Here is a 288,358-nt window from a genome sequence, read left to right on the forward strand (position 1 = left end):
TCTCAAGAGCCATAACTTTTTCATTTTTCCATTGACATGGCCAAGTAAGGGCTTGCTTTTTGCGGGACAAGTTGTGATTTTTTAAACTGGGGGGAGGAAAAAAAGAAATGGGGAAAAAAGAAAAAAAGGGGCCATGTCATTAAGGGGTTAAATAATGTTTTAACTTCCTTCTCTGGGTCATTACGACGCATGGATACCACATGTGTGATTGTATTTTTGATTTTTTACAAAGTAAAGGGAGACAAGTGTTTTAATTATTTTTTTTATAATTTTCTTCCTTTTTTTTTTTTTTGCCCCTTTTGTGGACTTCCACAGGGACCCATCAGGACCTCTGATCACATTGCGGGGGTCCAATGGTGACAGCCCTTTACATGCTGCAGTGACAGCCCTTTACATGCTGCAGTCACATAGACTGCAGCATGTAAAGGGTTAACACAGCAGACATCGGAGGTTTTCTCTGATCTCTGCTGTAAGAGCTGGTACATAGCTGTCCTCTGACAGCTAACAACCTGCTCTCCCTGCCACAGAGACCATCGGCTTGCTTCTGACAAGCCGATGGTCTCTATGGCAACCTGTAAACAAAGCAGAAGATATTGCCGGCATATCGGCAATATCTTCTGCTGGTTTTTCAAAGCCCTTGCTTTGTTCTTTGTGGGTCTGTGCAGGCAGAGCACAATGTCACAGCTTGTGGTATTGTGCTCTGCAGCTCCCATAGTGATACATAGCCCGGAAATCTTCCGGGCTATGTTGCTATGAGCAGTGGCGCTCATCCCGGAAAATTTCCGGGCGTGCCACTCAAGGGGTTAAATGCTTCATGCACATGGGACAATTGAAGACCTGTAAATAAAATACTGTAAAAGGCTACATGTACATGAGACATATCTTTTGCTATTAAATCCATCCCAAAAGGGCCTTTTCCAAATAGCCTATATTTGCCATTTGCCTGTCTCATAAATAGCAAAAACACACTCAGTGTTGCAAATGCCCTTTTTAGGATGGTTTACTACCCACAAACTGAGCCTGTGTCAATGGAGGATAAAGGCTGAATTGACATGTGTGGCTTTGTTTGCACTTAAGGCCGCACCCAAACCTGCATTGGTCAAACCATGTGGCTTTGTGCAATGTTTGTGATCAATTGTTGCCAAAAACACACAAAGTATTGCAAATGCCCTTTTTGGAGCCGTTTCTACTGACCACAAACTGAGCCTGTGTGAATGGAAAAAATAAAATGTTTATGCAGAATGTTGGACAAAACACATAGTGTCAACATGCGGCTATTGTAGTTGGCTTTTGCTCTTAACCAACCACACTGTTGGTGGCGTATGGTAAGTTACTGTGAGGCCATTTTTTAAAATTTTTTTCTTTATTTTGTGGTTGTGGTTTTTACCGATGTCTGTGTCAGTTAAAGCTGCAAGGGTTCTTTGCAATATCTCTGATCTTTCTCTTCTTCCACCAGGTTCCTGGACACTGGGAATTCTTTTGCTTCAACACATTTGGATTTCTGGCTTGGCAGCTCTACCATCTGTGGAATTGTCAGGGAGACCTGTGATGTCATTTGGTAGTGTCTGGTGCCTTTTGTGATGGCTCCGCCCTCTTTTCAAGATTGGATGGACTTCACTGGAGGATTTCTGGATGCTGCACAGTTTCCAAACTGCATCGGGGCACTGGATGGGAAACATATTTGCGTCAGAAAGCCACCAAACTCAGGGTTTCGATATTTTAACTATAAACAGTTCTTTTCGGTGTTGCTGTTGGCAGTAGTTGATAGTAAGGGTGGCTTCACATGAGCATGTTACATGGGTGCGCACATAGGTGAGCGCCTATGTACATGCAAAAACACACGAGTATGAATGTCCGTGTATTGCCTTTAATGGAGCCGTGGCTGTTGCCGGCATCTCCATTGAAGTCAATGGTCTGCCGACACTCCTGAATTGTTTTTCAGGGAAGCGCTTTACATATAAGCCCTTTCCTGAAAAACAATAATTTTAGTGTTAAAAAAAAAACGTACTTGTCCGCCGATGCCATGTCCCCGCGGGGATGAAGAACACATCTGCCGCATGTGGCAGATGATTCCTTCATCCCCGCGAGGAAAAAGAATTCCCTACTGCACCTGCCATATCTGGGACAGATGCAGGAAAGGAATTCTTCACTCATCCGGGGAATAAAGAGTTCCTTTCCATAGCAGTCACAGATGACAGCTGCAGAAGGGGATCCAGCTGCCGGCATCCCGTAATTCTTTTTCAGGGGTGGGCTTTGAATATAAGCCATTCTCTGAAAAACAAGAGCAAATGGTTATTAAAATAAAAAAAAAGAATACTCATCTTTCTTCAGCTGCCAGGGCTCAGCCGCGTCCAGCCACTTATTGAATGACAACTGAGAGCTGCCTCTGATTGGTCACAGTGCTCAGCCAATCAGCGGAAGCCCATTAAGTATGTGGGAAATTTAAATCCCCGCCTGCTGAATACCACTGAGAGCAGTGCAGGGAGAACAGCTGGCTGGATGTGGCTGAGCCCCGGCAGCTGAAGAAAGGTGAGTTTGTTTTTTTTTTTATTTTATTTTAATACACCATTTTTTCTTGTTTTTTCAGGGAAGAGCTTATATTTAAAGCCCTTCCCTGAAAAAGAATTACAGAATGCTGGCAGCTGGATCCCCTACTGTAGCTGTCATCTGTGACAGCTGTGGTAAGGAATTCTTTATTCCCCACAGGGATGACGAATTCCTTTGCTACATCTGTCACAGATGTGGCAGGTGCAGCAGGGAATTCTTTTTTCTCATGGGGATGAGGGAAACATCTGCCGCATGCAGCAGATGTGTTCTTCATCCCAGCGGGGACATGGCAGCGGTGGACAGGTAAGTTTTATTTTTTTTACACTAAAATTATTGTTTTTCAGGAAAGAGCTTATATGTAAAGCTCTTCCCAGAAAAACTATTCAGGGGTGCCGACAGACCATTGTCTTCAATGGAGCCGCTGGCAGCAGCCGCGGCTCCATTGAAGACAATGCCTGCATTTCCCGTGGTGCACGCATGTCCTATCTTTACAGGCACTTACCTGTACAAGACGGACATGTGCACACACCATAGGGAATGCATTGGTTTAAATAGAAGTGTGTGTGAAGCCACCTTAGCTATCAATTTCTGCTGGTTGATATTGGGGCCTTTGGGAGCACTAGCAGTGCTCGCACTTTCAGGGCTTCCAGAATGGGTCGGCAGCTGATGGCTAAGCAGCTCTCTGTGTCGGTCCTCCGGAACCTTCCTGGTTTATCAGGGCCAGATGCCACATTTGCCCTTGTGGAGGATGAGAGATTTGACCTAGCTACTCATGTTATGCATCCCTTTTCTTGCAAGGGCATACGTAGCAGGAGGCAGGTGCTTAATTACTGCCTCACTTGTGTCCAATATTATGTGGAGTGTGCATTTGGGATACTTGCCAGCAGATGGAGAGTTTTCCTAAGTAATATTCAGCTGGCACTGGACAACATATGTGCAGTAGTTTGCACCTGCGTGGTTCTCCATAATTTTTGTTGGCAGAAAAATGCTGTTTGGAATGCGGTGGAGGCTAAGCGAACTACCTACAGTAAGCTGGGGAGGAGCCTGTACTGTATGGTAGGCTAGCAGGTTCTGCTCTCCAAGTCAGGAATATCTCTGTGGACTACTTCCTGACGCCTCAGGGAGCGGTTCTGAGGCAGTTGGACCATGTGCATGGAGGCAGATAAGCTGGTCTTTCCAGATAGTATGTTTTTTGTTGTTGTTTTTTTAAGCTGGCTGTGCCCTTTTTTTTCTTAGTTATCTACTTAATGGCACCTGTTTAAAGTTAGGTATTCGCAAAACAACAAGGATCCTTGATACGGGTTGCAACCTTGTACTAAATTGGCCACTTCCCACTCGATTACAGAACTGTGCAACGTCATTGGAACTTTTTAAAGTTTTGTCCACAGGAGCAGAAGGTGACCAATGAAGTAAACAAATAGCTCATTTATGTGCCTCTCACATGGATGATCTGCAAAGTGGCTGGCCTCTGGGTCATCCCATCTATGTGTGTTTTGGGGCCCTCTTTCATTTGTTGTGTGCATTGTTGGCCAGTGCAAAAATTGGAGTGCTGCTCTATACATGCACCCACAATAAAGTTAGCTTACATGGTATATGGGTGTAGCTTATTTTCCCAAAGTTCCAATGTGTAGAAGTTGTGACATCGAATAAAAGGCAGAAAGTTATGTTGATAAATGCATGAGCAGCAGTAGCTCATATTCCAGAACCAGACAGCTCTCCTCTCAAGCCATGTTAGCCGGCCTACAGATTTAACAAGGGCATATATGTGTGAGGTGGCTGATTGGGTTGAGACATAGCTAGGCTTGATCAAAATTTTGTCAGACACCTCTCAAAGGCTAGTGACTAACAAGGTGGTGCAAAGCTGTTTGGTGTTGCAATAGTTGTTATCTTGTGAAATTGTTTTCCCATACAACTGTGTAACTAAACCCAGTTTGTATTGCCATACTCTTTTGCCAATCAACGCTAACAGCCTTCCCTTGCCCAAACATATTGTGTTGTGCCTAATGTACAGAGTTAAATTAATTTAAAAAATGTATAAAAATTTAGTTTTGGGGATTTTTTTCAGATAAAATCTTAAATATTTTTAAAACATATGTAAACAAAATAAATAATGTTACAACCTCGGAAGGAAACACAGCTACTAAGTGCAGAGAAAGAACCAGCTGGAAATGATGGCAAGGCAGGGCCCTATCTACACCTCAACCGCCACAAGTCATGAATGCATGGAAAGATCCATGGACGATGGTGTCAATTGTGTGAACCTGGGGACCTGGGTGGAGCGACTTCTCTTCTGTCATCGTGAAGTTATGCCATCAAGGCCACTCTGCAGGGCAGAGATATACAGATGGAATTGATGGATTTCCTGAAAGTACCAGGCCACCCTTTCATGCGCACATATTTCCCAGTCCAGTCCACCCAAAGGCATTAGCTAAAGCTTGGCAAGTTTGGTGCATTAAGAACACAAGTAGCTTTGGTGGTGTGACACACCCAGGATAATGAATCCCTTGACATTCTTGGTTGCGCATTTTGAGGCTAATTGCCTTGTCTTAGAACACTATGTCAAGGTAATGTTGTATTTATTTGAGGTAGAAAAGAAAGTACCATTTAAATATGGACAGTTTCCTATACCTAGATGTAAAATATGGCAAGCATTTGGCGTCCTGGAAGGACTGCTTGGGGAAACCAATAGCTTCAGGGCAAGCTTACAAGATTATAAAAGGCAGGTGACCCTAGCTCTAGCCCTGCAAGTTGACAAGCCATTCCTTCTACACTTCTCTGATGGTTTGGAACTATCCTATAGGCCAATCGGCAGATCTCAAGGGTGGCACAATCTGCAAATGACCAGGTGTCTACATCATTCGTTCATCCTCTGGTGGATATACTACAGGAGTGTTTCCAGCTTTGCACACTCTTTCCACATGGGCAATTTTTAGGGCCATGGTCACAGGGTGGAATGGTTAAAAAAGGGGTGCTTCCACCTCCACCACAGGCTGGGGGGACCTCAAAGGAGCCACACCCACAGGGAAAGCCTCCAGCTCTGACAAGAATATTGTCGGGGGCTCTTCTGCTGCAGAGGAGACAAGGCCAGAGTTTTAGAAAGAATTCCTAATACATCAAACAAGAACAGGCAACATTTTGTGGGAACTTTAAAACATACCGGGAAGCTCCTCCATACAGTTTTGTCGTGGAGGTGTAGCCTGCCATGCACCCTTCAACCGGAGGGGCCGGCCTTGGTTCAGCCCTGTGACGGCATGCCTCTTCTGTAGGAACATAAAGAACAAAAGGCAATTGTCAATATTCGCTAGAGAGTTTTCTGCTGGTAATAACAGGTTTAAGGCTTGCTGAAATAACAGTCACATCTAGGGACCCAGATTAGCAGAAGGGCATTTTTTTTTTTTTAAATCACAATTCATAAAGCTTTTTTTTTTAAAATGTAACTCACGCTGTCAAAAAAACTAGGATATCCTAATTTTTAACACTGTGGTTCCTCACAAGGCCAGCACAAGCTACATGACTAATGTGGGTGATCTGCAGAACAACGATTCTCCCGCTGGATCTTGTGTAAGAGAGTCGGGTCCTTTAATTTGAGATCGCTCCACCTCTTTTGCAGTTGCTCTGCACAGTCCTGTACTTTCATGCCATTACCCGAGTGATCTTTTGGAGGATCCTTTGTTTGTGGCTGTTGGGGTGTAGGCATGGCCCATGCTTGACATCATAGTCTAGCTGGTCCATCATCTGGACTAGCGGCCATATTTCCCGCCATACCAGAGGTGATGTGCAGCCAGGCATATTGTTTTTTGGTAATTTTTTAAATCCAAAATTGTGATTTGGTTTCACTTTTCAGCTTAACATGCATTCAGGGGACGCACGTCAGTGAGCAGGTTCAGCATGCACATATGATGCGAGACGCACAGTTGATTCCTCCTCTTGTATTTGGCTCACACTCTCTCTTCATTACTCAGCCAAAGGCAAAGACCGCTTGTGGCGCATGTGCAGACGGACAAGTGATCTTTTTTGCAGACGCATTTTTTTTTCTGTGAAGTTAAAAAAGGTTCATGCAGATAATGCCAGCAGTTCTAAACCACGGTCACCACACCCTTGTTAAAATAATACACCATGTGGGGAAGACAAGTGCTTGCACGCTGCTCAATACACACAGTTGGTAACCCTCAATGTAGCTACAGTGCCTTTGCAATCAATATAAGAGATTGGTTAAGCCATAACAAAGATCACTGGCCGTTGCCTACATGATTCAAAATGATAATATTATACAAAGAAAAAGCTGATTGGCCAGCATTTGTAATTATAAACTTAAAGGCGACGCCTGGGCGATCCTGGTTGCTATTGTTGTACTGCTTGCCCTGCCCTGGGCGGGAGGCCACACTGCCTCCCAGCTGTCCCTAAGGCCCGTGGAGAGGGGGACAGTGGCTGGTACTTTGAGCCAACTACTTGCATACAGGACCATCCGAGTGCACGTACCAGGAGAGCCAAATACAGCCACACAGACAACATTGAAAACACTTTTGCAAACAAAGAGGTGATTTGTGGATCTAATTATATTGCATCAGCACAAATGTAGTGTGAACATGGCAAAACAGCTTATCCCCAAAAAACACACCAATTTGCACGCTGTGCAGTGGGACTGAAAGTTTACCAGTGCCCCCTGTATGCCATTCGGCACACCTCCTCTCGCAACTGTGCCTTCTGTCTGCGGTTTTTATAGGAACTGCAGAGCATGTCCCAAAGAGCAGGCTTGTTCTCCACTGCCCCGATATGTGCTTTTTATCCACTTTGTTATATAAATGCGATGGATTCTCACAGAGAAAGCCTCAGAAGCCAAAGCTCCAAGTATAGGTGTCTGGCTTAATTAACTCATGCTAAATTAAAGGTTTTTATAGGTGTAACAGCTGTGGCAGAGAAGAACGATGTTCTCCCATTGAATTAGGAAGCAACAGAGCAGATAGAGAAGGTGCTAGAGACTGGGGGGCGGGGAGGTAGGAAAGGGTTAAGAGGTGGGGGAAGCAACCAGGGAGGTAGGAGGGGTTTTAGTGATAGGAAGGAGAGAGAGGAAGGAGAGAGAGGAAGGGGGGGAGTTTCAGCCCACGAGCAGGAAAAGAAGAGTGAAGATGTCCTGGGACACACGTGCACAAAGAAGGGAAATGGAGCAGCTAATTCGCCAAATCAAGGAGATAGCGGCCAGTCAGGGCCCCCAGGGGCTAATGCAGATGGCCGCGGAATTTGGATCCTCATCGGCAGTGGAAGGTGGGACAGAAGGGGACCCACCAGAGATGTCCAGCAGCATGGAGCCCTGCGAAGAAACGGCAGTCCGAAAGCGGCGAGAGCGAGCAGAAGTGGAGTGGTGCGGTAGAGTAGGGCCGAAGGTACCAGCCTAGGCGCGCTCGGGAGCGGCGCAGAAGAGGACACAGCAGCGGGACTTCCACTAACCGAAACCGGAGGGACAGCGTCCCGGATGGGTAAGTCCAGCGCGCGCAGGGGGGGGGGGGAATTCCCGTGGCAGAGCAAGAGCAGGAGAGTCGCGGTGGGCCCCAAGCGACACCTTCGGCGGGTGGAAGGATCCGCGAGCTGGAAGTAGTTCCGGCACCGGGCCGGTTTTAAACTTGGAAAGCAGCGGGGGCTACGGGAGCGAGTCAATCGGCCAATCAGCCCAGAAGATGGCAGCGAGGAGGAAAGGGGCCACGGTATCAAAAGGGCAAGAAGGGGAGCACGCAAAGGGGTTGGAGCAGCGGCTAGCGGCAGAATCGGCAGGAAGGGGGGCAGGGGGACAGCGCGGGAAGCGTCAGTAGCGCAGCATCAGGCCCACATATGGCGTCAAGCCTTTTACCAGGGGACAATGTTACCCTGGCTGCTGCGGCCGCCAGGAGGCAGGACAGGGAGCGCCCATTAGGCAGTAGGGTGAGCAGAGCGCAGGGTGGGGGGGTGGAAGGGAGGGCGCAGCAGCAAGTCGCGCGTTGCTTTCTGGCAAGGGGGTTTATGGGGCAGGTAGCAATAAGGCTCAGGCTCGCGGGGAGCGCGGGCTATCTGGCGGCGCGCTAGGTGCCAGGCTGGGTGGGAGCACTGGTGAACAGGCAAGCTCGTCGTCGCCGGCGTCGAAGGAAGAAAGTGTTGGCAGTAGGAGGCCCCCTTTATCAGGGTCACGAGGGTGGTCAAAGGTGGTGCGAAGCGTAGCAGCCGGGTGGCGGAGGCCTGGGCTTCGTGGTCTACTTTATTTTTGTCACTGGCTTCTTCCGCAGACGATAGGCGAGTCGCCCGTAGCATCAGGCAAAGAGAGGCAGTCGTGGCCTTCGGGGGTTCGAGCGCAGGAACCCAAGGCGCCGTGGTGTCGCCCATACTAGGGCCCCGGAACGACACGCGGTCCAGAGTCACAGTTTTCATCAAGCGGTACCACCTGGCCCCGTTTTTTCCTTGGCTGGGCCGGAGGTCAACAGAGCGGGTGAGTCCTCTTTTGGTAAAGTGTGGAGCGATTCATCGTCCGGTGGGGTTAATGATTTTATGGTAGCACTCAAGGCGCTGGTGAATCAGTTTGATCAAGAAAAAGGACTACCAGTGTCCTATGCTCATCCAGGGTGTCGGGGCTCGCCTGAGGTCGGTGTTTTTGCTCACGTACCCGGTAGCTTGCCTACAGGGGCGAGCGGGAGGGGCGAGGAGCCTGGTAATGATGGTTTAAGGTTTGCGGATTCTTTGCTTTGCGGAGTCGCCCCTTTCGGAGTGGGCCTGGCGGATTATATGGTTGAGAAAATAAGGAACGGATGGTACGTGGATATTTGGTCTTTGTTATCAGTGGAGCATGTTTCAGTGGACAAGGAACGCTTCTCAGAACGGGGTGTGGATAAAAAACCTAAAATAGTTAAAACTTTTAGCAACTGGTTACAGGCGTTTTTGACATTAGCACACGTGGTGTGCCAACAGCACCCGCAGAAGGGTCCGGAGCTGTTTGTGTACATAAACACTATTCATAGCGCTTACAAGCTACATGGCGGTTCGGCATGGTGGCGCTATGCTGAGGATTTTCAACGTTGCATTTCAGGCATAAAGAATATAAGTTGGGCAACGAAGGCAACTGACGTCTGGATTCAATTAATCCTGGCGCAGAATGGGCTGCCTCTGATTGGTCCCAGCCTTCAGCCAATCAGAGGCAGCATTCACTCACCCATTCATGAATTCATGAATGGGTGAGTGAGTGCTGCCTCTGATTGGCTGAGCACGGTGATCAATCAGAGGCAGCTCTCAGCTACTGAATAACAGCTGAGAACTGCCTCTGATTGGTCACTGCGATTTTTTACACATTTTTGGATGGTTTTCTGGGAAGGGCTTATAGTTGAAGCCCTTCCCCGAAAATTACTACAGCGCTTGCCGGCAGCCCATTGCTTTCAATGGAGCCGGCTGTATTGCCGGCTCCATTGAATTCAATGGGAGAACATCGTTCTCCTCTGCCATAGCTGTGGCACAGGATAGCGGGCAGCGCTCTTTTTGAGCGTAAAACGATCGTGTGACCGAGTTCTTTGGGCTGATAAATGCTGCTAGCAGCATTTTTTTCAGCTGTGACGCTGGCTTCGGTAACATGATTTTTGTGCTTATCAGTTTTGCGCACAAAAAAATTGCGCGAAAAAATGCCCATGTGCCTAAGCCCTAAAGGTTTTGCATATCCAAATGATTATGACATTATTTTTTCGCCACATGTTGTACTTCATTTAGGTGGTCAAAATATAGCGATATAATTTGTGTATATTTATTAAAAGTGCCAAAATTGGGAACATTTTGAAAAAAAATTTTTTTTTCACATTTATAACTGCAATATCTCAAATATGTGCAAACACTGTATATACATTTTTTATATTTTTTTTTATTTGTCTACTTTATTCTGGATGCACATTTGAATTTTTTTTTAATAACCATTTAGGAGATGTACAAATTTAACATTAAAGGGGTTGTCCCGAGGCAGCAAGTGGGTCTATACACTTCTGTATGGCCATAATAATGCACTTTGTAATGTACATTGTGCATTAATTATGAGCCATACAGAAGTTATAAAAAGTTTTATACTTACCTGCTCCGTTGCTAGCGTCCTCGTCTCCATGGTGCCGACTAATTTTCGCCCTCCGATGGCCAAATTAGCCGCGCTTGCGCAGTCCGGGTCTTCTTCTTTTCTGAATGGGGCTCCGTGTAGCTCCGTGTAGCTCCGCCCCGTCACGTGCCGATTCCAGCCAATCAGGAGGCTGGAATCGGCAATGGACCGCACAGAAGCCCTGCGGTCCATGGAGACAGAGGATCCCGGCGGCCATCTTCAGCAGGTGAGTATGAAGACGCCGGACCGCCGGGATTCAGGTAAGCGCTGTGCGGGTGGTTTTTTTAACCCCTGCATCGGGATTGTCTCGCGCCGAACGGGGGGGGGGGGGGGGGGGGTTTAAAAAAAAAAAAAACCCGTTTCGGCGCGGGACAACCCCTTTAATTATCAACATTTTGAGGAACATTTTGTTTTCTTACACCAAGCCAAGATTACAAAGGCTCATAGGTGTAAGAATGATAGATACTACCACAAATGACCCTATTTTAAAAACTACACCCCTTAATATAGTCACTGAGGGGTGTCATAAGTATTTTGACCCCACAGTTTTTTTTTCATAAATTAATGCCATTTAGAGGAGAAAATTAAATTTGATATTTTTGCAAATATGTAATTTTTTTTTTAATCAATGTTTTATTGGTCATACAGATAATAGAAAGTGCAGCAGTGAAATATATGCTTCAAACAGTACATTTCTATCTTGAATAAATATTAATATTGTACAATTCCTGAAGGCATATAGTTTTTGACAGTTAACAGACCATGTTTATTTTGTCAAAAAAAAGAAAAACGAATAAAAAATAAATGAAAGTAAGAAAGACTGATTACTGAACCGAGATCGAAACGAGGTCGAGGGAGGGGGGGGGGGGGCGGGGCGAGGATGGGTAAGGAATAGAGATGAGCGAACGTACTCGGATAAGCACTACTCGTCCGAGTAATGTGCTTTATCCGAGTACCTCCCCGCTCGTCCTGAAAGATTCAGGACGCGCTGCGGAGCGGGGAGCTGCAGGGGAGAGCGGGGAGGAACGGAGGGGAGATCTTTCTCTCCTTCTCTCCCGCCCGCTCTCCCCTGCTCCCCGCTGCGACTCACCTGTCAGCAGCGGAGTGCCCCGAATCTTTCAGGACGAGCGGCGAGATACTCGGATAAAGCACATTACTCGGACGAGTAGTGCTTATCCAAGTACGTTCACTCATCTCTAGTGAGGAAGGGTGAAGGAATGGAGGGGGGGGGGGGGACAGGTGGGGAAGGGGTAGTCTGGGGGGTGGGGAAGAGAACATCAAGAGCAAAAGATAAGATATTTTACTCTTACAACTGTATTTATGTCTACTTGGAGAGTCCCCAGAGGGGAAAAAAGAGGCAACCATGGATTCCACATCTCATTATACCTAGAGATTGTGTTGTTCCGTAGGGCTATTATCTTTTCGAACATGCCATGTTACGAGATCAGGTGAGAAAGCTCTAGGTTATTGGGTATTGTTTCTGATTTTCACTTTTTAGCAATTAAGAAATTAGCCGAGTAGGATATGTCCTATTAGTTTTTTCATTGGGAATTGAATCTTGCCAGGATCTAGCAGTAATATGGCAGTTTTTGGGTTAAATGGGAGATGGACCCCCGAAAGTTTGTAGATGAGGCTATAGACTTCTTTCCAGAAGATAAAATTGGGCATGACCAGAATATGTGCATCAAGGATCCACGGCCGCCACAATTTCTCCAGCATTGATCGCTCGTAGATAGACCTCCTTTATTTAACAGAGTTGGTGTGAGATACCAACGTGTCAATGTTTTTAGGTGGGTTTCAGTCAGATTTGCTCCCTGGGAAGCTTGCCTAGCCCAACTAAACGCCTTAAGCCATTGGTCTATTGTTATATCTTGGCCTATATCTCTTTCCCAATTTAGCAAGTGGCATTTTTCGAGGGTCTTAACAGGCCCGTGAAACTATCATAGAAAGATCTGGTGGACATTTTGATATGTGTGTTGTTGAGTATGGTATGGGCTAATTTTGGAATCTTGATATGTTGAAAATTTTGTACGCATAGAAGAGAGCATATTTGCATGTGTTTATATAGGTCGGTGTTAGTTAAGTGGTATTTAAGCATTAGAGAATGGAAGGGAATGGGACGTTGTGAGGCGCAAGTGTCTGAAATTTATCTAATCCCTTTGTCTGACCAGGAATTCAGTTGGAGATCAGGTATAAAGTACTCTAAAGTTTTTATCGGTATATATATAGCGGTTGAAGTGTGCTTTTTTCAGCAGATTGGATTAAATCGCTCCAAGCCTCCATTGTAGCACTCATAGGTGGAGAGAGTTTAGGGACCTTTAAACACTTTGAAAGTGCGGTGGAATGTGCAGCTATGGCCGAGGCGTACAGAAGGAGTTTGAGAGGTTTTTGTTTGTTAAATTCTAATTCGATTGAGGGCCAGCTCAAGTTTGAGTTTCCTCGTGTACAGGAAAGCAATTGGCTTAATATGGTTGATTTACGGTAGGATTCCAGATTTGGGAGGCCTAAACCACCTTGGGGTCTACTTAGTGAAAGAATAGATAACGCTATTCTAGGTTTTTTGTTTTGCCAAATGTAGTTAGATAGTTGTCTTTGGAATCCCGTAATAGTTAGCTTAGGGATTTTTATAGGGAGGGTTCGAAAGAAGTGGAGAATTTTTGGTAGTATTATCATTTTATATAAAATCACTCAGCCTACCCATGAGGTAGAGCGGAGGTTGAAAGAGTCTAGTTCTTTTTAAATCTCGGTGAGGAGTGGGGGGAAATTGACTGATATTAGATCGGAGGAAGGGAAGCATAGGTTTATTCCCAAATATGGAATATTTTTGTTTTGCCATTGAAATGGGAATTCTTTTATAATTTCTTGATTAAGTTCTTTTGGAATGTAGAGGCCTAGAATTTGTGATTTGGTTATTTTTAACCCCTTAAGGACCAGGTTGTTTTGTACCTTAAGGACCAGACAGTTTTTAGGGATTTTACCCATGTGGCGGTTTTACTGCTCCATTTTTTTCCTTTAGCTACCAAAATTTTTTTTTTGCTGCGTTTTTTTTCCCGTGACATATAGAGCTATTTTTTTAATATCTTTTTCACTAACTTTTTTTTCAGTTTTCAGTTTTATTGGGGGTAAAATGCTAAAAAAAAAAAAAGATTTTTTTAACATTTATAGTTTTTTTAAAATTATTTTTATATTTACAATAAAATAAAGTATGGGGATGAGGTCCTCTATTTATTTCAGACATTTTGATATATAGTATGTATGGTTTTGGTTTACAGGGCGCATACGGCGACGGTTTTTGTTGGCGTCTGCTTTGTGTTATTCTCTTTCTTTTGTACGTATTGTTGTTTTATTCTGTTGTTTTGTTTTACTTATTTATGTAATTGTGTTTTTTACTATCTATGTCCCCCATGACATCATATAAGACCTCTGGGGGACATTCACTTTTTTTTTTTTTTAACTTTATTTGACACTTTCCACTATAGCTGGGGCGTCCATAGAAGCCCTAATTATAGGGGAAAGCAACCCCTGTGGTGACATTAGTCACCTGCAGAGCTGCCAGGGTCTAAGTCTGACCCTCCAGCTCTGCATAGCAGGGAATCCCTTGAGGTCACATGACCCCCCGAGGCTCCCGTACTGAAAGTAAATGTTACTTTCACTTTCTCCATACAGTGCTCATTGAGCACTGTATATCGGGGAAGCAGAAGGCAGGAAGGGTTAAATACCCCTCCTGCCTTCTGCACCGGGTTATCAGCTGTCACTAACAGCTGATAACCCGTACCTGATTGCAGAGGCAGGAGGCTTAGAGCACCGCCGTATTTTTACTATCGGTGGTCCTCTAAGCCCAGGACCAGCCGCCGTATATATACAGTGGCTGGTCCTTAATGGGTTAATTTGTAGAAAGACGATTCAGCAAATCTGGACAGAATGTGGTAGGTTGTTCTGAGGGAACCAATTGAATTTGTAAGTGTAATTAAGATATCATCGGCGAATAGGCTGATTTTATGATGCCGCAGTCCAGCGTTTATACCATGTATATCTGGATTGTTCCTGATATGTTCAGCCAGGGGTTTCATGACCAGTGTAAATAATAGGTGAGATAAAGAACAACCTTGGAGAGTGCCGTTGGTTATGGAAAAGGGTTTAGATAGTGAACCCTCGACTAAGACTTTTGCTAATGGGGATATATATAATGCATGTATTGCTTTAAAAATATTACCGCAGAAACCGAATTTATTTAGGGTAGAGAGGGCAAATTTCCAGTGCAGACGATCAAAAGCTTTTTCGGCATCAAGGGCAACTAGAATTGATGGGGAATGTGTATATTCAGTTTTGTGTATGAGATTTAGAATTCTTCTTGTCCCATCTGAGGCTTGTCTCCCTTTTGTGAAGCCCACCTGATCTGAGTGAACGATTTCGGGTAAGATCTTTAGAAGTCTAAGAGCTATGATTTTTGCATATATTTTTATGCTGCAATTTAAAAGAGAAATGGACCTGAAGATTGATGGTGAAATGGGGTCCTTACCTGGCTTCGGAATTGTTATGATTGTGGCCTCTAGCATCTCTGGGGGAAAGAAGCTTTGTTCAATGCCTTGATTAAAGGCCAAGGACATATGTGAAGCTACATCGGCGGAGAAGAGTTTATAATAGTCATTTGAAAATCCATCTGGTCCTGGGGCTTTGTGGGGTTTTAAAGTTTTAATAGTGTCTACGATTTCTTTGGGTGATATTGGAGTATTAAGGAAGTCAAGCTGGGTTTTTGATAGGGACGGAAGTTTCATTCTTTCAGGAAATTTTCTATTATTTGAGGTGAAGGTTGGGGCGTTTTTATATCGTCTTTTAAGTTGTAGAGTTTGTTGTAGTATTGGCGGAAGGTTTCCGTGATTTGTTCAGGATGAAAAAGTGTCCTAGTTATAGGGGTCTATGACATAGGGAATTGACGCTCTTTGTATTTTCTTTTTCACTAGTTTAGCCATCATTCGTGATGGTTTGTTGTTAGATAGTAGAAGGTTGATTTTGAGGATCTCATTTCCCTGTCATAACTCTGGAACAACGATCCGCGCCACCATATTGTATTTTTGCAATGTATTAACTCACCTGGTGCATAGCGGGGTTCCCGTGAAAGTACAGGGACACCCTGCCTGCACCTGTGGTCCGAGTTCGCTTGTAGTATTAATGAGATCCCCAGATATCCTTCGGGATGAAGGAGAGCAGCAGGAAGAAAAAATGCCCCAGAAGGAGAGAACTCCAAAGGGTAAAGGAACCAAGGTTTAAAAATTGCGGACTGCAATACATAGGACACACCACTAAAACACTGAGCTCAAGACTAAATCAACATAGATTCAACATAACAACAGGTTACTCTAAACACAGCGTTTCACGTCATTTCACAGAGAAACATAGTAAAAATCCAAGAGACATCAAAATAACTCCATTAGAATAAATCCGTACACTTTCTTTTGCCGAGCTCAGAGCACAAGAAATGTTCTAGATTTTTAGAATGAACACGTTGTCTCCTTCTGGTCTTAACGAGGGTTTAGAGAAAATATGATGTATTATTTTTTTAGAAAATTATTATATATTAATATTTATTGTGGTTTTTAAGTTTAAAAAAAATATTTTTGGGGGTCTTACATTTTATATTATATATTAATTGATAAATTGTAGTTTATTTGTGATTAGAGTTTGTTCTGCATATAGGTTATTTTTAAAATCTTTAAAAGTAACATAGTCCCATCGATAAATACATTTTGATTATGTATTAATAATTAAGTTATATATTATATGTTTCAAATCTAAGTGATGAACACAAGAGCATATGTAGTGCTATATAGAAGGTGAAACGTCTGGGAATCAGAAACTGAGTTCTTCCTTGCGGAGATCGGAGTCCATTGAGCATGCGCTAGCTGAGAGATACGCTGTTTGCTTAATCTCCCAGACAGCTACGCAAAGTAAGTCCAGGTTTGACGTACGCATGCACCGTAAAAGCACTATGTGACAGGCTACGAGACGCCTTGAGATTACGTCAGAGCGACACGATATGGCGGCGCACGTTACAAGCTCGGGACCTCCACCTCCATAAGGTAAAGACACACTATTTAAAGGAAGAATCTTATATGTATGTTATGCTTGAAAAGGGCGTTTTTAAAACGCCAAAACGCGTTGCATGATTACTGCTACAAGATAGTTTCACTTATATGCAATTCGGCTTTATTTTATCCTGAATAAATTTATCCTGTACAAGACTGTCTGACATGACAGCTGATTTGTCTAAATAGGAAGATCTACAGTAGGAGTGCGGAAGAAATCTTTTTTATTTTTAAACCTTGATTTCCCTGTCATAGTTGTCTAGTAATTTATTTCTGAGTTTGTGTTTTAAAGTAAAGAGGTGATTATGTAGAGTTTTAGAAGAAGACTCACGCATTTGGCTTTCTGTTTGTTTTATTTGTGCTAGGATATAGTTGAGTTGGGTGTTTTTTTCTTTTTTATACTGGGCACTGTTTTTAATAAGAATTCCTCTAATAAATGCCTTATGAGCATTCCAAATAGTAATTGGAGATATCTCTGGGGTAGCATTATTTTTTAAATAGTTTTTTAGGTCAGATGTAATTGTGTTATAGTATTTGGGGAGCTTCGTGAGAAACACATTATTTCTCCAAGATTTGACAAACGTTATGGAGATTAATGCGGGGGCATGGTCGGACCATGTTATTGATCCCAATCGGGCATTTCTGATCAGGGAGAGGGCTTTTTTATTTACTAAAATAAGGTCTATTCGTGCGAAGGATTTATATCTTGCTGAATAGAAGGAATACTCTTTGGCGGAGGCGTTTAGGCACCTAAAGATATCATAAAGAGCTTCTTTGTGAATCCATGGTGACAGAGGCAAATCAAGCGTTTTGTCTGGTACAGTGTTGAAATCACCACAAATAATGAGGGTACCCATCTAATGCCTCCTGATCTTTCTCATAAGTTTGTTTAAAAAGCGTATAGGAGCATTGTTGGGTGTGTATAGGTTGACGAGAGTGAAAGGTTTTGAATTTAGTGAGCCCGACAGTATAAGATATCTGCCTTCAACGTCTGAAATTTGGGAGATAATTTCAACTTGTATGGAGTCTCTGAATGCTATCAGAGTTTCAGCTCATTTTTGAGATGAGCATGCTAAAAAATTTTTGGGAAATTTTTTATGTGAAATGTTGGAGCAGGCTGAAGTCACGAGATGGGTCTCCTGTGCACATATAATATCTGCACCTACAGCGATAGCTTCCTTCCACAGTGCAGATCTCTTAAAGGTTGAATTGAGAGCATTAACATTCATAGAGAGTATTTTAATAGCCATCATTATGGGGTCTTAAGAGAAGAGAATAGTAAGAATAAGATATGTGAGGTTGCGAGGTTTCCAAGTAGACCGAAAGTGTGAACTTCAAAGAATAACAGACAAAAAGAAACTTCTAAAGCATATTAGAATATACTTTGTATACAATGTTTGTAGAATTTTTGAATATTAGAAATTGTTATTATTTTTGTTACAACAATGTGGTAAGATCACTATAACCTTAAATTGTATAATGAAAAAGGGAAAGATGAATGTTAGATTGACACAGGCATTAAGCCTGGGCAACAGAAGGGAGGGAGCGAAAAAGTTCACCTGGAGAGGAGCTCTCCGGAACCACCTAGAGATGTCTTGTAGGAAGACTTCTCCTATTAAGTCGGTCATTTGTTGAATATTTCTTGGTCTTGATCATGTGATTTCTTCGGCGAGGGTTGTTGGCGTTGAGGTAATGGTAGGTTTATACCCCACTTTTTGAGTAGTTGTGCAGCTTCTTCTGGTTTAACAATTACGTGGGTATAGTTGTCCTTTCTGATCAAGATTTTTGTGGGGAAACCCCATCAGTAATGGGGTATTTGCTTGACGTAGAGCTAAAGTGACTGAGAATAATTTTTTCCTCTCTAACATGGTGGCTTTAGACAGGTCTGTGAAGAGACGTATATCCTCATATGGGGCTGGTAGCTGGATATATTTTCTGGCAGACACCATTAAAGCTTCTTTTGTTTGAAAAAAGTGAATTCTTGTGATAATATCCCTTGGTATGGCGTCGGCGATAAACCTGGGCTTGGGAAGCCTGTGGGCTCTGTCTATGATTAAATCTTGTGGAGTAGCTTCAGGTAGCAAGGTGACCATTAGGTGATTGATGTATTCTGGGATTTCAGCCGTTGTAATAGATTTAGGCACCCCGCGAATTTTAATGTTATTTCTTCTATTCCTATCCTCCATATTAGCAAGTTTTGATTTAAGTTGGTCTACTTCGTCAGCTAGCTCATAGTGCGCATCAATCAGGGCATTATGTGATTGTGAGAATTCCCCTAATTTGTGTTCGGTGTGGGAAATTTTTGCGACAAAATCTTCGATTGTTCAGTGATGCGTTCAAAGATTTAAAGTTAGACTGTAAAGAGTCGCTTAGCGAAATCACCATGTCTTTAATGAAAGATTCTGATGCAGGTTGTGTTGAGGAAGGTAGAGAAGATATGTAATCTTTCAAGGAATAAGCATGGGTTTCAGGGATATCCTTGAATTCTGTTCTGGGGCGCTGCTTAAGAGGACTTATTGAAGGGGAGATGTCTGGTGACCCCTGTAGAGGAGAAGCCGGCGCCATATTGTGTCTCTTTTCCCCTGTTTTATATTGTGCTGAAAGGGCTGCGAGCTCACTCACCATTCTGTGTGATGAGCGCTCCGGTGGGGATGCATCTGATGCCGCTGGAGGTGTTGAGCTTTTGCCTCTGCTCTCTGTGATTGAGGCGGAAGAGGCTGGAGCTGTCACTGCAGGAGCGCGCCGGGCCGACGGCGCCGTGAAAAAGGCATCTAGCCGCTTCGGCTGTGGCCACGGAGCTCTTCGTCGGGACATCCTGGAGATAGGAGAAGCTCAGCGGGTGTAGACTCGGGAGAGGAGACTTCTCTAAAGGCTTTGTAGTCACTTCTAGGAAGGTTCTCTAGCGGAGCTCTGGATTTACGCCGCCATCTTAGAGCACCCCCTTCAGGCCCCCCCCCCCCCCCCCGCAAATATGTAATTTTAAAGGCATATTGTTTTCTATAGTGCACATGAAAATTAGGGTTTTCACCCCAATATGCATACCCCTGTTTTTCCTGTGTTGAGAAACATACCTGTTAGGGTCCCAATCTTTTGTCTGTATGAATAACAGGGCCCAAACTGCAAGGAGTAGCCAGAGGCTTTCAGAACAGGCATTTTGCTTTAAGACATTTTCGGCCCCATTGGACATTGGTAGAGCCCTTGAGCTGCCAAAACGATAGCGAACTCCCACAAATGACCCCATTTTTGAAAACTAGACCCCTTATCAAATTCATTTTGGGGTATGCTGCATATTTCGACCCCACAGTTTTTGAATGAATCTAAGCAAAGCAAAAAGGAAACAATTATGATTTTCCTTTTTTTTGGCAATTGTGTCATTTTAAAAGCAGTTTTTTTTTGTACAGCACACACATGAATGAAGACTTTCACCCCAAATGAATACCTCTGTTTGTCTTGTGTTCAAAAACATACCCGTTATGGCCCTAATTTTATGTTTGTATGCATAAACTTTAAATAATCTTGGCAATCCTTGGCTTTTGCGCATGCGTCTGCCTCTCTGCTAACACGCGCAGAATACGAGGTAAGGTCCACAGAAAAAAACGTGAGCCTTAGGTACAGAATTTTATCTCCCCTCATGGATACGATTCGTGAGGAGAAATTAAACTTAAACTTTTTAAACTTTTTTTTGCTTTACATGATCACCATTATCTATTGGATAATGGCGATCATGTGACCGGGAACCACTTACAGCAGTTCCAGGCGTATGGTGTTTCTGGGCTCCTGGTCATCTGCAAAAGTGTATGACTTTTTTTGTCTGGCACGCATGCGCAGAAGGTTGCATCAGGTCCTGGAGGGACCAGAATGTTGAGAGACCTCACAGAGGATTGGGTTGAGTACTTTCAGCTCCCCTCATGGATCCAATACATGAGGGATGCTGAGACTTTACCTTAATTTGAGCTTTTTAAAGTTTTCTGTGATCACTGTTATCCATTGCATAATGGCAATAACGGGCCCGGGGACCGGTCACCGCAATCCCCGATGACATCTCCAGCCTCTCGGCTACCTCCGGCAGCCAACAGCATGGAGCTGTCACACCCATGGCCCCTGTGGCTTTAATCCTCAGGGCGATCGTGTTTTTACAGCCCTCAGGATTAAAGCCCACAAAGATAGGATGTAAAAAAGAAATAGGGTGGTCACTAAGGGGTTGAAAATATCACAGGCAGCCTTTTGTAAAGCAGGGCAGCTCGGGGCCTTGTGAAGGGCCCCAGTGCTGTCATGGCCATCTATTTTTTAAACACTGTCTGTGTTTATGCTGGCTTCACAAAGGCAATATTGCCGTGAGAAATTTGCTGCGATATCGCAGCTTTGTACATGTGACTTTATTGCATCGTTAAAGCGATTTTTCTGGCAAAAAATTGCACCTCCCATCACAAGCAAATGCATTTTTCATGTGCGATTTGGATGCAGAAGATAGTGGATCATGGTGTAGTTAAAAATTAAAATCGCAGCTCAGCTCCCTCGTATCTTCTTTACAATAGCTCACCTGAGCTTCTCTCCTTTTCTATTCTTGGTAGAAGAGCAGTGAGGAGTCTGCTATATTTCGTGACACCAAATTCATTTGCTGATCATGTCTTCCCAATCTTCCCTTCTTCTTTTGAACTCGCTTATTCAAGGCAATTTGTGGAGCGCCGTAGTGCCCTCTATGATGCTCCATGAATGTCCACACGAATGTGGGTACACCCGATTTTGGAGCAGCATCCGATGAAAGGGCATTTCCTGGCTATAAGCGGACCTGTGTAAGTACCCAGAGAAGTTCCTTGCATTCACACGCCTTATGTCGGCCTCCTTTGATTTGCTACTCAATAATGTCCGCCAGGAGCTGATCTTTCAGGGCTCCAACATGTGGAGCTACATTTGTGCAGAGCACTGACTTCTGGTTACCGTAAGGTATGTGTCAGAAATTCACAGTCGGCTGTTCACTGATGGTTTGCGTGATGCAATGCCTTAGCAGCCCCTGTAATGGGTACCTTTCTGCTTCTGGTCTCCTGTTCATGGTCCATATGGAGTTGCTAAACTATGCCTAGCTGATATGACTATATTGCTCAATCTGTCCTATTTTATGCCAGTTTATGCGGCCCGCTCCGCATTTTTTGGATAGCATTGTTTTGGGTATTTTGTCGTCTTCTTTAAGGGGAAAACTTTTCGGGGTTGTCATAGGAAGTTTCTTGTGTGTTTGCTTGGAAGTGTTTATCACTAGAGAGCCAAACAGGTCATTTTGACCTTTATATTTCTGTAGTGTAGTGGGTGAGGCCTCGTTCAGTGGGGCTTAGGCTGCTACCGTTGACCCCATTGAAAGCAATGGGTTGCAGGCAATCCTTGAAGTGATTTTTGGAGAAGGGCTTTAAATGTAAGCCCTTCCCTTAAAATAATCCCTAGCTTGTGTAAAAACATAAAAAATATATACTTACCTCTCCAGTACTGTTGGGGCTTAGCATGTGTAGCCGCTTGGCTCCACTGCAGTATACTGAAGTTCTTTCAGCAGGCGGGATTTAAAATCCCTGCCTCCTGAAAGGGCTATGCCTGATTGCCTGAGCGGTGTGACCAATCACAGGCACCGCTCAGCTGTCATTCAGTAAATGGCTGAGCGCTGCCTGTGATTGGCTGAGTACTCAGCCAATCAGACACAGCCCTTTCAGGAGGAAGGGATTTTAAATCCCTACCTGCTGAAAGAGGATCGGTACAGTGCCGGCGAGCCAAGTGGCTAGACGCGACAAGCTCCACCTGCAGCGGAGAGGTGAGTATATATTTTTTTTATTCTTCTACACAAGCTAGGGATGATTTTTAGTGAAGGGCTTATATTTAAAGCCCTTCCCCGAAAAGCACTGCAGTGGTTGCCTGCATCACATTGCTGCCGGCGGCCCCATTGAAAGCAATGGGAGAATATTGCGATCCTCTGCCACAGCTGTCACAGGGGATTCTTTACTCCCCACAGGGAGTCCCCTTGTCATTGAACACTCCCTGCAGGGAGTCCCCTTGTTGCTAATATCCGGTACATGGATGTCCTATCTTTTGCAGGTGCATGAATTTGACTGCCTGCAAAAGATGGACATGTGAACACACCACTGGGAACCATTAGTTCTAATAGACGTGTTTAAACACCGTAGTAATCACAGTACAAGGCTACCATTGATTTCATTGGGGCCTTACAGACCTGCGCTCCATCTCATCATTTGCTAACACCGCGATTTTCAAGTACTGTCTGCTCTATCTTACCACGATTAATGCACCTCAACACACATTACAATTATAGGGGTACCGTCAGGGGTCGCAACGGCGACAGGGCCCCTGCGCTTGAGGGGGCCCAGAGGCCGTTCTCCACCATATATAGGTACAGTTTCAGTTCGCACTGTCGGTGGCTGCGTGATTAGCATGAGCCAGAGATGAGAGTAGGAGTAGGGAGGAGGAAGGATTCGGAGAGAGGAGAAGGGGAAGAGGAGGGGGGATGGAGAAAGGAGCAGAGAGGACACAGACTCACGGCACAGTGTGGCATCGAGTGGAGCAGGGATGATGATGTAATCACCCTGCTGCTTCCCTCCTGCTGACACTGTATACAGCTGCTCTCCTCACCAGAGAAGTAGTCTAGGCCAAATTATTTAACCACTTAAAGGGTTGCTGGCAAATAACAAAAGAAAAATGCACATTGGGGAAAAACCAATGCATGCCTCAGCCTTTTAAAATTTGGAGCAAATATGGGCTACTGTAAGGGTTTGATGTGGATGTGCCGCTCTGCCTCGCCCAGCACATGCTTTTGTGGGGGGTTTAGAGGCTTTCCTTAACAGGCTATTGCCTAAAGGCCTGGCCACAGAAAACTGGGAACATGGGCCCCTAACGCAACTGGAAAAAGTCCCTAGCCCCAAATCCTTAAACCATGTTGACTCTGCAAACAAAACCATAGACCACGCTGCCTCACAAAATTATATCCTGTTTTGGAGACACAAAGTTTTTGCCCATTGCTAATTATGGCCCTAAATTATATTTGTTAAATAAAAAAAACAAAAACTCATAAATGAAAGCAAGGAAACAACCAATTCAAATGTCAACCAAGTAAAATTTATTTTGACAGAATAGGTGCCTGAAATGCCTTGTTGAGCAGCAGGGGATGGAGACTCCTGAAATGCCCATGAAGGCCCTGCAAAATCCCTAGGGGAGCCTTGTTGGGCAGCAGGGAAGTGAGACACCTGAAATGTCTGTGAAGGGCCTGCAAGATCTGTAATGAAACCTTCTTGGCCAGCAGGGGCCTAAAAATGACCTTGCGGGCCAACAGGGGTCAGAGATTGGACAGGGGCCCTTGGTTTTGCATTCGGCACTACATCAGTGTATCAGTGGGAACTGAGCCCTGTGTTGGAGGTGCTGCCCCAGCGGGAGGGCCTTTGGAGGGCTTTGGAAGCATAGCTGTATCTTCCCTCCTTGGCACCTGGGCCTGTTCTCCAGACCTGATGAAGGAATTGGATACTCCCAAACTGAAGACAACTATGGGGGAATACACATCCACTACTGAAGCATCAGCAGAATAGAGCTCAAGTCTAATTTTACCTGCAGCAACCATCGGATCTTGCACCCAGCACTCATAGGCCCGCCTCTGGCGGTGTATTATCCTGCCACTGAGATACCACAAGTCAAGAAACTAAAATACATCCAACGCTGGTTCTGGCTAAAGTGTGGCATCTAAAAGCATCTCAACGGCCACCCTCACTATACCCTCCATGCTCCTGGGGAGCTGTCATAACGGGGTGCGAGCGCCCAGCAGAAAAATCTGCCCAATCCCCATGCGTCCAGATTTCCAAGTAGTCCAACACTCAAATCTGTACCTGAATGCTGGGTAAAGGAGCATTGGACAACCCTCGTAGGGTTAACCGAGGGGGAGCCCAAGTCGGAGCCCTGCAACTGATTTCCGAGTGATCCCGCTGAGGCGGCCTCTTTCACAAAAGGCACTGCTGATCATGACTAGACAGATGCAAGCCCACAGATGTGGATGATGCCATCTCCAGTTCCTCCTCCTCTTCATCCTCTTTCCCAGTATTGCTATGTCTCCTAAAGGCAGGAAAGGGAAGCAAAAAAAACAAAAAAACAATGCGTTTCTGCATACCAGCCAAAATTCCAAGTCAAACTTAAGCCCCATTTACACTGATAGATGATCACGCAAAAGTCACTCAAACGATAGTTTGAGGGACACATTTGAGTGATGATCTTTGTATACTTTATAATAGCTAAGTAGCTACTATAGAGCTATGCAAGCAGTGCCGGACACTGCTGCTATTTCTTGGCGAACAATACATCTGTTCTGCTTAAGCAAACAGCTGTATTGTTCTCCGCGCTTACTGCTAGTGTCCCCGCTGTGAATTGACAGCTGGACACAGGCAGAGAGAATCATATCAGCGCAGCTTGCTGTGATAGCCTGCTCCGCTGATAACAGCTGATCGCTCACTTCTAGCGATCAACGACTCGTGCACAAAAACTGCCCAATGTCCCTGCATTTAGACAGAACGGCTCTCGCTCAAAAAATTCTTTTAAGCGAATTTTGAGCGATAATTGTCGTGTCTAAATGGGCCTTATCACATGTCTAAACAAGTGACACAAATGAGCTCAGTCCAGTTTGCAGCTTCCTTTGTGCATAGCCAATTTGTTTGCGGACCCAAATAATAACATTGCTTGGCCCAGATCTATTTAGACTATCTTAGGCTAAAAGCACGCACACCTTCTAAGAAGGCCATACTTGCATTGATGGAAGAGAAAGGGGAGCCAAAAGACCTCGTTACAATACAGTGCTTTACCCTGTTTAAGAATTAGAGATGGTGAACAAGCAACTTGGTTAAAAAAAATACATGTGTTGTATTTAAAAAAGGAAAATAAAGAGTGCATGAAATTTACAACCATTTGCCAGAGGCAAGTTGTTTGGACACCAAAATGGCCATTATGGAGGCAAACAGAGTCAGGGCTTGCACACACTGGCTGCCTAATTGCGGCAGAGCAAAAGGGGTTACAAAGCAATGTGAGGTTTTAAAAAGCTGGACGACCTATATATAGCACTGAGTGAATAAAAACACTGTAAGGGTGGTTTCACACGAGCATGTTTTTGTGCGTACATGGGTGCGTACATAAGTGCACATCCATGTATGTGCAAAAACACGCGTGAATGCAGGTCCGTGCTTTGTTTTCAATGGAGCCGCGGCTGCTGCGACTTCACTATGACTATTCCTCAACAGTTATGCACTAACCACTAAACTACATGTGAACTGCCCCTGCGATACGTTATAAGTCCGGGCCAACGGATATCTCCAACTGTACCCCTCCGGCAAGATGGCTCCCATTAAACAAAATAAAATAGCCAACAAGCTGCAACAGTATGCTCGACCCAGCGGCTCGGCGGACACCCGATCAAATGAGCCCTGCAGCCCACAAGGCACATCCCCTGCAGGGGCCGCCCCAGTTTCACCTCCTGTGTCCCAACCATGGCTGATGTGTTAAAAGCAATTATGGAGTCCTGCTCTGCCCTGACAATCGATGCCTTGCAATCAGACTTTAGTCTGCTGAGAGCGGATGTTCAAATGCTGCGAGAACGCACGACTGAGATTGAGACCCGAGTTTCTAACCTGAAGGACACCACTACATCGCTCTCGGACCGGGTGCAGAACCTTAGTATCAACCTTGCAGCACAGCAGAAGAAAATCGATGACATGGAGAACCGTCTACAATATATATAAAACTACCTATTATGCATAAAAGATTTTTTTCAATAAATTTGTTATAATGATAAAGATAATAAGGACCCCTCTGAATCAAATTTATAATTTCATTAAATATAATAAAAAACATTTTATATTAAAAAGGGTAAAAAATGCTAAATCTTTTCTAATACTTCATTGAGGCCGAATGGGGATAATGTATTGAGTCGGTGTATCCAATACATCTCCTTCTTCCTCAATGCATTGATGGATTTCGTTTTGATACTTTCTAATGGTGTAACTCTCATTGAAGAGGGATTACCTTCATGAACGTCGTTGAAAGCTTTGACAAACTATGCGTCCGTAAATTATTTTTAATATTTTGTCTGTGGTTATTAACCCGCTTTTTCAAGTTATTGATCGTTCTGCCTATATATTGTGAATCTAAATATATAGGCAGAATGATCAATAACTTGAAAAAGCGGGTTATGTTACCTCAGCAGTATAAAATATAACAACTAATCACAGTGCAGCTTTCATGTTACGTCAGCAGTAAGAGAAATAACAACCAATCACAGCGCAACTTTTATTCTGCCTCAGCAATATAAAAAATAGCAACGAATCACAGTGCAGCATTCATTTTACCTCAGCTGTATAATATATAGCAACCAATCACAGCAAAGCTTTTATTTTACCTCAGCATTCTCAATATCCAGGAATTGTCTTGTGATACGTTCGGCGGATGCATCATTTTGTAGTTGAACACGCATCCCGTTGGTCGTATTGCCTTTTGCTTTTGTGCTTGAGATGGAAATCAAACGATCTTTGTCTGGGGGGGCATAACTGTCGTCGACGCACGCACGCGCGCGCGCCACCTATCGTAGGATAGATGTACTATGCCAGTAATCTTCCCAGGAGTGTACTCAACAACTTCCCATTAACTTTTCCTATTTATGACATAATCAATGCTCGTGCCAAATTTCAAGTTTCTATTACATCGGGAAGCGAGAAAATTCGATTCCGTACGTAAAATTTGGACGCCAATTCTTTTGCACCTAGAATTGAATAATAGAGTTGGGACCCATTAACTTTTCCGATTTATGACATAATTAATGCTCGTGTCAAATTTCGAGTTTCTATTACATTGGGAAGCAAGAGAATTCGATTCCGTACGTAAAATTTAGACGCTAATTCTTTTGCGTATAGAATTGAAAAATCGAGTTGGGACCCATTAGCGTTTCCTATTTGTGACATATTCAATGCCCGTGCCAAATTTTAAGTTTCTATGTGAGAAAATTACATTCCGTACGCAAAATTTGGATGCTAACTGTTTTGCGCATAGAATTGAATAATCAAGTTGGGACCCATTAGCTTTTCCTATTTATGACATAATCAATGCTTGTGCCAAATTTCACGTTTCTATGACACCGGAAAGTGAGAAAATTAGATTCTGTACGTAAAATTTGGACGCTAATTCTTTTGTGCATAGAATTGAATAATGTAGTTGGGACCCATTAGCGTTTCCTATCTATGACATATTCAATGCTTGTGCCAAATTTCAAGTTTCTATGTGAGAAAATAACATTCCGTGCGCAAAATTTGGACGCTAATTCTTTTGCGCTTAGAATTGAATAATCGAGTTGGGACCCATCAGCTTTTCCTATTTGTGACATATTCAATGCCCGTGCCAAATTTCACGTTTCTATGTGAGAAAATTACATTCCGTACGCAAAATTTGGACGCTAATTCTTTTGCACATAGAATTGAATAATCGAGTTGGGACCCATTAGCTTTTCCTATTTATGACATAATCAATGCTCGTGCCAAATTTCCTGTTTCTATGACACCGGAATGCGAGAAAATTAGATTCCGTACGTAAAATTTGGACGCTAATTCTTTGGCGCATAGAATTGAATAATGTAGTTGGGACCCATTAGCTTTTCCTATTTATGACATAATCAATGCTCCTGCCAAATTTCACGTTTCTATTACATTAGGAAGCGAGAGAATTCGATTCCGTACGTAAAATTTGGACGCTAATTCTTTGGAGCATAGAATTGAATAATCGAGTTGGGACCGATTAGCATTTCCTATTTATGACATATTCAATGCCCGTGCCAAATTTCACGTTTCTATGACATTGGGAAGCGAGAAAATTAGATTCCGTACGTAAAATTTGGACGCTAATTCTTTGGCGCTTACAATTGAATAATCAAGTTGGGACCCATTAGCTTTTCCTATTTTTGACATAATCAATGCTTGTGCCAAATTTCAAGTTTCTATGACATTGGGAAGCGAGAAAATTAGATTCCGTACGTAAAATTTGGACACTAATTCTTTGGCGCTTAGAATTAAATAATCGAGTTGGGACCCATTAGCTTTTCCTATTTATGACATAATCAATACTCCTGCCAAATTTCATGTTTCTACGACATTGGGAAGTGAGAGAATTAGTGGCAGTGATGGAAATCGAACGATCTACGTGGGGGGGGGGCGTAACTGTCGACGACACTCGCACGCACGCCATTTAACCTAGGATAGTTGTACTATGCCTATAATCTTCCCAGGAGTGTACTCAACAACTTCCCAAAGTTTCATGGCGATCGGATGAATGGTGTAGTAGCACATAAAGGACAAACACACACACACACACACAGACAGACAGACACGCATACATTCAATTTTATATATATAGACTAGCTTACCCGTCGCGCGTTGCTGCGAAGACAGACAGACATACATTCGTTTTTATATATCTAGATAACAACCAATCACAGCGCAGCTTTTCTAGGTTACCTCAGTGGTATAATATATAACAACCAATCACAGCGCAGCTTTCATGTTACCTCAGCTTTATAATATATAACACCCAATCACAGGGCAGCTTATATGTTACCTCAGCAGTATAAAATATAACAACCAATCACAGTGCAGCTTTCATGTTACGTCAGCAGTAAGAGAAATAACAACCAATCACAGCGCAACTTTTATTCTGCCTCAGCAATATAAAAAATAGCAACGAATCACAGCGCAGCATTCATTTTACCTCAGCGGTATAATATATAGCAACCAATCACAGCACAGCTTTTATTTTACCTCAGCATTCTCAATATCCAGGAATTGTCTTGTAATACATTCGGCGGATGCACCTTTTTGTAGTTGAACACGCATCCCGTTGCTCGTATTGCCTTTTGCTTTTGTGCTTGAGATGGAAATCAAACGATCTTTGTCTGGGGGGGCATAACTGTCAACAACGCTCGCACGCGCGCGCGCCACCTATCGTAGGATAGATGTACTATGCCAGTAATCTTCCCAGGAGTGTACTCAACAACTTCCCATTAACTTTTCCTATTTATGACATAATCAATGCTCGTGCCAAATTTCAAGTTTCTATTACATCGGGAAGCGAGAAAATTCGATTCCGTACGTAAAATTTGGATGCCAATTGTTTTGCGCCTAGAATTGAATAATAGAGTTGGGACCCATTAACATTTCCTATTTATGATATAATCAATGCTTCTGTCAAATTTCGAGTTTCTTTTACATTGGGAAGCGAGAGAATTTGATTCCGTACGTAAAATTTGGACGCCAATTCTTTTGCGCCTGGAATTGCGTAATCCAGTTGGAACCCATTAACTTTTCCTATTTATGACATAATCAATGCTCATGCTAAATTTTAAGTTTCTATGACATTGGGAAGCGAGAAAATTAGATTCCGTACGTAAAATTTGGACGCCAATTCTTTTGCGCCTAGAATTGAATAATCGAGTTGGGACCCATTAACTTTTCCTATTTATGACATAATCAATGCTCGTGTCAAATTTTGAGTTTCTATTACATTGGGAAGCGAGAGAATTCAATTCCGTACGTAAAATTTGGACGCTAATTCTTTTGCGCATAGAATTGAATAATCGAGTTGGGACGGATTGGCTTTTCCTGTTTATGACGTATTCAATGCTCGTGCCAAATTTCGAGTTTCTATGACATTGGGAAGCGAGAAAATTAGATTCCGTACATAAAATTTGAACGCTAATTCTTTTGCGCATAGAATTGAAAAATCGAGTTGGGACCCATTAGCGTTTCCTATTTGTGACATTCAATGCCCGTGCCAAATTTCAAGTTTCTATGTGAGAAAATTACATTCCGTACGCAAAATTTGGACGCTAACTCTTTTGCGCATAGAATTGAATAATCAAGTTGGGACCCATTAGCTTTTCCTATTTATGACATAATCAATGCTCGTGCCAAATTTCCCGTTTCTATGACACCGGAAAGTGAGAAAATTAGATTCCGTACGTAAAATTTGGACGCTAATTCTTTTGCGCATAGAATTGAATAATCAAGTTGGGACCCATTAGCTTTTCCTATTTATGTCATAATCAATGCCCGTGCCAAATTTTAAGTTTCTAAGGCATTGGGAAGTGACAGATTTAGATTATGTACGTAAAATTTCGACGCCAATTCTTTTGCGCTAGAATTGAATAATCGAGTTGGGACCCAATTACTTTTCCTACTTTGGAGATAATCTATGCTCGTGCCAAATTTCATGTTTCTATGACAAACACACACACGCACAGACAGACAGACACGCATACATTCAATTTTATATATATAGACTAGCTGATATACCCGGCTTCGCTTGTGCCAAATTTCATGTTTCTATGACATTGGGAAGTGAGAGATTTAGATTATGTACGTAAAATTTGGACGCTAACTCTTTTGCGCATAGAATTGAATAACGGAGTTGGGACCCATTAGCTTTTCCTATTCATGACATAATCAATGCTCATGCCAAATTTCCCGTTTCTATGACACCGGAAATTGAGAAAATTACATTCCGCACGTAAAATTTGGACGCTAATTCTTTTGCGCTAGAATTGAATAATCGAGTTGGGACCCATTAGCTTTTCCTATTTATGACATAATCAATGCTCGTGCCAAATTTCCCGTTTCTATGACACCGGAAAGTGAAGAAATTACATTCCGCACGTAAAATTTGGACACTAATTCTTTTGCGCATAGAATTGAATAAAGGAGTTGGGACCCATTGGCTTTTCCTATTTATGACATAATCAATGCTCGTGCCAAATGTCCCGTTTCTATGACACCGGAAATTGAGAAAATTACATTCCGCACGTAAAATTTGGACGCTAATTCTTTTGCGCATAGAATTGAATAATGGAGTTGGGACCCATTAGCTTTTCCTATTTATGACATAATCAATGCTCGTGCCAAATTTCCCGTTTCTTTGACACGGGAAAGTGAGAAAATTACATTCCGCACGTAAAATTTGGACGCTAACTCTTTTGCGCATAGAATTGAATAACGGAGTTGGGACCCATTAGCTTTTCCTATTCATGACATAATCAATGCTCATGCCAAATTTCCCGTTTCTATGACACCGGAAAGTGAAGAAATTACATTCCGCACGTAAAATTTGGACACTAATTCTTTTGCGCATAGAATTGAATAATGGAGTTGGGACCCATTAGCTTTTCCTATTTATGACATAATCAATGCTCGTGCCAAATTTCCCGTTTCTTTGACACCGGAAAGTGAGAAAATTACATTCCGCACGTAAAATTTGGACGCTAATTCTTTTGCGCATAGAATTGAATAATCGAGTTGGGACCCATTAGCTTTTCCTATTTATGACATAATCAATGCTCGTGCCAAATTTCCTGTTTCTATGACACCGGAAAGTGAAAAAATTACATTCCGCACGTAAAATTTTGACGCTAATTGTTTTGCGCATAGAATTGAATAATCGAGTTGGGACCCATTAGCTTTTCCTATTTATGTCATAATCAATGCCCGTGCCAAATTTTAAGTTTCTATGACATTGGGAAGTGACAGATTTAGATTATATACGTAAAATTTCGACGCCAATTCTTTTGCGCTAGAATTGAATAATCGAGTTGGGACCCAATTACTTTTCCTATTTTGGAGATAATCTATGCTCGTGCCAAATTTCATGTTTCTACGATATCGGGAAGTTAGAGAACTGTTGGCGAGTCAGTCAGTGAGTCAGTCAGTGAGTCAGTGAGTCAGTCAGTCAGTGAGTCAGTGAGTCAGTGAGGGCTTTCAGCTTTATATATATAGATAATTGTAAATATAGGTTCGTGTTAGTAACATCTGATTTCGTTAATAGAGATGAGCGAACGTACTCGTCTGAGCTTGATGCTCGGGCGAATATTAGGGTGTTCGGGATGCTCGTTACTCGTAACGAGTACCACGCGGTGTTCTGGTTACTTTCAGTTTCCTCTCTGAGACGTTAGCGCGCTTTTCTGGCCAATTGAAAGACAGGGAAGGCATTACAACTTCCCCCTGTGACGTTCAAGCCCTATACCACCCCCCTGCAGTGAGTGGCTGGCGAGATCAGATGTCACCCGAGTATAAAAATCGGCCCCTCCCGCGGCTCGCCTCAGATGCATTGTGAGTTAGCTGAGGGAAAGTGCTATTGTGTTGGAGCTGCTGTAGGGAGAGTGTTAGGAGTGAGTGTAGGCTTCAAGAACCCCAACGGTCCTTCTTAGGGCCACATCTATCCGTGTGCAGTACTGTGGAGGCTGCTGTTAGCAGTGTTGCACTTTTTTTTTTTTTTTTCAAAATCGGCCGTGCAGAGCATTGCGCCCTGCAGTAATACTACAGGGACAGAAGTGGTGGTTAGGCAGGGAGAGTGTTAGGAGTGATTGTAGGCTTCAAGAACCCCAACGGTCCTTCTTAGGGCCACATTTAACCGTGTGCAGTACTGTGCAGGCTGCTGTTAGCAGTGTTGCACTTTTTTTTTTTTTTCAAAATCGGCCGTGCAGAGCATTGCGCCCTGCAGTAATACTACAGGGACAGAATTGTGTAGGCAGGGCCAGAAGACATATATTATTGATTGAATATAGTCAGTGGGCCTTTCCTTTAAAAAAAAAGGGAAAAATTCTATTTGGCCTGCCTCTGACAGTCCTCAGCGTTCTGGGTACGTGTGTGGTGGGTGGAGAACGTAAAAAAATCATACGCAGCCAGCTAATTTTAACAGCAGGCTTGCGCCAATTTATTTCCTGGCTGGGAAATCACCGCTCTGCTGCAGTTAATAACACTGCAGTTCTGTGACACACAGCAGGGCCACAGAACACATTTGTTATTGATTGAATATAGTCAGTGGGCCTTTGCTTAAAAAAAAAAGGGAAAAATTCTATTTGGCCTGCCTCTGACAGTCCTCAGCGTTCTGGGTACGTGTGTGGTGGGTGGAGAACGTAAAAAAATCATACGCAGCCAGCTAAGTTTAACAGCAGCCGTGCGCCAATTTATTTCCTGGCTGGGAAATCACCGCTCTGCTGCAGTTAATAACACTGCAGTTCTGCGACACACAGCAGGGCCACAGAACACATTTGTTATTGATTGAATATAGTCAGTGGGCCTTCCCTTTAAAAAAAAAAGGGAAAAATCCTATTTGGCCTGCCTCTGACAGTCCTCAGCGTTCTGGGTACGTGTGTGGTGGATGGAGAACGTAAAAAAATCATACGCAGCCTGCAGGCGTGCGCCAATTTATTTCCTGGCTGGAAAATCTCTGGTAATACATCATGCTGAGGGGTAGGGGTAGGCCAAGAGGACGTGGACGCGGCCGAGGACGCGTAGGCCCAAGTGAGGGTGTGGACACAGGCCGAGCTCCTGATCCAGGTGTATCGCAGCCGACTGCTGCGCGATTAGGAGAGAGGCACGTTTCTGGCGTCCCCACATTCATCGCACAATTAATGGGTCCACGCGGGAGACCTTTATTAGAAAATGAGCAGTGTGAGCAGGTCCTGTCGTGGATGGCAGAAAGTGCTTCGAGCAAGCTATCATCCACCCACAGTTCTGCGCCGTCCAGTGCTGCAAATCCGAATCCTCTGGCTACTGCGACTCCTCCTTCCTCCCAGCCTCCTCACTCCACTACAATGACACATGCTCAGGAGCGGGAAGACTCCCAGGAACTGTTCTCGGGCCCCTGCTCAGATTGGGCAGCAGTGGTTCCTCTCCCACCAGAGGAGTTTATTGTCACTGATGCCCAACCATTGGAAAGTTCCCGGGGTCCTGGGGATGAGGCTGGGGACTTCCGGCAACTGTCTCAAGACCTTTCAGTGGGTGAGGAGGACGATGACGATGAGACACAGTTGTCTTGCAGTGAGGTAGTAGTAAGGGCAGTAAGTCCGAGGGAGGAGCGCACAGAGGATTCGGAGGAAGAGCAGCAGGACGATGAGGTGACTGACCCCACCTGGTGTGCAACGCCTACTCAGGACAGGTCTTCAGAGGGGGAGGCAAGGGCAGCAGCAGGGCAGGCTGCAAGAGGCAGTGCGGTGTCCAGGGGTAGAGGCAGGGCCAGACCGAATAATCCACCAACTGTTTCCCAAAGCGCACCCTCGCGCCATGCCACCCTGCAGAGGCCGAGGTGCTCTAAGGTCTGGCAGTTTTTCACAGAGACGCCTGACGACCGACGAACAGTGGTGTGCAACCTTTGTCGCGCTAAGATCAGCCGGGGAGCCACCACCAACAGCCTCACCACCACCAGCATGCGCAGACATATGATGGCCAAGCACCCCACAAGGTGGGACGAAGGCCGTTCACCGCCTCCGGTTTGCACCGCTGCCTCTCCCCCTGTGCCCCAACCTGCCACTGAGATCCAACCCCCCTCTCAGGACACAGGCACTACCGTCTCCTGGCCTGCACCCACACCCTCACCTCCGCTGTCCTCGGCCCCATCCAGCAATGTCTCGCACCGCACCGTCCAGCCGTCGCTAGCGCAAGTGTTTGAGCGCAAGCGCAAGTACGCCGCCACGCACCCGCATGCTCAAGCGTTAACCGTGCACATAGCAAAACTTATCAGCCTTGAGATGCTGCCGTATAGGGTTGTGGAAACGGAGTCCTTCAAAAGTATGATGGCGGCGGCGGCCCCGCGCTACTTAGTTCCCAGTCGCCACTACTTTTTCCGATGTGCCATCCCAGCCCTGCACGACCACGTCTCCCGCAACATTGTACGCGCCCTCACCAACGCGGTTACTGCCAAGGTCCACTTAACAACGGACACGTGGACAAGCACAGGCGGGCAGGGCCACTACATCTCCCTGACGGCACATTGGGTGAATTTAGTGGAGGCTGGGACAGAGTCAGAGCCTGGGACCGCTCACGTCCTACCCACCCCCAGAATTGCGGGCCCCAGTTCGGTGGTGGTATCTTCGGTGGTGTATGCTTCCTCCACTAAAGCACCCTCCTCCTCCGCAACCTCTGTCTCGCAATCTAGATGTGTCAGCAGCAGCAGGACGTCGCCAGCATTCGGTGTCGCGCGGCGTGGCAGCACAGCGGTGGGCAAGCGTCAGCAGGCCGTGCTGAAACTACTCAGCTTAGGAGATAAGAGGCACACGGCCCACGAACTGCTGCGGGGTCTGACAGAGCAGACCGACTGCTGGCTTGCGCCGCTGAGCCTCCAACCGGGCATGGTCGTGTGTGACAACGGCCGTAACCTGGTGGCGGCTCTGCAGCTCGGCAGCCTCATGCATGTGCCATGCCTGGCCCACGTCTTTAATTTGGTGGTTCAGCGCTTTCTGAAAAGCTACCCACGCTTGTCAGACCTGCTTGTAAAGGTGCGCCGGCTCTGCGCACATTTCCGCAAGTCCCACACGGACGCTGCCACCCTGCGCACCCTGCAACATCGGTTTAATCTGCCAGTGCACCGACTGCTGTGCGACGTGCCCACACGGTGGAACTCTACGCTCCACATGTTGGCCAGGCTCTATGAGCAGCGTAGAGCTATAGTGGAATACCAACTCCAACATGGGCGGCGCAGTGGGAGTCAGCCTCCTCAATTCTTTTCAGAAGAGTGGGCCTGGTTGGCAGACATCTGCCAGGTCCTTGGAAAGTTTGAGGAGTCTACCCAGGTGGTGAGCAGTGATGCTGCAATTATTAGCATCACCATTCCTCTGCTATGCCTCTTGAGAAGTTCCCTGCAAAGCATAAAGGCAGACGCTTTGCGCTCAGAAACAGAGCCGGGGGAAGACAGTATGTCGCTGGATAGTCAGAGCACCCTCCTGTCTATATCTTAGCGCGTTGAGGAGGAGGAGGAGCATGAGGAGGATGAGGAGGAGGGGGAAGAGACAGCTTGGCCCACTGCTGACGGTACACATGCTGCTTGCCTATCATGCTTTCAGCGTGTATGGCCTGAGGAGGAGGAGGAGGAGGATCCTGAAAGTGATCTTCCTAGTGAAGACAGCCATGTGTTGCGTACAGGTACCCTGGCACACATGGCTGACTTCATGTTAGGATGCCTTTCTCGTGACCCTCGCGTTGCACGCATTCTGGCCACAACGGATTACTGGGTGTACACACTGCTGGACCAACGGTATAAGGAGAACCTTTCCACTCTCATTCCCGAAGAGGAAAGGGGTTCGAGAGTGTTGCTATACCACAGGGCCCTGGCGGACAAGCTGATGGTAAAATTCCCATCCGACAACGCTAGTGGCAGAAGGCGCAGTACCGAGGGCCAGGTAGCAGGGGAGGCGCGGAGATCGAGCAGCATGTACAGCACAGGCAGTGCAACACTCTTTAAGGCCCTGGACAGCTTTATGGCTCCCCAGCAAGACTGTGTCACCGCTCCCCAGTCAAGGCTGAGTCGGCGGGAGCACTGTAAAAGGATGGTGAGGGAGTACGTAGCCGATCGGACGACCGTCCTCCGTGACGCCTCTGCCACCTACAACTACTGGGTGTCGAAGCTGGACACGTGGCCTGAACTCGCGCTGTATGCCCTGGAGGTGCTTGCTTGTCCTGCGGCTAGCGTCTTGTCAGAGAGGGTGTTTAGTGCGGCTGGGGGAATCATCACAGATAAGCGTACACGCCTGTCAACCGACAGTGCCGACAGGCTTACACTCATCAAGATGAACAAAGCCTGGATTTCCCCAGACTTCTTTCTCCACCAGTGGACAGCAGCGATACCTAAGCAATACGTAGGCTGCACCCGCGGATGGAAGCATCGTTCTCTATCACCATCCAAAACAGGGACATTTCTGCTTCATCAATCTGTGTATAATATTCCTCCTCCTCCTCCTGCTCCTCCTCCTGAAACCTCACGTAATCACGCCGAACGGGCAATTTTTCTTAGGGCCACAAGGCTCAGTCATATAATTTTTCTAAACAATTTTTATACGTTTCAATGCTCTTAAAAGCGTTGAAACTTTAACTTGAACCAATTTTTAGTTAAACTGGGCTGCCTCCAGGCCTAGTTACCACTTAAGCCACATTAACCAAAGCGATTAATGGGTTTCACCTGCCATCTTGGTTGGGCATGGCCAATTTTTCTGAGGTACATTAGTACTGTTGGTACACCAATTTTTTTGGGCCCTCACCTACAGTGTAATCATAGTAATTTGTATGTTCTTCGCCTGCACTCATAGTACAGAAAGGTGTGTGGGGTTGGCCTACACTTTTGCTACATAAATGTAACTGGGGCCTTGTCTATACTGCAGCTACTGAAATGTGAAAGAGACTGTTATCTCCCTAAACTGCTGCAATGGGAATGTTACTGGGGCCTGTCTTGAGTGCTACTATTACTGAAATGGAACTAAGACTGTGCTCCCCCTATACTGCTGCTAGTGATATGTTACTGAGGCCTGTCTTGAGTGCTACTATTACTGAAATGGAACTAAGACTGCGCTCCCCCTATACTGCTGCTAGTGATATGTTACTGAGGCCTGTCTTGAGTGCTACTATTACTGAAATGGAACTAAGACTGCGCTCCCCCTATACTGCTGCTTCGGAATTGTTACTGGGGCCTGTCGAGTGCTACTATTACTGAAATGGAACTAATACTGTGCTCCCCCTATAATGCTGCTAGTGATATGTTAGTGGGGCCTGTCCCTAATGCTACCGCTGAAATGTTAATAATTCTGGGCTCTGCCTATACCGCTGCTAATGGTATGTCACTGGGGTGTGGAAACAGAGGCTTCCCAAAGACATGATAGCGGCGAGGCCATTTCCCACCAACGCTGTTACTGTTAAGGTGCATATAACCACGGACACGTGGAGAGGACACTTAGTGCCTCCAAAACATCCCCCTCCTCCTCCAGCAATGAAAACATTCTTGGCAAATACCTTTGCATTGGTCCGTCTGGTGGCAGTCCAAGAATTTCACCTTTAACGACACAACAAGAGAGCACCACCACCATCCCCCCGCCACGGCCCACTTAATCCTGGCCACATTCCGAAAACCAACTAAATAAAACCGCGCTACTAGGTCCGCAGTCACCACCACATTACCACCAACGAGGTTACTGTTAAGGTACATATTACCAGTCTGACTGGGGCATGCAGTGTGGGCCGAAGCCCACCTGTATTGTATCTGACGTTAGCTCTGCTGAGTAGGGCACTGCAATGGGATACATTTATGTACCGCCGATGGGTTCCAGGGAGCCAACCACGCTGTGGGTCCGCAGGTAGTTCACTTTACGGATTTGTACCTGCCAGTGTCTACGTATTAAAAACTCCGGTCTGACTGGGGCATGCAGTGTGGGCCGAAGCCCACCTGCGTTTAATCGGACGTTACCTCAGCCGTGCTGGGCAATGTAATGGGATATATTTATGTACCGCCGGTGGCTTCCTGGCACCCACCCATGCTGTGGGTCCACACGGAGTTGAACCTACATCTGTCCACTTGTAAAGAACCCCAGTCTGACTGGGGCATGCAGTGTGGGCCGAAGCCCACCTGCATTAAGCACGACATTACCTCAGCTGTGATGGGCAATGCAATGGGATTTATTTATGTACCACCGGTGGGTTCCAGGGAGCCACCCATGGTGTAGGTGCACACGGAGTTGAACCTACATCTGTCCACTTGTAAAGAACCCCAGTCAGACTGGGGCATGCAGTGTGGGCCGAAGCCCACCTGCATTAAGCGCAACATTACCTCAGCTGTGATGGGCAATGCAATGGGATATATTTATGTACCGCCGGTGGCTTCCTGGCAACCACCCATGCTGTGGGTCCACACGGAGTTGAACCTACATCTGTCCACTTGTAAAGAACCCCAGTCTCACTGGGGCATGCAGTGTGGGCCGAAGCCCACCTGTATTGTATCTGACGTTAGCTCTGCTGAGTAGGGCACTGCAATGGGATATATTTATGTACCGCCGGTGGCTTCCTGGCTCCCACCCATGCTGTGGGTCCACACGAAGTTGTTACTACATCTGTCCACTTGTAAAGAACCCCAGTCTGACTGGGGCATGCAGTGTGGGCCGAAGCCTACCTCCATTAAGCACGACATTACCTCAGCTGTGATGGGCAATGCAATGGGATTTATTTATGTACCACCGGTGGGTTCCAGGGAGCCACCCATGCTGTAGGTGCACACGGAGTTAACCTACATCTGTCCACTTGTAAAGAACCCCAGTCAGACTGGGGCATGCAGTGTGGGTCGAAGCCCACCTGTATTGTATCTGACGTTAGCTCTGCTGAGTAGGGCACTGCAATGGGATATATTTATGTACCGCCGGTGGCTTCCTGGCACCCACCCATGCTGTGGGTCCACACGGACTTGTAACTGCATGTGTCCACTTCTAAAGAACCCCAGTCTAACTGGGGCATGCAGTGTGGGCCGAAGCCCACCTGCATTAAGCACGACATTACCTCAGCTGTGATGGGCAATCCAATGGGATATATTTATGTACCGCCGGTGGCTTCCTGGCACCCACCCATGCTGTGGGTCCACAGGGAGTTGTTACTACATCTGTCCACTTGTAAAGAACCCCAGTCTGACTGGGGCATGCAGTGTGGGCCGAAGCCCACCTGCATTAAAGCTGACATTACCTCAGCTGTGCTTGGCACTGCAATGGGATGCATTTATGTACCGCCGGTGGGTTCCAGGGAGCCACCCATGCTGTGGGTGCACACGGAATTCCCATTGCGGAGTTGTACCTGGCTGTGACTATTTATAAAAAAACGCGGTCTGACTGGGGCATGCAGACACCTTGACAGAATGAATAGTGTGTGGCACATAGGTTCCCCATTGCTATGCCCACGTGTGCAGCTCCAGATGGAGGTGGCACAGGATTGGATTTCTCATTGCTTCTGTACAGCATTGTGGACTATCGCCCTGCCACTTTTATGGGGGGGTCGCTGCCTAGCCATGCCAACCCTCTGCAGTGTGTGCCTGCTTTTCCTCTGGCAGACACACTTATAAATAGACATGAGGGTGGCGTGGCATGAGGGCAGCTGAAGGCTGCGCAGGGACAATTTGGTGTACGCTGTGGACACTGTCGTGCGGGGGGGGGGGGGGGGGGGTTGGGCAGCATGTAACCCAGGAGAAGTGGCAGCGGAGTGTCATGCAGGCAGTGATTGTGCTTTGTTGGAGGTAGTGTGGTGCTTATCTAAGGTATGCCATGCTAATGAGGGCTTTTCAGAAGTAAAAGTTGTTGGGAGGGTGGGGGGGGCCCACTCTTGCCGGTATTGTGGCTTAATAGTGGGACCTGTGAACTTGAGATGCAGCCCAACATGTAGCCCCTCGCCTGCCCTATCCGTTTCTGTGTCATTCCCATCACTTTCTTGAATTGCCCAGATTTTCACACCTGAAAACCTTAGCGAGCATCGGCAAAATACAAAAATGCTCCGGTTGCCCATTGACTTCAATGTGGTTCGTTGCTCGAAACGAACCCTCGAGCATCGCAATAATTTCGTCCCGAGTAACGAGCACCCGAGCATTTTGGTGTTCGCTCATCTCTATTCGTTAACTAAATAATGATATGTCTATAATACACGATTATGCAGTGTGGTATACTCTAATAGTATTAAGTTGTCCTGTGTTCACTAGGTTAAATAAAGTTCTGTTTCCTGAATATATGGAACGCATATTGCGTTCCATATGACGTGTCCTAGCCGACACTAATTATGCGTAATTGTTTCTGAGGAGGAGTATCTCTCGCTCCCCGCTCTCCGCCCTAAGCCGCGCTGATTGCTTCTTCGGCGCCGGTACATCTGATGGAAACATAGCTGCTTTTGCGCTCGTCGGGATAAAAGACGAAAAAATTTAAATGCACTTTCGGCGAATGCAATCGCCTTTTTCAAGCTCTAAACGAACATGATGTTCGTTTAGAGCTTGAAAAAGGCGATTGCATTCACCGAAACGCGTCGCTCTTATTAATGTAAATAAATCTAAGTGTATTTACATTTTTTCGTCTTTTATCCCGACGAGCGCAAAAGCAGCTTTTTTTCCTTTTATTATTGCGGTTTATCAAGCACCTACGGGTGTTTGTTTGCTGGATACTTTCTGCTGCTCTCCGTCTTGCTGCGGATCTGGGATTTAAAGAACCTGCTTAAAGCCTCCTTGGACATCGGTGCTGACGGGGTTTATCAGGCTGATTTCCCCGTTAGGCACCAGGTGAGTTTAAACTCATTAATTCTATGAAAATATTTTATTCACCTGGCGCATCCCTGATCTATTTCCTGATGGAAACATGTGAGTAGTTTTATTGTTGCCTATATAAATATGCGTTATGTATGTGTTTATCATAGAGCTTGAAAAAGGCGATTGCATTCGCCGAAACGCGTTGTTCTTATTTATGTAAATAAATCCTATTGTAGTTATTACTTTCATCTTTTGTCCCGACGAGCGCAAAAGCAGCCTTTTTTTCTTTTATGTTTGCTGTTTATCAAGCACAGGTGTTTGCTTGCTGTCTTCCTTTTGCTGCTCTCCGTGAAATTACGGATAATGGATTTAAAAGAACCTGCTTAAAGCCCTCTTGGACATCGGTGTCGACGGGGTTGATCTGCTTGATTTTCCCCGTGCGGCACCAGGTGAGTCAAAATCAAATTATTTTGTGTGCTTTTGTTATCCACCTGGCGCATCCCTGATCTACTTCATGGAGAACCGTCTGCGTCGGTGTAATCTCAGGTTCGTGGGACTGCCGGAGGGAGCAGAGGGCAAAAACCCCTGTGAATTCTTGGAGTCGCTCCTCAAGCAAGCATATGGCCCAGAATCCCTTTCGCCTTTGTTTTGCGTGGAAAAAGCCCACCGTATACCATCTAAAGCCCCGCCGCCTGGAGGACCTCCTCGTAGCTTCATAGCTAAATTACTCAATTATAGGGACAGGGACAAAGTCTTGGCGCTTAACCGCATGAAAGATCTGCTGAAGGTCGGTGGGCAAACAGTCCGTATCTTCCCAGACTTTTCCTTGGAAGTGCAGCAGAGGCGAGAAAAGTTCGCAGAGACAAAGAAAGCTCTGCACGCTAAACAGCTTGTCTACGCCATGCTGTACCCTGTTAGGCTAAAAGTGATTAAGAACAATCACTCCCATTTCTTCGAGAGTCCTGGAGAGGTCCTAAATTGGCTCGAGCAAAATTGATTCCTGTTTGTGAGACATTACGAAATTGTTGCTGTGGCTGGCCTACTATTTCTTCTGTATAGCAACAACTGAATGAGACTCCTACCCCTTTCCTTACCGCTTTCCATCCTTTCTTGCCTTCTTTCCCCTTTCTCACTTCCTCCCCCCTACCCACCTCCTTAGGCTCTTGGGCCAGCCACTTATTATACAACCTTTCCTGATATGTGATGTGGGTTGTTGTCAACTATGCTATTTCTCTCCTCTGATTTGGTGATATTACTGTCTGTGGCCCTTCCTTGGTGGCCCCCCCCCCCCCCTCATGGCCAATGGCCTGAGGGGGCTCCCCTCCTAGGGCAATCAGCCTACATATCAGTAGCCTGTATTATAGCCGGGTATATGCGAGCTGTGGTGATACAGCCCACACCTACACAATTGTGTCTCATAGTCTTTCGCAGGGGGACCATATGACTATATATGCTCTCTCTGTCTTAAAGGGGTTGTCCCGCGCCGAAACGTTTTTTTTTTTTTTTTTTCAATAGCCCCCCCGTTCGGCGCAAGACAAACCCGATGCAGGGGTTTAAAAAAAAAAAAACGGATAGTACTTACCCGAATCACCGCGCTCCGGTGACTTCCTACTTACCTTGCGAAGATGGCCGCCGGGATCTTCACCCACGGTGGACCGCAGGTCTTCTGTGCGTTCCATTGCCGATTCCAGCCTCCTGATTGGCTGGAATCGGCACACGTGATGGGGCGGAGCTACGAGGAGCCGCTCTCCGGCACGAGCGGCTCCATTCAGAAGGGAGAAGACCGGACTGCGCAAGCGCGTCTAATCGGGCGATTAGACGCTGAAAATTAGACAGCACCATGGAGACGGGGACGCCAGCAACGGAACAGGTAAGTGAATAACTTCTGTATGGCTCATAATTAATGCACAATGTACATTACAAAGTGCATTAATATGGCCATACAGAAGTATATAACCCCACTTTGTTTCGCGGGACAACCCCTTTAAGTTTCTCTGTTGGTTTTCTGGGGCAGGCCTAACGTCCCTCACAAAGTTTTGTATTATGGGATCCAAACCTGTCCTATGTTTGGGGGGATGGGTAGGGTGGGAAGGGGTTTTTGTTATGATTCATACATCTAAGATAACTATTCTGCTTTATTGTACTTTTTTGGCGCGACTCTTCTTTCGGTGTTATGCGGGTGTTCTGCACAAACAATGTGTAACTCTATAGGAATGGCTAGTACGCATCTCAAGTTGATCTCCTGGAATGTTAGGGTCTTGAATTCCAAATTTAAAAGAGTATTGGCTTTCAACTTTCTGAAAGTTCATTCTCCCCACATCATACTATTCCAGGAGATGCATTTGCAGGGCTCAAAGATACTTGCTCTTAAGAGGGCCAATATAGGCTCTACGTATCACGCTACGTATTCCAACTATGCCAGAGGAGTCAGCGTCCTGGTAGCTAAAGCAGCCCAATTTGTATTCCGACAAATCTATATTGATTCTGGGGGTTGGTTTCTGATCCTCCAGTGCACTTTTTACGGCCAGCTCCTCACGATAATTAATATTTATTTGCCGCCCCCCGCTGATGTTAAAATCCTTACTGACGTAATGACCCAGGTGGTCTTGCTCGAACCTGCCCCAATAATATTTATGGGGGATTTCAATCTTATTTTAGATCCGGTGCGGGACGGTTTCACTCCAGCTGCTTCGATATCAACCAGATTGCTTGCGTGGGCTGACTCCTACTTGCTGCAGGAAATATGGCGCCTGAGACTCCCGCATGACACTGCTTATTCATGTCACTCCCTAAGGCCTTAGTTAGACGGGCGTTTTTTCGCGCGATTTGCGCATGCGCATGCGTCCGGCGATTTTTTAAAACCATTGCTTTGCAATGGTATCGGACACATGAGCGCTTTTTATGCGCTCGTCCGATAAATTATAGAACAGAAATCGCAGATCGCACCTATCTGCGATCTGCGATTCCTGTTCTCTTCTCTATATGCGCTCAACGGGGCCGGCAGCAGCACCGACCCCATTGAGAACATATAGAAGACAAATCATTCTTCTCTGCCACAGCTGTAACAGCTGTGGCAGAGAAGAACGATGTTTGCCCATTGAAATCAATGGAGCCGGCAATACAGCCGGCTCCATTGAAAGCAATGGGCTGCCGGCGTGCGCGGGATGAATTGTCGGGAAGGGCTTAAATATATAAGCCCTTCCCTGCAATTCATCCAGAAATGTGTTAAAATAAAAAAAAAATTGTATACTCACCTTTCCGCTGCAGCCGGAGTTCAGCGCGGCCGCTGTCAGTTCTCCTGAACTGCTTCTCGGCACTATTTAGCCGGCGGGGCTTTAAAATCCCCGCCTGCTGAATGACCTGCCTCTGATTGGTCACAGCCTGACCAATCAGAGGCAGGTCTCACTCACACACCCATTCATGAATGGGTGAGTGATTGCTGCCTCTCATTGGCTCAGCGGGAGCTGCCCCGAATTGGTCCCGCTGAGCCAATGAGAGGCAGCAGTCACTCACCCATTCATGAATGCAGCGGAAAGGTGAGTATACAATTTTTTTTCATTTTAACACATTTCTGGATGAATTGCAGGGAAGGGCTTATATATTTAAGCCCTTCCTGACAACTCATCCCGCGCTCGCCCACGGCGCATTGCTTTCAATGGAGCCGGCTGTATTGCCGGCTCCATTGAATGCAATGCGCTGGACAGCTCCGGCCCGTTTCTAATGAAACGCGGCTAGGAGCAGATTTTCGGGCGATTTTTCGGCCCAGTTCACGCGATTTGCGCATGCGCATCCGTCATGCGATGCGCAAATCGCGCGAAAAAACGCCCGTGTGACTAAGGCCTTAACATATAATTATTTTTCCCGTATCGACCTTTTGGCTCCCCGGACTGTCTCCCTATGGTGCGGGATGTGTCCTATCTGCCCAGAGGCATATCAGACCATTCCCCACTTCAGCTGGTCCTCGACCTTGAAGTGGAGGGCTCTCGCCCTTTGTGAAGACTCAGCCCCTTATGGCTGGCACAGGGAGAGATACATAAGTATGTTGAGCAGGAGGCAGGGATGTACTGGAAGGTCAATGAGGGGACTGCCTCAGAACTGACTGTGTGGGATGCCTTTAAGGCCTTTACTAGGGGGTCTTTTACATCCGCCATTGCTGAATATAGAAGATCTCTGCAAGCCGCCCAATTGGACCTGGAACGCTGCCTTGTTGCAGCGGAAGCCAGGCACATAGCAGATCCTTCCCCAGAAGCCTACCTAGACTTAAATAACCTACAGGGGGAATACAAATTACTACACGCTGAGTATACCAAAAAGAAGCTTCTTTACTCCCATCACCAGGTCTTTGACCAGGGAGATAAGAACGGTCATTTGTTGGCCTATTTAACAAAGGAGGATCAGACGTTGCCGCTAATCATGGTGGTGTGCGATGCTTCGGGGGCCCTCAAACTGGTCAATCAAACATTTGCCCATTTCTGTAGAAACCTATATACTTCCAAACTTAGCTGCTCGGATGAACAGCTAACAGCCTACCTTGATGATATAACCTTCCCTACGCTGAGCCAGAGTAGTGCCACTTATTTGGATGAGGGCTTGAGTATAGAGGAGGTAATGAATGCTATCAAGTCACTCCCCAATAGGAAATTGCCAGCGTCGGATGGACTTCCTGGGGAATGGTATAAAAAGAATGCGGATTTCCTAGCTGCCCGGCTTCTAACGCTATATCATTCTATCCTGCGAGATGGTGCCCTGCCGGACACCATGCGCAAGGCCATAATTGTCATGAATTCCAAAGCTGAAAAAGATCCTGTAGATTGTGGTTCCTATAGGCCCATCTCGCTTCTTAACAACGACGTTAAAATTTTGGCAAAAATACTGGCAATGCGCATAAACTCCGTTCTTAATGAGATTATACACCCTGACCAATCTGGCTTCATGCCTGGCAAAAGTACAGACATGAATTTAAGGCGGCTTTTTGACAATCTGACATATGAACACTCTAACTGTGGGAAACGCACCCTGGTATTTATAGACCAGGCAAAGGCCTTCAACTCAGTAGAGTGGAGGTACTTCTGGGCAGTGATGCAACGGTTTGGATTTGGGCCTGCATTTATTAGGTGGGTAAAGATCCTATATGACTCCCCAGTAGCCAGTAATAAAACCAATGTCCATGTTTCTGCCCAGTTCCCCCTTGGTAGAGGCACACAACAGGGTTGCCCCCTGTCCCCTGCCCTATTTGCACTTGCTATAGAACCCCTTGCAATTCGGGTCCGGACCTCACCGGTAATGAAGGGATTTACACTTCACAATTATGAAGAGTGCATAGCACTATATGCTGATGACACCGTCCTCTTTCTCCAGGATCCAGAGTCCTCTCTTGATTCTGCACTCGCCATTTTTGACACATTTGGCCCACATTCTGGTATTCGGGTCAATTGGGAAAAAACCCACTTAATTGCGATAGACTCTGGGGCAGCTGAGCTCCCTTTGCCCGCCCCACTAAGCTGGACAGCTCAGACAACCTATTTGGGTATAAGAGTGTCGGTGAGGGTTTCTACCTTCTTTGACCTTAATCTAGCTCCCCTCCTTAAATGGGCTGAGGAAATGTCGACGCGTTGGGCCTCTCTCCCGCTCACTCTAGTGGGCAGAGTCAATTTGTTAAAGATGAAGCTACTACCAAAATTTTTGTACGTCCTGCATAATTCCCCTCTCCTGGTCCCAACCAGATTCTTTGCCATGCTCTGTGGGATTGTACTGCGTATCTTGCGGAGAGGCGCCACCCCCAGGATTAAATTGGAAACCTTGTGCCTCCCAGTGAGCTGGGGAGGATTAGCCTTACCCCACTTCTACTACTACTATCTGGCCAGCCAGCTGGTGTATGCTGGGTGGTGGCTGACTTCATCGGATTACAATCCGGTGATGGGACTGGAGCGCAGGGTGGCGGGCTCCGCCCTGGGATTGAGGGGTCTGTTGATGCATGGCCCCTCCTCTCCTATTGCCCCCTTACCTGCCCCCATGCTGGTAACACTTAAAATGTGGCACAAGGCCTTGCAGCTGACCCCTGTAGTGGAAGTCACATGGTCCCCACATACTCCTTTGTGGGATAATCCACACTTGCCGCACCTACAGTTCTCTACATTCTGGAGAGCTCATGGTATTAATGTACTATCTGACATAGTCAGTGAGGACACTTTCTGCACTTTCCTCCAGCTGCAGATAATCTACAACTTGCCTGAGCACTCCTATTTCAGATATTACCAGCTACGACATGTGATCAGGGCTCAGTTTCAGGGCCTGTCCATACTGCTGTCCCAGACTCAGTTGGAAGACTTGGCACAGATGTGCAACGTAGTAAGACCACTATCCAGTTTATATGCCCACTTGGTGCAGTGTCTTGCCCCGTTGAGGGAGAGGGCGACTCAGAAGTGGGTCATTGACATTCCTGATCTGTTAGCAGGGGAGAGTGAAGACATGTTGGCGAGCTCTGGTCATTTGATTAATGCTAGGGATAGTCTTGTCCAGGTCAAGTTCATACACCTTATATACTACACCCCATCCAGGCTACATGTAATGGGTCTGCTCCCTTCAGCAACCTGTCCCCGATGCTTAATTGCCGATGGGACCATCATGCATATGTTCTGGGACTGCGGTATCATGCGAGACTACTGAGGGAACATTCTTGTATTTATGGAATCTCACCTGGGGGCCCCAAGGATCATGCACCCTGGGATGTGCCTCTTTGGGCTTGTTGGAGACCTACCAGTGGCAGCAGCAACTCACACCTTATATAAGCTACTGTTTTTCTATGCTAAGAAGGTGATTTTGTTAAATTGGAAGCACCCTGGTAGGCTGACCAGAAACGCATGGATCCAGGTGGTGAACTCTGTGCTTCCAATGTATAAACTGACTTATATGGCCAGGGAATGTCCTGAGAAGTTTGACAAGGTTTGGGGGGGCTGAGTGAACTGTCCGGCAACAGCAGCAGCGATGCCTATCTAGTTATTGGGAGTGGATATGATAAGGGATTCCCGCTTGAACTGATCTACTGTTTAGGCTAATTCTTTTTTTCTTTAAGAGTCGCAGAGGGTTGTTGTTTAAGGGGGGAGGGTTAAAGTTTGGGGGGAGGGGGGTGTTCTATCTATTTTTTTGTTTCTTTTTTTTGTTTGTTTTGTCTTGTTTTTTCCTCCTTCCTTTTTCTCCTGGTGTTTTGGGGCTCCGGGACTAGGAGCCCTCCCTGGTTTGGGTTTGTTCCATTATGAGTAGTTGATAAATAAATGTGAAAATGAACAGCCAAGTATTATGTTTTATGAGAAATGCACACGAATATGCGAGACCCTCAGTGTTTTCACTTTTGTCTTTTTTTCCCCAGTTCTTATGTACTGTGATGTATCAGCAAGGTGTGCATTCTTTATGATGTCTGCTGTTTCTGTATATTTGTCTCTTTTGGCTAAATAAACGTTCCTTTAACCCCTTCCCGCTCCATGACATAAGGTTACGTCATGGCAGGCTGGTACTTCCTGCAAAATGACGTACCCGTATGTCATCGGGATAGCACGACATGACTGATCTCGCGCTATCCCGTAGCGGTAGCTGGCTGTCAGTGATAGCTGCAGGAAAAGTAGATTGCGGCAGGGAAAGAGTTCACAGAGGGAGCGTGAAAAATAAAAAAATTATGGCTTTTGAAAATGAAGATGAAAATCCACCAAAAATCGTTCCGTACTTAAGCCCAAAATAGGCCATGTCATTAAGGGGTTAAAAAGAAGAAAAAAAAGTTAAAAATATACTTACCTGTCCGCTGCTGCTGTGACCCCCGCTGGGATGAAAAACACAGATGTTTCTTTCTTCCCAGCTAGTATAAGAATTCCCTGCTACTACATCTGCTATATCTGTGACAGATGCAGCAGAAGAATTCTTCAATTCTCGTCATTCATTCGGGGGGAGCTGCCTGTGATTGGCTTAGCACCTCAGCCAATCACATTCAGCTCTTTCAGCAGGCGGCTGAGCCATCTCATGTTTGAAATGGTTGCAGATAGACCGCAAGGCTGTCTTCGCGAGTTTGACTATGGTGGCAGAAAAAAAAATTAGGTCAAGAACAGGCAGAAAACTACATCTAAATACAATAGTGTGTACAAATAATATGACCCACAAAAAACAGTCCTATATAGGGGGGCAAGGTAGAATGAAAAGGCATGCAGGTGTTAGAGCCCAATAGGCCAAAAAAAAAAACCCAGGGTAAAGCAGCTAGGCCTATATACAAGGCAACCCGAGAGCACGTACAAAGAGGGCCAACTATAGCCACACAGATAACATTGAAAAAACTTTTGCAAGCAAAAGAGGGGATTTGTGGTTCTAATGATATTGTATCAGCACAAACATAGTGTGAACATGGCAAAACAGCTTATAAAAAAAAAACTCACCATTTGCACGCCGTGTTTTGGGACTGAAAGTTTGCCAGCGCCCCCTGTATGCCATTTGGCACACCTCCTCCCACAACTGCGCCTTCTGGCTACGGTTTTTATAGGAGGTGCAGAGCATGTCCCAAGGAGCAGGCTTATCCTCCGCCGACCCAAAAAGTACTTTTTTTTATCCATTTTGTTATATAAAAGCAATAGATTCCCACGCAGAGACAGCCTCAAGCCAAAGCTCCAAGTATAAGTGTCTGGCGTAATTAACCCATGCTGAATTGAAGGTTTTTATAGATGGCCCTAGAGGCAAAGCTGCATACATAATAAATTAAGCATACTTTAAGAGATCGTGCGTAAGCACTAGAGATGAGCGAACGTACTCGTCCGAGCTTGATATTCGTGCGAATATTAGGGTGTTCGGGATGCTCGTTACTCGTAACGAGCACCACGCGGTGTTCTGGTTACTTTCAGTTTCCTCTCTGAGACGTTAGCGCGCTTTTCTGGCCAATTGAAAGACAGGGAAGGCATTACAACTTCCCCCTGTGACGTTCAAGCCCTATACCACCCCCCTGCTGTGAGTTGCTGGGGCGATCAGATGTCACCCGAGTATAAAAGTCGGCCCCTCCCGCGGCTCGCCACACATGCCTTGTGAGTTAGCTGAGGGAAAGTACTATCGTGCTGGTGCTGCTGTAGGGAGAGCGTTAGGAGTCAGTGTAGGCTTCAAGAACCCCAAAGGTCCTTCTTAGGGCCACATCTACCTGTGTGCAGGCTGCTGCTAAGGGTTTTTTTTTTTTTCTCAAAATCGGCAGTGCAGAGCATTGCACCCGGCATTAGGGACAGAAGTGGTGCATAGGCAGGGAGAGTGTTAGGAGTGAGTGTAGCCTTCAGGAACCTCAACGGTCCTTTCTAGGGCCAAATTTAAGCGTGTGCAGTACTGTGCTGGCTGCTGTTAGCAGTGTTGCATATTTATTTTTTCTAAAAATCGTCTGTGCAGAGCATTGCACCCTCCATTGATACTACAGGGACAGAATTGTGTAGGCAGGGCCACAACACAGTTATTGTTCATTGAATATACGCAGTGGGTCCTTCCCTTTGCAAAAAAGAAATTATATTTGGCCTGCCTGTGTCAGTCCTAAGGTCTCCGTGTACGTGTGTGCTGCGTGGACAACGTACAAAAATCAGACGCAACCAGCTACGGTTTACTGCAGGCTTGCGCCATTGTCTTTCCTGACTGGCAAATACCTGCTCTGCTAGAGTTAATAACTCTGCTACACTAAAGTTGTGTGTCACTTTTTCAGGGCCACACTACAGTTCTAAAAGTTATTGTTCATTGAATATACGCAGTGGGGCCTTCCCTTTGCAAAAAAGCGAAAACATTATATTTGGCCTGCAGGCTTGCGCCAATTTATTTCCTGCCTGGGAAATCAAATCACTGGTAATACAGCATGCTGAGGAGTAGGGGTAAGATTAGACGACGTGGATGTGGACGTGGCCGAGGACGCGTAGGCCCAAGTGAGGGTGTGGGCACAGGCCGAGCTCCTGATCCAGGTGTGTCGCAGCCGACTGCTGCGCGATTAGGAGAGAGGCACGTTTCTGGCGTCCCCACATTCATCACCCAATTAATGGGTCCACGCGGGAGACCTTTATTAGAAAATGAGCAGTGTGAGCAGGTCCTGTCCTGGATGGCAGAAAGTGCTTCGAGCAACCTATCGTCCAGCCACAGTTCTGCGCCGTCCACTGCTGCAAATCCGAATCCTCTGTCTGCTGCTCCTCCTTCCTCCCAGCCTCCTCACTCCACTACAATGACACATGCTCAGGAGCGGGAACACTCCCAGGAACTGTTCTCGGGCCCCTGCTCAGATTGGGCAGCAGTGGTTCCTCTCCCACCAGAGGAGTTTATCGTCACTGATGCCCAACCATTCGAAAGTTCCCGGGGTCCGGGGGAAGAGGCTGGGGACTTCCGCCAACTGTCTCAAGAACTTTCTGTGGGTGAGGAGGACGATGACGATGAGACACAGTTGTCTTGCAGTGAGGTAGTAGTAAGGGCAGTAAGTCCAAGGGAGCAGCGCACAGAGGATTCAGAGGAAGAGCAGCAGGACGATGAGGTGACTGACCCCACCTGGTGTGCAACGCCTACTCAGGACAGGTCTTCAGAGGGGGAGGCAAGGGCAGCAGCAGGGCAGGTTGCAAGAGGCAGTGCGGTGGCCAGGGGTAGAGGCAGGGCCAGACTGAATAATCCACCAACTGTTTCCCAAAGCGCACCCTCGCGCCATGCCACCCTGCAGAGGCCAAGGTGCTCTAAGGTCTGGCAGTTTTTCACCGAGACGCCTGACGACCGACGAACAGTGGTGTACAACCTTTGTCGCGCCAAGATCAGCCGGGGAGCCACCACCAACAGCCTCACCACCACCAGCATGCGCAGACAAATGATGGCCAAGCACCCCACAAGGTGGGACGAAGGCCGTTCACCGCCTCCGGTTTGCACCGCTGCCTCTCCCCCTGTGCCCCAACCTGCCACTGAGATCCAACCTCCCTCTCAGGACACAGGCACAACCGTCTCATGGCCTGCACCCACACCCTCACCTCCGCTGTCCTCGGCCCCATCCAGCAATGTCTCGCACCGCACAGACCAGCCGTCGCTAGCGCAAGTGTTGGAGCGCAAGCGCAAGTACGCCGCCACGCACCCGCACGCTCAATCGTTAACCGTCCACATAGCCAAATTTATCAGCCTTGAGATGCTGCCGTATAGGGTTGTGGAAACGGAGTCCTTCAAAGCTATGATGGTGGCGGCGGCCCCGCGCTACTCAGTTCCCAGTTGCCACTACTTTTCCCGATGTGCCGTCCCAGCCCTGCACGACCACGTCTCCCGCAACATTGTACGCGCCCTCACCAATGCGGTTAGTGGCAAGGTCCACTTAACTACGGACACGTGGACAAGCACAGGCGGGCAGGGCCACTACATCTCCCTGACGGCACATTGGGTGAATTTAGTGGAGGCTGGGACAGAGTCAGAGCCTGGGACCGCTCACGTCCTACCCACCCCCAGAATTGCGGGCCCCAGTTCGGTGGTGGTATCTTCGGCGCTGTATGCTTCCTCCACTAAAGCACCCTCCTCCTCCTCCTTCTCAACCTCTGTCTCGCAATCTAGATGTGTCAGCAGCAGCAGGACGTCGCCAGCATTCGGTGTCGCGCGGCGTGGCAGCACAGCGGTGGGCAAGCGTCAGCAGGCCGTGCTGAAACTACTCAGCTTAGGAGATAGGAGGCACACGGCCCACGAACTGCTGCAGGGTCTGACAGAGCAGACCGACCGTTGGCTTGCGCCGCTGAGCCTCCAACCGGGCATGGTCGTGTGTGACAACGGCCGTAACCTGGTGGCGGCTCTGCAGCTCGGCAGCCTCACGCACGTGCCATGCCTGGCCCACGTCTTTAATTTGGTGGTTCAGCGCTTTCTGAAAAGCTACCCACGCTTGTCAGACCTGCTCGTAAAGGTGCGCCGGCTCTGCGCACATTTCCGCAAGTCCCACACGGACGCTGCCACCCTGCGCACCCTGCAACATCGCTTTAATCTGCCAGTGCACCGACTGCTGTGCGACGTGCCCACACGGTGGAACTCTACGCTCCACATGTTGGCTAGGCTCTATGAGCAGCGTAGAGCTATAGTGGAATACCAACTCCAACATGGGCGGCGCAGTGGGAGTCAGCCTCCTCAATTCTTTTCAGAAGAGTGGGCCTGGTTGGCAGACATCTGCCAGGTCCTTCGAAACTTTGATCAGTCTACCCAGGTGTTGAGCGGCGATGCTGCAATCATTAGCGTCACCATTCCTCTGCTATGCATCTTGAGAAGTTCCCTGCAAACCATAAAGGCAGCCGCTTTGCGTTCGGAAACAGAGCCGGGGGAAGACAGTATGTCGCTGGATAGTCAGAGCACCCTCCTGTCCATATCTCAGCGCGTTTAGGAGGAGGAGGAGGAGGAAGAGACAGCTTGGCCCACTGCTAACGGTACCCATGCTGCTTGCCTGTCATCATTTCAGCGTGTATGGCCTGAGGAGGAGGAGGAGGAGGAGGAGGAGGATCCTGAAAGTGATCTTCCTAGTACGGACAGCCATGTGTTGCGTACAGGTACCCTGGCACACATGGCTGACTTCATGTTAGGATGCCTTTCTCGTGACCCTCGCATTCAACGCATTCTGGCCTCTACGGATTACTGGGTGTACACACTGCTCGACCCACGCTATAAGGAGAACCTTCCCAGTCTCATTCCCGAAGAGGAAAGGGGTTCGAGAGTGTTGCTATACCACAGGACCCTGGCGGACAAGATGATGGTAAAATTCCCATCCGACAGCGCTAGTGGCAGAAGGCGCAGTTCCGAGGGCCAGGTAGCAGGGGAGGTGCGTAGATCGAGCAGCATGTACAGCCCAGACAGTGCAACAGTCTTTAAGGGCCTGGCCAGCTTTATGGCTCCCCAGCAAGACTGTGTCACCGCTCCCCAGTCAAGGCTGAGTCGGCGGGAGCACTGTAAAAGGATGGTGAGGGAGTACGTAGCCGATCGCACGACCATCCTCGGTGACGCCTCTGCCCCCTACAACTACTGGGTGTCGAAGCTGGACACGTGGCCTGAACTAGCGCTGTATGCCCTGGAGGTGCTTGCTTGTCCTGCGGCTAGCGTCTTGTCGGAGAGGGTGTTTAGTGCGGCTGGGGGAATCATCACGGATAAGCGTACCCGCCTGTCAACCGACAGTGCCGACAGGCTAACACTCATCAAGATGAACAAAGCCTGGATTTCCCCAGACTTCTCTTCTCCACCAGCGGACAGCAGCGATACGTAAGCAATACGTAGGCTGCACCCGCGGATGGAAGCTACGTTCTCTCTCACCATCCAAAACGGGAACATTTCTGCTTCATCAATCTGTGTCTAATATTCCTCCTCCTCCTCCTGCTCCTCCTCCTGAAACCTCACGTAATCACGCTGAACGGGCAATTTTTCTTAGGGCCACAAGGCTCACTCATCTAATTTTTCTAAACAATTTTTATATGTTTCAATGCTCTTAAAAGCGTTGAAACTTTAACTTGAACCAATTTTTCGTTAAACTGGGCTGCCTCCAGGCCTAGTTACCACTTAAGCCACATTAACCAAAGCGATTAATGGGTTTCACCTGCCATCTTGGTTGGGCATGGCCAATTTTTACTGAGGTACATTAGTACTGTTGGTACACCAATTTTTTGGGGCCCTCACCTACAGTGTAATCATAGCAATTTGTATGTTCTTCGCCTGCACTCATGGTACAGAAGTGTGTGTGGGGTTGGCCTACACTTTAGCTACATAAATGTAACTTGGGCCTTGGCTATACTGCAGCTACTGAAATGGAACTAAGACTGCGCTCCCACTATACTGCTGCTTCGGAATTGTTACTGGGGCCTGTCTTGAGTGCTACTATTGCTGACATGGAACGAAGACTGCGCTCCCGCTATAATGCTGCTTCGGAATTGTTACTGGGGCCTGTCTTGAGTGCTACTATTGCTGACATGGAACGAAGACTGCGCTCCCGCTATAATGCTGTTTCGGAATTGTTACTGGGGCCTGTCTTGAGTGCTACTATTGCGGACATGGAACGAAGACTGCGCTCCCGCTATAATGCTGCTTCGGAATTGTTACTGGGGCCTGTCTTGAGTGCTACTATTGCTGACATGGAACGAAGACTGCGCTCCCGCTATAATGCTGCAAGTGATATGTTAGTGGGGCCTGTCCTAATGCTACGGCTGAAATGTTACGAATTCTGGGCTCTGCCTATACCGCTGCTAATGGTATGTCTCTGGGGTGTGGAAACAGAGGCTTCCCAAAGACATGATGGCGGCGAGGCCATTTCCCACCAACGCGGTTACTGTTAAGGTGCATATAACCACGGACACGTGGAGAGGACACGTAGTGCCTCAAAAACATCCCCCTCCTCCTCCAACAGGGAAAACATTCTTGGCAAATGCCTTTGCATTGGTTCGTCTGGTGGCAGTCCAAGAATTTCACCTTTACCGACACTACAAGAGAGCCCCCCCCACCATCCCCCCGCCACGGCCCACTTAATCCTGGCCACATTCCGAAAACCAACAAAATAAAACCGCGCTACTAGGTCCGCAGTCACCACCACATTACCACCAACGCGGTTACTGTTAAGGTACATATTACCAGTCTGACTGGGGCATGCAGAGACACCTTGACAGAATGAATAGTGTGTGGCACATAGGTTCCCCATTGCTATGCCCACGTGTGCAGCTCCTGATGGCGGTGGCACAGGATTCTATTTCTCATTGCTTCTGTACAGCATTGTGGGCTATTGCCCCACCACTTTTAAAGAGGGTCGCTGCCTAGCCGTGCCAACCCCTCTGCAGTGTGTGCCTGCGGTTCCTCCTCATGGCAGACACACTTCTAAATAGACATGAGGGTGGTGTGGCATGAGGGCAGCTGAAGACTGCGCAGGGACACTTTGGTGTGCGCTGTGGGGGGAGGGAGGGCGGTTGGTCAGCATGTAACCCAGGAGAAGTGGCAGTGGAGTGTCATGCAGGCAGTGATTGTGCTTTGTTGGAGGTAGTGTGGTGCTTAGCTAAGGTATGCATTGCTAATGAGGGCTTTTCAGAAGTAAAAGTTGTTGGGAGGGGGGGGGGGCACTCTTGCCGGTATTGTGGCTTAATAGTGGGACCTGTGAACTTGAGATGCAGCCCAACACGTAGCCCCTCGCCTGCCCTATCCGTTGCTGTGTCGTTCCCATCACTTTCTTGAATTGCCCAGATTTTCACACATGAAAACCTTAGCGAGCATCGGCGAAATACAAAAATGCTCGGGTCGCCCATTGACTTCAATGGGGTTCGTTATTCGAAACGAACCCTCGAGCATCGCGAAAAGTTCGTTCCGAGTAACGAGCACCCGAGCATTTTGGTGCTCGCTCATCTCTAGTAAGCACATTTTGCATGGGGAAGTGGAAGATTTACACATGCAAAGAAAGGGGAGCGCCATAGCAGGTGTGGAAACACATAATGACTATAGCTCAAAAATGTGCAGTGCATGTTAAAAAAAAAAGTGAGGTCACCGTTATGTGCATTGCCTCATATTATTATTCCCTTCTAATGGCAATATAGAAATTGTGGTTGAAAACAGCACTACCAAACCGCAGCACGCCTTAGTGGAAAATAAAAACTTTTGCTCAAACGCACGTGTCTAAGATCCTTTGCCATGACTAGCACTGGAAAGGCAATGCTTATTTACATGGGCCTGTTTGGGGCCAATTACACCAGCAACAAAAAGGCCATCAGAAACACCTTGTGTGCTTTTGCAAGACGTGAAGTAAAACGGCCCATTAACTACATGCATTTGGACAAACACATTTTTAATTGCGGAATATTTGCAACCCTCACGGCCCGACAGAAAGGAGCGTATAAAGCAGACAGAAAGCTTTGCCAGCTGGTCTCCCTCCCCCTTGTGTTAAAACGCCAGCTCCCAGAGCAGTCAATGGGAACTCCTGCGCTTAAGCGCAATAAACATAGTTCAGGTCCTATCTTACCCGCAGCACGGACCTTATAGGCGCGTATTATAGCCATGCATGTCCTGTCTTTTACAGGTGCGATTATTTTGCTCCTCTAAAAAAACGCTCATGTAACCACTATCACAAAAAAGTATTGGTTCTATTAGACGCAATCTTTTTGTGCATCTATTCATGCATGAAAAAAAGACTTGTGTGACCGAGGCCTAAGGTTGTGACAATAGAAAAATTATTTTACCTTTTTCTTTAGCTTTTCCACATTTGCAAAATAAAGACCTGTTTTCATTCATGCTTAAAAAAAACTGACAGAGAAACTAAACTCTCTCTAATACCCCAAAAAACGTAACCTTAACCCCTTAGTGACGAAGCCTGTTTGCACCTTAATGACGAAATGGGTCTGAAATGGGTCACTTTAACATATAATAACTCTGTAAATGTTTTGCATATCCAAATGATTCGCCGCATATTATACTAAATTTAGGTGGTCAAAATAGACTTAAAAGTGCCAAAATTGGGAAAATTTTGAAAAAATTGTTATTTTTACTCAAATATGTGCAAAAATACTGTATAATTTGTGATAATGTATTTCCATCTGCTAACTTTATTCTTTTTTAACTATTTAGGAGACATACAAATTTAACATTAGTTATCAACATTTAGAGGAACACCAAGCCAAGCTTGCAAAGGCTCACAGGTGTTAGAATGACAGATACCCTCTCAAGTGACCTCATTTTATAAACTACACCCCTTATTATATTCACTGAGGGGTGCCATTAGTATTTTTCCAGGATTTAAAGCAATTTAGAGGGGAAAAAATAAAATTTCATATTTTTAAAAAGATGCCATTTAAGGGCGACCACCCACTGGCGATTTTTTTTCCTTTGCGTTTTGCGTTTTTTCTCAAGAGCAATTAGAATTGAATGTGTTCCCACCCACTTGCGTTTTTTTTTTCAGTCCGTTGCAATTTTTAACATAGGAACTGTCTGTTGCATATGTGTCCTTACTTTTCTCTTAATGCACCCATGAATGTCAATGGAAAAGGCGCGAAAAAGCCGCGAAAATGCCGTGAAAACGCCGCAAAAAACCGCGCGGAAAACTCTGCGTTTTTCACGCACGAAAATCGCAATCGCCAGTGGGTGGTTGCCCTTAAAGACATTATTTTCTTTAGTGAACATAAAAATGAGGATTTACACACTAAAATGGATACCCCTGCTTTTTCTGTGTTGAGAAATATACCCATTATGGCCATAATCTTCTGTCTGTGTGTACATTGGGGCCCAAACCGTAAGGAGCAGCATGTGGCTTTCGGAACAGACGTTTTGCTTGAAGGTATTTTAAGCCCCATTGCCCACTTGCAAAGCCCTTGAGCAGCCAAAACGATGAATAACCCCCACAAACGACCCTATTTTGAAAACTAGACCCCTTAGCGAATTCATCTAAGGGTATATCTAGGGGTGTACTACATATTTTGACCCCACAGTTTTTGAATGAATCTAAGCAAAGCAGAAGGAAAAAAATTATAATTTTCATTTTTTGGCAATTGTGGCGTTTTAAAAACAGTATTTTTTGGATAGCACACATATGAAGGAAGACTTTAACTCAAAACCGATACCCCTGTTTGTAAGGGTGTTTAGAAACATAGCCGTTGCCGTATGCACAATGTGGCCCAAACCGAAAGGAGCATTAAACTTCAACTGTTTTTTAGCTTTTACGTGATCACTAGAGATGAGCGAGCACCAAAATGCTCAGGTACTCGTTGCTCAAGTCGAACTTTTCGCGATGCTCGAGAATTCGTTTTGAGTAACAAACCCCATTGAAGTCAATGGGCGACTCGAGCATTTTTGTATATGACCAATGCTCCACTAAGGTTTTCATTTGTGAAAATCTGAAAAACCTACGAAAGTGATGGAAACGACACAGAAACGGATAGGGCAGGCAAAGGGCAACATAAAGAAATCCCATTGCAGTGCCCCGGATAGCTGAGGTAACGTGAGAGGAAATGCATGTTGGTTTTGGCCCACACTCCATGCCCTAGTCAGTCTGGGTTTTTTTCATAGTGCCAGGCAGGTACAACTCCGCTATGGGAAGTCTGTGTGCACCCACAGCATGGGTGGCACCCAGGAACCCACAGACGGTACATAAAGAAATCCCATTGCAGTGCCCTGGATAGCTGAGGTAACGTGAGAGAAAATACATGTTGGCTTCGGCCCACACTCCATGCCCTACTCAGTCTGGGCTTTTTAAAAGTGCCAGGCAGGTACGACTCGGCTATTGGAAATCTGTGTGCACCCACAGCATGGGTGGCTCCCAGAAACCCACAGATGGTACATAAAGAAATCTCATTACAGTGCCCCAGATAGCTGAGGTAATGTGAGAGAAAATACATGTTGGCTTCGGCCCACACTCCATGCCCTAATAAGTCAGTGTTTTTTTGGGGGGACAGATAGGTAGAACACCGCGATGGGAAAACTTAGTGCACCCGTAGTATGCACAGACCCCTGTAATATTTCTGTAGCAAAGGTATAAGCTGACCCCAGTAACAGTTATGTTGCAGAAGTCTAGGGAGACCCAAGTAACATTTCTGTAGTAACAGAATAGACAGACCCCAGTAACATTTCAGTAGCAGAAGTATAGGCAGACCCCTGTAAGATTTACGTGGCAGAAGTATAGGCAGACCTCAGTAACATTTTAATAGCAAAAGTATACGCAGACCCCAGTAACATTTATGTAGCAGCAGTATTGGCAGACCCCTTTAACATTTCTGTAGCAGCAGTATAGGCAGACCCCTGAAACATTTCAGTAGCAGCAGTATAGGCAGACCCCTGGAATATTTCAGTAGCAGCAGTATAGGCAGAGCCCAGTATTAGTAACATTTCTGTAGTAACAGTATAGACAAACCCCAGTAACATTTCTGTAGTAACAGTATAGGCTGACCCCAGTAACATTTGTGTAGCAGAAGTATACGCAGACCCCTGTAACATTTATGTAGCAGCAGTATAGGCAGACCCCAGAAAACATTTCTGTCGAAAGAGTATAGGCGAACCCCTGAAACATTGGGGTACCATGAGTGCAGGAGAGGGCCGGAAAAATTAGTTAGATAAGAATATAGATGAGGGCCTGAAAAATTAGGGTTGCAAGAGTACATATGTACCCCTTAAACATTGCTCAACCGAGAGGGCAGGTGAAACCTATAAATATTTATTGAAAGATACAGCTCGCTGTTGCTTAATTTGTGACAGAGCCTGGAGGCAGCCCTGTTCAAAAAATTGGTTCATGTTAAAGTATCAATGCTTTTGAAACTTTAAAAAAATTGTTAAAAAATTGTAAGCACAGCCTTTTTGGCCATAGAAAAATTGGCAGTTCAGCGTGATGACATGATGTTTCAGGAGGAGGAGCAGGAGGAGGAGGACTAATATCATACACAGATTGACAAAGGTAAATGTCCCTTTTTTTCCAGTAATAAAGAAGAATGCTTGCATCCGCGTTTGCAGTGAAGAGAATCTTTAGGTTCCGCTGCTCTCTACTGGTGAAGAAGAGAAGTCTAGGGATATCCAGGCTTTGTTCATCTTTATGAGTGTAAGCATGTCGGCACTGGCAGTTGACAGGCTTATACGCTTATCCGTGATGATTCCCCCAGCTGCACTAAACACCCTCTCTGACAAGACGCTATCGGCAGGGCAAGCAAGTACCTCCAGGGCATACAGCGCAAGTTCGTGCCACATGTCCTGCTTTGACACCCAGTAGTTGCATGGAGCAGAGGCATCACGGAGGACGGTGGTACGATCGGCTATGTACTCCCTCACCATCTTTTTACAGCGTTCCCTCCGACTCAGCCTTGACTGGGAAGTGGTAACACAGTCTTGCTGGGGACCCACAAAGCTGACAAAGGCCTTGGAGAGTGTTGCCCTGCCTGCGCTGAACATGCTGCCTGATCTCCACGCCTCCCCTGCTACTTGGCCCTCGGAACTGCGCCTTCTGCCACTAGGGCTGTCAGATGGGAAGTTTACCATCAGTTTGTCCACCAGGGCCCTGTGGTATTGCATCACTCTCGAATCCCTTTCCTCTTCGGGAATGAGAGTGGAAAGGTTCTCCTTATACATTGGTTTGAGAAGGGTGTACACCCAGTAATCCGTAGTGGCCAGAATGCGTCTAATGCGAGGGTCACGAGAAAGGCATCCAAACATGAAGTCAGCCATGTGTGCCAGGGTACCTCTACGCAACACATGGCTGTCCTCACTAGGAAGATCACTTTCAGGATCCTCCTTCTCCTCCTCCACAGCCCATACACGCTGAATAGATGAGAGGCAAGCAGCATGGGTACCCTCTGCACTGGGCCCAGCTGTCTCTTCCCCCTTCTGCTCCTCAGCCTCTGGTCCCTCCTCCTCCTCCAAAACGCGCTGAGATATAGACATGAGGGTGCTCTGACTATCAAGCGACATACTCTCTTCCCTCGTCTCCTGTTCCGACCGCAAAGCGTCAGCCTTTATGCTTTGCAGGGAACTTCTCAACAGGCATAGCAGAGGAATGGTGATGATAATGATTGCAGCATCGCCGCTCACCATCTGGGTAGACTCCTCAAAGTTTCAAAGGACCTGGCAGATATCTGCCATCCAGGCCCACTCCTCGGTAAGGAATTGAGGAGGCTGACTCCCACTACGGCGCCCATTTTGGAGTTGGTATTCCACTATTGCTTTATGCTGCTCATACAGCCTGGCATGTGCAGCGTAGAGTTCCACCATGTGGGCACGTCGCACAGCAGCCGGTGCACTGGCAGATTAAACCAATGTTGCAGGGCCCGCAGGGTGGCAGCGGCCGTGGTGGACTTGCGGAAATGTGCGGAGACCCGGCGCACCTTGCTGAGGAGGTCTGACAAGTGTGGGTAGTTTTTCAGAAACCGCTGAACCACCAAATTAAAGACGTGGGCCAGGCATGGCATGTGCGTGAGGCTGCCGAGCTGCATAGCCGCCACCAGGTGACAGCCGTTGTCACACATGACCATGCCCGGCTGGAGGCTCAGCTGCGAAAGCCAGCGGTCGGTCTGCTCTGTCAGGCCATGCAACAGTTCGTGGGCCATGTGCCACTTCTCTCCTAAGCTGATTAGTTTCAGCACGGCCTGCTGACGCTTGTCCACCGCTGTGCTGCCGCGCCGCGCGACCCCGACTGCTGGCGACGTGCTGCTGACACATCTTAATTGCGAGGTAGAGGTTGCGTAGGAGGAGGAGAAGGGGGAGGGTTTAGTGGAGGTGGCGTAAACCGCCGGAGATTACAGCACCGAGCTGGGACCCGCTATTCTGGGAGTGGGTAGGACGTGAGCGGTCCTAGGCTCTGACTCGGTCCCAGCCTCCACTGAATTCACCCAATGTGCCGTCAGGGAGATATAGTGGCCCTGCCTGCCTGTACTTGTCCACGTGTCCGTAGTTAAGTGGACCTTCCCAGTAACCGCGTTGGTGAGGGCGCGTATAATGTTGTGGGAGACGTGGTCGTGCAGGGCTGGGATGGCACACCGGGAAAAATAGTGGCGAATGGGGACCGAGTAGTGCGGGCCTGCCGCCGTCATCATGTTTGTGAAAGCCTCCGTTTCCACAAGCCTATACGGCAGCATCTCCAGGCTGATTAATTTGGCAATGTGCAAGTTTAAAGCTTGAGCGTGCGGGTGCGTGGCAGCGTACTTGCGCTTTCGCTCCAACGCTTCTGTTAGTGACAGCTGAACGCTGCGCTGAGAGACATTGCTGGATGGGGTCAAAGACAGCGGAGGTAAGGGTGTAGGTGCAGGCCGGGAGGTGCTCGTGTCTGTGTCCTGAGAGGGGGGTTGGATCTGAGTGGCAGGTTGGGGCACAGGGTAAGAGGCAGTGGTGTGACCCACAGGTGGTGAACGGCCTTCGTCCCACCTTGTGGGGTGCTTGGCCATCATATGCCTGCGCATGCTGGTGGTGAGGCTGGTAGTGGTGGCTCCCCGGCTGATCTTGGTGCGACACAGGTTGCACACCACTGTTCATCGGTCGTCCGCGCTCTCACTGAAAAACATCCACACCTTTAAACACCTAGGCTTCTGCACAGTGGCTCGGTGCGAGGGGGTGCCTTGAGAAACAGTTGGGGAATTATTCGCTCTGGCCCTGCCTCTACCCTTGGCCACCCCACGGCCTCTTCCAACCTGTCCTGCTGCTGCACTTGCCTTCCCCTCTGAAGACCTGTCGTCAGTTGGCTTAACAAACCAGGTTGGGTCAGTCACCTCATCGTCCAGCTGCTCTTCCTCTGAATCCTCTGTGCGCTCCTCCCTCGGACTGACTGCCCTTACTACTACCGCACTGATAGATAACTGCGTCTCATCATCATCGTCCTCCTCACCCACTGAAAGCTCTGGAGACACTTGGCAAAAGTCCCCTGCCTCCTCAGCCAGGAACTTTCCAAAGGTTGGGCATCGGTCACGACAAACTCCTCAGGTGAGGGAGGAACCAGGTTTTCCAACTCATGGCAGGGACCCGAGAACAGTTCCTGGGAGTCTGCCGGCTCAGATGATGTCATTTTCATGGAGTGAGGTGGCTGTGAGGAAGGAGGAGCAGCAGCCAGAGGATTCAGAGTTTCAGCAGTGGACTGCGTAGAAGACTGGGTGCCCGATACATTGCTGGATGCATTTTCTGCCATCCACGACAGGACCTGCTCACACTGCTCTGTTTGCAATAAAGGTCTACCACGTGGACCCATAAATTGTGATATGAAGCTGGGGACCCCAGAAACTTGCCTCTCTCCTAATCCCGCAAAAGCCAGCTGGGATTCACCTGGACCAGGAACTCAGCGCATGCCCACACCCTCACTTGGAACTCTGCGTTCTCGCCCGCGTCCGCGTTCATGTCCTCGACCTCTACCCCTCACCATGGTGCATTACGAATAGACACAGACCGCTGTAAATAATTATGGAATTATATGTGTACACTTTCACGCAGAGAGCGGAATTGTAACGCTAACTCCAGGCAGAAAAAAATTGAAGGAAGGCCGCAAACAGGCCTACCAGTGCTATAGTGATGCACCAAAACTCCCACCAGGCACCTAGTAAAATGCAGAGGGTCAGAGGTAGCCCAACGATGGAGCTTTTTTTTAAAAAAAAGAAGACAGGCTATATACTGTGTATACTGTGTATATCACTTTCCCTCTATAAGTACCTGTGTTAGCCGTCAAATTCACTGCAGACACAGGCCGGTGTAAATAATCTTGGAATTATGTGCGTACACTTTCTCGCTGTGAGCGGTATAGTAAGGCAAAATCAAGGCAGAAAAAAAAAGTCAGGAAGGCCCCAAACAGGCCTAACTGTGCAATAGTGATGGACTAAAACTCCCACCAGACACCAAGGAGCTTTTTTTTTTTTTTTTTTTTAAAGAATACAGGCTGTATAGTGTGTATATCACATTCCCTCTATAAGTGGCTGCAATGACCATACGCTGTGCATCTCTAATTCACTGCGGACACAGACTGGTGTAAATAATTATGGAATTGTTTGCGTACACTTTGTCGCTGAAAGCGGTATTGTAAAGAAACTGCAGGGAGAAAAAAATAGTCAGGAAGGCCGCAAACAGGCCTAACTGCAATAGTGATGGACTAAAACTCCTACCAGACACCCAGTAAAATTTAAACAGTCAAAGGTAGCCCAACCGAGGAGCTTTTATTCTTTTTTTGTAAAAGAATACAGGCTATATAGTGTGTATATCACTTCCCCTCTATCAGTTGCTGTGGCCGTACGCTGTGCGTCAAAAATAATTATGGAATTGTTTGCGTACACTTTGTCACTGAGAGCGGTATTGTAAACCAAACTCCAGGGAGAAAAAAATTATACAGAAGGCTGCAAACAGGCCTAGCTGTGCAATAGTGATGCACTACAACTCCCAGCAGAGCCCTGTAAAATGTAGACGGTCAGTGGTAGCACTAAGAAGGAGCTTTTTGTTTTTTTTGGTAAAAGAAGACAGGCTATATAGTGTGTATATCACTTCCCGTCTATCAGTCGCTGTGGCCGTACGCTGTGCGTCAAATTCACTGCAGACACAGGCCGGTGTAGATAATCTTGGAATTATGTGCGTACACTTTCTCGCTGTGAGCGGTAGAGTAAGGCAAACTCCAGGCAGAAAAAAAAAGTCAGGAAGGCCGCAAACAGGCCTAACTGTGCAATAGTGATGGACTAAAACTCCCACCAGACACCCAGTAAAATTTAGACGATCAGAGGTAGCCCTAAGAAGGACCGTAGCGGTTCTTGGAGACAGGATCCAACACTACACCACCACTTTCCCTTTCTCAGCAGGACTTTCCCTATACTCTGTATTACAGACTGCAGCCTGAGAACACTATAGCTGTAATGGCCTGCAGAGCCCGAAATAAAAAAAAAAAAAAATTGTGCAAAACTGCTACCAGTAGCCACAACAGTAATGCACATGGTCAGATGTGGCCCTAAGAAGGAGTGTTGGGGTTCTTGTACACAGGATCCTACACTAACACTATCCCTTAATAAGCAGCACTGTCCCTGATCTCTCCCAGTGTGTGTCTGTGGCAAGCCGCGGGCGGTCCCACTTTAAATACTCGACTGTCACTTGATCTCGCCAGCCACTCACTGCAGGGGGGTGGGATAAGGCTGGAACCTCACAGGAGGAAGTTGTAATGCCTTCCCTGCATGTCTATTGGCCAGAAAATGGCGCAAAACTTTCAGGGAAGGAAATGGAATTGACTCGAATATCGCATGGTGCTCGCCTCGAGTAACGAGCATCTCAAGTACCCTAATACTCGAACAAGCATCAAGCTCGGACGAGTACGTTCGCTTATCTCTAGTGATCACCATTATCCATTGGATAGCGGTGATCTCATGACCAGGGACCGCTCACCGTTGCCCCTCGGTCACTGCTCCAGGCTCTCGGCTACCTTTAGTAGCAAGCAGATTTTAAATTTCGCAGGCCCTCCCCAGCTTCTGCGCTTGCATTTACATGGGAAAGGTCCGCAGAGAAGGATCTTGTCAGGGGAAATCGCCGGAGGTCCTAGGTAAGTAATTTCACCTTAATTCACAGATTGGATCTGTGATGGGAAGTGAAACTAACTTTTTTTTACTTTTACGTGTCCGCTGTTATCCAACAGATAACGGTGATCATATGACCAGGGACCGTGTACCTCCAGTCTCTCAGCTATGTTTGGTAGCCAGGAGCAGAGAGATTTTAAATTATCGGCTTTTGCACAAGCATCTGCCATTTGGCCATTTTCCAGATATGCGATAGTATTACATTCGTGCAAATTAGTGATTTGTGCAAATTAGTGCTTGTCAGCAGTCATTCTGGGTGAGCGAAAGCTACTCGGCATTCAGCGTGTCAGAACTTGTCAACTACTGAGCGAGTAGGATTTGTGACGCACTGATTAGTCACGTTGAGACCAGTGTCGCATACAGTTCAACTGCACTACTGCTGTTGCGTCGGGACACCGCAGTAATCAGAACACAAGGCCCCATTGATTTCAATAGGGCCTTGCAGACCTGCGCTTGATCTCAGCGTTTACGAACGCCATGCTTTTCAAGTACTGTCTGCTCTATTTTACCACGATTAATGCACTTTATCACCCATCACAATGATCAGGTGCGCTAAAAAACATTGTTTGAGGCAGTAACATGCATCCGGAAATGACAGTAAAATCGCAGTGTTTTCCCAATGGCATGTGTGAGACTAGCCTTACAGTAAACTATTTTGAGGATCTATTTTTTTGTAACCAGAAGCAGCGTAAAAAGAAATATCAGATTCACGTACTGCTTTTTCTCGCGCTCGATGCAATGCTTTAGAGACCAGGGAGAGTTCATCTGGAGACCATGAACCTTCTTTTCGTACAGAAGTTTGTTTAGTGCTTCATGGCAGTCGTAGAGGCAGAGGCCGACGCATGCATTTTATACTTCACTTTGCTTGATTGTAATTTAAATTTACATCAATGTTTTACGACATTTGATATAAAATGTGATTTGTTTAAATTTTAAAATAACGACCATAACTTGACTAAATTCTTTCTCAGTGATTATACCCTAAAAATAACTTCTGTAACACTGCAGATCAAAAATATAAGCATAAAGGAGAAAAATAAACTAATATACATTAAAGGTTATCTTGATAATAATGTGCCTCCCAATGTGGCTACTGTGGTTGGCGTTTTTTGAAGCAACATGAGGAGCCTGTGGGTTGGAACCTTTGGGACCTATAAGTCGGGACATAATTTTCAGGACAGGGTCCAAGATAATGGAAGTCCCTGAGAAAACCCACAACCCCTGTCCCTGCCTACTTGCCCCCCTGGGCTAACCCCCAGGGCGACAACTGGGCGCCGGTCCCTACACTCACTAGAGAAGCGGGACACAGGAAAGACAAACAGACACTGGAGACAAACAAACAGTAGAATGGTCAGACTATCCGGGTCGGCAATAGGAGGGTACGCGGTACAGAGGGGTAAGGCAAAAACGAAGTCAAGTCCAAAAGCAGAAGTTTGAAAGCCGGGGTCACAACAGGAGTCAAAACAATATGCGGGTGCAGCTGGAAGACCAAACTAATACTGGCCCTGCTGGAAGGAAACAGAGACATTTAAATGCTGTCAGAACTCCCGCCCGAGCAGCTGATTGGGGTGGGAAGCCTGACAGCAGCAGGACCCAATCAAGGAGACGCTGGGATCACCACCCCCAGCCTGGCTGAGCAGATGGATGCCAAGGAAGCACGCCTGGTAGTCATGGAGATGGGGACGCGCGGGGCGGCACCCGCTGCGTCCCTAGCAACCCTGCGGCAACCAGGGTTACAGCGGCGAGGGGAGATCACTAGAACCGGGGCTCCCTGCGGCGCACTTCTGCAACCTGGGTGGTAAGACTGGCAGTGCGGGCACAGCGGCCCCGAGAGTTGCCGGTTCTGACAGTACCCCCCCTTTTACGGGGGGGGCATCGGGCCCCTATGACCAGGAGCGGGCTTTAGAGGGAAGGCCCTGTGGAACGATCGGACTAGGGGTGGCGCATGAACATCCCTGGCAGGGACCCACGTCCTATCCTCAGGGCCAAACCCTCTCCAGTGGACCAGATATTGTAGCACACCTCTAACCCGTCGGGCATCAACAAGCCTTTCAACTTCATACTCCAGTTCTCCCTGTACCAGAGTAGGAGAGGGCGGGTTCTGGGTGGGTAGAACTGAAGTCACGTACCTTTTAAGCAAATTTTTATGAAAAACCTTGTGAACCTTCCAGGAGTCAGGAGGTGACAACTTATACGCCACAGGATTGATAACCTGTGAAACAGTAAAAGGGCCAATGAACCGAGGAGCAAGTTTCAGGGACAGAACCTTAAGCCTCAAATTCTTGGATGACAATAAAACTTGCTCCCCAACCACAAAAGGTGCCAAGATCGTGCATCTTTTCTTAGAGTATTTAAGCAGTTTCTCTTGGGAACCCTGAAGGTTCTTACGAACCTGGGCCCAAACTGTGCACAGTTCATCAGAGGATATGTCAGCAGCCGGATTGTCCGAAACAAAAGGAGCAGAGAGCGAGAATCGAGGATGGAACCCATAATTACAAAAAAATGGTGACAATTGAGAAGACGGGTTAACATGGTTGTCAATTGCAAATTCGGCGAGAGGTAAGTAGTTGGCCCACTGAAACTGGTTATCAGAAACAAAAAGTCGCAGGTACTGGATCAGTTCTTGATTCATACGTTCCGTTTGTCCGTTAGACTCAGGATGGAAAGCGGAAGAAAAAGACAAATTAACATTTAGATTTTTACAGAAAGTTCGCCAGAAGTGAGCGACGAACTGTACCCCTCTATCGGAAACAATATCCTCGGGGATCCCATGTAGCCGAACAATCTCCTTGATGAACATTTCTGACAAAAGTTTGGCATTAGGCAGCTTGCAAAGAGGAACGAAATGTGACATTTTGGAGAAACGGTCAACTATGACCCAAATTACCGTTTTCCCTAGCGAGGACGGCAAATCAGTAATAAAATCCATGGACAGATGGGACCATGGCCTGGATGGACTGGGCAGGGGAAGAAGATGACCCTCAGGACGTCTCCTGAGATTCTTCCCCCTTGCGCAAATCGGGCATGCGGACACAAACAACCGTACATCCCTGGCCATATGCGGCCACCAATAGACTCTGGATAATAACTCTTGAGTACCCCTGATACCGGGGTGACCAGCTAGGACTGAAGCATGTGTCTCCTCTAACACTTTCAATCTCAGTGACAAAGGAACAAGAAGTTTGCCTTCCAGGAGGGCTTCAGGGGCAGATTGTTGAGCAGCGTGTATAAGAGGTGAAAGGTCGGAGGAGACAGCAGCGAGAACCACCCCAGGGAAGAGAATACTCTCAGGCTCAGACTCAGAAGGTTCCGGGGTACCAAAACTCCTAGATAGGGCGTCAGCCTTAACATTCTTTGAGCCCGGTCTATAGGTCACAACAAAATTGAACCGAGAAAAGAACAAAGCCCAGCGGGCTTGCCGAGCATTTAACCTCTTAACAGAGTCTAAATAAGGCCGCCTGCAGACGAGCGGAAATCCCGCCGCGGGATTTCCCGCGGGATTTCCGCCGCTGAAAGTCTGCATAGGAGTGCATTACAATACGCACTCCTATGCAGACGGCCGCGGTTTGGCCGCGCGAAATCTCGCGCGGCAAACAAGCCGCGGCATGTTCTAATTTTCTGCGGGGCACGCACTCACCTGGCCGCCGGCTCCGGTCTGCGCATGCGCCGGCTGCGCGGCAGCCGGCACATCAAAGAGCCGGGGCCGCCAGGCGCGGGTGAGTACGCGCTCGTCCCTGCAGGCTCTGGGGTCGGATCGCGCAGCGAGATTTCTCGCTGCCGGATCTGACCCGCTCGTCTGCAGGCAGCCTAAGTGAGGTTTTTATGGTCTGTGAGTACCGTGATCTGATGGCGAGCCCCTTCCAAAAAATGCCTCCATTCCTCAAAAGCCCACTTAATAGCCAGTAATTCCCGGTTGCCTATATTGTAGTTCCGTTCAGTAGAAGAGAACTTTCTAGAAAAATAGGCACACGGTCTAAGGTTAGTGAGTGTGGAGGGACCTTGGGACAGTACCACTCCCACACCAAACTCCGAGGCATCTACCTCCACAACAAACGGGCAGGAAAGATCTGGTTGTACAAGAACGGGTGCTGAAGAGAAAGCCGCCTTTAGGGTATCGAAGGCCATAAGGGCATCAGAAGACCAGGTACTCACATCTGCTCCCTTTCTGGTGAGGTCCGTTAAAGGTTTAGCCACCACGGAGAAGTTTTTAATGAACTTGCAATAGTAATTAGCGAAGCCGAGGAAGCGTTGAAGAGCTTTCAAAGTACCTGGCCGGGCCCACTCCGTGATGGCTTTCACCTTCCCAGGATCCATCTGGATGTCACATGGTGTGATGATATACCCTAAGAATGATATTTTTTGTACCCCGAAAACACATTTCTCGAGCTTTGCAAACAGCTTGTTACATCTGAGTCGAGCCAACACGGTCCGAACATGTGTACGGTGGCTCGCTAAGTCGGAGGAAAAAATCAGAATGTCATCTAGATATACCACGACGAACACCCCCATGATATCCTGAAACACAGAATTCATGTACCCCTGAAAAATGGCTGGGGCGTTACATAATCCAATAGGCATCACTATGTATTCAAAATGACCGAGAGGCGTATTGAAGGCGGTTTTCCACTCATCTCCTTCCCGAATGCGAATGAGATTGTAAGCTCCCCTGAGGTCAAGCTTCAAAAACCACTGGGCACCAGCGACCTGGTTGAGAAGGTCAGGAATGAGCGGAAGAGCATACTGGTTTCTGACGGTGATTTTATTTAGCTCTCTATAATCTATACAGGGCCAGAGATCCCATCCTTTTTGTCGGCGAAGAAAAAAACGGCACCCACTGGGGATTCTGAGGGTCGGATGTACCGCTTGGCCAAGCTGTCCTGGATATAGTCCTTCATGGACTCTCTCTCTGGAACGGTAACATTATAAATGCGGCCTTTAGGAAGTTTGGCCCCAGGAACCAAATCAATTTTACAATCCCATTCCCTATGAGGGGGCAGGGCTTCAGACAATTGCTTAGAGAAAACATCCGAAAACTCAGAGAGGTAATCTGGTTGGGAAATCCCCTCGCAGGTGGAGATACCCACCTCAACCGGACATAGGTGATTGGCACAGTGGGGACCCCACTCTACCAGTTCCAACGTGTCCCAACTAACTACAGGATTTTGCTCCCGGAGCCAGGGAAGACCTAAGACGACGTCCACAGACAAGTCTCTCATCACAAAAAATGTGCAGGACTCAATATGTAGGGCTCCTACCGTAAACCTTACCTCCGGGGTAACCAGATTAACTAGACCTGCCTGCAATGGAGTGGAATCCACTCCTGAAACCAAAATCGGAGTCTCTAAGCGTAACAAAACCCCAGACAGTTGAGCCACAAAATTAAAATTAACAAAATTTGCAGCAGCCCCAGAATCAACGAAGGCTTGCCCAGTACAGTAGAAAAAATGAAATTCTAGGGTGCAGGGCAATAACATCTTGGACATCACAGGGAGTACCTTAGCTCCTAGACAGTTCTCCCGACAACTGCCTAGGAACGGAAGTTTTGCTGCCGCGGCTTCTTATTGCAGGTCGCAATGCAGTGACCCGGCTCCCCACAGTAGAGACAGAGATTCTTCTTTAGGCGGTATTCCCGTAGTTGCTTAGGGTTCATTTCTCCCAGCTCCACGGGCTCTGCGGTGGGAGGTGATAAAGTCGGGTCATTAGAAGTAGTGGACGTGGGGAGTGGACTGGTCCGAGTGGAGTGTCTGGCCCTCAAACGTCGGTCGGCCTGAATAGCCAGCGGCATGGCTTGCTCCAAGGTTCTAGGCTCTGGGTGGGCCACGGTCGGTAGGTCCTTAAGACCCTCAGACAGATCGGCCAAAAACAAATCTTTTAAGGCGGCATCATTCCACCCGGATTAAGTACAATGTTGGCGGAATTGGGAACAGTAGTCTTCCACCATCTTGCAACCCTGGCGCAGGGCTAGAAGTTTAGAAACTGCATAGCCAGCCCGGTCGGCTTCATCATAGATTTGGCCCAAGGCGGAAAAAAAGGCGTCAAGCGACAGTCGGGTGGGAGAGCAAGCAGGTAATAAGAAGGCCCAATTTTGGGGCTCTCCCCTCAGGCGGGTAATTACAATTCCCACTTTCTGGTATTCAGTACCAGAGGAGTGGGGTCGGAGGTCAAAGTAAAGCTTGCAGGGGGGGCGTGGCCTAGCCAGCTGCGGGAACAGGCACCATTTTAGAGGCTCCTGAGCGTGCAGCGCTTAGGAGAGACATCCCGCCGACAAGAGGCCTCATCCGGGCATTTACACCACCGCAGCCTACATCGCAAGGCGGATCCCCGGACTAAAGTGCCGGCCCCGGCCGACCGAAAGTTGCGGCGGCGGCCCGATCGCGGCAGAATCCGGCCACTGAAACACCTACCAGCCTGTGGCTTCCCTCAGCCCGGTGACAGTGGTGCTCAAAACGCTCTTGCAGGGGACGGAGGAAGGGGAGAGGAGGCAGCAACACTGAAGGAGGGAGGTGAGAGCCCTCAGAGGGGGGTGGGCCTGCGCTGACAGCACAGCAGAGACCTATTGGAAACCCGAGGGACCCCTAAGCACAAGGGGATAACCCCTTACTGGCCCATTTCAAGCCAGCAAGCCCCAGTCCCACAGAACAGCGCAGAGGGACTTGCCCCCCCTCCCTCCCCTCTCTGTTCCCCCCATCCACACACTAAACTGCCTGCAACTGCATGCAAGAAACCGAGAGCCTGGCTCTAATTTTTCTGGAACTCCCTGAAGAGGGGTTCCAAACCAATTATCGCTGCAAGAAACCCAAGAGCGGGAAGCTTGTGATGAAAATCTAAGCAAGCAAAATGTAAAGGGAGACACCTAGACCCCCTCCCCCTTTTCTATAGAAAAAAACGAACCAGATGAAACCAATAAATCGCACTATTTAGAGATAACAACAAGAAGGCAGAACACCAAAAGCCTCTAACAGAAAAAATGGTGAAAATCGGAAGAGATAAGAACAAGGAGCACGTAGATACACCAAGACTCAGCAAAAATGAGGCAGAAATGGACAAATACCTAAAGAAGAAACATAGCTCACCAGCAGCGCAAAAACAGAGAGCTCACCAAGAAAGCTTAACTGAACAAATCTCAGAGGACTCAGACATAGATAGCGCCTCAATCACCTCAGAATGCAATGGAGATACTGACAGAGGCCCGATATCCCGCGCCTTCCTCAAACAGCTACTAGCACACTCCATCTCGCCAGTTATGAAGGAACTCGCAGACATTAAATCTGAAGTGAAACATATTGGGCATAGAGTGGAGGACCTGGAGAACACGCAGCAGGAGTTGATACAGCACAACCTAACCCTCCAGGCAAATATGAAGGCGCAACAAGACCACCTGAACCATGCTTTGCTCCTTATAGAAGATCAGGAGAACCGAAGCCGTTGAAAGAACATACGCTTCAGTGGCTTGCCAGAATCCATCGCTAATGAGGCATTAAACTCCGTGGCCACACAGATCTTCCAGACCTTACTAGGAGAGGAAAGAGCAGACAAAATAGTAATTGAACGCATCCACAGAGCCCTGCGGCCCAGACCCCCACCTTCAGAACCACCCAGAGATGTAATTTGCGGACTGCTAAGCTTCACAGACACTGCCGCCATCCTACTCCGCGCCAGAGAAATGAAAGAGGTGATCTATGAGAGAAACACCATTCTGCTATTCCAAGACATTTCACCTAGCACCCTAGCAAAAAGATGATTACTCAAGCCACTGACCGAGGCCTTGCGCATGAAAAAGCTACCAGTGAGATGGCTCTTCCCATTTGGTCTTTCCACGTATAAAGACGGCCAACAGATAATCATCAGAACCCCAGAAGATTTGGGGAAGGCATGGGAGAAACTGGAGATGACCCCCTTAGACATACCATCATGGCTTCCCGTCCAGACCCAACACCAGCTACCACCGCCGAAAAAGCCTGAAAGCTGGACACTGAGACGAACCCCGAAAACGCCGCGACACAAGAAAAGGCCACTGGTAGAAGCATAAAAACCAGCTACCTCTCTACAAAGCAAAAGGCCGCCCTGAGTGACTCTGCCCTCTCCCACACCTGTCTCAACCCCCCCCCCCCCCCCTTCGGGGATGTTGACAAAACCCCAGATTCCGCGGGCAAGACGCCCCGACAGATGACAGGAACCACAAGGAGACTCGAGAGACCGCAGTGACCTCCCCCCAGGACTTAAAGACCAGGTAACGAGGGCTTACCCCACTGCATCCTACCTCCCCCCCATCCCCAGCTCAAAACCACCCCACCCACAGGGCCCGTCAAAGGGACACAGAATGATGACCAACTACGCAGGGGCCACCCTCCGCACCTTGGTGCCCCCATACAGCCGGGACATGAACCTACTCTCAACGGGGTGCCGAACCACGGGGGGCACACCAATCCTATCGCTATAATCCCCACTGCCACCGAACCGGCTCCAGAGACATTCCACACTTGGGGACTGACCCCGGGTTTCAGTACGAACTCAGCAACACTGAATTTTGAAGCCCCCCCCTCCCCTCCTACTGTGGTTTATAACTCCCCCCACCCCCTCCAGAGACTTACGAAATGGACACAAAATTGCCACTACGTGGGCATGGGCACCTGAGCTCGGATGGGGGACCCCACAAACATGGGACTCGAGACCACCACAGATACAACACGAACTTATGACACGGTCATCTCCATCTCCTAATACAACTGTCACTGTTTTTACCCTCCGCGGGCGGGTCGTCTTGACAGGTGACGCCTTCCGAAGAAAGGACTGAGAGAGCAAAGAAACCCCACCCTGGGACCAGAAGATCAGGTAAAGGGGTTTAACCCCGATACCACCACACGATATAGACACCTCTCTCATTCAAATGTTACTGCCGTTGATAATGTCATTGATGTTGCTAATGTTATTATTGATCTAGTTAGATAGATCCCTTATCTCAAGGGACCAGCTTCTGGTTCGGTCCGTTACTAATTTGCTAATGCATCCAAGTACTAAATGGAGGCCACTCTGGTGGCCCCAGCATTAATTTTGGCAATGTTATTTATGGGGGTTTCGGTGGTTGTCCCCACCTACAAAGGTGAGCGCCCAACCACCCCCCACTAATGCGGGGAGGGGAACCATGGGGACCATTCTTGGACCCGGCCGAGGAACGGGTGCAGGATCCTTATAGGCATGGCCCCCGCACCTCTCCGTATAACCCAAATTTCCTCGTTTTGCCACTTTGCGTGGTGTTAATTGTTATTGAATGTTTAAATGTATGTTTATTAGGCAAGAGCACATATAACGACTTAAGAAGGGAGAGAGCTACACGGCATAAATCTGCAAACCCCTCAGGTCCAAAAAATGGCGGAAGTTAAAATTACCTCATTTAACGTGAGAGGTTGGAATATCCCACAAAAAAGAGCCCAATCTTTTGCATTACTGAAAAAACTAAAAGCAGAAGTGGTGTTTCTCCAAGAAACCCACTTTCGCCACAATCGAATCCCCAACCTTCCCACGTTCAAATTTAACCAATTGTTTCATAACACACATTCCCCGGCGTCCAGGGGGGTATCAATAGCCATAGATAAAAATGTACCTTTTATTCTCGAGAAAGCAGAAATAGATACGCAAGGTAGATATATCTTTCTAAAAGGCACAGCAGCGCAGAGTAAAATATCACTCGCCAACCTTTACGCACCAAATAAAAATCAAATCCCATGGTTAATACTAGAGATGAGCGAACGTACTCGTCCGAGCTTGATGCTCGGCCGAATATTAGGGTGTTCGGGATGTTCGTTATTCGTAACGAACACCACACGATGTTCGGATGTTCGGGTTACTTTAACTTTCTTCCCTGAGAAATCTTTTCTATATGCGCTCAATGGGGCCGGCGGCAGCAGCGCCAACCCCATTGAGAACATATAGAAGACAAATCCTTCTTCTCTGCCACAGCTGTAACAGCTGTGACAGAGAAGAACGATGTTTGCCCATTGAATTCAATGGAACCGGCAATACAGCCGACTCCACTGAATGCAATGGGCTGCCGGCGATCGCGGGATGAATTGTCGGAAAGGGGTTAAATATATAAGCCCTTTCCTGCAATTCATCCAGAAATGTGTAAAAATAAAAAATATATATATACTCACCTGGTGCCCGCAGACGGAGTTCAGCGCGGCAGGCTGCAGTTCTCCTGAACTGCTCTGAACAGCTGTGAGTAGTATTCAGCAGCCGGGGATTTAAAATCCCCGCCTGCTGAATGAGAGGCCTCTGATTGGTCACAGCCTGACCAATCAGAGGCCAGCCCTCACTCACACCCATTCATGAATTCATGAATGGGTGAGTGAGGGCTGCCTCTGATTGGCTCAGGGGCAGCTCTCCTGCCCCTGAGCCAATCAGAGGCAGCCCTCACTCACCCATTCATGAATTCATGAATGGGTGTGAGTGAGGGCTGGCCTCTGATTGGTCAGGCTGTGACCAATCAGAGGCATCTTATTCAGCAGGCGGGGATTTTAAATCCCCGGCTGCTGAATACTGCTCACAGCTGTTCAGAGCAGTTCAGGAGAACTGCAGCCTGCCGCGCTGAACTCCTTCTGCCGGCACCAGGTGAGTATATATATATTTTTTATTTTTACACATTTCTGGATGAATTGCAGGAAAGGGCTTATATATTTAACCCCTTTCCGACAATTCATCCCGCGATCGCCGGCAGCCCATTGCATTCAGTGGAGTCGGCTGTATTGACGGCTCCATTGAATTCAATGGGCTAACATCGTTCTTCTCTGCCACAGCTGTTACAGCTGTGGCAGAGGAGAACTTGCTGTGTCGTTCCCATCATTTTCTTTAATTGCCAAGATTTTCACACATGAAAACCTTAGCGAGCATCGGCGAAATACAAAAATGTTCCGGTCGCCCATTGACTTCAATGGGGTTCGTTATTCGAAACGAACACCCGAACATCGCGGGAAGTTCGTTTCGAATAACGTGAACCCGAACATTTTGGTGTTCGCTCATCTTTAGTTAATACGCGTCCTCACCAAATTTAACGAATTTGCAGTGGGCCTATGTGTGGTTGGCGGAGATTTCAACCTGGCGCTAAACCACTCACTGAACACTACATCGAGCTCCGAGACACTCCCTAGGAAACAGCTATGCAGATTGAGATGCCTCTTATCAAATTTAAATTTACAAGACACCTGGAGAACCCTAAACCCAGGAGTGAGAGAGTACTCGTACTTCTCCCACATACATTCCACTTACCACAGAATAGACTATATCTTGATCTCGGGCAAACACATTCATGCAGTTAGTTCAGTAGATATAGACCCAATTACTATCTCCGACCACGCCCCCATCTCTACCACAGTAAAAATGGACAGCCTGCCGAGGAGGGATTGGAAATGGCGCCTTAATTGTACACTTATAAACAGTGAGGAATACTGCACCCTCATGACAGAAAAACTTGAAGAATACTTCAAAAACAACGACTCACAAGAGATATCCACCCCCATACTGTGGGAGGCCCACAAAGCCTTCATCAGAGGAGAACTAATCATTAGGGACCAAAGTCAAACGGCAAAGAAACGAGGAAACTGACAAACTCCTCGCCCAAATAACAGAGATGGAAACTCAACACCAAGACAAATCCAGCAACGACATTCTAAAAAAGCTAAGGGTCTTAAGAGATAAACTAAAACAAGTACTAAATATAAAAATAGCAAAAACGCTGCTTACATCCAAATACAAAATTTATATCCACGGAGACAGAGGCTCCAAAGTAATGACGGAGCTCATTAAAAAACAGTAAGAAAAAGCCTTTATCTCACAAATAAAAACCCCTACAGGAGGAGTGGTGACTTCCAATAAAGAGGTGACCAAAGAATTTGAAACATATTATACTAAATTATACAACCTCCCAATAGACCCAAACACAACCCCTGACAATATCCTAACTAGAGATGAGCAAACGTACTCGGTAAAGCACTACTTGTCCGAGTAATGTGCTTTATCCGAGTATCTCCCCGCTCGTCCTGAAAGATTCGGGGCGCGCCGCTGCTGACAGGTGAGCTGCGGCGGGGAGCAGGGGAGAGCCTGGCGGGAGAGAAGGAGAGAGAGATCTCCCCTTCATTCCTCCCCGCTCTCCCCTGCAGCTCCCCGCTCCGCGGCGCTCCCCGAATCTTTCAGGACGAGCGGGGAGATACTCGGATAAAGCACATTACTCGGACGAGTAGTGCTTTACCGAGTACGTTCGCTCATCTCTAATCCTAACGTTTCTAACCCACCTGAAACTCCCGAGCCTGTCCAAAGACGATGCCGCGTCAATCCTGCTCCCAATCACAGAAGAGGAGGTCACCAGAGTTTTAGTGTCAATCCCTAATGGGAAAAGCCCAGGACCGGACGGGTTCCCAATTCTGTATTACAAGAAGTTTGCAAAAACTCTCGTTCCCTACCTTACTAGACTATGTAATTCCCTCCTCGCCAGAGCATCCTTGCCCAAGCAATCCCTAGAGGCATACATTACACTAATGCGTCCCTATGTAGTAACTACCGCCCTATCTCCCTACTAAACACGGACTTAAAAATATGGGCAAAATTGATCGCCCTGAGAATAGCCCCCTATCTACCCAAATTGATCAACCCTGATCAAGTGGGATTCGTTACAGGAAGGGAGGGGAAACAGAACACCACAAGAGCAATACACGCTATACATCACACCAAAATAAACAAAATTCCGTTGATATTGGTATCAACTGACGCCGAGAAGGCCTTCGACAGGGTCGGATGGGAATTCATTGAACATGCCCTTGCTAAATTTGGCTTTTCCCCGACCCTTATTAGAGCCATCTTCACATTATACTCTGACCCCTCGGCGATAATACAGATCAACGGAACACTATCAAGACCCTTCTCCATAAAGAATGGCACAAGGCAAGGCTGCCCGCTCTCCCCCACACTATTTATTCTAGTGATGGAAACGCTACTCCAAAGAATTAGACAAAACCCAGACATCATGGGCATTAGGCTAGGAGACTCTGTTCATACTACCGCGGCTTTCGCAGATGACCTACTAGTACTCACGACAAACCCAAAGAAGGTGTTCCCCGCACTCCAAGAGACCTTTGACCTCTTTGGCAGGCTGTCCAACTTCAAAATCAATTATGATAAATCAGAAGCCCTTAACATCTCCACGCCTCTTCACACCATAAATTACCTAAAAAAGAAATTCGATCTCTGGTGGCCAACCTCAAACATTAAATACCTTGGCATATCACTAACCTCCAACCCTAAACTCTTGTTCAATGCCAACTACATCCCCCTGATTCAAAAAATTAAATCTCAACTCAAACAATTTAATTCACCACTAATTTCATGGCTGGGGAGGAAAAACCTAATATCCACATATATATTACCGTCAATCTTCTACATACTAAACGCAGTACCTATAGGTATACCCAATTTTTTCTTCACACAATTACACAGATTGTTCAGGGAATTTATCTGGGACAAACACAAACCGCGCCTGGCATTCGCCCACTTAGTTCAAAAACGCCCCCAAGGAGGAGTCGGACTCCCGAACTTAGAAACATACCACAAAGCGATTCACATTGCCAGGTGGATCTCACTAATAGACATGGAGACGACATTCCCTACCATGGAAGTTGAAAGAGGCTTACTAGGGGCGGACAACCAAACCTTGCTCTGGTCAGACAGACCTCCGCTATCAAAAGGCCACCCTTTAAGCCCTATTACAAAAAGCACAATTAAAACCCTCCGGTCAATTAGAATGGAACTGGCGGAGAAAGGAACAATACCCCCGATGACCCCTGCAACCTTAATCCCAGCTATCCTGGCCAACAACACGCAAAAAATAGAAGGATTTTGGGACAAACTTAAAGGTCTTATGGTACACGACCTCCTAGACGGCCCCAAACTCACAAGCCAGGCTCAATTCGACACAAAATTCACTCACCTTGATCTAGACTTCCTGGGCAGAGCAGGACTCTACCAATCCCTGCTGAAACTGCAGAGATCTAGTCACGGTAGAATCAGAGACCCAATATGGTTCGAGACTTACACCTCATTACCCTCACGCCCAAAGAAGTTGATCACACAACTATACAAAGGCCTCCTCCTACAAACATCAACTGAGAAGCCTTGGTTTCTCAGAGGATGGGAAAGAGAACTGAAACTAAACTTAACTAGGGAGGAAACCCGCCAGGTACTGACGAATTTGCACGGTTTCTCTAGGTGCGTGCGCATACAAGAAAACTCATATAAATTTCTAGCGAGATGGTACAGAACTCCAGTAACCATAGCCAAAACAAACCCTGAGACGTCGGACATATGTTGGAGATGCGAAAAAGAGAAGGGAAACGTGCACTACACATATGGTGGGACTGCGAGGGAATTAGACCCTTCTGGAAGCAGGTTACAGACTATATTAATAAAATATGCCACACATCACACTCCTTCAAACCAGAAGAGGTCCTACTCTGGTTGCCAAATGACAAATTTAAACCCTCTAATAAAAATCTACCCACTACCCTCTTAACAGCGGCCAAGCTGCTAATACCTCTTTATTGGAAAGAAAAACAAATCCTGCAGCTCTCCCAATGGCTAGAAAGAGTAGCACAAATATTTCGCTTCGAAGAAATGATAGGGAGACCGCGACAAGAGACGAGTTTACAACCCTCTGGACGCCCTGGATCGGGTTCCATGAAGCGGAAATGAATGAAACGCTAAATAGGACATAAAAGATATATACCCCTATATGCCGCCGGCCGCTCTCCTCCCTCCTCCACCTATGTAATAGACAGATATCATGCTCGCCAAGTTTATTTTGTTACCCTCTGCCCCCCCTCCCCCCCACGGTTAATATTACCAGCGTTATTAGTGAAATAATACACTTTCAAGAGGTACAGATATTGGACACTTTATTAGCAAAATATACTCATGTACCACCATAGGCCCTGCCAGGCCAAACTGTCGCAATAACTATGTCATGTTTGGAAAATCAATAAAAAGAAAATGTTTAAAAAAAGTAGAGCTTGCAGCTCTCTCTGAATGCAAAAAACTGACTTCTCTCCACGGAGAAGCAATCAGGAAGCGTAGCCCGAGGTTCTGACACAGTTCCTGGAGCGGAAGGGGGCTGCATGGAACCCGCAGCCACCACTTGTTCCTGTAGCTGCAAGTGGGTGGTTAGGTCCTGGACAAGGTTCGTAAGGACCTGGACCTGGTTCGCTAAAGCCGCCATGGCCTCCATCGAGGGGTTCAAAGTTGCCGGTCGGATACAAGGGTCTGACCTTCCTTCGGCCAGTGTTACTGTCAGGACAGAGTCCGGGATAATGGAAGTCCCTGAGAAAACCCGCAACCCCTGTCCCTGCCTACTTGCCCCCCTGGGCTAACCCCCAGGGCGACAACTGGGTGGCGGTCCCTACACTCACTAGAGAAGCGGGACACAGGAAAGAGAAACAGACACTGGAGACAAACAAACAGTAGAATGGTCAGACTATCCGGGTCGGCAATAGGAGGGTATGCGGTACAGAGGGGTAAGGCAAAAACGAAGTCAAGTCCAAAAGCAGAAGTCAGAAAGCCGGGGTCACAACAGGAGTCAAAACAATACGCGGGTGCAGCTGGAAGACCAAACTAACACTGGCAATGCTGGAAGGAAACAGAGACATTTAGATGCTGTCAGAACTCCCGCCCCAGCAGCTGATTGGGGCAGGGAGCCTGACAGCAGCAGGACCCAATCAAGGAGACGCTGGGAACACCGCCCCCAGCCTGGCTGAGCAGATAAATGCCAAGAAAGCACACCTGGTAGTCATGGAGATGGGGACGCGCGGGGCGGCACCCGCTGCATCCCTAGCAACCCGGCGGCGACCAGGGTTACAGCGGCCAGCGGAGATCACTAGAACCGGGGCTCCCTGTGCTGCACTTCTGCAACCCGGGTGGTAAGACTGGCAGTGCGAGCACAGCGGCCCCGAGAGTTGCCGGTTCTGACAATAATGACATGATAACAATGGATAGATGGCCATGTTAGCCTTTCTTCAAAACCAAGGATAATTGTTAAAAGTCCTGCTTTACGAAAGCATCCCGGGATGTAGCATAGCCCCAGATAAGTAATATATGGCTACCACTCTCTGTCAGGAAGTGCATGGAAGGAGTAACTAAAGTCATTCAGACCCCAAAGAAGTGTGTGTCGATCCCCGTCGCTGCACCTAGACACTTGCTATACTCTACAAGCTTGTCCCCCGGCCTCAAATTACCTGTAGATGCAGAGGGAAGGCAGAAGCTACGTGGCTTTCCCTAGGTATAGTTTTGTCATGCAGAGGGATGAAATAACAGGGTTTTTCTAGCCCTCGTCAGGACAAAGCCTGCACTGTCCACGCAGTGGTCCATTCAAAAGCACTCTATCCAATTGTGAAGAGTGCCTTTGTTTCCCACCACTACTTACCCACGAAGAGAGACACTATGTTTGAGGCTGTTTAAAGTGACGAGATTTTCTGTGCATGGCACATGATACCAGTGGACACCCAAGGAATAGAAGCCCTGTCCTAGCAGAAAACTGCGCAGCAACCGAAACATCGTGAGAATGTTTGGATTATGCACTATTCCTATGGACAAGCCTACGTGTGGAGCATTACCATATTCAAACAAGCTGGAAGGATAAGTGTATTCTTGAAGGCTTTGTTTGTCGTTGGGTGCCCATTGCCTTGCTCTGGTAAGGGGTATGATTCCGCCCATATGAGTAGACCCCATGAAATTTTGGAAATGTTCTAAAACCTATTTTTGCAGGCAAGCGGTGACATATACTGTTTTTCCCCAAAAATAAGTCCTACCCTGATATTAAGACCTATCAGGTTTTCTGGGGAGGCTTGAAATATTAGGCCTACCCCGAAAATAGGACCCAACAAAGGTGCCCACAAAAAAACCCCACAATTCTCACTTCCTCCGATGATCTTCAGCAGCGGTGCAGTAAGCTGCGTCCTTCTCGTCTCACAGCGGAGCTTCTGCTGGTGACAGGGCTTTGAATACCCCGCCTCCAGCAAAGCAAGCACTGTGATTGGCTAATTGAGTGCCGGCAGCCAATTGAGTGCTGGCAGACTGTGATTGACTGCCGGCACTCAATTGGCCGATCACAGCACTTGCTTTGCTAGAGGCGGGGTATTCAAAACCCCATCACCAGCAGAAGCTCTGCTGTGAGATGAGGAGGATGCAGCTTACCGCAGCGCCGCCAAAGACCATCGGAAAGCATCGGGACGTCGTGGACCAGGTGAGTATGAGGGCCTTCCCCCTGAAAATAAGCCACTGTGTCCTTTTTAGGGCAAAAAATAATATAAGACAGTTTTTTTTTTATGGGGAAACACTGTACATGTGTAGTAAAGAGGGTAAGTTTTCAGTCGGAAGAAAAAAGCAGACAAGTTCAAACTGAAGCATAGAGTAATTTTAAAAAGAACAAAAAAAGAACACAAATTCAGATTATTACCAAAAGGCCAAGCAAAATGGCCCACGCCAACAGAAAAACTTGTAATAAAACTAAGAAAAATGTGGCCTATAGTGCCACAAACAAGGACCCCTGGCTGTCCCGAGAATCTTAAAAGTGAAGGCTTCCAGCTTGCTGGTGGGAGGGCTCTGGTTGTGCTTCTTTAAATTGTGACGCATGCGGGGGCAGAATGTGCTGGTAACAAGCTGAACTTTGAGCCATGTATCCCTCTGGCTGCTGCCTATAGAAATGCAGCCGCTGAGCCCCCTTAAACTGTCCCATTTGGGGCTGCTATTGGCCCTGAAAAGTGGTGAGCTGCTGCCTCTGATGACTGGTGGACTAGTTCACATAGTATCATTGAACTGAATGGAATAGGTTTGTGATGCCTGGGGGTTCTGTGTCATTGTCATTAGCGCTGTAATGGCAGCCTGCAGTGGCAGCTATACTTCAGCTGGGAGACAACGAGATGTGACAGCCACATTCTGAGCTAAACCGTCTGTCCAGTCATCCTGGCAATGACCCTGTAGAAAATTTAGGACTTGTTGAACTACAATCCAACCTACTAGCGGCTCCTCCCTTGGCCGATGCCGGTGACTGGCAGTATGGGTCGGGCATTGAGCCTGAGAGTGTTCTGCAGCTGGTGATCTAGGTCCCACTTCCTCTCCAGGTGCTACCACTGGCTCAGTTTGGGTATTGCTTGGGGATGCAGGTGGTTGGCTTGTATCACTTTCTGATGTGCTTGCTTCATGCCCAGCAGAAGAGATGATATTCACAGTCCTGCAGGCAAGGAAACACTGCCAAAAAGCAAAAATTCTGGCACATTGCAGGTGGCAGAATAAACATCATTTTTTTTATTTTAAAAATCAATATATCTGGCATTGCCATTACTGTTAAAGTCAGGTCTATTAAAATAATGTATTATTTTCCAACACAAGGAACGCAGTAAGCAAAAAGATTCAAAATGCCAAAATTTGCACTATCTTGGTCCCCATGTTTTTAAGAAAAAAACTGTATTAAAAAGTGATAAAAAAGTTGCTTGCATCTCAAAATGGTACCAATAAAAGCTGCAGGTGATCTGCCCAAAAATAAGCCTATACACAAACCCAATTTTGATGGAAAGGTTATGTTTTTAAAGAAGTAGGACAAAAAATGTTACAATTTGGTATTGCTGTAATTATACCCACCCACACACTAAGTCTATTTTGGAGTAACATGTACAATTGAACAAGACCCTCAAAAAATGGCGTAATTGTGTTTTTTCCATTTTAACTCATGATTTTATATGGCTGTATCGACAGAAAATTAAAAAGATATAATCCTGTGAAAGTGGAGAACAGAAAACATAATGGAAAAAGAGAACTAACAGGGTGCATGAAATGAGTTTTAAAGTTTTACAACTTTCATAAATCCAGCCCCCATCAAGTTAAATGACAAATAAGCACATACCGTCTCCTGTTCCTGTTATGTACCACAGAGGTGTGTGTTTTTGTGTACAAGCTATAATCCCACCCATATTTACCCATATATAATCCCACCCAGTTTACGGAATATCACAGTCGCTGTAGCCAATAAAACAGCTTAACGATTGAGAGGTCAGCCTGTAAATGTGATGTCAGAGGGAAGACCCGAAGGAGCGCTGCAGGACAGAGAGGGGGCACGGAGAGGTGAAGATAGACTTGTTTATTATTTTATTGCATAGAGGTCTGGATTTACAGTAGTTGTAGATCTTGAAGACCCATTGAAGGTCTCAAGGCTCCTTTATACGAATGTGTATTCAGGTCATGTGTTGTCCATGTATTCCATGGACAGCTTGCTTTTTCATGTCTGTCCCTTCATCATTCCTCTCATTATTTTACCCCTTTGTATTTCCTGGATAATACCCAGCTATCTGGGAGAATATTATTGTTATATTGGAACTGACATGTTACGGTTTATCATTGCCTTCTCACATTTGTCTAAGTGAAGCTCTTGTAAGACTCCAATAAAACTATATTGATGAGACATGTTGCTGAACTTATCCCTTGGCACTAGAGATGAGCGAACGTACTCGTCCGAGCTTGATACTCGTTCGAGTATTAGCGTGTTCGAGATGCTCGTTATTCGAAACGAGCACCACGCGATGTTCGAGTTACTTTCACTTTCATCTCTGAGATGTTAGCGCGCTTTTCTGGCCAATAGAAAGACAGGGAAGGCATTACAACTCCCCCCTGCGACGTTCAAGCCCTATATCACCCCCCGCCGTGAGTGGCTGGCGAGATCAGGTGTCACCCGAGTATATAAATTGGCCCATCCCGCGGCTCGCCACAGATGCGTTCTGACATAGTTCAGGGAAAGTGCTGTCTTGCTGGAGTTGCTATAGGGAGAGTGTTAGGAGTTATTTTAGGCTTCAAGAACCCCAACGGTCCTTCTTAGGGCCACATCTGACCGTGTGCAGTACTGTTGAGGCTGCTTTTTGCAGTGTTGCACTTTTTTTTTTTTGTATATCGGCCGTGCAGAGCATTGCGTCCAGAGCATTGCGTCCTGCAGTAATTTTACATAGTCCAGGGCCAGTAGTGGTGAGGCAGGGACAGAAGACATATACAGTCTATATAGGCAGTGGGCTTTTCCAAAAACATTACGGAAAAAAAATCTATTTGGGCTGTCTGTGACCGTCCTCAGTGTACTGCGTCTCTGCTGGGGGTAGTTGTCCTAAATCATACGCAGCCAGCTAAGTGTTACAGCAGGCTTGCGCAAAATTCTTTCCTGGCTCTGCGTTGCCCGTCACATCACCACTGTATTCCTGTCCAGAGTGAAACAGTCTGCAGTAATTTTACATAGTCCAGGGCCAGTAGTGGTGGTGAGGCAGGGACAGAAGGCATATACAGTCTATATAGGCAGTGGGCTTTTCCAAAAACATTTGGGAAAAAAAATCTATTTGGGCTGTCTGTGACCGTCCTCAGTGTACTGCGTCTCTGCAGGGGGTAGTTGTCCTAAATTATACGCAGCCAGATAAGTGTTACAGCAGGCTTGCGCAAAATTCTTTCCTGGCTTTGCTGTGTGTTCCGTAAGCGAAGACAGCCTCCAACCACAGGCCAATACGGGGCACATTTAATTACAGCGTTCTGTTTCTGCACTACTGGTAATACACTATGCTGAGGGGTAGGGGTAGGCCTAGAGGACGTGGACGTGGAGGCGGGCGAGGACGCGGAGGCCCAAGTCAGGGTGTGGGCACAGGCCGAGCTCCTGATCCAGGTGTATCGCAGCCGACTGCTGCGGGATTAGGAGAGAGGCACGTTTCTGGCGTCCCCACATTCATCTCACAATTAATGGGTCCACGCGGTAGACCTTTATTAGAAAATAAGCAGTGTGAGCAGGTCCTGTCGTGGATGGCAGAAAGTGCATCCAGCAATCTATCGACCACCCAGAGTTCTGCGCCGTCCACTGCTGCAACTCTGAATCCTCTGGCTGCTGCTCCTGCTTCCTCCCAGCCTCCTCACTCTATTACAATGACACATTCTGAGGAGCAGGCAGACTCCCAGGAACTGTTCCCGGGCCCCTGCCCAGAATGGGCAGCAATGGTTCCGAATCCTCTCCCACTGGAGGAGTTTGTCGTGACCGATGCCCAACCTTTGGAAAGTTCCCGGGGTCCGGGGGATGGGGCTGGGGACTTCCGGCAACTGTCTCAAGAGCTTTCAGTGGGTGAGGAGGACGATGACGATGAGACACAGTTGTCTATCACTCAGGTAGTAGTAATTGGAGTAAGTCCAAGGGAGGAGCGCACAGAGGATTCGGAGGAAGAGCAGCAGGACGATGAGGTGACTGACCCCACCTGGTTTGCTACGCCTACTGAGGACAGGTCTTCAGAGGGGGAGGCAAGGGCAGCAGCAGGGCAGATTGAAAGAGGCAGTGCGGTGGCCAGGGGTAGAGGCAGGGCCAGACCGAATAATCCACCAACTGTTCCCCAAAGCGCCCCCTCGCGCCATGCCACCCTGCAGAGGCCGAGGTGCTCAAAGGTGTGGCAGTTTTTCCCTGAGAGTGCAGACGACCGACGAACAATGGTGTGCAACCTTTGTCGCGCCAAGATCAGCCGGGGAGCCACCACCACCAGCTTTACCACCACCAGCATGCGCAGACATATGATGGCCAAGCACTCCACAAGGTGGGACGAAGGCCGTTCACCGCCTCCGGTTTGCACCGCTGCCTCTCCCCCTGTGCCCCAACCTGCCACTGAGATTCAACCCCCCTCTCAGGACACAGGCACTACCGTCTCCCGACCTGCACCCACACCCTCATCTCCGCTGTCCTCGGTCCCATCCACCAATGTCTCTCAGCGCACCGTCCAGCCGTCGCTAGCGCAAGTGTTGGAGCGCAAGCGCAAGTACGCCGCCACGCACCCGCACGTTCAAGCGTTAAACGTGCACATAGCAAAAATTATCAGCCTGGAGATGCTGCCGTATAGCGTTGTGGAAACGGAGGCTTTCAAAGGTATGATGGCGGCGGCGGCCCCGCGCTACTCGGTTCCCAGTCGCCACTACTTTTCCCGATGTGCCGTCCCAGCCCTGCACGACCACGTCTCCCGCAACATTGTACGCGCCCTCACCAACGCGGTTACTGCCAAGGTCCACTTCACAACGGACACGTGGACAAGCACAGGCGGGCAGGGCCACTATATCTCCCTGACGGCACATTGGGTTAATTTAGTGGAGGCTGGGACAGAGTCAGAGCCTGGGACCACTCACGTCCTACCCACCCCCAGAATTGCGGGCCCCAGCTCGGTGGTGGTATCTGCGGCGGTGTATGCTTCCTCCACTAAACCACCCTCCTCCTCCTCCGCAACCTCTATCTCGCAATCAAGATGTGTCAGCAGCAGCACGTCGGCAGCAGTCGGTGTCGTGCGGCGTGGCAGCACAGCGGTGGGCAAGCGTCAGCAGGCCGTGCTGAAACTACTCAGCTTAGGAGATAAGAGGCACACGGCCCACGAACTGCTGCAGGGTCTGACAGAGCAGACCGACCGCTGGCTTGCGCCGCTGAGCCTCCAACCGGGCATGGTCGTGTGTGACAACGGCCGTAACCTGGTGGCGGCTCTGCAGCTCGGAAGCCTCACGCACGTGCCATGCCTGGCCCACGTCTTTATTTTGGTGGTTCAGTGGTTTCTGAAAAGCTACCCACGCTTGTCAGACCTGCTCGGAAAGTGCGCCGGCTCTGCGCACATTTTCGCAAGTCCCACACGGACGCTGCCACCCTGCAACATCGGTTTCATCTGCCAGTGCACCGACTGCTGTGCGACGTGCCCACATGGCGGAACTCTACGCTCCACATGTTGGCCAGGCTCTATGAGCAGCGTAGAGCTATAGTGGAATACCAACTCCAACATGGGCGGCGCAGTGGGAGTCAGCCTCCTCAATTCTTTACAGAAGAGTGGGCCTGGTTGGCAGACATCTGCCAGGTCCTTGGAAACTTTGAGGAGTCCACTCAGATGGTGAGCGGCGATGCTGCAATCATTAGCGTCACCATTCCTCTGCTATGCCTCTTGAGAAGATCGCTGCAAAGCATAAAGGCAGACGCTTTGCGCTCGGAAACACAGCCGGGGGAAGACAGTATGTTGCTGGATAGTCAGAGCACCCTCCTGTCTATATCTCAGCGCGTTGAGGAGGAGGAGGAGCATGAGGAGGATGAGGAGGAGGGGGAAGAGACAGCTTGGCCCACTGCTGAGGGTACCCATGCTGCTTGCCTGTCATCCTTTCAGCGTGTATGGCCTGAGGAGGAGGATGCTGAAAGTGATCTTCCTAGTGAGGACAGCCATGTGTTGCGTACAGGTACCCTGGCATACATGGCGGACTTCATGTTAGGATGCCTTTCTCGTGAGCCTCGCTTTACACGCATTCTGGCCACTACGGATTACTGGGTGCACACACTGCTCGACCCACGGTATAAGGAGAACCTTTCCACTCTAATTCCCGAAGAGGAAAGGGGTTCGAGAGTGATGCTATACCACAGGACCCTGGCGGACAAGCTGATGGTAAAATTCCCATCCAACAGCGCTAGTGGCAGAAGGCGCAGTTCCGAGGGCCAGGTAGCAGAGGAGGCGCGGAGATCAGGCAGCATGTACAGCACAGGCAGGGGAACACTCTCTAAGGCCTTTGGCAGCTTTCTGGCTCCCCAGCAAGACTGTGTCACCGCTCCCCAGTCAAGGCTGAGTCGGCGGGAGCACTGTAAAAGGATGGTGAGGGAGTATGTAGCCGATCGCACGACCGTCCTCCGTGACGCCTCTGCCACCTACAACTACTGGGTGTCGAAGCTGGACACGTGGCCTGAACTCGCGCTGTATGCCCTGGAGGTGCTTGCTAGTCCTGCGGCTAGCGTCTTGTCAGAGAGGGTATTTAGTGCGGTTGGGGGAATCATCACAGATAAGCGTACCCGCCTGTCAACCGACAGTGCCGACAGGCTTACACTCATCAAGATAAACAAAGCCTGGATTTCCCCAGACTTCTCTTCTCCACCAGCGGACAGCAGCGATACCTAAACAATACGTAGGCTGCACCCGCGGATGGAAGCATTGTTATCTATCACCATCAAAAACGTGGACATTTTAGCTTCATCAATCTGTGTATTATATTCATCCTCCTCCTCCTGCTCCTCCTCCTGAAACCTCACGTAATCACGCCGAACGGGCAATTTTTCTTATTCCCACAAGGCTCAGTCATATAATTTTTGTAAACAATTTTTATACGTTTCAATGCTCATTAAAGCGTTGAAACTTGCACCCGAACCAATTTTTATTTTAACTGGGCTGCCTCCAGGCCTATTTACAAATTAAGCCACATTAACCAAAGCAATTAATGGGTTTCACCTGCCCTCTTGGTTGGGCATGGGCAATTTTTCTGAGGTACATTAGTACTGTTGGTACACCAATTTTTTTGGGCCCTCGACTACAGTGTAATCCAATTAATTTTTTGCCCACATGCATTAAAGCTGACGTTACATCAGCTGTGCTGGGCACTGCAATGGGATATATTTATGTACCGCCGGTGGCTTCCTGGCACCCACCCATGCTGTTGGTCCACACGGAGTTGTAACTGCATGTGTCCACTTCTAAAGAACCCCAGTCTGACTGGGACATGCAGTGTGGGCCGAAGCCCAACTGCATTAAACATGACATTACCTCAGCTGTGATGGGCAATGCAATGGCATATATTTATGTACCGCTGGTGGCTTCCTGGCACCCACCCATGCTGTCGGTCCACAGGGACTTCACAATAGGGAGTTGTACCTGCCTGTGTCTATGAATTAAAAACCCCGGTCAGGTTGGGGCATGCAGTGTGAGCCGAAGCCCACCTGCATTTAATCTGACGTTAGCTCTGCTGTCCAGGGCACTGCAATGGGATACATTTATGTACAGCCGGTGGGTTCCAGGGAGCCACCCATACTGTGGGTGCACACGGAATTCCCATTGCGGAGTTGTACCTGCCTGTGACTATTTATAAAAAAACCGCGGTCTGACTGGGGCATGCAGACACCTTGACAGAATGAATAGTGTGTGGCACATAGGTTCCCTATTGCTATGCCCACGTGTGCAGCTCCTGATGGCGGTGGCACAGGATTATATTTCTCATTGCTTCTGTACAGCATTGTGGGCTATTGCCCCGCCCCTTTTAAAGAGGGTCGCTGCCTAGCCATGCCAACCCTCTGCAGTGTGTGCCTGCGGTTCCTCCTCATGGCAGACGCACTTATAAATAGACATGAGGGTGATGTGGCATGAGGGCAGCTGAAGGCTGCGCAGGGACACTTTGGTGTGCGCTGTGGACACTGGGTCGTGCGGGGGGGGGGGGTTGGGCAGCATGTAACCCAGGAGAAATGGCAGCGGAGTGTCATGCAGGCAGTGATTGTGCTTTGTTGGAGGTAGTGTGGTGCTTAGCTAAGGTATGCATTGCTAATGAGGGCTTTTCAGAAGTAAAAATTGTTGGGGGGGCACTCTTGCTGCTATTGTGGCTTAATAGTGGGACCTGGGAACTTGAGATGCAGTCCAACATGTAGCCCCTCGCCTGCCCTATCCGTTTCTGTGTCGTTCCCATCACTTTCTTGAATTGCCCAGATTTTCACAAGTGGAAACCTTAGCGAGCATCGGCGATATACAAAAATGCTCGGGTCGCCCATTGACTTCAATGGAGTTCGTTATTCGAAACGAACCCTCGAGCTTCGCGATAATTTCGTCCCGAGTAACGAGCACCCGAGCATTTTGGTGCTCGCTCATCTCTACTCGGCACACAATGATGGACTTGCATATAGGACACTTCTTATTGTGTTTCAGAAGACTAGTGATCATCAACTGAACAAACTGTAATCTCCTGGCATTTTTATAAGAATACATTTTCTGCTAATCTACATTGGACTGATGTATCTTCAGAAACCTGATATGTTTTGCCCAGTGATAGTATAACCCAGTCATCTAGCATTCTGCTAGGAGTTGCTGAATGTCTCTAGCATCAGCCCAAGAGCATCATAGCTCTTTCTGTCTGCAGGCTACAGGTGCATAGACGAGGAAGAGGAAGATTTCCTTGTCTGTTTTGGCTGTACATTGAGGACTCCTCCTGAAATAAGTAAATATCTGATGTTCCCCGTGGCTCTTCTGAGAATTGCTTTTGCAGAACAGCCAGCAGGAAGTTTGTTATGAAGGTCAACATGGAAATTTGCAATAGCTTAGCTGCAGAATTGGTTTTTTATTAAAGTAGAATAAATTATAATTTACTCTGATTGAATTAAACTATAATTTACAGTAATGCAGTTCACTTTGCAGAGTAAATGCAAGCTTCACTTTTCTGCCTGTCGTTACGGTTGCAATGATACCAATATTATTATTTTTTAGCTTTTCTATATTTGAAAAATAAAGACCCATTTTTAGAAAATGATTTGCTCTTTGCATTGTTGCATTGAAAGGCACCCCCTTGGCTGATGCCAGTGATTGGCAGCATGGGTCGGCTGTTGGGCTTGCGAGTGTCCTGCACCTAGTGAACTAGGTCCTGCATCCTCTCCAGTTGCTGCCACTGGCTCAGTTTGGGTAATGCTCAGGGATGCAGGTGGTTGGCTTGCATCACTTTCTGATGTGCTTGTTTCTTGTCCAGCAGAAGAAATATTATTATTAGTCCTGTAAGCAAGGAAACCCAAAGGAAAAGAAAAAAAAACTCTAGCACATTGAAAGTGGCAGAATAAACATCACATTGTATTTTAAAAAGAAATCAATATATCTGGCATCACCGTGACTTTAAATACAGGTTGTAAGACAGTGACTGACAAAGTGCTGGAAGGTGGATACGTGCCACCGAGTGGCCTGGGCTCGGTGGAGGAAGCCAGCATTTCTGTGTCAGTAACGCTATGTTACTGACACGTTGTAGTGTTTGTAAGTGGCTCCAAGCCGCATAGTCCGGGCCGGCTTTCCGGGAGTGGTCAAAGTGAAGGGTGGGATGGCCACTCCCACGTACCAGGTGGGGCTGGTACCAGGCCATATAAAGCCTGGGCCTGCAGGTTGGAGAGGAGCTGAGCATCTGGCTGAGAGCCAGAGAGAGGGCTCTGCAGAGCAAGGAGCCCGGCTAGCCCAGCGTGTGGGCTGAGAGAGCCAAAAGGCGAGGTTGACAGGGTGACGCCCCTAACCTCAACACCCAGGAGGGTGTGGTGAGACCTCCACAGGTCGGAGGACTGGACTGGCTGTGTATAGCAAGCAAGAAGTATTCTGACGTTTTGAAGTGAGTAGTCAGGAACAAGTATATGTATAGTGAGAGCTCAGACGAGCAGGTGTTTATTTCCGTTTTGGTTATGTTTCTGCTGCAATAAAGCCAGGCAAAGCCTGGACTAAAGAACGTTGTTGCCCGGTGTCACTGTCTCTGGCTGCGGATGCCCACGCTGCTACTGCCCCTAAACGCTAATCCCTCACAAGGTCTATTAAAATTATTATTATTTTCCTACACAATGAACAACAGAAGCAAAAATTACAGTATTTTGGTCACTCTGTTTCCAAGAAAAAAGCTGTATTAAAAGTGATCAAAAAGTTGTCTGCACCTCAAAATGGTATCAATTTCAAGCTGACGGTCATCCCACAAAAATAAGCCCATACAAAACTCCATTGACAGAAAAATAAAGACATCATGGTGGTAAAAGAATGGCGACAGAAGGTAATCTGGATGGAAACGTTTTTAAAGAAGTAGGACAACAACAAAAAACTGTTACGAGTTTTTACGTTTTGCAACTTTCATAAATCTATTCCCATACAGTAGAATGACAAATAAGCACATACTCACATCTCCCTGGTGGAGAGACCAGTCTGTAAATGTAATGTCAGAGAGAAGACCAGAAGGAGCACCGCAGGACACAGAGAGAGTGGCGAGAGGTGAATATATAATTACCATATATACTCGAGTATAAGCCTAGTTTTTCAGCACATTTTTTTATGCTAAAAAAGCCCCCCTCGGCTTATACTCGAGTGAGGTAAGAAAAAAAAACCCGCAATACTCACGTCCCAGCCAGCGTCTGTGTCCCCGGCGTGATAGTCTCTCCGGCGGTGCGGCAAGCTGCTTGAGAATTCTCCCTGCTCAGCTTTGAATTCCCCCACTGTCAGCACTGTGTAGGTAACTGCTGTGATTGGATCATTCACAACCATTTAGTGGATGACATCACTGAATGTCCATGATTGGCTGGCGCTCAATCTAATCACAGCTCTTACTTACACAGCGGGGAGACCATTGCGCCGGGGACACAGACACCATCTGGGAGGTAAGTATTGCATTTTTTTCTTTACCTAGTATATACTCGATTATAGCTAGGCTTATACTCGAGTCAATATGTTTTACCAGTTTTTTGTGGTAAAACTTATTGACTCAGCTTATACTCGGGTCGGCTAATACTGGAGTATATACGGTATTTTTTATGTGAAGTGAAGCTCTTGTAAGACTCCAATCTATCTATATATATAAAGCTGAAAGCCCTCACTGACTCATTCGCTGACTGACTCACTGACTGACTGACTGACTCACTCACTGACTGACTGACTCGCCAAACGTTCTCCAACTTCCCGATGTCGTAGAAACATGAATTTTGGCACGAGCATAGGTTATCTCCAAAATAGGAAAAGTAATTGGGTCCCAACTTGATTATTCAATTCTAGCGCAAAAGAATTGGCGTCGAAATTTAACGTACATAATCTAAATCTCTCACTTCCCAATGTCATAGAAACTCGAAATTTGGCAGGAGCATTAATTATGTCATAAATAGGAAAAGCTAATGGGTCCCAACTCGATTATTCAATTCTGTGTGCAAAAGAATTAGCGTCCAAATTTTACGTACGGAATGTAATTTTCTCACTTTCCGGTGTCATAGAAACGTGAAATTTGGCACGAGCATTGATTATTAGAGATGAGCGAGCACCAAAATACTCGGGTGCTCGTTACTCGAGTCAAACTTTCAGTGATGCTCGAGAGTTCGTTTCGAGTAACGAACCCCATTGAAGTCAGTGGGTGACTCGAGCATTTTTGTATATGACCGATGCTCGCTAAGGTTTTCATTTGTGAAAATCTGCAAAACCCAAGAAAGTGATAGAAACGACACAGAAAAGGATAGGGCAGGCGAGGAGCTACATGTTGGGCTGCATCTCAAGTTGCCAGGTCCCACTATTAAGCCACAATAGTGGCAGGAGTGAGACCCCCCCCCCCCGCACTGTCAGCATAAAGATCGTGCTCCTCTGCCACAGCTGTAACAGCTGTGGCAGAGAAGAACGATGTTAGCCCATTGAATTCAATACAGCTGGCAATACAGCCGGCACCATTGAAAGCAATGGGCTGCCAGCGTACGCGGGATGAATTGTCGGGAAGGGCTTAAATATATAAGCCCTTCCCTGCAATTCATCCAGAAATGTGTAAAAATAAAAAAATAAAAAAATACTCACTTTGTCCCGGCATAACGATGTTAGCCCGTTGGCTCAGCGCAGGAACAGCTGAGAGCTGCCCCTGAGCCAATCAGAGGCAGCACTCACTCAACCATTCATGAATTCATGAATGGGTGTGAGTGAGGGCTGCCTCTGATTGGTCAGGCTGAGACCAATCAGAGGCAGCTCATTCACCAGGCAGGGATTTTAAATCCCCGGCAGCTGAATACTACTCACAGCTGTTCAGAGCAGTTCAGGAAGACTGCAGCCAGCCGCGCTGAACTCCGTCTGCCGGGACCAGGTGAGTATATATATTTTTTTAATTTTTACACATTTCTGGGTGAATTGCAGGGAAGGGCTTATATATTTAAGCCCTTCCCGACAATTCATCCCGCGATCGCCGGTAGCCCATTGCTTTTAATGGAGCCGGCTGTATTGCCGACTGCATTGATTCAATGGTCAGTGATCGTTTAATCGAGACGAGTATCGCGTGGTGCTCGTCTCGAGTAACGAGCATCTCGAGCACCCTAATACTCGAAGTATGCTCACTCATCTCTATTGATTATGTCATAAATAGAAAAAGCTAATGGCTCCCAACTAGAAATGAGCGAGCACCAAAATGCTCGGGTGCTCGTTACTCGGGACAAACTTTTCGCGATGCTCGAGGGTTCATTTCGAATAACGAACCCCATTGAAGTCAATGGGCGACCCGAGCATTTTTGTATATCGCCGATGCTCGCTAAGGTTTTCATTTGTGAAAATCTGGGCAATTCAAGAAAGTGATGGGAACGACACAGAAACGGATAGGGCAGGCGAGGGGCTCCATGTTGGGCTGCATCTCAAGTTCCCAGGTCCCACTATTAAGCCACAATACCGGCAAGAGTGGCCCCCCCCCCTCCCAACAACTTTTACTTCTGAAAACTCCGTGTGCACCTACAACATGGGTGGCTCCCTGGAACCCACCAGCGGTACATAAATAAATCCCATTGCATTGCCCATCACAGCTGAGGTAATGTCGTGCCTAATGCAGGTGGTCTTCGGCCCACACTGCATGCCCCAGTCAGACTGGGGTTCTTTAGAAGTGGACAGATGTAGGTTCAACTCCGTGTGGACCCACAGCATGGGTGGGTGCCAGGAAGCCACCGGCGGTACATAAATAAATCCCATTGCATTGCCCATCACAGCTGAGGTAATGTCGTGCTTAATGCAGGTGGTCTTCGGCCCACACTGCATGCCCCAGTCAGACTGGGGTTCTTTAGAAGTGGACAGATGTGAGTTCAACTCCGTGTGCACCTACAGCATGGGTGGCTCCCTGGAACCCACCGGCGGTACATAAATGTATCCCATTGCAGTGCCCAACACAGCTGATGTAACGTCAGCTGTAATGCAGGTGGGCTTAAAATTAATTTGATTACACTGTAGGCAAGGGCCCCCAAAAATTGGTGTACCAACAGTACTAATGTACCTGAGAAAAATTGGCCATGCCCAACCAAGAGGGCAGGTGAAACCCATTAATCGCTTTGGTTAATGTGGCTGAATTGGTAACTAGGCCTGGAGGCAGCCCAGTTAAAATAAAAATTGGTTCAGGTGAAAGTTTCAACGCTTAAAAGAGCATTGAAACGTATAAAAATTGTTTAAAAAAATTATATGACTGAGCCTTGTGGCCCTAAGAAAAATTGCCCATTCGGCGTGATTATGTCAGGTTTCAGGAGGAGGAGCAGGAGGAGGAGGAGGAATATTATACACAGATTGATGAAGCAAAAATGTCCCCGTTTTTGATGGTGATAGAGAACGATGCTTCCATCCGCGGGTGCAGCCTACGTATTGCTTAGGTATCGCTGCTGTCCGCTGGTGGAGAAGAGAAGTCTGGGGAAATCCAGGCTTTGTTCATCTTGATGAGTGTAAGCCTGTCGGCACTGTCGGTTGACAGGCGTGTACGCTTATCTGTGATGATTCCCCCAGCCGCACTAAACACCCTCTTTGACAAGACGCTAGCCGCAGGACAAGCAAGCACCTCCAGGGCATACAGCGCGAGTGCAGGCCACGTGTCCAGCTTCAACACCCAGTAGTTGTAGGGGGCAGAGGCGTCACGGAGGATGGTCGTGCGATCGGCTACGTACTCCCTCACCATCCTTTTACAGTGCTCCCGCCGACTCAGCCTTGACTGGGGAGCGGTGACACAGTCTTGCTGGGGAGCCATAAAGGTGTCCAGGGCCTTTAAGAGTGTTGCCCTGCCTGTACTGTACATGCTGCCTGATCTCCGCGCCTCCCCTGCTACCTGGCCCTCGGAACTGCGTCTTCTGCCACTAGCGCTGTCGGATGGGAATTTTACCATCAGCTTGTCCGCCAGGGTCATGTGGTATAGCAACACTCTCGAACCCCTTTCCTCTTCGGGAATTAGAGTGGAAAGGTTCTCCTTATACCGTGGGTCGAGCAGTGTGTACACCCAGTAATCCATAGTGGCCAGAATGCGTGCAACGCGAGGGTCACGAGAAAGGCATCCTAACATGAAGTCAGCCATGTGTGCCAGGGTACCTGTATGCAACACATGGCTGTCCTCACTAGGAAGATCACTTTCAGGATCCTCCTCCTCCTCCTCAGGCCATACACGCTGAAAGGATGACAGGCAAGCAGCATGTGTACCGTCAGCAGTGGGCCAAGCTGTCTCTTCCCCCTCCTCCTCATCCTCCTCATGCTCCTCCTCCTCCTCCTCAACGCGCTGAGATATAGACAGGAGGGTGCTCTGACTATCCAGCGACATACTGTCTTCCCCCGGCTCTGTTTCCGAGCGCAAAGCGTCTGCCTTTATGCTTTGCAGGGAACTTCTCAAGAGGCATAGCAGAGGAATGGTGACGCTAATGATTGCAGCATCCCCGCTCACCTCCTGGGTAGACTCCTCAAACTTTCCAAGGACCTGGCAGATGTCTGTCAACCAGGCCCACTCTTCTGAAAAGAATTGAGGAGGCTGACTCCCACTGCGCCGCCCATGTTGGAGTTGGTATTCCACTATAGCTCTACGCTGCTCATAGAGCCTGGCCAACATGTGGAGCGTTGAGTTCCACCGTGTGGGCACGTCGCACAGCAGTCGGTGCACTGGCAGATTAAACCGATGTTGCAGGATGCGCAGGGTGGCAGCGTCCGTGTGGGACTTGCGGAAATGTGCGCTGAGCCGGCGCACCTTTCCGAGCAGGTCTGACAAGCGTGGGTAGCTTTTCAGAAACCGCTGAACCACCAAATTAAAGACGTGGGCAAGGCATGGCACATGCGTGAGGCTGCCGAGCTGCAGAGCCGCCACCAGGTTACGGCCGTTGTCACATACGACCATGCCCGGTTGGAGGCTCAGCGGCGCAAGCTAGCGGTCGGTCTGCTCTGTCAGACCCTGCAGCAGTTCGTGGGCCGTGTGCCTCTTATCTCCTAAGCTGAGTAGTTTCAGCACGGCCTGCTGACGCTTGCCCACCGCTGTGCTGCCATGCCGCGCGACGCCGACAGCTGGGGACATCCTGCTGCTGCTGACACATCTTGATTGCGAGACAGAGGTTGCGGAGGAGGAGGAGGAGGAGGGTGGTTTAGTGGTTGAAGCATACAACGCCGCAGATACCAGCACCGAGCTGGGGCCCGCAATTCTGGGGGTGGGTAGGACGTGAGCGGTCCCAGGCTCTGACTCTGTCCCAGCCTCCACTAAATTCACCCAATGTGCCGTCAGGGATATATAGTGGCCCTGCCCGCCTGTGCTTGTCCACGTGTCCGTTGTTAAGTGAACCTTGGCAGTAACCGCGTTCGTGAGGGCGCGTACAATGTTGCGGGATACGTGGTCATGCAGGGCTGGGACAGCACATCGGGAAAAGTATTGGCGACTGGGAACAGAGTAGCGCGGTGCCGCCGCCGCCATCATACTTTTGAAGGACTCCATTTCCACAACCCTATACGGCAGCATCCCCAGGCTGATAAATTTGGCTATGTGCATGTTTAACGCTTAAGCGTGCGGGTGCGTGGCGGCGTACTTGCGCTTGCGCTCCAACACTTGCGCTAGCGACGGCTGGACGGTGCGCTGACAGACATTGGTGGATGGGGCCACGGACTGCGGAGGTGAGGGTGAGGGTGTGGGTGCAGGCCAGGAGACGGTAGTGCCTGTGTCCTGAGAGTGTGGTTGAATCTGAGTAGCAGGTTGGGGCACAGGGGGAGAGGCAGCGGTGCAAACCGGAGGCGGTGAAAGGCCTTCGTCCCACTTTGTGGGGTGCTTGGCCATCATATGTCTGCGCATGCTGGTGGTGGTGAGGCTGCTGGTGGTGGCTCCCCGGCTGATCTTGGCGCGACAAAGGTTGCACACCACTGTTCGTCGGTCGTCTGCACTCTCAGTGAAAAACTGCCAGACCTTTGAGCACCTCGACCTCTGCAGGGTGGCATGGTGCGAGGGGGCGCTTTGGGAAACAGTTGGTGGATTATCCGGTCTGGCCCTGCCTCTACCCCTGGACACCACACTGCCTCTTGCAACCTGCCCTGCTGCTGCCCTTGTCTCCCCCTCTGAAGACCTGTCCTCAGTAGGCGTAGCAAACCAGGTGGGGTCAGTCACCTCATCGTCCTGCTGCTCTTCCTCTGAATCCTCTGTGCGCTCCTCCCTCGGACTTACTGGCCTTACTACTACCTCACTAATAGACAACTGTGTCTCATCGTCATCGGCCTCCTGACCCACTGAAAGGTCTTGAGACAGTTGGCGGAAGTCCCCAGCCTCATCCCCCGGACCCCAGGAACTTTCCAATGGTTGGGCATCAGTCACGATAAACTCCTCTGGTGGGTGAGGAACCACTGCTGCCCAATTTGAGCAGGGGCCCGAGAACAGTTCCTGGGAGTCTGCCCGCTCCTCAGAATGTCTCATTTTCATGGAGTGAGGAGGATGGGAGGAAGGAGGAGCAGCAGCCAGAGGATTCTGAGTTGCAGCAGTGGACAGCGCAGAACTGTGGGTGGACGATAGATTGCTGGAAGCACTTTCTGCCATCCACGACAGGACCTGCTCACACTGCTCATTTTCTAATAAAGGTCTACCGCGTGGACCCATTAATTGTGCGATGAATGTGGGGATGCCAGAAACGTGCCTCTCTCCTAATCCCGCAGCAGTCGGCTGTGATACTCCTGGATCAGGAGCTCGGCCTGTGCCCACACCCTGACTTGGGCCTCCGCGTCCTCGCTCGCGTCCACGTCCTCTAGGCCTACCCCTACCCCTCAGCATGCTGTATTACCAGTAATTCAGAAACAGAACGCTGTAATTAAATGTGCCGCTTATTGGCCTGTGGTTGGAGGCTGACTTTGCTTACGGAACGCCAGGAAATAATTTGGCGCAAGCCTGCTGTTACACTTAGCTGGCTACGTATGATTTAGTTGAAGTACTGCACCCAGCACACACGGACCCACAACGCTGAGCACAGTAAGAGGCAGGCCAAATATATTTTTTGCCCAATATTTTTTAGAAAAGGCCCACTGCGTATATTCAATCAATAATATATGTCTTCTGGCCCTGGAGTGTGTCACAGAACTGCAGAGTGTTGCACTGTTATTAACTGCAACAGAGCGGTGATTTCACAGCCAGGAAATAATTTGGCGCAAGCCTGCTGTTACACTTAGCTGGCTGCGTATGATTTAGTTGAAGTACTGCACCCAGCACACATGGACCCACAACGCTGAGCACAGTAAGAGGCAGGCCAAATAGATTTTTTGCCCAATATTTTTTAGAAAAGGCCCACTGCGTATATTCAATCAATAATATATGTCTTCTGGCCCTGGAGTGTGTCACAGAACTGCAGAGTGTTGCACTGTTATTAACTGCAACAGAGCGGTGATTTCACAGCCAGGAAATAATTTGGCGCAAGCCTGCTGTTACACTTAGCTGGCTGCGTATGATTTAGTTGAAGTACTGCACCCAGCACACACGGACTCACAACGCTGAGCACAGTGAGAGGCAGGCCAAATAGATTTTTTGCCCAATATTTTTTAGAAAAGGCCCACTGCGTATATTCAATCAATAATATATGTCTTCTGGCCCTGCCTACACAGTTCTGTCCCTGGAGTATTACTGCAGGGCGCAATGCTCTGCACGGCCGATTTGGAAAAAAAAAAAAAAGTGCAACACTGCAAAAAGCAGCCTCCACAGTACTGCACATGGTTAGATGTGGCCCTAAGAAGGACCGTTAGGGTTCTTGAAGCCTACAATCACTCCTAACACTCTCCCTGCCTAACCAACACTTCTGTCCCTGTAGTATTACTACAGGGCGCAATGCTCTGCACGGCCGATATACCAAAAAAAAAAAATTGTGCGACACTGCAAAAAAGCAGCCTCCACAGTACTGCACACGGTTAGATGTGGCCCTAAGAAGGACCGTTGGGGTTCTTGAAGCCTACACTAACTCCTAACACTCTCCCTATAGCAGCTCCAACACGATAGCACTTTCCCTAAGCTATGTCAGACCGCATCTGTGGCGAACCGCGGGAGGGGCCGATTTTTATACTCGGGTGACACCTGATCTCGCCAGCCACTCACAGCAGGGGGTGGTATAGGGCTGGAACATCACAGGAGGAAGTTGTAATGCCTTCCCTGTCTTTCAATTGGCCAGAAAAGCGCGCTAACGTATCAGAGATGAAAGTGAAAGTAACCCGAACATCGCGTGGTGCTCGTTACGAGTAACGAGCATCCCGAACACCCTAATGTTCGCCCGAGCATCAAGCTCGGACGAGTACGTTCGCTCATCTCTAGTCCCAACTCGATTATTCAATTCTATGTGCAAAAGAATTAGCGTCGAAATTTTACGTACGGAATGTAATTTTCTCACTTTCCGGTATCATAGAAACGTGAAATTTGGCACGAGCATTGATTATGTCATAAATAGGAAAAGCTAATAAGTCCCAATTTGATTTTTCAATTCTATGTGCAAAAGAATTAACGTCCAAATGTTGCATACGGAATGCAATTTTCTCACTTTCCGGTGTCATAGAAACTTGAAATTTGGCACGAGCATTGATTATGTCATAAATAGGAAAAGCTAATGGGTCCCAACTCGATTATTCAATTCTAGCACAAAAGAATTAGCGTCCAAATTTTACATACGGAATCTAATTCTCTCACTTCCCGGTGTCATAGAAACTCGAAATTTAGCAGGAGCATTGATTATGTCATAAATAGGAAAAGCTAATGGGTTCCAACTCGACTATTCAATTCTATGCGCAAAAGAATTAGCGTCCAAATTTTACGTACGGAATGTAATTTTCTCACTTTTCGGTATCATAGAAACCTGAAATTTGGCACGAGCATTGATTATGTCAGAAACACTCTTTTCTCCTTAGGGAGAGCAACTATATACTATAAACTAAGTGAGGAGACTCAAATGGCCATGCACGCTCCTCTGGGTAATATGCAAATAAGGGAGATGGAATAAATCCTCCACAGTGCCACCTATTGAAAGGCAGCATTCCTTCAAGTCAAAGTGGGACTTTTTATACAAGTCTTCTTACAATGACTGGGAATCAAAAGCAAAGCCAGACTCCATGTACATACAGCTGTTTCCGGGTTATTGCCCATCATCAGTGTACAGTAGGAGTCTGGCTTTTGCTAGTGAGAGGCCTGGGACAGGGGTCAGAAACGCTCTTTTTCTGGCTTTTGCTAGTGAGAGGCCTGTGGAGGATTTATTCCATCTCCCTTATTTGCATATTACCCAGAGGAGCGTGCATGGCCATTTGAGTCTCCTCACTTAGTTTATAGTATATAGTTGCTCTCCCTAAGGAGAAAAGAGCGTTTCTGACCCCTGTCCCAGGCGTCTCACTAGCAAAAGCCAGACTCCTACTGTACACTGATGATGGGCAATAACCCGGAAACAGCTGTATGTACATGGAGTCTGGCTTTGCTTTTGATTCCCAGTCATTGTAAGAAGACTTGTATAAATAGTCCCACTTTGACTTGAAGGAATGCTGCCTTTCAATAGGTGGCACTGTGGAGGATTTATTCCATCTCCCTTATTTGCATATTACCCAGAGGAGCGTGCATGGCCATTTGAGTCTCCTCACTTAGTTTATAGTATATAGTTGCTCTCCCTAAGGAGAAAAGAGCGTTTCTGACCCCTGTCCCAGGCCTCTCACTAGCAAAAGCCAGACTCCTACTGTACACTGATGATGGGCAATAACCCGGAAACAGCTGTATGTACATGGAGTCTGGCTTTGCTTTTGATTCCCAGTCATTGTAAGAAGACTTGTATAAAAAGTCCCACTTTGACTTGAAGGAATGCTGCCTTTCAATAGGTGGCACTGTGGAGGATTTATTCCATCTCCCTTATTTGATTATGTCATAAATAGGAAAAGCTAATGGGTCCCAACTCGATTATTCAATTCCTTGCACAATAGAATTAGCGTCCAAATTTTACGCACGGAATGTAATTCTTTTACTTTCCGGTGTCATAGAAACGTGAAATTTGGCACGAGCATTGATTATGTCAAAAATAGGAAAAGCTAATGCGTCCCAACTCAATTATTCAATTCTATGCGCAAAAGAATTAGCGTCGAAATTTTACGTACATAATCTAAATCTCTCCTTTCCCAAAGTTATAGAAACATGAAATTTGCCATAAGCATTGAATATGTCATAAATAGGAAAAGTTAATGGGTCCCAACTATTTTATTCAATTCTAGCGCAAAAGAACTAGCGTCCAAATTTTACATACGGAATCTAATTCTCTCACTTCCTGATGTCATTTTATATAAAGGAAATGTCGCATGGTTACCTCCACATGGTGTTTCCTGGGTAACGCAGAGAACTATGCAAAATGGTGAACATATGTTTTTCCCGGTATCTCTAAAGTAACCAAGACTTCATAAGATTTTCCGTGTAAACACCAGATAAACACCAGTACCAAATTAACTCGGGCGAAGCCAGGAATATCAGCTAGTCTTTATATATAAAGACGAAAGCCCTCACTCACTCATTCACTGACTCACTGACTCACTGACTGACTCACTGACTCACTGACTGACTCACTGACTGACTTGCCAACTTCCCGATCTCGTAGAAACATGAAATTTGGCACAAGCATAGATTATCTCCAAAACAGGAAAAGCTAATGGGTCCCAACTCGATTATTCAATTCTATGCGCAAAAGAATTAGCGTCCAAATTTTATGTGCGTAATGTAATTTTCTCACTTTCCGGTGTCATAGAAACGTGAAATTTGGCACGAGCATTGATTATGTCATAAATAGGAAAAGCTAATGGGTCCCAACTCGATTATTCAATTCTAGCGCAAAAGAATAAGCGTCAAAATTTAACATATGGAATCTAAATCTCTCACTTCCCAATGTCATAAAATTTAAAATTTGGCATGGGCATTAAAAATGTCATAAATAGGAAAAGCTAATGGGTCCCAACTTGATTATTCAATTCTAGCGCAAAAGAATTAGCGTCCAAATTTTACGTACGGAATCTAATACTCTCACTTTCCGGTGTCATGGAAATGTGAAATTTGGCACGAGCATTGATAATGTCATAAATAGGAAAGCTAATGGGTCCCAACTCGATTATTCAATTCTATGCGCAAAAGAATTAGCGTCCAAATTTTACGTGCGGACTGTAATTTTCTCACTTTCCGGTGTCATAGAAACGGGAAATTTGTCAGGAGCATTGATTATGTCATAAATAGGAAAAGCTAATGGGTCCCAATTCGATTATTCAATTCTATGCGCAAAAGAATTAGCGTCCAAATTTTACGTGCATAATCTAAATCTCTCACTTTCCAATTTCATAGAAACATGAAATTTGGCACGAGCATTGATTATGTCTAGAGATGAGAGAACGTACTCGGATAGGCACTACTCGTCCGAGTAATGTGCCTTATCCGAGTACCGCTGTGCTCGTGCTCAAAGATTCGGGACGCGCTGCGGAGCGGGGAGCTGCAGGGGAGAGCGGGGAGGAACGAAGGGGAGATCTTTCTCTCCTTCTCTCCCGGCCGCTCTGCCCCGCTCCCCGCTCCGACTCACCAGTCAGCAGCGGAGCGCCCCGAATCTTTGAGCACGAGTACAGCGGTACTCGGATAAGGCACATTACTCGGACGAGTAGTGCCTATCCGAGTACGTTCGCTCATCTCTAATTATGTCATAAATAGGAAAAGCTAATGGGTCCCAACTCGATTATTCAATTCTATGCGCAAAAGAATTAGCGTCCAAATTTTACGTGTGGAATGTAATTTTCTCACTTTCCAGTGTCATAAAAACAGGAAATTTGGTAGAAGCATTGATTATGTCATAAGTAGGAAAAGCTAATGGGTCCCAACTCCATTATTCAATTCTATGCGCAAAAGAATTGGCGTCGAAATTTTATGTGCGTAATGTAATTTTCTCACTTTCCGGTGTCATAGAAACGTGAAATTTGGCACGAGCATTGATTATGTCATAAATAGGAAAAGCTAATGGGTCCCAACTCGATTATTCAATTCTACGCGCAAAAGAATTAGCGTCCAAATTTTACGTATGGAATCTAATTTTCTCACTTTCCAATGTCATAGAAACGTGAAATTTCGCACGAGCATTGATTATGTCATAAATAGGAAAAACTAATGGGTCCCAACTCAATTATTCAATTCTATGTGCAAAAGAATTAACATCCAAATTTTGCGTACGGAATGCAATTTTCTCACTTTCCAGTGTCATAGAAACCTGAAATTTGGCACGAGCACTCAAAATGTCATAAATAGGAAAAGCTAATGGGTCCCAACTCGATTATTCAATTCTATGTGCAAAAGAATAAGCGTCCCAATTTTACGTACGGAATCTAATTTTCTCACTTTCCGGTGTCATAGAAACGGGAAATTTGGCACGAGCATTGATTATGTCATAAATAGGAAAAGCTAATGGGTCTCAACTCCATTATTCAATTCTATGCGCAAAAGAATTAGCGTTCAAATTTTACGTACGGAATGTAATTTTCTCACTTTGCGGTGTCATAGAAACGTGAAATTTGGCACGGGCATTGATTATGTCATAAATAGGAAAAGCTAATGGGTCCCAACTCGATTATTCAATTCTAGCGCAAAAGAATAAGCGTCATAATTTAACATATGGAATCTAAATCTCTCACTTCCCAATGTCATAAAACTTAAAATTTGGCATGGGCATTGAAAATGTCATAAATAGGAAAAGCTAATGGGTCCCAACTCGATTATTCAATTCTATGCGCAAAAGAATTAGCGTCCAAATTTTACATACGGAATGTAATTTTCTCACTTTCCGGTGTCATAGAAACCTGAAATTTGGCAAGAGCATTGATTATGTCATAAATAGGAAAAGTTAATGGGTCCCAACTTGATTATTCAATTCTAGCGCAAAAGAATTAGCGTCAAAATTTAACATATGGAATCTAAATCTATCACTTCCCAATGTCATAAAACTTAAAATTTGGCATGGGCATTAAAAGTGTCATAAATAGGAAAAGCTAATGGGTCCCAACTTGATTATTCAATTCTGTGTGCAAAAGAATTAGCGTCCAAATTTTACGTACGGAATCTAATACTCTCACTTTCCGGTGTCATGGAAATGTGAAATTTGGCACGAGCATTGATAATGTCATAAATAGGAAAGCTAATGGGTCCCAACTCGATTATTCAATTCTATGCGCAAAAGAATTAGCATCCAAATTTTACATGCGGACTGTAATTTTCTCACTTTCCGGTGTCATAGAAACGGAAAATTTGTCAGGAGCATTGATTATGTCATAAATAGGAAAAGCTAATGGGTCCCAATTCGATTATTCAATTCTATGCGCAAAAGAATTAGCGTCCAAATTTTACGTGCATAATCTAAATCTCTCACTTTCCAATGTCATAGAAACATGAAATTTGGCACGAGCATTGATTATGTCATAAATAGGAAAAGCTAATGGGTCCCAACTCGATTATTCAATTCTATGCGCAAAAGAATTAGCGTCCAAATTTTACGTGTGGAATGTAATTTTCTCACTTTCCGGTGTCATAAAAACAGGAAATTTGGTAGAAGCATTGATTATGTCATAAATAGGAAAAACTAATGGGTCCCAACTCCATTATTCAATTCTATGCGCAAAAGAATTGGCGTCGAAATTTTATGTACGTAATGTAATTTTCTCACTTTCCGGTGTCATAGAAACGTGAAATTTGGCACGAGCATTGATTATGTCATAAATAGGAAAAGCTAATGGGTCCCAACTCGATTATTCAATTCTACGCGCAAAAGAATTAGCGTCCAAATTTTACGTATGGAATCTAATTTTCTCACTTTCCAATGTCATAGAAACGTGAAATTTCGCACGAGCATTGATTATGTCATAAATAGGAAAAGCTAATGGGTCCCAACTCGATTATTCAATTCTATGTGCAAAAGAATTAACATCCAAATTTTGCGTACGGAATGCAATTTTCTCACTTTCCGGTGTCATAGAAACCTGAAATTTTGCACGAGCACTCAAAATGTCATAAATAGGAAAAGCTAATGGGTCCCAACTCGATTATTCAATTCTATGCGCAAAAGAATAAGCGTCCCAATTTTACGTACGGAATCTAATTTTCTCACTTTCCGGTGTCATAGAAACGGGAAATTTGGCACGAGCATTGATTATGTCATAAATAGGAAAAGCTAATGGGTACCAACTCGATTATTCAATTCTAGCGCAAAAGAATAAGCGTCATAATTTAACATATGGAATCTAAATCTCTCACTTCCCAATGTCATAAAACTTAAAATTTGGCATGGGCATTGAAAATGTCATAAATAGGAAAAGCTAATGGGTCCCAACTCGATTATTCAATTCTATGCGCAAAAGAATTAGCGTCCAAATTTTACATACGGAATGTAATTTTCTCACTTTCCGGTGTCATAGAAACCTGAAATTTGGCAAGAGCATTGATTATGTCATAAATAGGAAAAGTTAATGGGTCCCAACTTGATTATTCAATTCTAGCGCAAAAGAATTAGCGTCAAAATTTAACATATGGAATCTAAATCTATCACTTCCCAATGTCATAAAACTTAAAATTTGGCATGGGCATTAAAAGTGTCATAAATAGGAAAAGCTAATGGGTCCCAACTTGATTATTCAATTCTGTGTGCAAAAGAATTAGCGTCCAAATTTTACGTACGGAATCTAATACTCTCACTTTCCGGTGTCATGGAAATGTGAAATTTGGCACGAGCATTGATAATGTCATAAATAAGAAAGCTAATGGGTCCCAACTCGATTATTCAATTCTATGCGCAAAAGAATTAGCGTCCAAATTTTACGTGCGGACTGTAATTTTCTCACTTTCCGGTGTCATAGAAACGGGAAATTTGTCAGGAGCATTGATTATGTCATAAATAGGAAAAGCTAATGGGTCCCAATTCGATTATTCAATTCTATGCGCAAAAGAATTAGCGTCCAAATTTTACGTGCATAATCTAAATCACTCACTTTCCAATGTCATAGAAACATGAAATTTGGCACGAGCATTGATTATGTCATAAATAGGAAAAGCTAATGGGTCCCAACTCGATTATTCAATGCTATGCGCAAAAGAATTAGCGTCCAAATTTTACGTGTGGAATGTAATTTTCTCACTTTCCGGTGTCATAAAAACAGGAAATTTGGTAGAAGCATTGATTATGTTATAAATAGGAAAAGCTAATGGGTCCCAATTCCATTATTCAATTCTATGCGCAAAAGAATTGGCGTCGAAATTTTATGTGCGTAATGTAATTTTCTCACTTTCCGGTGTCATAGAAACGTGAAATTTGGCACGAGCATTGATTATGTCATAAATAGGAAAAGCTAATGGGTCCCAACTCGATTATTCAATTCTACGCGCAAAAGAATTAGCGTTCAAATTTTACGTATGGAATCTAATTTTCTCACTTTCCAATGTCATAGAAACGTGGAATTTCGCACGAGCATTGATTATGTCATAAATAGGAAAAGCTAATGGGTCCCAACTCAATTATTCAATTCTATGTGCAAAAGAATTAACATCCAAATTTTGCGTACGGAATGCAATTTTCTCACTTTCCGGTGTCATAGAAACCTGAAATTTGGCACGAGCACTCAAAATGTCATAAATAGGAAAAGCTAATGGGTCCCAACTCGATTATTCAATTCTATGCGCAAAAGAATAAGCGTCCCAATTTTACATACGGAATCTAATTTTCTCACTTTCCGGTGTCATAGAAACGGGAAATTTGGCACGAGCATTGATTATGTCATAAATAGGAAAAGCTAATGGGTCTCAACTCCATTATTCAATTCTATGCGCAAAAGAATTAGCGTTCAAATTTTACGTACGGAATGTAATTTTCTCACTTTGCGGTGTCATAGAAACGTGAAATTTGGCACGGGCATTGATTATGTCATAAATAGGAAAACCTAATGGGTCCCAACTCGATTATTCAATTCTAGCGCAAAAGAATAAGCGTCATAATTTAACATATGGAATCTAAATCTCTCACTTCCCAATGTCATAAAACTTAAAATTTGGCATGGGCATTGAAAATGTCATAAATAGGAAAAGATAATGGGTCCCAACTCGATTATTCAATTCTATGCGCAAAAGAATTAGCGTCCAAATTTTACATACGGAATGTAATTTTCTCACTTTCCGGTGTCATAAAAACAGGAAATTTGGTAGAAGCATTGATTATGTCATAAATGGGAAAAGCTAATGGGTCCCAACTCCATTATTCAATTCTATGCGCAAAAGAATTGGCGTCGAAATTTTATGTGCGTAATGTAATTTTCTCACTTTCCGGTGTCATAGAAACGTGAAATTTGGCACGAGCATTGATTATGTCATTAATAGGAAAAGCTAATGGGTCCCAACTCGATTATTCAATTCTACGCGCAAAAGAATTAGTGTCCAAATTTTACGTATGGAATCTAATTTTCTCACTTTCCGGTGTCATAGAAACCTGAAATTTGGCAAGAGCATTGATTATGTCATAAATAGGAAAAGTTAATGGGTCCCAACTTGATTATTCAATTCTAGCGCAAAAGAATTAGCGTCAAAATTTAACATATGGAATCTAAATCTATCACTTCCCAATGTCATAAGGCCTCATGTCCACGGGGAAAATCAGATCCGCTGCAGATTCTCCATGTAGAATCTGCAGCGGGTCCCTCCTGCCCCGCGGACATGAGCGCCGAAAATAAGAATTTAAAAGTATTTACCATCCGGCGCGGGCGGAGAAGATCAGCTGTTCCTCACGGCCGGATCTTCATTTTCGGCCGGCGGATGAATTCCTGACGCCGGCGGCACGTCGCCGGCACGTCGCCGACGTGCCGCGCGCATGCGCCGGGCACATCCGCCGAGCCGAAGCAAGGAAGATGCGGCCGTGAGGAACAGCTGACCTTCCCCGCCCGCGCCGGATGGTAAATACTTTAAATTCCTATTTTAGGTCTCCCGCGGATCCGGACGGCTTCCATAGGCTTCAATAGAAGCCCGCGGGAGCCGTCCCCGCGGGAGACCCGCACGAAAATGGAGCATGGTCCGGATTTTTCCATGCTCCATTTTTTTTTTAATCCCTTTTATTGACGATCCGCGGGTATTTATCTACCCGCGGGTGGTCAATGCATCCCTATGGGATGCGGATCCGCATGCAGGAAATCCGCTGCGGATCCTAAATCCTATTTTGCCCGTGGACATGAGCCCTAAAACTTAAAATTTGGCATGGGCATTAAAAGTGTCATAAATAGGAAAAGCTAATGGGTCCCAACTTGATTATTCAATTCTGTGTGCAAAAGAATTAGCGTCCAAATTTTACGTACGGAATCTAATACTCTCACTTTCCGGTGTCATGGAAATGTGAAATTTGGCACGAGCATTGATAATGTCATAAATAGGAAAGCTAATGGGTCCCAACTCGATTATTCAATTCTATGCGCAAAAGAATTAGCGTCCAAATTTTACGTGCGGACTGTAATTTTCTCACTTTCCGGTGTCATAGAAACGGGAAATTTGTCAGGAGCATTGATTATGTCATAAATAGGAAAAGCTAATGGGTCCCAATTCGATTATTCAATTCTATGCGCAAAAGAATTAGCGTCCAAATTTTACGTGCATAATCTAAATCACTCACTTTCCAATGTCATAGAAACATGAAATTTGGCACGAGCATTGATTATGTCATAAATAGGAAAAGCTAATGGGTCCCAACTCGATTATTCAATGCTATGCGCAAAAGAATTAGCGTCCAAATTTTACGTGTGGAATGTAATTTTCTCACTTTCCGGTGTCATAAAAACAGGAAATTTGGTAGAAGCATTGATTATGTTATAAATAGGAAAAGCTAATGGGTCCCAACTCCATTATTCAATTCTATGCGCAAAAGAATTGGCGTCGAAATTTTATGTGCGTAATGTCATTTTCTCACTTTCCGGTGTCATAGAAACGTGAAATTTGGCACGAGCATTGATTATGTCATAAATAGGAAAAGCTAATGGGTCCCAACTCGATTATTCAATTCTACGCGCAAGAGAATTAGCGTTCAAATTTTACGTATGGAATCTAATTTTCTCACTTTCCAATGTCATAGAAACGTGGAATTTCGCACAAGCATTGATTATGTCATAAATAGGAAAAGCTAATGGGTCCCAACTCAATTATTCAATTCTATGTGCAAAAGAATTAACATCCAAATTTTGCGTACGGAATGCAATTTTCTCACTTTCCGGTGTCATAGAAACCTGAAATTTGGCACGAGCACTCAAAATGTCATAAATAGGAAAAGCTAATGGGTCCCAACTCGATTATTCAATTCTATGCGCAAAAGAATAAGCGTCCCAATTTTACATACGGAATCTAATTTTCTCACTTTCCGGTGTCATAGAAACGGGAAATTTGGCACGAGCATTGATTATGTCATAAATAGGAAAAGCTAATGGGTCCCAACTCGATTATTCAATTCTATGCGCAAAAGAATTAGCGTCCAAATTTTACATACGGAATGTAATTTTCTCACTTTCCGGTGTCATAGAAACCTGAAATTTGGCAAGAGCATTGATTATGTCATAAATAGGAAAAGTTAATGGGTCCCAACTTGATTATTCAATTCTAGCGCAAAAGAATTAGCGTCAAAATTTAACATATGGAATCTAAATCTATCACTTCCCAATGTCATAAAACTTAAAATTTGGCATGGGCATTAAAAGTGTCATAAATAGGAAAAGCTAATGGGTCCCAACTTGATTATTCAATTCTGTGTGCAAAAGAATTAGCGTCCAAATTTTACGTACGGAATCTAATACTCTCACTTTCCGGTGTCATGGAAATGTGAAATTTGGCACGAGCATTGATAATGTCATAAATAGGAAAGCTAATGGGTCCCAACTCGATTATTCAATTCTATGCGCAAAAGAATTAGCGTCCAAATTTTACGTGCGGACTGTAATTTTCTCACTTTCCGGTGTCATAGAAACGGGAAATTTGTCAGGAGCATTGATTATGTCATAAATAGGAAAAGCTAATGGGTCTCAACTCCATTATTCAATTCTATGCGCAAAAGAATTAGCGTTCAAATTTTACGTACGGAATGTAATTTTCTCACTTTGCGGTGTCATAGAAACGTGAAATTTGGCACGAGCATTATTTATGTCATAAATAGGAAAAGCTAATGGGTCTCAACTCGATTATTCAATTCTACGCACAAAAGAATTAGCGTCCAAGTTTTACGCACGGAATCTAATTTTCTCACTTTATGGTGTCATAGAAACGTGAAATTTGGCACGAGCATTGATTATGTCACAAATAGGAAAAGCTAATGGGTCCCAACTCGATTATTCAATTCTATGCGCAAAAGAATTAGCGTCGAAATTTTACGTACATAATCTAAATCTCTCCTTTCCCAAAGTTATAGAAACATGAAATTTGCCATAAGCATTGAATATGTCATAAATAGGAATAGTTAATGGGTCCCAACTTTTTTATTCAATTCTAGCGCAAAAAAACTAGCGTCCAAATTTTGCATACGGAATCTAATTCTCTCACTTCCTGATGTCATTTTATATAAAGGAAATGTTGCATGGTTACCTCCACATGGTGTTTCCTGGGTAACGCAGAGAACTATGCAAAATGGTGAACATATGTTTTTCCCTGTATCTCTAAAGTAACCACGACTTCATAAGATTTTCCGTGTAAACACCAGATAAACACCAGTACCAAATTAACTCGGGCGAAGCCCGGTATATCAGCTAGTCTTTATATATAAAGACGAAAGCCCTCACTGACTCATTCACTGACTCACTCACTGACTGACTGACTCACTGACTGACTTGCCAACTTCCCGATCTCGTAGAAACATGAAATTTGGCACAAGCATAGATTATCTCCAAAACAGGAAAAGCTAATGGGTCCCAACTCGATTATTCAATTCTATGCGCAAAAGAATTAGCGTCCGAATTTTACATACGGAATGTAATTTTCTCACTTTCCGGTGTCATAGAAACCTGAAATTTGGCACGAGCATTGATTATGTCATAAATAGGAAAAGCTAATGGGTCCCAACTTGATTATTCAATTCTAGCGCAAAAGAATTAGCGTCAAAATTTAACATATGGAATCTAAATCTCTCACTTCCCAATGTCATAAAATTTAAAATTTGGCATGGGCATTAAAAATGTCATAAATAGGAAAAGCTAATGGGTCCCAATTCGATTATTCAATTCTATGCGCAAAAGAATTAGCGTCCAAATTTTACGTGCATAATCTAAATCACTCACTTTCCAATGTCATAGAAACATGAAATTTGGCACGAGCATTGATTATGTCATAAATAGGAAAAGCTAATGGGTCCCAACTCGATTATTCAATGCTATACGCAAAAGAATTAGCGTCCAAATTTTACGTGTGGAATGTAATTTTCTCACTTTCCGGTGTCATAAAAACAGGAAATTTGGTAGAAGCATTGATTATGTTATAAATAGGAAAAGCTAATGGGTCCCAACTCCATTATTCAATTCTATGCGCAAAAGAATTGGCGTCGAAATTTTATGTGCGTAATGTAATTTTCTCACTTTCCGTTGTCATAGAAACGTGAAATTTGGCACGAGCATTGATTATGTCATAAATAGGAAAAGCTAATGGGTCCCAACTCGATTATTCAATTCTACGCGCAAAAGAATTAGCATTCAAATTTTACGTATGGAATCTAATTTTCTCACTTTCCAATGTCATAGAAACGTGGAATTTCGCACGAGCATTGATTATGTCATAAATAGGAAAAGCTAATGGGTCCCAACTCAATTATTCAATTCTATGTGCAAAAGAATTAACATCCAAATTTTGCGTACGGAATGCAATTTTCTCACTTTCCGGTGTCATAGAAACCTGAAATTTGGCACGAGCACTCAAAATGTCATAAATAGGAAAAGCTAATGGGTCCCAACTCGATTATTCAATTCTATGCGCAAAAGAATAAGCGTCCCAATTTTACATACGGAATCTAATTTTCTCACTTTCCGGTGTCATAGAAACGGGAAATTTGGCACGAGCATTGATTATGTCATAAATAGGAAAAGCTAATGGGTCCCAACTCGATTATTCAATTCTATGCGCAAAAGAATTAGCGTCCAAATTTTACATACGGAATGTAATTTTCTCACTTTCCGGTGTCATAGAAACCTGAAATTTGGCAAGAGCATTGATTATGTCATAAATAGGAAAAGTTAATGGGTCCCAACTTGATTATTCAATTCTAGCGCAAAAGAATTAGCGTCAAAATTTAACATATGGAATCTAAATCTATCACTTCCCAATGTCATAAAACTTAAAATTTGGCATGGGCATTAAAAGTGTCATAAATAGGAAAAGCTAATGGGTCCCAACTTGATTATTCAATTCTGTGTGCAAAAGAATTAGCGTCCAAATTTTACGTACGGAATCTAATACTCTCACTTTCCGGTGTCATGGAAATGTGAAATTTGGCACGAGCATTGATAATGTCATAAATAGGAAAGCTAATGGGTCCCAACTCGATTATTCAATTCTATGCGCAAAAGAATTAGCGTCCAAATTTTACGTGCGGACTGTAATTTTCTCACTTTCCGGTGTCATAGAAACGGGAAATTTGTCAGGAGCATTGATTATGTCATAAATAGGAAAAGCTAATGGGTCCCAATTCGATTATTCAATTCTATGCGCAAAAGAATTAGCGTCCAAATTTTACATACGGAATGTAATTTTCTCACTTTCCGGTGTCATAGAAACCTGAAATTTGGCAAGAGCATTGATTATGTCATAAATAGGAAAAGTTAATGGGTCCCAACTTGATTATTCAATTCTAGCGCAAAAGAATTAGCGTCAAAATTTAACATATGGAATCTAAATCTATCACTTCCCAATGTCATAAAACTTAAAATTTGGCATGGGCATTAAAAGTGTCATAAATAGGAAAAGCTAATGGGTCCCAACTTGATTATTCAATTCTGTGTGCAAAAGAATTAGCGTCCAAATTTTACGTACGGAATCTAATACTCTCACTTTCCGGTGTCATGGAAATGTGAAATTTGGCACGAGCATTGATAATGTCATAAATAGGAAAGCTAATGGGTCCCAACTCGATTATTCAATTCTATGCGCAAAAGAATTAGCGTCCAAATTTTACGTGCGGACTGTAATTTTCTCACTTTCCGGTGTCATAGAAACGGGAAATTTGTCAGGAGCATTGATTATGTCATAAATAGGAAAAGCTAATGGGTCCCAATTCGATTATTCAATTCTATGCGCAAAAGAATTAGCGTCCAAATTTTACGTGCATAATCTAAATCACTCACTTTCCAATGTCATAGAAACATGAAATTTGGCACGAGCATTGATTATGTCATAAATAGGAAAAGCTAATGGGTCCCAACTCGATTATTCAATGCTATGCGCAAAAGAATTAGCGTCCAAATTTTACGTGTGGAATGTAATTTTCTCACTTTCCGGTGTCATAAAAACAGGAAATTTGGTAGAAGCATTGATTATGTTATAAATAGGAAAAGCTAATGGGTCCCAACTCCATTATTCAATTCTATGCGCAAAAGAATTGGCGTCGAAATTTTATGTGCGTAATGTAATTTTCTCACTTTCCGGTGTCATAGAAACGTGAAATTTGGCACGAGCATTGATTATGTCATAAATAGGAAAAGCTAATGGGTCCCAACTTGATTATTCAATTCTACGCGCAAAAGAATTAGCGTTCAAATTTTACGTATGGAATCTAATTTTCTCACTTTCCAATGTCATAGAAACGTGGAATTTCGCACGAGCATTGATTATGTCATAAATAGGAAAAGCTAATGGGTCCCAACTCAATTATTCAATTCTATGTGCAAAAGAATTAACATCCAAATTTTGCGTACGGAATGCAATTTTCTCACTTTCCGGTGTCATAGAAACCTGAAATTTGGCACGAGCACTCAAAATGTCATAAATAGGAAAAGCTAATGGGTCCCAACTCGATTATTCAATTCTATGCGCAAAAGAATAAGCGTCCCAATTTTACGTACGGAATCTAATTTTCTCACTTCCCGGTGTCATAGAAACGGGAAATTTGGCACGAGCATTGATTATGTCATAAATAGGAAAAGCTAATGGGTCCCAACTCGATTATTCAATTCTATGCGCAAAAGAATTAGCGTCCAAATTTTACATACGGAATGTAATTTTCTCACTTTCCGGTGTCATAGAAACCTGAAATTTGGCAAGAGCATTGATTATGTCATAAATAGGAAAAGTTAATGGGTCCCAACTTGATTATTCAATTCTAGCGCAAAAGAATTAGCGTCAAAATTTAACATATGGAATCTAAATCTATCACTTCCCAATGTCATAAAACTTAAAATTTGGCATGGGCATTAAAAGTGTCATAAATAGGAAAAGCTAATGGGTCCCAACTTGATTATTCAATTCTGTGTGCAAAAGAATTAGCGTCCAAATTTTACGTACGGAATCTAATAATCTCACTTTCCGGTGTCATGGAAATGTGAAATTTGGCACGAGCATTGATAATGTCATAAATAGGAAAGCTAATGGGTCCCAACTCGATTATTCAATTCTATGCGCAAAAGAATTAGCGTCCAAATTTTACGTGCGGACTGTAATTTTCTCACTTTCCGGTGTCATAGAAACGGGAAATTTGTCAGGAGCATTGATTATGTCATAAATAGGAAAAGCTAATGGGTCCCAATTCGATTATTCAATTCTATGCACAAAAGAATTAGCGTCCAAATTTTACGTGCATAATCTAAATCACTCACTTTCCAATGTCATAGAAACATGAAATTTGGCACAAGCATTGATTATGTCATAAATAGGAAAAGCTAATGGGTCCCAACTCGATTATTCAATGCTATGCGCAAAAGAATTAGCGTCCAAATTTTACGTGTGGAATGTAATTTTCTCACTTTCCGGTGTCATAAAAACAGGAAATTTGGTAGAAGCATTGATTATGTTATAAATAGGAAAAGCTAATGGGTCCCAACTCCATTATTCAATTCTATGCGCAAAAGAATTGGCGTCCAACTTTTATGTGCGTAATGTAATTTTCTCACTTTCCAGTGTCATAGAAACGTGAAATTTGGCACGAGCATTGATTATGTCATAAATAGGAAAAGCTAATGGGTCCCAACTCGATTATTCAATTCTACGCGCAAAAGAATTAGCGTCCAAATTTTACGTATGGAATCTAATTTTCTCACTTTCCAATGTCATAGAAACGTGGAATTTCGCACGAGCATTGATTATGTCATAAATAGGAAAAGCTAATGGGTCCCAACTCGATTATTCAATTCTATGTGCAAAAGAATTAACATCCAAATTTTGCGTATGGAATGCAATTTTCTCACTTTCCGGTGTCATAGAAACCTGAAATTTGGCACGAGCACTCAAAATGTCATAAATAGGAAAAGCTAATGGGTCCCAACTCGATTATTCAATTCTATGCGCAAAAGAATAAGCGTCCCAATTTTACGTACGGAATCTAATTTTCTCACTTTCCGGTGTCATAGAAACGGGAAATTTGGCACGAGCATTGATTATGTCATAAATAGGAAAAGCTAATGGGTCCCAACTCGATTATTCAATTCTATGCGCAAAAGAATTAGCGTCCAAATTTTACATACGGAATGTAATTTTCTCACTTTCCGGTGTCATAGAAACCTGAAATTTGGCAAGAGCATTGATTATGTCATAAATAGGAAAAGTTAATGGGTCCCAACTTGATTATTCAATTCTAGCGCAAAAGAATTAGCGTCAAAATTTAACATATGGAATCTAAATCTATCACTTCCCAATGTCATAAAACTTAAAATTTGGCATGGGCATTAAAAGTGTCATAAATAGGAAAAGCTAATGGGTCCCAACTTGATTATTCAATTCTGTGTGCAAAAGAATTAGCGTCCAAATTTTACGTACGGAATCTAATACTCTCACTTTCCGGTGTCATGGAAATGTGAAATTTGGCACGAGCATTGATAATGTCATAAATAGGAAAGCTAATGGGTCCCAACTCGATTATTCAATTCTATGCGCAAATGAATTAGCGTCCAAATTTTACGTGCGGACTGTAATTTTCTCACTTTCCGGTGTCATAGAAACGGGAAATTTGCCAGGAGCATTGATTATGTCATAAATAGGAAAAGCTAATGGGTCCCAATTCGATTATTCAATTCTATGCGCAAAAGAATTAGCGTCCAAATTTTACGTGCATAATCTAAATCTCTCACTTTCCAATGTCATAGAAACATGAAATTTGGCACGAGCATTGATTATGTCATAAATAGGAAAAGCTAATGGGTCCCAACTCGATTATTCAATTCTATGCGCAAAAGAATTAGCGTCCAAATTTTACGTGTGGAATGTAATTTTCTCACTTTCCGGTGTCATAAAAACAGGAAATTTGGTAGAAGCATTGATTATGTTATAAATAGGAAAAGCTAATGGGTCCCAACTCCATTATTCAATTCTATGCGCAAAAGAATTGGCGTCGAAATTTTACGTGTGTAATGTAATTTTCTCACTTTCCGGTGTCATAGAAACGTGAAATTTGGCACGAGCATTGATTATGTCATAAATAGGAAAAGCTAATGGGTCCCAACTCGATTATTCAATTCTACGCGCAAAAGAATTAGCGTCCAAATTTTACGTATGGAATCTAATTTTCTCACTTTCCAATGTCATAGAAACGTGGAATTTCGCACGAGCATTGATTATGTCATAAATAGGAAAAGCTAATGGGTCCCAACTCGATTATTCAATTCTATGTGCAAAAGAATTAACATCCAAATTTTGCGTACGGAATGCAATTTTCTCACTTTCCGGTGTCATAGAAACCTGAAATTTTGCACGAGCACTCAAAATGTCATAAGTAGGAAAAGCTAATGGGTCCCAACTCGATTATTCAATTCTATGCGCAAAAGAATAAGCGTCCCAATTTTACGTACGGAATCTAATTTTCTCACTTTCCGGTGTCATAGAAACGGGAAATTTGGCACGAGCATTGATTATGTCATAAATAGGAAAAGCTAATGGGTCTCAACTCCATTATTCAATTCTATGCGCAAAAGAATTAGCGTTCAAATTTTACGTACGGAATGTAATTTTCTCACTTTGCGGTGTCATAGAAACGTGAAATTTGGCACGAGCATTATTTATGTCATAAATAGGAAAAGCTAATGGGTCTCAACTCGATTATTCAATTCTACGCACAAAAGAATTAGCGTCCAAGTTTTACGCACGGAATCTAATTTTCTCACTTTATGGTGTCATAGAAACGTGAAATTTGGCACGAGCATTGATTATGTCACAAATAGGAAAAGCTAATGGGTCCCAACTCGATTATTCAATTCTATGCGCAAAAGAATTAGCGTCGAAATTTTACGTACATAATCTAAATCTCTCCTTTCCCAAAGTTATAGAAACATGAAATTTGCCATAAGCATTGAATATGTCATAAATAGGAATAGTTAATGGGTCCCAACTTTTTTATTCAATTCTAGCGCAAAAAAACTAGCGTCCAAATTTTGCATACGGAATCTAATTCTCTCACTTCCTGATGTCATTTTATATAAAGGAAATGTTGCATGGTTACCTCCACATGGTGTTTCCTGGGTAACGCAGAGAACTATGCAAAATGGTGAACATATGTTTTTCCCTGTATCTCTAAAGTAACCACGACTTCATAAGATTTTCCGTGTAAACACCAGATAAACACCAGTACCAAATTAACTCGGGCGAAGCCCGGTATATCAGCTAGTCTTTATATATAAAGACGAAAGCCCTCACTGACTCATTCACTGACTCACTCACTGACTGACTGACTCACTGACTGACTTGCCAACTTCCCGATCTCGTAGAAACATGAAATTTGGCACAAGCATAGATTATCTCCAAAACAGGAAAAGCTAATGGGTCCCAACTCGATTATTCAATTCTATGCGCAAAAGAATTAGCGTCCGAATTTTACATACGGAATGTAATTTTCTCACTTTCCGGTGTCATAGAAACCTGAAATTTGGCACGAGCATTGATTATGTCATAAATAGGAAAAGCTAATGGGTCCCAACTTGATTATTCAATTCTAGCGCAAAAGAATTAGCGTCAAAATTTAACATATGGAATCTAAATCTCTCACTTCCCAATGTCATAAAATTTAAAATTTGGCATGGGCATTAAAAATGTCATAAATAGGAAAAGCTAATGGGTCCCAATTCGATTATTCAATTCTATGCGCAAAAGAATTAGCGTCCAAATTTTACGTGCATAATCTAAATCACTCACTTTCCAATGTCATAGAAACATGAAATTTGGCACGAGCATTGATTATGTCATAAATAGGAAAAGCTAATGGGTCCCAACTCGATTATTCAATGCTATGCGCAAAAGAATTAGCGTCCAAATTTTACGTGTGGAATGTAATTTTCTCACTTTCCGGTGTCATAAAAACAGGAAATTTGGTAGAAGCATTGATTATGTTATAAATAGGAAAAGCTAATGGGTCCCAACTCCATTATTCAATTCTATGCGCAAAAGAATTGGCGTCCAACTTTTATGTGCGTAATGTAATTTTCTCACTTTCCAGTGTCATAGAAACGTGAAATTTGGCACGAGCATTGATTATGTCATAAATAGGAAAAGCTAATGGGTCCCAACTCGATTATTCAATTCTACGCGCAAAAGAATTAGCGTCCAAATTTTACGTATGGAATCTAATTTTCTCACTTTCCAATGTCATAGAAACGTGGAATTTCGCACGAGCATTGATTATGTCATAAATAGGAAAAGCTAATGGGTCCCAACTCGATTATTCAATTCTATGTGCAAAAGAATTAACATCCAAATTTTGCGTATGGAATGCAATTTTCTCACTTTCCGGTGTCATAGAAACCTGAAATTTGGCACGAGCACTCAAAATGTCATAAATAGGAAAAGCTAATGGGTCCCAACTCGATTATTCAATTCTATGCGCAAAAGAATAAGCGTCCCAATTTTACGTACGGAATCTAATTTTCTCACTTTCCGGTGTCATAGAAACGGGAAATTTGGCACGAGCATTGATTATGTCATAAATAGGAAAAGCTAATGGGTCCCAACTCGATTATTCAATTCTATGCGCAAAAGAATTAGCGTCCAAATTTTACATACGGAATGTAATTTTCTCACTTTCCGGTGTCATAGAAACCTGAAATTTGGCAAGAGCATTGATTATGTCATAAATAGGAAAAGTTAATGGGTCCCAACTTGATTATTCAATTCTAGCGCAAAAGAATTAGCGTCAAAATTTAACATATGGAATCTAAATCTATCACTTCCCAATGTCATAAAACTTAAAATTTGGCATGGGCATTAAAAGTGTCATAAATAGGAAAAGCTAATGGGTCCCAACTTGATTATTCAATTCTGTGTGCAAAAGAATTAGCGTCCAAATTTTACGTACGGAATCTAATACTCTCACTTTCCGGTGTCATGGAAATGTGAAATTTGGCACGAGCATTGATAATGTCATAAATAGGAAAGCTAATGGGTCCCAACTCGATTATTCAATTCTATGCGCAAATGAATTAGCGTCCAAATTTTACGTGCGGACTGTAATTTTCTCACTTTCCGGTGTCATAGAAACGGGAAATTTGCCAGGAGCATTGATTATGTCATAAATAGGAAAAGCTAATGGGTCCCAATTCGATTATTCAATTCTATGCGCAAAAGAATTAGCGTCCAAATTTTACGTGCATAATCTAAATCTCTCACTTTCCAATGTCATAGAAACATGAAATTTGGCACGAGCATTGATTATGTCATAAATAGGAAAAGCTAATGGGTCCCAACTCGATTATTCAATTCTATGCGCAAAAGAATTAGCGTCCAAATTTTACGTGTGGAATGTAATTTTCTCACTTTCCGGTGTCATAAAAACAGGAAATTTGGTAGAAGCATTGATTATGTTATAAATAGGAAAAGCTAATGGGTCCCAACTCCATTATTCAATTCTATGCGCAAAAGAATTGGCGTCGAAATTTTACGTGTGTAATGTAATTTTATCACTTTCCGGTGTCATAGAAACGTGAAATTTGGCACGAGCATTGATTATGTCATAAATAGGAAAAGCTAATGGGTCCCAACTCGATTATTCAATTCTACGCGCAAAAGAATTAGCGTCCAAATTTTACGTATGGAATCTAATTTTCTCACTTTCCAATGTCATAGAAACGTGGAATTTCGCACGAGCATTGATTATGTCATAAATAGGAAAAGCTGGGGGCGTGGCCTGGACGGAGCCGATGGCAGACATGTTCTGAACAGCTCTGTCACTAAAATCAGCCATAAGCAACACAAAGCAAGCAGAGACTGCTAATTTTCACTCCAACTGACAGGGGAAGCTTTCCTGAAGCTGACAATGTCCAGGAGAAGAGTGGTGAAGTCCGGACCAAAGCGCCTGACAGACTTTTACCCAGCGTGCAGTCCGGAGGAAAAGACAAACAAGATGGCGATGCCTGCACGCAGGGAGAGGGGAGAACAAGTGACTGCAGCGGCAACCCCGACGGAACTCCCAGAGGGAAACAACGGTAAGCAAAACTTACCTAACATCCAGCAGCAGCTGTCTTCCCGCTCCGGAGCCTCTGCATCTCCTCACTCACGTTCCCCCAGCCCTACAACAGAGCAGACAGAGGGGAGGGGGACGGAGTGTGACCGGAGTGCTACAGGAGAGAGAGGGGGGGCTGAATGGGGGCCACCAGCTCTCCCAGCACAGAATATAACTAAGAAAAAGTCACCTAACACCCAGCAACAACTGTCTGCCGGCTCTGCATCTCCTCACTCACGTTCCCCCAGCTTTACAACAGAGCAGACAGGGGGGGGGAGAAACGGACTGTAACAGGAGAGCTGCAGGAGAGAGAGGGGGGGCTGAGGGGGAGCCACCAGCTTCCTCAACACAGAATATATCCAAGCAAAACTCACCTAACACCCAGCAACAGCTGTCTGCCCGTTCTGGAGCCTCTAAATCCTCTCACTCACGTTCCCCCAGCCTTACAATACAGCAGGCAGAGGGGAGGGAAACGGACTGTGACAGGAGTGCTGCAGGAGAGAGAGGGGGGGCTGAGGGGGGGCCACCAGCTCTCCCAACACAGAATATAACTAAGAAAAAGTCACCTAACACCCAGCAACAACTGTCTGCCGGCTCTGGAGCCTCTCACTCACGTTCCCCCAGCTTTACAACAGAGCAGACAGGGGGGGGAGAAACGGACTGTGACAGGAGAGCTGCAGGAGAGAGAGGGGGGGCTGAGGGGGAGCCACCAGCTTCCTCAACACTGAATATATCTAAGCAAAACTCACTCAACTCCCGGCAGCAGCTGCCTGCCCGATCTGGAACCTCTAAATCTCCTCACTCATGTTCCCCCTCCCTTACAAGAGAGCAGATGAAGGGGAGGGAGACGAAGTGTGACAGGAGCGCTCCAGGGGAGAGAGGGGGGGCTGAGGGGGGGCCACCATCTTCCCTAACACAGAATATATGCAACTCCGAAAAAAGAAGTATAAGCTCCCCCAAAGGAAGCCCTGAAAAAAGACGCCCCAGAAGAGAGAATACCTCTCCCCCCCCGGCCTCTAATGAAACAGAGTGGCTGGAGGAAGAGGACACTACAGATCCCCTATTCAATATTCAATGTTCCAACCAAACAGCCTCCGAATTCTTCATCCGGGATATGATCATAGCCCTAAAGGGTTCAATTAAAAAAGACATATCCCAAATGAATAAAAAGATTAATAATTCTATTGAAGAACTGGAGGAAAGAGTAGACCATCTAGAAAATAAAACAGGAGAGATCACTAGCTCTCACAATGAACTCATTGATGCCCACTATAAACTTGAAGAAGAATTCGAATCCCTAAAAAACAAAATGGCGGACATGGAAGACCGCAACCGCCGCAACAATTTAAAATTCAGAGGAATCCCCGAAACAGTCAAACCCGATCAACTGAATAAATACGCCCAAGACCTCATAAGAGCCCTCCTACCAGACTCAACAACCAATGACTGCATACTAGACAGAATACATAGACTCTCTAAACCAAAAGGTGTACCCGAAAGTGCTCCCAGAGACGTTATAGCAAGAGTACACTTTTACCACATAAAAGAAAATCTGATGAGAGCGGCCAGGGGCCTGAGAGACCTCCCTCCACCATTCGAAAATATCAAGTTGTACTCCGATTTTTCTCAGATAACTATGGCTGCGCGCAGAAAACTCTCCCCCATAACAATGTCTCTGAGAGAGAACAATATTCATTATAGGTGGGGTTTCCCCACCAAACTCTTCATCAATAGAGACGGAAACATCACCACCATAAACACTCAAGAGGAAGGCTTCAAGATCCTACAAAAATGGAACATCCCACTATCTAAAGCCTATAATCCAAACCACATCCCCAAGGACTGGTCACGGAAACAACCAAACAGAAACAACAAGGGAGGCGCCCCTAATCGCTAAGCCTCCCCAACCAAGATACAAACGATCTTTATCCAGATCTCGTGCTAAAAGAATAATGCTCAGAACACCGGCTGATTTACAAAGAACCCCAACCAAGACCTTACTCCAGAGACTCAAACCCAATCGTTGGAAAGGTCCTTTTCTGTTAATTCGTTATCAACGGTCAAATTACAGCTCAGGTAAAGTTCCTTCCTTGAGTATGAAGATCGCAACTGTTATCATCCCACCCCCTACTCCCTCTCTCCTACCCCCAAGTGGATTACATTCGCAAAAACATGGACTAACACTTCCACCAACCGAACCACAAAAAGAAGTCGGCTCCTCACTAACCTATAAACAAGGACAGTCAGTGCAAGCACTCTCATCAAGGGACCATACATGGATCTAAAACTAGTTTCCCTCAATGTTAAGGGACTGAACTCTCCCTACAAGAGATCTACTATGTGGAAGGAGGCTATCTCGTCGGAGGCAGACATATTTTGTGCCCAAGAAACCCACCTACCCAGCCAGAATACTCCAAAGATGACTCATCCCAAATTCTCAAGACTCTTCATGGCCAACTCTCCCAAAAAAAAATCAGGAGTCCTGATTGCAGTTAAAGAAACGGTCAACTTCCAACTGGTAGAAGCAATAGAAGATGCAGATGGTAGATTTTTAATTCTAATTTGTAAACTCGATGATCTCCTTGTCACCCTGGTCAATATCTATGTCCCGAATTCTCGGCAACTTAAATTCTTGAACAGAGTGACGAGGAAAGTAAAGAAGGTGCAACAGGGCTCATTAATTATATGTGGGGATTTCAATGCTATTGCAGACGAAACCTTAGACTCCAGCAACATAAAAAGAAACAAGGGATCAAACCTGACCTCTTGGTTACATAACAACGAACTTTTTGATGCATTTAGGGCCCTGAATGTTAATTCCAGGGAATACACCTTCTACTCATTTAGACACAGGTCATTCTCACGAATCGACATGTTTCTGGTTGACTTCCAAATCCTTAGTAGAACACAAGAAGCAAAAATAGGGGTCACTTCATGGTCTGACCATGCCCCGACCACATTAAAACTAAAACTAGGCCCCAAAGCACCACACTTCAACAACTGGAGGAACAATACCTTCCTTATGAAGCTCCCGAAATACCAAAAGAAAATTAATGATACATTAATAGAATACTTTCACATTAATGATACCCCAGAAACATCTCGATTCACCCTTTGGAACGCCCACAAACCGGTGGTGAGAGGAACGATGATACAACAGGGCTCTATCTATAAAAGAGAAAAAATGGGCCTACTCAATAAAACACTAGAGGAACTAAAAATACTCGAGAAAGCTATGAGATCCAATCCCTCGCCATCCATTTCCAATGGACTCAGAACTACTAGACTAAAATTTCGTAACATTATGATTGATGAACACGAAAAAAATCTAAAATCTATAAAATCAACTTATTACTCTGACAACAACAAAGGAACTAAATGGATGGCCAACAAAGTTAAACAAAAAAGAATTAAAGCAAAGATACCCTTCATAATTGACCCTCTAACAAAAAATAAAATAACCAACCCAATAGACATAGCCGAGGAATTCAGGAAATTCTACGAGGCACTATATAATCTCAAGAATGACCCATCAGTAGTCCAACCTACAGAAACAGCCATAAACGGCTTTCTATCCTCCTTACAGCTCCCTAAACTGTCAGAGATACAGATAGATAAACTGAACTCCCCCATCTCATCTCAAGAAATACTTCAAATCATCAACAAAACTAAAAAAGATAAAGCACCAGGCCCCGATGGTTTTTCGTATGAATATTATAAAAATTACAAAGACACCCTAATCCCACATATGAAAAATCTATTCAATAAAGCCATGAAAGAAGGTTCACTACCGCCTGAAATGCTTCAGGCGAACATAGTCACGATCCCCAAACCAGGCAAGGAACCCTCTTCCCCCGCAAACTTCAGACCCATCTCACTGTTAAACAATGATACTAAAATTTTTGCAAAAATACTTTCCTTAAGATTACTAGAGGTGATTCCGGATCTAGTTCACAGCGACCAAACCGGCTTTGTAAAGGGCAGACAGGCATCAGACGCAACAAGACGCTTGTTGGGGGTTGTGAATGGGGCCGAGAGCTCCCGAATGCCTTCTCTGCTCCTAACTCTGGACGCGGAGAAGGCATTTGACAGAATCCATTGGGGCTACGCCTTTTCAGTACTCGATAAAATGGGATTTAAGGGAAATATCATGCAAGCCATCCAAGCCTTGTACAGGTCACCCTCAGCAAGAGTCCTCACCAACGGAGTTATCTCCAAATCTTTTGAAATCACCAACGGGACCAGGCAGGGGTGCCCTATGTCACCTTCGTTATTTATACTCACAATGGAACCATTAGCTGAAGCAATACGAATCCACACTGAAATCAGGGGTATACCCTTGGCAAACAGACAGCATAAAATCGGCTTATTCGCAGATGATATAGTACTTATGCTCTCTTCCCCTCTAAGTTCACTCAGAATAGCCTCGAACCTCTTGACCCAATTTGGAACGATCTCTTTTTATAAAGTCAACCCATCCAAATCTAAAATCTTACCAGTTAACTTACAACCCGATCTTACAGAATTGATAAAAAAAGAATTCCCATTTGACTGGGACCCTGCCGGTATCCAATATCTGGGCACTACTATTAGGCCTCCTTCCCACGAACGGATTTCCGCCGCGTAATTCGCGGCGAAAATCCGCTGCGTTGCCCGCTGCTATTAGGTTCTATTGAACCTAATAGCACAATGCTCACGATGCGTAATTCCACCGCGGAATTACGCACCGCGATTTCTCCCGTCCTCACCCGCAGCATGCTCTATTTTCTGCGGGTGAGGACGGGCTGTACGCACTGACGGCTTCCATTGCAGTCAATGGAAGCCGTCCGTTCACGCTATCTCCCGCTGTAACCAGCGGGAGATAGCGTGAAAAAACGCTTTCCCGCCCACCGCCGCGCGTCATCTGACGCCAAATGACGCGGCCGGCCGCGTCACGTGACGCGGCCGGCCGCGTCACGTGACACGCTCGGTGACGCGGCGGTGGTGGGCGGTGACGGGCGGTGACGCGCGGCGGTGGGCGGGGAAGCGATTTCACGCTATCTCCCGCAGGTAAGTATAGGGGCTCTGGGGGGCGCCGTGACGGGCTTCACAGCGGAATATTACGCTGCGGAGCCCGTCACGCTCGTGGGAAGGAGGCCTTAATCTACCACTAAACAATCTTATGGACCATAATCTCTCCCTGCTGACAGATAGTATCCAAGGGGATTTAAATAACTTCAACAAGACGGAACTTTCCTGGCTAGGTAGGATAGTTATTTACAAGATGATGGTCCTTCCAAAAATTTTATACATTTTCAGAACACTGGCCCTTAAATGCAACCCCAAAATACTAAAAACCTTACAAAAACAACTAATGACATTCATATGGAACAACAAAAGACCTAGAGTTGCAGCGGCCATAATGTACAAGCCCAGAAGGCTGGGAGGTCTAGGGGTGCCCAACCTAACTGCCTATTATGAAGCTAACATTATAGCCCAACTAAGACCTTGGGGGGTCCCCTCCAAAGAAGTAAGCTGGCCCACAATTGAGCAAAGCTCTCTGGGCAATAAATCCCTTGGGAACCTCCTACTAGCCTCAAGCATTAATGCAGATTCTGACCCTGCAAAAAATCCAATAGTCCAAAACGCTATTCACACATGGAAACACATCCTTCGTATCACGAAAAACTTCTCTCCTAGAACGGAGATCCCCCTCCCAATAGAGACGTTTGAGTTCCAAATAAAAAATCTTAACACAAAAAATTGGAGAAACAAAGGAATTAAGCTGATCTCCGACCTGGCGCTAGGAAGCAAAATAAAACCTTTCAACACTCTTCAAGAGGAATATGATCTCTCAAGTGGTGATTTCCTTATATATTCCCAAATTAAAAGTAAATGGCAAACTACAACAAGGAAAACCTCCTTGCCCTCCCCACTAGCTAAACATCTTTTCTATCCCTCACCCTGCAGACTCCCTCTGAAGGACATTTACGAACTTATATGTAACGAAGGCAAACCCATACAAAACTCTCAGAAAAAGGCACATATTCTCAACTGGGAAAAAGAACTGGGAGAACCCCACTCAACTACTAAATGGATTACAGCATATAAATGGGCAAACCAAGCATCGGCCTGCGCCTCCCTGGTAGAGGTCCATTACAAGACATTAACCCGCTGGTATAGATCCCCAGTGAGACTAGCAGACTTCTTCCCGGGAACTTCGGATAGATGTTGGCGGGGTTGTGGGAAAAGAGGTTCCCTTCTCCACATATTCTGGGGTTGCCCTATCATCAACTCTGTGTGGCTTGAATTTTTCATCCTTATAAAAAATATAACTGGAGAGCAGGTTCCCCCGTCTCCGGAGTTAGCAATATTGCTATTGGGCATAGAGAACATTCCTCAAAAATTTAGAAAGATGGTAGCTCACGGTCTACTAACCATAAAATTACTGATAACTAGAAACTGGAAGTCTTCAAACTCCCTTTCTTTATCAGACATAACTCATCAAATTTCCGAACATATAGCAATGGAAAAAATCTTTGCATTCAGACAAGATAGAGTCACCAGATTTAAAGAAGAATGGACCCCATGGATAAAGCACTTCCAATTAGACCAGGCCAACATTAGACTAGACCCCTAGAAGAAGAAGTTCTTGACAACTCAATCTGTTCTAAAATTAAAGTGAAAAATAGTCACTGTAGTACTAAGTTGGATCCAATTAATGTATTATGCGAACAGATCCCTCTCCCTCCTCCTCCCTCTCCCACCTTCCCAATCAATCCTCCCCTCCCCCCCCCTCCTCCTACCCTCCACAATTAAGACATCTTGAAATGTTATTCAGTTAATACGCTTTGTATTCAAGTGCATTTTGTTATCAACAGTTTACCTTTAAATGCAATGTTGATGAACAGCTTGTTTACATGCCTATGTTATGTTAACTCTCAACATTTTACAATAAAAATTATTGAACAGTATAAATAGGAAAAGCTAATGGGTCCCAACTCGATTATTCAATTCTTTGTGCAAAAGAATTAACATCCAAATTTTGCGTACGGAATGCAATTTTCTCACTTTCCGGTGTCATAGAAACCTGAAATTTTGCACGAGCACTCAAAATGTCATAAGTAGGAAAAGCTAATGGGTCCCAACTCGATTATTCAATTCTATGCGCAAAAGAATAAGCGTCCCAATTTTACGTACGGAATCTAATTTTCTCACTTTCCGGTGTCATAGAAACGGGAAATTTGGCACGAGCATTGATTATGTCATAAATAGGAAAAGCTAATGGGTCTCAACTCCATTATTCAATTCTATGCGCAAAAGAATTAGCGTTCAAATTTTACGTACGGAATGTAATTTTCTCACTTTGCGGTGTCATAGAAACGTGAAATTTGGCACGAGCATTATTTATGTCATAAATAGGAAAAGCTAATGGGTCTCAACTCGATTATTCAATTCTACGCACAAAAGAATTAGCGTCCAAGTTTTACGCACGGAATCTAATTTTCTCACTTTATGGTGTCATAGAAACGTGAAATTTGGCACGAGCATTGATTATGTCACAAATAGGAAAAGCTAATGGGTCCCAACTCGATTATTCAATTCTATGCGCAAAAGAATTAGCGTCGAAATTTTACGTACATAATCTAAATCTCTCCTTTCCCAAAGTTATAGAAACATGAAATTTGCCATAAGCATTGAATATGTCATAAATAGGAATAGTTAATGGGTCCCAACTTTTTTATTCAATTCTAGCGCAAAAGAACTAGCGTCCAAATTTTGCATACGGAATCTAATTCTCTCACTTCCTGATGTCATTTTATATAAAGGAAATGTCGCATGGTTACCTCCACATGGTGTTTCCTGGGTAACGCAGAGAACTATGCAAAATGGTGAACATATGTTTTTCCCTGTATCTCTAAAGTAACCACGACTTCATAAGATTTTCCGTGTAAACACCAGATAAACACCAGTACCAAATTAACTCGGGCGAAGCCCGGTATATCAGCTAGTCTTTATATATAAAGACGAAAGCCCTCACTGACTCATTCACTGACTCACTCACTGACTGACTGACTCACTGACTGACTTGCCAACTTCCCGATCTCGTAGAAACATGAAATTTGGCACAAGCATAGATTATCTCCAAAACAGGAAAAGCTAATGGGTCCCAACTCGATTATTCAATTCTATGCGCAAAAGAATTAGCGTCCGAATTTTATATACGGAATGTAATTTTCTCACTTTCCGGTGTCATAGAAACCTGAAATTTGGCACGAGCATTGATTATGTCATAAATAGGAAAAGCTAATGGGTCCCAACTTGATTATTCAATTCTAGCGCAAAAGAATTAGCGTCAAAATTTAACATATGGAATCTAAATCTCTCACTTCCCAATGTCATAAAATTTAAAATTTGGCATGGGCATTAAAAATGTCATAAATAGGAAAAGCTAATGGGTCCCAACTTGATTATTCAATTCTGTGTGCAAAAGAATTAGCGTCCAAATTTTACGTACGGAATCTAATACTCTCACTTTCCGGTGTCATGGAAATGTGAAATTTGGCACGAGCATTGATAATGTCATAAATAGGAAAGCTAATGGGTCCCAACTCGATTATTCAATTCTATGCGCAAAAGAATTAGCGTCCAAATTTTACGTGCGGACTGTAATTTTCTCACTTTCCGGTGTCATAGAAACGGGAAATTTGTCAGGAGCATTGATTATGTCATAAATAGGAAAAGCTAATGGGTCCCAATTCGATTATTCAATTCTATGCGCAAAAGAATTAGCGTCCAAATTTTACGTGCATAATCTAAATCTCTCACTTTCCAATGTCATAGAAACATGAAATTTGGCACGAGCATTGATTATGTCATAAATAGGAAAAGCTAATGGGTCCCAACTCGATTATTCAATGCTATGCGCAAAAGAATTAGCGTCCAAATTTTACGTGTGGAATGTAATTTTCTCACTTTCCGGTGTCATAAAAACAGGAAATTTGGTAGAAGCATTGATTATGTTATAAATAGGAAAAGCTAATGGGTCCCAACTCCATTATTCAATTCTATGCGCAAAAGAATTGGCGTCGAAATTTTATGTGCGTAATGTAATTTTCTCACTTTCCGGTGTCATAGAAACGTGAAATTTGGCACGAGCATTGATTATGTCATAAATAGGAAAAGCTAATGGGTCCCAACTCGATTATTCAATTCTACGCGCAAAAGAATTAGCGTCCAAATTTTACGTATGGAATCTAATTTTCTCACTTTCCAATGTCATAGAAACGTGGAATTTCGCACGAGCATTGATTATGTCATAAATAGGAAAAGCTAATGGGTCCCAACTCGATTATTCAATTCTTTGTGCAAAAGAATTAACATCCAAATTTTGCGTACGGAATGCAATTTTCTCACTTTCCGGTGTCATAGAAACCTGAAATTTTGCACGAGCACTCAAAATGTCATAAGTAGGAAAAGCTAATGGGTCCCAACTCGATTATTCAATTCTATGCGCAAAAGAATAAGCGTCCCAATTTTACGTACGGAATCTAATTTTCTCACTTTCCGGTGTCATAGAAACGGGAAATTTGGCACGAGCATTGATTATGTCATAAATAGGAAAAGCTAATGGGTCTCAACTCCATTATTCAATTCTATGCGCAAAAGAATTAGCGTTCAAATTTTACGTACGGAATGTAATTTTCTCACTTTGCGGTGTCATAGAAACGTGAAATTTGGCACGAGCATTATTTATGTCATAAATAGGAAAAGCTAATGGGTCTCAACTCGATTATTCAATTCTACGCACAAAAGAATTAGCGTCCAAGTTTTACGCACGGAATCTAATTTTCTCACTTTATGGTGTCATAGAAACGTGAAATTTGGCACGAGCATTGATTATGTCACAAATAGGAAAAGCTAATGGGTCCCAACTCGATTATTCAATTCTATGCGCAAAAGAATTAGCGTCGAAATTTTACGTACATAATCTAAATCTCTCCTTTCCCAAAGTTATAGAAACATGAAATTTGCCATAAGCATTGAATATGTCATAAATAGGAATAGTTAATGGGTCCCAACTTTTTTATTCAATTCTAGCGCAAAAGAACTAGCGTCCAAATTTTGCATACGGAATCTAATTCTCTCACTTCCTGATGTCATTTTATATAAAGGAAATGTCGCATGGTTACCTCCACATGGTGTTTCCTGGGTAACGCAGAGAACTATGCAAAATGGTGAACATATGTTTTTCCCTGTATCTCTAAAGTAACCACGACTTCATAAGATTTTCCGTGTAAACACCAGATAAACACCAGTACCAAATTAACTCGGGCGAAGCCCGGTATATCAGCTAGTCTTTATATATAAAGACGAAAGCCCTCACTGACTCATTCACTGACTCACTCACTGACTGACTGACTCACTGACTGACTTGCCAACTTCCCGATCTCGTAGAAACATGAAATTTGGCACAAGCATAGATTATCTCCAAAACAGGAAAAGCTAATGGGTCCCAACTCGATTATTCAATTCTATGCGCAAAAGAATTAGCGTCCGAATTTTATATACGGAATGTAATTTTCTCACTTTCCGGTGTCATAGAAACCTGAAATTTGGCACGAGCATTGATTATGTCATAAATAGGAAAAGCTAATGGGTCCCAACTTGATTATTCAATTCTAGCGCAAAAGAATTAGCGTCAAAATTTAACATATGGAATCTAAATCTCTCACTTCCCAATGTCATAAAATTTAAAATTTGGCATGGGCATTAAAAATGTCATAAATAGGAAAAGCTAATGGGTCCCAACTTGATTATTCAATTCTGTGTGCAAAAGAATTAGCGTCCAAATTTTACGTACGGAATCTAATACTCTCACTTTCCGGTGTCATGGAAATGTGAAATTTGGCACGAGCATTGATAATGTCATAAATAGGAAAGCTAATGGGTCCCAACTCGATTATTCAATTCTATGCGCAAAAGAATTAGCGTCCAAATTTTACGTGCGGACTGTAATTTTCTCACTTTCCGGTGTCATAGAAACGGGAAATTTGTCAGGAGCATTGATTATGTCATAAATAGGAAAAGCTAATGGGTCCCAATTCGATTATTCAATTCTATGCGCAAAAGAATTAGCGTCCAAATTTTACGTGCATAATCTAAATCACTCACTTTCCAATGTCATAGAAACATGAAATTTGGCACGAGCATTGATTATGTCATAAATAGGAAAAGCTAATGGGTCCCAACTCGATTATTCAATGCTATGCGCAAAAGAATTAGCGTCCAAATTTTACGTGTGGAATGTAATTTTCTCACTTTCCGGTGTCATAAAAACAGGAAATTTGGTAGAAGCATTGATTATGTTATAAATAGGAAAAGCTAATGGGTCCCAAATCCATTATTCAATTCTATGCGCAAAAGAATTGGCGTCGAAATTTTATGTGCGTAATGTAATTTTCTCACTTTCCGGTGTCATAGAAACGTGAAATTTGGCACGAGCATTGATTATGTCATAAATAGGAAAAGCTAATGGGTCCCAACTTGATTATTCAATTCTACGCGCAAAAGAATTAGCGTTCAAATTTTACGTATGGAATCTAATTTTCTCACTTTCCAATGTCATAGAAACGTGGAATTTCGCACGAGCATTGATTATGTCATAAATAGGAAAAGCTAATGGGTCCCAACTCAATTATTCAATTCTATGTGCAAAAGAATTAACATCCAAATTTTGCGTACGGAATGCAATTTTCTCACTTTCCGGTGTCATAGAAACCTGAAATTTGGCACGAGCACTCAAAATGTCATAAATAGGAAAAGCTAATGGGTCCCAACTCGATTATTCAATTCTATGCGCAAAAGAATAAGCGTCCCAATTTTACGTACGGAATCTAATTTTCTCACTTTCCGGTGTCATAGAAACAGGAAATTTGGCACGAGCATTGATTATGTCATAAATAGGAAAAGCTAATGGGTCCCAACTCGATTATTCAATTCTATGCGCAAAAGAATTAGCGTCCAAATTTTACATACGGAATGTAATTTTCTCACTTTCCGGTGTCATAGAAACCTGAAATTTGGCAAGAGCATTGATTATGTCATAAATAGGAAAAGCTAATGGGTCCCAACTCGATTATTCAATTCTACGCGCAAAAGAATTAGCGTCCAAATTTTACGTATGGAATCTAATTTTCTCACTTTCCAATGTCATAAAAACGTGGAATTTCGCACGAGCATTGATTATGTCATAAATAGGAAAAGCTAATGGGTCCCAACTCGATTATTCAATTCTATGTGCAAAAGAATTAACATCCAAATTTTGCGTATGGAATGCAATTTTCTCACTTTCCGGTGTCATAGAAACCTGAAATTTGGCACGAGCACTCAAAATGTCATAAATAGGAAAAGCTAATGGGTCCCAACTCGATTATTCAATTCTATGCGCAAAAGAATAAGCGTCCCAATTTTACGTACGGAATCTAATTTTCTCACTTTCCGGTGTCATAGAAATGGGAAATTTGGCACGAGCATTGATTATGTCATAAATAGGAAAAGCTAATGGGTCCCAACTCGATTATTCAATTCTATGCGCAAAAGAATTAGCGTCCAAATTTTACATACGGAATGTAATTTTCTCACTTTCCGGTGTCATAGAAACCTGAAATTTGGCAAGAGCATTGATTATGTCATAAATAGGAAAAGTTAATGGGTCCCAACTTGATTATTCAATTCTAGCGCAAAAGAATTAGCGTCAAAATTTAACATATGGAATCTAAATCTATCACTTCCCAATGTCATAAAACTTAAAATTTGGCATGGGCATTAAAAGTGTCATAAATAGGAAAAGCTAATGGGTCCCAACTTGATTATTCAATTCTGTGTGCAAAAGAATTAGCGTCCAAATTTTACGTACGGAATCTAATACTCTCACTTTCCGGTGTCATGGAAATGTGAAATTTGGCACGAGCATTGATAATGTCATAAATAGGAAAGCTAATGGGTCCCAACTCGATTATTCAATTCTATGCGCAAATGAATTAGCGTCCAAATTTTACGTGCTGACTGTAATTTTCTCACTTTCCGGTGTCATAGAAACGGGAAATTTGCCAGGAGCATTGATTATGTCATAAATAGGAAAAGCTAATGGGTCCCAATTCGATTATTCAATTCTATGCGCAAAAGAATTAGCGTCCAAATTTTACGTGCATAATCTAAATCTCTCACTTTCCAATGTCATAGAAACATGAAATTTGGCACGAGCATTGATTATGTCATAAATAGGAAAAGCTAATGGGTCCCAACTCGATTATTCAATTCTATGCGCAAAAGAATTAGCGTCCAAATTTTACGTGTGGAATGTAATTTTCTCACTTTCCGGTGTCATAAAAACAGGAAATTTGGTAGAAGCATTGATTATGTTATAAATAGGAAAAGCTAATGGGTCCCAACTCCATTATTCAATTCTATGCGCAAAAGAATTGGTGTCGAAATTTTACGTGTGTAATGTAATTTTCTCACTTTCCGGTGTCATAGAAACGTGAAATTTGGCACGAGCATTGATTATGTCATAAATAGGAAAAGCTAATGGGTCCCAACTCGATTATTCAATTCTACGCGCAAAAGAATTAGCGTCCAAATTTTACGTATGGAATCTAATTTTCTCACTTTCCAATGTCATAGAAACGTGGAATTTCGCACGAGCATTGATTATGTCATAAATAGGAAAAGCTAATGGGTCCCAACTCGATTATTCAATTCTATGTGCAAAAGAATTGACATCCAAATTTTGCGTACGGAATGCAATTTTCTCACTTTCCGGTGTCATAGAAACCTGAAATTTTGCACGAGCACTCAAAATGTCATAAGTAGGAAAAGCTAATGGGTCCCAACTCGATTATTCAATTCTATGCGCAAAAGAATAAGCGTCCCAATTTTACGTACGGAATCTAATTTTCTCACTTTCCGGTGTCATAGAAACGGGAAATTTGGCACGAGCATTGATTATGTCATAAATAGGAAAAGCTAATGGGTCTCAACTCCATTATTCAATTCTATGCGCAAAAGAATTAGCGTTCAAATTTTACGTACGGAATGTAATTTTCTCACTTTGCGGTGTCATAGAAACATGAAATTTGGCACGAGCATTATTTATGTCATAAATAGGAAAAGCTAATGGGTCTCAACTCGATTATTCAATTCTACGCACAAAAGAATTAGCGTCCAAGTTTTACGCACGGAATGTAATTTTCTCACTTTATGGTGTCATAGAAACGTGAAATTTGGCACGAGCATTGATTATGTCACAAATAGGAAAAGCTAATGGGTCCCAACTCGATTATTCAATTCTATGCGCAAAAGAATTAGCGTCGAAATTTTACGTACATAATCTAAATCTCTCCTTTCCCAAAGTTATAGAAACATGAAATTTGCCATAAGCATTGAATATGTCATAAATAGGAATTGTTAATGGGTCCCAACTTTTTTATTCAATTCTAGCGCAAAAGAACTAGCGTCCAAATTTTGCATACGGAATCTAATTCTCTCACTTCCTGATGTCATTTTATATAAAGGAAATGTCGCATGGTTACCTCCACATGGTGTTTCCTGGGTAACGCAGAGAACTATGCAAAATGGTGAACATATGTTTTTCCCTGTATCTCTAAAGTAACCACGACTTCATAAGATTTTCCGTGTAAACACCAGATAAACACCAGTACCAAATTAACTCGGGCGAAGCCCGGTATATCAGCTAGTCTTTATATATAAAGACGAAAGCCCTCACTGACTCATTCACTGACTCACTCACTGACTGACTGACTCACTGACTGACTTGCCAACTTCCCGATCTCGTAGAAACATGAAATTTGGCACAAGCATAGATTATCTCCAAAACAGGAAAAGCTAATGGGTCCCAACTCGATTATTCAATTCTATGCGCAAAAGAATTAGCGTCCGAATTTTACATACGGAATGTAATTTTCTCACTTTCCGGTGTCATAGAAACCTGAAATTTGGCACGAGCATTGATTATGTCATAAATAGGAAAAGCTAATGGGTCCCAACTTGATTATTCAATTCTAGCGCAAAAGAATTAGCGTCAAAATTTAACATATGGAATCTAAATCTCTCACTTCCCAATGTCATAAAATTTAAAATTTGGCATGGGCATTAAAAATGTCATAAATAGGAAAAGCTAATGGGTCCCAACTTGATTATTCAATTCTGTGTGCAAAAGAATTAGCGTCCAAATTTTACGTACGGAATCTAATACTCTCACTTTCCGGTGTCATGGAAATGTGAAATTTGGCACGAGCATTGATAATGTCATAAATAGGAAAGCTAATGGGTCCCAACTCGATTATTCAATTCTATGCGCAAAAGAATTAGCGTCCAAATTTTACGTGCGGACTGTAATTTTCTCACTTTCCGGTGTCATAGAAACAGGAAATTTGTCAGGAGCATTGATTATGTCATAAATAGGAAAAGCTAATGGGTCCCAATTCGATTATTCAATTCTATGCGCAAAAGAATTAGCGTCCAAATTTTACGTGCATAATCTAAATCACTCACTTTCCAATGTCATAGAAACATGAAATTTGGCACGAGCATTGATTATGTCATAAATAGGAAAAGCTAATGGGTCCCAACTCGATTATTAAATGCTATGCGCAAAAGAATTAGCGTCCAAATTTTACGTGTGGAATGTAATTTTCTCACTTTCCGGTGTCATAAAAACAGGAAATTTGGTAGAAGCATTGATTATGTTATAAATAGGAAAAGCTAATGGGTCCCAAATCCATTATTCAATTCTATGCGCAAAAGAATTGGCGTCGAAATTTTATGTGCGTAATGTAATTTTCTCACTTTCCGGTGTCATAGAAACGTGAAATTTGGCACGAGCATTGATTATGTCATAAATAGGAAAAGCTAATGGGTCCCAACTTGATTATTCAATTCTACGCGCAAAAGAATTAGCGTTCAAATTTTACGTATGGAATCTAATTTTCTCACTTTCCAATGTCATAGAAACGTGGAATTTCGCACGAGCATTGATTATGTCATAAATAGGAAAAGCTAATGGGTCCCAACTCAATTATTCAATTCTATGTGCAAAAGAATTAACATCCAAATTTTGCGTACGGAATGCAATTTTCTCACTTTCCGGTGTCATAGAAAACCTGAAATTTGGCACGAGCACTCAAAATGTCATAAATAGGAAAAGCTAATGGGTCCCAACTCGATTATTCAATTCTATGCGCAAAAGAATAAGCGTCCCAATTTTACGTACGGAATCTAATTTTCTCACTTTCCGGTGTCATAGAAACGGGAAATTTGGCACGAGCATTGATTATGTCATAAATAGGAAAAGCTAATGGGTCCCAACTCGATTATTCAATTCTATGCGCAAAAGAATTAGCGTCCAAATTTTACATACGGAATGTAATTTTCTCACTTTCCGGTGTCATAGAAACCTGAAATTTGGCAAGAGCATTGATTATGTCATAAATAGGAAAAGCTAATGGGTCCCAACTCGATTATTCAATTCTACGCGCAAAAGAATTAGCGTCCAAATTTTACGTATGGAATCTAATTTTCTCACTTTCCAATGTCATAAAAACGTGGAATTTCGCACGAGCATTGATTATGTCATAAATAGGAAAAGCTAATGGGTCCCAACTCGATTATTCAATTCTATGTGCAAAAGAGTTAACATCCAAATTTTGCGTATGGAATGCAATTTTCTCACTTTCCGGTGTCATAGAAACCTGAAATTTGGCACGAGCACTCAAAATGTCATAAATAGGAAAAGCTAATGGGTCCCAACTCGATTATTCAATTCTATGCGCAAAAGAATAAGCGTCCCAATTTTACGTACGGAATCTAATTTTCTCACTTTCCGGTGTCATAGAAATGGGAAATTTGGCACGAGCATTGATTATGTCATAAATAGGAAAAGCTAATGGGTCCCAACTCGATTATTCAATTCTATGCGCAAAAGAATTAGCGTCCAAATTTTACATACGGAATGTAATTTTCTCACTTTCCGGTGTCATAGAAACCTGAAATTTGGCAAGAGCATTGATTATGTCATAAATAGGAAAAGTTAATGGGTCCCAACTTGATTATTCAATTCTAGCGCAAAAGAATTAGCGTCAAAATTTAACATATGGAATCTAAATCTATCACTTCCCAATGTCATAAAACTTAAAATTTGGCATGGGCATTAAAAGTGTCATAAATAGGAAAAGCTAATGGGTCCCAACTTGATTATTCAATTCTGTGTGCAAAAGAATTAGCGTCCAAATTTTACGTACGGAATCTAATACTCTCACTTTCCGGTGTCATGGAAATGTGAAATTTGGCACGAGCATTGATAATGTCATAAATAGGAAAGCTAATGGGTCCCAACTCGATTATTCAATTCTATGCGCAAATGAATTAGCGTCCAAATTTTACGTGCTGACTGTAATTTTCTCACTTTCCGGTGTCATAGAAACGGGAAATTTGCCAGGAGCATTGATTATGTCATAAATAGGAAAAGCTAATGGGTCCCAATTCGATTATTCAATTCTATGCGCAAAAGAATTAGCGTCCAAATTTTACGTGCATAATCTAAATCACTCACTTTCCAATGTCATAGAAACATGAAATTTGGCACGAGCATTGATTATGTCATAAATAGGAAAAGCTAATGGGTCCCAACTCGATTATTCAATGCTATGCGCAAAAGAATTAGCGTCCAAATTTTACGTGTGGAATGTAATTTTCTCACTTTCCGGTGTCATAAAAACAGGAAATTTGGTAGAAGCATTGATTATGTTATAAATAGGAAAAGCTAATGGGTCCCAAATCCATTATTCAATTCTATGCGCAAAAGAATTGGCGTCGAAATTTTATGTGCGTAATGTAATTTTCTCACTTTCCGGTGTCATAGAAACGTGAAATTTGGCACGAGCATTGATTATGTCATAAATAGGAAAAGCTAATGGGTCCCAACTTGATTATTCAATTCTACGCGCAAAAGAATTAGCGTTCAAATTTTACGTATGGAATCTAATTTTCTCACTTTCCAATGTCATAGAAACGTGGAATTTCGCACGAGCATTGATTATGTCATAAATAGGAAAAGCTAATGGGTCCCAACTCAATTATTCAATTCTATGTGCAAAAGAATTAACATCCAAATTTTGCGTACGGAATGCAATTTTCTCACTTTCCGGTGTCATAGAAACCTGAAATTTGGCACGAGCACTCAAAATGTCATAAATAGGAAAAGCTAATGGGTCCCAACTCGATTATTCAATTCTATGCGCAAAAGAATAAGCGTCCCAATTTTACGTACGGAATCTAATTTTCTCACTTTCCGGTGTCATAGAAACGGGAAATTTGGCACGAGCATTGATTATGTCATAAATAGGAAAAGCTAATGGGTCCCAACTCGATTATTCAATTCTATGCGCAAAAGAATTAGCGTCCAAATTTTACATACGGAATGTAATTTTCTCACTTTCCGGTGTCATAGAAACCTGAAATTTGGCAAGAGCATTGATTATGTCATAAATAGGAAAAGCTAATGGGTCCCAACTCGATTATTCAATTCTACGCGCAAAAGAATTAGCGTCCAAATTTTACGTATGGAATCTAATTTTCTCACTTTCCAATGTCATAGAAACGTGGAATTTCGCACGAGCATTGATTATGTCATAAATAGGAAAAGCTAATGGGTCCCAACTCGATTATTCAATTCTATGTGCAAAAGAATTAACATCCAAATTTTGCGTATGGAATGCAATTTTCTCACTTTCCGGTGTCATAGAAACATGAAATTTGGCACGAGCACTCAAAATGTCATAAATAGGAAAAGCTAATGGGTCCCAACTCGATTATTCAATTCTATGCGCAAAAGAATAAGCGTCCCAATTTTACGTACGGAATCTAATTTTCTCACTTTCCGGTGTCATAGAAATGGGAAATTTGGCACGAGCATTGATTATGTCATAAATAGGAAAAGCTAATGGGTCCCAACTCGATTATTCAATTCTATGCGCAAAAGAATTAGCGTCCAAATTTTACATACGGAATGTAATTTTCTCACTTTCCGGTGTCATAGAAACCTGAAATTTGGCAAGAGCATTGATTATGTCATAAATAGGAAAAGTTAATGGGTCCCAACTTGATTATTCAATTCTAGCGCAAAAGAATTAGCGTCAAAATTTAACATATGGAATCTAAATCTATCACTTCCCAATGTCATAAAACTTAAAATTTGGCATGGGCATTAAAAGTGTCATAAATAGGAAAAGCTAATGGGTCCCAACTTGATTATTCAATTCTGTGTGCAAAAGAATTAGCGTCCAAATTTTACGTACGGAATCTAATACTCTCACTTTCCGGTGTCATGGAAATGTGAAATTTGGCACGAGCATTGATAATGTCATAAATAGGAAAGCTAATGGGTCCCAACTCGATTATTCAATTCTATGCGCAAATGAATTAGCGTCCAAATTTTACGTGCTGACTGTAATTTTCTCACTTTCCGGTGTCATAGAAACGGGAAATTTGCCAGGAGCATTGATTATGTCATAAATAGGAAAAGCTAATGGGTCCCAATTCGATTATTCAATTCTATGCGCAAAAGAATTAGCGTCCAAATTTTACGTGCATAATCTAAATCTCTCACTTTCCAATGTCATAGAAACATGAAATTTGGCACGAGCATTGATTATGTCATAAATAGGAAAAGCTAATGGGTCCCAACTCGATTATTCAATTCTATGCGCAAAAGAATTAGCGTCCAAATTTTACGTGTGGAATGTAATTTTCTCACTTTCCGGTGTCATAAAAACAGGAAATTTGGTAGAAGCATTGATTATGTTATAAATAGGAAAAGCTAATGGGTCCCAACTCCATTATTCAATTCTATGCGCAAAAGAATTGGTGTCGAAATTTTACGTGTGTAATGTAATTTTCTCACTTTCCGGTGTCATAGAAACGTGAAATTTGGCACGAGCATTGATTATGTCATAAATAGGAAAAGCTAATGGGTCCCAACTCGATTATTCAATTCTACGCGCAAAAGAATTAGCGTCCAAATTTTACGTATGGAATCTAATTTTCTCACTTTCCAATGTCATAGAAACGTGGAATTTCGCACGAGCATTGATTATGTCATAAATAGGAAAAGCTAATGGGTCCCAACTCGATTATTCAATTCTATGTGCAAAAGAATTGACATCCAAATTTTGCGTACGGAATGCAATTTTCTCACTTTCCGGTGTCATAGAAACCTGAAATTTTGCACGAGCACTCAAAATGTCATAAGTAGGAAAAGCTAATGGGTCCCAACTCGATTATTCAATTCTATGCGCAAAAGAATAAGCGTCCCAATTTTACGTACGGAATCTAATTTTCTCACTTTCCGGTGTCATAGAAACGGGAAATTTGGCACGAGCATTGATTATGTCATAAATAGGAAAAGCTAATGGGTCTCAACTCCATTATTCAATTCTATGCGCAAAAGAATTAGCGTTCAAATTTTACGTACGGAATGTAATTTTCTCACTTTGCGGTGTCATAGAAACGTGAAATTTGGCACGAGCATTATTTATGTCATAAATAGGAAAAGCTAATGGGTCTCAACTCGATTATTCAATTCTACGCACAAAAGAATTAGCGTCCAAGTTTTACGCACGGAATGTAATTTTCTCACTTTATGGTGTCATAGAAACGTGAAATTTGGCACGAGCATTGATTATGTCACAAATAGGAAAAGCTAATGGGTCCCAACTCGATTATTCAATTCTATGCGCAAAAGAATTAGCGTCGAAATTTTACGTACATAATCTAAATCTCTCCTTTCCCAAAGTTATAGAAACATGAAATTTGCCATAAGCATTGAATATGTCATAAATAGGAATAGTTAATGGGTCCCAACTTTTTTATTCAATTCTAGCGCAAAAGAACTAGCGTCCAAATTTTGCATACGGAATCTAATTCTCTCACTTCCTGATGTCATTTTATATAAAGGAAATGTCGCATGGTTACCTCCACATGGTGTTTCCTGGGTAACGCAGAGAACTATGCAAAATGGTGAACATATGTTTTTCCCTGTATCTCTAAAGTAACCACGACTTCATAAGATTTTCCGTGTAAACACCAGATAAACACCAGTACCAAATTAACTCGGGCGAAGCCCGGTATATCAGCTAGTCTTTATATATAAAGACGAAAGCCCTCACTGACTCATTCACTGACTCACTCACTGACTGACTGACTCACTGACTGACTTGCCAACTTCCCGATCTCGTAGAAACATGAAATTTGGCACAAGCATAGATTATCTCCAAAACAGGAAAAGCTAATGGGTCCCAACTCGATTATTCAATTCTATGCGCAAAAGAATTAGCGTCCGAATTTTACATACGGAATGTAATTTTCTCACTTTCCGGTGTCATAGAAACCTGAAATTTGGCACGAGCATTGATTATGTCATAAATAGGAAAAGCTAATGGGTCCCAACTTGATTATTCAATTCTAGCGCAAAAGAATTAGCGTCAAAATTTAACATATGGAATCTAAATCTCTCACTTCCCAATGTCATAAAATTTAAAATTTGGCATGGGCATTAAAAATGTCATAAATAGGAAAAGCTAATGGGTCCCAACTTGATTATTCAATTCTGTGTGCAAAAGAATTAGCGTCCAAATTTTACGTACGGAATCTAATACTCTCACTTTCCGGTGTCATGGAAATGTGAAATTTGGCACGAGCATTGATAATGTCATAAATAGGAAAGCTAATGGGTCCCAACTCGATTATTCAATTCTATGCGCAAAAGAATTAGCGTCCAAATTTTACGTGCGGACTGTAATTTTCTCACTTTCCGGTGTCATAGAAACGGGAAATTTGTCAGGAGCATTGATTATGTCATAAATAGGAAAAGCTAATGGGTCCCAATTCGATTATTCAATTCTATGCGCAAAAGAATTATCGTCCAAATTTTACGTGCATAATCTAAATCACTCACTTTCCAATGTCATAGAAACATGAAATTTGGCACGAGCATTGATTATGTCATAAATAGGAAAAGCTAATGGGTCCCAACTCGATTATTCAATGCTATGCGCAAAAGAATTAGCGTCCAAATTTTACGTGTGGAATGTAATTTTCTCACTTTCCGGTGTCATAAAAACAGGAAATTTGGTAGAAGCATTGATTATGTTATAAATAGGAAAAGCTAATGGGTCCCAAATCCATTATTCAATTCTATGCGCAAAAGAATTGGCGTCGAAATTTTATGTGCGTAATGTAATTTTCTCACTTTCCGGTGTCATAGAAACGTGAAATTTGGCACGAGCATTGATTATGTCATAAATAGGAAAAGCTAATGGGTCCCAACTTGATTATTCAATTCTACGCGCAAAAGAATTAGCGTTCAAATTTTACGTATGGAATCTAATTTTCTCACTTTCCAATGTCATAGAAACGTGGAATTTCGCACGAGCATTGATTATGTCATAAATAGGAAAAGCTAATGGGTCCCAACTCAATTATTCAATTCTATGTGCAAAAGAATTAACATCCAAATTTTGCGTACGGAATGCAATTTTCTCACTTTCCGGTGTCATAGAAACCTGAAATTTGGCACGAGCACTCAAAATGTCATAAATAGGAAAAGCTAATGGGTCCCAACTCGATTATTCAATTCTATGCGCAAAAGAATAAGCGTCCCAATTTTACGTACGGAATCTAATTTTCTCACTTTCCGGTGTCATAGAAACGGGAAATTTGGCACGAGCATTGATTATGTCATAAATAGGAAAAGCTAATGGGTCCCAACTCGATTATTCAATTCTATGCGCAAAAGAATTAGCGTCCAAATTTTACATACGGAATGTAATTTTCTCACTTTCCGGTGTCATAGAAACCTGAAATTTGGCAAGAGCATTGATTATGTCATAAATAGGAAAAGCTAATGGGTCCCAACTCGATTATTCAATTCTACGCGCAAAAGAATTAGCGTCCAAATTTTACGTATGGAATCTAATTTTCTCACTTTCCAATGTCATAGAAACGTGGAATTTCGCACGAGCATTGATTATGTCATAAATAGGAAAAGCTAATGGGTCCCAACTCGATTATTCAATTCTATGTGCAAAAGAATTAACATCCAAATTTTGCGTATGGAATGCAATTTTCTCACTTTCCGGTGTCATAGAAACATGAAATTTGGCACGAGCACTCAAAATGTCATAAATAGGAAAAGCTAATGGGTCCCAACTCGATTATTCAATTCTATGCGCAAAAGAATAAGCGTCCCAATTTTACGTACGGAATCTAATTTTCTCACTTTCCGGTGTCATAGAAATGGGAAATTTGGCACGAGCATTGATTATGTCATAAATAGGAAAAGCTAATGGGTCCCAACTCGATTATTCAATTCTATGCGCAAAAGAATTAGCGTCCAAATTTTACATACGGAATGTAATTTTCTCACTTTCCGGTGTCATAGAAACCTGAAATTTGGCAAGAGCATTGATTATGTCATAAATAGGAAAAGTTAATGGGTCCCAACTTGATTATTCAATTCTAGCGCAAAAGAATTAGCGTCAAAATTTAACATATGGAATCTAAATCTATCACTTCCCAATGTCATAAAACTTAAAATTTGGCATGGGCATTAAAAGTGTCATAAATAGGAAAAGCTAATGGGTCCCAACTTGATTATTCAATTCTGTGTGCAAAAGAATTAGCGTCCAAATTTTACGTACGGAATCTAATACTCTCACTTTCCGGTGTCATGGAAATGTGAAATTTGGCACGAGCATTGATAATGTCATAAATAGGAAAGCTAATGGGTCCCAACTCGATTATTCAATTCTATGCGCAAATGAATTAGCGTCCAAATTTTACGTGCTGACTGTAATTTTCTCACTTTCCGGTGTCATAGAAACGGGAAATTTGCCAGGAGCATTGATTATGTCATAAATAGGAAAAGCTAATGGGTCCCAATTCGATTATTCAATTCTATGCGCAAAAGAATTAGCGTCCAAATTTTACGTGCATAATCTAAATCTCTCACTTTCCAATGTCATAGAAACATGAAATTTGGCACGAGCATTGATTATGTCATAAATAGGAAAAGCTAATGGGTCCCAACTCGATTATTCAATTCTATGCGCAAAAGAATTAGCGTCCAAATTTTACGTGTGGAATGTAATTTTCTCACTTTCCGGTGTCATAAAAACAGGAAATTTGGTAGAAGCATTGATTATGTTATAAATAGGAAAAGCTAATGGGTCCCAACTCCATTATTCAATTCTATGCGCAAAAGAATTGGTGTCGAAATTTTACGTGTGTAATGTAATTTTCTCACTTTCCGGTGTCATAGAAACGTGAAATTTGGCACGAGCATTGATTATGTCATAAATAGGAAAAGCTAATGGGTCCCAACTCGATTATTCAATTCTATGCGCAAAAGAATAAGCGTCCCAATTTTACGTACGGAATCTAATTTTCTCACTTTCCGGTGTCATAGAAACGGGAAATTTGGCACGAGCATTGATTATGTCATAAATAGGAAAAGCTAATGGGTCTCAACTCCATTATTCAATTCTATGCGCAAAAGAATTAGCGTTCAAATTTTACGTACGGAATGTAATTTTCTCACTTTGCGGTGTCATAGAAACGTGAAATTTGGCACGAGCATTATTTATGTCATAAATAGGAAAAGCTAATGGGTCTCAACTCGATTATTCAATTCTACGCACAAAAGAATTAGCGTCCAAGTTTTACGCACGGAATGTAATTTTCTCACTTTATGGTGTCATAGAAACGTGAAATTTGGCACGAGCATTGATTATGTCACAAATAGGAAAAGCTAATGGGTCCCAACTCGATTATTCAATTCTATGCGCAAAAGAATTAGCGTCGAAATTTTACGTACATAATCTAAATCTCTCCTTTCCCAAAGTTATAGAAACATGAAATTTGCCATAAGCATTGAATATGTCATAAATAGGAATAGTTAATGGGTCCCAACTTTTTTATTCAATTCTAGCGCAAAAGAACTAGCGTCCAAATTTTGCATACGGAATCTAATTCTCTCACTTCCTGATGTCATTTTATATAAAGGAAATGTCGCATGGTTACCTCCACATGGTGTTTCCTGGGTAACGCAGAGAACTATGCAAAATGGTGAACATATGTTTTTCCCTGTATCTCTAAAGTAACCACGACTTCATAAGATTTTCCGTGTAAACACCAGATAAACACCAGTACCAAATTAACTCGGGCGAAGCCCGGTATATCAGCTAGTCTTTATATATAAAGACGAAAGCCCTCACTGACTCATTCACTGACTCACTCACTGACTGACTGACTCACTGACTGACTTGCCAACTTCCCGATCTCGTAGAAACATGAAATTTGGCACAAGCATAGATTATCTCCAAAACAGGAAAAGCTAATGGGTCCCAACTCGATTATTCAATTCTATGCGCAAAAGAATTAGCGTCCGAATTTTACATACGGAATGTAATTTTCTCACTTTCCGGTGTCATAGAAACCTGAAATTTGGCACGAGCATTGATTATGTCATAAATAGGAAAAGCTAATGGGTCCCAACTTGATTATTCAATTCTAGCGCAAAAGAATTAGCGTCAAAATTTAACATATGGAATCTAAATCTCTCACTTCCCAATGTCATAAAATTTAAAATTTGGCATGGGCATTAAAAATGTCATAAATAGGAAAAGCTAATGGGTCCCAACTTGATTATTCAATTCTGTGTGCAAAAGAATTAGCGTCCAAATTTTACGTACGGAATCTAATACTCTCACTTTCCGGTGTCATGGAAATGTGAAATTTGGCACGAGCATTGATAATGTCATAAATAGGAAAGCTAATGGGTCCCAACTCGATTATTCAATTCTATGCGCAAAAGAATTAGCGTCCAAATTTTACGTGCGGACTGTAATTTTCTCACTTTCCGGTGTCATAGAAACGGGAAATTTGTCAGGAGCATTGATTATGTCATAAATAGGAAAAGCTAATGGGTCCCAATTCGATTATTCAATTCTATGCGCAAAAGAATTAGCGTCCAAATTTTACGTGCATAATCTAAATCACTCACTTTCCAATGTCATAGAAACATGAAATTTGGCACGAGCATTGATTATGTCATAAATAGGAAAAGCTAATGGGTCCCAACTCGATTATTCAATGCTATGCGCAAAAGAATTAGCGTCCAAATTTTACGTGTGGAATGTAATTTTCTCACTTTCCGGTGTCATAAAAACAGGAAATTTGGTAGAAGCATTGATTATGTTATAAATAGGAAAAGCTAATGGGTCCCAAATCCATTATTCAATTCTATGCGCAAAAGAATTGGCGTCGAAATTTTATGTGCGTAATGTAATTTTCTCACTTTCCGGTGTCATAGAAACGTGAAATTTGGCACGAGCATTGATTATGTCATAAATAGGAAAAGCTAATGGGTCCCAACTTGATTATTCAATTCTACGCGCAAAAGAATTAGCGTTCAAATTTTACGTATGGAATCTAATTTTCTCACTTTCCAATGTCATAGAAACGTGGAATTTCGCACGAGCATTGATTATGTCATAAATAGGAAAAGCTAATGGGTCCCAACTCAATTATTCAATTCTATGTGCAAAAGAATTAACATCCAAATTTTGCGTACGGAATGCAATTTTCTCACTTTCCGGTGTCATAGAAACCTGAAATTTGGCACGAGCACTCAAAATGTCATAAATAGGAAAAGCTAATGGGTCCCAACTCGATTATTCAATTCTATGCGCAAAAGAATAAGCGTCCCAATTTTACGTACGGAATCTAATTTTCTCACTTTCCGGTGTCATAGAAACGGGAAATTTGGCACGAGCATTGATTATGTCATAAATAGGAAAAGCTAATGGGTCCCAACTCGATTATTCAATTCTATGCGCAAAAGAATTAGCGTCCAAATTTTACATACGGAATGTAATTTTCTCACTTTCCGGTGTCATAGAAACCTGAAATTTGGCAAGAGCATTGATTATGTCATAAATAGGAAAAGCTAATGGGTCCCAACTCGATTATTCAATTCTACGCGCAAAAGAATTAGCGTCCAAATTTTACGTATGGAATCTAATTTTCTCACTTTCCAATGTCATAGAAACGTGGAATTTCGCACGAGCATTGATTATGTCATAAATAGGAAAAGCTAATGGGTCCCAACTCGATTATTCAATTCTATGTGCAAAAGAATTAACATCCAAATTTTGCGTATGGAATGCAATTTTCTCACTTTCCGGTGTCATAGAAACCTGAAATTTGGCACGAGCACTCAAAATGTCATAAATAGGAAAAGCTAATGGGTCCCAACTCGATTATTCAATTCTATGCGCAAAAGAATAAGCGTCCCAATTTTACGTACGGAATCTAATTTTCTCACTTTCCGGTGTCATAGAAATGGGAAATTTGGCACGAGCATTGATTATGTCATAAATAGGAAAAGCTAATGGGTCCCAACTCGATTATTCAATTCTATGCGCAAAAGAATTAGCGTCCAAATTTTACATACGGAATGTAATTTTCTCACTTTCCGGTGTCATAGAAACCTGAAATTTGGCAAGAGCATTGATTATGTCATAAATAGGAAAAGTTAATGGGTCCCAACTTGATTATTCAATTCTAGCGCAAAAGAATTAGCGTCAAAATTTAACATATGGAATCTAAATCTATCACTTCCCAATGTCATAAAACTTAAAATTTGGCATGGGCATTAAAAGTGTCATAAATAGGAAAAGCTAATGGGTCCCAACTTGATTATTCAATTCTGTGTGCAAAAGAATTAGCGTCCAAATTTTACGTACGGAATCTAATACTCTCACTTTCCGGTGTCATGGAAATGTGAAATTTGGCACGAGCATTGATAATGTCATAAATAGGAAAGCTAATGGGTCCCAACTCGATTATTCAATTCTATGCGCAAATGAATTAGCGTCCAAATTTTACGTGCTGACTGTAATTTTCTCACTTTCCGGTGTCATAGAAACGGGAAATTTGCCAGGAGCATTGATTATGTCATAAATAGGAAAAGCTAATGGGTCCCAATTCGATTATTCAATTCTATGCGCAAAAGAATTAGCGTCCAAATTTTACGTGCATAATCTAAATCTCTCACTTTCCAATGTCATAGAAACATGAAATTTGGCACGAGCATTGATTATGTCATAAATAGGAAAAGCTAATGGGTCCCAACTCGATTATTCAATTCTATGCGCAAAAGAATTAGCGTCCAAATTTTACGTGTGGAATGTAATTTTCTCACTTTCCGGTGTCATAAAAACAGGAAATTTGGTAGAAGCATTGATTATGTTATAAATAGGAAAAGCTAATTGGTCCCAACTCCATTATTCAATTCTATGCGCAAAAGAATTGGTGTCGAAATTTTACGTGTGTAATGTAATTTTCTCACTTTCCGGTGTCATAGAAACGTGAAATTTGGCACGAGCATTGATTATGTCATAAATAGGAAAAGCTAATGGGTCCCAACTCGATTATTCAATTCTACGCGCAAAAGAATTAGCGTCCAAATTTTACGTATGGAATCTAATTTTCTCACTTTCCAATGTCATAGAAACGTGGAATTTCGCACGAGCATTGATTATGTCATAAATAGGAAAAGCTAATGGGTCCCAACTCGATTATTCAATTCTATGCGCAAAAGAATTAACATCCAAATTTTGCGTACGGAATGCAATTTTCTCACTTTCCGGTGTCATAGAAACCTGAAATTTTGCACGAGCACTCAAAATGTCATAAGTAGGAAAAGCTAATGGGTCCCAACTCGATTATTCAATTCTATGCGCAAAAGAATAAGCGTCCCAATTTTACGTACGGAATCTAATTTTCTCACTTTCCGGTGTCATAGAAACGGGAAATTTGGCACGAGCATTGATTATGTCATAAATAGGAAAAGCTAATGGGTCTCAACTCCATTATTCAATTCTATGCGCAAAAGAATTAGCGTTCAAATTTTACGTACGGAATGTAATTTTCTCACTTTGCGGTGTCATAGAAACGTGAAATTTGGCACGAGCATTATTTATGTCATAAATAGGAAAAGCTAATGGGTCTCAACTCGATTATTCAATTCTACGCACAAAAGAATTAGCGTCCAAGTTTTACGCACGGAATGTAATTTTCTCACTTTATGGTGTCATAGAAACGTGAAATTTGGCACGAGCATTGATTATGTCACAAATAGGAAAAGCTAATGGGTCCCAACTCGATTATTCAATTCTATGCGCAAAAGAATTAGCGTCGAAATTTTACGTACATAATCTAAATCTCTCCTTTCCCAAAGTTATAGAAACATGAAATTTGCCATAAGCATTGAATATGTCATAAATAGGAATAGTTAATGGGTCCCAACTTTTTTATTCAATTCTAGCGCAAAAGAACTAGCGTCCAAATTTTGCATACGGAATCTAATTCTCTCACTTCCTGATGTCATTTTATATAAAGGAAATGTCGCATGGTTACCTCCACATGGTGTTTCCTGGGTAACGCAGAGAACTATGCAAAATGGTGAACATATGTTTTTCCCTGTATCTCTAAAGTAACCACGACTTCATAAGATTTTCCGTGTAAACACCAGATAAACACCAGTACCAAATTAACTCGGGCGAAGCCCGGTATATCAGCTAGTCTTTATATATAAAGACGAAAGCCCTCACTGACTCATTCACTGACTCACTCACTGACTGACTGACTCACTGACTGACTTGCCAACTTCCCGATCTCGTAGAAACATGAAATTTGGCACAAGCATAGATTATCTCCAAAACAGGAAAAGCTAATGGGTCCCAACTCGATTATTCAATTCTATGCGCAAAAGAATTAGCGTCCGAATTTTACATACGGAATGTAATTTTCTCACTTTCCGGTGTCATAGAAACCTGAAATTTGGCACGAGCATTGATTATGTCATAAATAGGAAAAGCTAATGGGTCCCAACTTGATTATTCAATTCTAGCGCAAAAGAATTAGCGTCAAAATTTAACATATGGAATCTAAATCTCTCACTTCCCAATGTCATAAAATTTAAAATTTGGCATGGGCATTAAAAATGTCATAAATAGGAAAAGCTAATGGGTCCCAACTTGATTATTCAATTCTGTGTGCAAAAGAATTAGCGTCCAAATTTTACGTACGGAATCTAATACTCTCACTTTCCGGTGTCATGGAAATGTGAAATTTGGCACGAGCATTGATAATGTCATAAATAGGAAAGCTAATGGGTCCCAACTCGATTATTCAATTCTATGCGCAAAAGAATTAGCGTCCAAATTTTACGTGCGGACTGTAATTTTCTCACTTTCCGGTGTCATAGAAACGGGAAATTTGTCAGGAGCATTGATTATGTCATAAATAGGAAAAGCTAATGGGTCCCAATTCGATTATTCAATTCTATGCGCAAAAGAATTATCGTCCAAATTTTACGTGCATAATCTAAATCACTCACTTTCCAATGTCATAGAAACATGAAATTTGGCACGAGCATTGATTATGTCATAAATAGGAAAAGCTAATGGGTCCCAACTCGATTATTCAATGCTATGCGCAAAAGAATTAGCGTCCAAATTTTACGTGTGGAATGTAATTTTCTCACTTTCCGGTGTCATAAAAACAGGAAATTTGGTAGAAGCATTGATTATGTTATAAATAGGAAAAGCTAATGGGTCCCAACTCCATTATTCAATTCTATGCGCAGAAGAATTGGCGTCGAAATTTTATGTGCGTAATGTAATTTTCTCACTTTCCGGTGTCATAGAAACGTGAAATTTGGCACGAGCATTGATTATGTCATAAATAGGAAAAGCTAATGGGTCCCAACTTGATTATTCAATTCTACGCGCAAAAGAATTAGCGTTCAAATTTTACGTATGGAATCTAATTTTCTCACTTTCCAATGTCATAGAAACGTGGAATTTCGCACGAGCATTGATTATGTCATAAATAGGAAAAGCTAATGGGTCCCAACTCAATTATTCAATTCTATGTGCAAAAGAATTAACATCCAAATTTTGCGTACGGAATGCAATTTTCGCACTTTCCGGTGTCATAGAAACCTGAAATTTGGCACGAGCACTCAAAATGTCATAAATAGGAAAAGCTAATGGGTCCCAACTCGATTATTCAATTCTATGCGCAAAAGAATAAGCGTCCCAATTTTACGTACGGAATCTAATTTTCTCACTTTCCGGTGTCATAGAAACGGGAAATTTGGCACGAGCATTGATTATGTCATAAATAGGAAAAGCTAATGGGTCCCAACTCGATTATTCAATTCTATGCGCAAAAGAATTAGCGTCCAAATTTTACATACGGAATGTAATTTTCTCACTTTCCGGTGTCATAGAAACCTGAAATTTGGCAAGAGCATTGATTATGTCATAAATAGGAAAAGTTAATGGGTCCCAACTTGATTATTCAATTCTAGCGCAAAAGAATTAGCGTCAAAATTTAACATATGGAATCTAAATCTATCACTTCCCAATGTCATAAAACTTAAAATTTGGCATGGGCATTAAAAGTGTCATAAATAGGAAAAGCTAATGGGTCCCAACTTGATTATTCAATTCTGTGTGCAAAAGAATTAGCGTCCAAATTTTACGTACGGAATCTAATACTCTCACTTTCCGGTGTCATGGAAATGTGAAATTTGGCACGAGCATTGATAATGTCATAAATAGGAAAGCTAATGGGTCCCAACTCGATTATTCAATTCTATGCGCAAATGAATTAGCGTCCAAATTTTACGTGCGGACTGTAATTTTCTCACTTTCCGGTGTCATAGAAACGGGAAATTTGCCAGGAGCATTGATCATGTCATAAATAGGAAAAGCTAATGGGTCCCAATTCGATTATTCAATTCTATGCGCAAAAGAATTAGCGTCCAAATTTTACGTGCATAATCTAAATCTCTCACTTTCCAATGTCATAGAAACATGAAATTTGGCACGAGCATTGATTATGTCATAAATAGGAAAAGCTAATGGGTCCCAACTCGATTATTCAATTCTATGCGCAAAAGAATTAGCGTCCAAATTTTACGTGTGGAATGTAATTTTCTCACTTTCCGGTGTCATAAAAACAGGAAATTTGGTAGAAGCATTGATTATGTTATAAATAGGAAAAGCTAATGGGTCCCAACTCCATTATTCAATTCTATGCGCAAAAGAATTGGCGTCGAAATTTTACGTGTGTAATGTAATTTTCTCACTTTCCGGTGTCATAGAAACGTGAAATTTGGCACGAGCATTGATTATGTCATAAATAGGAAAAGCTAATGGGTCCCAATTCGATTATTCAATTCTATGCGCAAAAGAATTAGCGTCCAAATTTTACGTGCATAATCTAAATCTCTCACTTTCCAATGTCATAGAAACATGAAATTTGGCACGAGCATTGATTATGTCATAAATAGGAAAAGCTAATGGGTCCCAACTCGATTATTCAATTCTATGCGCAAAAGAATTAGCGTCCAAATTTTACGTGTGGAATGTAATTTTCTCACTTTCCGGTGTCATAAAAACAGGAAATTTGGTAGAAGCATTGATTATGTTATAAATAGGAAAAGCTAATGGGTCCCAACTCCATTATTCAATTCTATGCGCAAATGAATTAGCGTCCAAATTTTACGTGCTGACTGTAATTTTCTCACTTTCCGGTGTCATAGAAACGGGAAATTTGCCAGGAGCATTGATTATGTCATAAATAGGAAAAGCTAATGGGTCCCAATTCGATTATTCAATTCTATGCGCAAAAGAATTAGCGTCCAAATTTTACGTGCATAATCTAAATCTCTCACTTTCCAATGTCATAGAAACATGAAATTTGGCACGAGCATTGATTATGTCATAAATAGGAAAAGCTAATGGGTCCCAACTCGATTATTCAATTCTATGCGCAAAAGAATTAGCGTCCAAATTTTACGTGTGGAATGTAATTTTCTCACTTTCCGGTGTCATAAAAACAGGAAATTTGGTAGAAGCATTGATTATGTTATAAATAGGAAAAGCTAATGGGTCCCAACTCCATTATTCAATTCTATGCGCAAAAGAATTGGTGTCGAAATTTTACGTGTGTAATGTAATTTTCTCACTTTCCGGTGTCATAGAAACGTGAAATTTGGCACGAGCATTGATTATGTCATAAATAGGAAAAGCTAATGGGTCCCAACTCGATTATTCAATTCTACGCGCAAAAGAATTAGCGTCCAAATTTTACGTATGGAATCTAATTTTCTCACTTTCCAATGTCATAGAAACGTGGAATTTCGCACGAGCATTGATTATGTCATAAATAGGAAAAGCTAATGGGTCCCAACTCGATTATTCAATTCTATGTGCAAAAGAATTAACATCCAAATTTTGCGTACGGAATGCAATTTTCTCACTTTCCGGTGTCATAGAAACCTGAAATTTTGCACGAGCACTCAAAATGTCATAAGTAGGAAAAGCTAATGGGTCCCAACTCGATTATTCAATTCTATGCGCAAAAGAATAAGCGTCCCAATTTTACGTACGGAATCTAATTTTCTCACTTTCCGGTGTCATAGAAACGGGAAATTTGGCACGAGCATTGATTATGTCATAAATAGGAAAAGCTAATGGGTCTCAACTCCATTATTCAATTCTATGCGCAAAAGAATTAGCGTTCAAATTTTACGTACGGAATGTAATTTTCTCACTTTGCGGTGTCATAGAAACGTGAAATTTGGCACGAGCATTATTTATGTCATAAATAGGAAAAGCTAATGGGTCTCAACTCGATTATTCAATTCTACGCACAAAAGAATTAGCGTTAAAGTTTTACGCACGGAATGTAATTTTCTCACTTTATGGTGTCATAGAAACGTGAAATTTGGCACGAGCATTGATTATGTCACAAATAGGAAAAGCTAATGGGTCCCAACTCGATTATTCAATTCTATGCGCAAAAGAATTAGCGTCGAAATTTTACGTACATAATCTAAATCTCTCCTTTCCCAAAGTTATAGAAACATGAAATTTGCCATAAGCATTGAATATGTCATAAATAGGAATAGTTAATGGGTCCCAACTTTTTTATTCAATTCTAGCGCAAAAGAACTAGCGTCCAAATTTTGCATACGGAATCTAATTCTCTCACTTCCTGATGTCATTTTATATAAAGGAAATGTCGCATGGTTACCTCCACATGGTGTTTCCTGGGTAACGCAGAGAACTATGCAAAATGGTGAACATATGTTTTTCCCTGTATCTCTAAAGTAACCACGACTTCATAAGATTTTCCGTGTAAACACCAGATAAACACCAGTACCAAATTAACTCGGGCGAAGCCCGGTATATCAGCTAGTCTTTATATATAAAGACGAAAGCCCTCACTGACTCATTCACTGACTCACTCACTGACTGACTGACTCACTGACTGACTTGCCAACTTCCCGATCTCGTAGAAACATGAAATTTGGCACAAGCATAGATTATCTCCAAAACAGGAAAAGCTAATGGGTCCCAACTCGATTATTCAATTCTATGCGCAAAAGAATTAGCGTCCGAATTTTACATACGGAATGTAATTTTCTCACTTTCCGGTGTCATAGAAACCTGAAATTTGGCACGAGCATTGATTATGTCATAAATAGGAAAAGCTAATGGGTCCCAACTTGATTATTCAATTCTAGCGCAAAAGAATTAGCGTCAAAATTTAACATATGGAATCTAAATCTCTCACTTCCCAATGTCATAAAATTTAAAATTTGGCATGGGCATTAAAAATGTCATAAATAGGAAAAGCTAATGGGTCCCAACTTGATTATTCAATTCTGTGTGCAAAAGAATTAGCGTCCAAATTTTACGTACGGAATCTAATACTCTCACTTTCCGGTGTCATGGAAATGTGAAATTTGGCACGAGCATTGATAATGTCATAAATAGGAAAGCTAATGGGTCCCAACTCGATTATTCAATTCTATGCGCAAAAGAATTAGCGTCCAAATTTTACGTGCGGACTGTAATTTTCTCACTTTCCGGTGTCATAGAAACGGGAAATTTGTCAGGAGCATTGATTATGTCATAAATAGGAAAAGCTAATGGGTCCCAATTCGATTATTCAATTCTATGCGCAAAAGAATTATCGTCCAAATTTTACGTGCATAATCTAAATCACTCACTTTCCAATGTCATAGAAACATGAAATTTGGCACGAGCATTGATTATGTCATAAATAGGAAAAGCTAATGGGTCCCAACTCGATTATTCAATGCTATGCGCAAAAGAATTAGCGTCCAAATTTTACGTGTGGAATGTAATTTTCTCACTTTCCGGTGTCATAAAAACAGGAAATTTGGTAGAAGCATTGATTATGTTATAAATAGGAAAAGCTAATGGGTCCCAACTCCATTATTCAATTCTATGCGCAAAAGAATTGGCGTCGAAATTTTATGTGCGTAATGTAATTTTCTCACTTTCCGGTGTCATAGAAACGTGAAATTTGGCACGAGCATTGATTATGTCATAAATAGGAAAAGCTAATGGGTCCCAACTTGATTATTCAATTCTACGCGCAAAAGAATTAGCGTTCAAATTTTACGTATGGAATCTAATTTTCTCACTTTCCAATGTCATAGAAACGTGGAATTTCGCACGAGCATTGATTATGTCATAAATAGGAAAAGCTAATGGGTCCCAACTCAATTATTCAATTCTATGTGCAAAAGAATTAACATCCAAATTTTGCGTACGGAATGCAATTTTCGCACTTTCCGGTGTCATAGAAACCTGAAATTTGGCACGAGCACTCAAAATGTCATAAATAGGAAAAGCTAATGGGTCCCAACTCGATTATTCAATTCTATGCGCAAAAGAATAAGCGTCCCAATTTTACGTACGGAATCTAATTTTCTCACTTTCCGGTGTCATAGAAACGGGAAATTTGGCACGAGCATTGATTATGTCATAAATAGGAAAAGCTAATGGGTCCCAACTCGATTATTCAATTCTATGCGCAAAAGAATTAGCGTCCAAATTTTACATACGGAATGTAAAATTCTCACTTTCCGGTGTCATAGAAACCTGAAATTTGGCAAGAGCATTGATTATGTCATAAATAGGAAAAGTTAATGGGTCCCAACTTGATTATTCAATTCTAGCGCAAAAGAATTAGCGTCAAAATTTAACATATGGAATCTAAATCTATCACTTCCCAATGTCATAAAACTTAAAATTTGGCATGGGCATTAAAAGTGTCATAAATAGGAAAAGCTAATGGGTCCCAACTTGATTATTCAATTCTGTGTGCAAAAGAATTAGCGTCCAAATTTTACGTACGGAATCTAATACTCTCACTTTCCGGTGTCATGGAAATGTGAAATTTGGCACGAGCATTGATAATGTCATAAATAGGAAAGCTAATGGGTCCCAACTCGATTATTCAATTCTATGCGCAAATGAATTAGCGTCCAAATTTTACGTGCGGACTGTAATTTTCTCACTTTCCGGTGTCATAGAAACGGGAAATTTGCCAGGAGCATTGATCATGTCATAAATAGGAAAAGCTAATGGGTCCCAATTCGATTATTCAATTCTATGCGCAAAAGAATTAGCGTCCAAATTTTACGTGCATAATCTAAATCTCTCACTTTCCAATGTCATAGAAACATGAAATTTGGCACGAGCATTGATTATGTCATAAATAGGAAAAGCTAATGGGTCCCAACTCGATTATTCAATTCTATGCGCAAAAGAATTAGCGTCCAAATTTTACGTGTGGAATGTAATTTTCTCACTTTCCGGTGTCATAAAAACAGGAAATTTGGTAGAAGCATTGATTATGTTATAAATAGGAAAAGCTAATGGGTCCCAACTCCATTATTCAATTCTATGCGCAAAAGAATTGGCGTCGAAATTTTACGTGTGTAATGTAATTTTCTCACTTTCCGGTGTCATAGAAACGTGAAATTTGGCACGAGCATTGATTATGTCATAAATAGGAAAAGCTAATGGGTCCCAATTCGATTATTCAATTCTATGCGCAAAAGAATTAGCGTCCAAATTTTACGTGCATAATCTAAATCTCTCACTTTCCAATGTCATAGAAACATGAAATTTGGCACGAGCATTGATTATGTCATAAATAGGAAAAGCTAATGGGTCCCAACTCGATTATTCAATTCTATGCGCAAAAGAATTAGCGTCCAAATTTTACGTGTGGAATGTAATTTTCTCACTTTCCGGTGTCTTAAAAACAGGAAATTTGGTAGAAGCATTGATTATGTTATAAATAGGAAAAGCTAATGGGTCCCAACTCCATTATTCAATTCTATGCGCAAATGAATTAGCGTCCAAATTTTACGTGCTGACTGTAATTTTCTCACTTTCCGGTGTCATAGAAACGGGAAATTTGCCAGGAGCATTGATTATGTCATAAATAGGAAAAGCTAATGGGTCCCAATTCGATTATTCAATTCTATGCGCAAAAGAATTAGCGTCCAAATTTTACGTGCATAATCTAAATCTCTCACTTTCCAATGTCATAGAAACATGAAATTTGGCACGAGCATTGATTATGTCATAAATAGGAAAAGCTAATGGGTCCCAACTCGATTATTCAATTCTATGCGCAAAAGAATTAGCGTCCAAATTTTACGTGTGGAATGTAATTTTCTCACTTTCCGGTGTCATAAAAACAGGAAATTTGGTAGAAGCATTGATTATGTTATAAATAGGAAAAGCTAATGGGTCCCAACTCCATTATTCAATTCTATGCGCAAAAGAATTGGTGTCGAAATTTTACGTGTGTAATGTAATTTTCTCACTTTCCGGTGTCATAGAAACGTGAAATTTGGCACGAGCATTGATTATGTCATAAATAGGAAAAGCTAATGGGTCCCAACTCGATTATTCAATTCTACGCGCAAAAGAATTAGCGTCCAAATTTTACGTATGGAATCTAATTTTCTCACTTTCCAATGTCATAGAAACGTGGAATTTCGCACGAGCATTGATTATGTCATAAATAGGAAAAGCTAATGGGTCCCAACTCGATTATTCAATTCTATGTGCAAAAGAATTAACATCCAAATTTTGCGTACGGAATGCAATTTTCTCACTTTCCGGTGTCATAGAAACCTGAAATTTTGCACGAGCACTCAAAATGTCATAAGTAGGAAAAGCTAATGGGTCCCAACTCGATTATTCAATTCTATGCGCAAAAGAATAAGCGTCCCAATTTTACGTACGGAATCTAATTTTCTCACTTTCCGGTGTCATAGAAACGGGAAATTTGGCACGAGCATTGATTATGTCATAAATAGGAAAAGCTAATGGGTCTCAACTCCATTATTCAATTCTATGCGCAAAAGAATTAGCGTTCAAATTTTACGTACGGAATGTAATTTTCTCACTTTGCGGTGTCATAGAAACGTGAAATTTGGCACGAGCATTATTTATGTCATAAATAGGAAAAGCTAATGGGTCTCAACTCGATTATTCAATTCTACGCACAAAAGAATTAGCGTCCAAGTTTTACGCACGGAATGTAATTTTCTCACTTTATGGTGTCATAGAAACGTGAAATTTGGCACGAGCATTGATTATGTCACAAATAGGAAAAGCTAATGGGTCCCAACTCGATTATTCAATTCTATGCGCAAAAGAATTAGCGTCGAAATTTTACGTACATAATCTAAATCTCTCCTTTCCCAAAGTTATAGAAACATGAAATTTGCCATAAGCATTGAATATGTCATAAATAGGAATAGTTAATGGGTCCCAACTTTTTTATTCAATTCTAGCGCAAAAGAACTAGCGTCCAAATTTTGCATACGGAATCTAATTCTCTCACTTCCTGATGTCATTTTATATAAAGGAAATGTCGCATGGTTACCTCCACATGGTGTTTCCTGGGTAACGCAGAGAACTATGCAAAATGGTGAACATATGTTTTTCCCTGTATCTCTAAAGTAACCACGACTTCATAAGATTTTCCGTGTAAACACCAGATAAACACCAGTACCAAATTAACTCGGGCGAAGCCCGGTATATCAGCTAGTCTTTATATATAAAGACGAAAGCCCTCACTGACTCATTCACTGACTCACTCACTGACTGACTGACTCACTGACTGACTTGCCAACTTCCCGATCTCGTAGAAACATGAAATTTGGCACAAGCATAGATTATCTCCAAAACAGGAAAAGCTAATGGGTCCCAACTCGATTATTCAATTCTATGCGCAAAAGAATTAGCGTCCGAATTTTACATACGGAATGTAATTTTCTCACTTTCCGGTGTCATAGAAACCTGAAATTTGGCACGAGCATTGATTATGTCATAAATAGGAAAAGCTAATGGGTCCCAACTTGATTATTCAATTCTAGCGCAAAAGAATTAGCGTCAAAATTTAACATATGGAATCTAAATCTCTCACTTCCCAATGTCATAAAATTTAAAATTTGGCATGGGCATTAAAAATGTCATAAATAGGAAAAGCTAATGGGTCCCAACTTGATTATTCAATTCTGTGTGCAAAAGAATTAGCGTCCAAATTTTACGTACGGAATCTAATACTCTCACTTTCCGGTGTCATGGAAATGTGAAATTTGGCACGAGCATTGATAATGTCATAAATAGGAAAGCTAATGGGTCCCAACTCGATTATTCAATTCTATGCGCAAAAGAATTAGCGTCCAAATTTTACGTGCGGACTGTAATTTTCTCACTTTCCGGTGTCATAGAAACGGGAAATTTGTCAGGAGCATTGATTATGTCATAAATAGGAAAAGCTAATGGGTCCCAATTCGATTATTCAATTCTATGCGCAAAAGAATTATCGTCCAAATTTTACGTGCATAATCTAAATCACTCACTTTCCAATGTCATAGAAACATGAAATTTGGCACGAGCATTGATTATGTCATAAATAGGAAAAGCTAATGGGTCCCAACTCGATTATTCAATGCTATGCGCAAAAGAATTAGCGTCCAAATTTTACGTGTGGAATGTAATTTTCTCACTTTCCGGTGTCATAAAAACAGGAAATTTGGTAGAAGCATTGATTATGTTATAAATAGGAAAAGCTAATGGGTCCCAACTCCATTATTCAATTCTATGCGCAAAAGAATTGGCGTCGAAATTTTATGTGCGTAATGTAATTTTCTCACTTTCCGGTGTCATAGAAACGTGAAATTTGGCACGAGCATTGATTATGTCATAAATAGGAAAAGCTAATGGGTCCCAACTTGATTATTCAATTCTACGCGCAAAAGAATTAGCGTTCAAATTTTACGTATGGAATCTAATTTTCTCACTTTCCAATGTCATAGAAACGTGGAATTTCGCACGAGCATTGATTATGTCATAAATAGGAAAAGCTAATGGGTCCCAACTCAATTATTCAATTCTATGTGCAAAAGAATTAACATCCAAATTTTGCGTACGGAATGCAATTTTCGCACTTTCCGGTGTCATAGAAACCTGAAATTTGGCACGAGCACTCAAAATGTCATAAATAGGAAAAGCTAATGGGTCCCAACTCGATTATTCAATTCTATGCGCAAAAGAATAAGCGTCCCAATTTTACGTACGGAATCTAATTTTCTCACTTTCCGGTGTCATAGAAACGGGAAATTTGGCACGAGCATTGATTATGTCATAAATAGGAAAAGCTAATGGGTCCCAACTCGATTATTCAATTCTATGCGCAAAAGAATTAGCGTCCAAATTTTACATACGGAATGTAATTTTCTCACTTTCCGGTGTCATAGAAACCTGAAATTTGGCAAGAGCATTGATTATGTCATAAATAGGAAAAGTTAATGGGTCCCAACTTGATTATTCAATTCTAGCGCAAAAGAATTAGCGTCAAAATTTAACATATGGAATCTAAATCTATCACTTCCCAATGTCATAAAACTTAAAATTTGGCATGGGCATTAAAAGTGTCATAAATAGGAAAAGCTAATGGGTCCCAACTTGTTTATTCAATTCTGTGTGCAAAAGAATTAGCGTCCAAATTTTACGTACGGAATCTAATACTCTCACTTTCCGGTGTCATGGAAATGTGAAATTTGGCACGAGCATTGATAATGTCATAAATAGGAAAGCTAATGGGTCCCAACTCGATTATTCAATTCTATGCGCAAATGAATTAGCGTCCAAATTTTACGTGCGGACTGTAATTTTCTCACTTTCCGGTGTCATAGAAACGGGAAATTTGCCAGGAGCATTGATCATGTCATAAATAGGAAAAGCTAATGGGTCCCAATTCGATTATTCAATTCTATGCGCAAAAGAATTAGCGTCCAAATTTTACGTGCATAATCTAAATCTCTCACTTTCCAATGTCATAGAAACATGAAATTTGGCACGAGCATTGATTATGTCATAAATAGGAAAAGCTAATGGGTCCCAACTCGATTATTCAATTCTATGCGCAAAAGAATTAGCGTCCAAATTTTACGTGTGGAATGTAATTTTCTCACTTTCCGGTGTCATAGAAACCTGAAATTTTGCACGAGCACTCAAAATGTCATAAGTAGGAAAAGCTAATGGGTCCCAACTCGATTATTCAATTCTATGCGCAAAAGAATAAGCGTCCCAATTTTACGTACGGAATCTAATTTTCTCACTTTCCGGTGTCATAGAAACGGGAAATTTGGCACGAGCATTGATTATGTCATAAATAGGAAAAGCTAATGGGTCTCAACTCCATTATTCAATTCTATGCGCAAAAGAATTAGCGTTCAAATTTTACGTACGGAATGTAATTTTCTCACTTTGCGGTGTCATAGAAACGTGAAATTTGGCACGAGCATTATTTATGTCATAAATAGGAAAAGCTAATGGGTCTCAACTCGATTATTCAATTCTACGCACAAAAGAATTAGCGTCCAAGTTTTACGCACGGAATGTAATTTTCTCACTTTATGGTGTCATAGAAACGTGAAATTTGGCACGAGCATTGATTATGTCACAAATAGGAAAAGCTAATGGGTCCCAACTCGATTATTCAATTCTATGCGCAAAAGAATTAGCGTCGAAATTTTACGTACATAATCTAAATCTCTCCTTTCCCAAAGTTATAGAAACATGAAATTTGCCATAAGCATTGAATATGTCATAAATAGGAATAGTTAATGGGTCCCAACTTTTTTATTCAATTCTAGCGCAAAAGAACTAGCGTCCAAATTTTGCATACGGAATCTAATTCTCTCACTTCCTGATGTCATTTTATATAAAGGAAATGTCGCATGGTTACCTCCACATGGTGTTTCCTGGGTAACGCAGAGAACTATGCAAAATGGTGAACATATGTTTTTCCCTGTATCTCTAAAGTAACCACGACTTCATAAGATTTTCCGTGTAAACACCAGATAAACACCAGTACCAAATTAACTCGGGCGAAGCCCGGTATATCAGCTAGTCTTTATATATAAAGACGAAAGCCCTCACTGACTCATTCACTGACTCACTCACTGACTGACTGACTCACTGACTGACTTGCCAACTTCCCGATCTCGTAGAAACATGAAATTTGGCACAAGCATAGATTATCTCCAAAACAGGAAAAGCTAATGGGTCCCAACTCGATTATTCAATTCTATGCGCAAAAGAATTAGCGTCCGAATTTTACATACGGAATGTAATTTTCTCACTTTCCGGTGTCATAGAAACCTGAAATTTGGCACGAGCATTGATTATGTCATAAATAGGAAAAGCTAATGGGTCCCAACTTGATTATTCAATTCTAGCGCAAAAGAATTAGCGTCAAAATTTAACATATGGAATCTAAATCTCTCACTTCCCAATGTCATAAAATTTAAAATTTGGCATGGGCATTAAAAATGTCATAAATAGGAAAAGCTAATGGGTCCCAACTTGATTATTCAATTCTGTGTGCAAAAGAATTAGCGTCCAAATTTTACGTACGGAATCTAATACTCTCACTTTCCGGTGTCATGGAAATGTGAAATTTGGCACGAGCATTGATAATGTCATAAATAGGAAAGCTAATGGGTCCCAACTCGATTATTCAATTCTATGCGCAAAAGAATTAGCGTCCAAATTTTACGTGCGGACTGTAATTTTCTCACTTTCCGGTGTCATAGAAACGGGAAATTTGTCAGGAGCATTGATTATGTCATAAATAGGAAAAGCTAATGGGTCCCAATTCGATTATTCAATTCTATGCGCAAAAGAATTATCGTCCAAATTTTACGTGCATAATCTAAATCACTCACTTTCCAATGTCATAGAAACATGAAATTTGGCACGAGCATTGATTATGTCATAAATAGGAAAAGCTAATGGGTCCCAACTCGATTATTCAATGCTATGCGCAAAAGAATTAGCGTCCAAATTTTACGTGTGGAATGTAATTTTCTCACTTTCCGGTGTCATAAAAACAGGAAATTTGGTAGAAGCATTGATTATGTTATAAATAGGAAAAGCTAATGGGTCCCAACTCCATTATTCAATTCTATGCGCAAAAGAATTGGCGTCGAAATTTTATGTGCGTAATGTAATTTTCTCACTTTCCGGTGTCATAGAAACGTGAAATTTGGCACGAGCATTGATTATGTCATAAATAGGAAAAGCTAATGGGTCCCAACTTGATTATTCAATTCTACGCGCAAAAGAATTAGCGTTCAAATTTTACGTATGGAATCTAATTTTCTCACTTTCCAATGTCATAGAAACGTGGAATTTCGCACGAGCATTGATTATGTCATAAATAGGAAAAGCTAATGGGTCCCAACTCAATTATTCAATTCTATGTGCAAAAGAATTAACATCCAAATTTTGCGTACGGAATGCAATTTTCGCACTTTCCGGTGTCATAGAAACCTGAAATTTGGCACGAGCACTCAAAATGTCATAAATAGGAAAAGCTAATGGGTCCCAACTCGATTATTCAATTCTATGCGCAAAAGAATAAGCGTCCCAATTTTACGTACGGAATCTAATTTTCTCACTTTCCGGTGTCATAGAAACGGGAAATTTGGCACGAGCATTGATTATGTCATAAATAGGAAAAGCTAATGGGTCCCAACTCGATTATTCAATTCTATGCGCAAAAGAATTAGCGTCCAAATTTTACATACGGAATGTAATTTTCTCACTTTCCGGTGTCATAGAAACCTGAAATTTGGCAAGAGCATTGATTATGTCATAAATAGGAAAAGTTAATGGGTCCCAACTTGATTATTCAATTCTAGCGCAAAAGAATTAGCGTCAAAATTTAACATATGGAATCTAAATCTATCACTTCCCAATGTCATAAAACTTAAAATTTGGCATGGGCATTAAAAGTGTCATAAATAGGAAAAGCTAATGGGTCCCAACTTGTTTATTCAATTCTGTGTGCAAAAGAATTAGCGTCCAAATTTTACGTACGGAATCTAATACTCTCACTTTCCGGTGTCATGGAAATGTGAAATTTGGCACGAGCATTGATAATGTCATAAATAGGAAAGCTAATGGGTCCCAACTCGATTATTCAATTCTATGCGCAAATGAATTAGCGTCCAAATTTTACGTGCGGACTGTAATTTTCTCACTTTCCGGTGTCATAGAAACGGGAAATTTGCCAGGAGCATTGATCATGTCATAAATAGGAAAAGCTAATGGGTCCCAATTCGATTATTCAATTCTATGCGCAAAAGAATTAGCGTCCAAATTTTACGTGCATAATCTAAATCTCTCACTTTCCAATGTCATAGAAACATGAAATTTGGCACGAGCATTGATTATGTCATAAATAGGAAAAGCTAATGGGTCCCAACTCGATTATTCAATTCTATGCGCAAAAGAATTAGCGTCCAAATTTTACGTGTGGAATGTAATTTTCTCACTTTCCGGTGTCATAAAAACAGGAAATTTGGTAGAAGCATTGATTATGTTATAAATAGGAAAAGCTAATGGGTCCCAACTCCATTATTCAATTCTATGCGCAAAAGAATTGGCGTCGAAATTTTACGTGTGTAATGTAATTTTCTCACTTTCCGGTGTCATAGAAACGTGAAATTTGGCACGAGCATTGATTATGCCATAAATAGGAAAAGCTAATGGGTCCCAATTCGATTATTCAATTCTATGCGCAAAAGAATTAGCGTCCAAATTTTACGTGCATAATCTAAATCTCTCACTTTCCAATGTCATAGAAACATGAAATTTGGCACGAGCATTGATTATGTCATAAATAGGAAAAGCTAATGGGTCCCAACTCGATTATTCAATTCTATGCGCAAAAGAATTAGCGTCCAAATTTTACGTGTGGAATGTAATTTTCTCACTTTCCGGTGTCATAAAAACAGGAAATTTGGTAGAAGCATTGATTATGTTATAAATAGGAAAAGCTAATGGGTCCCAACTCCATTATTCAATTCTATGCGCAAATGAATTAGCGTCCAAATTTTACGTGCTGACTGTAATTTTCTCACTTTCCGGTGTCATAGAAACGGGAAATTTGCCAGGAGCATTGATTATGTCATAAATAGGAAAAGCTAATGGGTCCCAATTCGATTATTCAATTCTATGCGCAAAAGAATTAGCGTCCAAATTTTACGTGCATAATCTAAATCTCTCACTTTCCAATGTCATAGAAACATGAAATTTGGCACGAGCATTGATTATGTCATAAATAGGAAAAGCTAATGGGTCCCAACTCGATTATTCAATTCTATGCGCAAAAGAATTAGCGTCCAAATTTTACGTGTGGAATGTAATTTTCTCACTTTCCGGTGTCATAAAAACAGGAAATTTGGTAGAAGCATTGATTATGTTATAAATAGGAAAAGCTAATGGGTCCCAACTCCATTATTCAATTCTATGCGCAAAAGAATTGGTGTCGAAATTTTACGTGTGTAATGTAATTTTCTCACTTTCCGGTGTCATAGAAACGTGAAATTTGGCACGAGCATTGATTATGTCATAAATAGGAAAAGCTAATGGGTCCCAACTCGATTATTCAATTCTACGCGCAAAAGAATTAGCGTCCAAATTTTACGTATGGAATCTAATTTTCTCACTTTCCAATGTCATAGAAACGTGGAATTTCGCACGAGCATTGATTATGTCATAAATAGGAAAAGCTAATGGGTCCCAACTCGATTATTCAATTCTATGTGCAAAAGAATTAACATCCAAATTTTGCGTACGGAATGCAATTTTCTCACTTTCCGGTGTCATAGAAACCTGAAATTTTGCACGAGCACTCAAAATGTCATAAGTAGGAAAAGCTAATGGGTCCCAACTCGATTATTCAATTCTATGCGCAAAAGAATAAGCGTCCCAATTTTACGTACGGAATCTAATTTTCTCACTTTCCGGTGTCATAGAAACGGGAAATTTGGCACGAGCATTGATTATGTCATAAATAGGAAAAGCTAATGGGTCTCAACTCCATTATTCAATTCTATGCGCAAAAGAATTAGCGTTCAAATTTTACGTACGGAATGTAATTTTCTCACTTTGCGGTGTCATAGAAACGTGAAATTTGGCACGAGCATTATTTATGTCATAAATAGGAAAAGCTAATGGGTCTCAACTCGATTATTCAATTCTACGCACAAAAGAATTAGCGTCCAAGTTTTACGCACGGAATGTAATTTTCTCACTTTATGGTGTCATAGAAACGTGAAATTTGGCACGAGCATTGATTATGTCACAAATAGGAAAAGCTAATGGGTCCCAACTCGATTATTCAATTCTATGCGCAAAAGAATTAGCGTCGAAATTTTACGTACATAATCTAAATCTCTCCTTTCCCAAAGTTATAGAAACATGAAATTTGCCATAAGCATTGAATATGTCATAAATAGGAATAGTTAATGGGTCCCAACTTTTTTATTCAATTCTAGCGCAAAAGAACTAGCGTCCAAATTTTGCATACGGAATCTAATTCTCTCACTTCCTGATGTCATTTTATATAAAGGAAATGTCGCATGGTTACCTCCACATGGTGTTTCCTGGGTAACGCAGAGAACTATGCAAAATGGTGAACATATGTTTTTCCCTGTATCTCTAAAGTAACCACGACTTCATAAGATTTTCCGTGTAAACACCAGATAAACACCAGTACCAAATTAACTCGGGCGAAGCCCGGTATATCAGCTAGTCTTTATATATAAAGACGAAAGCCCTCACTGACTCATTCACTGACTCACTTACTGACTGACTGACTCACTGACTGACTTGCCAACTTCCCGATCTCGTAGAAACATGAAATTTGGCACAAGCATAGATTATCTCCAAAACAGGAAAAGCTAATGGGTCCCAACTCGATTATTCAATTCTATGCGCAAAAGAATTAGCGTCCGAATTTTACATACGGAATGTAATTTTCTCACTTTCCGGTGTCATAGAAACCTGAAATTTGGCACGAGCATTGATTATGTCATAAATAGGAAAAGCTAATGGGTCCCAACTTGATTATTCAATTCTAGCGCAAAAGAATTAGCGTCAAAATTTAACATATGGAATCTAAATCTCTCACTTCCCAATGTCATAAAATTTAAAATTTGGCATGGGCATTAAAAATGTCATAAATAGGAAAAGCTAATGGGTCCCAACTTGATTATTCAATTCTGTGTGCAAAAGAATTAGCGTCCAAATTTTACGTACGGAATCTAATACTCTCACTTTCCGGTGTCATGGAAATGTGAAATTTGGCACGAGCATTGATAATGTCATAAATAGGAAAGCTAATGGGTCCCAACTCGATTATTCAATTCTATGCGCAAAAGAATTAGCGTCCAAATTTTACGTGCGGACTGTAATTTTCTCACTTTCCGGTGTCATAGAAACGGGAAATTTGTCAGGAGCATTGATTATGTCATAAATAGGAAAAGCTAATGGGTCCCAATTCGATTATTCAATTCTATGCGCAAAAGAATTATCGTCCAAATTTTACGTGCATAATCTAAATCACTCACTTTCCAATGTCATAGAAACATGAAATTTGGCACGAGCATTGATTATGTCATAAATAGGAAAAGCTAATGGGTCCCAACTCGATTATTCAATGCTATGCGCAAAAGAATTAGCGTCCAAATTTTACGTGTGGAATGTAATTTTCTCACTTTCCGGTGTCATAAAAACAGGAAATTTGGTAGAAGCATTGATTATGTTATAAATAGGAAAAGCTAATGGGTCCCAACTCCATTATTCAATTCTATGCGCAAAAGAATTGGCGTCGAAATTTTATGTGCGTAATGTAATTTTCTCACTTTCCGGTGTCATAGAAACGTGAAATTTGGCACGAGCATTGATTATGTCATAAATAGGAAAAGCTAATGGGTCCCAACTTGATTATTCAATTCTACGCGCAAAAGAATTAGCGTTCAAATTTTACGTATGGAATCTAATTTTCTCACTTTCCAATGTCATAGAAACGTGGAATTTCGCACGAGCATTGATTATGTCATAAATAGGAAAAGCTAATGGGTCCCAACTCAATTATTCAATTCTATGTGCAAAAGAATTAACATCCAAATTTTGCGTACGGAATGCAATTTTCGCACTTTCCGGTGTCATAGAAACCTGAAATTTGGCACGAGCACTCAAAATGTCATAAATAGGAAAAGCTAATGGGTCCCAACTCGATTATTCAATTCTATGCGCAAAAGAATAAGCGTCCCAATTTTACGTACGGAATCTAATTTTCTCACTTTCCGGTGTCATAGAAACGGGAAATTTGGCACGAGCATTGATTATGTCATAAATAGGAAAAGCTAATGGGTCCCAACTCGATTATTCAATTCTATGCGCAAAAGAATTAGCGTCCAAATTTTACATACGGAATGTAATTTTCTCACTTTCCGGTGTCATAGAAACCTGAAATTTGGCAAGAGCATTGATTATGTCATAAATAGGAAAAGTTATTGGGTCCCAACTTGATTATTCAATTCTAGCGCAAAAGAATTAGCGTCAAAATTTAACATATGGAATCTAAATCTATCACTTCCCAATGTCATAAAACTTAAAATTTGGCATGGGCATTAAAAGTGTCATAAATAGGAAAAGCTAATGGGTCCCAACTTGATTATTCAATTCTGTGTGCAAAAGAATTAGCGTCCAAATTTTACGTACGGAATCTAATACTCTCACTTTCCGGTGTCATGGAAATGTGAAATTTGGCACGAGCATTGATAATGTCATAAATAGGAAAGCTAATGGGTCCCAACTCGATTATTCAATTCTATGCGCAAATGAATTAGCGTCCAAATTTTACGTGCGGACTGTAATTTTCTCACTTTCCGGTGTCATAGAAACGGGAAATTTGCCAGGAGCATTGATCATGTCATAAATAGGAAAAGCTAATGGGTCCCAATTCGATTATTCAATTCTATGCGCAAAAGAATTAGCGTCCAAATTTTACGTGCATAATCTAAATCTCTCACTTTCCAATGTCATAGAAACATGAAATTTGGCACGAGCATTGATTATGTCATAAATAGGAAAAGCTAATGGGTCCCAACTCGATTATTCAATTCTATGCGCAAAAGAATTAGCGTCCAAATTTTACGTGTGGAATGTAATTTTCTCACTTTCCGGTGTCATAAAAACAGGAAATTTGGTAGAAGCATTGATTATGTTATAAATAGGAAAAGCTAATGGGTCCCAACTCCATTATTCAATTCTATGCGCAAAAGAATTGGCGTCGAAATTTTACGTGTGTAATGTAATTTTCTCACTTTCCGGTGTCATAGAAACGTGAAATTTGGCACGAGCATTGATTATGTCATAAATAGGAAAAGCTAATGGGTCCCAACTCGATTATTCAATTCTACGCGCAAAAGAATTAGCGTCCAAATTTTACGTATGGAATCTAATTTTCTCACTTTCCAATGTCATAGAAACGTGGAATTTCGCACGAGCATTGATTATGTCATAAATAGGAAAAGCTAATGGGTCCCAACTCGATTATTCAATTCTATGTGCAAAAGAATTAACATCCAAATTTTGCGTACGGAATGCAATTTTCTCACTTTCCGGTGTCATAGAAACCTGAAATTTTGCACGAGCACTCAAAATGTCATAAGTAGGAAAAGCTAATGGGTCCCAACTCGATTATTCAATTCTATGCGCAAAAGAATAAGCGTCCCAATTTTACGTACGGAATCTAATTTTCTCTCTTTCCGGTGTCATAGAAACGGGAAATTTGGCACGAGCATTGATTATGTCATAAATAGGAAAAGCTAATGGGTCTCAACTCCATTATTCAATTCTATGCGCAAAAGAATTAGCGTTCAAATTTTACGTACGGAATGTAATTTTCTCACTTTGCGGTGTCATAGAAACGTGAAATTTGGCACGAGCATTATTTATGTCATAAATAGGAAAAGCTAATGGGTCTCAACTCGATTATTCAATTCTACGCACAAAAGAATTAGCGTCCAAGTTTTACGCACGGAATCTAATTTTCTCACTTTATGGTGTCATAGAAACGTGAAATTTGGCACGAGCATTGATTATGTCACAAATAGGAAAAGCTAATGGGTCCCAACTCGATTATTCAATTCTATGCGCAAAAGAATTAGCGTCGAAATTTTACGTACATAATCTAAATCTCTCCTTTCCCAAAGTTATAGAAACATGAAATTTGCCATAAGCATTGAATATGTCATAAATAGGAATAGTTAATGGGTCCCAACTTTTTTATTCAATTCTAGCGCAAAAGAACTAGCGTCCAAATTTTGCATACGGAATCTAATTCTCTCACTTCCTGATGTCATTTTATATAAAGGAAATGTCGCATGGTTACCTCCACATGGTGTTTCCTGGGTAACGCAGAGAACTATGCAAAATGGTGAACATATGTTTTTCCCTGTATCTCTAAAGTAACCACGACTTCATAAGATTTTCCGTGTAAACACCAGATAAACACCAGTACCAAATTAACTCGGGCGAAGCCCGGTATATCAGCTAGTCTTTATATATAAAGACGAAAGCCCTCACTGACTCATTCACTGACTCACTCACTGACTGACTGACTCACTGACTGACTTGCCAACTTCCCGATCTCGTAGAAACATGAAATTTGGCACAAGCATAGATTATCTCCAAAACAGGAAAAGCTAATGGGTCCCAACTCGATTATTCAATTCTATGCGCAAAAGAATTAGCGTCCGAATTTTACATACGGAATGTAATTTTCTCACTTTCCGGTGTCATAGAAACCTGAAATTTGGCACGAGCATTGATTATGTCATAAATAGGAAAAGCTAATGGGTCCCAACTTGATTATTCAATTCTAGCGCAAAAGAATTAGCGTCAAAATTTAACATATGGAATCTAAATCTCTCACTTCCCAATGTCATAAAATTTAAAATTTGGCATGGGCATTAAAAATGTCATAAATAGGAAAAGCTAATGGGTCCCAACTCGATTATTCAATTCTGTGTGCAAAAGAATTAGCGTCCAAATTTTACGTACGGAATCTAATACTCTAACTTTCCGGTGTCATGGAAATGTGAAATTTGGCACGAGCATTGATAATGTCATAAATAGGAAAGCTAATGGGTCCCAACTCGATTATTCAATTCTATGCGCAAAAGAATTAGCGTCCAAATTTTACGTGCGGACTGTAATTTTCTCACTTTCCGGTGTCATAGAAACGGGAAATTTGTCAGGAGCATTGATTATGTCATAAATAGGAAAAGCTAATGGGTCCCAATTCGATTATTCAATTCTATGCGCAAAAGAATTAGCGTCGAAATTTTATGTGCGTAATGTAATTTTCTCACTTTCCGGTATCATAGAAACCTGAAATTTGGCACGAGCATTGATTATGTCATAAATAGGAAAGCTAATGGGTCCCAACTCGATTATTCAATTCTATGCGCAAAAGAATTAGCGTCCAAATTTTACGTGCGGACTGTAATTTTCTCACTTTCCGGTGTCATAGAAATGGGAAATTTGTCAGGAGCATTGATTATGTCATAAATAGGAAAAGCTAATGGGTCCCAATTCGATTATTCAATTCTATGCGCAAAAGAATTAGCGTCCAAATTTTACGTGCATAATCTAAATCTCTCACTTTCCAATGTCATAGAAACATGAAATTTGGCACGAGCATTGATTATGTCATAAATAGGAAAAGCTAATGGGTCCCAACTCGATTATTCAATTCTATGCGCAAAAGAATTAGCGTCCAAATTTTACGTGTGGAATGTAATTTTCTCACTTTCCGGTGTCATAAAAACAGGAAATTTGGTAGAAGCATTGATTATGTTATAAATAGGAAAAGCTAATGGGTCCCAACTCCATTATTCAATTCTATGCGCAAAAGAATTGGCGTCGAAATTTTATGTGCGTAATGTAATTTTCTCACTTTCCGGTGTCATAGAAACGTGAAATTTGGCACGAGCATTGATTATGTCATAAATAGGAAAAGCTAATGGGTCCCAACTCGATTATTCAATTCTACGCGCAAAAGAATTAGCGTCCAAATTTTACGTATGGAATCTAATTTTCTCACTTTCCAATGTCATAGAAACGTGAAATTTCGCACGAGCATTGATTATGTCATAAATAGGAAAAGCTAATGGGTCCCAACTCGATTATTCAATTCTATGCGCAAAAGAATTAGCGTCCAAATTTTACGTGTGGAATGTAATTTTCTCACTTTCCGGTGTCATAAAAACAGGAAATTTGGTAGAAGCATTGATTATGTTATAAATAGGAAAAGCTAATGGGTCCCAACTCGATTATTCAATTCTATGCGCAAAAGAATTGGCGTCGAAATTTTACGTGTGTAATGTAATTTTCTCACTTTCCGGTGTCATAGAAACGTGAAATTTGGCACGAGCATTGATTATGTCATAATTAGGAAAAGCTAATGGGTCCCAACTCGATTATTCAATTCTACGCGCAAAAGAATTAGCGTCCAAATTTTACGTATGGAATCTAATTTTCTCACTTTCCAATGTCATAGAAACGTGGAATTTCGCACGAGCATTGATTATGTCATAAATAGGAAAAGCTAATGGGTCCCAACTCGATTATTCAATTCTATGTGCAAAAGAATTAACATCCAAATTTTGCGTACGGAATGCAATTTTCTCACTTTCCGGTGTCATAGAAACCTGAAATTTTGCACGAGCACTCAAAATGTCATAAGTAGGAAAAGCTAATGGGTCCCAACTCGATTATTCAATTCTATGCGCAAAAGAATAAGCGTCCCAATTTTACGTACGGAATCTAATTTTCTCACTTTCCGGTGTCATAGAAACGGGAAATTTGGCACGAGCATTGATTATGTCATAAATAGGAAAAGCTAATGGGTCTCAACTCCATTATTCAATTCTATGCGCAAAAGAATTAGCGTTGAAATTTTACGTACGGAATGTAATTTTCTCACTTTGCGGTGTCATAGAAACGTGAAATTTGGCACGAGCATTATTTATGTCATAAATAGGAAAAGCTAATGGGTCTCAACTCGATTATTCAATTCTACGCACAAAAGAATTAGCGTCCAAGTTTTACGCACGGAATGTAATTTTCTCACTTTATGGTGTCATAGAAACGTGAAATTTGGCACGAGCATTGATTATGTCACAAATAGGAAAAGCTAATGGGTCCCAACTCGATTATTCAATTCTATGCGCAAAAGAATTAGCGTCGAAATTTTACGTACATAATCTAAATCTCTCCTTTCCCAAAGTTATAGAAACATGAAATTTGCCATAAGCATTGAATATGTCATAAATAGGAATAGTTAATGGGTCCCAACTTTTTTATTCAATTCTAGCGCAAAAGAACTAGCGTCCAAATTTTGCATACGGAATCTAATTCTCTCACTTCCTGATGTCATTTTATATAAAGGAAATGTCGCATGGTTACCTCCACATGGTGTTTCCTGGGTAACGCAGAGAACTATGCAAAATGGTGAACATATGTTTTTCCCTGTATCTCTAAAGTAACCACGACTTCATAAGATTTTCCGTGTAAACACCAGATAAACACCAGTACCAAATTAACTCGGGCGAAGCCCGGTATATCAGCTAGTCTTTATATATAAAGACGAAAGCCCTCACTGACTCATTCACTGACTCACTCACTGACTGACTGACTCACTGACTGACTTGCCAACTTCCCGATCTCGTAGAAACATGAAATTTGGCACAAGCATAGATTATCTCCAAAACAGGAAAAGCTAATGGGTCCCAACTCGATTATTCAATTCTATGCGCAAAGGAATTAGCGTCCGAATTTTACATACGGAATGTAATTTTCTCACTTTCCGGTGTCATAGAAACCTGAAATTTGGCACGAGCATTGATTATGTCATAAATAGGAAAAGCTAATGGGTCCCAACTTGATTATTCAATTCTAGCGCAAAAGAATTAGCGTCAAAATTTAACATATGGAATCTAAATCTCTCACTTCCCAATGTCATAAAATTTAAAATTTGGCATGGGCATTAAAAATGTCATAAATAGGAAAAGCTAATGGGTCCCAACTCGATTATTCAATTCTGTGTGCAAAAGAATTAGCGTCCAAATTTTACGTACGGAATCTAATACTCTAACTTTCCGGTGTCATGGAAATGTGAAATTTGGCACGAGCATTGATAATGTCATAAATAGGAAAGCTAATGGGTCCCAACTCGATTATTCAATTCTATGCGCAAAAGAATTAGCGTCCAAATTTTACGTGCGGACTGTAATTTTCTCACTTTCCGGTGTCATAGAAACGGGAAATTTGTCAGGAGCATTGATTATGTCATAAATAGGAAAAGCTAATGGGTCCCAATTCGATTATTCAATTCTATGCGCAAAAGAATTAGCGTCGAAATTTTATGTGCGTAATGTAATTTTCTCACTTTCCGGTATCATAGAAACCTGAAATTTGGCACGAGCATTGATTATGTCATAAATAGGAAAGCTAATGGGTCCCAACTCGATTATTCAATTCTATGCGCAAAAGAATTAGCGTCCAAATTTTACGTGCGGACTGTAATTTTCTCACTTTCCGGTGTCATAGAAACGGGAAATTTGTCAGGAGCATTGATTATGTCATAAATAGGAAAAGCTAATGGGTCCCAATTCGATTATTCAATTCTATGCGCAAAAGAATTAGCGTCCAAATTTTACGTGCATAATCTAAATCTCTCACTTTCCAATGTCATAGAAACATGAAATTTGGCACGAGCATTGATTATGTCATAAATAGGAAAAGCTAATGGGTCCCAACTCGATTATTCAATTCTATGCGCAAAAGAATTAGCGTCCAAATTTTACGTGTGGAATGTAATTTTCTCACTTTCCGGTGTCATAAAAACAGGAAATTTGGTAGAAGCATTGATTATGTTATAAATAGGAAAAGCTAATGGGTCCCAACTCCATTATTCAATTCTATGCGCAAAAGAATTGGCGTCGAAATTTTATGTGCGTAATGTAATTTTCTCACTTTCCGGTGTCATAGAAACGTGAAATTTGGCACGAGCATTGATTATGTCATAAATAGGAAAAGCTAATGGGTCCCAACTCGATTATTCAATTCTACGCGCAAAAGAATTAGCGTCCAAATTTTACGTACGGAATCTAATTTTCTCACTTTCCAATGTCATAGAAACGTGAAATTTCGCACGAGCATTGATTATGTCATAAATAGGAAAAGCTAATGGGTCCCAACTCGATTATTCAATTCTATGTGCAAAAGAATTAACATCCAAATTTTGCGTACGGAATGCAATTTTCTCACTTTCCGGTGTCATAGAAACCTGAAATTTGGCACGAGCACTCAAAATATCATAAATAGGAAAAGCTAATGGGTCCCAACTCGATTATTCAATTCTATGCGCAAAAGAATACGCGTCCCAATTTTACGTACGGAATCTAATTTTCTCACTTTCCGGTGTCATGGAAACGGGAAATTTGGCACGAGCATTGATTATGTCATAAATAGGAAAAGCTAATGGGTCCCAACTCGATTATTCAATTCTAGCGCAAAAGAATAAGCGTCATAATTTAACATATGGAATCTAAATCTCTCACTTCCCAATGTCATAAAACGTAAAATTTGGCATGGGCATTGAAAATGTCATAAATAGGAAAAGCTAATGGGTCCCAACTCGATTATTCAATTCTATGCGCAAAAGAATTAGCGTCCAAATTTTACATACGGAATCTAATTTTCTCACTTTCCGGTGTCATAGAAACGGGAAATTTGGCACGAGCATTGATTATGTCATAAATAGGAAAAGCTAATGGGTCCCAACTCGATTATTCAATTCTATGCGCAAAAGAATTAGCGTCCAAATTTTACATACGGAATGTAATTTTCTCACTTTCTGGTGTCATAGAAACCTGAAATTTGGCAAGAGCATTGATTATGTCATAAATAGGAAAAGTTATTGGGTCCCAACTTGATTATTCAATTCTAGCGCAAAAGAATTAGCGTCAAAATTTAACATATGGAATCTAAATCTATCACTTCCCAATGTCATAAAACTTAAAATTTGGCATGGGCATTAAAAGTGTCATAAATAGGAAAAGCTAATGGGTCCCAACTTGATTATTCAATTCTGTGTGCAAAAGAATTAGCGTCCAAATTTTACGTACGGAATCTAATACTCTCACTTTCCGGTGTCATGGAAATGTGAAATTTGGCACGAGCATTGATAATGTCATAAATAGGAAAGCTAATGGGTCCCAACTCGATTATTCAATTCTATGCGCAAATGAATTAGCGTCCAAATTTTACGTGCGGACTGTAATTTTCTCACTTTCCGGTGTCATAGAAACGGGAAATTTGCCAGGAGCATTGATCATGTCATAAATAGGAAAAGCTAATGGGTCCCAATTCGATTATTCAATTCTATGCGCAAAAGAATTAGCGTCCAAATTTTACGTGCATAATCTAAATCTCTCACTTTCCAATGTCATAGAAACATGAAATTTGGCACGAGCATTGATTATGTCATAAATAGGAAAAGCTAATGGGTCCCAACTCGATTATTCAATTCTATGCGCAAAAGAATTAGCGTCCAAATTTTACGTGTGGAATGTAATTTTCTCACTTTCCGGTGTCATAAAAACAGGAAATTTGGTAGAAGCATTGATTATGTTATAAATAGGAAAAGCTAATGGGTCCCAACTCCATTATTCAATTCTATGCGCAAAAGAATTGGCGTCGAAATTTTACGTGTGTAATGTAATTTTCTCACTTTCCGGTGTCATAGAAACGTGAAATTTGGCACGAGCATTGATTATGTCATAAATAGGAAAAGCTAATGGGTCCCAACTCGATTATTCAATTCTACGCGCAAAAGAATTAGCGTCCAAATTTTACGTATGGAATCTAATTTTCTCACTTTCCAATGTCATAGAAACGTGGAATTTCGCACGAGCATTGATTATGTCATAAATAGGAAAAGCTAATGGGTCCCAACTCGATTATTCAATTCTATGTGCAAAAGAATTAACATCCAAATTTTGCGTACGGAATGCAATTTTCTCACTTTCCGGTGTCATAGAAACCTGAAATTTTGCACGAGCACTCAAAATGTCATAAGTAGGAAAAGCTAATGGGTCCCAACTCGATTATTCAATTCTATGCGCAAAAGAATAAGCGTCCCAATTTTACGTACGGAATCTAATTTTCTCACTTTCCGGTGTCATAGAAACGGGAAATTTGGCACGAGCATTGATTATGTCATAAATAGGAAAAGCTAATGGGTCTCAACTCCATTATTCAATTCTATGTGCAAAAGAATTAGCGTTGAAATTTTACGTACGGAATGTAATTTTCTCACTTTGCGGTGTCATAGAAACGTGAAATTTGGCACGAGCATTATTTATGTCATAAATAGGAAAAGCTAATGGGTCTCAACTCGATTATTCAATTCTACGCACAAAAGAATTAGCGTCCAAGTTTTACGCACGGAATCTAATTTTCTCACTTTATGGTGTCATAGAAACGTGAAATTTGGCACGAGCATTGATTATGTCACAAATAGGAAAAGCTAATGGGTCCCAACTCGATTATTCAATTCTATGCGCAAAAGAATTAGCGTCGAAATTTTACGTACATAATCTAAATCTCTCCTTTCCCAAAGTTATAGAAACATGAAATTTGCCATAAGCATTGAATATGTCATAAATAGGAATAGTTAATGGGTCCCAACTTTTTTATTCAATTCTAGCGCAAAAGAACTAGCGTCCAAATTTTGCATACGGAATCTGATTCTCTCACTTCCTGATGTCATTTTATATAAAGGAAATGTCGCATGGTTACCTCCACATGGTGTTTCCTGGGTAACGCAGAGAACTATGCAAAATGGTGAACATATGTTTTTCCCTGTATCTCTAAAGTAACCACGACTTCATAAGATTTTCCGTGTAAACACCAGATAAACACCAGTACCAAATTAACTCGGGCGAAGCCCGGTATATCAGCTAGTCTTTATATATAAAGACGAAAGCCCTCACTGACTCATTCACTGACTCACTCACTGACTGACTGACTCACTGACTGACTTGCCAACTTCCCGATCTCGTAGAAACATGAAATTTGGCACAAGCATAGATTATCTCCAAAACAGGAAAAGCTAATGGGTCCCAACTCGATTATTCAATTCTATGCGCAAAAGAATTAGCGTCCGAATTTTACATACGGAATGTAATTTTCTCACTTTCCGGTGTCATAGAAACCTGAAATTTGGCACGAGCATTGATTATGTCATAAATAGGAAAAGCTAATGGGTCCCAACTTGATTATTCAATTCTAGCGCAAAAGAATTAGCGTCAAAATTTAACATATGGAATCTAAATCTCTCACTTCCCAATGTCATAAAATTTAAAATTTGGCATGGGCATTAAAAATGTCATAAATAGGAAAAGCTAATGGGTCCCAACTCGATTATTCAATTCTGTGTGCAAAAGAATTAGCGTCCAAATTTTACGTACGGAATCTAATACTCTAACTTTCCGGTGTCATGGAAATGTGAAATTTGGCACGAGCATTGATAATGTCATAAATAGGAAAGCTAATGGGTCCCAACTCGATTATTCAATTCTATGCGCAAAAGAATTAGCGTCCAAATTTTACGTGCGGACTGTAATTTTCTCACTTTCCGGTGTCATAGAAACGGGAAATTTGTCAGGAGCATTGATTATGTCATAAATAGGAAAAGCTAATGGGTCCCAATTCGATTATTCAATTCTATGCGCAAAAGAATTAGCGTCGAAATTTTATGTGCGTAACGTAATTTTCTCACTTTCCGGTATCATAGAAACCTGAAATTTGGCACGAGCATTGATTATGTCATAAATAGGAAAGCTAATGGGTCCCAACTCGATTATTCAATTCTATGCGCAAAAGAATTAGCGTCCAAATTTTACGTGCGGACTGTAATTTTCTCACTTTCCGGTGTCATAGAAACGGGAAATTTGTCAGGAGCATTGATTATGTCATAAATAGGAAAAGCTAATGGGTCCCAATTCGATTATTCAATTCTATGCGCAAAAGAATTAGCGTCCAAATTTTACGTGCATAATCTAAATCTCTCACTTTCCAATGTCATAGAAACATGAAATTTGGCACGAGCATTGATTATGTCATAAATAGGAAAAGCTAATGGGTCCCAACTCGATTATTCAATTCTATGCGCAAAAGAATTAGCGTCCAAATTTTACGTGTGGAATGTAATTTTCTCACTTTCCGGTGTCATAAAAACAGGAAATTTGGTAGAAGCATTGATTATGTTATAAATAGGAAAAGCTAATGGGTCCCAACTCCATTATTCAATTCTATGCGCAAAAGAATTGGCGTCGAAATTTTATGTGCGTAATGTAATTTTCTCACTTTCCGGTGTCATAGAAACGTGAAATTTGGCACGAGCATTGATTATGTCATAAATAGGAAAAGCTAATGGGTCCCAACTCGATTATTCAATTCTACGCGCAAAAGAATTAGCGTCCAAATTTTACGTATGGAATCTAATTTTCTCACTTTCCAATGTCATAGAAACGTGAAATTTCGCACGAGCATTGATTATGTCATAAATAGGAAAAGCTAATGGGTCCCAACTCGATTATTCAATTCTATGTGCAAAAGAATTAACATCCAAATTTTGCGTACGGAATGCAATTTTCTCACTTTCCGGTGTCATAGAAACCTGAAATTTGGCACGAGCACTCAAAATATCATAAATAGGAAAAGCTAATGGGTCCCAACTCGATTATTCAATTCTATGCGCAAAAGAATACGCGTCCCAATTTTACGTACGGAATCTAATTTTCTCACTTTCCGGTGTCATGGAAACGGGAAATTTGGCACGAGCATTGATTATGTCATAAATAGGAAAAGCTAATGGGTCCCAACTCGATTATTCAATTCTAGCGCAAAAGAATAAGCGTCATAATTTAACATATGGAATCTAAATCTCTCACTTCCCAATGTCATAAAACTTAAAATTTGGCATGGGCATTGAAAATGTCATAAATAGGAAAAGCTAATGGGTCCCAACTCGATTATTCAATTCTATGCGCAAAAGAATTAGCGTCCAAATTTTACATACGGAATGTAATTTTCTCACTTTCCGGTGTCATAGAAACCTGAAATTTGGCAAGAGCATTGATTATGTCATAAATAGGAAAAGTTAATGGGTCCCAACTCGATTATTCAATTCTAGCGCAAAAGAATAAGCGTCATAATTTAACATATGGAATCTAAATATATCACTTCCCAATGTCATAAAACTTAAAATTTGGCATGGGCATTAAAAGTGTCATAAATAGGAAAAGCTAATGGGTCCCAACTTGATTATTCAATTCTGTGTGCAAAAGAATTAGCGTCCAAATTTTACGTACGGAATCTAATACTCTCACTTTCCGGTGTCATGGAAATGTGAAATTTGGCACGAGCATTGATAATGTCATAAATAGGAAAGCTAATGGGTCCCAACTCGATTATTCAATTCTATGCGCAAAAGAATTAGCGTCCAAATTTTACGTGCGGACTGTAATTTTCTCACTTTCCGGTGTCATAGAAACGGGAAATTTGTCAGGAGCATTGATTATGTCATAAATAGGAAAAGCTAATGGGTCCCAATTCGATTATTCAATTCTATGCGCAAAAGAATTAGCGTCCAAATTTTACGTGCATAATCTAAATCTCTCACTTTCCAATGTCATAGAAACATGAAATTTGGCACGAGCATTGATTATGTCATAAATAGGAAAAGCTAATGGGTCCCAACTCGATTATTCAATGCTATGCGCAAAAGAATTAGCGTCCAAATTTTACGTGTGGAATGTAATTTTCTCACTTTCCGGTGTCATAAAAACAGGAAATTTGGTAGAAGCATTGATTATGTTATAAATAGGAAAAGCTAATGGGTCCCAACTCCATTATTCAATTCTATGCGCAAAAGAATTGGCGTCGAAATTTTATGTGCGTAATGTAATTTTCTCACTTTCCGGTGTCATAGAAACGTGAAATTTGGCACGAGCATTGATTATGTCATAAATAGGAAAAGCTAATGGGTCCCAACTCGATTATTCAATTCTATGCGCAAAAGAATTAGCGTCCAAATTTTACGTATGGAATCTAATTTTCTCACTTTCCAATGTCATAGAAACGTGGAATTTCGCACGAGCATTGATTATGTCATAAATAGGAAAAGCTAATGGGTCCCAACTCGATTATTCAATTCTATGTGCAAAAGAATTAACATCCAAATTTTGCGTACGGAATGCAATTTCTCACTTTCCGGTGTCATAGAAACCTGAAATTTGGCACGAGCACTCAAAATGTCATAAATAGGAAAAGCTAATGGGTCCCAACTCGATTATTCAATTCTATGCGCAAAAGAATAAGCGTCCCAATTTTACGTACGGAATCTAATTTTCTCACTTTCCGGTGTCATAGAAACGTGAAATTTGGCACGAACATTGATTATGTCATAAATAGGAAAAGCTAATGAGTCCCAACTCGATTGTTCATATATATGTGCAAAAGAAATAACATCCAAATTTTACGTATGGAATGTAATTTTCTAACTTTCCGGTGTCATAGAAACGTGAAATTTGGCATGAGCATTGATTATGTCATAAATAGGAAAAGCTAATGGGTCCCAACTCGATTATTCAATTCTAGCACAAAAGAATTAGCGTCCAAATTTAACATACAGAATCTAAATCTCTCTCTTCCCAATGTCATAAAACTTAAAATTTGGCATGGGCATTGAAAATTTCATAAATAGGAAAAGTTAATGGGTCCTAAGTCGATTACTCAATTCTATGCGCAAAAGAATTAGCGTCCAAATTTTACGTGTGGAATGTCATTTTCTCACTTTCCGGTGTCATAGAAACGTGAAATTTGGCACAAGCATTGATTATGTCATAAATAGGAAAAGCTAATGGGTCCCAACTCGATTATTCAATTCTATGCGCAAAAGAATTAGCGTCCAAATTTTACGCACGGAATGTAATTTTCTCACTTTGAGGTGTCATAGAAACGTGAAATTTGGCACGAGCATTGATTATGTCATAAATAGGAAAAGCTAATGGGTTCCAACTCGACTATTCAATTCTATGCGCAAAAGATTTAGCGTCCAAATTTTACGCACGGAATGTAATTTTCTCACTTTCCGGTGTCATAGAAACGTGAAATTTGGCACGAGCATTGATTATGTCATAAATAGGAAAAGTTAATGGGTCCCAACTCGATTATTCAATTCTATGCGCAAAAGAATTAGCGTCCAAATTTTACGCACGGAATGTAATTTTCTCACTTTCCGGTGTCATAGAAGCGTGAAATTTGGCACGAGCATTGATTATGTCATAAATAGGAAAAGCTAATGGGTCCCAACTCGATTATTCAATTCTATGTGCAAAAGAATTAACATCCAAATTTTCCGTACGGAATGCAATTTTCTCACTTTGCGGTGTCATAGAAACGTGAAATTTGGCACGAGCATTATTTATGTCATAAATAGGAAAAGCTAATGGGTCTCAACTCGATTATTCAATTCTACGCACAAAATAATTAGCGTCCAAGTTTTACGCACGGAATCTAATTTTCTCACTTTATGGTGTCATAGAAACGTGAAATTTGGCACGAGCATTGATTATGTCACAAATAGGAAAAGCTAATGGGTCCCAACTCGATTATTCAATTCTATGCGCAAAAGAATTAGCGTCGAAATTTTACGTACATAATCTAAATCTCTCCTTTCCCAAAGTTATAGAAACATGAAATTTGCCATAAGCATTGAATATGTCATAAATAGGAATAGTTAATGGGTCCCAACTTTTTTATTCAATTCTAGCGCAAAAGAACTAGCGTCCAAATTTTGCATACGGAATCTAATTCTCTCACTTCCTGATGTCATTTTATATAAAGGAAATGTCGCATGGTTACCTCCACATGGTGTTTCCTGGGTAACGCAGAGAACTATGCAAAATGGTGAACATATGTTTTTCCCTGTATCTCTAAAGTAACCACGACTTCATAAGATTTTCCGTGTAAACACCAGATAAACACCAGTACCAAATTAACTCGGGCGAAGCCCGGTATATCAGCTAGTCTTTATATATAAAGACGAAAGCCCTCACTGACTCATTCACTGACTCACTCACTGACTGACTGACTCACTGACTGACTTGCCAACTTCCCGATCTCGAAGAAACATGAAATTTGGCACAAGCATAGATTATCTCCAAAACAGGAAAAGCTAATGGGTCCCAACTCGATTATTCAATTCTATGCGCAAAAGAATTAGCGTCCAAATTTTACGTATGGAATCTAATTTTCTCACTTTCCAATGTCATAGAAACGTGAAATTTCGCACGAGCATTGATTATGTCATAAATAGGAAAAGCTAATGGGTCCCAACTCGATTATTCAATTCTATGTGCAAAAGAATTAACATCCAAATTTTGCGTACGGAATGCAATTTTCTCACTTTCCGGTGTCATAGAAACCTGAAATTTGGCACGAGCACTCAAAATGTCATAAATAGGAAAAGCTAATGGGTCCCAACTCGATTATTCAATTCTATGCGCAAAAGAATAAGCGTCCCAATTTTACGTACGGAATCTAATTTTCTCACTGTCCGGTGTCATAGAAACGGGAAATTTGGCACGAGCATTGATTATGTCATAAATAGGAAAAGCTAATGGGTCCCAACTCGATTATTCAATTCTAGCGCAAAAGAATAAGCGTCATAATTTAACATATGGAATCTAAATCTCTCACTTCCCAATGTCATAAAACTTAAAATTTGGCATGGGCATTGAAAATGTCATAAATAGGAAAAGCTAATGGGTCCCAACTCGATTATTCAATTCTATGCGCAAAAGAATTAGCGTCCAAATTTTACATACGGAATGTAATTTTCTCACTTTCCGGTGTCATAGAAACCTGAAATTTGGCAAGAGCATTGATTATGTCATAAATAGGAAAAGTTAATGGGTCCCAACGTGATTATTCAATTCTAGCGCAAAAGAATTAGCGTCAAAATTTAACAAATGGAATCTAAATCTATCACTTCCCAATGTCATAAAACTTAAAATTTGGCATGGGCATTAAAAGTGTCATAAATAGGAAAAGCTAATGGGTCCCAACTTGATTATTCAATTCTGTGTGCAAAAGAATTAGCGTCCAAATTTTACGTACGGAATCTAATACTCTCACTTTCCGGTGTCATGGAAATGTGAAATTTGGCACGAGCATTGATAATGTCATAAATAGGAAAGCTAATGGGTCCCAACTCGATTATTCAATTCTATGCGCAAAAGAATTAGCGTCCAAATTTTACGTGCGGACTGTAATTTTCTCACTTTCCGGTGTCATAGAAACGGGAAATTTGTCAGGAGCATTGATTATGTCATAAATAGGAAAAGCTAATGGGTCCCAATTCGATTATTCAATTCTATGCGCAAAAGAATTAGCGTCCAAATTTTACGTGCATAATCTAAATCTCTCACTTTCCAATGTCATAGAAACATGAAATTTGGCACGAGCATTGATTATGTCATAAATAGGAAAAGCTAATGGGTCCCAACTCGATTATTCAATGCTATGCGCAAAAGAATTAGCGTCCAAATTTTACGTGTGGAATGTAATTTTCTCACTTTCCGGTGTCATAAAAACAGGAAATTTGGTAGAAGCATTGATTATGTTATAAATAGGAAAAGCTAATGGGTCCCAACTCCATTATTCAATTCTATGCGCAAAAGAATTGGCGTCGAAATTTTATGTGCGTAATGTAATTTTCTCACTTTCCGGTGTCATAGAAACGTGAAATTTGGCACGAGCATTGATTATGTCATAAATAGGAAAAGCTAATGGGTCCCAACTCGATTATTCAATTCTACGCGCAAAAGAATTAGCGTCCAAATTTTACGTATGGAATCTAATTTTCTCACTTTCCAATGTCATAGAAACGTGGAATTTCGCACGAGCATTGATTATGTCATAAATAGGAAAAGCTAATGGGTCCCAACTCGATTATTCAATTCTATGTGCAAAAGAATTAACATCCAAATTTTGCGTACGGAATGCAATTTCTCACTTTCCGGTGTCATAGAAACCTGAAATTTGGCACGAGCACTCAAAATGTCATAAATAGGAAAAGCTAATGGGTCCCAACTCGATTATTCAATTCTATGCGCAAAAGAATAAGCGTCCCAATTTTACGTACGGAATCTAATTTTCTCACTTTCCGGTGTCATAGAAACGGGAAATTTGGCACGAGCATTGATTATGTCATAAATAGGAAAAGCTAATGGGTCCCAACTCGATTGTTCAATTCTATGCGCAAAAGAATAAGCGTCCAAATTTTACGTACGAAATCTAATTTTCTCACTTTAAGGTGTCATAGAAACGTTAAATTTGGCACGAGCATTGATTATGTCATAAATGGGAAAAGCTAATGGGTCCCAACTCGATTATTCAATTCTATGCACAAAAGAATTAGCATCCAAATTTTACATATGGAATGTAATTTTCTCACTTTCCGGTGTCATAGAAACGTGAAATTTGGCACGAACATTGATTATGTCATAAATAGGAAAAGCTAATGGGTCCCAACTCGATTGTTCATATATATGTGCAAAAGAAATAACATCCAAATTTTACGTATGGAATGTAATTTTCTAACTTTCCGGTGTCATAGAAACGTGAAATTTGGCATGAGCATTGATTATGTCATAAATAGGAAAAGCTAATGGGTCCCAACTCGATTATTCAATTCTAGCACAAAAGAATTAGCGTCCAAATTTAACATACGGAATCTAAATCTCTCACTTCCCAGTGTCATAAAACTTAAAATTTGGCGCGGGCATTGAAAATTTCATAAATAGGAAAAGTTAATGGGTCCTAAGTCGATTACTCAATTCTGTGCGCAAAAGAATTAGCGTCCAAATTTTACGTGTGGAATGTCATTTTCTCACTTTCCGGTGTCATAGAAACATGAAATTTCGCACGAGCATTGATTATGTCATAAATAGGAAAAGCTAATGGGTCCCAACTCGATTATTCAATTCTCTGCGCAAAAGAATTAGCGTCCAAATTTTACGCACGGAATGTAATTTTCTCACTTTGAGGTGTCATAGAAACGTGAAATTTGGCACGAGCATTGATTATGTCATAAATAGGAAAAGCTAATGGGTTCCAACTCGACTATTCAATTCTATGCGCAAAAGATTTAGCGTCCAAATTTTACGCACGGAATGTAATTTTCTCACTTTCCGGTGTCATAGAAACGTGAAATTTGGCACGAGCATTGATTATGTCATAAATAGGAAAAGCTAATGGGTCCCAACTCGATTATTCAATTCTATGCGCAAAAGAATTAGCGTCCAAATTTTACGCACGGAATGTAATTTTCTCACTTTCCGGTGTCATAGAAGCGTGAAATTTGGCACGAGCATTGATTATGTCATAAATAGGAAAAGCTAATGGGTCCCAACTCGATTATTCAATTCTATGTGCAAAAGAATTAACATCCAAATTTTCCGTACGGAATGCAATTTTCTCACTTTGCGGTGTCATAGAAACTTGAAATTTGGCACGAGCATTGATTATCTCATAAATAGGAAAAGCTAATGGGTCCCAACTCGATTATTCAATTCTATGCACAAAAGAATTAGCGTCCAAATTTTACGTACGGAATCTAATTCTCTCACTTCCCGGTGTCATAGAAATCGAAATTTAGCAGGAGCATTGATTATGTCATAAATAGGAAAAGCTAATGGGTCCTAACTCGATTATTCAATTCTATGCGCAAAAGAATTAGCGTCGAAATTTTACGTACATAATCTAAATCTCTCCCTTCCCAAAGTCATAGAAACATGAAATTTGCCATAAGCATTGAATATGTCATAAATAGGAAAAGTTAATGGGTCCCAACTTTTTTATTCAATTCTAGCGCAGAAGAACTAGCTTCCAAATTTTACATACGGAATCTAATTCTCTCACTTTCTGATGTCATTTTATATAACGGAAATGTCACATGGTTACCTTCACATGGTGTTTCCTGGGTAACGCAGAGAACTATGCAAAATGGTGAACATATGTTTTTCCCGGTATCTCTAAAGTAACCACGACTTCATAAGATTTTCCGTGTAAACACCAGATAAACACCAGTACCAAATTAACTCGGGCGAAGCCGGGTATATCAGCTAGTCTTTATATATAAAGACGAAAGCCCTCACTGACTCACTCACTGACTGACTGACTCACTGACTGACTCACTGACTGACTTGCCAACTTCCCGATCTCGTAGAAACATGAAATTTGGCACAAGCATAGATTATCTCCAAAACAGGAAAAGCTAATGGGTCCCAACTCGATTATTCAATTCTATGCGCAAAAGAATTAGCGTCCAAATTTTACGTACGGAATGTAATTTTCTCACTTTCCGGTATCATAGAAACGTGAAATTTGGCACGAGCATTGATTATGTCATACATAGGAAAAGCTAATGGGTCCCAACTCGATTATTCAATTCTAGCGCAAAAGAATTAGCGTCAAAATTTAACATATGGAATCTAAATCTCTCACTTCCCAATGTCATAAAACTTAAAATTTGGCATGGGCATTGAAAATGTCATAAATAGGAAAAGCTAATGGGTCTCAACTCGATTGTTCAATTCTATGCGCAAAAGAATTAGCGTCCAAATTTTACATACGGAATGTAATTTTCTCTCTTTCCGGTATCATAGAAACCTGAAATTTGGCACGAGCATTATGTCATAAATAGGAAAAGCTAATGGGTCCCAATTCGATTGTTCAATTCTATGCGCAAAAGAATTAGCGTCCAAATTTTCCGTACAGAATGTAATTTTCCCACATTCCGGTGTCATAGAAATGTGAAATTTGGCACGAGCATTGATTATGTCATAAATAGGAAAAGTTAATGGGTCCAAACTCGATTCTTCAATTCTATGTGCAAAAGAATTAGCGTCCAAATTTTACGTACGGAATCTAATTCTCTCACTTCCCGATATCATAGAAACTTGAAATTTGGCATGGGCATTGATTATGTCATAAATAGTAAAAGCTAATGGGTAACAACTAGATTATTCAATTTTAAGTGCAAAAGAATTAGCGTCCACATTTTACGTATGTAATCTAATTCTCTCACTTCCTGATGTCATTTTATATAAAGGAAGCGTTGCATGGTTACCTCCCCGTAGTGTTTCCTGGGTAACGCAAAGAACCATGCAAAATGGTGAACATATGTTTTTCCCGGTATCTCTAAAGTAACCACGACTTCATAAGATTTTCTGTGTGAACACCAGATAAACACCAGTACTAAATTAACTCGGGCGAAACCGGGTATATCAGCTAGTAAAACTATATTGATGAGATGTTTTCTACTAGTTGTTGCTGAACTTATCCCTCAGCACACATTGATGGACTTGCATATAGGACACTTCTTATTGTGTTTCAGAAGACTAGTGATCATCAACTGAACAACAGTAATTTCCTGAAATTCTTTAACCCCTTAATGACATGGCCTATTTTGGGCTTTAGGACGCAATGATTTTTGGCGGATTTTCTTCTCCATTTATCAAAAGGCATAACTTTTTTATTTTTCTGTCGACGCGGCCGTATAAGGGCTTGTTTTTTGCAAGGTGAACTGTCGTTTTTATCGGTTCCACTTTTGGGTACATTTGACTATATTGTAAAACTTTTATTTTTTTTTAATGATAGCAGGGAGAGAAAACGCATCAATTCTGTCATAGATTTTTTTCGCTTTTACAGCATTAATCATGCAGCATAAATGACACAATCCATTTTTTCTGCGGATCAGTACGGTTACAATGATACCAAAATTCTTTCGTTTTTTTGTTTTTCCACTTTTCTTTTTTTTTTTTTTTCAAATTTTTTAAAGGTGTTCTCCACTTCTTTTTTTTATTCATTCTTTATTTATTGAATGAAGCAAAGTAAGATCAACAATTATGAAGTTACAGGTGTTGCAATCTGCATACAATCTTAGTTGAACATCATCAAAAAACAGTTTTTCTTTTTTATTTTAACAAGAAAAATCATAAAGTAAGGGGTGGGGTGTGTGGGGGGGGGGGGTTGAGGGGTGATGGGGAAGGGGGAGGGAAAAGAGTTAGTACCTCTCGCGTCTCCGGCGGTATTAATTTTATGGGATGAGATATGAGACATGTCCGTGGTTAGCCTACAGCCCAATCGGCTGTGTCTAAATTATGTATTAGACGAGTCTAAGTGCGTCAGCAGTGTCATAGAGATAGTTTTTATTGCGTTGTGGTCATTTGATGAGTAGTGGTAATATTTCCAGGCCGGAGACCCCAGATTTCCTCGAATTGTTTATGTGTTCTATTTGCCCAGCTCGACAACTCCTCAAATCTGCGGATTTCATTGACCTTTGTCTGCCACTGAGCGAAGGTAGGAGCTTGGGGTTGGAGCCAGTGTAAGGGAATATTGTCACCGTAGCAATGAAATCCTTTTTCAACTTTAATGAAACTTGTCACCGAAAGGACCAAAAATAATAAAACTTAGCTTTTATTGATTTTTAAATAATAAAAAGGCGTCCTTATATTTTCTCATATGTGCTAAAAGTCACACAATAATTAAAAACAGTAGGGCTTAGATATATAGATGAACACTGCTCTGTCCCAACAATCTAGGTGCATTGGCCAGGAATCGAACCCAGGCCTCCCGCGTGGCAGGCAAGAATTCTACCACTTCTACCACTTTTGTATTCCCTGATGTCTTTTTCTATCCAGGGTTACTCAGATTTCTATTTGTCAATGACTTGCACCACCAGATTAGTTCTTATGGAGAGAATCGGCCCATGAAACCTATCCCTCCCTCTCCATCATGGCTACCACCAAACTATCTATGTGCATTTTATTCATCTTATATATGTACTCCGGACTTAACACCTAATGGTGACATATCAGGGTGATTTCTATATAAATCAATCACCGCGATATTGTTCTAGAAATAATAAGAACAAATACGACCCAAGCAATATTAATGAGCAACTGTTATAAATGGGACGACAGTACTAGTAAATGTGTGTGTCAGGTACAATATTACTGACTGTAAATTAACAGACATCACTGTACCGTGACTAATCAGAGGACATCAGGCCTACCCTGTGATAGAGAATTAAAAGTGTTCAAGGTCACTGACAGTGAGTGCTTCACCACACTTTAATAAACATCTGGTGGTGCAAGTCATTGACAAATAGAAATCTGAGTAACCCTGGATAGAAAAAGACATCAGGGAATACAAAAGTGGTAGAAGTGGTAGAATTCTTGCCTGCCACGCGGGAGGCCCGGGTTCGATTCCTGGCCAATGCACCTAGATTGTTGGGACAGAGCAGTGTTCATCTATATATCTAAGCCCTACTGTTTTTAATTATTGTGTGACTTTTAGCACATATGAGAAAATATAAGGACGCCTTTTTATTATTTAAAAATCAATAAAAGCTAAGTTTTATTATTTTTGGTCCTTTCGGTGACAAGTTTCAGTGTAAGGGAATAAGAGTTTTTGCTGCTGCTAGTAGGTGCGTGATCAGGTTGGTTTTGGAGGGTCTGAAATTTGCTGATGGTTTAGCAAGGAAAATATGTTCCGGGAGAAGGCTGAAAGCGCTGTTTGTTATGTCTCGTATTTTAGATTCAACCTGGTCCCAGAAGGGTCTTATTCATGGGCAGGACCACCAGATGTGCACCAGAGAGCCGATGTGTTCGCTGCATCGCCAGCATGTATTAGAATTAGAAAGCTTGTAGGCAAAGAGCCATTCTGGGGTTTTGTACCAGCGTGTTAGAAGCTTGTAATGGTTTTCTTGCAATCTGATGCACCTGGAGTGCCCATGGGCATTTTTTAAGATGGATTTTACCTCCTTGTCCGATAAGTTTATCTTGAGCTCCGTTTCCCAGGATCTAATGAATGTGAGTCTGATATTGTCTTGCTGGTCGATGAACTTCTTTTTGAGAGTTGAGAGTTTCCTGTTGCGAGTATGTCTGGCCACGGCAACGCGTTCAAATTCCGTTAGCGGGCGAGAGGATGTAAATGTTCTATTGAACTTATCGAGGGTTTTTGATAAATGTAAGGTCTGTAGGTGATTGAGAGGGGGGTGCGGAACCATTGTTAGCAGCTTTTCAATGAGTTGTGTGTCTTTGGATCTACGGAGTGACCATAGATCTGTTATGGTAAGTTTGTCCAAGATGTACCATAGTTGTTCTGTATGTTTATCTAGCTTTATATTTAGGAGCTCCGGAATAAGGGTCAAAGGTGCTATGGGGGAGGGGGAAGGAGCCAGTTCTCCTTGTAGGGAGTCCCAAGCTTCACAGGCGCCGCTTATAAGTGGGTCGTTTGAGGCTTTTTTGTAAGTTCTACTTGAGGGGCACCATAGATCCTTTAGAAGGTTTGTCCCGTATGATGCATGCACCAGAGAGCTTACGACTGAGTTTTTAGAGGGATTAACTAATTCGAGCCATCTGTTGAGTTGAATGGCTTTATAGTATTGTTCTATGTCCGGAAGGTTTATGCCTCCTCTCTCCCTTCTCTGCGTTAGTAGTTTGTGTGATAAGCGAGGACGTCTATTGTCCAGAGGAATTTGGAGAAATTTGATTTGATGCATTTGAAGAATGAGTTTGGCAAGCGGATTGGTATCATTTGAAGTTTATATAGAATTTTTGGTACAATATAAGTTTGAATCAGGTTTTTCCTGCCGAACCAAGTTAGAAATGGCAAGTTGTATGTTTTTAGGAGTGTTATTACCTCTTCCAGGAGGGGGGCAAAGTTTTTGTTGTATAAATTCTCCAAGTTTTTTGTAATTTGTATCCCTAGATAGTCAATGTGAGTTTTAGCCCAGCTAAAGGGTGAGGATGCCTGGAGAATGTTTACAGTTGGCGAAGGGAGTGTGATATTTAATACGGTGGATTTTGCGGTGTTTATTTTAAAATTAGAAGCTGTACCGTACATTTGTAATATTTCGTTGATTTTGTTAAGGCTCTTTTCAGGGTTGGTTAGGATAAAAAGTATGTCGTCTGCGAAAGCTAAAGTTTTTATTTGATGTTGGTTTAGCTTTAGTCCTTGTACTTCATTGCTTTGTCTCACCATCTGTAGTAAGATTTCTATTGAGAGAATGAAAAGGGTAGGGGATAGGGGGCAGCCTTGCCTTGTACCATTCGAGATTGAAAAAGGCAGGGAGAATGTGTCGTTGACTTTTATTTTCGCGTGTGGGTTCGAATATAATGAGAAAATGGCTTGAGTGAGGACGGGTGGGAATTTAAATTTATCTAGTACAGCTCGCATAAAGGTCCAGTTTACTCTATCAAATGCTTTTTCAGCATCAATACCTAGCAGAGCTAGGGGTATTTTTTTGTTCTTAGCATATCTTATTATGTGTAGAAGGCGTGTTGAGTTGTCTTTCCCCTCTCGACCCGCCACAAACCCGGATTGTTCTTCATTGATTAGTCTCGGTATTACTTTATTAATTCTTCTGGAGATTAATTTGGCCCATATTTTGACGTCTAAATTTAGGAGCGAGATGGGTCGGTAGCTACTGCATAAAAGGGGATCTTTACCTTCTTTATATATAAGAGTGACGTAGGCCTCTTGGGCTTGTTTTGGTAGTTGTGCTCCCTCTAGCAGGGCGTTGAAAGAGGATACTAATTGGGGCAGTATAATTCCTTGATATTTTTTGTAATAGGCCAGCGGGAGGCCGTCAGACCCTGGACTTTTATGTTGTGAGAAGCTATTTAGGACAGTTGTAAGTTCTTCTAGGGTTACTGGTTTTGTTAAGTCAGATGTCTCTTCCTCTTTTAAGTTTGGGAGGGCTAACGGGGCAAGAAGATCTTCGATTTTTTCTTTTTGTCCTCTATTTCCAGGTTGTCCGGTTTGTTTAAATTATATAGTTCTGTGTAGAACTCCCGGAAAGCCTGGGCTATTTTTGTAGAACTATGATGCAAGTTTCCTGCTCCGTCTGCAATGGTGGGGATATATGTTTTACTCCTAGCTTTCTTAATAAATGAGGTCATAAGTCTACCTCCTTTGTTGCCGTGTGCGTACAGTTGGTGTTTGAAATAAAGTAGGGATTTAGCGAATTTATTATTTAAAATGTCTTTGAGTTTTTCTCTGAGTTCTGTTAGTTTAGGTTGGGCTTCTTGGGCTTTTTTTTGTTTTGCTATCTGTTCTAAAATGGAATTTTGTCGGAGTATGTCATCGATCTCTTTCTGATTGCGCTTTTTCTGAGTTGCTCCTAGGGCTATGAATACGCCTCTGATCACTGCTTTGTGAGTTTCCCATACCAACGGTTGCTTATCTAGAGTTTGGATGTTCTCCTTAAAGAAGAGGTCCAAGTTTTGGGCTATTTTTTCAGCTTTTAACTGATTCTCTAGTAGAGATTCATTTAGTCTCCAGGACCAATTTTTGCGTACTGAGCTCGGTTTGGCAAGGGAAACTGTTACAGGGGCGTGGTCAGAGATTGTTATGTTTCCTATATTCGGGTTCTTTATTTGGTGTATTGAGGAGGAAGAGATAAAAATATAATCGATTCTTTGATGTGATTTGTGTACTTGAGAGTAGAATGAATAGTCTTTGGCTGTTGGGTTGAAGGTTCTCCAAGCGTCAATGACTTGAAGGTTTTGGAGTGTGCTAATTAGTTTTTTCCTCGCTTTCTGAGGTATCTGGGATTTTCCTGAAGATGAATCAAGAAGGGGATTGATAGTTAGGTTGAGATCTGCTCCTATAATTATCTTGCCTTCTGCAAATAATTTGAGTTTGTTTAAAGCTTCTAGCAGCCATGGGATCTGGTTTTGATTGGGGGTGTAGAGGTTTGCTAGGGTATATGTTTCTGAGTGTATTTTGCCCTTTAGGAAGAGCATTCTCCCTTCTGTGTCCGTGAGTTTTTTCTCGAGGGTGAACGGTACTGAGGAGTGTAGCGCTATAGCAACTCCTTTGGACGCACTTGAGGGATGGTTATTAAAGTGCCATTTTTCAAATGGCTTTTTGGGGAGTTTTGGGTTGTTTTCGCCTTTGATGTGAGTCTCCTGTAAGAAGACTATTGATGATTTTAGTTTTTTAAGAAGCCACGTTACTCTGCTTCTCTTTTGTGGTGAATTCATACCCTTTACATTTAGGGTAGTGATTGTAAATTCCTCCGCCATTGGGGGTCTAGATGTAGGTCTGTGTATTGATGTTAAGTTCGCCAGAGGTAACCAGACGTACTATTTGGGGGGGTTGGGGGTAGGTTTCGGGCTTGGTAGTAGGGGGGAGGTAGGGGGGGATATGAAAATAAGATAACAAGATCTGAAAAAGTGTTCCCGGAAAGGTCCGGGAGTGGGTATTAACTCTTCTCAAACCGACAAAGGAAGGGTCGTGGGTCTGAGTGTGTAATTTGTTGTAGGTGGAAAGTGCCCTACTTAATGCAGAGAGGTATTATTAACAACTTATAATTTTTCTTAACATATTAAATTCTTATGTAACTATGTCTGAGCACAGAAATTCTGTGTCCGTCACTGTTAGTCAACCAACTTGCGTTATAAATATGCGTTTGGCCACCACCCGGCCCGCCGAGGGAGTCGGGGGGGGGGGGGCAGGCGCACCTCGGCAACATGTACATTACACCAACTAGCCAATTCGCTGAGTGGCCACCGTAGGGACCGTAACGGGGTCAGGGCCGCCACGGGAGGCGTAAGGACCCCCAGAGCAGGCCTGAGCCACGGTCCGTCCCGGCAGACCGAACAGAGAGTGTCACATTTCTGAGATTGGACGTAAACCGCCACTAACATACTACCGCATTGTCTTGTGTTGTTTAGTCTCTACATGGGTGTTACAAAAGACAGAGAGGTTAAACAGGCAATGGTGCATAGTAGTACTTATCGGCTGTCGATCCAGTCCCTTATTTCAGCTGTGTCTTCACTCCAGGGCGAATTTGGTCTCATTGTAGGTATGTTTCGGATGGGTCTTCTGCTGTGGCGAGGCGGAATTGGGAGTAAAGAGAGAAAGAGAGAATTGGAGAGGTAGAAAGAGATCAGAGTTAATTTGAGCCGTCTGTACGTTTGCAGGTGGTATTTCCGTTGGCCGTCGAGTTGAGACCAATCAGGTCGCCTCGTTGTTTAATTAAACTCTTTCACCACATGGTCTCCTACCCATCTTGCGGTGTGGGAGTCTCTGAGAGGTGTGACTGTTGGAAGTCAAGTCTGGCCCTGGATCTCCTGTTTTTAGGTGATTTGGAGCGTGAGACTTCTTTCCATGGGGTCTGTTTCTCTAATTTACTGGCACCCTCCCTTTCCCCAAGAGGCATCCATGAAGAAATCTGTATTGGTGCAATACCTAACACACTCCAAGCTTTCTCCAAGTCCGCCGGTGTGTGTATGATGATACGTTTGCCATCTTTTTGAATCGCCAGACCGAAAGGAAAAAGCCACGAGTATTGTAAGTTCTTGGCTCTAAGTGCTTCGAGGAGGGGTTTTAGTTGCCTTCTCTTTGCAAGGGTGGAGGGCGCCAGGTCCTGGTATAGTTGGATGTTAGCGTCTTGGTATTTTATTTGATTTCTGTCTCTAGAAGCAGTTAGTATTGCTTGTGTGTCGTTGAAAGAAAGTAGACAGCAAATTATGTCTCTCGGCGGATCTCCGGTTCTTGGTTTGGGTCTGAGGGCTCTATGGATTCTTTCGATAATGACCTGACTGGCTCGTTCTTCGCCTAATAGATCAGTGAATATAGTTGCAGCCATATTTCTCAAGGTTTCAGGTAAGATAGACTCTGGAAGGCCTTTAAATCTGATGTTTTGTCTGCGGCTTCTATTTTCTTGGTCCTGAATTAGGACTAGGGCTCTGTCGATCTGGTCTCTTTGCGTATCTACACGGTCGGTCAGATCGTTTGTTTGTGTGACGAGCTCGGTGCAGGTATTCTCCAGATCCTCTACTCTGTTACCTATTTGGTGAATTTCTGTTTTTATTTCTGTCAGTTCTTTCAAGATAGGGTGTAGCGCTTGTGCTAGTGCCTTTTTGAGAAAGTTCTTGGTTATACTCGATCTATGTGCACTGCTTATTTCTGTATCATTTTCACTATCTACAGTTAGGGCCAGAAATATTTGGACAGTAACACAATTTTCGCGAGTTGGGCTCTGCATGCCACCGCATTGGATTTGAAATGAAACCTCTACAACAGAATTCAAGTGCAGATTGTAACGTTTAATTTAAAGGGTTGAGCAAAAATTTTTGATAGAAAATGTAGGAATTGTGCACATTTCTTTACAAACACTCCACATTTAAGGAGCTCAAAAGTAATTGGACAAATAAACATAACCCAAACAAAATATTTTTTGGTTCAATATTTTGTTGCGAATCCTTTGGAGGCAATCACTGCCTTAAGTCTGGAACCCATGGACATCACCAAACGCTGGGTTTCCTCCTTCTTAATGCTTTGCCATGCCTTTACAGCCGCAGCCTTCAGGTCTTGCTTGTTTGTGGGTCTTTCCGTCTGAAGTCTGGATTTGAGCAAGTGAAATGCATGCTCAATTGGGTTAAGATCTGGTGATTGACTTGGCCATTGCAGAATGTTCCACTTTTTTGCACTCATGAACTCCTGGGTAGTTTTGGCTGTATGCTTGGGGTCATTGTCCATCTGTACTGTGAAGCGCCGTCCGATCAACTTTGCAGCATTTGGCTGAATCTGGGCTGAAAGTATATCCCGGTACACTTCAGAATTCATCCGGCTACTCTTGTCTGCTGTTATGTCATCAATAAACACAAGTGACCCAGTGCCATTGAAAGCCATGCATGCCCATGCCATCACGTTGCCTCCACCATGTTTTACAGAGGATGTGGTGTGCCTTGGATCATGTGCCGTTCCCTTTCTTCTCCAAACTTTTTTCTTCCCATCATTCTGGTACAGGTTGATCTTTGTCTCATCTGTCCATAGAATACTTTTCCAGAACTGGGCTGGCTTCTTGAGGTGTTGTTCGGCAAATTTAACTCTGGCCTGTCTATTTTTGGAATTGATGAATGGTTTGCATCTAGATGTGAACCCTTTGTATTTACTTTCATGGAGTCTTCTCTTTACTGTTGACTTAGAGACAGATACACCTACTTCCCTGAGAGTGTTCTGGACTTCAGTTGATGTTGTGAACGGGTTCTTCTTCACCAAAGAAAGTATGCGGCGATCATCCACCACCGTTGTCTTCCGTGGACGCCCAGGCCTTTTTGAGTTCCCAAGCTCACCAGTGATTTCCTTTTTTCTCAGAATGTACCCGACTGTTGATTTTGCTACTCCAAGCATGTCTGCTATCTCTCTGATGGATTTTTTCTTTTTTTTCAGCCTCAGGATGTTCTACTTCTCCTCAATTGAGAGTTCCTTTGACCGCATGTTGTCTGGTCACAGCAACAGCTTCCAAATGCAAACCCACACACCTGGAATCAACCCCAGACCTTTTAACTACTTAATTGATTACAGGTTAACGAGGGAGACGCCTTCTGAGTTAATTGCAGCCCTTAGATTCCATTGTCTAATTACTTTTGGTCCCTTGAAAAAGAGGAGGCTATGCATTACAGAGGTATGATTCCTAAACCCTTTCTCCGATTTGGATGTGGAAACTCTCATATTGCAGCTGGGAGTGTGCACTTTCAGCCCATATTATATATAAAATTGTATTTCTGAACATGTTTTTGTAAACAGCTAAAATAACAAAACTTGTGTCACTGTCCAAATATTTCTGGCCCTAACTGTATGTCAGATGCTGATATGTTATCGTCTTCTGCTGCTGGCGGGGTTTTTTTCTTGGAGGATCCCACAGGGGAGTGGGTGCTACGTTTTTTTAAATAGCGTTGTAGATCAGATTGGCTTTTAGAAGTCATCTGCTGTCCGGGTGTAGAAATAGCTTTTTCTTTTGCTGTCTTTACCATTTTGTAGTTTGTTAAGAGCTAAGGCTCCTGCGTAGGGCACAAATATTGGAGTGTATTTTAGAACATGGGTGTTCTGCAATCTTTCCCCTTTTTTTTTTTTTTTTTTGTGGATGGGAGGAATAGGACTTGAATTACACTATTGTTCCTTGAGAAGATGTGGAGAGTACAGTGGGGGTGGATGGGCTTTGATAGTAGGGGACGTGGGTCACCACTGCTGGGTTAGGAGGGTCTGTGCAGGTCAGTGCAGCATATGAGAGGCACTGTGTAAGTTGTACAATGCGCTCTCTAGTTTTGACTGTCGGCTGGGTGTTTATCCTAGCTCTGGGCTGTAAGCCTGCTGTGCATAAGGGTGAGCACTGTCTCCTCCTAGGGAAGGCACTCGCCTCCTTTGCCGATACGGAGAGGTGAGTAAGGGTTCCTGTCTCTTTGGGTGCTTGTGAACGTCAGCCCTGTGTGTTTCTAGGCCGTTTGTAAGAGCCGCCTTACCATTCAGTTCCCGAGCCCGCCGCCATCTCGGAGCCTCCCGGACCTTTTATTTATCTCCTCTGGCTCTACCGACGTGTGTAGCGGAGCGGGGAGGCTTTTCTTGTTATGCGGTGCGCTCCGGTTGCCTCCGCCCGGCGGCGAACGGTCCGCGATCTCCTGCGGCCGGAAATTTAGTCCCCGACTCCGGCCTGCCAGCTAGGCCTCAGCTGCCACGGCTCTTTTAAGCTTCTGAGACGTCTCCGCTCCGGTCCCGCTGCTCTCACCGTCTCCAGGAGGTCTTCTTCAAATTTGAGGAGCTTTGGGTAGGTGGAGAGGGTGTTAGAAAACACTGTTTTTAAGGATTCTCCAGCTCGCTCTCTCTTGGTGCGACTTCCCGCTCTGGTGGTTAGGCCACGCCCCATCGTTTTTCCACTTTTCTGCAATAAAAACCCTTTTTTTTAAATCTTTTTTTTTTCTAAATCGCTGCATTCAAAGTCCTGTAACTTTTAAATTTTTTTATGTATGGAGCTCTGTGAAGGCTTATTATTTGCGAGACGAGCTGTAGTTTTTATTGGCACCATTTTGGGGTACATATGGCTTTTTTGATCAATTTTATTAAGTTTTAGGGAGGCAAAATGCTAAAAATTAGCATTTTGCCTCAGTTTTTTAGCGTTTTTTTTACGCTTTTTTCCGTGCACACTCCAAAGCATGTGCAGCTTATTTTACGCATCATTACGGACGCAAAAATACCAAATATGTGTCGTTTTAATTTTTTTAAACCTTTTTTTATGCTAATATTAGAAAAAGCATAAAAAAGGGGGGTTTTTTTTACTGTGTTTTTTTTTTACGCGATGTACTTAGATCGCGGCAGGGAAGAGGTTAACAGTGGGGGGTGCATTTCCGATGCCTCCCTGCTGTTGCAGCGGGATGCCGGATGTGACTGATCATATGTGATCTCGCGCTATCCCCAGGACGTAAGTTTACGCCCTGTTGCGAGAAGTACCCCGCTCCCAGGACCTAAACTTACGCCCTGGAGCGGGAAGGGGTTAAAGAATACATTTTCTGCTAATCTACATTGGACTGATGTATGTGAATAGAGGAAATCTCTGGATCTCGTTTCAGTGGTTCTTCCAGCAGCTCCTCAGATAAGTACAAGCAAAATTATGATATATGGGACAGACCTGTTGGCCATCAAGTGTCCTTCGAGCAGTGGTGTCATCTGCTAGAAGGGGCATAAGATTAAGTGACAGTGTTCACTGACCATAAAAACTTCATCAACCTTGAGTTGGCAAAATGGCTTAATCTGAGACAGGCGCTTGGTCCTTGTTCTTTTCACATTTCAATTTTGTGGTCATGTACTGTCCCAGTAGTGAAAATGTCAGGGCTGATGCTTTATTAAGGAGTTTGGCTTTGGCTGTTCAAGATGGAGAGGGCGTAACTATAGGGGATGCAAAGGATGCGGTTGCACTCGGGCCCTGGAGCCTTAGGGGACCCATAAGGTCTCTTTTCTACATATACAGAGCCCAGTGCTATGAATAAAACATTATAGTTGAGGGCCCTGTTACAGGTTTTGCATTGGGGCCAAGATGGTTCAAGTTACGCCTCTGGATGGACCTCTGCTGCCTATTCTCTCAGAAGGGTTAGTAGTATCAGCAGTGTCACTGGATTTGAAGAAGCAGATTTACCAGTCTCAGGATTGGCATCCATTGTGTCTTTATGAGAGGAAGTTTATCGTGCCGATACATTTTCGTTTCAAGTTCTGTCCAAGATACACATTTCGGTTTTGGCAGGTCATGCCGGAATAAACAATACATGTAATTATTTGTTATGGCATCATCTGCCAAGAATGGAGATGGTTTTGGTTTCGTTTCTGCATGTAAGGTATGTGCAAGAACCAAAACACCTCAGACACATTCCAAGGGGAATACAGTCATCTGGCTAATCGATCACTTTAATAAGATGTGCCAGGGATTTCACCCCTGTTTTGGCTTGTTTATTAACCCATGAATGACCATGGCTGTTTGTGCCTTAATGACCAGGCCAAATTTTGGCAATCTGACGTTTCATTTTAACATAGAACAGCTCCGTAAAGGTTTTGCATATTCAAGTAATTTTGACATAGTTTTTTTCGCCACATGTTGTACTTCATTTAGGTCGTAAAAATAGACCAATAGAATTTGTGCATATTTATTAAAAGCGCCAAAGTTGGGAAAGAATTTTAAAAATTAACATTTTATTACAATTTCAATTGCAATACCTTACATATGTGCAAACATACTGTACACGTTTTTGATAAGATATATATATACCGTATATTCCGGCGTATAAGGCGACTGGGCGTATAAGACGACCCCCCAACAGTCGCCTTATACGCCTGGAATTCAGGGTAAAAAAAAAAAGAAAATCAGTACTCACCTCCCCCGGCGTTCTGCGGCGCTTCTGCAGGCTGTTGCTCCCTCCTTGTCCTCGACAGAGCATTGCTTTCTGGATGCGGGGCTTGAAATCCCCGCTTCCAGAAAGCTAATGTTGTGATTGGCTAACTCACGCACCGTCAGCCAATCACAGCCATACAACATTGAATAGCTGTGAATGGCTGACACCACGTGGCTGACGTACTGTGCATAACTGTGTACCACAGCTGGTCATACACAGTACACCTTTTTTTGTTCATATTTCCCATGCCGTTGCTTAGCAATGATGTGGGTACCCGCAGCCCATACACAATGTAATTGCGTATGGGCTGCAGGTATATTTGCGACCATGGAGCACAATGGGCTCTATGTCACAAATATACACGGTAAAATAAAACAAGCTGTGTTCTGTATTCTGTACGTGGATTACGTAATTCCAACCCGCTAATTTGAGCGGAATTGTGAAATTCAATACATTTGATTGATCCACATATTACCGGTGATCAAATGCATGCGGAATCTGCAATTTCTATCCAGTCATGTGAGACCAACCTAAGCTAGATCACTGCGGCTGGGGGCTGGGGAACGCTCAATGAGGCCACTGGTCACTGTTCCAGGCTCTTGGCGACTGTTGGTCGCCAAGAGCAAGGAGATTTTAAATTTTCTGGGCTTCCCGCCTCCAGCGCATGAGTCTGACATTTTGACAGGGGAGCCATGTGCAGAAGCTGGAAAGGTCCATGGAGGATGATTGCATTGGGGTTCAAATGTGGATGCCTCCAGTAAGATGTTTCATCTCCCTTCACCAATCGCATCGGGGAGGGGAGATGAAACTTCAACTTTTTTTAACTTTTACATGATCGCCATTATCCATTGGATAACGGCGATCACATGACCAGGAACTGCATACCGCGCCCCCACACCCCATCCCATGACATCTCCTGGCTCTTAGTTACCTTTGGTAGCCGTGAGCAGGGAAATTTAAAATCTCAGAGGCAATTTTTCACTTTTACGCATGTGTCAGCCATTATGCTGACGGGCGCATGCGCCAAAGCTAGGGTAAGGTCTGCGGATAAGGATCCCATCGGTGGGACAAATCCGGGGACCTAGGGTATATAATTTAATCTCCCTTCACATAGACGATCCGTAAGGGGAGATGAAACTTTAACTTTTTAAACTTTTATCTTTACACTTTTTACACTTTTTACACTTCCCATGGATAACAGTGACCATGTGACCGGGTACCGCATACAGCAGTCCCCGGTGAGATCTCCCTGCACTCGGCTATCTTTGACAGCCAGATGCAGGGGAATTTTATATTTGTCGGGCTCTCCGGCCTTCAGCACATGTGCAAATGCTCGCGGCATGGGCAGATTTGTCGTGGGACATCACGGAGGACGGCGGTATTTTTTCCTCCCTTCATGGATCGGATTCATGAGGGTAGGTGAAACTTTAACCTTATTTTAACTTTTTTTTCACTCTTGCTGGATAATGGCGATCACGGGCCCGGTGACTGCTCACCGCAGTTCTCGGTTACATCTCCTGGCTCCTGGCTACCATCAGGAGCCAGGAGATTTAAAATTTGCCGGGGCTTCTGGCCTTCTGTGCATGTAGCTCATGTAATGCTACTTTGCGTGCATGTGCAGAAGGCTGGCAGCAGGTCATGGAGGACCAGATTATGGCTGGACCCTATTCAGGATGGGGTTGAGTATTCTCAGCTTCCCCCATTGGTCCAATCCATGAGGGCAGCTGAGTCTTTAACTTTTTAAAAACTGTTTTGCACTTTAATGCTGAAGGGGGGGGGGGGGGGCTCCCTGCAGCCCCCATGACAGCTCCATGTTGTCATATACCTCCAGGAACTGACAGCATGGAGCTATCACTTCCATAGCCCACGTGGCTGTAATCCCCACAGGAAGCATGTTTGCACATCCTCGGAAATTAAAGCCCACTTAGCTAGGAAGTAAAAACACTATGGGGTGGTCACTAAGGGGTTACTGCATGTTTAGAGGTTAAAATCCCTGCATCCTGAAAGGGCTGTGTCTGATTGGCTGAGCTCTCAGCCAATCACATACAGTGTTCAGCCATTCAGTAAATGTCAGCTGAGTGCTGCCTGTAATTGGTCACAGCACTCAGCCAATCACAGACAGCGCTCAGCCATTCATTGAATTGAATAAATAGCTGAGCGCTCAGCCAATCAGGCACAGCCCTTTCAGGAGGCAGGGATTTTAAATCCCCACCTGCTGAAAGAGCTTCAGTACAGTGCAAGGGAGACAATCGACTAACGCGCCAAGCTCCAACAGCGGGGAAGAGGTGAGCGTATATATTTTTTTACACACACTAGCGATGATTTTCATGGAAGGGCTTATGTTTAAAGCCCTTCCCAAAAAATTAGTGCAGTGGTTGCCTGCATCCCATTGCTTTCAATGGGGCTGCCAGCAGCAGCCCCATTGAAAACTATGGGAGATAATTGCGATCCTTTGCCACAGCTGTCATAGTGTTCAGTGATGAGGGTACTCCCCGTGGGGAATATTTATATGCAGCAAGGACATTCCCAGCATGCGGATGTCTTATCTTTTGCAGGTGCATTAATTTGCACGCTTTTGAACAAGGCCTGAGGGCCCGTTCAGACTAGCGTGTTTTGGTGCGTACTTAGGTGTGTACATACGTCCACACCTAGGTACGAGCAAAAGCACGCGTGAACACAGCTGCGTGCTTGTTGTCAATGGAGCCGCAGCTGCTGCCGGCGGCTCCATTGAAAACAATGCTCTGCCGGTCCCCTGCATTCTTTTCCAGGGAAGGGTTTTACATATAAGACCTTCCCTGAAAAAGAAACATTTTAGTGCAAAACAAAAAAAAAATTTAAAAAAACTTGTCCGCCGCTACTGTGACCCCCGCGGGCATGAAGAACACATCTGCCGCATGCGACCGATGTATCCTTCACCCCCGCTAGTTAAGAGAATTCCCTGCTGCTACATCTGCCACATCTGTGGCAGATGCAGCAAAAGGAATTCTTCAATTCTCAACCGCAGCTGTCACACATGACAGCTGCGGTAGAGAAGCCTGCTGTCGGCATCCTGTCAATGGCTTTTCAGGGAAGGGCTTCATAAGCCCTTCCCTGAAAAGCCATTTAAAATAGTGCCAAAAAAAAACAAAAAACAATTCTCACCTCCCTTCAGCTCCCTTGGCTCAGCCGCGACTTCTAGCGCTGTCCCAGGCTCTGTAGTTCTGAGCTATCAGCAACCGGGGATTTAAAATCCCCGCCTACTGGTAGCTCTGATTGTGGTTGGCTGAATTGCTTCAGCCAATGACAATCAGAACTACCAGCAGGAGGGGATTTTAAATCCCCGGCTGCTGATAGCTTAGCAGCGCTACAGAGCCGGGGACAGCAGCAGAAGTCCCCGCTGAGCCCCAGCAGCTGTTAGTGGCTTTGCAGGGAAGGGCTTCATAAGCTCTTCCCTGAAAAGCCTTTTAAAATAGTAAAAAAAATAGGTACTCACCTCCCTTCAGCTGCCGGGGCACAGCCGCGTCTTCTCCTGCTGTCCCCTGCACTGTGTGGCTGAACTGCTGATCTATCAGCAGGCGGGGATTTAAAATCCCCGCCTGCTGAAAAAGTTGTATGTAATTGGCTGAGGTCAGCCAATCACAGGCAGCCCTCACCTGTCATTCATTCAGCTCTTTCAGCAGGCGGGGATTTTAAATAGATCAGCAGTTCAGCACCACAGTGCAGGGGGCAGCAGGAGAAGATGCGGCTGTGCCCCGGCAGCTGAAGGTTGGTGAGTATCTATTTTTTTTGTTTTTTAAATCACTTTTAATTGATTTCCAGGGAAGGGCTTATATGTAAAGCCGTTCCCTGAAAAACAATTCAGGTGTGCAACAGACCATTGTCTTCAATGGAGAGCTGCCCCTGAGCCAATCAGAGGCAGCCCTCACTCACCCATTCATGAATTCATGAATGGGTGTGAGTGAGGGTTGGCCTCTGATTGGTCAGGCTGTGACCATTCAGAGGCATCTTATTCAGCAGGCGGGGATTTTAAATCCCCGGCTGCTGAATACTACTCACAGCTGTTCAGAGCAGTTCAGGAGAACTGCAGCCTGCCGCGCTGAACTCCGTCTGTCGGCACCAGGTGAGTGTATATATATATTTTTTATTTTTACACATTTCTGGATGAATTGCAGGAAAGGGCTTATATATTTAACCCCTTTCCGACAATTCATCCCGCGATCGCCGGCAGCCCATTGCATTCAGTGGAGTCGGCTGTATTGACGGCTCCATTGAATTCAATGGGCTAACATCGTTCTTCTCTGCCACAGCTGTTACAGCTGTGGCAGAGGAGAACTTGCTGTGTCGTTCCCATCATTTTCTTGAATTGCCAAGATTTTCACACATGAAAACCTTAGCGAGCATCGGGCGAAATACAAAAATGTTCCGGTCGCCCATTGACTTCAATGGGGTTCGTTATTCGAAATGAACACCCGAACATCGCGGGAAGTTCGTTTCGAATAACGCGAACCCGAACATTTTGGTGTTCGCTCATCTTTAGTAATTAGCCAAAAAATTTTTTAGACCTTAGTGAGTTGATGTAATTACTGACTGAATCGAGAGATTCAATGATTGATTCAAAATGGATGGACCATTTTAAACAATATAATAAAGTTTCTAATATACTGATGCAAGAGGGCAGGTAGAAACACCACATCCCAAACCTGCAGGCAGCCGGACACCCTGTATTCGCTCTTATTGCTTGTGCAAGAATAGTACTAAGCAGTCCCCCCCCCCCCCCTCCAATATATGGAAGGTGTGTGAGTGGCTGTTCATTAGTACCTTCCCATGTGCAAATTGCTGCTCCATTTGGCATCTGGCTGTCTGCATGTTTGGGATGTGGTGTTTCTACCTGCCCTCTTGTATCAGTAAGTATATGGCAGCTTTCTGTGATATTTTTGTGTGTGTTTATATTTCCCTTTTCTGTGACTTTGATATGATAAAGTTTCAGTCTAACGGAAATCGGACATTTTTTTATATTACATACCATCAAATATTCATGTAAAAATATCAGCATATCATTCAACAGCTAAGCAGCAGATTGAGGGCTTATTCAGACGACCGTATATTGGCCGCGTATTCACGCCAGCCGATATACGGGATCCCTCTCTGCAGGGGGAAGAGGCTGGAAGAGCCGAGAGCAGTGCACAGAGCTCTCGCCCCCTTTCCGCCACTCGACACTATTTGCAATGGGAGGGGGCTAGGAGGGTGGAGCTAACTCTCTGAACTTAGCCAGGCATGAATAACTAGCCTATATACGTTCATCTGAATAAGCCCTAAGGGCTAATTGCCACAGACAGACTATCGCTGCAGAATTCATGGCCAGACGCCCATCACGAATTCTGCAGCAATGTCCGTCCATAGACATGCTAGGCTAAAAGATTCTCCACTGCCCATGAGTGAAAATCAACTCCGATTTTCCGCTCCCAGCATGTTATATTTTGTGTGGAAAATCACATGGATGGATTACATTGCATTCAATAGAAGCCATCCATCCTGCGATAATCTGCGCAGTGGGCACTGTGGAAGTATCATGAGAATCAACATCATATCCCAGTACCGACACATTATGCCCTGCACTGCGCATGTACGCCGGTTCTCCAAGCGAGACACTCGCAGAGGATTGGGACAGGTGAGTATAGGGCCTCTGAGGGTTGCCGGGTCTGATTTCGCTGCAAGATTTCGCAGTCAGAATCCAACCCCGCCATGGGCCTCGCTAATATACATATTGGGGGGAAATCATTAAATAGTTTATAACAGAAATCTGGCATTAAAATGCAGCAGGCGGCCTAAAATTCCCACCTTTGTTTCTCTGCTCCCGTCACCACTTTTGTATTCTTTCTTATCAAGTTCATTTCAGCGATGCAATCATGACAGCCGTGACCCATAAGTCATTTCAGTTACACTCCAATCTATTCACAAAGAGCCAACTCTCATTCCGTTTTGAACTTATCGCCATCTTGTGGTAAAGTTTCATTACTACATGTAGAATTACTGAGAATGTTATGCACTGATGTTTAAGTGACATCTGCTTTAGTAACATCAGTTTAAATACTGTCAGCCTCTGATCCAGGCTTCCATATGCCAGGTAACTTACTATTTCATGTGTGCCCATTCTGCTTCCTTTACTACTTTTGTATTCTTTCTTATCAAGTTAATTTTAGATATGCAATCATGACAGGCATGACCCATCAGTCATTTCAATTACACTCCAATCTATTCACAAAGAGACAACTCTCATTCCGCTTTGAACTTATCGCCATCTTGTGGTCAAGTTTCATTACTACAGGTAGAATTATTGAGAATGTTATGTATTGGTGCTTTAGTAACATCAGTTTAAATACTGACAGCAGCCGATCCAGGCTTCCACATACCAGGAGACTTAATATTTCATGTGTGCCCATACTGCTTCCATCACCACTTTTGTATTCTTTCTTATCAAGGTCATTTTAGATATGCAATCATGATAGTAGTGACTAGAGATGAGCGAGCACACCCGGTTAAGGCAGTTACTCGAGCGAGCATCACTCTTCTCGAGTAGCTGACTACTCGCCTGAGCATATGAAATGGGGTGGCGGGGAGCAGGGAGGGGCGGGGAGGAGAGCGGGAGAGATCTCTCTCCCCCTGCCGCCCCCCTGCATTTGCTCGGACAAGTAGGCAGTAACTTGAGAAGAGCGATGCTTGCTTGAGTAACTGCCTTAACCGAGCGTAATCGCTCATCTCTAGTAGTGACCCATTGCTCGTTTCAATTACACTCCAATCTATTCACAAAGAGCCAACTCTCATTCGGTTTTGAATTTATCGCCATCTTGTGGTCAAATTTCATTACTACAGGTTGAATTACTGAGAATGTTAAACACTACTGTTTTAGTAACACCTGCTTTAGTAACATCAGTTTAAATGCTGACAGCATCTGATCCAGGCTTCCATATCCCAGGAGATATAATATTTAATGTGTGTCCATTTTTATATTGTATTTTTGCAGTATTATTATTTGATAATAACAACAGATTTTAGAGGACATGAGCCTAAACAAAAAGATGGAATTGTATATGGAATAGTTTTGTAGCACTTCAGGATTTATGATTCAATGTAATATAGTAGAATACCAACTCCACAGTTTATTTCTTTCAGCAATTTCCTGCACAGCGATATAAGTAATGATTATTCCACCCCTTTTATTTTGCCAAGAAGTTAAATAATAAAAATGTATCGTTAAGATGTATTTAATATATTCATTAAACATTTTCTTTCTATGTTTTTCATAATATATTTTCTGAACTTCAAAGCGGCACTAATGTAGCAATTTGAAATGACCTTTGATGTTGCCAAGTGTAGCATTGTGTAAACTATATAATGACTGTGATAATGCCTCTGTGTTCTCTGGATAATACCCAGCTATCTGTGAGATTATTATTGTTATATTGGAAGTGGCGTGTTACGGTTTATCATTGCATAATCACATTTTTCTAAGTGCATGCTCTTGTAAGACTCCAATAAAACTATATTGATGAGACATGTTTTCTACTAGCTGTTGCTGAACTTATCCCTCGGCACACAATGATGGACTTGCATCTAGGACACTTCTTATTGTGCTTCAGAAGACTAGTGATCATCAACTGAGCAAACTGTAATTTCCTGGCATTCTTTAAAGAATACATTTGTTGCTAATCTACATTGGACTGATGTGTCTTCAGGAACCTGATGTGTTTTGTCCAGTGATAGTATAACCCAGTAATCTAGCATTCTGCTAGGAGTTGCTGAATCAGCACAAGCACATCATAGCTCTGTCTGCCTGCAGGCTACATGTGCAATTATAGAAGAGGAAGATTTCCTTGTCTATTTTGGCTGTACAATGAGACCTCCTGATGACATAAGTAAATATCTGATGTTCCACGTAGTTCTTTTGGGAAGTGATTTTGTACGGCAGCCAGTCAGAAGGTTCTTATGAAGCTCAAAATAGAAATCTGCAATGTTTTAGCTACAGAACTGGGATTTTATTAAATTATAGTTTACAGTAATGGAGCTCACTGTGTAGAGTAAAGGAAATGATTACTCTTTTAGCTGTCGGTAAGGTTGTGCCAATTATTTTCTTTGTTTTTTAGTTTTTCCTCTTTTACAAAATAACGACCCGTTTTTGGTAAATTATTTGTCTTTGGCATTGTTGCATTGAACAGTGCATAAATGTTTTGAAGGATTTTACTTACATTCGATATGTGTGCTATGGGCAGGTAGTTGCAACATTCTTGTGTATCACCATTTTTTTGAAGTGGGACAGTTACTGATCGTGGCCTGTCTTTGGGCCTTGATTTTGTCTTCCAGGTCCGTTGACCAAGCATTGTTAACATTGGGATAGGCACTGGTTTGAGCACCTCAGCTGGTATACGGTAAATGCCGCACCTTTCCAGTTCAAAACCTGTTTCATAGCCCAGGCTACCTCCTCCTCCAGAAGATCTGGCTCTTACTCACTTGGAACATCCTGACTGGTTGATTGAATTAGTCTATTGCCTGCTGTGTATTCTTGCCACCTTCATTTAATCTTCACTATGAAGTACTTTGCCGTTTCGATAGTTGTTTCTTTGTGGGATGCAAATGGTACCTCTGTCTGTTTCACATGGGTGACGCGCTAACGAGTGTGACCTTGCTTGCTTGCATCTTCCAGTTTTACACTTTTACACTTTTCATTCCAGTAACGCTTCTTATCTCGACTCACTTCTCTCTGAAATTCAGCATTTAGTAAACTGAAATAAGTGCTGTTGCCAGTGGCTTTAGCTGTTTCTCTCTTGTTGGCAATTTCAATTATTGCATCTGAGAGCCATTTTGGCCTTTTTGTTGGTTTTCTGTAAAGGATAAACTATTCCATACAATTTCTTATGGTAAATGTCATTTCTCCCCATAATCTTTTCGTGTTGTTGAATCAGAGTTTGACTTTCGCAATGAGTCGCTAGTGGTTGGTAAAACAATCAGCACCAGGTAGCGTTTTGACTGCTTGTACTGAACTCTTCCAACATTGTTGGCAGATGAAATATACATCTGGTTGCGATACTATTCCTTCAGAGCTGTCCTTTTCTGGTTTTGAAAAAGCATATTCAAATACTCTGTAAGAGAATTACGAGTTACAGTGGAGCCAACCATTCAAGAAGACCTCTTCTGGAGGGCCCATTGATTTTAATGGGAATTGTGTAATGCTCCATTGACCCTGTCCAGCATCTGCTAGCATAATAAACGTGTGCTATGAGGTTCCCCCACAGATTATAGGTGCACGGTAATTGTAGTGGAGTGCGCTAAGCATAGTACGTCTGTTTGCACAATTGGAAATAAAAATGGCTGCTAAAAGAAAAGATGGCAACAGACAGCCTGGAGTTAAAAAGCCCTGTGCCACATTCTCTGCCTGTAAGGATGCTGGTACAGTACAAGCACTGTCAGCACCAGCCATGTGCCCAGGCCCAGTACAAGTAGCAGTAGCCATTTGATTAGTAGTAGTAGCAGAAACAGCAACAGAAAGTCAGGGTTGTTCATCTTCTGCAGTGGACATGTTATTTTGGAGGATACTTTGCCATTGTTTACTGGTTGGCTTGTTCTCACTCATCTCAGAAGGGGGAATCTAACATTAATTTAAACCAAGAGTCAGATTTTTGGAAGTTGGACTCCTGAATGCAAATTCTTTCTGCTTTGGGCCTTTTGATTTCTCTCCTTAAAAAGGACCTTTTGAATGGGCTGTTCAAACTTTTCGCATTAAGCGACATAATCTTCAATGCCATGTGGACTATAGGGAGAATGCACTAAAGAAATTGGACGTTGGCGACAACATCCCCAGTGGTGCGAGCTAGGGTGATGTGACAGCTGATCTTTAATTATGACAGTGAGCCCTTCATAAGATGTTGTATGAAGAGCCTTGTCATTCCATTCAAACTCTGAGGCCAATGTGCGGATCTGTATGGCACATTAGCCAATAGTCTTAGACTCCTGGTGGGGATGCAGAGTAGTAGATACAGCAGAATAAACCTATTCCAGTTACTCAAACGCAATCCGTAAAGTAGTCAGGAAAGTCTGGAAACTAGAAGTCATGGAAGTATTGCGCTCCCAAAATGGTGTAGCCAAAGCTGGAGCTTTGCAATACAATAAGGAGATCATGAATGCAATTTTGATGTGATCTAGGCTTAAGTTTAAAATGCATCTGGTAATAATTCAAAAATCCTCAGCAGGACTAGGGGGCTCCATCAAAGCATGATGGCAAAGGTAGGTGAGGCTTAGAGGTAACAGAAGAAGATGTAGTCTGGGCAGCTGAGGAGAAACTTGAATATGTAGTTGAATAACCACTTGTGTGGCAGCTTGTGTGGTGGCTTACCTTGCAATCTGTGTAGAATATGTGTATTGTATGATTTTCAGGGTTTTATGTGAGTTGCAGCAGTCTGCAGGATCCAAGAGACTTGGTCCTAAAAGATGTGATCTCATGAGACTAGATCCAGTGTGGTGTTTGCAGCCCCAGCAGAATCCATAGCCTAAGCAAACTGTCAGCAGGTCTATGTGAATCCCCCTTGCCACACACTGTTTTGACGTTGGGCTAACTGGAGTGGCAACACCTAGACAACCCTGGTTTTCACCCTCAACCCTTCCAATTGGGATACTGTCTTTGCTGCAGTGTTCTTACGCTGTTACTTGTCCAGATAGTCCCAGTAGTCTGGCTGCTAATGTTGCATAGAGCCAAGGTGTGTTACCTGATGGTGCGAACAGGAAGTTATCTAAAGACATAGCAGTGGTCAGGACTGGTGGCACAATAGCAACAAGAAGGTCCAGGAAAAGGGTCATGGCAGGCAGCAAGCAATAACAAAGTGCAGTAAACAGAGCTGAGGTCAGGGAGTACAAAAGTCAGAGTAACCTGCAGTCAGAACCGAAATACACAAACAAGGGCTTTCTCACAAATGGCATTAGGAGGCCAAATGATCAAGCACCCACCTGAGGGTGCAGATGCTGGTATTCTTGTATCTTGTTGCCACCAGAAGTGTGGGTGGTGACAACATACAGGGTATTTGACAGGCCGGCCACACCCCCCTCTATAGTCCTGGAAGTCACTAACAAGTTATAGCGGTATAACTGGTACTCCAGCAGCTTACCCCTTGGCACAGTGCCTTCTTCTTATCTGTCAGTGGCCTCCCTGCACTGGGCAGCAGCGGTGGAAGAACGTCTTGCCCGCCAGCCTCCATGAACTGGGCTGCGACGTAGGACACTTTGGGATCGGTGGCAGAGCGCCTTCTCTGGTGGCCTCCCTGCACTGCCCAGCGGCGGCGGACACCGAGGGAGCGGCGGCGGCAGCACAGCGCTGCTATTACACTGAGGAAGGGAGGTGGACAGGGAGGCTGCAGGATAACGGGGACACAGCTATCTAACTGCGGGGACAGTGCTGGGGGGAAGGGAGGGTGACGGGGAGGCTGCAGGGGAGAGGGGACACAGCCCTCTAACTGCAGGGACAGAACTGGGGAGGGAAGGGGACAGAGGTTGTAGGTGAGAAGGGACACAGCAATATAACTCCGGGGACTGGAAGGCTGCAGGGCAGCATGGACGCTGCTAGGACCTTCAATGCTTGACCCAATCGGGAGCTAGGGGTGTGACAGGGGCATTCCTCCTGTGAAACCCCTAGCTTCCGTTGGCGTCAAGATACAATAATAACACGGATGCCTAATATAGCAGACTCCATGACAGAATTAAAGAGGAACAGGCTTAAGTGAGTGCACACTGGCCCTTGAAGACAGAGGGCAGGGCCTGCCCTTGGGGCAGATAATATAGATTCAGCAGAGGAGTAAGAACAGAGAGCAGTGCATGGATGGTGGAATGCCCAAACATAGCCCAACAGCAGGTAAGCAAGGTGTGGAGCGGCGGCACAGCATGACAACTTTATATTGCCTTTCACCCATAGGAACTCCACAGATATTATGATTATACCTAAGAATAGCGGCTAGGGTTTCAATAACAAGGGAAATTAGTTCTGTAGAAACTTGGTATTCCTGGTGTGTGCCACAGAATATGCTAAACTATACTGGCTTAGAAAAAGAGAGTATGAGAGAAGCCGTACCTAAAGCCTCAGGGACCTGGGTGCAAAAGTTATATAATAATTATATATAGGAGTTGCCTAGGTTAAACCAGCATGGTCCATATCACTACATACAGGAAGATGCATAAATTATACTAGCTGTACATATATAATGATATACAGCAGATACCCAGGTCATACCAGCATGCTCTATATCACTGCATACAAGATGATGCATAACTTATAGCAGCTGTCGATATATAGTTATATACAGGAGATACCCAGGTTATACTAGCATGGCCCATATCAATATATACATGGTGAATATCACTGTACACAGGGAGATGTATATAACCTGGGTATCTCCTGTATATAACTATATATGTACAGCTGATATAAGTTATACATCTCCTGTATATAGTTTCTTTCTGACCCTCCCTGAGCTCCCCTTCTCTTGCCATTCTTTTTGCAAGTTAGGTGGAGATGTACCAAGCAGGCGTGTAAGTATAGGGGGTGCAGGGACTGCAGTTCCTAGCGGGCCCTGGAGCCCTAGGCGACCCAAAGATCCTTCCATCATATTAGAAGACATTAGTATTATAAACAACACACAGTAGGTAGGGGGCCTCATTATAGATTTTGTATTAGGGCCCAAGAGCTTCTAGTTACACCTCTGGTACTAAGTAATGGATTTCTGACTTGTGCTCTTGCAATAATAAGGACTCCCTAAAAAAAACTAAGGATTTATTCTACTAAGGGTGCTTTCACACAAGCCGAATAAATCTGCAAGACGCGCTGAAAGATGAAGCTTAATTTGTAGCTGTGGACTTCAGCTCCAATACTTGCATATCTATTGTGTATTTTGGAGGCAATAATCTGCATCTTGTGAAATAACTGCCTATGTGAAAGCATCCTAAGTGAGTGCATGCTTGTGCTCCTACCTGGCTAATATCCACAATATCTGTGCCTTGTGCTCCTACCTGGCTAATATCCACAACATCTGTGCCTTGTGCACCTGCCTGGCTAATATCCACAATATCTGTGCCTTGTGCTCCTGCCTGACTAATATCCACAATATCTGTGCCTCGTGCTCTTGCCTGGCTAATATCCACAATATCTGTGCCTTGCGCTCCTGTTTTACTAATATATCCCATATTTGTGTCTTGTGCACCTGCCTGGCTAATATCCACTATATTTATGCCTTGTGCTCCCGCCTGGCTAATATCCATAATATCTGTGCCTGTGCTCCTGTTTTACTAATATCCACAATATCTGTACCTTGTGCTCCCGCCTGGCTAATATCCACAATATCTGTGCCTTGTGCTTCTGTTTTACTAATATCCACAATATCTGTGCCTTGTGCACCTGCCTGGCTACTATCCACAATATCTGTGCCTTGTGCTCCTGTTTTACTAATTTCCACAATATCTGTGCCTTGTGCTCCCGCCTGGCTAATATCCACAACATCTGTGCTTATGCTCCTGCCTGACTAATATCCACAATATCTGTGCCTTGTGCTCCCACCTGGCTAATATCCACAATATCTGTGCCTTATGCTCCTGCCTGGCTAATATCCACAATATCCGTGCCTTGTGCTCCTACCTGGCTAATATCCACAATATCTCTGCCTTGTGCTCCTGCCTGGCGAATATCCACATTATCTATGTCTTGTGCTCCTGCCTGACTAATATCCACAATATCTGTGCCTTGTGCTTCTGTTTTACTAATTTCCACAATATCTGTGCCTTCTGCTCCCGCCTGGCTAATATCCACAACATCTGTGCCTTGTGCTCCTGCCTGACTAATATCCACAATATCTGTGCCTTGTGCTCCTGTTTTACTAATATCCACAATATCTGTGCCTTGTGCACCTGCCTGGCTAATATCCACAATACCTATGCCTTGTGCTCCCACCTGGCTAATATCCACAATATCTGTGCCTTATGCTCTTGCCTGGCTAATATCCACAATATACGTGCCTTGTGCTCCTACCTGGCTAATATCCACAATATCTCTGCCTTGTGCTCCTGCCTGGCGAATATCCACAATATCTATGTCTTGTGCTCCCGCCTGGCTAATATCCACAATATCTGTGCTTATGCTCCTGCCTGACTAATATCCACAATATCTGTGCCTTATGCTCCTGCCTGACTAATATCCACAATATCTGTGCCTTGTGCTCCTGCCTGACTAATATCCACAATACCTATGCCTTGTGCTCCCACCTGGCTAATATCCACAATATCTGTGCCTTGTGCTCCTGTTTTACTATTTTCCACAATATCTGTGCCTTGTGCTCCTGCCTGGCTAATATCCACAACATCTGTGCTTATGCTTCTGTCTGACTAATATCCACAATATCTGTGCCTTGTGCCCCTGTTTTACTAATATCCACAATATCTGTGCCTTGTGCACCTGACTAGCTAATATCCACCATACCTATGCCTTGTGCTCCCGCCTGGCTAATACCCACAACATCTGTGCTTATGCTCCTGCCTGACTAATATCCACAATATGTGTGCCTTGTGCTCCTGCATGACTAATATCCACAATATCCGTGCCTTGTGCTCCTGCATGACTAATATCCACAATATCTGTGTCTTGTGCTCCTACCTGGCTAATATCCACAATATCTCTGCCTTGTGCTCCTGCCTGACTAATATCCACAATATCCGTGCCTTGTGCTCCTGCCTGGCTAATATCCACAATATCTCTGCCTTGTGCTCCTGCCTAGCTAATATGCACAATATCTGTGTATTGTGCTCCCGCCTGGCTAATATCCACAATATCTGTGCCTTGTGCTCCTGTTTTACTAATATCCACAATATCTGTGCCTTGTGCTCCTGCCTGACTAATATCCACAATATCTGTGCCTTATGCTCCCGCCTGACTAATATCCACAATATCTGTGTCTTGTGCTCCTGCCTGACTAATATCCACAATATCTGTGCCTTATGCTCCCGCCTGACTAATATCCACAATATCTGTGTCTTGTGCTCCTGCCTGACTAATATCCACAATATCTGTGCCTTATGCTCCTGCCTGACTAATATCCACAATATCTGTGCCTTGTGCTCCTGCCTGACTAATATCCACAATATCTGTGTCTTGTGCTCCTGCCTGACTAATATCCACAATATCTGTGCCTTATGCTCCCGCCTGGCTAATATCTGCAATATCTGTGCCTTGTGCTCCTGCCTGGCTAATATCCACAATATCTGTGTCCTGTGCTCCTGCCTGACTAATATCCACAATATCTGTGCCTTGTGCTCCTGCCTGACTAATATCCACAATATCTGTGCCTTGTGCTCCTGTTTTACTAATTTCCACAATATCTGTGCCTTGTGCTCCCGCCTGGCTAATATCCACAACATCTGTGCTTATGCTCCTGCCTGACTAATATCCACAATATCTGTGCCTTGTGCTCCCACCTGGCTAATATCCACAATATCTGTGCCTTATGCTCCTGCCTGGCTAATATCCACAATATCCGTGCCTTGTGCTCCTACCTGGCTAATATCCACAATATCTCTGCCTTGTGCTCCTGCCTGGCGAATATCCACATTATCTATGTCTTGTGCTCCTGCCTGACTAATATCCACAATATCTGTGCCTTGTGCTTCTGTTTTACTAATTTCCACAATATCTGTGCCTTCTGCTCCCGCCTGGCTAATATCCACAACATCTGTGCCTTGTGCTCCTGCCTGACTAATATCCACAATATCTGTGCCTTGTGCTCCTGTTTTACTAATATCCACAATATCTGTGCCTTGTGCACCTGCCTGGCTAATATCCACAATACCTATGCCTTGTGCTCCCACCTGGCTAATATCCACAATATCTGTGCCTTATGCTCTTGCCTGGCTAATATCCACAATATACGTGCCTTGTGCTCCTACCTGGCTAATATCCACAATATCTCTGCCTTGTGCTCCTGCCTGGCGAATATCCACAATATCTATGTCTTGTGCTCCCGCCTGGCTAATATCCACAATATCTGTGCTTATGCTCCTGCCTGACTAATATCCACAATATCTGTGCCTTATGCTCCTGCCTGACTAATATCCACAATATCTGTGCCTTGTGCTCCTGCCTGACTAATATCCACAATACCTATGCCTTGTGCTCCCACCTGGCTAATATCCACAATATCTGTGCCTTGTGCTCCTGTTTTACTATTTTCCACAATATCTGTGCCTTGTGCTCCTGCCTGGCTAATATCCACAACATCTGTGCTTATGCTTCTGTCTGACTAATATCCACAATATCTGTGCCTTGTGCCCCTGTTTTACTAATATCCACAATATCTGTGCCTTGTGCACCTGACTAGCTAATATCCACCATACCTATGCCTTGTGCTCCCGCCTGGCTAATACCCACAACATCTGTGCTTATGCTCCTGCCTGACTAATATCCACAATATGTGTGCCTTGTGCTCCTGCATGACTAATATCCACAATATCCGTGCCTTGTGCTCCTGCATGACTAATATCCACAATATCTGTGTCTTGTGCTCCTACCTGGCTAATATCCACAATATCTCTGCCTTGTGCTCCTGCCTGACTAATATCCACAATATCCGTGCCTTGTGCTCCTGCCTGGCTAATATCCACAATATCTCTGCCTTGTGCTCCTGCCTAGCTAATATGCACAATATCTGTGTATTGTGCTCCCGCCTGGCTAATATCCACAATATCTGTGCCTTGTGCTCCTGTTTTACTAATATCCACAATATCTGTGCCTTGTGCTCCTGCCTGACTAATATCCACAATATCTGTGCCTTATGCTCCCGCCTGACTAATATCCACAATATCTGTGTCTTGTGCTCCTGCCTGACTAATATCCACAATATCTGTGCCTTATGCTCCCGCCTGACTAATATCCACAATATCTGTGTCTTGTGCTCCTGCCTGACTAATATCCACAATATCTGTGCCTTATGCTCCTGCCTGACTAATATCCACAATATCTGTGCCTTGTGCTCCTGCCTGACTAATATCCACAATATCTGTGTCTTGTGCTCCTGCCTGACTAATATCCACAATATCTGTGCCTTATGCTCCCGCCTGGCTAATATCCGCAATATCTGTGCCTTGTGCTCCTGCCTGGCTAATATCCACAATATCTGTGTCCTGTGCTCCTGCCTGACTAATATCCACAATATCTGTGCCTTGTGCTCCTGCCTGACTAATATCCACAATATCTGTGCCTTATGCTCCCGCCTGACTAATATCCACAATATCTGTGTCTTGTGCTCCTGCCTGACTAATATCCACAATATCTGTGCCTTATGCTCCCGCCTGACTAATATCCACAATATCTGTGTCTTGTGCTTCTGCCTGACTAATATCCACAATATCTGTGCCTTATGCTCCTGCCTGACTAATATCCACAATATCTGTGCCTTGTGCTCCTGCCTGACTAATATCCACAATATCTGTGTCTTGTGCTCCTGCCTGACTAATATCCACAATATCTGTGCCTTGTGCTCCTGCCTGGCTAATATCCACAATATCTGTGTCCTGTGCTCCTGCCTGGCTAATATCCACAATATCTGTGTCCTGTGCTCCTGCCTGACTAATATCCACAATATCTGTGCCTTGTGCTCCCGCCTGGCTAATATCCACAATATCTGTGTCCTGTGCTCCTGCCTGACTAATATCCACAATATCTGTGCCTTGTGCTCCTGTTTTACTAATATCCACAATATCTGTGCCTTATGCTCCTGTCTGGCTAATATCTACAATATCTCTGCTCCTGCTTTCGGCACCACTTTTGTATTGTCTCTTAGCAAGTTCATTTCAAATAGAAAATCAATGACATCCAGCAGAAAATAAACTCCCAATTCAAGACTAGCCCCGATCCTAGTCTTGTCAGTACTGCGTCTAGCTCCTGTAGTGAAGTAAGGGGTAAAGTCCTGGATGGTGTGTAAATACCACTGAGCTTACTAAACTCGGGGATATAACTCCGGAGTTTGTATGAGACAGGGGCTGTCCCTGCTTTACCATCAACTGCCTTTGCTGCCGCCTGACTTCCTACAGCAGAAACATACCTGTTGTGGATCCTTCTTACATACCCCCCACTTTAACCTGAATGGCAGCCTCACATAGTGAAAGCAGCCCTCCGGGGTAGGGAAGGCCATCTTCTCCTTTGCATTCTGGGACATGGGAATTTGCCAATATCCTTCAGTGAGGTCTAAGGGGGTAATATACCGGGCAGGAGCTAATCATTCAATTAGCTCATCTACCCTAGACATAGGGTAGGTGTGAAACTTAGAAACTTCATTCAGCTTTCTATAATTGTTACAGAACCGCCACTCCCCCAAGGGTTTTGGTACTAAGACTATTGGACCCGACCACTTGCTTTTAGATTCTTCAATCACCTCTAGGTCTAATTTTTTTTTTTTATCTCTTGCGAAACTTTTATTACATTAAATTATTACAATGCCTAGTTTACTCCTGCCTTATAAGCTGTTTCTCAGAAAGCTCTCTTCCTGATCACCTACAGTCTGGCTTTTACCCCCTACACTCAACAGAAACTGCCCTGCCAAATGACCACCGACTGTCTGTCCGCTGTCTCTAACACTATGTCCTCTCTCTACCTAAAACTGAACCTCTCAAAAAATGACCACCTCATGTTTCCGCCATCGTCCTAACATCTCCATCTCAGTATTTGGCACCACCATAACTCCCATACAGCACGCCCTCTGCCTTAGGGTTATATTCAATTCCAATCCCTCTTTCACTCCCTACATCTAATCTCTGGCCTGAACATGTCAGCTGCACCTTAAGAACATCACTAAAATCCGCTTTTTTTCTCATTCTGGGAACACTAAAAATGCTCAATGTTGCCCTCATCCACTCTTGGCTCGATTACTGCAACTCGCTGCTGATCGGCCTATCCCGCACCAAACTTTCTGCTCTCCAATCCATCCTGAATGCGGCAGCCAGGCTCATCTTCCTGTCCAGCCGCTACTCAGATACCTCTGCCCTGTGCAGGCACTGCACTGCATTGCTTCCCTCATCTCAATTTACCACTAAAGCCCGTGCCCTCCACTCTGCTAACGAAATCAGACTAAGTGCCCCTTTAATTTGAACCTCTTATTGCCACCTCCAAGACTTCTCCAGTCCTCTGGAATCACTACCCAAAACTATCCAGGCAATCACTGACACACACAATTTCAGGCGTACCCTAAAAATGCACCTCTTCAGGGAGGCATAGCACATCCCCTAAACCATACTCTCTGTACTCCGCCTGATAACACGCTCCCTGTCATACAGACTGCAATCTCTGCTAGTCGGCATCAACCTCCCCCTGCAGTCATACTGATTCATCCACTATACTGCCCAATTTGACCATTGTCTGTGTGTATAGCATCCCTCACTCTCCACCTCGCCATACGGTGCACATCTCCAGCCCCTATACCTTCTATATTACGCCATTATTTTGTAGCATGCAAGCTCATTGTAGCAGGCCCCTCACATCAATTGATTACTACACACAACGTCCCCCTGCAGTCATACTGATTCATCCACTATATAGCCCAATTTGAGCATTTTCTATGTGTATAGCCTCCCTCACTCTCCACCTCGCTATACTGTGCACATCTCCAGCCCCTTTGCCTTCTATATTACCCCATTATTTTGTAGCATGTAAGCTTATTGGGGCAGGCCCCTCACATCAATTGATTACTACACGCAACCATGGTTTTGTTTTCATTGCCCCTGTCTTGTAAGCGCTGCGGAATATGTTGGCGTTATATAAATAAAGATTATTATTTTTATTTCAGCGATGCAATCATTAAAGCCGTGACCCATCGTTCATTTCAATTACACTGCAACCGATTCACAAAGAACCAACTCTCATTCAGTTTTAATTGCCATCTTGTGGTCATGTTTAAATACTACAGTTATTATCACTTATAATGTTATGTACTGATGTTTTTGCTTTAGAAACATCAGTTTAAATACTGACAGCTTCCAATCCAGGCTTCCACACCCCAGGGAACATAATATTGCATGTGTGCCCATTTTTATATTATGGATATATAGTAATAATTAATTGATAATAGCAGATTTCAGAGGGGATGAATCTGAACTAAAAGATGGAAATTGTATATGGCATGGTTTTGTAGCACTTCAGGAAATGTGATTCAATGTAATATAGTAGAATACCAACTCTATGGTTTAATTCTTTTAGTAATTTCCTGCACAGCGATATAAGTAATGATTATTCCACCCCTTTTATTTTGCCAAAAAGTTGAATAATAAAAATGTATTGTTAAAATATATTTAATGAATATATAAAATATTTTCTTTCTAGGTTTTTCATAATATGTTTTCTGAATTTGAAAGTGGCCCTAATCTAGTCATTTTAAATGACCTTTGACATTGCCAAGTGTAGCATTGTGTTAACTATATAATGACTGTGATAATGCCTCCCTGCTGACAGTATATACCTGAGGAAGGGTCCGGTACAGACCTGAAATGTATTGTAAGCTGTATATTGTAACAAAATCTTCATGACATTGGGATTCAGCCTCCTGAGGTCCGAGCCGATTATGTTCTCTTCTATCCTACTGCAGTATCCTTATCAGTTTTATTTGAGTTAGCTTAGTGTTTGATAGTGATTTTCTTATCACATCATAAAGTGCTTCTTTCTCATATTGGCTTTTGGGTCCTTTCATATTGGGGAATTGATCAATTAGTTGTAAAATGCTTAAGCGAGTTTACATCTGTCGGAAGTTGTGATTTATGAGAATAGAATTGGTTGAGTCCGACAAAAACAGATCAGCATGGACACGGCAGATTGTTCTTCATGCTGTATGTGGTTCACATGTATGCCCCGTAGAGAATGTTTTCACAGTAACAGACTTAAAATTTATTGATTCTTTAATAAAGATACTTCTAAAAAGACGGGCTGACAAACATATACAACATAAAAGACGAAGGATACAGAAGATACCCTTTCTTGACAATGATCTCCAATATACTTTGTTCTTGTGTAAGAAGGAGACTCGATGGAGATAAGTGCTTAAAGTGAGACTGCTAGGGCTCAAGAGTTAGCACACCATATAGGGATGACATGCAGTGTGGTGGTGAACGTTTTGAGCTCCTAGTTAGTTGATGGTAGTACAGAAATCAGCTGAAACCATGTAATGTAGATTCAACTAAATATTACAATGGAATACTGTTCAGCAATGATATTGTTTCGTTTATAGATTACAATATCTCCAGCTCATTTGAGCGGGTAGAAGTAAATTCTTCTCGTAGTGAAGATATTTAGGGTATGAAAAGCTCGACACGTTTCCCCACTTAGAGAAGGTGGTTCATCAGGAGCCTAGCTAGAACAGATAATTAGCAGCACTCTCCTTGTCAGATTAGACTGAAGTAATGAAAAATTCAGGCAATAGGAGATTAAAACACTGCCAGGGTCAGCTCGTCGGTGACGGTTAAGTTGAGATGGCGAAAAGGGAATGAGGTCAGATGTTAACACTCGTATATGCTTATTTGAAATAAGTGATTTGAGTAGGTCTTTGTTAAATAGCTGATAGCTACTGAGTGAAATCACATAAGTCGATACGTGGCTAGCATCTATCAGGATGCAATATAGAGCCAGCGAGTGAATAGAGACCTCTGACTAGTCAATCTCTATAATGAGAAGCAAGAGATAACAGACATATAGGGTGGCCAAAATGATAGAGGTATGAATCACACTGGACTAAAGTCACTTTAGTGATCAGAATGAACCAGGTGAATAAAATAATATAATAACCTCCTTGTATAATGGCAAATAATAGACCCCTTGTCCTAGGAAATAAATAGGCCAGGACACCAGATATGGTCCAAATGATAGCCTATGCTTTCAATAGTAAATAGCTAAGTCCTTATTAAATGATAGAGATATGTTGTAAAAACAGTCTCTAGTTGGTAGAGAGAGAGAATCTAGTCAATAGCCTATAGGCTTGGTAGCCATTAAACCAGAGCACCAGGGAGCAACCCGAAATAAATAAATGAACAGAAAGGTGTAGGGCTTGTGGCTCTGATGGTGAACCACAGGCATAATGGTGATCTGAGTGTCAGCGTCTTAAATAGTCAGCACTGGACCGCCCCCATAGGAGGGGGGTTGGAGATTTGTCCAATAGGCAACAGCCGGAAGTGAATGGGACAGGTCCTAGTGATTATGTATTTTCTATCCCCGGACTGAGTGAAGATAATGTTAAATAACCGACCTTGATTATGAGATGGATCTTGCTAGGTCTCATAAACAACAAACCCTCTGGCACTTTTCCGTGCCATGGGTGTGCGGCCTGTCCTTACATCCTAAAAACTAGTTTCTTCACTTGCGCCTCTTCTAATCGCACGTACCAGTGCCATGACTTTATCAACTGCAGAACCCGCAATATTATCTACATGGCCACCTGCCCGTGCCCTATAAATTACATAGGGAAGACAATCCAACAGTTTCAGCGCAGGATTCTTGGTCACATCGGGAACATACAAAGACACGAGTCCACACCCCTTTCTGACCATATGTGATCAGCACACAATGGGGATGCACATAACTTGAAATTTCAAGGTATAGAAATATTACGCACATATGGCAGACGGGGCAACGTGGATCAACGCCTCCTTCAAAAAGTGGCGGCGCGGATCTTTCGTATGAACAGCCTCAATCCATCTGGACTCAACGAAAGTCTTTGTTTCAACTGCTTCTTATAGAAGGTTCCAAGTCCAATATGTTGTTCCTTCCAATTTTCCCCTCTATCTTTTCTTTTCCCTTTGAACTGATTGATCGGTCCTCACTGACCTTTTGACTCTATTATGAGTAATTATCTCTGTTACCATACTGTAATTATCTCTTCTCTCTATTTTTGGACAATTTAGTCTTATTATTATTGATGATACTCTATATACATACCTGATTAGGCCAGCACTGGACTTTGATCCTTGTTACAGCTGTTATCCTTGTACCTGGATCTAAAAATCTCCTGCTCTATATGTGGTGACAAACCCACGACTAATAGAATAATGTTAAATTGATTAAGTATGCCTGCTTTATATTATTCTATCCAACAGCATACAGACTCCAGTCCGACCGATTTTGAGCTTCTAAGTAATGATCGGCCGCTCTCCTGAATGATTGACATGTGCTATGTATAAATTGGGATGGTGATACCAACGGGGCTGTGCTTCCGGCCGTCCCGACCATCCACTCTCGATCGGGCTCTTTTTCTGAATGAATGACGTATACTGTTTACTATAATAGTAACGTCAGTATTACTGGGGGCATATTACCCTTTTCAGACGCAGTTCTCCAGCGCAGCGCATTCAGCCAATCAGCTGTCTGGAATCGGCACCACGTGACTACACAGCGTGCACGCGGATTGCCTTCAGCAGCCGTGTGCACTACACACTACAGTTAAGCAGACGTGCACTACACACTACACTTAAGCAGCACGAGGTTAGGGTTTAGGGTTAGGGTTTAGGGTTAGGTTTAGGGTTGGGGTTAAGGGTTAGGTTTAGTGTTTAGGGTTAGGTTTAGGTTTTGTTAACCCTAACCCTAAACCTAACCCCATGCTGCTTAAGTGTAGTGTGTAGTGCATGTCTGCTTAACTGTAGTGTGTAGTGCATACGGCTGTTGAAGGCAATCCGCGTTCACGCTGTGTAGTTACATGGTGCTGATTCCAGCCAGCTGATTGGCTGAATGCGCCACACCGGAGAACTGCGGCTGAAAAGGGAAATATGCGTCCTGCAGACCTACAAGATCTCATATTAGCACTTATTAGAAGGCACCCTAACGTCTATAATGATCTGAAATGATAGACTAAAATCTGGATTAATAGGATTAAATTTAATAATCCAGTACCGTTTGGTATATAAAGATAAAAGAGCCCTAGATTCTGGGCTACATAGACAGAATGGCCTACCGGGCCGGTCATGTGACCGGAGTCACATGCTCAAAGTGGGCGTCTTTAGGGCCAGTCACGTGACAGGAGTCACATAGTTTGAGTAATCATCCTCACGTGTGGTAGTATAAGGACGCTCGGTGGGATGACATCACATTATAACGCAGAGGGTCGTTCATGTGACTAAAGTCACAGGGTTCTAATGGTCATATGGACATGTGGTGATGCCGGGGCATTCAGCAGGATGACATCACACGTTGATCATGTGACCTAGGTCACATGATTCTAAAGATAATGTGGGCCTAAAGCAGTGCTAGAATACTCCGCTGGATGTCATTATATTATATTTTTGGAACAAAAATTTATGTGAAGAAGGTAACTGCATTGAGTATCAAATTGAATAAAAAATCTATAAATAAAACATCTGTAAATAAAAAAGGCCTTGTTACTATGAAGGAGTTAAAGGGACATACACAGCATTTAAACAAAGGGAACAAGGCAACAAATCTAGGAATAACCTCAGCAGGTAAGTACAGAGTCACATAAATATCACTGTAATCTTCATAGCTAATCTGTAAAAATCTAAAAAACACAAGGGATAAACCCATTTGGAAGGCAGCATAAATGATATATAGTGGTAATAGTATCACATAACCTAGCAACTGGACACATACATCTAAAAAAATATAAAATTATTTTTTTTCCTCAATGAATCTATATATATATAAAGCTGAAAGCCCTCACTGACTCACTCACTGACTCACTCACTGACTGACTCGCGAAAAGTTCTCCAACTTCCCGATGTCGTAGAAACATGAATTTTGGCACAAGCATAGATTATCTCCAAAATAGGAAAAGTAATTGGGTCCCAACTCGACTATTCAATTCTAGCGCAAAAGAATTGGCATCAAAATTTAACGTACATAATCTAAATCTCTCACTTCCCAATGTCATAGAAACTTAAAACTTGGCACGGGCATTGAATATGTCATAAATAGGAAAAGTTAATGGGTCCCAACTTGATTATTCAATTCTATGCGCAAAAGAATTAGCGTCCAAATTTTACGTATGGAATCTAATTCTCTTACTTCCTGATGTCATTTTATATAAAGGAAACGTTGCATGGTTACCTCCCCGTGGTGTTTCCTGGGTAACACAGAGAACTATGCAAAATGGTGAACATATGTTTTTCCGGTATCTCTAAAGTAACCACGACTTCATAAGATTTCCGTGTGAACACCAGATAAACACCAGTACCAAATAAACTCGGGCGAAGGCGGGTATATCAGCTAGTACACACATATAAGAATTCATATATATATATTTAAAAAAAACAAAACATGAACCTATATATAAATACATATATACGCATACACACATAAAACTGCATTTAAAAAATATATATAACTTACTCATACAAATATGTGCAACAAATTCAGATTTTTTCTAAAATCTCATTCAGTCCGTTGGGCATCAATGTCTTCAATTTAAAAATCTAGAACATTTCCCTATTTTTTAAAAGGGGAATTTTTTCGAGGGGTGTAACTCTCAAGCCTGAAAAATCTTTATTATGTTTCTCTAAAGAATGTCTGGATTTGGTTATGGTTTAAAAAGCCTTTAGAGATGTTGCAACGGTGTTTATTGAGGCGAGTCCGTAGGGCATTAGTGGTGCGGCTTACATATCTAAGGCCGCATGGACATTCTAATAAGTAAATAATGTATGAGCTGCTACAGTTCAGGAAGGAACCAATTTTAAAATGAGCCTTATCTGGGGCAACAGACACTTCCTTCCTGGCATGTACTATAGTGGTACAACATTTGCACCGAGGAAGACCACACCTGTAAGATCCCCTTAGAGTATTAGTTCCTAAAAAATTATGTTTAGCTGTGTTTAGAATTCTTCTTTTCTTTTTATGCGGGCAAGATGGGGCTATCAAATTCTTAATAGTGCGATTCTTGCGAAATGTGATGCACGGATTGGCCGGTAGGATGTTCTGTAGGAACGGATCTTCCTTCAAGAGATTCCAATGTTTCGATAATATTTTGCGTATCTTACCGTGTTGGATGTTATATCTAGTAATAAATCTGATTGTTTTCATATCCTCCTTATTGGTCATTTTTCCTTTTTCTTCTTTCCGGTGTTCCATGGGTCTTTCTTGTTCCAATGCTCTGTTATTTGCTGTTTCAATCAACTCTGTTGGGTAGCCTTCATCTTTAAAACGTTTTTTTTAAATAATCACTTGGGTCTTAAAATCTTCTGTCCTAGTACAATTCCTCCTTACTCTTACAAATTGTCCAAACGGAATATTATTTTTCCAAGCCTTTGCATGGCAGCTTTTATAATTTAAATAGCGATTAGTGTCCGTTTTTTTTAAATGTGTCGTAGTAAGTAGTTGTTCTTTAGTAATGGAGATATCTATATCCAAAAATGTGGCAGAAGATCTACTAAATTTCTCTGTAAAGTGCAAACCGCAATCATTTGTATTTAAATCAGCAATAAAATCTTTTAGACCATATTCATCACCTTCCCATATTAAAAAAATATCATCAATAAAACGTTGATAAAAAATTATATTTTGTGCGTTTATTCTCTCCTCAAAGGCTCCCATGAACAAATTAGCATGTTGGTCAGCCATCTTTACTTGAAACAGGACATATAGGATATATCAAGACAGGCAAATTTACAGCTGAAAATCCACAGCAAATCTGCAGTAAATACGAGAATAGACTAAATCATGCCGTTTTGGGTCCAGAAATGCTGCAAGTTTGCCTTAGATTTCTGTTCAGCTCTCTAATGGAAGCCAAACAAGGAAGTTCCCAGAAGTTCTGCAACCGCACTTCACAGACATGAACAGAACATGATGGACCGTATTGTCTATAATGGGGTCTGGGGTTTCCTTTAGGTCACATGGCATCAGGTTATATATTGCAGTAAGACGCACATTTCTGTCATGCAGATTTAGCACTGGATGTGCGATTGACCCTCCGGCACAGATGTGAGCAGAGCTTACGTTTTGCTGACCTGGTATGATGCAATAAACTCTGCGATGTTAATAGATTGGTGAGTGCCTCCTAATACTTCCTTCTTCTCCGCATTACATTTTGTATCGTTATATTTTAAGTTTAATTAGCAAAATCGAGAATTATCCACATGTTCAAATTAAAGGGGTTGTCCCGCGCCGAAAGGTTTTTTTTTTTTTTTTAACCCCCCCCCCCCCCCTTCGGCGCTAGACAACCCCGATGCAGGGGTTAAAAAAGAAGACCGCACAGCGCTTACCTGAATCCCCGCGCTCCGGTGACTTCTTACTTACCTGCTGAAGATGGCCGCCGGGATCTTCTACCTCGGTGGACCGCAGGGCTTCTGTGCGGTCCATTGCCGATTCCAGCCTCCTGATTGGCTGGAATCGGCACGTGACGGGGCGGAGCTACACGGAGCCCCATTGAGAAAAGAAGAAGACCTGCGCAAGCGCGTCTAATTTGGCCATTAGACGCCAAAAATTAGACGGCCTCCATGGAAACGAGGACGCTAGCAACAGAGCAGGTAAGTGAAAAACTTCTTATAACTTCTGTATGGCTCATAATTAATGCACAATGTACATTACAAAGTGCATTAATATGGCCATACAGAAGTGTATAGACCCACTTGCTGCCGCGGGACAACCCCTTTAATCAACATTTTCTATTAAGGCCATATCGCCCGGCCCACCTGCATATCTACAACAACAAAGTCTGTGGTGCCTTTATTTATGTCTGGATTCCTTGAAGTATACTGAGACCCTATGGCTGTAAGTGCACCCTATGGCTGTAAGGCTTAAAAGTGCACACAACAGTCAAACACTTCACTAAAAACACAAGTGCGACCATTTGGGATATTGCAGGCATGCTGGGGGCATGGCCACCAGTACATTTATAGGGCAGGCGTCAGAGTCATCACTAAGCCCCATGGCAACTCATCAGCACCTGGCAACTATGTCACAGGAAGGCAGATGGAGTGATGCCCCTGCCTAGTGGCTTAGATGCTGTGGTACATAAGTGGTTAAACAGCTGCGATTAGGGTTACCTCTGATCTCAGTCATTGTGCATGGGTATCAGCTGTTTACCAAAATTGACCTTCACCGGGTAGGAATAGGCATGGCTCCTGAGCCCCCTCCATAGCCCCCTTCCCAGTGAAGTATGACATTAATGACGCAGCCCTTTTTTTCTGTTTCATGTTCAGATGTTCTATGGTTCAGTATGATAACTACGATACCAAACGTATATAGGTTTTTTTGCTGTACTACTTGTAATTTTTAAAAGACATTAATTCATTTTTTTATTATTATCTGCCGCCATTCACTGCGCGCTATAACTTTTTACATTTTCCGTCGACATAGTTGTGCGAGGGCTCATTTTTTGTGGGGTGTCCTGTAGTTTGCATTGGTACCATGTTTGAATTTATATGACCTTTTGATAATTTTTTATTTCATTTATTCTTAGAGACGGGGTTCCAAAAAAGCGCATTTCTAGCATTCTTTATCTTTTTTTCTGACGTTGCTCATTATGCGGGGTAAATAATGCACTACTTTGATAGATAGAACTTTTACAGACACAGTGATACCAAATATGTATTTTTGTTTAATAATTTAGATTCTTTTATTGTAAATATGGCAGAAGTGGGTGTTTTTGAACTTTATGGCTTTTTTTTTTCAACAATTTGTAAAAATTTTTAATGATCATATATTCACTTTTTTTAAGTCCCTCTAGGGGACCACAACTAGTGATGCTTTGATCGCCCCTGCAGTATGAGTTAATGCCATAGCATTGATAGGGCAGTCTGCTAAATCACCCCTGGGGCTTTTCAGAAATCCACAGCTGCCATGGCACCAACGTGACTCCCTGCAATCTCATTTGTGATGGTGGTGGGGCATACAGGACCACTTTACATCGTTCAAGGGAGTTAAATGCTGCTGACAGCATTTAAAGGGTTAACAGCCCCGATCAGCTACGCAGCCTTTGGAGCTGTTGCCGCCGGATGTCGGCTGTAATAAACAGCCTGCACCGGTGATGTATGATGAGAGATAGCCGCACGATCTCTCTGTATACATACCCCAACACCGCAGAAAACCGTGTCATGCAAGTACTGATGTAGCAATCACTTACTTGACTAGTGCATCCTGATACCTTGCTTCAGAGTATTGTAGTACATTGTAAGTAAAGGGGTTGTCCCATGAAAAGTATGTAGATTGAAGTCCAGCCCATAATTATAAACATATTTTATGTTTCCACTTATTAACCCCTTAAGGATATGGCCTATGTTAGCCATATTGACACAGCGATTTGGCGAGATTCTCCTCGCCACTTTTCAAAAGCCATAACATTTTTATTTTTCTATTGCCTTGGCCATAGGAGGGCTTGACTTTTGTATATATTATTTTTGGATACATTTAATTTATTCATAGGCGTAGTGTGAGGGGTTGTGAGGGTCGCTGTGGCGACCCAGCCCTTCTGCTCAGGGGCCCCGAGGCCACCCTCCGCCATCCATATATGCACCTTCAGTGCATTAATGGTTAACCGCTCTGTCTGACAAACGGCACAGAACACGCGACAGGCAGAGAGGCCAGCCTGACAGGAAGCAGGGAAGAGCAGGGGGGAGGAGGAGAGAGGCAGTCACATGAGCCGGCAGGTGATAATAAAGAGATGACAGCAGCACTCAAAAATACCACACCACTGGTGTGAGGTACATATAACATGCACAGCCCAGATAGGAACCTGACTCCTGGGATCCAGAGTTACTTAACCCATTAAGGACCAGCCACTGTATATATACGGCGGCTGGTCCTGGGCTTAGAGGACCACCAACAGTAAAAATACGGCGGTGCTCTAAGCCTCCTGTCTCTGCAATCAGTCAGAGGCAGGTACGGGTTATCAGCTGTTAGTGACAGCTGATAACCCGGGGCAGAAGGCAGGAGGGGTTTTTAACCCTTCCTGCCTTCCGCTTCCCCGATATACATGGGGAAACTGAAAGTAACATTTACTTTCAGTACGGGAGCCTCGGGGGGGGGGGGGGGGGGGGGGGGTCATGTGACCTCCCGAGATTCCCTGCTACTGCAGAGCTGGAGGGTCAGACTTAGACCCTGGCAGCTCTGCAAGTGACTAATGTCACCACAGGGGTTGCTTTCCTCTATAATTAGGGCTCCTATGGACGTCCCAACTATAGTGGGAAAGTGTCAAATAAAGTTAAAAAAAAAAGTGAATGTCCCCCAGAGGTCTTACATGACGTCATGGGGGACATAGATAGTAAAAAACATAATTACATGCATCAGTAAAACAAAATAACAGAATAAAACAACAATACATACAAAAGAGAGAGAATAACACAAAGCAGACGCCAACAAAAACCGTCGCCGTATGCGCCCTGTAAACCAAAACCATACATACTATATATCAAAACGTCCGAAACAAATAGAGGAACCCATTCCCATACTTTATTTTAGTGTAAATATAAAAATAATTTTTAAAAAAACTATAAATGTTAAAAAAATCATTTTTTTTAGCATTTTACCCCCAATAAAACTAAAAAACGGAAAAAAAATTCAGTGAAAAAGATATTAAAAAAATAGTCCTATAGGTCACAGAAAAAAAAACGCAGCAAAAATAATTTTGGTAGCTAAAGAAAAAAAAATGGAGCAGTAAAACCGCCACATGGGTAAAATCCCTTAAAAGTGTCTGGTCCTTAAGGTACAAAACAACCTGGTCCTTAAGGGGTTAAAGGGGTTGTCCCGCGACAGCAAGTGGGGTTAAACACTTCTGTATGGCCATATTAATGCACTTTGTAATATACATTGTGAATTAAATATTGGCCATAAGGAAGTTATACACTTACCCCCTCCAGTGCTGGCGTCCCCGTCTCCATGGCGACGATCAAACTTATCCTCTGGTCGCCGCAACAGTCGCACTTGCGCAGAGAGGAATCCTCTTTTGCAGGGTCCGGGCTCACGAGCTGCGTCCTGGCTCCTCCCCCTTCTCAGCATCATCGTGTAGCTCCGCGCTCGTCACATGGTGCCGATCAGCCAATGAGGTGACTGTAATCGGCAGTGGAGCTCAGACTGGAGAAGAACATCCATGGTGCACCCTGGGAGAAGACCCGCAGTGCACCATGGGAGAAGACCAGCGGTGCACCTTGGGAAATGACAGCGGCCATCTTGGAAGAAGATTTTCAGAACTTCATGAAACAGCTTAATGGTGAGTAGAAACGGTCTGAAAAACCGATTTACATGGGTAGTTTGTGATGCTTGCTTAACATGGGGGACTGGGGTGTGTAAAACTTTTAGTTTTGGCCGCGGGACAACCCCTTTAAGTGTAAAGAAAAGCAGGCTGGGCAGCATCCAAGTATAAAACTTCTTCTTTTATTGATCCATTAAAATGGAGGATGAAGCAAGCAGCCACGTATCGACCCTGCAATCGGGTCTTTATCAAGCTAATGATTTCCTCCACACATCAACATTTATATAAAAACAATCCACCAATCACATTACAAAAAAATAATACATCGCAATAGGCTACAGGTGTACAAGTAGCACTTACCCGCTGGGTCCGCTGTGGAAAGAGGGGGAAGAGTGGCGGCATCCGGGATCGGGAACGGCACTGGTCAATTGGGACGCATAGATAAATCACTGCGCATGCGCGGCCGTGACGTGAGTACGTCCGAATCTGCCCGGAATGCTCCTATGCTTCCTGCGCAAGCGCAGGCATAACGTCACCACGTCACGCCATCAGGAAGCGTTCAAGTTGCCAGGGAGACGCTGTAGCGTCCCATAGTAGTGAATTCTGTTGTTTACCTGGCCGTGATCCTCTACAATGCTGTTAATTTCTATCGGCGGCAGTAATAAACATTAAATACCGCCAATCTCGCTACAATCATCTTGTTGAATGTCTGTTTAAGTAAGACTAATGCAAATATTAGGCTAATCATATTGTAGTGTTTCTACTTATATATACATGATAATATGACTATGGTAATATACTGTAATGATATAGGCCAAATGTTTCTGACAGATTAATTCAACATAGCTCATTTAGGCTGGGTTCACACAGGGTGGATTTACTGCTTATTTGCCGCGGATTGACGTTGCATAACCGCATTGCGGCCATTCCGTCGCGTTTGCAGTGCAATGCAGTGCAAATGTGTTTGCCCAAAATGTCGTTCTCACAGGGCGTAAAATTTTCCACGGAGCCCCAGTGCGGATAAGCAACTGCGTCGCGGTTTTGAAAGATTCAGCATGTCCATTCTTTCGACCTTTCCGCAGCGCTTTTTTTTCCATAGGGCCCCATGGACGCAGCAAAAACCGCTATGAAATCCGCAATTGCTTTTTTTGTCGTGGTTTTTCAAAGCGGTTCCGCAGCAGATTGTTCGCATGAGAAAAGAGAGGCAATAAAGTTTGTTCACAGGAAGTGGTACAGCTGCCATTGTAGGTGCTTGGCGCCCTTTCAGCCTGGTCTGGGTGCAGAGAGGAAGCAGGGAGCAGGAGCTCCGCCGGCAGCACCACACCCAGCGGCGCCAGACCCCCCAGTGGCAACAGAACCCCCATTGGCAGCACCAGCAGCACTATCAGCACCACCGGTAGGGACTCCACTCACGCCCAGGGGAAGTTACTGGGCCACAGGCGGGAAAATCCCAACCCCATCAGTGGCGGGAAAAGCACCACCAGCAGCAGCGGCACCACCACTACCCCCAGCGGGTCCAGCACAACCCCCAGCGGGTCCAGCACAACCCCAGTGGGTCCAGCACGTTTCCCACCGCCATTACCACCATCGTCAGCTGCACTACAACCCCCAGCGGGACCACGCCCAGTGGCGGGAAAAGCAGCGGCACCACCACAACCCCCAGCGGGTCCAGCATGTTTCCCACCGCCATTACCACCACCGGCAGCTGCACTACAACCCCCAGCGGGCCAAGCAGCTTGCCCACCACAGCTACCACCACCGGCAGCAGCACTACAACCCCCAGCGGGACCACACCCAATGGCGGGAAAAGCAGCGGCGGCATCCCCACTACCCCCAGCGGCACCACCACAACCCCCAGCGGGTCCAGCATGTTTCCCACCGCCATTACCACCACCGGCAGCTGCACTACAACCCCCAGCGGGTCAAGCAGCTTGCCCACCACAGCTCCCACCACCGGCAGCAGCACTACAACCCCCAGCGGGTCAAGCAGATTGCCCACCACAGCTACCACCACCGGCAGCAGCACTACAACCCCCAGCGGGCCAAGCAGCTTGCCCACCACAGCTACCACCACCGGCAGCAGCACTACAACCCCCAGCGGGTCAAGCAGCTTGAGTTCACACAGGGCGGATTTACTGCTTATTTGCCGCGGATTGCCGTTGCATAACCGCATGGCGGCCATTCCGTCGCGTTTGCAGTGCAATGCAGTGCAAATGTGTTTGCCCAAAATGTCGTTCTCACAGGGCGTAAAATTTTCCGCAGAGCCCCAGTGCGGATAAGCAACTGCGTCGCAGTTTTGAAAGATGCAGCATGTCCATTCTTTTGACTTTTCTGCAGCGCTTTTTTTTCCATAGGGCCCCATGGATGCAGCAAAAACCGCTATAAAATACGCAATTGCTTTTTTTGTCGCGGTTTTTCAAAGCGGTTCCGCAGCAGATTGTTCGCATGAGAAAAGAGAGGCAATAAAGTTTGTTCACAGGAAGTGGTACAGCGGCCATTTTAGGTGCTTGGCGCCCTTTCTGCCTGGACTGCGTGCAGAGAGGAAGCAGGGAGCAGGAGCTCCGCCGGCAGCACCGCACCCAGCGGCACCAGACCCCCCAGCGGCAACAGAACACCAACGCCCAGTGGCGGGAAAAGCAGCAGCATCCCCAGTACCCCCAGCGGCTCCAGCACAACCCCCAGCGGGTCAAGCAGCTTGCCCACCACAGCTACCACCACCGGCGGCAGCACTACAACCCCCAGCGGATCAAGCAGCTTGCCCACCACAGCTACCAACACCCGCAGCAGCACTACAACCCCCAGCGGGCCAAGCAGCTTGCCCACCACAGCTACCACCACCGGCAGCAGCACTACAACCCCCAGCGGGTCAAGCAGCTTGCCCACCACAGCTACCACCAGCGGCAGCAGCACTACAACCCCCAGCGGGTCAAGCAGCTTGCCCACCACAGCTACCACCTCCGGCAGCAGCACTACAACCCCCAGCGGGTCAAGCAGCTTGCCCACCACAGCTACCACCTCCGGCAGCAGCACTACAACCCCCAGCGGGTCAAGCAGCTTGCCCACCACAGCTACCACCACCGGCAGCGGTAACACAACCCACAGTGGGACCACCAGCTGGCCCACCACCGCTACCACCACCCGCAGCGGTAACACAACCCACAGTGGGACCACCAGCTGGCCCACCACCGCTACCACCACCCGCAGCGGTAACACAACCCACAGTGGGACCACCAGCTGGCCCACCACCGCTACCACCACCCGCAGCGGTAACACAACCCACAGTGGGACCACCAGCTGGCCCACCACCGCTACCACCACCCGCAGCGGTAACACAACCCACAGTGGGACCACCAGCTGGCCCACCACCGCTACCACCACTGGCCGGAAGGGCTACCACCACAACCACCAGCAGGTAGCCCGCAACCACCGGCAGCGGCACAACAAGATCAAGCGCAACCACCTGCTGGACCACCACCACCGCTACCACCACCGCCAGCGAAACCACAACCCACAGCGGGAACACCACCAGGCCCCCCCCCCCCCCACGCTACCATCACCGCCAGCGTCAGCAGCGGCACCACTACCCACAGCGGGACCACCAGCTTGACTAACAGCACCGACAACAGGGCTACCACCAGAACCATCAACAGCTATCCCACTACCACCTGAACAACAACACCCAGCGGGACCACCAACCGAACCAGCGCCACCACCACATCCACCACCAGGAGCGGCACAATCTTCAACCTCGGCTGAAAAAGGTAATGCACTACATCGCCATCTCTGTTGCACGCCACACGCGCCCAGCTCCACCCCACCTTCTTGTGGTCTCTCCTTGCAGCATCGCGCTCTTTTGCGTCCACCTTTTTTTGGCATTGCAACCCATGGTAGTCGCTCTTTTCCTCCCTTGCATTGCTCCACTGTTGCACGGCGTTAAGTAGGGCATTTCCTCCATTGCATGGCCACCCACCCTGTTGCATGGCATTCCTTTGCACGGGCGAGGCCACGCGTTTAGGGGCACAATGTCCAATTTTGCATTGCTCACCCTGTGTCACATATTGGAAGCTACCAACATTTTTTACACTTTGCCTTTTATAAAATTGCTCTCCCTTTGGCATGCCACTTGTGTAGATGTAAGCCTCGTCGTTATTTTTGGCGACTTCCAATTGCGCGCTAGTGCCCCATCATGCTGTGTATCTGATGAAATTTAATCATTTTCTGATTTCTCACAGGAGGACCTACACTCTCTCTACAGCTGCCAAGTATATTCCATTCGCACAGTCATCCCTCTTTCCGGACAATGGCCTGGTATCAAAGGATGGGGATCAACGTCGCCAGGATGATACTCTTGGTGAGTACAGTGTCCGCTGACACAACCATTTCCATCCCCCTCGGAATGCAATTCAACTTGTTTTTTTCTCTCCTCCTTGCAGGTTGGAAGTATGCCTCAGATTTGGGACACAGCCGAGCTGGGCTACAGTGACCGTGACATAAAGGCGGACGCCTGGATTGCGGTCTGCTCAGGGATGTATCCCGATTGGGACTCTGCTACTGCTGCCGTCAAATGTGAAATCCGTAAGTTAACACTATTGGTTGTAACGCTTTCGGTGCAATTTCTTTGATGTACTTAAAGGGGTTGTCCCGCGGCAGCAAGTGGGTCTATACACTTCTGTATGGCCATAATAATGCACTTTGTAATGTACATTGTGCATTAATTATGAGCCATACAGAAGTTATAAAAAGTTTTTTACTTACCTGCTCCGTTGCTAGCGTCCTCGTTCCCATGGAGCCGACTAATTTTCGCCCTCCGATGGCCAAATTAGCCGCGCTTGCGCAGTCCGGGTCTTCTGCTCTCTTCAATGGAGCCGCTCGTGCAGAATGCCGGCTCCGTGTAGCTCCGCCCCGTCACGTGCCGATTCCAGCCAATCAGGAGGCTGGAATCAGCAATGGACCATACAGAAGAGCTGCGGTCCATGGAGGGAGCAGACCCCGGCGGCCATCTTCAGCAGGTAAGTATGAAGACGCCGGACCGCCGGGATGCAGGTAAGCGCTGAGCGGTTTGTTTTTAACCCCTTTGTCTCGCGCCGAACGGGGGGGGGGTTAAAAAAAAAAAAAACCGTTTCGGCGCGGGACAACCCCTTTAAAGCTCTACTGCATTTAACCACACTGTTTATTGCAGCGGTAGGTGGATTACATTGTTTTGCAGACTGCTGTTAAAACCCATCTTTAATTTTGCAGTTAAAGACGTCAAGAATCGCTGGCGGTCAGTTCGGGATCGTTTCAAAAAACACGAAACGGAATGCGAAAAAAGCGGCTCTTCCCCGTCCAAGAAAAAGTGTCCACACCATGACGTACTGCTGTTCCTCAGGACCAGTAGAGAATTGCGTCCGTAAGTGTAATTTTTCTTCCAGCTTACAGCTCAGCGTCACTGACGTTGCATTTTGAGGTTGTACGTCTCTAAATGGTACTCTTGTTTCGTCCACTGATCCAACGGGAACATCACGGCGGCGCCTGCCGCAGTCGAAATCACTTCAGGCGACACAGAAGGGCCGGAACAGGAGTCTCGGGATGCTGAGCCCCCAGAAGGTACCCCAACCTTGGACAACAGCCAGCGGAGCACGTCCAATTTGTACCCCACTTCAGTAACACAGGAAGTGGGGGAACAAAATGTTTTGCGTTGCAGTAGTACTGCCACTGGCAGCAGAGCAGGGAGTAGCAGGTAGGTGAGTTCCGAGCGGACGAGCCGCAGCGTTGCTGCTCGTCCGCGCCAGAAGAATAAGTCGGATGCTGCCGAAGAGGCCCTGGCGATGTTGCGCCGGGCTGACACGGAGGATCAGTGGGACACAATGGGTGCCACCGTGGCGGCACGCATTCATGAACTAACCTCGGAGTGTCAGTGGGCTATAGCACCCGTAATTTACGCTGTGCTAGAGGTTTTTGCTTTTCAAAGGCCCATTGCCGATAGCTGCGCCATTATTATGGCTATGAAAAATGCAGCCTTTGCAGTATCACCATCTAACCGCATGTTGCCTCCACCCCAATCTTTCCCTGACCAACCAGGCAGGATTTCTAGGACGCCGGGATACCCCATGCACCATGTCTCTCAAGACACTGGCTACGGCAACACGGTGACGGGCGGGTCCCCTTCCCCTTCCCAACCGTCGTTTCTGTCACTGATGAGCAGCCCTCTGCATCAAACATCCCAACACACAACCTCAGTATTGTACTCGCCACCAACCGGTTCTCAATCCGGTACTGGAGAAGGCTCTTTTATTAGTTATACGACATTGCAGTGATCACGACTGTTACAGGGGGATAACTGCAATGTCGTAGGCGCTACCATTGGAAAGTGCATGTTCCATTGTGATGCTGCCTTGTGTAACACTGCATGGAGTTGCCCGGTGTCCCAGAAATTCTAACGGTTGGTCATGGGAAAGATTGGGGACAAATTTCTTAAATCGCTCACTGCCGGCTACTGTCTGCTCTGCTGCTATATAGGCAAGGCAGACACATTCCTTCCTGTCAGTGGCATGACCGTGAAATTCTTCGCATGTTGTGCCACTGTACGTGAAGGAATGTGTTTTTGCTTTGTTTTTTTTTTTTAGCTGCCTCGCTGTCCTCCAAGGTTGGGGTTACTTATTTCTCAGGGTCAATGTCCCTTTTTTTTATTTTTGTGTGTATCTTCATGTTCGCTCCAGTGTAACGTTGCTTTCTGGTGTTGTAACATGTGAAAAAACAACAAAAATGCTGATGAGAACAGGGGCATTATGTCGGCCTGTTCCCATCAGCATTTTCGCTTGCGGTATCTCCGTCAAGTATGGCGAAAGCCAAATTGGTAGTGGATGGACCTGCGACGCACTAGAACGTAGCACCACAGAAACTACTACTGTCACCACGTGCCAAATGTGTGCTACTACAGGCGCTCCATATTGTAACAAAATATATCAGAGCAAACACAGCATTCCGCTACCCGACAGGGAGTTTAAATTCTGTCAGCATTTTACTTAAAAAAGGATGGCAAAACTTAGTGACAGACATAGATTTCATGCCCTCCTGGTGCGTGCCTGATGTAATGCAAGGTTGTGGTCTTGCGTCCTGCTTGCGAATGCTGTACCATTGCTTGCGCAAAATTTAGTTTCCGAACTCATGTCGTTTTAATCGTTAACTACTTATATGCTTAAAAAGCATACGTTTAAACACCAATACGCAAGCAATGTTCCTTAAGCTATTTATTAAAACACCACATTGCCTTACAATTTTCTCCACTATAATGTAAAGTTGACATATTGTGTGCGGCGACAAAAGGAAGACCAATTTTTTTCTTGATATTTCTTGAAAATTTATTGTACAAATGTTATTTAAACAATTTTTAAAACGGGTGTGACCAATCTGCCACTAGTGGTGGAGTGCCTTTGATGTGGCGATGTGGCTTCAATAAAGAAATGCCTTTTTTGAACTTTAGTCTTCTGCGTCCTTCTGGGGCTGGGCGACGGGGGGTCACACTGCAGTTAGGGCTGCACACCACCGACACAGGAGAACTGCCATGGCACGGTGCCTTCGTGACTAAGGAAATAGTCAGTGAAGAGTTCGCGTACCTGCAATGCGGTAGCAGGCGGGCGACCTGCCCCCAGTTGATAACCGTGTCAAAGGCAGGATGGAGTTCTTCGACATCTACCTCGGGGCGATATTCACTGTGGTAGTTGTGAAGAACACAACATGCCTTGACAAGGTCATCAACTGTGGTAGGGTCTACCATCAGGGTAGTCCCTAGAACCCTCCATTGACTTACCATAATCCCGAAGGCACACTCAACCATGCGACGTGCCCGGCTCAGCCTATAATTAAAAATCCTTTTCCGGGCATGCAGTCATCTTCGTGGGTATGGGCACAACAGGTTTGGCATCAACTGGAAAGCCTCATCCGATACCATCACAAAGGGGACTGGATGTGTGGTTCCCGGGAAAGGTTGTGGGGCAGGGAGCGTAACGCCATCTCGGAGAATTTGCATCCCAATCTGCAAAGTTCGCAGAACCCGAGAATCTCAAGTGCTGCCATAGGCGCCGACGTCGATGCAAACAAATTTGCAATGTGCATCAGCCACCGCCATCCGGACAATTGAAAAAATTTTTTTGTAATTATAAAACTTTGATCCTGAGTGCGCTGGCTGAAGCACACGGACATGTTTGCCATCAACCACGCTTATGCAGTTAGGAAATTTGGCAACAGCTTGAAAGCCTGCTGCGACACGTTGCCAAGTGTCCTCGGTAGGTGAAGGCATCACGATGGGCTGCAACGTCTGCCAGATGGCGCTGCATGTGCACCTCACAATTTCAGTGATGGTAGATTTACCAACACGAAATTGGAGATGCAGGGATGCATAGCTCTCTCCTTTGGCCAGAAAGCTGAAAAGAAGCAGAGAAGAAAAAGAAATGTTAGTACACTCATAAGACTTGCATTGCCTCAACACTTCAATATATACAGTATTCACATCTTGTTCTCAACACAAAATTTAGAGGAGAACGCAGTAGAATTTGTGTGAAGGAAATAAGATCTGCATTGCAGAGGTAGCCATGGGGGAGGTTGAATTTTCACTTTACACACTACACATTGTTCATCTTCCTTTCTCCCCATCCACAACATAATAGGTGGGGAGAGAGAATGAGAAAATGCAAACATGTTCCCGCCACCCTCATGAACGGAACAAGGGTCCGGAGACTGCCGGTGTGCAACAATGGTTGCGGCAGTTTGCTTGTATGGTAAGTTCAACAATCTCTCTTCTGCCAATTTGTTTCTGAAGACAACCTGCCTCAAGATGATGATGGCTGTGCTAGGTAGCAGAAGAGAGAATGCTAAAGTCAACGAACAGTTAAACCTGCCTCTCCCAAAGCTACCAGATCACTACCAGATAACAAACAACTTTACATATTCTGCTAAGTGGGCTGCGAATTTGACGATGGAGTCTTCCGCTGGATGAACCCCTTTATGACGGGGCTATAGTAAAACTATGTCCTGCTGTTGCAAGACGTGTATCGCGGGAGCTAGCGGCGCTATCTCCCTCCATGCAGCACAGGCGTCAGCTGTTTATTACAACTAACACCCGCGGTCAAGAGCCGCGCTCGGCCGATCGCGGCTATTAACCCTTTAAATGCCTATCTTTTGACGCACTGTATAAAATCGGCGACCAAAAAAACAATGTGTTATATTTCCCGGTGCCTTATTTTTTACCCACTCAAAAATCGTTTTTTAGACCAAAATCAGGTTTCATTTAGACCAAGTCGGGTTCACTAAAGGAAGACACGATTCAGATGGCCCACAAACTATCTTACATCTTCTGACTAAGATGGCATCTTCCCGATTCTCCTCCATTTTACTGGCCCTTGACGCTCAAAAAGCTTTTGTCAGGCTTCACTGGGGCTTCACCTTCTCAATATTATTAAAGCAATCAAAGCACTTAACTCATCACTAGAGATGAGCGAACGTACTCGTCCGAGCGTGATGCTCGGGCGAATATTAACGTGTTCGGGATGCTCGTTACTCGTAACGAACACCACGCGATGTTCGTGTTACTTTCACTTTCATCTCTGAGACGTTAGCGAGCTTTTCTGGCCAATTGAAAGACAGGGAAGGCATTACAACTTCCCCCTGTGATGTTCCAGCCCTATACCACCCCCCTGCTGTGAGTGGCTGGGGAGATCAGATGTCACCCGAGTATAAAAATCGTCCCCTCCCGCGGCTCGGCTCAGATGCCTTGTGAGTTAGCTGAGGGAAAGTGCAGTTGTGTTGGAGTTGCTGTAGGGAGAGTGTTTGTAGTGAGTGTAGGCTTCAAGAACCCCAACGGTCCTTCTTAGGGCCACATCTATCTGTGTGCAGGCTGCTGTTAGCAGTGCATCTTTTTTTTTTTTTTTCCAAATAGGCTGTGCTGAGCATTGCGCCCTGCATTAGGGACAGAAGTGGTGGTTAGGCAGGGAGAGTGTTAGGAGTGAGTGTAGGCTTCAAGAACCCCAACGGTCCTTTCTAGGGCCACATTTAACCGTGTGCAGTACTGTGCAGGCTGCTGTTAGCAGTGTTGCATTTTTTTTCTTTCTCAAAACCGGCTGTGCAGAGCATTGCACCCGGCATTAATACTACAGGGACAGAATTGTGTAGGCAGGGCCAGAAGACATATATTATTCATTGAATAGATGCAGTGTGCCTTTCCTTTTAAAAAAAAGGAAAAAAATTATATTTGGCCTGCCTCTGACAGTCCTCAGGGCTCTGGGTACGTGTGTGCTGCGTGGAGAACGTAAAAAAAATCAGACGCAGCCAGCTACGTTTTACTGCAGGCTTGCGCCAATTTCTTTCCTGCCTGGGAAATCCCTGCTCTGCTGTAGTTAATAACTCTGCAACACTGCAGTTCTGTGACACATTTGCAGGGCCACAACACAGTTATTAAACTTAGTATTCATTGAATAGACGCAGTGCGCCTTTCCTTTTAAAAAAAAGGGAAAAAATTATATTAGGCCTGCCTCTGACAGTCCTCAGGGCTCTGGGTACGTGTGTGCTGCGTGGAGAACGTAAAAAAAATCAGACGCAGCCAGCTACGTTTTACTGCAGGCTTGCGCCAATTTCTTTCCTGCCTGGGAAATCCCTGCTCTGCTGTAGTTAATAACTCTGCAACACTGCAGTTCTGTGACACATTTGCAGGGCCACAACACAGTTATTAAACTTAGTATTCATTGAATAGACGCAGTGTGCCTTTCCTTTTAAAAAAAAAAAGGGAAAAAATTATATTTGGCCTGCCTCTGACAGTCCTCAGGGCTCTGGGTACGTGTGTGCTGCGTGGAGAACGTAAAAAAAATCAGACGCAGCCAGCTACGTTTTAGTGCAGGCTTGCGCCAATTTCTTTCCTGCGTGGGAAATCCCTGCTATGCTGTAGTTAATAACTCTGCAACACTGCAGTTCTGTGACACATTTGCAGGGCCACAACACAGTTATTAAACTTAGTATTCATTGAATAGACGCAGTGTGGCCTTTCCTTTAAAAAAAAAGGGAAAAAATTCTATTTGGGCTGCAGGCTTGCGCCAATTTATTTCCTGGCTGGGAAATCACTGGTAATACAGCATGCTGAGGGGTAGGGGTAGGCCTAGAGGACGTGGACGCGGCCGAGGACGCGTAGGCCCAAGTGAGGGTGTGGGCACAGGCCGAGCTCCTGATCCAGGTGTATCGCAGCCGACTGCTGCGCGATTAGGAGAGAGGCACGTTTCTGGCGTCCCCACATTCATCGCACAATTAATGGGTCCACGCGGGAGACCTTTATTAGAAAATGAGCAGTGTGAGCAGGTCCTGTCGTGGATGGCAGAAAGTGCTTCGAGCAAGCTATCATCCACCCACAGTTCTGCGCCGTCCAGTGCTGCAAATCCGAATCCTCTGGCTGCTGCTCCTCCTTCCTCCCAGCCTCCTCACTCCACTACAATGACACATGCTCAGGAGCGGGAAGACTCCCAGGAACTGTTCTCGGGCCCCTGCTCAGATTGGGCAGCAGTGGTTCCTCTCCCACCAGAGGAGTTTATCGTCACTGATGCCCAACCATTGCAAAGTTCCCGGGGTCCGGGGGATGAGGCTGGGGACTTCTGGCAACTGTCTCAAGACCTTTCAGTGGGTGAGGAGGACGATGAGACACAGTTGTCTATCGGTGAGGTAGTAGTAAGGGCAGTAAGTCCGAGGGAGGATTCGGAGGAAGAGCAGCAGGACGATGAGGTGACTGACCCCACCTGGTGTGCAACGCCCACTCAGGACAGGTCTTCAGAGGGGGAGGCAAGGGCAGCAGCAGGGCAGGTTGCAAGAGGCAGTGCGGTGTCCAGGGGTAGAGGCAGGGCCAGACCGAATAATACACCAACTATTTCCCAAAGCGCACCCTCGCACCATGCCACCCTGCAGAGCCCGAGGTGCTCTAAGGTCTGGCAGTTTTTCACAGAGACGCCTGACGACCGACGAACAGTGGTGTGCAACCTTTGTCGCGCCAAGATCAGCCGGGGAGCCACCACCAGCATGCGCAGACATATGATGGCCAAGCACCCCACAAGGTGGGACGAGGGCCGTTCACCGCCTCCGGTTTGCACCGCTGCCTCTCCCCCTGTGCCCCAACCTGCCACTGAGATCCAACCCCCCTCTCAAGACACAGGCACTACCGTCTCCTGGCCTGCACCCACACCCTCACCTCCGCTGTCCTCGGCCCCATCCACCAATGTCTCGCACCACACAGTCCAGCCGTCGCTAGCGCAAGTGTTGGAGCGCAAGCGCAAGTACGCCGCCACGCACCCGCACGCTCAAGCATTAACCGTCCACATAGCCAAATTTATCAGCCTTGAGATGCTGCCGTATAGGGTTGTGGAAACGGAGGCTTTCAAAGGTATGATGGCGGCGGTGACCCCGCGCTACTCAGTTCCCAGTCGCCAATACTTTTCCCGATGGGCCGTCCCAGCCCTGCACGACCACGTCTCCCGCAACATTGTACGCGCCCTCACCAATGCGGTTAGTGGCAAGATCCACTTAACAACGGACACGTGGACAAGCACAGGCGGGCAGGGCCACTACATTTCCCTGACGGCACATTGGGTGAATTTAGTGGAGGCTGGGACAGAGTCAGAGCCTGGGACCGCTCACGTCCTACCCACCCCCAGAATTGCGGGCCCCAGCTCGGTGGTGGTATCTGCGGCGGTGTATGCTTCCTCCACTAAAGCACCCTCCTCCTCCTCCTCCGCAACCTCTGTCTCGCAATCAAGATGTGTCAGCAGCAGCAGCACGTCGCCAGCAGTCGGTGTCTCGCGGCGTGGCAGCACAGCGGTGGGCAAGCGTCAGCAGGCCGTGCTGAAACTACTCAGCTTAGGAGATAAGAGGCATACGGCCCACGAACTGCTGCAGGGTCTGACAGAGCAGACCGACCGCTGGCTTGCGCCGCTGAGCCTCCAACCGGGCATGGTCGTGTGTGACAACGGCCGTAACCTGGTGGCGGCTCTGCAGCTCGGCAGCCTCACGCACGTGCCATGCCTGGCCCACGTCTTTAATTTAGTGGTTCAGTGCTTTCTGAAAAGCTACCCACGCTTGTCAGACCTGCTAGTAAAGGTGCGCCGGCTCTGCGCACATTTCCGCAAGTCCCACACGGACGCTGCCACCCTGCACACCCTGCAGCATCGGTTTAATCTGCCAGTGCACCGACTGCTGTGCGACGTGCCCACACGGTGCTCCACATGTTGGCCAGGCTCTATGAGCAGCGTAGAGCTATTGTGGAATACCAACTCCAACATGGGCGGCGCAGTGGGAGTCAGCCTCCTCAATTATTTTCAGAAGAGTGGGCCTGGTTGGCAGACATCTGCCAGGTCCTTCGAAACTTTGAGCAGTCTACCCAGGTGGTGAGCGGCGATGCTGCAATCATTAGCATCTCCATTCCTCTGCTCTGCATCTTGAGAAGTTCCCTGCAAAGCATAAAGGCAGATGCTTTGCGCTCGGAAACGGAGGCGGGGGAAGACAGTATGTCGCTGGATAGTCAGAGCACCCTCCTGTCTATATCTCAGCGCGTTGAGGAGGAGGAGCATGAGGAGGATGAGGAGGAGGGGGAAGAGACAGCTTGGCCCACTGCTGACGGTACCCATGCTGCATGCCTGTCATCCTTTCAGCGTGTATGGCCTTAAGAGGAGGAGGAGGAGGATCCTGAAAGTGATCTTCCTAGTGAGGACAGCCATGTGTTGCGTACAGGTACCCTGGCACACATGGCTGACTTCATGTTAGGATGCCTTTCTCGTGACCCTCGCGTTACACGCATTCTGGCCACTATGGATTACTGGGTGTACACACTGCTCGACCCACGGTATAAGGAGAACCTTTCCACTCTCATTCCCGAAGAGGAAAGGGGTTCGAGAGTGTTGCTATACCACAGGACCCTGGCGGACAAGCTGATGGTAAAATTCCCATCCGACAGCGCTAGTGGCAGAAGGCGCAGTTCCGAGGGCCAGGTAGCAGGGGAGGTGCGGAGATCGAGCAGCATGTACAGCACAGGCAGTGCAACAGTCTTTAAGGGCCTGGACAGCTTTATGGCTCCCCACCAAGACTGTGTCACCGCTCCCCAGTCAAGGCTGAGTCGGCGGGAGCACTGTTAAAGGATGGTGAGGGAGTACGTAGCCGATCGCACCACCATCCTCCGTGATGCCTCTGCCACCTACAACTACTGGGTGTCGAAGCTGGACACGTGGCCTGAACTCGCGCTGTATGCCCTGGAGGTGCTTGCTTGTCCTGCGGCTAGCGTCTTGTCAGAGAGGGTGTTTAGTGCGGCTGGGGGAATCATCACAGATAAGCGTACCCGCCTGTCAACCAACAGTGCCGACAGGCTAACACTCATCAAGATGAACAAAGCCTGGATTTCCCCAGACTTCTCTTCTCCACCAACGGACAGCAGCGATACCTAAGCAATACGTAGGCTGCACCCGCGGATGGAAGCATCGTTCTCTCTCACCATCCAAAACGGGGACATTTCTGCTTCATCAATCTGTGTCTAATATTCCTCCTCCTCCTCCTGCTCCTCCTCCTGAAACCTCACGTAATCACGCAGAACGGGCAATTTTTCTTAGGGCCACAAGGCTCAGTCATATAATTTTTCTAAACAATTTTTATACGTTTCAATGCTCTTAAAAGCGTTGAAACTTTAACTTGAACCAATTTTTCGTTAAACTGGGCTGCCTCCAGGCCTAGTTACCACTTAAGCCACATTAACCAACCGATTAATGGGTTTCACCTGCCATCTTGGTTGGGCATGGCCAATTTTTTCTGAGGTACATTACTACTGTTGGCACACCAATTTTTTTGGGCCCTCACCTACAGTGTAATCATAGTAATTTCTAAGTTCTTCGCCTGCACTCATGGTACAGAAAGGTGTGTGGTGTTGGCCTACACTTTAGCTACATAAATGTAACTGGGGCCTTGTCTATACTGCAGCTACTGAAATGTGAAAGAGACTGTTATCTCCCTAAACTGCTGCAATGGGAATGTTACTGGGGCCTGCCTTGACTGCTACTACTACTGAAATGGAACTAAGACTGCGCTCCCACTATACTGCTGCTTTGGAATTGTTACTGGGGCCTGTCTAGGCTGCTACTATTACTGAAATGGAACTAAGAGTGCGCGCCCACTGTACTGCTGCTTCGGAATTGTTACTGGGGCCTGTCTAGGCTGCTACTATTACTGAAATGGAACTAAGAGTGCGCTCCCACTATACTGCTGCTTCGGAATTGTTACTGGGGCCTGTCTTGAGTGCTAATATTACTGAAATGGAACTAGTACTGTGCTCCCCCTATAATGCTGCTAGTGATATGTTAGTGGGGCCTGTCCCTAATGCTACCGCTGAAATGTTACTAATTATGGGCTCTGCCTATACCGCTGCTAATGGTATGTCTCTGGGGTGTGGAAACAGAGGCTTCCCAAAGACATGATGGCGGCGAGGCCATTTCCCATCCAACGCGGTTACTGTTAAGGTGCATATAACCACGGACACGTGGAGAGGACACGTAGTGCCTCAAAAACATCCCCCGCCACGGTCCACTTAATCCTGGCCACATTCCGAAAATCAACAAAATAAAACCGCGCTACTAGGTCCGCAGTCACCACCACATTACCACCAACGCGGTTACTGTTAAGGTACATATTACCAGTCTGACTGGGCATGCACTGTGGGCCGAAGCCCACCTGTATTGTATCTGACGTTAGCTCTGCTGAGTAGGGCACTGCAATGGGATACATTTATGTACCGCCGATGGATTCCAGGGAGCCACCCATGCTGTAGGTGCACACGGAGTTTAACCTTCATGTGTCCACTTGTAAAGAACCCCAGTCTGACTGGGGCATGCAGTGTGGGCCGAAGCCTACCTGCATTAACCACGACATTACTACCTCAGCTGTGTTGGGCAATGCAATGGGATATTTTTATGTACCGCCGGTGGGTTCCAGGGAGCCACCCATGCTGTAGGTGCACACGGAGTTTAACCTACATGTGTCCACTTGTAAAGAACCCCAGTCTGACTGGGGCATGCAGTGTGGGCCGAAGCCCACCTGCATTAAGCACGACATTACTACCTCAGCTGTGTTGGGCAATGCAATGGGATATTTTTATGTACCGCTGGTGGCTTCCTGGCACCCACCCATGCTGTGGGTCCACAGGGAATTATAAATGCATCTGTTTCCACTTGTAAAGAACCCCAGTCTGACTGGGGCATGCAGTGTGGGCCGAAGCCCACCAGCATTAAGCACGATATTACTACCTCAGCTGTGTTGGGCAATGCAATGGGATATTTTTATGTACCGCCGGTGGGTTCCAGGGAGCCACCCATGCTGTAGGTGCACACGGAGTTTAACCTACATGTGTCCACTTGTAAAGAACCCCAGTCTGACTGGGGCATGCAGTGTGGGCCGAAGCCCACCTGCATTAAGCACGACATTACTACCTCAGCTGTGTTGGGCAATGCAATGGGATATTTTTATGTACCGCCGGTGGCTTCCTGGCACCCACCCATGCTGTGGGTCCACAGGGAATTATAAGTGTATCTGTTTCCACTTCTAAAGAACCCCAGTCTGACTGGGGCATGCAGTGTGGGCCGAAGCCCACCTGCATTAAGCACGACATTACTACCTCAGCTGTGTTGGGCAATGTAATGGGATATTTTTATGTACCGCCGGTGGGTTCCAGGGAGCCACCCATGCTGTAGGTGCACATGGAGTTTAACCTACATGTGTCCACTTGTAAAGAACCCCAGTCTGACTGGGGCATGCAGTGTGGGCCGAAGCCCACCTGCATTAAGCACGACATTACTACCTCAGCTGTGTTGGGCAGTGCAATGGGATATTTTTATGTACCGCCGGTGGCTTCCTGGCACCCACCCATGCTGTGGGTCCACAGGGACTTCACAATAGGGAGTTGTACCTGCCTGTGTCTATGAATTAAAAAGCCCGGTCTGACTGGGGCATGCAGACACCTTGACAGAATGAATAGTGTGTGGCACATAGGTTCCCCACGTGTGCAGCTCCAGATGGAGGTGGCACAGGATTGTATTTCTCATTGCTTCTGTACAGCATTGTGGACTATCGCCCCGCCCCTTTTATGGGGGGGGGTCGCTGCCTAGCCATGCCAACCCTCTGCAGTGTGTGCCTGCTTTTTCTCTGGCAGACACACTTATAAATAGACATGAGGGTGGTGTGGCATGAGTGTAGCTGAAGGCTGCGCAGGGACAGTGTGGTGTGCGCTGTGGACACTGCGTCGTGCGGGGGGGTGGGGGGGGGCAGCATGTAACCCAGGAGAAGTGGCAGCAGAGTGTCATGCAGGCAGTGATTGTGCTTTGTGGGACATAGTGTGGTGCTTAGCTAAGGTATGCCATGCTAATGAGGGCTTTTCAGAAGTAAAAGTTGTTGGGAGGGGGGGGCCCCACTCTTGCCGGTATTGTGGCTTAATAGTGGGACCTGTGAACTTGAGATGCAGCCCAACATGTAGCCCCTCGCCTGCCCTATCCGTTGCTGTGTCGTTCCCATCACTTTCTTGAATTGCCCAGATTTTCACACATGAAAACCTTAGCGAGCATCGGCGAAATACAAAAATGCTCGGGTCGCCCATTGAATTCAATGGGGTTCGTTATTCGAAACGAACCCTCGAGCATCGCGAAAATTTCGTCCCGAGTAACGAGCACCCGAGCATTTTGGTGCTCGCTCATCTCTACTCATCACCCACAGCCAGGGTTCTAACTGATGGCACTTTATCTGAACCCTTTCGTATCACAAACGGCGTCCACCAGGGTTGTCAACTCTCCCCGTTAATTAGACTAAGCCCTGATATACAAGGTATAAATACGAGAGCTAGACAACATCAAATAAGTCTATTCGCGAATGACATACTACTAATAATATCTAATCCTTTACCTTCTCTCAGATCAGCCTATGCAGCACTCGCCTGGTTTTCTGAGATCTACTATTAGAGATTAAATATCTCCAAATTGCAAACCTTAAGTATACATGTCAACGTAAAATAAAAAAATGAACTGAAACATGAGCTTCCTTTTTTGTGGCAAACAAAAATCATCCCTTATCTGGGAATACATGTTTGCTTTCCCTCCTCAGATTTGGTTAATGTCAATTACATTCTTCTGTTAAAAAATCTACAAACTGAGCTAGACTCCTATAAAAAAATATCAAGCTACATGGATTGGTCGTATAGTGCTTTACAAATTAATGATTCCCTTGAAATTAATGTATTATTTTCTAACTCTACCATTACCGATCCCTCAATCTACAATACAACAGTTTCTATGACAATTGACCAGCTATGTCTGGGCTGGAAAGCCACCTAAAGTATCTTTATTAGAGATGAGCGAGCACTAAAATGCTTGGGTGCTCTTTACTCGAGTCGAACTTCTCGCGATGCTCGAGGGTTCGTTTCGAGTAACAAACCCCATTGAAGTCAATGGGCGACTCGAGCATTTTTGTATATCGCCGATGCTCGCTAAGGTTTTCATTTGTGAAAATCTGGGAAGTTCAAGAAAGTGATGGGAACGACACAGAAACAGATAGGGCAGGCGAGGGGCTACATGTTGGGCTGCATCTCAAGTTCCCAGGTCCCACTATTAAGCCACAATAGCGGCAAGAGTGGCCCCCCCAACAATTTTCACTTCTGAAAAACCGTCATTAGCAAGGCATACCTTAGCTAAGCACCACACTACCTCCAACAAAGCACAATTACTGCCTGCATGACACTCTGCTGCCACTTCTCCTGGGTTACATGCTGCCCAACCCCCCCGCACGACCCAGTGTCCACAGCGCACACCAAAGTGTCCCTGCGCAGCCTTCAGCTGCCCTCATGCCACACGCTGGCCTCATAGCCACACCACCCTCATGTCTATTTATAAGTGCGTCTGCCATGAGGAGGAACCGGAGGCACACACTGCAGAGGGTTGGCAGGGCCAGGCAGCAACCCTCTTTAAAAGGGGCAGGGCAATAGCCCACAATGCTGTACAGAAGCAATGAGAACTCCAATCCTGTGCCACCTCCGTCAGGAGCTGCAAACGTGGGCATAGCAATGGGGAATCCATGTGCCACACAGTATTCATTCTGTCAAGGTGTCGCATAGCTCAATCCACACTGCAAGGGGAAAGCTGTCATCACTCTGCCCCCTACCCAAGTCAGTCAGTGCCTTTGTGCCAGACAGGTCAAACACCGCAATAGGAACTAAGTTTGCACCAACAGCATAGGTGGGTCCTAGGAAACCCAAGACATGAACAAAAAATTGATCTGAGAGGCCAAACATGGCAGACTTGCACCGCACCCACGGCATAGGCCTCGGCCTACAGATTCAGCAATCCTAGGCTGGAAGCGGACTTTCACTGCAAACAGGACATAGGCCTCTGCACAAACCCTCAGCAATCGCGTGCCTACAGCGGACTCCAATGCTAGCGTAGCTGTGCACGTCTCATTAGCGCTGTATTGCTCCTGTAGTTTGTCTCAATGCAGTGCCCCGGATAGTAGAACTAACGTCAGATTAAATACCGGTGGGCTTCAGCCCACACTGCATGCTCCAGTCAGACTGGGGTTCTTTATAAGTAGACACAGGCAGGTACAACTCCTTGTGGACCGACAGCATGGGTGGGTCCCAGGAAGACACCGGCGTTACATAAATAAATCCCATTGCATTGCCCAGCACGGCTGAGGTAACGTCAGATTAAACGCAGGTGGGCTTCGGCCCACACTGCATGCCCCAGTCAGACTGGGTTTTTAATACATAGACACTGGCAGGTACAAATCCGTAATGTGAAGTCCCTGTGGACCCACAGCATGGGTGGCTCCCTGAAACCCATCGGCGGTACATAAATGTATCCCATTGCAGTGCCCTGCTCAGCAGAGCTAACGTCAGATACAATACAGGTGGGCTTCGGCCCACAGTGCATGCCCCAGTCAGACTGGTAATATGTACCTTAACAGTAACCGCGTTGGTGGGAATGTGGTCGCGACTGTGGTTTTATTTAGTTGGTTTTCGGAATGTGGCCAGGATTAAGTGGGCCATGGCAGGGGGGATGGTGGGGGGGCTCTCTTGTTGTGTCGTTAAAGGTGAAATTCTTGGACTGCCACCAGACGGACCAATGCAAAGGTATTTGACAAGAATGTTTTCATTGTTGGAGGAGGAGGGGGATGTTTTTGAGGCACTACGTGTCCTTTCCACGTGTCCGTGGTTATATGCACCTTAACAGTAACCGCGTTGGTGGGAAATGGCCTCGCCGCCATCATGTCTTTGGGAAGCCTCCGTTTCCACACCCCAGTGACATAGTATTAGCAGCGGTATAGTAGAGCCCAGAATTAGTAACATTTCAGCGGTAGCATTAGGGACAGGCCCCAGTAACATATCACTAGCAGCAGTATAGGGGGAGCACAGTATTAATTCCATTTCAGTAGTAGTAGCAGTCAAGACAGGCCCCAGTAACATATCACTAGCAGCAGTATAGGGGGAGCACAGTATTAGTTCCATTTCAGTAATAGTAGCAGTCAAGATAGGCCCCAGTAACATATCACTAGCAGCAGTATAGGGGGAGCACAGTATTAGTTCCATTTCACTAATACTAGCAGTCAAGACAGGCCCCAGTAACATATCACTAGCAGCAGTATAGGGGGAGCACAGTATTAGTTCCATTTCAGTAGTAGTAGCAGTCTGGACAGGCCCCAGTAACATATCACTAGCAGCAGTATAGTGGGAGCACAGTATTAGTTCCATTTCAGTAGTAGTAGTAGTCAAGACAGGCCCCAGTAACAATTCCGAAGCAGCAGTATAGGGGGAGCACAGTCTTAGTTCCATTTCAGTAGTAGTAGTCTGGACAGGCCCCAGTAACAACTCCGAAGCAGCAGTATAGGGGGAGCACAGTATTAGTTTCATTTCAGTAATAGTAGCAGTCAAGACAGGCCCCAGTAACATATCATTAGCAGCACTATAGGGGGAGCACAGTATTAGTTCCATTTCTGTAATAGTAGCACTCAAGACAGGCCCCAGTAACAATTCCGAAGCAGCAGTATAGGGGGAGCACAGTCTTAGTTCCATTTCAGCAGTAGTAGCAGTCAAGACAGGTCACAGTAACATTCCCGTTGCAGCAGTTTAGGGAGATAACAGTCTCTTTCACATTTCAGTAGTTGCAGTATAGACAAGGCCCCAGTTACATTTATGTAGCAAAAGTGTAGGCCAACCCCACACACCTTGCTGTAGCATGAGTGCAGGCAAAGCCCATAAAAATTACTAGGATTACACTGTTGGCGATGGCCCAAAAAAATTGGTGTACCAACAGTACTAATGTACCTCAGAAAAATTGCCCATGCCCAACCAAGATGGCAGGTGAAACCCATTAATCGCTTTGGTTACTGTGGCTTAATTTGTAACTAGGCCTGGAGGCAGCCCAGTTAAAATAAAAATTGGTTCAGGTGCAAGTTTCAACGCTTTATTGAGAATTGAAATGTAAAAACATTGTTTACAAAAGTAATATGACTGAGCCTTGTGGGCCTAAGAAAAATTGCCCGTTCGGCGTGATTACGTGAGGTTTCAGGAGGAGGAGCAGGAGGAGGAGGATGAATATAATACACAGATTGATGAAGCTAAAAGGTCCCTGTTTTTTATGGTGATAGAGAACGATGCTTCCATCCGCGGGTGCAGCCTACGTATTGTTTAGGTACTGCTGCTGTCCGCTGGTGGAGAAGAGAAGTCTGGGGAAATCCAGGCTTTGTTCATCTTGATGAGTGTAAGCCTGTCGGCACTGTCAGTTGACAGGCGGGTACGCTTATCCGTGATGATTCCCCCAGCCGCACTAAACACCCTCTCTGACAAGACGCTAGCCGCAGGGCAAGCAAGCACCTCCAGGGCATACAGCGCGAGTTCAGGCCACGTGTCCAGCTTCGACACCCAGTAGTTGAAGGGAGCAGAGGCGTCACGGAGGACGGTCGTGCGATCGGCTACGTACTCCCTCACCATCCTTTTACAGTGCTCCCGCCAACTCAGCCTTGACTGGGGAGCGGTGACACAGTCTTGCTGGGGAGCCATAAAGCTGGCAAAGGCCTTGGAGAGTGTTCCCCTGCCTGCGCTGTACATGCTGCCTGATCTTCGCGCCTCCCCTGCTACCTGGCCCTCGGAACTGCGCCTTCTGCCACTAGCGCTGTCGAATGGGAATTTTACCATCAGTTTGTCCACCAGGGTCCTGTGGTATAGCATCACTCTCGAACCCCTTTCCTCTTTGGGTATGAGAGTGGAAAGGTTCTCCTTATACCGTGGGTCGAGCAGTGTGTACACCCAGTAATCCGTAGTGGCCAGAATGCGTGTAACGCGAGGGTCACGAGAAAGGCATCCTAACATGAAGTCAGCCATGTGTGCCAGGGTACCTGTACGCAACACATGGCTGTCCTCACTAGGAAGATCACTTTCAGGATCCTCCTCCTCCTCCTCAGGCCATACACGCTGAAAGGATGACAGGCAAGCAGCATGGGTACCCTCAGCAGTGGGCCAAGCTGTCTCCTCCCCCTCCTCCTCATGCTCCCCCCCCCCCTCCTCCTCCAAAACGCGCTGAGATATAGACATGAGGGTGCTCTGACTATCCAGCGACATACTGTTTTCCCCCGCCTCCATTTCCGAGCGCAAAGCGTCTGCCTTTATGCTTTGCAGGGAACTTCTCAAGAGGCATAGCAGAGGAATGGTGACGCTAATGATTGCAGCATCGCCGCTCACCATCTGGGTAGACTCCTCAAAGTTTCCAAGGACCTGGCAGATGTCTGCCAACCAGGCCCACTCTTCTGTAAAGAATTGAGGAGGCTGACTCCCACTATGCCGCCCATGTTGGAGTTGGTATTCCACTATAGCTCTACGCTGCTCATAGAGCCTGGCCAACATGTGGAGCGTAGAGTTCCACCGTGTGGGCACGTCGCACAGCAGTCGGTGCACTGGCAGATTAAACCGATGTTGCAGGGTGCGCAGGGTGGCAGCGTCCGTGTGGGACTTGCGGAAATGTGCGCTGACCCGGCGCACCTTTCCGAGCAGGTCTGACAAGCGTGGGTAGCTTTTCAGAAAGCGCTGAATCACCAAATTAAAGACGTGGGCCAGGCATGGCACGTGCGTGAGGGTGCGTACAATGCTGCGGGAGACGTGGTCATGCAGGGCTGGGACGGTACATCAGGAAAAGTAGTGGCGACTGGGAACTGAGTAGCGCGGGGCCGCCGCCGCCATCATGTTTTTGAAAACCTCCATTTCCACAAGCCTATACGGCAACATCTCCAGGCTGATGAATTTTGCTATGTGCACGTTTAACGCTTGAGCGTGCGGGTGCGTGGCGGCGTACTTGCACTTGCGCTCAAACAGTTGCGCTAGCGACGGCTGGACGCTGCGCTGAGAGACATTGCTGGATGGGGCCGAGGACAGCGTGTGGGTACAGGCCGGGAGACGGTCGTGCCTGTGTCCTGAGAGGGGGGTTGGATCTCAGTGGCAGGTTGGGGCACAGGGGTAGAGGCAGTGGTGCAAACCAGAGGCGGTGAACGGCCGTCGTCCCACCTTGTGGGGTGCTTGGCCATCATATGCCTGCGCATGCTGGAGGTGGTGAGGCTGGTGGTGGTGGCTCCCCGGCTGATCTTGGCGCGACAAACCTTGCACACCACAGTTCGTCAGTCGTCTGCACTCTCAGTGAAAAACTGCCACACCTTTGAGCACCTCGGCCTCTGCAGGGTGGCATGGCGCAAGGGGGCGCTTTGGGAAACAGTTGGTGGATTATTCGGTCTGGCCCTGCCTCTACCCCTGGCCACCGCACTGCCTCTTCCAACCTGCCCTGCTGCTGCCCTTGCCTCCCCCTCTGAAGATCTGTCCTCAGTAGGCTTAGCAAACCAGGTGAGGTCAGTCACCTCATCGTCCAGCTGCTCTTCCTCCGAATCCTCTGTGCGCTACTCCCTCGGACTTACTACCCTTACTACTACCTCCCTGATAGACAACTGTGTCTCATCGTCATCGTCCTCCTAACCCACTGAAAGCTCTTGAGACAGTTGCCGGAGGTCCCCAGCCTCATCCCCCGGACCCCGGGAACTTTCCAAAGGTTGGGCATCGGTCACAACAAGCTCCTCCAGTGGGCGAGGAACCATTGCTGCCCAATCTCAGCAGGTGCCCGAGAGCAGTTCCTGGGAGTCTGCCTGCTCATCAGAATGTGTCATTGTAATAGAATGAGGAGGCTGGGAGGAAGGAAGAGCAGCCGCCAGAGGATTCATAGTTGCAGCAGTGGACGGCGTAGAAGTCTGGTTGGTGGATAGATTGCTGGATGCACTTTCTGCCATCCACGACAGGACCTGCTCACACTGCTCATTTTCTAATAAAGGTCTACCGCGTGGACCCATTAATTGTGAGATGAATCTGGGGACACCAGAAACTTGCCTCTCTCCTAATCCCGCAGCAGTCGGCTGCGATACACCTGGACCAGGAGCTCGGCCTGTGCCCACACCCTGACTTGGGACTCCGCGTCCTCGCCCGCGTCCATGTCCTCTAGGCCTACCCCTACCCCTACCCCTCAGCATGGTGCATTACAAGTAGAGCAGAAACTGAAAGCTGTAATTAAATGTGCCGCTTATTGGCCTGTGGTTGGAGGCTGACTTCGCTTATGGAACGCACAGCAGAGCCAGGAAACAATTATGCGCAAGGCTGGGTATTAATGAGCGACTACTAGTACCCCCAGCAGACACGCAGTAAACTGAAGACGGTCACAGGCAGCCCAAATATAGTATTTTTTTTCCCAATTTAGGGGAAAAAGCCCACTGCCTATATAGCCTGTATATGGATTTTCCCGTTGGAGGATGACTGTGGTTATTTAAAGCACAGTGCAGCCAGAAACAATTATGCGCAAGGCTGGCTATTAATGAGCGACTACTAGTACCCCCAGCAGACACGCAGTAAACTGAAGACGGTCACAGGCAGCCCAAATATAGTATTTTTTTTCCCAATTTTGGGGAAAAAGCCCACTGCCTATATAGCCTGTATATGGATTTCCCTGTTGGAGGATGACTGTGGTTATTGAAAGCACAGTGCAGCCAGAAAAAATTATGCGCAAGGCTGGGTATTAATGAGCGACTACTAGTACCCCCAGGCAGACACGCAGTAAACTGAAGACGGTCACAGGCAGCCCAAATATAGTATTTTTTAACAATTTTTGGGAAAAAGCCCACTGCCTGTGATATAGCCTGTATATGGATTTCCCTGTTGGAGGATGACTGGGGTTATTGAAAGCACAGTGCAGCCAGAAAAAATTATGCGCAAGGCTGGGTATTAATCAGTGACTACTACCCCCAGCAGACACGCAGTAAACTGAAGACGGCAGCCCAAATATAGTATTTTTTTTCCAATTTTTTTGAAAAAGCCCACTGCCTATATAGCCAGTATACCTCTTTCCCTGTACCACTGTCCCTGCCTCACCAGTACTGCCCCTATACTCTGTAAAATGACTGCAGACTGAGGATGCTATTGTCTGCACGCTCGATATACAAAAAAAAAAATTGTGCAAAACTGCTAAAAGAAGCCTCAACAGTACTGCACACGGTCAGATGTGGCCCTAAGAAGGACCGTTGGGGTTCTTGAAGACTAAAATAACACCTAACACTCTCCCTATAGCAGCTACAGCAGCAACAGCACTTTCCCTGATCTCTCTTAGCTTGAGTTTGTGGCGAGCCACGGGCGGGGCAGATTTAAATACTGGGGTGGCACCTGATCTCCCCAGCCACTCACTGCAGGGGGGTGGGATAGGGCTGGAATGTCACAGGAGGAAGTTGTAATGCCTTCCCTGTGTTTCTATTGGCCAGAAAAGCGCGCAAATTTCTCAGGGAAGGAAATGTAATGGAGCCGAGCACCGCGTGGTGCTCGTCTCGAGTAACGAGCATCTCGAACACCCTAATACTCGAACGAGTATCAAGCTCGGAAGAGTACGCTCGCTCATCTCTAATCTTTATCTATCCTTGCCCTCCATAAGACACAAGGAGGTGTTGACCTCCGCAGTTTAGAGGCCTACCACAATGCTTTGATTCTAAACCAATCCTTATCCTAACAGTAAAGCTGGCCTGGCCTATGAGTTGAATGATTTATGCAACAATCCTCGCCACTGCTCATCTTTCTTTACAAGAGAAACTGTCCTTGCCCATCTTTCTCTTCCAATGAGAGCCACTCTGGAGGCATGGGATAGATCGACAAAATTTTTCGATGAAACAATGACCAGTATCACAAAACAGATACCTGTAGAAACACTACAATATTTTATACCGGCCCTTCAGATATCCTCTTGGTCTATAAAGGGTTTAAAATATCTCTCTCATCTCTTAGATGAAGATAATATCAAATCTTTTGAGTCCTTAACAAACAAATATGCTATACCTAGAAAGGACATGTTCAAATATTTTCAGATACAGTCCTTTCTCCAGACGTCTCAGCTGCAGAAGGTTGAAATAACAGAGGGAGTATTACAAAGTTTACTCAAAACTTAGCAAACTAACAAATCCCAAACTTGGCTCTTCTATGACCATATCATGGGAAACCTGAGGCCTGGGAAGAAAGGCCATCTCCTAAACTGGGAAAGAAACCTGGGAATGTCTGTACCATTGAAGAAGTGGCTAGACTCTTTTAGAGAGGCAAAACAAGCCTCTGTGCAAAAATGGTGGAAACATATCTGAAGGTCTTAACAAGATGGCATCTCACACCCGTGTAGCTCAAAATCAGGTGTTTGTCATAGGAGGCTTTATGCTGAAAAGCATGTGAGAAAGAGGATTCCCTGTTACATATTTTCTGGTCATACCCAGAAATTAGGTCGTATTGGAGTGAAATTTTCTCCCTGCTAAATAACCATTGTCCTAAAGCTTCCCGGGACGTCCTTATTACTCCTAAACTTAACAATGATTAAACTACCGATCAGACACTTAAAATGCCACATTCTAATGGGAGCAAAACTGCTCCCTACCGGAAGATGGCGAACAACTGAGATCCCATCATTGAAGGAACTGATTTAAATGAGTTCTGAACATAACATTTATGAAAAGTTTTGGCCCAAAAGAAAAATGCCATACCAAAATATGATAAAATGGGGAGTCTATGGAATACAATGTTTCCGTAATAATGTCTTCTAAGTTTGGTAACTTGGTTTCTTTTGACCTATTTGTTTTCATGTCTTCCCTGTCTCTTCCACCCTTATCCCTTTCCTGCCCTCCTGTAAAAGATCTCCTGACAACTAGAGGTCTTTCTTTCCCAAGTTATATCCAGTATAAACCACAATGTATAATAGATTGCATGAAAGCTGTATGTAAACATCACTCACTATTGATATTTAAGATGATGAATATACAGTTTTGTTGTAATTCACTTTTTTATAATGAATATGTGATTTCAATTAAAAGTGATTGATTTAAAAAAATTACCAGTTCTTTTAATTCCTGTGCAACTTCTAAAGGGTTAATAAACTTCTTAAATGCGATTTTGAAGGCTTTGAAGGGTGCTAGTTTGAAAATGGGGTGATTCTCAGATGTTTTCTGATAAACAGGCTCATAAAATCCACGTCAGAACTGAATTGTTTCTTAAAAATATCAGCTTTTGAAATTTGCTAGTAAATGTGAAAAATTCCTGCTAAACTCTGTGGAGTCCTAAAACACAAATTGTAAATAAAAACGTGTGCGCTCGTGGAATATGCAAGATGGTAACCCAAATAGATTGAAAATCCAAGAAAAGTGGGAAATAAGAACGGCACTTACTCTGGAGGAGGAGGGTGTATCAAACAAGAAGCCCCCTCCTTGAAGTGCTGACTCCTCAAAATCCTCCTCCATCGTAAATAATGCTGTATTGCAAATAGATTATGTCCTTACTTTATTTTCGAATGGCAAGGGCTACGCAATTCGGTGCACGCAGGCACCTTTTTCAAGCCAGCAATGTCATAAAAACTATATACATACACATATATATACATTGAAATCACCTTTTGCTTTCAGTTTCGCCTATCGGCGTCCTCTGTTCCCAGTCGAGAGGGGCGGAGGAATGGTGCGTCATCACACTGGTCGCGTGACTACGTCATGTCACTACGCCAGCCGTGTGATGTTGCTACGCTGTGGTAAAGGTATTGGGCTCCCATTCGGGAGGCATATTAGCAGTTTACGCTTAGGTTAAGAAGCGCTGCTGATTAGAGCCACCTGATTGGCTCTTCGGCACCACGTGACTACACAGCGTGCACGCGGATTGCCTTCAGCAGCCATCTGCACTACACACTACAGTTAAGCAGACGTGCACTACACACTACACTTAAGCAGCATGGGGTTAGGGTTTAGGGTTAGGGTTTAGGGTTAGGTTTAGGGTTAGGTTTAGGGTTAGGTTTAGGGTTAGGTTTAGGGTTACGTTTAGGGTTAGGTGTAGGGTTAGTTTTAGTGTTTATGGTTACTGTTTAGGGTTAGGTTTAGGGTTAGGGTTGGGGTTGGGGTAAGGGTTAGGTTTAGGTAATCCTAACCCTAAACCTAACCGTTAACCTAACCCTAAACCTAACCCCGTGCTGCTTAAGTGTAGTGTGTAGTGCTTGTCTGCTTAACTGTAGTGTGTAGTGCATGGCTGCTGAAGGCAATGCGCGTGCACGCTATGCAGTCACGTGGTGCGGAAGAGCCAATCAGGTGGCTCTAATCAGCAGCGCTGCTTACCCTGAGCGTAAACTGCTAATATGCATTTGGGAGAGGCGGGGAGATAATGCGTCAGTACGCTAAGCCTCGTGACTCTACTACGTCATTCCGTCGGCCGCATGACGCTACTATGCTGCTTCGGAGGTCACGTGATCATGTGGGCGTTAGTAGCATGCTGGGCATGTGATACAGCTCATGTGACATGCTCGTGTGTCTCATTGCTATAGTAACCAAGGCTGTATGCTGGAATATCTACTAGTAAAAAACTATTCGGAGTAGCGGTGTTTAATTGAGCCGCCCAGTTGCCGGCCCAAACTTTCAAATCAGAGTGTATATGATACTGGAATAAATTTGCATGGTAATAATCGAAAAAAAACATAATATGTGCATAGTACTAGACACTTAGAATAATATTTTAGATATGGAGCACATGATCACTTACTTCCGTTCTATTCCCTAGGAAGGTGCATTATCTAAAAAGAGTGCATATATAAATATCATGCGTCACAGATTACAGAATAATAAATAACATTTCTGAATAAAAACAATAATAAAATCTGTTTGAGGCATAAATGACTATAGTCATAAAAGGATTATAAACTCTAGTGCTTTTTTATATATAAAACTCTTTTAAAAGTTCTTTTCAAGTACTTCATTTAGCCCCTGTGGGATCAATGTTTTCATTTTAAAGATCCAGTACATCTCTCTTCTTTTTAGTAGAGAGAAGAAGCCTGGTTTGATCTTTTCAAGGGGTGTTATTTTAAGTCCTGCCGGGTCATTATTATGTATCAATTTGAAATGTCGTGAGATGCTGTGTTTGTCAAAACCTTTAAAGGGGTTCTGACATCAAAAAAAAAATTTTACTCACCTTGCCTGGCCTGGCCCGATCGCCAGGCATGTCCCCTCCAGCTGGCATCTTCTTCTGTGCCTTGTAAAAGCAGAGCAGGAGCGGTCAAAATGACGGCTTCCTGCTCTGCTCCGTCCGTCAGGCACTTCCGAGGTGAACAGACGGGCCGCCCACAGCAAGCACGTCACAAGCAGTGCTTGCTGTGGGCGGCACGTTCGTCCTGCTGAACTCCGAGATTCTGCGCATGCGCAGTGGAGACGCGGCCCGTCCTGACTCCTGTCAGAGGGCACCTCTCCACTGCGCATGCGTGCGATCCCGGAGCGGCGCGGCTCGTGCAGGAAGAAGAGGATGACCCCGCTGCTGACAAGAACAACAGAAGAAAAGGTAAGTATAAGATTTTTATGCTTTAGCAGCCATAAAAACCATGGGTTCTCTGTGTCCATTAGGCAGACCAGGGAACCATGGCTGCTAAAGCATAAAAAAATTATTTGTGTCAGAACCCCTTTAATGATGTTATTCTGGTGTTTATTTAAGTGTATCCTTAGAGCATTTATTGTGCGACCTATATATTTAAAGCCGCAGGGACATTCTAGTAAGTAAATAACGTACTTGGTGCCGCAAGTCATTAAAGATTTGATTTTATGGCTTTTTCCACTTTGGGGTAGGGGGACTTCTTTTCTGCCATTCGTAATCGACATACAGCATTTACATACTACGAAGCCTAGCCAAAAGGATATTAGGGGATATAGAATACTATACGGAATTAAGAGAGAACCCCCTAAAGAAAATTTCAATAGAACTCTACGAGTTAATGAATGATGCCCTAGCAAATAATTGCTTGATGAAAGAAAAAAAAGACTATATCTGTGTCAAGGAACCAGAAACGCCATACTTTTACTTTTTACCAAAGATTTACAAAAATAAAAGACCCCCCCCTCCCCCCCCGGTCGCCCTATTATTGCGGGCATGAATTCCATCACATGTGCTTTCGGAATACGTAGACCGCCAATTACAGCGATTAGTAATTAATCTACCAGCCTATCTAAAAGATACAAAAGATTTTCTAGTAAACCTCAAGTGTATTAACTGGCAGCAGAACTACATTTTATGCACGCTCGACGTGACAGCACTATACTCCAACATTCCGCACGATAAAGGAATCGCTGCAGTCAATCATTTTTTAACAAATGATCCGTTAATGCCAGGTAACCAAAAGGATTTTATCCTTCGTGCAATCAGATTCATTCTAGACAATAATTATTTTACATACAACAACAAAATTTTTAAACAAAGCAAAGGGACCACAATGGGGACAAAATTTGCGTCGGCAAACGCAAATCTCTTTATGGCAGGATTGGAAGAACAAATTCACGAAACCAATATCAAATTTTACCGACGCTTTATTGATGAAATTTTTTTCGTATGGGAAGGAGGAGAGGAGAATCTAAAAAAAATTCATCCATGAGATGAATCATAAGGATTGGGGATTGGAATTTATGGGCAGTTTCAGCAAAGACCGAGCAATTTTTTTAGATATTGAAGTCTTCATAGAAAACAACATGATTCATACTAAGACCTTCTTCAAACCAACAGACACTAACAGCTATTTAAAATATAATAGCTGTCACGCCAAAGGGTGGAAAAATAATATACCATATGGACAATTTGTCCGCTTACGAAGGAACTGTACTAAAATCGAAGACTTCAAAAGTCAATCTTCAACTCTAAAGGAACGCTTTAAAGAGGAAAAATACCCTACCCCCCTCATCGATTCCGCTTATAAGAAAGCACTAATGACTAACGAACGGCCTGCAAACCAAGTAATGGAAAACGAAGATAAGACAAAAAAAGTAAAAAGGATACAAACCCGTTCAAATCAAGTTTCATCACAAAATACAATATTCAACACGCCGGTATACGAAAAATATTGCAACAACACTGGAATATCCTACAAGAAGACCCGTTCCTGCGAAATACGATCTCCAATAAACCCCCTATAATATTCCGGAAAAACAAAACCAGAAAAGATCTAGTAGCTCCATCTCGCCACAACAACCATGAAAAGAACTGTACTATTAGCAATGAGAAAACAGGAAAGAGCTTTTTGAAACCCATACAAGGCTCTTATAAGTGCGGTCTGCCAAGATGTAAATGCTGTATGCTGATTACGAATGGCAGAAAAGAAGTCCCCCTACCCCAAAGTGGAAAAAGCCATAAAATCAAATCTTTAATGACGTGCGGCACCAAATACGTTATTTACTTACTAGAAAGCCCCTGCGGCTTTAAATATATAGGTCGCACAATAAATGCTCTAAGGAAACGCTTAAAGGAGATGTCTCGAGGAAGCAGTTAAATTTTTTTTTTGCCCAGTCCCCCCCATTAAGTACACATTACTAAGCCCCCCTGTAAATGACATTTCTAGCTGGTTCGTACTTACCGTTCCAGCGTTTCAGCAACTTATAAAAGTTTCCTCAAGATGGCCGCCGGCTCTTTCCCCGTCGCTCGCTGCAGCCCGACGTGCGCGCTCCCGAGACGCCGCCAGCTGTGTCTCCATGGCAACCGGACGCATCGCAGCCGCCGACCAGACGCCCCGCAGCCGCCGACCAGACGCCCACCGCCAGGCAGCAGGTAACCGGCGCTAGCCCCCGGCTCCCCAGCGCTAGACCCTCAGCCCAGGTGAAGGCCCCGGAGCCCAGCGCTAGGTCCCGGAGCCCAGCGCTAGTTCCCCCGGCCTAGCGGCAGCCCCCCCGTCGCAGCGACAGCCCCCCCCGGCCTAGCGACAGCCCCCCCATCGCAGTGACAGCCCCCCCGGCCTAGCGGCAGCCCCCCCCCGGCCTAGCGACAGCCCCCCCCATCGCAGCGACAGCCCCCCCGGCCTAGCGACAGCCCCCCCATCGCAGCGACAGCCCCCCCCGGCCTAGCGCTAGTTCCCCCATCACAGCGGCAGCCCCCCCCCCCCCCGGCGCAGCGACAGCCCCCCCCCCGGCGCAGCGGCAGCCCCCCCCCCCCGACAAATCACTTACCTGGGAGGCTTCTCGGGGCTGCTGGGCTGGGCTGGGCTTCTCCACTGGGCAGCTCCAGTTTCTGCACCTTCCTCTAACAGAGGGAGGTACAGAATGGCCGCAGGAGCGCGCTCCCGAGCAGTGACAGCTCGTCTGCGCATGCGCAGAAGAGCTGTAGCGGGGAGCACACTGAAGCGGCTCGTGCTGAATGGAGAAGACCGGACTGCGCAAGCGCGTCTAAAAAAGCAAGCTGCCAGCGAATTTAGACGGAACCATGGAGACGAGGACGCTAGCAACGGAGCAGGTAAGTGGAATAACTTCTGTATGGCTCATATTTAATGCACAATGTACATTACAAAGTGCATTAATATGGCCATACGGAAGTGTATAACCCCACTTGGTTTCGCGAGACCACCCCTTTAAATAAACAGCAGAATAACATCATTAAAAGTTTTGACAAACACAGCATCTCACGACATTTCAAATTGATACATAATAATGACCCGGCAGGACTTAAAATAACACCCCTTGAAAAGATCAAACCAGGCTTCTTCTCTCTACTAAAAAGAAGAGAGATGTACTGGATCTTTAAAATGAAAACATTGATCCCACAGGGGCTAAATGAAGTACTTGAAAAGAACTTTTAAAAGAGTTTTATATATAAAAAAGCACTAGAGTTTATAATCCTTTTATGACTATAGTCATTTATGCCTCAAACAGATTTTATTATTGTTTTTATTCAGAAATGTTATTTATTATTCTGTAATCTGTGACGCATGATATTTATATATGCACTCTTTTTATTATCTAATGCACCTTCCTAGGGAATAGAACGGAGGTAAGTGATCATGTGCTCCATATCTAAAATATTATTCTAAGTGTCTAGTACTATGCACATATTATGTTTTTTTTCGATTATTACCATGCAAATTTATTCCAGTATCATATAATACTCTGATTTGAAAGTTTGGGCCGGCAACTGGGCAGCTCAATCAAACACTGCTACTCCGAATAGCTTTTTACTAGTAGATATTCCAGCATACAGCCTTGGTTACTATAGCAATAAGACACACGAGCATGTCACATGAGCTGTATCACATGCCCAGCATGCTACTAACGCCCACATGATCACGTGACCTCCGGAGCAGAATAGTAGCGTCACGCGGCTGACGTAATGACGTAGTAGAGTCACGAGGCCTAGCGTACTGACGCATTATCTTCCCTCCCGAATGCATATTTCCCTTTTCAGCCGTAGTTCTCCTAAACCTACCGCTAACCCTAGGTTTAGGGTTACCTAAGCCTACCCCTAACCCCAACCCTAAACCTAACCCTAAACACTAACCCTAACCCTAAACCTAACCCTATACCCTAACCCCAACCCCAACCCTAAACCTAACCCTATACCTAACCCAGAGCTCTAACCCTAAACCCTAACCCCGCGCTGCTTAAGTGTAGTGTGTAGTGCACGTCTGCTTAACTGTAGTGTGTAGGGCTGCTGAAGGCAATCCGCGTGCACGCTGTGTAGTCACGTGGTGCCAATTGCAGCCAGCTGATTGGCTGAATGCGCCGCGCCGGATAACTGCGGCTGAAAAGGGTAATATGCCTCCCGAATGGCAGCCCAATACCTCTACCATGGCATAGTAACGTCACACGGCTGGCGTAGTGACATGACGTAGTCACGCGACCAGTGTGATGACGCACTGTTCCTCCACCCCTCTCGACTGGGAACAGAGGACGCCGATAGGCGATACTGAAAGCAAAAGGTAATTTCAATGTATATATATGTGTATGTATATAATTTTTATGACATTGCTGGCTTGAAAAAGGTGCCTGCGTGCACCGAATTGCGTAACCCTTGCCATTTGGAAATAAAGTAAGGACATAATCTATTTGCAATACAGCATTATTTACGACGGAGGAGGATTTTGAGGAGTCAGCACTTCAAGGAGGGGGCTTTTTGTTTGATACACCCCCCTCCTCCAGAGTAAGTGCCGTCCTTATTTCCCACTTTTCTTGGATTTTCAATCTATTTGGGTTACCATCTTGCATATTCCACGAGCGCACACGTTTTTATTTACAATTTGTTTGCTTCTTCTTTGGGGGTCATTCTCTGAGAGAAACCCCCATAATGTCACTGCAGCTCTCCTTATCCATGAAGGATCTGAAAATTCTAAGATAGATAACCCACCATTTATCCTATTGCCACTATCTGATTTACTGTGGTTTTAAAACACAAAATAACACTTAACATTGATTGCAATATAAAGTAGGCTTATAGTAAATGGTGACTACTTTGTTGTGCTTGACTAAACCAGTGATTTTGAATGCAGGATAATGTGCTTTTACTTATAAATCACATTGCTTTTGTGAGATTATTTGCAATTGCATGAAAAAATCACAAGCGCTTCCCATATACGTCATTTGTAAAAATCGCACCGCTCTCTTGCACACCACATGGCATGAGACTGCAGGGAGTTGTTGTTTTTTTTAAAATCCCATTGGAAACAATGCGCAATTCCTCCCGAGAGAACGCCGTACAAACATAGAGCATGCTGCGACTTTTCCTCTGCAAGTGGAAAGTCCCAACTGGTTTCCACTCGTGTGCAGGAAAAGCACTTTTCCATAGCATGCTATGGAGGGTATTTGCTGCCGGAGCCAGCTCTGGATTCAGCAATGCAAATCCGTTCGTGTGCAGCCGGCCACAGACAAAATTTTGTGCTGAGGATTTACCACTAATATTAATGACAATATGCCACAAAAAACAATCTCAGAATCGTAGCGATATGTAAAAGTATTCAAAAGTAATTAGCACATAAAGTGACGGATGCCAAATCTGAAACATTGGGTCCTCAGGTCTCCGGCAGAACAGCGTGACGTTACTGCGTCTGAATGGAATATATTATGCAATAAAAATATACTTTTTATTTAAACTTTTCATACGTATTTCCAATCACTATTTATAAAGTAGATCCTCATTTATTTCATTATTAAATTCATTATTTAATACATAATTATGGGATAAAAATATGTGGATATTGTATTGTCCAATAGATGAATCCTTGAAATGAGGTCATACTGGATATATTTGATTCAAAGGTGTTACATGGTTCCAAAAAACATTTAACAGGAAGAGAGCGCAGGGTGACAAGAGTTTATAAGGGATACATATTGTGATTGTTCCCAGCAAGAGAAAACACGTAAACTTGTAGATATGATACCTTTTAATGGCTAACAAAATACATGATGTTATAGCGAGCTTCCGAACCGACGCAGGGTTCTTCTTCAAAGCCCTTCACAGGTATAGACTAAAAGAATATAGTTTATTAGAAACTCTTAAAAACATATACGGGCTGACTAACAGTACTAACATACATTAACACAAAAAAGAGGAGAAGATATATTTCGGTGCAAGTTTGAATTATGCATCCAATGTCTCCAATGTAGATAATGGTCACAATAGCATGGTCAGTATAAGTGGATAACTTTAGTGCATATACAGAGTTCCTGCACTGAATGACTGGTGACAGTCGTATGTAGAGGTCGCAGAGAACTACGGCTCTGAATGACTGGTGAAGTCACAGAGAAATACGGCTCAACGCGTTTCTCCGCTCGCTTTAGAGCGGTTCATCAGGAGCCACAGATGTATATTTGACCAAAAAATCTTTAGTGGGATTAATAGCGTCAATCATTTAATTGACTAAGCTATCTTCCTCTTTTAGGATATATAATCAGTAGGATTAAATTGGCAAGAAAGTGGGTTGTCTGCGAAGATGTCGCCAACAGGTATATATATATACCAGACACCGTTAGACAAAAAGCCAGCAGGGTACGATGGTATAGTGGCTACGTTGGTAAAGAAGGAAGGAGGACTCGGATAAAGAACTTATGCACTGACAGTAGTCACAAGTCAGATGCGTGTTTAGATATGTCAGCTATAAGGATCCTGTATTTAGCGCTGTATACCTATCCTCCTACAAGTGTTGCAATGTTAGCAGCACTAATGTAGAATTTCTAGTCATATGCACTGACATTAATAGAAAGTCAGGTGCATGTTCAGATGGGTCAGCTAAAGAGGATCCTGTATTTAAAGCTGCATACCTATCCTCCTAAAAGTGTTGCAATGTCAGCAACACTAATGTAGAAATGCTAGACTCCTATCAAAAGTTCAGACAACCAATCTAATATTCAAGCAGGCAGCCAAAAATAGGCTTCAACAAATTTTTCTGCTCCAACAATAGGTCCCCAAGATAAGGCTACCTAGTGTGCCAAACATAGAGTAAAATAACAAACAGATAAAGCCTGTGGCCCTGATGGTGAGCCACAGGTAAATGAGAAAGGGTTCTTCTTCAGGCTTAAATGGATTGGGTCTGAAGAGGCATTGATATTTATACACACTTATAACATGCATACTTATGACAAGGCACAGATACCCTCAACAGGACATTTACTGCACATGATCAGGTACACAACATCGGACGTGGAACATAGTCCTGCTGTGTGTTGGGGATCCGTATCCTGTCCGCAGTCAGTATATGTGAGCAGGTCTTACAGCTCCTTACATCACAGGGATAAGTTCCTTTTTGTGTGTCAGAGGGTAATGCACTCCTGATTATAAAGTTCCCCAAGTTAGGAGGTTGCCTGTAAGACAGAAGGGGAGGGTCTGGAAATATGGTTTTCAGACGGTCGTCCTTGTGCAGGGTATGGTGGAGTTTCTTTGCGGTTTTCCTTAATACCTCTAGTTGCGGATTGTGTCCTGTTGGGGGTCTTTATGTTGGAGAAACAGGACAGAAACTAAAAGCGAGAATGAGATCTCATCACCACACGATTGAAGACAGAAAAAGAGAATTACCTGTGGCCGAACACTTCTCTAACCATGGACATGACATAGGAGATATGAGAGTTTTGATATTGAAAGTTTTGGTTTCAAGTCACAAAACCACAGAAGAATTTGGGAATATAAATTGATAACAACCTTTGACACGCTGAATACTGGGTTAAATTATTCCCCAGGATTTATGCGTGAATGGGAAGTGTGAGACATTTATTGCACAGATAAGACCCCCCCATCAACAGTAATTCAGGGACCATAAACTTTCACTCCCTTATCAGTGTTTAGCTAAAAATGTTTATGTACCTCTTGTAGCAATTCTAGCCTGCCGACCTTCCCCCTCCCCCCCAACAGTAATATAGGGACCATAAAACTTTCACTCCGCTATCAGTGCCTAGACAAAAAAAGTTTGTTTGCTGTTGCAGAATTCCTTTTAAGTGCGAAACAATCACATCCATATCTGTGCCTTGTCATAAGTATGTATGTTATAAGTGTGTATAAATATCCATGCCTCTTCATTACCAATCCATAGGCCTGAGGAAGAACCCTGCGTTGGTTCGGAAGCTCGCTGTAACATCATGTATTTTTGTTAGCCATTAAAAGGTATCATATCTACAAGATTACATGGTTTCTCTTGCTGGGAACAATCACATTTTGCTCTACTGGCTAACACGGTACCAAAGCTTTTTTTTCATTATAAGAGATACATTTCATACAAAACTGTTACATTGTCTGCAAAAGGAATGAATAGGAATAGAGTGCCATCTATTGGCTAAAAAGGATATTGGAGCCCAATAATAGACAATTTATGAATTGAATTATCGATATTGCAAATTATATTTATTGATCTGCTTATCCTGTCCTTGAGTGGAGAAAAAAATTGTATTTTGTATATTTTATTCCATTGATAATGAATTAGTGGATATGAGCAATTATTTTTAAGAAAGTATTTTTATTTTTTCTATGTTAACCAGATTTCAACCATCACTACTAATCTGTTCTTCCAGAGCATGTTGATATTTTAATGTTTTATATGTCTGATTCTGATATCAGCAGTGAAGATGGGTGAGTGCCATTCTTGACCTTTGACCTACCATCCTTCTTCACCTGCTTGGCTTGATTTAAATGTTCATGCATTCTCCTGTAACAATATGGCCCGACAAAGTCGCCGCTCTGGGTCAGTGAAACGTGTAGCCTAATCTCTCTCTTTTAGCTAGTTTCTAATTAGTGGTCTCACCATCCTGTGCCATATCCGTCCCACACAGGAGCCGCTCTCCAGTTATATCTTACTAATGAAAACTACAAAAGAGCTGCCTCATATACAGTTTTGTAGGCAGAAAACCTAAATGTTCTGGTTCTCCTAATGTGGTGACAAAGTGAGCAGGACAGCGCCTCCAGAATCATATTACAGTCAAAAGATATACAGGAGAAAAGAAGGACTTACCTGGTGCAAGCAGAGGGATCCATAAGTGGGGGCTAGCCTGCTGGCACCTGCAGTCCTAGTAAGCGATTAAGCAACCAACACTTCTTATGTCCCGCTGGGTATCCAATGGATAAGAGAGCAGCAGAAAAACCCAGAATTAAAATTTTCTGCGTTCATAAGGGTTGTAGGGAAATGAATAAGGATAACGTCACTGACATGAAGAGGAGGGCGGAAAATGTGGTGACAGAATCTAAATAATATTTTAACCCCTTAGTGATGGAGCTATTCTGTTTTTTTTTCCCATTTTTGTTTTTTCCTCCTCCCTTGTAAAAAAAATCGTAACTCCTTTATTTATTCATTAATCTAGCTGTATGAGGGCTCATTTTTTACAGGACGAGCTGCATTTTTAAGGTTACTATTTAATGTACCATACAATGTACTGAAAAACTTTTAAAAAATTCTAAGTGGAGAGAAATTGAAAAAAAAAACAACTAAATTCTGCCATCTTTCGGTGCGTCCTGTTTCTATGGCGCACCAACCGCGACAAAAATGACATGATAACTTTATTGTATGGGTCAGTACGAATACTACAATACCAAACTTATATAGTTTTTTTTTTCTGTACTGCTTGTATTTTTTTTAAAGATATTTGATTTTTTAAATAACTTTTTATTTTTCCGCCGACGTATTTAAGCAAGGGCTCATTTTGTGCAGTACGTCCTGTCGTTTCCGTTGGTACCATTTTTTCTTATATGCAACTTTTTGATCGCTTTTTATTACATCTTTTCTTGGAGACTGGGTGACCCAGTCTAGCATTCTTTCTTTTTTCTTTTCGGACAACGTTCACTGTGTAGGGTAAATAATGCATTACTTTCAAAGATCGGGCTATTATGGACGCGGCAATACCAAATATGGATTTTTGCTTTATTACCTAGATTATTTTATTGTAAATATGGCAAAACATTTTTTTTTTACTTTTATTTTTGTCTCAAGTAACATTGGTTGCTTCTAATAACACCAGCCTGTGCTGGACCATGTGACTTTGCTGCTGAACCCCTGTGATCTCCTGCTCGGGGTATCCTTCTCCTCCTGCTGCTAATGCAACCCACCCTTCTCCATAATCAGCAATGGGTAATACACTAGTACATTACAGTACTGTACAATTGCACTCCAATGTAACAGCATAGAGAACACAGTGATAACGCTGAGGACAGATAATGGTGTCACCTGCAGTCCTATGTAACACCACAGAGATCAGAGTGATAATGCTGAGGACAGCTAATGATGTCACCTGCAGTCCTATGTAACACCACAGAGAACATAGTGATAACGCTGAGGACAGATGATGTATTGTAGTATAACAGATATCATCTGCACTCCAATGTAAAGTGATGACGTTGAGGACAGATGATGTAGTAGATGTGACCTGCAGTCCTATGTAACACCACAGATAACACACAGTAACATGTTCAATAAGATTTTAAATGTTCATTTATTCTTTACAGTAGTCTTTTAAATTAATTTATTATTGTTTTTGGTATTAAAGACCATATTTATGCTTCATTAAATGTGCTTCGGTGTGTTTTTTGGAATGTTTAAAACAAATTAATTGGATTTACATTGATTCTTCTGGAAATTATTACCTTGAGTAGCAACGGTATCAGGTAATCTTTTCTTCCGCCGGGCAGGTACTCGCTAAGGACAATGCTCGTTCGAGTAATTGTCCTTAGCGAGTATGCCCGCCCATCTCTAGTTATGATCCTGCTTAAAAGACGGGATTATCTATTTAAAATTACTGTTGCTCATCTTGATAGGTTAGACAATAAGATTGTTCTGATTTTCATAAAATCAAATCGGGTTATTCCAAACCAATTCTTCACGAAAATCACAGAAAAATCAAATTTCCAAGAATGGCTGCACACTGAATTCTGCAGCAGCCAATCAGCAGCCTGGCCACCTTGCTGATGTCACCAAATGTGTCCTCCATCTTGCTAATGGGTAATAGTTTAACTGTGCGGCCTATCAATATATAACATAAGCACAGTGAAACAAGTGGCCATTTTACAATTGAGCACAAGATAGAGAAGCTGCATCCTGTTGATATGCCTATATAGCATGTGATTTGTTGTTGGGGTCAGATGTTCTACAGAGGATATATTGCTGTTGGTGTGACTGCTTGTATACCAGGGCTATATCTGAGGGACCAGAAAAACAAGCTATATAAAATTTATATAATTATTATTCTAAATGCAAAAGTAACTGTCTGTCTGTCTTTTTATTACCTTTTTTACGGCTAAACTGCTGAAGTTTTGATGAAATTTGGCGGGGAGATCGCTTGCATCTTGAGGAAGGAGATAGACTATGTTTTATCCTGAAAACTTAGAGTTCTCTAGGGACCATGACAAGGCAAATTTATTTGGTGACGCGCAGGTGCACCTTTGCACTGCCACTGATGCTTGCCATGTGGCTCGGCAGAGAGGAAGGGGGTGCACATCATAAGCTACACCTACACAAATGGGCAAAAATGTGAGGGCAGACGCCATTGCCGTACATGTGCAATTATTAAGCCAGCAGGGATACCTGGAGTTGCCCAGGATTAAAACTTGAATGAAGGGGGCGTGGCCTGGCGAGCAGCGGGAAAGTCGCAGTAGAGAGCTCCGCTATAGTCGCTCTCTCTTTGACCCATACCTGCGGTAGAAGTCGCCAGAGAGGCACGAGAGGTGGACGACGAACATCCCCAACACCGGAGGAGCATTTTGAGCCGTTCCACGGCTGTGTCGGTTCCGTCAGCCGGAAGTAGGTCCCGGGCCGTCTGGAAGGAAGACCAGCTGAGGAGAAGAGAGCGGAGCCCCCCGCCACAGCAGAGAGCGATTCTACGGGCGTGGAGGTACGGAGGAGAAGCAGCGGCCGGCGGGACACGAGTGGCTGGAGGTAGGACACCGCAGAGAGGGAGGCAGGTCAGGCCCCAGGCAGCGGTGGCAGACCGGGGTAGCTGTGGGGACCCGCGACAGCATGGTGAAGGTCCAGAAAGATCCGGAAACACCCGCTCCCTCCCCCAAACATAACGGGGACCCCCCAAGCAGCCATATAGGCCTGAGAGCCACAAAAAGGACGCTGAGACCCCATGATATTGTGGCCCTGCATAGGCCAAGAAATCCTCAGATAAGAGGGACCTGAAGAAAGGGGTGCTAGAGAACCCCCCCCCCACCCCAGGGATATAAGAAAGGGGAGCGCAGAAAAAAAAAACACCTCCTTAGCGCCTTAAGGAAAAAAAGGCACATTCAATCACAGGGATAGAATCTCCCTGTATCACTTGCAAGTAAATCCCTTTTAAATCCCCACACAGCTGTACTGTCATACAGAACCTACCCGTCACACTACAAGTCTTGGCCCTGCGCCAAAACTTTTATCGGCGCATATCCCCTTCTACACAATATAAAAGCCTCTAATCCGAGAAGGAGAGTCCCCCTTTAAATCGTCACATCGACTCTCTCACCCTCTGGGAGGAAACCCACCTCACCCTTTGCAGATGAAAATATAAGATCCTCTGAGGGACCTGACAGACTTACCAATTTCCGAACACCCTCCTCCCCACCACTGCCTGCCCCCAACAGTCTTGGCAGCTCTCAACCCAGACCAAATCAAAGAAAGGACTCTCAGCAGACAAATTCCACACTTAACTAATCTTCTAAAACATCACAGGAGAGCTGCTCCTCTGCACATAACCTCTCCACATTGCAACTTCGGTGGAGGAAGGCATTTCTCTTCTGAAAAATGGGAAGTCTCTATCTCCCGGAAATCCACGAGGACAGCGGGGAGATTCCCTCTTAGAGTTGAACAAGTCTGGTTGACGGCAGATAAGCACAGCAGACATGTGTAACCTGGTGCTTTAAAAGGTATCGGCCCCCTTTTGCTTTCCTCCGTCATGGAGCCTAAAGCGGATGGTTTAGAATGCTATCCCGCCCCAATGTTCATTCACCCAGTGTGCATTGGCGCTGGATGAACAATATTTTGATTCTGTTAAACGTTGATGTTTACTTTTATGTTAAATCCAGTTATAAAAGTTTCTTTAGGAGGTCTTTTCCCCAACTCACCGCTATACTTAATATGACAAGACGACACGACAGCCCAGCCCATAAACCACCCACTAGTCATGCCTATTAACATTACATCCCTAAATGTAAAAGGTCTGAATAGTCCCTATAAACGTAACATGCTTTGGAGACAGGCCCTTAAATCCCACTCGGATGTGTTTTTTGCTCAAGAGACTCACCTCCTGAGAGACAAACACCCTCCTTGTAAACACCCTAAATTCCCAAACCTCTTCTTGGCATCAAATGTGGAGTAAAAGAAAAGAGGCGTAATGATAGCCATAAGTCAAAATGTAACATTCTCCCAAAGAAATCTGTATGCAGACCCAGTAGGCCGCTTCCTAATATTAGTTTGTAAGATTAACGCCACTATTTACACCATTATAAATGTCTATTTTCCCCCCAAACGACAGGCTAAATTTTTTAAACATGTCCTATCAGAAGTGGCCAAAATCCGAGAAGGCAACCTGGTAATCAGAGGGGACCTAAATTCGGTGCTTGATCCCACGTTGGACTCCACCACGAGTGGCAGGGGCATGTCACCTATTGTCCCAATTATTCACTCAGAGTAATTATATGATGTTTGGAGATGCCTACATGGATCGGAGAAAGACTATGCATTCCTCTCCGCACCGCACGCATCTTATTCCAGAATTGATATGTTTCTGCTGCCACAGAGGGGCCTAGCGGGGGTCTTAGGGCCGAAATCGGAACGATTACATGGTCTGACCATGCCCCCATATCCGTGTCCCTCCAAGAGAAATTTAATTATTCCCCATCATTCTCATGGAGACTGAATGAATACGTTCTAAATCATCCCGAACATGAACTGCCACTTAAGGAGGAACTAGAGGGATTTTTTGTGAACAATGTAGGTTCGGTTCCGAACATGTTCACTGTGTGGAGTGCACATAAAGCCTTCATGAGGAGCATGTTCATAAAACACGGAGTAAGAGCAAAGAGGAAAAGAGAGGAGGAATTTAATTGTCTAATGGACCAAATTAAATCTTTAGACTCATTAAACAAAAAAGAACCATCTTCACAGAGAACAGCAGACGTTTTTAATCTTCGAGCAAAGCTTCAAAACCTGTTAGTTATTAAACACGATATCACATTCCAAACGCTTAAAATGCAATTTTATGCACACGATAATAGAACAGGGGCCTTATTAGCAAAACAACTTAAAGCCCTTAGAACTAAAGAAAGAATCAGATATCTTCTTGATTCCCAAGGCAGGAAAATCTTCCACCCTAAAAAAGATTGCAAATGCGTTTGCCACATATTATTTCTCCCTATATAATTTAAAAGACAACTCAAATATCCACCACCCCCAAAATGAAGAAATACAGAATTTTCTGCAAAGCATGAATCTCCCTCGTCTTGCCCCTGGGCAAATAGACAATCTCTCTATACCAATTTCCACGCAGGAAGTGTTGGACACGATTAAATTACTAAAGCCTCACAATACCCCTGGTCCAGACGGCTTTTCAAACAGCTACTATAAAAAATTCGCCCTACTCCTGGCCCCTCATTTGGCGTCTGTGTTCAACAGGGCGATGGAAAGTGGCTCCTTCCCATCTGAGATGTTAGAGTCCTTGATTGTTACAATCCCCAAACCAGGGAAGGAGAACACATCCCCGGCCAACTTCCGACCCATCTCCCTGTTGAACACGGATGTTAAAATTTAAACGAAACTTCATAGTGTAAGACTGTTCATGATCCTCCCGCTGTTGGTAGCAACAGACCAAGTCAGTTTTGTCCCCCAAAGACAAGCCCCTGATGGTACCAGACGATTCTTGAATCTTGTCAGGGTGGCGGAAAGGAATGGAATACCTGCAATGCTCTTGGCATTAGATGCAGAGAAAGCATTTGATCGAATACATTGGGGATTCCTGGAAGCCACCCTGGGAAAGTTTGGTTTCTCAGGGCTCATCAAAACAGCAATTATGTCTTTGTATTCGGCACCGTCCGCAAGAGTCTTCTCCTCGGGATGCCTGTCCTCCCCATTTGCTATCTCTAATGGCACATGACAGGGGTGCCCCCTTTCGCCCCTAATATTTGCCCTGGTAATGGAACCGCTGGCGGAAAAGTTTAGAAATAACCAGAACATCCAAGGGATCAAAATAGCATCACAGGAACATAAGATTGGACTATACGCAGACGGCGTTATACTAGCTATCACTAACCCTATTACCTCCCTGACACACGCCCAATCCACCTTAGCTCAATTCGGTGATGTCTCATATTATAAGATTAACAACACAAAATCTCAAATGTTAAATTTAGGCCTGGATGCCAAGACAACTCAGACTATAAGTGAATCCTTCCCCTTCACCTGGTGTAACAATTGTATTACATATCTAGGCATCAACATAGCGTACACCAGCTCCCTTACTTTCTCCAAAAACTACTTGCCACTCCTTAACAGGATCCCAAGTATTCTAAGTAACTTTCGTAAACCCTTTGTTATGGTATCCTACCCTATGATACGCCAGCCCGGGTAGCCGTAGAACTTACCCGCAAACTCTGTCCCTGCCTACTTGCCTCCACTCCTGGCTAACCCCAGGCGGGCAACTGGGCGGCGGTCCCTACACTTGCTAGGGACCGAGGAGGGACGCTGACATACCAAGATGGAACAGGGTAGAATACCGACAGGAAGGACAGATGAATAAACCAACAGAAAATATAGCAGACCGAGGCAGATGGATAACCTGACAGATCAAGCAAAAGCTGGAACACAGGAGACTGTCAGAGGCAGGAAGCTAGCACACTGAAACAGAAACCAATAACTGGCAGTGAATGGACCTCACTGCCAGCCTTATAAACATAAGCCTCCGCCCAGGGGCGCAGAGGGGGAGGCGACACCTCCCAGCAGAATCTCATAACAGGGACTCGTGCATAGAGCTGCACTCACAGACGCCTGCGCGCATGCCGCTGCCCAGACCTACGAACGTGCGCACCGCGCCGACCAACCACCTGTGGCCCCGGCAGCCGCTGTATGGTTACACCTTTCATATCTTGGGCGGGTAGAATCGCAGCAGTTAAAATGATGATTCTCCCTTGAATCCTATATGTTTTAAGAACAGTACCAATTCCAATTTCTACTCATTTCCTATCTAAACTCTAAGCCCTTATTAACCAATTCATCTGGGGGGGAGCCCATGCCAGAGTAAAATTCTCCACCCTGGCAAGACCATACGAACTAGGTGGCATGAGAGCCCCCGATATCAAGCGATATTTTGCTGCAGCTACACTAGACCAAATTAAACACTGCTGGGCCACCTCACCTCACAAAAAATGGGTGACCATAGAAGCAGCATCCCTGGAAGCCCCCTTGATTTCCCTCCTTGGAGTTAGACCTCCCCTGTTACCGACTCACACTTTACCAAGTCTCCAGGTGTCGGTTCAGGTATGGAATCAACTAGCTTCTTCAACCTCAGAAAAAGCCGCGCCCATAGCCCTCCCGTTGAGATTCCTCTCCTCCATACTCCCAGATTTCGAATACGGGACCTGGGAGAAATTTGGAGTTAGGAAGATCGGAGACCTATGCAAAGAAAGGGCCATAATGGACTTTCCTACATTAAGTAAAATTTAACCTCCCTAGTAAACTGGGCTTCTCATATTTGAGATTAAAGGGGTTGTCCCGCGGCAGCAAGTGGGTCTATACACTTCTGTATGGCCATATTAATGCACTTTGTAATATACATTGTGCATTAATTATGAGCCATACAGAAGTTATAAAAAGTTTTTTACTTACCTGCTCCGTTGCTGGCGTCCTCGTTCCCATGGAGCCGACTAATTTTCGCCCTCCGATGGCCAAATTAGCCGCGCTTGCGCAGTCCGGGTCTTCTGCTCTCTTCAATGGAGCCGCTCGTGCAGAATGCCGGCTCCGTGTAGTTCCGCCCCGTCACGTGCCGATTCCAGCCAATCAGGAGGCTGGAATCGGCAATGGACCGCACAGAAGAGCTGCGGTCCACGGAGGAAGAGGATTCCGGCGGCCATCTTCACCGGTAAGTATAGAAGTCACCGGAGCGCGGGGATTAAGGTAAGCGCTCCGGTAAGCTTTCTTTAGGTCCCTGCATCGGGGTTGTCTCGCGCCGAACGGGGGGGGGGGGGGGGGGTTGAAAAAAAAAACAACCCGTTTCGGCGCGGGACAACCCCTTTAAGATATGCATTACAATCCCTAGACATCCATAAGCCAATATTTCCCAAAACAGCCTTCACTTTCTTCTCACTCTCAGCAGATGTCTCCGGAGGCATATCTACTTTTTGAACTCATTCTCTCAGATTGCCCAGACTAAATCAGCTCACATGACATTATGGGAGCTCGATTTTAAACAACCATTTAGCCTGGAAGAATGGAGTCGTGCTGTTGCATGGACTAAAAAGATTTCGCATGGCATCTCCCACTGGAATCATCCCAGAAGATATTTCTTTGCTGGTATCTAACCCCAGCAAGAATATCTAGGATGAACGACACAGTCCCGGAGACTTGCTGGAGAGAGTGTGGTGCAAAAGGCACTTACTTCCACATGTGGTGGTTATGTTCAGTTATACGGTCTTCTATATATATAAAACAAAATGTTTGTCTGTCTGTGTGTCTCTGTGTCTGTCTGTCTGTTTGTCCTTTATGCGCTACTACACCATTCATCCGATCGCCATGAAACTTTGGGAAGTTGTTGAGTACACTCCTGGGAAGATTATAGGCATAGTGCATTAATGCTACGATAAATGACGCGCATGCGTGCGTCGTCGACAGTTACGCCCGCCCCCACGTAGATCGTTCGATTTCCATCATTGCCACTAATTCTCTCACTTCCCGATGTTGTAGAAACATGAAATTTGGCATGAGCATTGATTATGTCATAAATAGGAAAAGCTAATAGGTCCCAACTGGATTATTCAATTGTAAGCGCAAAAGAATTGGCGTCCAAATTTTACGTACGGAATGTAATTTTCTCACTTTCCGGTGTCATAGAAACGTGAAATTTGGTACGGGCATTGATTATGACATAAATAGGAAAAGTTAATGGGTCCCAACTCGATTATTCAATTCTATGCGCAAAAGAATTAGCGTCCAAATTTTGCGTACGGAATGTAATTTTCTCACATAGAAACTTGAAATTTGGCATGGGCATTGAATATGTCATAAATAGGAAAAGCTAATGGGTCCCAACTCGATTATTCAATTCTAAGCGCCAAAGAATTAGCGTCCAAATTTTACGTACGGAATCGAATTCTCTCGCTTCCCAATGTAATAGAAACTTGAAATTTGGCACGAGCATTGATTATGTCATAAATAGGAAAAGTTAATGGGTCCCAACTCGATTATTCAATTCTATGCGCAAAAGAATTAGCGTCCAAATTTTACGTACGGAATGTAATTTTCTCACTTTCCGGTGTCATAGAAACGTGAAATTTGGCACGAGCATTGATTATGTCATAAATAGGAAAAGTTAATGGGTCCCAACTCGATTATTCAATTCTATGCGCAAAAGAATTAGCGTCCAAATTTTGCGTACGGAATGTAATTTTCTCACTTTCCGGGGTCATAGAAACGTGAAATTTGGCACGAGTATTGATTATGTCATAAATTAAAAAAAATAATGGGTCCCAACTCGATTATTCAATTGTAAGCGCCAAATAATTAGCGTCCAAATTTTACGTACGGAATCTAATTTTCTCGCTTCCCAATGTCATAGAAACTTGAAATTTGGCACGAGCATTGATTATGTCATAAATAGGAAAAGTTAATGGGTCCCAACTCGATTATTCAATTCTATGCGCAAAAGACTTAGCGTCCAAATTTTGCGTACGGAATGTAATTTTCTCACATAGAAACTTGAAATTTGGCACGGGCATTGAATATGTCACAAATAGGAAAAGCTAATGGGTCCCAAATCGATTATTCAATTCTATGCGCAAAAGAATTAGCGTCCAAATTTTACGTACGGAATGTAATTTTCTCACATAGAAACTTGAAATTTGACACGGGCATTGAATATGTCATAAATAGGAAACGCTAATGGGTCCCAACTCGATTATTCAATTCTATGCGCAAAAGAATTAGCGTCCAAATTTTACGTACGGAATCGAATTTTCTCGCTTCCCAATGTCATAGAAACTCGAAATTTGGCACGAGCATTGAATATGTCATAAATAGGAAAAGCTAATTGGTCCCAACTCGATTATTCAATTCTATGCGCAAAAGAATTAGCGTCCCAATTTTACGTACGGAATCGAATTCTCTCGCTTCCCAATGTAATAGAAACTTGAAATTTGACATGAGCATTGATTATGTTATAAATAGGAAAAGTTAATGGGTCCCAACTCGATTATTCAATTCTATGCGCAAAAGACTTAGCGTCCAAATTTTGCGTACGGAATGTAATTTTCTCACATAGAAACTTGAAATTTGGCACGGGCATTGAATATGTCACAAATAGGAAAAGCTAATGGGTCCCAAATCGATTATTCAATTCTATGCGCAAAAGAATTAGCGTCCAAATTTTACGTACGGAATGTAATTTTCTCACATAGAAACTTGAAATTTGACACGGGCATTGAATATGTCATAAATAGGAAACGCTAATGGGTCCCAACTCGATTATTCAATTCTATGCGCAAAAGAATTAGCATCCAAATTTTACGTACGGAATCGAATTTTCTCGCTTCCCAATGTCATAGAAACTCGAAATTTGGCACGAGCATTGAATATGTCATAAATAGGAAAAGCTAATTGGTCCCAACTCGATTATTCAATTCTATGCGCAAAAGAATTAGCGTCCAAATTTTACGTACGGAATCGAATTCTCTCGCTTCCCAATGTAATAAAAACTTGAAATTTGACATGAGCATTGATTATGTAATAAATAGGAAAAGTTAATGGGTCCCAACTCGATTATTCAATTCTATGCGCAAAAGAATGAGCGTCCAAATTTTACGTACGGAATGTAATTTTCTCACTTTCCGGTGTCATAGAAACGTGAAATTTGGCACGAGCATTGATTATGTTATAAATAGGAAAAGTTAATGGGAAGTTGTTGAGTACACTCCTGGGAAGATTACTGGCATAGTACAACTATCCTACGATAGGTGGGGTGCGTGTGAGCGTCGTCGACAGTTATGCCCCCCCAGACAAAGATCGTTTGATTTCCATCTCAAACACACAAGCAAAAGGCATTACGAGTAACGGGATGCGTGTTCAACTACAAAATAATGCATCCGCCGAACGTTTCGCAAGACAATTGCTGGATATTGAGAATGCTGAGGTAAAATAAAAGCTGCGCTGTGATTGGTTGCTATATATTATACCGCTGAGGTAAAAAGAATGCTGCGCTGTGATTCGTTGGTATTTTTTATATTGCTGAGGCAGAATAAAAGTTGCGCTGTGATTGGTTGTTATATATTATACTGCTGAGGTAACATGAAAGCTGAACTGTGATTCGTTGTTATATTTTATACTGCTGAGGTAACATATAAGCTGCGCTGTGATTGGGTGTTATATATTATAAAGCTGAGGTAACATGAAAGCTGCGCTGTGATTGGTTGTTATATATTATGCCACTGAGGTAACCTAAAAAAACTGCGCTGTGATTGGTTGTTATCTAGATATAGAAAAACGAATGTATGTCTGTCTGTCTTCGCAGCAACGCGCGACGGGTAAGCTAGTTTTGGAATAAAGCATTTAACTTCATATACTCAGTTACACACCAGCGTGTGCCCCCTGACTCGACTCTGGCCCTTTGCTTCTTGAACACGGATAAACTATCCCCTTTTTACTCGGCTCTCACCTCACACATCATCCTTGCGTCGCGTGTGGCAATTGCCAAACACTGGAAATCAAAAGAGGCTCCCTCTATATTGGAAGTAAGGAATTCAGTGAACCACACTTTTCATCTGGAGGAAGCCTACTCACGTAGATTTGTCACCAGGTCCCCACGAACGTCTTTCTGGGCAACTTGGCTACACTATACGACTAGCAACTCCTTATGAGAGATGTGTGAGGGTGGGAGGCGAATGGAGGGAGATTCACAAACAGATGAGAAAGTCAAGACTACAATATAGTAGAGTCATCCTCCTCCTCTTTTAAGCCCAACCAGTCTCGAGCACCCAGACCCCCCCTTGAACATAAAACCTTCACATTCAGTATATTGGTCTGTACTGTAATGAATAATAAGTAAAAGACTCAAACAACTTTTCACCTAAAACCAAAACTGTACCTCCGTTGTTTTGCTTTGTTTATTGTTTAATTACTACTATGTTTTCTTTAACACTTTATTTTTCTGTATGTAATGGAAAAATGTCAATAAAAATACAATTATTGAAAAAAAAACTTGAATGAAGGACACATTATACAATATACAGCAAAACACAGATTATAAATGCAAATTCCACGCAGACAAAGTTGCAAGTAACAACATAGTGCTTATATAACACATGGTCTGTTGATAGGGAAACATATTCTGCAGCGCATATATTGCTGCTTTATGTGAAGGCTTGCATTCTGCAGTTATATTGGAGGAAACATAGAAAGTAATGGTATCACGTTTATATGACTATATAACACATGGTCCGTTGTTAGGGACAGATATTTTGCAGAGGATATATTCCTGCTGGATGTGAAGGCTTCTATACCACCGGAAAACTAAAACCTGGTTCTATTGGAGAGAGCAGAGAAAGAAGTCGCATCACGCTTATACACCTATACGTGGTTGGTACATTGGGGGGAGTATATTACTGTTGCTATCAATGTAAATAGCAGCAAATCAGAAAGACAAAATACGCTTTGGAGTTCATTCCAGGAGTATGTTAAACAATGTAAAGAATTTCAGTAAGCTTGAACTT

The 288,358-nt window shown here is 43.6% G+C and overlaps 1 long non-coding RNA gene across 1 annotated transcript; it reads right to left on the reverse strand.

Annotated features, from left to right (window-relative positions):
- Positions 1-1,211: 1,211 nt before the first annotated feature.
- On the reverse strand, positions 1,212-124,374 carry LOC136611524 (uncharacterized). The gene is made up of 3 exons (XR_010790286.1): positions 124,196-124,374; positions 5,705-5,807; positions 1,212-1,664 (listed from the first exon to the last, which is right to left on the reverse strand). It is a non-coding gene; the product is annotated as an uncharacterized lncRNA (long non-coding RNA).
- Between the last annotated feature and the right edge of the window lie 163,984 nt (positions 124,375-288,358).

The sequence above is a fragment of the Eleutherodactylus coqui genome, chromosome 2, assembly GCF_035609145.1.
Source record: "Eleutherodactylus coqui strain aEleCoq1 chromosome 2, aEleCoq1.hap1, whole genome shotgun sequence".
NCBI classification, from domain to species: domain Eukaryota; kingdom Metazoa; phylum Chordata; class Amphibia; order Anura; family Eleutherodactylidae; genus Eleutherodactylus; species Eleutherodactylus coqui.